Source organism: Bactrocera neohumeralis, chromosome 2 (assembly GCF_024586455.1).
Source record: "Bactrocera neohumeralis isolate Rockhampton chromosome 2, APGP_CSIRO_Bneo_wtdbg2-racon-allhic-juicebox.fasta_v2, whole genome shotgun sequence".
In the NCBI taxonomy this organism is placed as follows: domain Eukaryota; kingdom Metazoa; phylum Arthropoda; class Insecta; order Diptera; family Tephritidae; genus Bactrocera; species Bactrocera neohumeralis.
The window spans coordinates 20,593,920-20,837,712 of record NC_065919.1 but is presented as its reverse complement, the minus strand read 5'-3'; the positions used below and the strand labels follow the sequence as shown (position 1 = coordinate 20,837,712).

The window sequence follows — 243,793 nt, the reverse complement described above, 5'->3', positions numbered from 1 at the left end:
CCTTTTAAAAGTCGCATTTTTCACACAGCTTAAAGACTGTGTTGAGGAATCAATCGCCATTTTTCGAAAATCTAACTTTTCTTTTGTTGACTAAATAATTATCACACCAACGTCGTACATATGTGTGCGTCAACAGTTGGGAGGATCGACCGATCAAACGACCCTCGCTTGGATTATATTGAACATTATTTCATAGATGTTATTTTTCGTTGCCTGACCGAGCAAATTATCCGCGAGCGTATACCAATGAGCATTTCCACGAATTGTTTTTCCCCAGCCATGCATTTATGTTGTTATTGTATTTTTATTTGTGTAGGTGTATCGGTTTTTTCTGTAATTTTTTTGCGCACACACATTAGTTGCTCCAGATTGAATATAATAATTCATATAAAATTAAAATGTTTCGAATTATGGCGAGCAGTTGACTAACGCGACTCGTCGAGTGGATTACGTTTGTGGCTGACGAATAAGCGTGCAGAGTTGCAAGTGATTTCAGTCTGTATTAGTGGCAAGCACACGCGATAGCACAACTGAGAAATATAGTTATTCATTCCCAAAGTGTATGACACAAAAGTGTTAGTCACACGCATATACATATACATAGTGTGTGTTTGTTCTGCAAAGGACCTCCCCACGAAGGATAGTTACATTTATATTCGCAATTTCAATTGACGGCAAAATGCATTTCCACTTCAATGAATTCGTTTTTACTTCCCTCTTGTGCATGGTGGCGCTTTTGTCGGATTACTTTCATGGCGCGCATGGCTTATCCACCGTTGATACGGTACGTCGCGCTGCTGGATTTACATTTAGCTCGGTGAATGGCAGCAACGGTGGCGGCGGTAACAATCCTGGAACATCGCCGGCAACAGGTGATACGAGTTTTCAAATGCTCTCTCGTTTGGGCTATGTGAAAGTTTTGTGAAAATTTTAAATGCATAAAAATATACAGCAAAACAATTTATTTGCTGAAATAATTTTGCTCACAGTGAGTTTTATTTAAAAAATTTAAATTATTAAACACGAAGGTAGAAAAATGTTGATGGATGTGCTGAAAACGAAGATTTTGTCAAGTGTTTATTTATCAAAATAAAGACTAATTGTCCTACTAATAATAATAATAATAATAATAATAATAATAATAATAATAATAATAATAATAATAAAAATAATAATAATAATAATAATAATAAAATAATAATAATAATAATAAAAATAATAATAATAATAATAATAACAATAATATTAATAATAATAATAATAAGCATTAAAGGATTACATGGGTTTCCTCGGGTAAAAACAGCCTTTTTTAAACAATTTTTTTCTCATATAAAAAATAAAATATTTTATTAGAATTTTTTATTACAAACATACATTATTAACAAAGAAGTTCTGGAAAAAAAATTTTAAACTCGGCCATTGCGACGCCATTTCTTGTGACTCCTCGGAAAAAAGAAGCGCCCGCGTTGGCAGGATAACTCATTACAGCATCATCTCAAGTGAAAAAATACGTGTTTTAGTTAAAACCTTAACTTAGAACTTGAACGAAGAGAAAAAAACTGAAAATTGAATTTTCGCCAGATATTTTTACAAAAAAATTAAAATTTCAGTGAAAATTCGAAATTCTTTTTTTTCAAAAGTTGTGATCGAAAACAAAATCCTTCGTCCAAGTCTTTAGAATTGTATCTCAAAATTTCATGAAGATCGGTTGAGTAGTTTTCGAGAAATCTTGCCAACTGACTGCAAAAACACAGTTTCAAGAAAAACGCGCTAAGAGACGACGCACTTATACTTAAAAAACAACGAACAACGTAAGCCCGCAGCCCGAATCAGCTGATACGACCTATCTTATGAAAGCGCAATGTAAGTGATCAGCCAACACCGCTTCTACCGCCCGCTTTACAGTAGGATACCGTAGAATTTCCCACGATTTGGATTCCCGTTGAAACGAGTCAACTGATTGCTCTCTCACAGCGCAGGGTTGCCAGTCTCAATATACCGTAGTAATTATAAAAATTGTTTTCAATATGTTTGAAATTTTCTTAAACTAACTCAAAATCAGAGTCGAATGCTATTATTTCTAAATACAAGTATATAAACTATTTTTAATAGTTTTATTTCAGTTTTAATATTTTTTATTTTGAAAAATTATAATTGAAAAGTTAGATGTATTCAAAACTATATATGCGTATTGAGTAATGGCAACATTGTTCAAATGAAAACAAAAGAGTACATCTGATTTCTACGTTTTTACTACGGGCTCAACTTTTGACAAATTTTGCTCGCTACGGGCGGCAACTGAGGAAGGGAAGAGCGGAATTCGCTGTTTCTGCTATTAGCCTAGCTAGCCTCGAGCGCACAAGTTCTCAAGGCTGTATCACCGAAACTATTCCGCGGAGAAAAAAATGAAAATTTAGGACAATATTCTAGAAGTGTTGTATAATCTAATTAGACAATAAAAAAATCGGTTTTTTGAGAGTAAAGGTGAAGGAATCTAATTTTTTCTTTCAAGCTTCATTAAACATATATTATATATCGTCACCTAAATTGCAAAAAATGCATCACCAAAGAAATTGAAATTCAGTTTTTATTGCTTACGATTCACTACATCTTATTACATAAATAAATTAAAATTAAAATTTGCAGCTTGCGCTGTCAGATATAACCAATGTAGAATCATTTTATAACCGAAACTCAAATTTTGTTTCAATATGAGTGATTTCTACCTGTGTTACATCGCTTTTCCTTCGCCTGTAAACTTATGAAATGTGATGTTACGTCAATTTGCATTTTAGCTGACGATATGTAGTATGAAAAGTGTTATATGCACATTTTAATAAAAAATGGCGTCTACTGAATCAATTTTTGGAATCACCTTGTTCAAGAGGGCCTCAACGGTGAATGCTAATTCTAAGAGTTTGTGCTGTCTCAAGCAACATAAAAAACGTGATCATAAAAAAGGCGTATGTGTAAAAAAAAAAATAAATTTTGACCGAAATAGTGAAAAATAAATAATTATTAATTATAGAACTTAAAGTTAAACTATAAAACCTGAAGTTAAGTTAAGTGGATACGCGCGATAGGCTCCGACTGCAAGCGCTTGATTTGAGTAATGCAGAACTCGAAATTTTTAGAGAAAAACGCGTTTAAAGTTTTACGTTCTGAGCAGACTGACCAGAACCCTTTGACACTGCCGTGGATTGAACAAAAAAATCTATCGAAAAATTCTGCTATTTGAAAGAAATTTTCAGAACTGTAATCTTTAGTTTATAACTTTTTATTTTTGATTTTTTGGAAACCCCAACGGAACTCCTTAAGTGGTTATAATTACTTACAAATTTCAATAAATCAATTTTATTAATCCTTTACACTCCTTTCAGGGGACATTCAAGTTTATTAGTGATTACTTTTTGATGCATGCTTATTTCCCTGAAGTTTTCTCTTGAAATTACACAAGAAATCACCTCAAAACACTAATTGACCAATTGAGGGGCAATTTTCGTGTGTCAAGAACGCGACCATCCACATCTTCTGGGGCAGATGTTAGTTCGTGTACATATGTCTGATAGGAAAACAGAAACACTGTTCTAAGAGGTGATGAGCAAATTTCTCAAAAAGGATTGGATCGATAGAGATAAAGTTTTCATACGATCTTCTTATATATGTACATAGATTTGTCAGGAATCGAAGAAATAAAATATTTGATAATAATTTCGATCTTTAAGCAAAAAACGACTTTGTGGTGTTATGCGATTATATTTATGGGTTTTATATAGATTTTAACACTAACATCTATAGCATATTTCACATGTATAAATTCTGAATGAGATGAACTAAAAAGGTTTATTAATTTCAGTAGAAAATTAGACCATACGTAAATAACTAAACGATGGATGTTTTTCTATGAACTTTTTGTGGATCAGACTGACCTTGTTTTTTGTTTTTAATCAAGTGTCGAATGTAATGTCTGTCCCATCATCCACGAGTGGGAACTTTGGTTAGTCATATTTTCTGAGCTTCTTCAGCCATTTGCAAGTTATCAAACTACTAGGCAGCATTTTTGTAGCTTAGTTTTTTATACTCTCGCAACAAAGTTGCTAAGGAGAGTATTATAGTTTGTTCACATAACGGTTGTTTGTAAGTCCTAAAACTAAAAGAGTCAGATATAGGGTTATGTATACCAAAGTGGTCAGGGTGACGATTAGAGTTGAAATCCGGATGTCTGTCCGTCCGTCCGTCCGTCCGTTTGTCCGTCCGTCCGTCCGTGCAAACTGTAACTTGAGTAAAAATTGAGATATCATGATGAAACTTGGTACACGTATTTCTTGGCTCCATAAGAAGGTTAAGTTCGAAGATGGGAAAAATCGGCCTACTGCCACGCCCACAAAATGGCGGAAATCGAAAACCTATAAAGTGTCATAACTAAGCCATAAATAAAGATATTAAAGTGAAATTTGGTACAAAGGATCGCATTAGGAGGGGCATATTTGGACGTAATTTTTTGGAAAAGTGGGCGTGACCCCGGCCCCTACTAAGTTTTTTGTACATATCTCGGAAACTACTATAGCTATGTCAACCAAACTCTATAGAGTCGTTTCCCTCAGGCATTTCCATATACAGTTCAAAAATGGAAGAAATCGGATAATAACCACGCCCACCTCCCATACAAAGTTTATGTTAAAAATCACTAAAAGTGCGTTAACCGACCAACAAAAAACGTCAGAAACACTAAATCTTACGGAAGAAATGGCAGAAGGAAGCTGCACCCAGGATTTTTTTAAAAATTGAAAATGAAATTGAATGGATGATAGCGGAATAAAACTTTACACAAATACGGTATTTGAAAAATATGTAAATGACGGATAATGAAATCTCGATTATCACTTTATCATGCGAGAGTATAAAATGTTCGGTGACACGAGAACTTAGCCTTTCCTTACTTGTCAAGCATATATTTTATCCACCTCCTTAAGGGTGGCAAAGATTTAAGAATTTATGAGGAAGTTTTTAATCAGATTTATTTTTATTTGTTAAGTAATATATTTGAAATATATATATATATAAATAATCAGGATGGCAAGCGGAGTTGAAATCCGAGCGGCCTGTCCGACCGTTCATTCGCCCGAGTAAGCTGCAACTTGAGTAAAAATTGAGATATTGTTATGACATTTGGTACAAGTGTTTCTTGAAAAAAAAAATGGCAGACGAATTCGTAGATAGACGTAATCGGATCACTGCCACGCCGACAAAAAGTCACTAATCGAAAACCTGTAAATTGCCATAATTAAGCCGAAAGATAATATATGAAACTGTTCGACGAATATGTTGTTTGGTACAACGAATTGTAATATTAAGGGCCACTGTTGGTTTGAAAATTTTTAAAAAGTGGGCGTGGTCTGCGGGTTTTGTGTATATATCTCCCAAACCATTCAAGCTGAATTCACAAAACTTTCACAAGACAAATCATTTCGATAGCTGCCTGAAAATTGGTGAAATCGGATGATAACCCCGCCTACTCTCCATATAACGGTTTTGTTAAAAACTACTATAAGTTCAATAAATAAATAACAAAATAAGCCAGCGACATTAAATTTCACTGACCTCAGGATACCGGAATCGTGGACCCAGTGTGAGATATGCAATTATAATTGAAATTATTAGGAGCAAATCTTTTCCTGATAATAGTATGTCTATACATATGTCAAAAATGGACTGAAACGGGTCAATATTTCCCTTAGCCACATGTATCTAATAAAAATTGGCAAAATTCCGGCTGACCTTAAACCCCATATATTTGATCCCCATATATCCTTATATATTGTGGATGTTTTTTCTAATAAAGCATATCTGTTCCAAAATTGGATAACGTTGGTAAAACTTCGTCTAGCCTTCAAATAACTAATATCAGGATTTTCAAATATCCGGTTGACTTTACTCCTCAGAACAGGTGATCCCAGTAGCGGTATTATTTGCAATAGCCTTTTTTTGACAGATCACGCGTGAGTCGTGTTAAGCTGTCATATTACATTTGTGCAGTATTGTTTGGCATTTCATCATGGAAAAACTTACGCTTGAACACCGTTTAAAAGTCGTTCAACTTTATTATGAACATTCACGTTTTGTAAAGAAGGTTTTTTGCGCGCCTCGCCCAACTTATGGTCAATATAATCTGCCTAAACAGCGGTTTGATGTGGTTTGTGGACCGGTGGTATCATCGGTTCATATTTCTTCATAAATGATGTCGATGAGAACGAAACCAGCAATGGCGACCGTTATCGCACCAAGATAACCGACTATTTGAAGCTTGAAATTGAAGCTCATGATCCCGTAGACATTTGGTTTCAACAAGATGGCGCTAATTTCCACACATCGCTGTCCGTTAGCTTTATATACAAGTATATGTTGTATAATATCATCAATTTATATCAGATTGTCTTATTGAAGAATGATTTCAATGTAATTTTCGCTGACAGGAAGTAAAATATAAATTACTTTTAAATAACTTAATAAAATAACAAATTTTGATTGTAATTTATTCACAAATTCGTCGAATAATGAATGCTGAAATCTTTCGCAACATTTTGTAATAAAAAGTTTGGTTAACATTTGAAAGTGTTTTCCTAGCTTTGATTCTTGCAAGTTGCAAGAGCGTAAAATGTTTGCTTACAAACGAACATAGCCCTTTCTTACTTGTGTTATTTTTAAAATTACTTTTCACCAAGTGAAATACAACTCAACTTTCTAACTCAAATCACATTTACTCCCTCCAAACAGGTTTAGCACGACAACTCATAGTGGGCACCATACCGCAACTTACGTTCCCGTCTATTACCAATTCGTATTGTATTTGCGTACCTCCAGGCTCTTGTCCTAATCCCTTGCCAACAGCACCGACGGACGGCAGTGGACAAATCGACATACGCATCGTGAATAATGTAAGGAAGTAAAACAGACTTAAATATATACTTATATACTTACTTATATACATGCATACATACATACATATATACGTCTATGTAAAATAAGATATTGTTATTTTGATATTCATTAGGGAAGCATTGGGACCACAGTAACACCCGGCACTTGCAATTATGGACTTCAGCTCTGCTGTCAGGCGGGCTCATACCAATGTGGTCTACGCTATCCGCCACCGCCCGGAAGTACAGCAGCTGGTGCAGGTCAAGCGCAATTCGGCGAATATCCCTGGGTAGCTGCATTGCTTACCACAGCCGAAGTTTATTTGGGTGCAGGAGCGCTAATCACGGCACAGCATGTGCTCACAGCCGCCCATAAAGTTTATAATATCAGGTAAGGTCGGCGCGTACAACTGTTTTTTGTCGTGTTGTCGAACGCGTTGATTTTCCACGTTCTCTTTTATTTTTTGCTTTTGTTTCTTCTCTGCCACACACACAGCACGTCCTCTTTCAAGGTGCGCGTTGGCGAATGGGATGCAGCTAGCACTTCCGAAGTGATACCCGCACAGGATGTAGCCATCGCCAGCGTTTTTATTCACCCGAATTTCAATTCGGCCAATTTGCAAAATGATGTCGCCATCATAAAGCTCGCCTCGGCCGTCTCACTAACGACCAAGTCCACGGTGGGCACTGTCTGCTTGCCAACCACCACATTTGTGGGTCAAACTTGCTATGTGGCCGGTTGGGGTAAGAATGATTTTGGGCCGACTGGCGCTTATCAGGCTATACAACGCGAAGTCGATGTACCGCTCATTACGAATGCAGCTTGTCAAACGATGTTGCAGGCCACGCGCCTCGGACAAACTTTTCAACTGAATAACAGTAGCTTCATTTGTGCTGGCGGTCAAGCCGGCAAGGATGCGTGTACGGTGAGTAAAGCGGATAGTGGTTGAGACCTAGCGTGCGAACGAAGTTTTTCCAACACGTAATGCTCTTAATTATATTCATATATATATGTGTTTCCTTTACTCTTTTCTTCGCACAGGGCGATGGTGGTGCACCGCTGGTCTGTCAGAACAACAATGTTTGGTATGTGGTCGGTTTGGTGGCTTGGGGTATTGGCTGTGGTCAAGGTGGCGTACCCGGCGTTTACGTAAATGTAGCAACGTATTTGGCGTGGATTCAAACAGTTTTAGCCTCTTCGTAATTGGTGACCAAATACCCTTCGGTTTGATATTACGTAGCATATAGAATAACCGCAGTGTATGTGGTCGCTTAATTAGTTGCACAATTATGTATCTGTTAACGCTCTCTGTGTTATTTCATAAAATAAATAATTATGTTTAGGTTAAACACAACCTTGGATCGTTTTGGAAATTATGTCAGTGTGTTTTGAAGATACCTCTTCTTTTTCTTTAATGGCGTAGTGGCACCGCTAGCCTAGTTAACAACCGCACGGCAGTCGTTTCTTCTTTTCGCAATGTGGCGCCAATTGGAGATTCCAAGCGAAACCACGTCCTTCTACACCTGGTCTTTCCAAATGAGTGGAGGTCTTCCTCTTCCTCTGCTTCCCCCGGCGTATACTATGTCGAATACTTTAAGAGCTGGAGTCTTTTAATCCAACGATAAGACGACATGACCTAGCATCGTAGCCGCTGTCTCTTAATTCGCTGAACTATATCAATGTTATACGACGACAGCTCGTACAGCTCATCGTTCCATCGAATGCGATATTCGCCGTGGCCAACGCACAAAGAACCATAAATCTTTCGCAGAACTTTTCTCTCGAAAACTCGTAATGTCGACTCATCAGATGTTGTCATCGTCCATGCCTCTTCATCATATAGCAGGACGGGAATAATAAGTGACTTATAGAGTTTTATTTTTGTTCACCGAGAGAGGACTTTACTTCTCCATTGCCTACTTAGTCCGAAGTAGCACTTGTTGGCAAGAGATATTCTGCGTTAGATTTCGAGGCTGACGTCCACCACTAGGCCCATTTTCTTCGCTGCTTTATCCATTGTGGTGAAAGCAGAATTAACGGCGTGGTTATTAAGGCCAATGCTATCAATATCATCAGCGTACGCTAGCACCTGTACACTCTTATAGAAGATGGTACCTTCTCTGTTAAGTTCTGCAGTTCGAATTATTTTCTCCAAAAGCAGGTTGAAGAAGTCACACAAAAGGGAGTCGCCTGAAGAGGTGGTGTATGTCGATTCTCTTTTCACGGGTCTTTTCCAAACTTGGCGCATGGTGAATATCTGGTCAGTTGTTGATTTGCCAGGTCTAAAGCCACACTGATAAAGTCCAATCAGTTTGTTGACGGTGGGCTCGATCCGGAAACAGCCAGGTAGCTTGGTGAATTTTTCTATGCTGGAATCAAGTACCACAGATAACCATATTTCGGGCCCTAGCGAAGTCGATCAGATTCAACTCATTTGGGAATGTTTCCTCATGGAGGCTGAATTTACCGACTGTTGTACCAAAGAACTTGGCTTTGATGCGGATTGTGGCTAGACGTATATCCACCGGAGTGAATGACAGTACTCGGCGATGGATTCTCTCTCTCACCACGAATCCCACACCGAACTTGCGCTCCTTTATATGGCCACTGTAGTAAATGCCACAAGGACCTACTCGCCTCAGTTCTTGTCCCGTCCATCGCATTTCTTGGAAGGCGGTGATCTCAGCCTTCACTCTAATGAGAACATCAACCAATTGGGCAGCGGCACCGTCCCAATTAAGGGACCGGACATTCCAGGTGCATGCCCTCAAGTCGTAATCTTTATTTTGTTTGCCATGGTCGTTATCAAAAGGATGGTCTCTTACCCAAGGCTGTTGGAATTTTTCCTGGAGTGGTCATTTGAGTTTGCTGAAAAGCCAGAAGTCACACGGAGCTAAATCAGGAGAATACGGTGGTTGCGATTTGCGACGGTGCATTATCGCGGGACAAAAACCAAGAGTTGTGGGACTCTTTTTACGAATATCTTCGACCAAAAGACGAATAACACTCAAATGGTATTCCTTGTTGACAATTTTGCCGGTCGGATGTTATGATGATGATGAAACTGTCAACATAACCTTGATTTTTGTCCTGCTTTGACGTGATTTTTTCGGCTTCAGCTCATCTTTGCCACGATATTCGGCCGACTGATCGTCTGTTTCCGGAGCCAAGAATCATCGCCAGTATAAATAAGTTTTACGACATCCTGTTAGTCGGAAAGCATTGTTTCACAGACGTAAACTCGACTCTGCTTTTCGAAAAAATTTAATGATTTTAGCAACAATTGTGCTTTCACTATACTTAGGCCGAAATGAACTTTTAAAATGATTTTCACTGATCCTTGCGATTTTTCAACGATGCCAGTAAGAACTCTGACTGCTAATCGTCGATTCTCAAGCGCCAATTCCTTCATTTTATTGACGTGTTGATCATCAGTTGATGTTGATGGCCATTCTAGTCGTGCTTCATCATCAACGCGTTTGCGATCCTCTTTGAATAATCGCCGAAGGTCTTTTCCAACTTTCTGAACATTTCGGCACCACAAATTTGATTTTGCCCACAAAATTTAATGGAACTTCTTTGTTGAATAATTTCAGTAATTGTAAAAATCGCCGAATGCATTTTATGTACTTCAGAAAGACAACATTAATTATTATTTTGATCTGACATTTGGCACAGCTGTTACTGACAGTCATATCAACTTTGCAAAAAAAATTCGTTGAACAGACTTTCGCGCAAAATTTAAATTAAAAAGTCCTACTATTTTTTGCCCACATGATTTAATGAACTAAATAATAAACATGATTTTATGAAGTATTTTGGCTTAAGCGCCATCAAATGAATACATTTTTGTTCGCTTTGTTTTATTAATATACTAAGTTCCAAGTAATTGGTAAATCGGATGGTTTCATAAAACATGTTTTTTGCATGCATTTTTCTAAGGTTTTTCGTTTGTATAGTAGATAATGTGAGCGAATCACGCTTTTCATGAGAACTCCAGTTCACTGTTATATACTAAAAATAGAACCACTAAAAATATCCTTGGCATAATTTAATTCTCGAATACTCGCACACAACTGTCAATTCCAAATAATTTCGTGGAACAAATTTTACGGTTAATTGAATTTGCCACTATTATATTTCTGCAAAATAGAATCAAGTAAATGCGCAAATGTATATAATTACCTACATTTGTACAAACAAGCCCGTTAACACAAATCCGTGGATGAATAAACACAAAGCAAACAGAAAAATGCAAACGACGACGCATAAATGGCCGACAATTTATGTGCACGAGGTGGCAGCGCATAAAACTGAATATGGAGAATGTGAAGTGCGGCAGCAAAAAGGACATTAGCAAGTCGAATGGAATGCGTGTACCAACAGGTGTGTCGCTGAATCGCCATTGTGTGCCAACGGAATGCGATGAGTATCATTTTTTTCCTCTTGGGTAATGGCAAATGGCCCCACTATAGCGCGTTTCTACAAAAAATGTATTCTTTGCAGATTACAAAGCTACTTTCACTCTTTTGTGTATGTGTGTGTGTGTGGATAAGCTTGAGTTGTTGTCATAAGCCTCAACAATTTAATTTGCTAATCATCTCTTAGGCTTAGTAGCTGGTTAGTGTAGGCATTCAAGGACACAAACGGTGGATACATTAGTATTTGGAATACCTGCTGGTGATACTTTATGTAAAATAATATTGAATGAAGATATTCCGTAGGTTGCCTTTTACATTTCCGGATTTCCTAACACTAGTATGGACGCGTATTAACTCATCAAGAGTGTTTAGAAGAACTTAATTTAATTTTTGACGATGAAACTCCATCAAGAACCAGTGTTTATCGTTGGAATAGCAAATGCAATCGAGGTCGTAGATCACTCCAATACGAATTTTGGGAAGGTCGTCCAAAATAAGTTGTTGATCCCACACAATTTATCAATCGATCAAAAAAAAAAGCTCGTGGCGATTGCTCGAGAAAAATGTAAAAAAAAATAAGATAGCGGTGCTTCGAAATATCTATGATATTGTGATAGATGATGAATCGTGAATTTCTGCGTATGACCCCGAGAGGTAAACAGCTGTTGACTTTGTGGCTGTTTCAAAATGAGCCGAATCCAAAAAAAGTTGTTGGCGCACGAAGCACTTTCAAGCAAGTTGTTGCTTTTTTGAGAAAATTGGACACGTCGGAATCATATCACACTCTTTACCACGACAAAGTGATCTCTCACTTCTCAACTGAAACAACTGCATTTTTAAACACTCAGAACATCGATTCGATATTCCACATAGTTCTGACTTTAGCACCGAATGACTTATTTTTATTCTCGTTCGTCAAAAATCAGCTAAAAGGTCAACGTTTTTCGAGACTTAAAGGGGCGGGTGATACGTTCAAAAGGCATTTTTTGGTTATATATCAATCAGAGTGGCAAAAGTGCTTCGTCAATTGGTTAAAACTCATGCAAAAGTGTATAGATCTTAATGGAGAATATTTTGAAAAATAATAAAGTGATTTTCGATGCCTAAAGTTTGTTTTTGTACTCGAATCTAAATATCAAAGGAGAAACTTTATAAAAGAACAAGTTGGCTACTATATTCGAATAACGGTCATCGGTCTGTTTTAAAGATATTTTACGAGGAAGAGCATCAGTCAACAGAAGCTGATAAAAACTCATCACCAACTCAAATAATAAAATAATTCGAGATGCAGAGCTTAATCCATCGGGTATAAACTTCTATAAGAGTGTATAGCTGTTGGGGTACGTCGATGATATTTACATCATTGGCCTCAACATCCACGCTTTCTTCAGACTGGATAAGGAAGCGAAGCACATGGGAATGATAGTGAACGAGGGGCAAGACGAAATATCTCCTGTCATCAAACAAACAGTCGTAGCACTCGCGACTTGGCTCTCACGTCGCTGTTGACAGTCATAACCTTGAAGTCGTAGATAATTTCGTCTATCTTGGAACCAGTATCAACACCAACAACAATGTCAGCCTCGAATTCCAATGCAGAATAACTTTTGCAAACCGGTGCTACTTCGGACTGAGTAGGCAATTGAGAAGTAAAGTACTCTCTCGACGCACAAAATCCAAATTCTATAAGTCACTCATAATTCCCATCCTGCTATATGGTGCAGAGGCATGGACGATGACAACATCTGATGACTCGACGTTACGAGTTTTCGAGAGAAAAGTTCTGCGGAGGATTTATGGTTCTTTGCGCGTTGGTCACGGTGAATATCACGTTCAATGGAACGATGAGCTGTATGAGATTTACGACGACATTGACATAGTTCTGCGAATTAAAAGACAGCGGCTACGCTGGCTAGATCATGTTGTCAACATGGATGAAAACACTCCAGCTCTGAAAGTACTCGACTGGTAGTGATATATAATTTATTATTGCAACTGCCTTCTCGTCTCTTAGCATTGATGAGAGATTTTCGTGGCATCTATTCAGATCTATTCTGAGAATAACAAGATATTTGTTATATTTGATTATTCCAGTTAATTTTTTTTTAAATCAGTCATAAGCAGTTCCAGTGGATCGAAATGATATCCGATCTATTGGTTTATATCAACTTCATAATTAAGAAGAAGCTTAGCTGTGGCAATCACCTACATGAAGCAAATGAAATATTTGAAGATATTACCCTAGCTTAAGGTGTTAGGTTCACTTGTGAATTCAAAAATTTACTTTTATTTTGCATATACATACTATATCGAATGCGTTTGAAAATATTCTTTAAGAATTTTAAGTGCATTCTGTAAATATTTTCGGAGATATGAGAGTATTTGTAAGAATTTTTAAATTTTATGCATTCGGCAGCCAAAAACTAAAATGGTTTTTTTCAGAGTCGATGAGGGGAAATTTCTCCGAAACGGCTATACCGATCGATTACAGTTTTCACATTCAGGTATTGATCGAAGGCATAAGACTTTTGATTTAGATTCGTTAGGCCATCTAAAGAGTAGATTTTAGCACAAAATTTTTTTCAAAAATCAAAATTATGACTAGTTCTTCCATAGATGTATTAATTTTTTTGGTTTTTGGATTTGAAGTAGAAAAATTTGGAATTTGAAGAAGAAAAATCTTCTTTACGGCTAAAGATTTTATTTCGAAGGGTCTCTTGGAGATCGGCTACTGCACCAGAAAAACAAATTTTTTTGAAAAGAATCACCGATTGTTAGAGTGTATTTAATTCGGTCAATGTACTTAATTCGTATTTGTTATTAAAAATGTTTTTTTCTGACTAGCAAGTCGATATAATGGAGGGAGCACCCATGTGTAGAAGTCGACGGAAATGAGGAAAGTTCTCTGAGCGCCATTCACTTGGGAGTGGCCAGAAACGATTTTTTTACATATGGCTCAAGCAGCTCACGACTTCCGGTCTTAGACCAAGTATCCTCTGGGTAGCCAAAAACATCCGTTTGAAGGCTTAAGCTCGAAGGTGAATTATCCCTCCCAGAGTTGTGCGCTGGATTTGAAACCCGCCACGTAAAAAAACACCCATAATGAAAAGAACACAACAGCCTCGGATGAGACGCCCCTTCTGATGACGGTCTACGCCAATAAAGAAGCAGTCGATGTAACCTCTTAAAGTTGGCCAATGTAAGGTAAAAAAATTGTCTAGCAAGCAAATCTTGCTCAAACTTAATTTGGTCATGAGAAAACTTTTAATATCTAAGGAGGGATAATAGAATTTATTTGATGGATTCAGTACAAAGAAAAACATTAAGGAACTTTTCTAACGATTTTGGGCTTAGGATACTGGAAGACTGACGCAATGTAGCCAGATGCGTGTTAAATGCTCAAGTGTCTCAAGCGGACGGTTTGAGAGGGAAAATCGACTAGGTATTTCTAATTGGCAGTTTATAGCTTTAAGCAATAAATGAGGCTATATCAAAGCTAAGCTTCACATAAGACACACAAAGCACAAAAGGCTGATATTTAACTTGTGTAGAGTCATTTGTTGCGTTCTACAGGCAGGCGCCGATCACGTAAATGCCTTTAGGCATGTAGGCTTGGCCGTATTTTTCTTTTCATTAGTGTTGTCAGCATTGATATTTTCCGAAAAATTAGTTATAAGTAGCCTTCAAATGACTAATTCAATTAAAAATCGCTTTTATAATGACAGAATTGCATTTGAAATTAAAAAAAAAATTGATTTGACCTCAAGACTTATCGCATAATAGTTTCGTACTCAAAACATTCCATACCGCCGCTCACCGTTTGCCTAGTTGTCTGTGCAAATTTAGTGTATTTCTAGGAAAACAAACAGAAAAGCTTCACCACCCGAAATAATTCCGGGAATGCCTAAGCGGGGCAAAGCTTACAGGCATAACAAACAAGCGTCGCACTTTGTTAACGATGAGTAAATATTTCTTACGCACTTGGGTCGCATGTCGCATGACAAAAACAAGACATAAACAGAAAAAAACGTTAACTTCGCCTGCACCGAAGCTAATATACCCTTCACAGGTGCATTTCTTTTAGTAACTAAGTGTTTAGTTTGTATGGAAGCTATATGCTATAGTTAACCGATCTGAATAATTTAGATTATGGTATTACCTTAAGCAGTAATCCATGTCAAATTTCGTGAAGATACCACGTCAAATGCGCAAGTTTTCCATACAAGCCCTTGATTCCGATCGTTGGATTTGTATGGCAGCTACATGCTATAGATCTGAACATTACATTATTCCTTTATTTTATTATTATTATTATTATTTATTACATTATTTCTATGAACAATAACTCATACCAAATTTCGTAAAGATATATCGTCAAATTAGGAAGTTTCTCATGCAAGCATTTGATTCCGATCATTCAGTTTGTATGCCAACTATATGCTATAGTTAACCGATCTGAAAAATTTTTTCTGAGATTACATTGGTGCCTTAGAAAATCACCTGTGCCAACTTTTGTGAAGATACATTATCATATGCGAAAGTTTTCCATACAAGCCCTTGATTCCGATCGTTTGGTTTGTATGGCAGCTATATGCTATAGTGAGCCGATCTGAACAATTTCTTCAGAGATTACATTGTTGTCTTAGAAAATAATCTATACCAAATTTCGTGAATATATCTTGTCAAATGTGAAAGTTTTCCATACAAGAACTTGATTCCGATCGTTTGGTTTGTATGGCAGCTATATGCTATAGTAATCCGATCTGAACACTTTTTTCGGAGATTACATTGTTGGCTTAGAAAGTAATCTATTCCAAATTTCGTGAATATATCTTGTCAAATGTGAAAGTTTTCCATACAAGAACTTGATTCCGATCGTTTGGCTTGTATGGCAGCTATATGTTATAGTAAGCCGATCTGAACAATTTTTTCAGAGATTACATTGTTGCCTTAGAAAATAATCCATACCAAATTTCGTGAATATATCTTGTTAAATGTGAAAGTTTTCCATATAAGAACTTGATTCCGATCGTTCGGTTTGTGTGTTGCTATATATCGATATCGGCAGTTCCGACAAATGAGCAGCTTCTTGAAGAGAAAATGACGTTTGCAAAATTTCAAAACGATATCTTAAAAACTGAGGGACAAGTTCGTATATATACAGACAGACGGACAGACAGGCGGACGGACATGGCTAAATCGACTCAGCTCAACATACAGATCATATATATATATATACTTTACAGGGTCTCCGACGCTTCCTTCTGGGTATTACAAACTTCGTGGCAAACTTAATATACCCTGTTCAGGGTATAATAATCAACACCAGCAAGAGTAACTGGAAATGACTCACTTTTGCCAACAAACTGGCGAATATAAACTAACAAAAAGCCGAGACATAACTATATGGTAAATCCAAATGCATATAAACGAGTATATACATATTTATAAATTCATAGGAAATTCATATGCATATATATGTACATGTGTACATAGTCTGATATATATATGCAAAGAGCACACAACCACTCCTCATCAAATGCTGCGTGCTCATATATTGTTCCCATACGCGCACGCTTGTGTGTGCATGCCCGAATATGTTGCGCTATTTACATTCATACTTAAGCAGCCAATTGCTTACTGTCGCCCAACACGACTACTCACACCCATACATATGGACACACACACACACACACACTTGCAACCACAGCGTCAGTTGTGCCTCAAGGCTCCTTTGCTCCACTTCGATTTGGCATTTTCCCCAGTTCGGCGCATTGTGTCGGAGCCATTGGGCTGCCGCTTGCTGGGTCAGTCGGTCTGTTGGCCGACGCATTTTTATTGCTGCTTTGTGTTGTCGCAAATGCAATCTTTGCACGACATTATCCCCGTTTGGCTCGCCAGCGCGCTCCAGCAATGTCTGTTTGCCCATATTCATTTTGTAGTGTTGTGCTGCTTTTCTTGCTTGTTTTTGTTGTTTTTCTTTTCATATCGCCTTTCACTTTTTAGTCGAGCTATTCGACACACTTTATAGTTGGCATAAAATTGGGCAATTGACCGTTGTCTGAACTTGCCTTTGAAATTGATTCCGTTACATTTGTTTTTGTTTGTTGGCCCTCAAATAATAACAGAGCGCGCAAAGTGAGAATAAAAAGTGTGGAAGAAATATTCAACTGAACTTTGTAAAGTGAGCCAATGAAAAGCATAGGAAGCGTTACGAAAAGGATAAGGCAAAGGAGAAATACAAATAGCATGAAATCAGCTGCACGAAGTTGGCTTTGTTTTTATGTTTTTGTTTTGGTGAATTTCCAATTGTTTTGAATTTAGTCAATGTGTTGGATTCTGCGCAGTGTGTGCGGTGGTGTAAATGGAGTAGTGAGGAAAATATACTCATACTAAATACAAAGAGCATGAAATGTACTTAAGAGAAAAAGTAAATTCTTAATTTCTCCTAGATTACTTCTGGAAATGCATACTATATTCTTTCAAAACTTTATAATTTCCAAAAAATGTTTGCGGTTATAAAATTAACAAGACACAAGTAAAGAAGAGCTAAGTTCGGGTATAACCGAATATTTCATACTCGAGCAACTTGCAAGAAGGTAATGTACTTTCAAGTACACAAGGCTTCTTAGTTATATGGGGTCTAGTGCGAGTTTTCAAATGATTTGATTCATTCTAAGCACAAAGCTACTAATGGACTGAGTTTGAAATTGAGAAGTTAAGTCCTCTCTCGACAAACAAAAACCAAACTATATAAGTCACTCATTATTTCCGTCCAGCTATATGGTGCAGAGGCATGGACGATGACAACCTCAGCTGAGTCAACGTTACGAGTTTTCGAGGAAAGGAAAAATTGTTGTCAAGATCAGAAAGATGCAAAATCGCATACAATTATTGATATCACGACATATCTCGTTCGTTTTCGATTTGAGAGAATTTTCAAAGTTGCTGGTAGCAACTAGCTGTAAATGGGTTAGGTCAACCGGAAGTTTGAAAATTTTTATATTAGGTATATGGCAGCTAAGGTAAGTATTGACCCGATTCAACCCATTTTTGACATACAAAAATATTATTATCCGCAAAGGATTCTCTCTGAATTTCAATTATATATCTCATACATTGACCGATATTTTCGGTAAAAAGTCAATTGTAAGTACTGGAGTCCGCATATTCGGTACCTAGGGGTGAAACTGTTTGATACGATTTACGCAATTATTGGTCATAAGTTGGCAGACCTCAAATGCCCTACTCGTGCAAAGTTTTATACTGATTAATAATTATTTTTGATTTTTGTGCTGGAAAGTGAAAATTTCAAATGGAATTTAAAATTGTCTTATATGGGAAGTAGGCGTGGCTGTAATTCGATTTCACTAATTTTCACACTATATGAGCCGCCATTCTTGTAGTAAATTGTTGACAATCAACAAAAAAAAAAAAAAAACAAATCAAAACGACATGTCTTCATTATTGAAGAATATATCAAAAATAAAGAAAGCTTGGCGGCCGCAGCTCGAAAAATTCATGGTCCGAATAGTGTTTTCTATTCGACAACTGTGAAGATTAATTAAAATGGCGACAAATTTAAATCTTGGGTTAATTCTGGTACATCCTGTATATACTTTAAAGGGCCTCTGACGTTTCCTTTAGGGTCTTAAACACATCGTGGCAAACTACGGTGTATAAGGAATTAATACCATTTATGTTTTTAGCCGAAACATTCACCAACAAGTTTTGAGAAATTGAAGGAAATAGGTTAAGCCAGATGTTTTTCGGAAACATAATATAAATTCTAAGCTGACATTCATGATATAAGATGATAATTACTTATGAAAATGGACTAGTTTTTTTCAACCAAAAACTGCTAAATAAGCAGCATTCTACATCACCTAAGTTCTCTAGTGCGCTTTAATTTGAATTCTCTTCATTGAAACTACTCTCTTTCAAGCGTTTAACAGCTCATATCCTTCCGGTTCGTACAGCCAAAACAAAGCAAAGGCAACTGCTTAACCTCACCACTTACTAAATGCCAACTCTTATTTATACCCAACTAGCTTTTCTTTTCAAACAGTAATTTATTAATATATTCATCTATAGTATATCAAAGTGAAATATTAGATATGGATTCAGCACAATTACCGAACTTTTGTTACTTGAACTGCGGTAATGTAATAGTTGAGCTTATAAAGCTTGCCGTCCTATTTCCTATAAAAACACTGGTTCTTAATATATGAATATAGTATTTGGCTTTGCATTCATTATGACATTAATTACATTTTTAAATGTAGCGATAATTTCCAAGACGCAAAAATCGGTTGCCATATCCATGGGCAAAAAATAGTAAGACTTTTAATTTAAATTTCACGCGAAAACTTTTGCATCGAAATATTTCTTTCTATGTTGGTCTGACAGTGCGTGATATCTGTGCCACATATCACATAAAAGTAATCATTACTGTTTAGTATATGCTGTCTTTCTGAAGTACATAAAGTGCATTCAACAATTTTTACGACACTTGAAATTATTCAACAAAGAGTTAAATTTTGTGTGCGGAATCATATTTCTGGTGCCGATACGTTCAGAATGTTGGAAAGGGTCTTCGGTGGTAATTGCTTGTCGCGAGCAAGTGTTTATGATTAGTACACATTATTCAAAGAGGGACGAGAACGCTTTGACGACGAACAACGACTAGGACGGCCATCAACACGTCAATAAAATAAAGAAATTGTTGATTGAGAAGCAACGATTAACAGTCAGAGATCTTACTGGCATCTTTGAAATATCGGAAAGATCAGTGAAAACAATTTTGACAGATTTGCGTACAGTGAAAGCACGATTGGTTTCAAAATCACTTACACTCGAAAAAAAGCGTCGCCTTAAAGTCTATGAAACAATGCTTTCCGACCTACCAGGGTGTCATGAAACGTATTATTACAGGCGATGCGTCTAGGATCTATGTTTACGACCCAGAAACAGATGATCAATCAACCGAATATTGTTGCAAAGCCGAAGCCGAAAAAACCACGTCAAAGCAGGTTAAAAATGAAGGCTATGTTGACAGTTTTCTTCGATTATTGAGGTGTGGTGCACTCCGAATTTCTTCGGAACGGCCAAACTGTAAAAAAGAAATACTATTTGAGTGTTATACATCATTTGTGTAAAGCTATTCGTAAAAAGAGGCCGGAAGTATGGGCCGTTTTTGTACCATGATGATGCACCGTCGCATACCGCATTGATTCATCCTGAGTTTTTCGCCATATTTTTTAGCCAATATCGTGACGCAACCACCGTATTCGCCTGATTTAGCTCCGTGTGACTTCTGGCTATTCTGCAAACCTCAAGCGACTGCTCCGCGGAAACCGCCTTGAGTCATTTGAAGACATTAAACGTGAATAACTATGACTTTAATGACTGTTTGCAGCATTGGCAAAAACGTTGGTACAAGTGTATGTATTGAGGTCTACTTTGAGGGGGGCGCCATAGTTTCTGAAGAATAAATTAAGAATTTTAAAATTATAGAACCAGTTCTACCAGAGAGTATACCAAATGTGGTTTGCACGACTTGGAGGAATATGAATATTGTTGCCAAACACAAAAAGAGCTCGCAAAATATTTATGAACTGTTTAAAAGCAGCCGGATATATACAAGAGCAAGAAATTGGGTTTGATGTGAATTCTGACCAACAGTGAACTCATTACGAAATATTGCTATCGACAAGAACTTATCAAATTGAACCGAGCGATTGCGGAAAAAAAATTTGCGGCTAGACACGAGACAATAAATGTCATGATGGATTGAGAACGCTTGGCACATGTTGCGATACCAGTTAAAAACTATTGGAAAAACAGCGGCTGGAATATAGTTCACTTCGGAACAGAGCTTAATTCATACTTACTCGCTAAGCCAGCGCAGTTCTTTTTGGGTAGATTTCGCAAATTGCCAAAAAGAAAAAGAAAAAAAAGAAAATAATTAAAATTGAGTTTTTATTGCTTATGATTCACTACATCTTATTATATATGTGTTTGTATGCACAAAATTTGAAGCTTCCGCTGATATAACCAATACATAACTATTATGTAACCAATTTATAACCAAATATATAACCATTTTATAACCAAAACTCAAAATTTTGTCTCAATATGAGTGGTTTATAATAGCAACAAAATTTTGAGTTTTGGTTATAAAATGGTTTTATGTAAGTTTTGAGTTTTGGTTATATAATGGTTATATATTGGTTATATCCTTTTTCCTTTGCTTGCAAACTTATGAAAAGTGATGTTACGTGTTTTTGCATTTCATATAACGATATGCAAATTCAAGTATTCTAAAGTTTTTGTTTATTGGGCACATAAAATAATAATTTACTTACACATATACACACAAATATCAACACATACACATATACATTTTTAAGACAGTGTGGTGAATATCCTTACAGTCAATGCAAGTAAGCTAAACTCATTTTTACAGTCTGCCATCGCATAATGCCTTCAGTCCGTCCTAAGCATTCTCACGTAACAGTCGCCAAGAAAACGCGAAACTCTAAAGCGGTAACGGTATTATAAAAAAGCTTATAAATGTGTTTGCATTAAATTTGAATTCAAAAATATGCCAAACAACTGAAAGTGAAATGTAAGGCAGCAATTTAATAGCTGAGTAATGAAATTACTTCAAATAAAAAATTATTATGACACTTTAAACGAAAGTAAGAATTTAGTTTAATTGAAAAAGTGAAGTAAAACTATATGCCTTTGAGTATTATATTTTAAAGTGTTGCGTGTTCACTTGTCTCTGCGGCAGTTCACCGATGAATTATTTGTGCGCTGACTAAGTTGACTGAGTTTCTCACATCACTCGTGAGTTAGTTTTGTGGCAATTGAAGAAAGTTGGTCATAACTTTGCATATGCTAAGGTGAATGCGGGCGCAAAAGCAAAAAAAAAAAAAAAATAGCATGACGGTTGCATGGAGCAGCAGCTGCTTACACAATACTCGCAGTTGCCGCCTAACAACTACTGTGCGCCTGCTGCACACACTAATTCGCATAATATTTGTTTCGCAACGCACACACCCACATACATGTACATAAATATAGACATATTCATATATATACATATATATATATTATATATACATATATCTATGTACATACATTTAGACATATACATATATAAACCTACATAAATACATATGTATTATGTATGCGATTTAATTTTCTCTTGTGCTAGTTTATTTTATGTTGCTACTTGTTGTTTTTCTTATTACTCATTTCCTATTGTTATTGTTGCAATTGAAATTTTGTAAATAAGTGGAGACAGTGAGCATGGAAATGTGTTGAAGTTCGGTGTTGTGTAATCAACAGTGGCAAAAATGTGAAGTTCAACCATTCAATAAGCCAAATAGAGGCACAAGGAGTAAAAGCGAAAGCTAAGTGAACAAAAGTTGAAATTAAAGAATCTTTAAAAATAATATTTAATAAAAATTTAATTTAAAAAAATTATTAAAAAAATTATTAAAAAAAAAATAATTTTTATCTAAAAATGTGTAATTTGAAAATCTCCACTGAAACTTAATATTTAGCAACAAAATTCGCTTGACCCACAGAAAAGTTAGTAAAGTCGGCTTAACGGTAAAGTGTTTTTTGCAAGTGTTGAAAATGCTGGCTAAGTGGCACTAGGCGGTCGCTGTGTGGCATTGTCAACACAAACAACTCGAACAAGCTTACGAAATTGAGTAAAGAAAACACCGTAAAGCAGAAACTGAAGCGCGTAATATGCTCGCGTTTGTCCTTGACAGGGTCTGCTTGTGTTTTGCAGTCAAACCAATTCTGACTCAACTTACGCACACCATTAACGTCAATAATTTTATTATTTTGTTCATTACTTTTTTGTTGCTTTTGCTATATTTTCGCCTTAAATTGATTAGGCGATTGAAATAAGAAATATACTGTTATATATGTACATTAGGGTGATTCAAAAAAAAATTTTTTTTTTTTTTTCAATTGGTACTCGCAAAAATAGGTTCCTAGACACCTCTAAGAAAGTCTCTCCAAATATGAGTTTTTAATTGTAACGGGAAGGTCCTCCGCCTAACGGTTTTCTATTTTTTCTTATTATCAGATAGAAAAATTTATATCTCGTTTCCAATTTATAGTTTTTGAAAAAATATTTTCTTGTTAATTAGGAACTATTTTTTGAATTTTTGAAAAGAAATATCTTGGGTAGTAAATACATATTGACCCAAAATGCTATAAAACGTTAAATAGTTGAAATATCTATTTTGAAATTAAATGATAAGATTATTTGAGCACTGTAAAGTTTGGAACTCAAACTAGGTGAAATCCAATATTTAATATTTGCATTCCTTGGTCGATTTTAAGCTCAAATTTAATAATAGTTCCAAGTTAAAAGTTACTCAAAAGCATTGTGACTGGAACTTGAGTTATCAATCGATCAAGATTTTCATTTGACTTCTCTCTAACATATACTAAAAAAAGCAGCAATGTTGAAAAATCAATGTTTTTTTATATACTTTTGTACAAATATTAATGTTTAACTAAATATATCGATATTTATATGCTAAAATGATAACAAGAAAAAACGTTAACTTCGGTTGCACAGCAGCTAGAATACGATTTACAAATAACTTGCGAATATTGTATTGCCTGGATAATAATTCGGGAATTTTTTGACAATATCTTGTCAAACAAAAGCTTTTCTTACAAGAATTTGATTCCAAAATATTCCGATGTAATAGTAATGTTTTGAATAATAATGCGTGTCAAAAAAAAAATTTTCATGGTAGAAGTGACCCGATATCCGGCTCCAACTAAGCAGCAGCTACTTCGGTAGAAAAGGAAACGAAAAATTAGATACGGACAGATAGACATTATTCGTGATGCTGATCATTTAAATTTCATGGCAAACTTAATATACCGTGATTAGAGTAAAATAAAAATTTATAATGGCGATCTTAGGACTTTGAATCTAGCGTCCCTGGAATCTATTTGTCGAAGATAAGGACTTTATCGATTCATTTATTGCACAATATGTTTGGATTATCGGTGCGAAAAAATTTCGAACAAAGAGCCAACATTAAATCTTGTTTTAAAATTAGTAAAATTTTTACCAAAACGTCTAAATTAATGAAACAAGTTTATGGCGATGATTATCCGGCACAGTTTGGTCGTGCGAACATAAATGATGATCAACGTGTGGGCCAATCAAAATCCGTCATCACCGTAAATTCCAACGAAACTGTGCGTGAATTCATCAAAAATCGGCCGAAATCATCATTGAAATTCATGGAAATGGAATTGAACATCTCCAAAACATCGATTTATCGCATTTTGATCGAACATTTGGGCTTACGAAAGGTGTATGCACGGTTTGTTCCGCACAAATTGACTGACGACCAAAAATTTCTCAGAATACAACATTCGAAGAACGATTATTTGACCAAAAATCACATTTTAACCATTAACCACTCCCGTATTTGATACGGCACCGTGCGACTTCTTGATGAAAGGAAAGCGCTATGCAGACGTAGAGGCATTCAAAAGGCTTGCACCGTCATAATCCGTACCGGCCAACTTCATTCGACATCTTTTGCAATTGATTTTGCCGCAAAACCATTTGTTTTTTTTTTGAGAAATGCAAATAGACGTGAATTTTGAAAAGAGTCTTGGGTAAATTTATATTGGAATGCCGTGAAATAAACTTTTTGTTAATATAAAATACTAAAATTTTAATATTTAATGCTGCCAGAATTAGAACGCAAGGAAGATGGTAAATATTGTAATAGATTAGGGTAGATAACTTTAGAAAACCAAAAAAACATAATAGGATGATCTTTCCACCGGAAACGAAAATTAAATGTTTTTAACAGAAATAATTTTGGCGAATAGGATTTCAAATTTTAAGAGTTAAAAATGGTTTATTACGGTTTCCGGCAAAACTACAAGTCCTATGGAAAAACAATTATATGGCAATGTTGTAGGTAATCTGTAACTTTTGAATAAAAACTTTCTTCACACATCTGCAAAATTTATGTGAAAAATGCAAATATCCAAATTTTTGAGTTTTTTAAATTTATCTTGTGCTAAAAATGTTTTTTATTTCACCGTTTTTAACTCTTAATATTTCAACCACACTCCTCTCCTTTCTTTTCCTGACCTAAGATTGTAAATTATTTTGCCTTTAATAGTTTTTTATTTTATTTTTCACCTCCGCTAGGTTTCAAACTATTGTTATATTCAATGACTTTTACAGTGAAATAATGCCAACAAATATTTTTTTCCTTTACTATACTTTATAAAAAATAAGGAAATTTAATTTTTTTATAGTAGGAGGAAGCATCGAAAGCCGAAGTGCGGGTGTTAAATCCACATTCTAACCTACTCCCAACTAAAGACTCTCTCACGGAACCACCAGATAAGGTATTACATCCTGGGAGTGACAAGACGTTTTACGTCTCCTCTTTAGAACGGACGGGCTGAAGCCTATTCTGTTGTAATTATCTTAATTTAGTCATGATGGGAGTTGCCGCTTCGCGAACAGCTTTCCACTTATCAGAGGACTGACACATACCATATGAGCAGTAAAAATTTCCAACATTAAACTACCACCTAGTGCAGTTTCTAACTTTTCCTTTATGTTTAGAAACCGAGGACAATGAAAAAAAACACGTTTAGAGTCTTTTTTGGACTCCGTACACATCGAACAGTACGGACTGACGTCACTTTGAAATTTGTATAGATAGCCTCTGAAGCACTCATGTCCGCTTAATATTTGGGTCAGGTGGAAATCCAGGTCCACATGTTAAGGAAATTGAGTTATTTCTTATTTTTATAAAGAAACAGATTTTCAAGTCGCAAAAAGAAAACAGAATATCGCCTCAAAATAAAGCACTCTACTACCCACACATACATATGACCACAAGACATTCAAACATTTTCAAAGCAACGAAACAAAAAAATTTAAGCTAATAACCAGCAGCCAAGACGATTTGGTGCGACACGTGGTATGAGTGATTTTCCAAAATTGCTTAAGCGCAAAAATCACTCATACGCAGTGTTGGCATGAATGCAAAGCATAAGCTCAGATAATAGTACATACATACACACATGTACATGTACTTTCATGTCTCACAAATGTAACAAACGGATTATTGCCACAGCTTAAAGTAGCAACAACAACCAGTAAAAAGCAAATTGCAAAAACAACAACTAAAAGCGAAATTGCCACAGATTTACGTGTGTGTAGTTTTACAAACGAAAAAAAAGGTGTAACAACCAAGCGAAAGCAGTGTAATTGTGTATAAACGCACAAACAACAACAGAAAAAAGCAACAGAAATTTACTTAGCAACCAGCTCGACAGCAAAGCGTATTGCTCAATTGTTCGTCGGCGCCTTGAGCGCTGCGCTGGAGTACCATTAAAGCGTCGACTACTCTACATAATTTGGCACTTTACATTGCATTACACGCTGGTGCGAGTAGCGTGAATTAAAAAAAAACCAAAAACAACAACAAATAGCGCCACAACAACAGTGCAGCAAGCCAACTGGTGCGTATCGCATATTTACCGTTTATTTCGTAGCGTAGTTAATTAAGCGAACAAATTTTTGTATTTTTTTTTTTAGATTCTGTGTTTGTGTGCATGTGTGCGTGAGCTCGTTTATTTGAGGCTACTTAGTGTTTTTGACTTCGTGCATTATTGCATAATTTTTTGGTAATAATATTAAAAATTTATTAAAACAAATATAAAATTGTTGCTTAGTTGTGACAAAGTGAATTTATATATGTATTTATATTTTAATAAGCGGTTTGTTGACACTGTATTGTAAATGTCACTGTATTTTGGGTTTAATACACGCAAAGCACATAATTAATAACGTTTTTTTATAGTTATGGCACAATGCACTTTGTATAAATAGTTTTAAAGTAAATATTATTTTTAATAAAATAATATGCATTTTTATTTTTTTATAAAATTATTTAAAAACATGAAAAACGCCAACTTCCGTTGTACCGAAGCTATAAGTTTTCATAAAAGTTCTTGATTTTGATCGTTCAGTTTGTATGGCGGCTATATACTATAGTGACCCGATATAAATAATTTCTCCAGAGAATATGTCGTATGCCTAAACAATAATTCGAGCCAAATCTTGTGAAGATATCTCGTCAACTAAAAAGTTTTGCATACAAAAACTTGATTCCGATCGATTTAGTGATGCATTAACGCTGATTCCGGCAAATGAGCTGCTCCTTAGGGAGGAAAGTATGTGTGGAAAATTTCAGATTGATATCTCAAAAGCTAAGGAGTTCGACGACAAGATAGGCGAACATTATATATTTAAATATATTTTATAGTATCTTCGATATTTCCTTCTAGGTATTAGAACGTTCTTGACAATTATAATAAACCCCGTTCAGGGTATAAGAAAACAAAAAATAAAAAATAATTAAAACAAAAATATTTTTAATACTGATTCAGTTTTATGAAAAACATAAGTACACAAGTGATACAAAGCCTTTAGAGACGGTCGAGAGATCGTTGAAGACGTGTCTCGTTCTGGACGACCTCTTTAACTGATTAAAAAATTAAAAAAGTGAAGAATATGGTGCTTGAAAATCATCAGGCAAGTATTAGAGAGATGGCAAGAGAGCTCGACATCCCTTGCCAGTCCGATCGAATGATTTTAGTGAATATTTTGGGTATGAAACGCGTTCTTGCTCGACTCGTCCAGATAAAGCTGAATTTTCAAAAAGAGTACCGAAAACCGATCTCTTTGGACATGCTTGATTGTGCGAATTATGATCCCACATTCATAGAGAGCATTACAACTACCAATGAGACATGGATTTAAGAGTTTGACATGTAAACAAGTCAACAATCAATGGAAAGGAGGGAAAAAAACGTGCCAAAACCAAAAAAATCACACCAAAGCGCCTCAAAAGTCAAAGTGATGCTCATCGTTTTTTCGATATTCGTTATTTGGAGGATCATGAATTTGTTCCGGAGGGACAAATGGTTAATAATAATAATAATTTCATAGATTTTACACTATGGTAATGCGCCATCGCAACGAGCCACGATTTTGACCGAACTTAAAGCGAAAAATGCAATGAATAAGGGCTGCTATATATATTTCTGGCACAATAATGAAAATAGGAATATTTATCAACGAAAATGGTTTTATTGTTTTTCAAAATATTCTCCATCAAGATTTATACACTTTTGCATGCGCTCAAACCAATTTTCGAAGCACTTTTCCACTCCGATTGAGACACCTCCAAAACATGGTTTTTGAATGCTTCAACAGCATCTTCTGGCGACGAAAATCGTTGACCACGCATTATTTTCTTGATGTGTGGAATAAAAAGAAGTCATTGGCTGCAAAGTCAGGGCTGTACGGCGGATGACCCCATCAATTCGACGTTTTGGCCGGTCAAAAAGGCGCTGGTTTGAGCCGATGTGTTGATTCGTCTTCTCTTGTTCGTTTTTCAAATTTCTCCGAAGACTTCAGGCAAACAAATGGTGGTGTACCACTCAGAATTGACCGTCCTACGTTGCTCAAGCGGAACAGTCGCCACATGACCAGTTTTGCCGAAGAAACAGGCGACCATTTGCCTCGAAGTGCTTCTTCCACGAACAACTTTCGTTGGATTTGGCTCGTCTTGGTCGATTGCTGTTTTGTTTCGGGCTCATACGCATAGATCCATGATTCGTCACCTGTGACGATCTTATAAACGTCTTTTGAAGCACCGCGATCGTATTATTTCAGCATTTCTTTACACCAATACACACCAGCCTTTTTTTGAGCGATTGTCAAATTTTGCGGGATCCAACGAGAAGAAACCTTTTTTACGGCCAGATGTTCATGCAATATCGAATGTATGCTGGTGGGAGAAATGCATAGGCATGCCTCTATCTGAAGGTACGTTACATGACGGTCTTGCATTATCAGTTCACGTACGGCATCGATGTTTTCTGGCACAACGGCTGTTTTTGGACGTCCTTCACGGAATTCGTCTTTGAGCGAGCGTCGGCCACGATTGAATTCGTTGTACCAGTTTTTCACAGTGCTATAGGATGGTGCTTCATAGCCATACAATGATTTTAGTACATCGATGCACTCTTGTCGGGATAATCCACGTCGAAAGTTGTGAAAAATGATCGCACGAAAATGTTCACGAGTTAATTCCATTTTTTGGCCGAGATGAATTTTTTAATTCCCTGTAAATAAAACAATTCACGATTAAATGACAAAACGTTCTGAGTGATGTTATGCTAAAAAATGTCAAACTTTCCAATGGAAATGTCAGATTGCACCTGGCAACACTTAGTGTTGCCCTAGGCCAGAAATATATATAGCAGCCCGTATCATTGATCAATCACCGTATTCACCAGATTTGGTCCCGTGTGATTTTTTCTTGTTCCCCAAACTGAAATTGCCGCTTCGTGGGACCTGTTTTCAGTCGATCGAAGTGATAATTCGCTGATGGAGCTGAAAGCCATCCAAAAAGGGCTTATGAAAAGTGTTTTGAGGATTGAGATTGGCAGAAGTGTATTACATCTGGTGGGGATTGCCTTGTAGGCGACAAAATAAATATTGATGAATTATTAAATACTTTTCATTTTATTTACAGTTTCCGGGTACTTTCTTATCACAATATATATGTGTATGCGTGTCACTACTATTATGCAAATTTTGAATTAGATAATAATTTTTTTTCAACAATAATATAGTAGATTTTATCTTTAAGATACTTGGTGCTCAAACCGACTTTACATTGTAAACATTATAGGGTTTTACCGAAACTCTGCTGTATTATATTTTCTTTTACTTTAAAAATATTCCTAACTCATTTCTAATGGGTCAGTTAAGTTAAGAAGAACATTTGACTCTTACTACCGAGGATATCACCGAAATATGGAACTCCGCAGCTAATTCAAAAATCTAGTGAACTACAGCCTAGTGTTGCCTTGAATACCAAATTTGTACCGCAAATAAACATACCTATTATTTATTATCATAGCCACACGAGCGTTTCTTTTTTCAATTTTTTAACCCTCGATATAAAATATTTCATTAAGAATTTTTTAAATGTTTATTTATATCGCAAAAATTTTCTCATTAAATTCAAATTTCAAATTCAGTTTTTGTCCAAAGTTTACACAAGTAAAAGTTTGTTCCTTACTCAAGCCCGCATGGCGTATGAGTGATTTGTGCGCTTCAACGATTTTATAAAATCACTCATACGACGTGTCGCACAAAATCACACAGGCAGCTGTTAATTGGCAAAAGTTCTGCTGTTGGTGGAATATTTTCAATACTTCTGTTGGTAGTTGATGCTAATTATATTCCGTATACCTGCTGATGAAAGCATCACAGTGAATTTGCTGGGGCCTTGTGAGGCGTATTGTATGTGTGAGGGAAATATGCCGAAGTATATTATACACATTTATGTACGTAGTGGACAGTCTGAGCAACATATTATAATTTCGTTTTAAATACACGCCTTCGTCGGCTGATAGACCTTCCAGAAACACTTTTTCAGACCTCCAAGACTAAAGGTATTGAAGATGGCAGCTTACTTGGGAAATCAAATTTATTATTGTTGGACAGTTTATGTTCGAATGAGGTATAAAAATATATAAAATTAAAAACTAATAAAATTTTACTTGAAAGAATCATCCACAATATCAAAATTGTATCAAATTAATGGATTTAGCATACAACAAATAAGCTTCTAAGGAATTACTAATGAAATGCATTTTGTTAAATTTTGAGCAATCACATACATATTTTAAAAGGCGCTTAATAACGGATTTATTGCAAATTTATCCCTTTCGGTAATAATTAAAAAACGCTATTAATAAAATGCTACCACGCTTCATATAAGTCTGCGTGGGTGACCTCACACCCACTACGCACATATATAAATATATCGAATATCGTACATATAGAGCCTGTATGCTATTCAGAGCGTGCTTTCACTATGTTAAACCAGTGTTTAAATATATGTATTTATATATATAATCCGTCAGAAAATCGCACTTGAATAAATGTGACACAAATGACACGCTGTGTAACCGTTATCTGATACATATGACCAATCTGTATATGTTGAGGTGGATTACGGCAATATTACAGCATTATTAATGTAGTCTTGTTATTGCATTTTATTCACAAATGGTAAATATTTAATTATATAAGAGTAAGAGAGGGCTTAGTTCGGGTGTAACCGAACATTTTATACTCTTGCAAATTGCATGAATCAAAGGGAAATACCTTAAGTTGTAAAACATCAACTTGAGGATTGGAATCAAAGCACTATATATAACTCATACACTGACTGACATATTCGGCTTAAGATTTGTTAAAAAACCGAAAATTTAGGAAAAGATTCTCTCAGAATTTCAACTGCATATTCCTGAAATTAACCAATATTTTCGGTCAAAAATCAGCTTTGATTCTGGGGTCCACATATTCGGTACCTAGGGTATTGAACAGTTATGATTGTATTTGGACAATTTTTAATCACAAGGTGGCATATTCTAAAGGAATTGTTTATGCAAAGTTATCAGATGGAATTTCAAATTGTGCTATATGGAAAGTAGGCGTGGTTGTGGTCCGATTTCACCGATTTTCACACTGCGACATAGGAATGTGAAATGAATATAACGTAGTAAGTTTAGTCGAAATCGGTCGGGTGGGTTCTGAGATATGGGATTTAACTTTAACTTCATTTCCATCTTGGAGGTAAAATTCAATGTTTCTGGCATATTTATATACTGATTTATTGCGCTTTTATAACTTTTTAACAGTGGTGTTATATGGGGAGTGAGTGGGGTTATCTTTTGAACTCATCTATTTCCACAGTGTCGATAGAGGTTCGAAAGGAATTTGTCGTGGGTGAATTTGGTTATTGTAGCTTAAGTGGTTTAGGATATATGGACATTAAAAATAGTAGAGTGGTCATGCCCAAATTTTCAGCACACAGCTGCCGCTTGCTACTGCGATCCACTGTGCCAAATTAAGGTTCTAAATCTTATTTTAGTGCTTAGTTATGGCCTTTTATACGTTTTCGATTAATGAAGTTTTGTGGGCAGCGTGGCAGCGGTCCGATTGCGCCAGTCACTTGGATATTAACTCGTCTCGTCTTATTTTTTTACCTTGGGGAAAGACACATTTGAATTTAAAATTTTTAAAAGTAGGCGTGGCTCTTAAGCTCCTAAAGCTGTAGCAAGCAAGCCTGCTAAACAGTATTATCTCTAGCATTTCTTGATGCAGTGTAAAAATGCTCACGCTTTATACAAAAAAGCGGTTATATTTAAGGGGGTATGCTGGTCTAGACGCATGAATTTTAGGCATTTTTTAAACTAAGATCAAAAAAAATGAAAAACATTTTTACTATCAATTTTTTTATATGTTTTTTATTGACATTTTAATAATATAACAAAAAATTGCAAGAAAAAAAATTCGTCGAGTTACGGGCCGGTGGAGTGGCGGCTTCAAAAAAAACGGTGCGTCCTGGTTGACGTGATTTCAACCCTTGTAGAGATCTAAAACACAAAAAACAAGATTCTTCATTAGGAAGGATGTCGTTATCGGGTTGACTTTTTTCATAAAAAAAAAAAAAATAACAAAATGGCGTCGACTTGAAAAAAATTTTTTTTTTACCCGATTTTTTCGACCTTTTCGAATTTTTTAAAAATACTTCAAATCAAAATTTTTGGAAAGCCAAGGCAAATATACCAAATTTCAAAGGAATCGGTTCAGTAGAACTTGAGATATCATGTCAACCACCTCAAAAAAAAGTAGTTTCGAGAAAAACGCGTTTAAAGTTTAGGAGACAATTCTAGTGAACACGGACGCCACGTCACAAAATCGGCTGTATCTCCGAAAATAAGTCGAATTTTGAAAAATCCTTCCAAGGTCATATTTTTGAAAGTCTAAACTTTCAAAATATGTAAAAAAAATCGATTTTTTCAAAATCCTACGCCAGAATACCCCCTTAAAAAGTACCAAAGTCATGTTCACATTCCAACAAAAAATGTCTAAAACTTAAAAACTTTGTCAAAAAATTTTGAAATGTCCGTGGCTACGCCAACTTTAATATATCTCCAACCACTTTTCCAATTGTAATCGGTATTGCTTGCCATTCAAACATCGTTTTGATCTGATGCAAACCCTCAAAATCGGGATCGTTTTTTGTCATTTTATTTAGTTTTGGAGTAAATCTTTGGAAACCCACCCTGCAATTATATGTAGTTTTCAGCTACATAAATAATCTAGCTGTAGCATAGTTTCAGAAACTCATTAATTGATGATTTAGAACGCTCTATGAACAAGTGTAAATTTGCAAACACAAAGCAATTTCGAGTTTCCCCTGCAGGTATGGCCTTTATAGCGTATTTTACACACACATATGCATTTATATATTGTAAATATTTGTATACATTTGAATACATTAAATTATATTTACAATTACAAGTGCTGAAGTGGAAGTGTTATACACGCATGCCATACAGAACTGAATGCTGTTTGTGATGCCGCTTTATGCGGGTTATGCCTTCATTTTCACCGACGTCACAGAAAGGCGCAATTTATTATTCACATTCAGGCAGGCTTTGCAGAAGACTGAAAAGCTGTTTAAATATATAATGGAGGGAGCGAGAGTATGTGTATTAAAACTAATATGCATTTAACACGAAATTCATAAAATGTGCTTAGAAATAGGACAAATATTTTGTAATTTTCGTTTGAAAATTAAAAATTGTTATTTAACAGGTCGTTCAACAAGGAAGATTTTTCTGATGAAAATATTAGTGTTTTCTTATGAAAGGTAAGAAAATATTACTTTTTACCAGTACCATCAATGTCTACTACTTCAACTTCATCGATTGATAGGCCTTCCAGAAACGTTTTTTCAAAATTTTTGAATTTTGAGGAAGATTTTTATAATTAAAATTGTATGAAATCCAAAAACTAAAAAAAAATATGGATAAATTTAGGTAATAAATTTAAATTTAGGTAATAATCGAGGGACTAGTAAAAAAATTGATATATCACAAAATGGCGGTTCTCTAAAAGAAAAATTTCAGATCGACATCTCAAAAATTCATGGACTCTTCTTCTTCTTTACTGGCTCACCGGTAACGCGATTATAGCCGAGTTAACAACAGCGCGCCCGTCGTTTCTTCTTTTCGCTACGTGGCGCCAATTGGATATTCCAAGCGAAGCCAAGTCCTTCTCCAACTGGTCTTTCCAACGGAGTAGAGGTCTTCCTCTTTCTCTGCTTCTCCCTGCGGGTACTACGTCGAATACTTTCAGAGCTGGAGTGTTTTCGTCCGTTCGGACGACATAACTTAGCCATCGTAGCCGCTGTCTTTTAATTCGCTGAACTATGTCAATGACGTCGTATATCTCATATAGCTTATCGTTCCATCGAAGGCGATATTCGGCGTGGTCAACGCGCACAAGACCATAAATCTTCTGCAGAACCTTTCTATCGAAAACTAGTACCGTCTACTCATCGTCCATGCCTCTGCGTCATAGCAGGACTGGAATAATTAGTGACTTATAGAGTTTTGTTTTTGTTCGTCTAGAGAGAACTTTACTTCTCATTTGCCTACTAAGTCCGAAGTAACATCTGTTGGCAAGAGTTATTCTGCGTTGGATTTCGAGGCTGACATTGTTGTTGGTGTTAATACTGGTTCCAAGATAGACGAAATTATCTACAACTTCGAAGTTATGACTTGGGAACCTAGTCGCGAGTGCGACAACAGTTTTTTTGATGACAGGAGATATTTTGTTTTGCCGTCGTTCACCACGAGACCCATTTGCTTCGCTTTCTTATCCAGTCTGAAGAAAGCAGAACTAACGGCGCGGTTGTTGAGGCCAATGATATCAATATAATCGGCACACGCCAGCAGTTGTCTCTCGCCCGAGGCTTTTGTTTAGTTTTCATTGGGGGCGTTGTTTACGTGGCGGGTCCCAACTCCAGCGCACAAGCTTAGGGATGGATGGTTCGCCTTCAAACGGATGCTCTTTCGCTACCCAGAGAATACTTGGTCTATGATCGGAAATCGCGAGCTGCTTGAGTCATATGGAAAAGATAATTTCTGGCCACTCCCAAGTGAATGGTGATCAGAGAAATTTTCTCACTTGCGTGAACTTCTACACATAACTCCATACTTCAGGGACTATTTCGCATATATACAGACAGACGCACAGATGGATGGATGAACAGACGGGCATGACTAAATCGTCTCAGCTCGTTGCGTTGACCATTCTTATGATGAATTAGATGATCAATGAGCAAATGATTATGTCTTAATACAAGAGAGGATAGAGAGGGAGAGAAAAATAGCTAAAATTGTTGAAAGACGAAAATTTTCGATTTCAAAAATATATCAATCTCATAAATAAAATAAAATTATAATCTTTCTCTTCACTCAAAGTTTTATTTCCACTTATTGTGTCAAATTAATGATAATTGTTGGTTTTGTTTATCACGAAATTCGTAGACATTCAAAAAACTTCTTTCCATTATATTAATAAATTGATCACCTATAATTGGTATATGGTACAAATATTCGTCGTCCCTATTTACCTTACATGCATTAAATATGCACCTTTATACCTGTATAATTCATCATATGAAAGATATGTGCATATATATATATTTACAAATACATATGTATTGCACTTTTCAAAGGATTGCGACCCAGCTCAGTCTGAAAGGAGCTCTGCAAAGCAGAATGTCAAAAGGTGCAACTCGCATGGGCGTATCATTGCAGTATTTTTAGATACCTTTTCTGTATGAACGATTACCCTTTTGCCATTTTCGTATTTAGACACATGTGACATCTCGTTATATAAATGACACCTACTCACATGCTTCCGTTGCATTCGGTGTTGTGACTAAATAAAGCTTTAAAGTGCCTTCAACTGGAAAAGGAGATTGAGTTTGAATTCGCATTCAAGTAATTAAAATTGGTTTAAATCGCATTTGAAAACTTTTCTTGTGAATTTAAAGTTATAATCGGTTCAAGCAAAGTAGCAAATTGTGCACTTTTTACAAAAAATTTTATTGAAATCGATTTTAAGAAACCTGCTACCTTTTCTAGAATTTTTTTCTCGGAAAGTATAAAAGATAAAAGGATGAAATTTTCACACAGTCGTAGGGAAAAGTTTATTGAAGCTTTACATATTTTTGTGGTAAATCAATGGCGGCAGGTCAATGGTGACGCCTCCTTATAACGAATGTCCTGCCGTCTGTAAATGAAGCAAACAAAGAATATTTTCTGTACACTATTTCGCATCCGCCGTACTAGAGTGAAAGAGAAATTATAAACTATGCAAAAAGCATTGCCGTAGACTGCGCTTACTCGGTTATAGCCGAGTTAACAACAGCGCGCCAGTCGTTTCATCTTTTCGCAATGTGGCGCCAATTAGAGATTCCAAGCGAACCAGGTCCTTCTTCACCTGGTCCTTCCAACGGAGTGGATGTATTCCTCTTCCTCTGCTTCCCCCGACGGGTACTGCGTCGAATACTTTCAGAGCTGGAGTATTTTCGACCATTCGGACAATATGACCTAGTCAGCGGAGCCGCTCTCTTAAGTCACTGGATTATATCAATGTCATCGAATAACTCATACAGCTCAACGTTCCACCGAATGCGATATTCGCCGTGGCCAACGCGTAAATGACCATAAATCTTTCGCAGAACCTTTCTCTCGAAAACTCGCAACTCGTCGTCCATGCCTCTGCATCATATAGCAGGACGGGAATAATGAGTGACTTATAGAGTTTTGTTTTTGTTCAGAGAGAGAGAGAGAGGACTTTACTTCTCAATGCCTACTCATTCCGAAGTAGCACCTGTTGGCAAGAAATATTCTGCGTTGGATTTCGAGGCTGACGTTGTTGTTGGTGTTGATGCTGGTTCCAAGATAGACGAAATTATCTATGATTTCGAAGTTATGACTGTCAACAGTGACGTGGGAGGCTATTTTTTTGATGACAGGAGATATTTCGTCTTGCTCTCGTTCACTACAAGACCCATTTGCTTCACTTCCTTATCCAGTCTGGAGAAAGCAGAACTAACGGTGCGGTTGTTGAGGCCAATGATATCAATATCATCGGTGTATGCCAGCAGATGTACACTCTTATAAAAGATTGTGCCTTCTCGATTAAGTTCTGCAGCTCGAATTTACACGATAGGGAGTCACCTTGTCTGAAATCTCGTTTGGTATCGAACGGCTCGGAGAGTTGCGTTCCGATCCTGACGTAGCTTTTGGTATTACTCAACATCAGTTTACACAGCTGTTTTAGTTTTGCGGGGATACCAAATTCAGACATCGCGGAATAAAAGGTGTTCCCTTTCGTGCTGTCAAAAGCAGCCTTCAAATCCTCTTTTCACGGGTTTTTTCTAATATTTGACGCATGGTGAATATCTGGTCAGTTGTTGTTTTTCCAGGTCTAAAACCACACTGATAATACTTGACGGTACGCTCGATAGAACCTTACTCACGGTAGTTGGCGCAGATTGTGGAGTTTCCGTTTTGGCGAATTGGGCAGAGCACTCTTAAATGTCAATCGTCAGACATGCTTTCGTCCGACCGTAGAATTTCCGAGAATGGTCTCGACGGCCAGCTTGTCAAGCGCTTCGTTCTCACACATTTCGGCCTCTCTTTTTTTTTGTCTGCAAATAGTTACGACAGCTATATTGGCGTAATTTTAGAATACAATATGTAAATTGACTGCTTGTACCCGCGTAAGCGGTGTCTACGCCAATAAAGAAGAAAGAAGAAACTTGTTTGCCCTCAATCGTCCGCATTCAATTTTTAACCACTTTATATCTAGATATAGTTTCCAAACAAAGTAACGAGTACTAAATAAGCAAAGCAAACATGGTCACCTTTCCTGCAGCCATCAATGGCGGAAGTGGAGGTGGCGGTGGTAGAACAATGCCAATAACAAAGAGTGTCACTAAACAACGTCGCATTGTTGACGGCTTCGACCTTTGCTATCGCCTTTTGTTATTTAGTTTTAAGCATTTTCCACATTTCAGTTAAACTTTCTCCGTCATTTCGACCCCGTTACCTCGTCACTGGCTGCTTGCTTGGCCCCTCCACAATTTTCTGGCTCGTTTTGCACCTTTCAAAAGAATAATTGTTTTCATAAGTTAAACTTTCGACCTTGTGCATTCACATTCATCGCCTGCTCCTCCCCGCTTCATTCATATTTTGCCATATTTTTTTCGTTTTCTTTTGCGCTTATTGTTGTTGTGCCGCATAATCTGCACTCTGTCATTGTTTCATGTCAATGTTATTGTTAAGTCGTTTTGTATGCTTTTCTTGCGACGCCTTTTATTTCGTTTTTGTTGTTAGTATTGTGTTTGGCTGCTCTTAATTTAGCCTTCCAACAACTGTTATTTTAACAGTTATTTGCGTTTGCCTTATACAGCTAATTTAGGTAATTAAGTGTATTGCTGTTGCATATGCTTAGGCGCTGGCGCGTTTATTTCTTTATGTCTCGCTGCTGTTAAGCGTGTGCATATACATATATTATAAGTAAAATGTCAATTTTCAGTTACTCAACTTAATGAAATATTCATAAAAACGTTTTACTACGCCACAAAGGGACCATTAACATTTTGGACACATTTTTGTGGTATTTAACAAGTCAGTTGTTAAAAGACTACTATGGGGAAAATATAAACTATAATCAATAATTGCATATTTTGCTTATTAACGAAGCCATTCAGCCAGAAATGAGCCTCATAGCTGAAAATAATTTTTCGATGAAAATCCGGATCATTTTCATGTTGTTGCTCAGCCCAATTCACGAAAATACGACGATTCTGATGGTCAAACGGCTTCAGTTCTTGCGTCAATTTGATCTTATAAAGATGTAGTCCAAGATATTTTCGCAAAATTCACCATAACAACGTCACAGAGATGCCCAACACTTGAGTACGACGTGTGAGAGGTTGATTGATGTGCTAGCCGCAACAATATTCTCGACACTACGGGCACTTCTTTGTCTCACTGGCACAGGAACATTTCGTACTGTGCCAGTGGATTCAAATTTTTCCACTAGACGCTCAATTGTTGGTCTGACAGGACCATAAATTGGACGTAGCTCTCTTAAAGTTGAGGCCACTGACTCCATATTTCGGTAGTAAATTTTAATAATTTTGACTCCTTATTAGATCTATTTCTTCCCATGATAAAATGGCAAACTTTACTGAAGAGAAATTTCAAATGAGCGGGAAAAAATATGGCGTCGTTTGCTGCGCCTATCGGTCTGTTTTTATAGCGTCACTATTGAAAAACCCGTTTTTGGTGTCCATAAGTACTGCTATATTTTGTGCACGAAAATATGTACTGGATGGACCCATATTTCGAAAGCAATAATGCATCTACCTGTACTGATGATTCATTATTGCTTCGAAATTTGGGTCTTTAAGCAGATATTTTGCTCTATAATTAATATATTTTGATAAAACGAATTTTCAACTTAGAGGTTTTCTTTATTTATCTCAACCTATTGCATACTGCGTGAGTAACAGCTTGGATCGGGTTTTGAACTTGGCAATTGTGTTGTCTTTTCCTTTGAAAATGGCGCTGGGTAGGCTTATAATCAAACGTTAAGTGATATTTTAACTTGAAATTGAACTTTTACATATAAATTGTTTCTTAATGAATCTTTTGATAGCAATGATTGGAGAACATATTATCAACCACCTCAAAGTATGATTAGGCGCCGATATATTTAGTCAAATGGTTCATGAAAAAACTGGTATCCATTATTTATAAGAAAATTCACAACCGTGAAAGGTAAATTTAGCAACTCGTTTTAATGATATCTTCAAAGCATGCAAATAGAACCAAAATCATGGCTAACGAAAATAATTACTACAAGAAATAATAAAAAAAAATCAAAAAGTGGAAAGAAGTTTGAGAAAATGAAAAACTAGGGAATTTTCAATGCATTGAGTATTGATTTTTGAATTGAAAATTACCGAATTGAAATTGATTTCAGTTTGAAATAAAAACAATTTGAATTCTTAGCAGATAAAAAAGTTATGCACTGCTTATTATTATAACAAATGAACTATGAAAGAGACCCATACCCATATTTTCCAATAAAAGTGATATGATTGTCAACAATAAAACCCATTTAGGGGTTTCATATAGTTTTAAAAATTTATAGGTCATCTCGATCAGAAAACATATTGTTGAAAACTGTATTTGCGTAAATTCATTTTTGTATGTAATCCAACAACAATTTTTTAAAGAAGTGTGAAAATTTATGATTTTATGATGCAGAAGGCCAAAAAATGCGGATTTTCCAGAATTTTTTCTGAGAAAACTTTTAAATTTATTGATCCAAAAAGTTGTACACATATTATGGCATCTTTTAACTGTATTTTAGGACTTAGTATTTGTAAAAATATTTTTTTGGAAAAGAACTATAGCTGATATCCGGGAGCTGCTCTCAAAAAAGATGTTTTGCGGTGACCACTATATCTTTGAACTGTATAATCGAAAAATAAAAAATCAAACAGATTTCCTCAAAGTAATGTTAAATAATTGTAGAAATAAGCAAAATAAAATTTTTGACCAAATGGCGGTTTCTCAAAAAAAATCGATCTTTGAACAAAATTTCGGCCTTAAGTTGTTTATAAAAAAATATTTATGGGTGAGAAAAAATCTTCGACTAACTACTAAAAAAATATATTTAAGAAGCTCGTGAGACTAATCGGTTAAGCCGTTTTTGAGTAATTTGGTCACTGAATTTAAAAATACCAGTTTGAGGAAAATGTATTTTAAGTTTGGAATACACTTCCAAACACTCTGAAACGCCTTTTCAAATTTGCGTGTAACTTCTAAAATATTCACCGGAATGATATAAATTCTTTTGTGTGTATTCTTAAATATATATACACTGAGAAAATAAAAATATCGATTCTTTGAAAATTCTAACTACCCCTAACCCCTTAAGGTAATACTCAGGTAACTTGGGTTCGAAAAATCGAAAATTTTTTTTTGCTTAATTTGAAGGTACAAAGTCTTGTGAATATACTGTGCAAATTTCAGACAGAAATTCGGAATATTTCGGAAGTTATAACGAGTTTCCTAAAGCGCCTCGGAGTCCAACTTTTAAGGTCGACAGAACTTTAAGCGCATTTTACTCAAAACATTGTTTTTCTGGTCGGCCGGGGTGCTAACTTTTTTTCTACTACACCGATTGATTTAAAATTTTTACAGACTGTTCTACACACTTATAGTTCTCGTCGGTACTAACCAGAACTTTTTTGACCCCTAACTTTTTATTTTACAACCCTTTCTTTCCTAAATTAAAAGGACTTTTTTTTCAAAGTCCGCCATTTTGTTACTTACCCTTGAAATTTAACTTCAGTAGTTCCGACCAGAATGACATGTCTATAGATTAGGAATAATCAAGAATATTTGATTTCAGATAACATCAAGAGCCAAAATCACCCGGGCCACCCACGTGCATTTTTTTGAGGTTCCAACTTCGAGTGACAATAATAATTGTACGAGTAATAAAGTTTTAACTTTTTTCAAATAAATTTTTTTTGTATTTTCAATACTATGTAAATAAAAACACTCTAAATATTCAAAATAATTCATTTTTATTTTCCCATAAAAAACCACCCTCCAAAAAAGTCATGATAATAGGCATAAGTTACCAGACTACTACATTAAGTGTGGCCGAGGTGACACTTAGAAATCATATCATTGCTATTGGAAAGCACACTATACTATATACCATATGTATTTAATTTAACTCATTAAAAAAATAAAAAAACTACTTAATTCCTATATTCATTAATCGATTATGCACACGCCAAATAAATGCTTGTTAGGTTTTGTATTTTTCCGATACTTGAAAATCGTGCATTAATATTAAATTAGACAATTGTCCTTAACAATAACCAGTACACATACGTACACAGCCAGACATATACTTGTATGTAAACACAAGTGCATATGCATTTCTTATTCGAAATTACTTAGTGCTTATGTGTTTAGGGTATAGTATTACAATGAAGCATTTCTCGCACACATACGCAAATATAATTCATCAAATAAATGTATTAAAGCAATATTTGTGGCATTTGTGTGTATTAAGCACTCAACTAATTCTATTTTGAGACACGCTTGCGTGTTCAACAGACATTATCATCGAAAATAAAAGCAAATAATGACGTTTTCTTATTAAAGGCGCGTGTGGGGAGAATAATGCAAGTAGTGTGAGCAGGAATTAACGATTTTTGTAAATTTAAAATGTAATAACATGTGGACGATAGAATGAGGTAAACTTCAAGAGGTTCAATTTTAAATTATTTTTCCACGTGGATTAAATTTTCACATTAGTTTGACTTCATAAATTTAATCAATTTCGAGCGAATGAAATACGAACACTGTCACTCAAATTTTTGTATCAGTATTTTAATGCTCAAAGTCTTTGACTATTTTGAAGATGAACTGAGTGAAATAATGATAACAGACCACTTTAACTTTTAGCTCAATTATTAAGGCTCTGTACATTGAACCATTGAGTCACTATTTCTGGTAGCGCCAGAAAATGTTTCCCAAGTAATAGCGGGAAATGGTGCTAAGTTGGCCGCTCCTTGGTCGGATAAAAATCTGGATCCTTTGCGGTTATCTAGTACCACCTGGAGAAGTGTTGTATTTACGTTTTATCGTTCAGAGAAACTAACAAATGGTATAAGCCAGAAGCAGCATTCAGTTTGCTATTAGTAAAACTCCGACCACTAGATTTCATATAATATTTTTAATATAATACTAATTTTATAAAGAGGAGATATTTGATTGTTTGTTTGAATTAGATATGCTCCGAAGCTACATAAACATAGGCTTTATTATATTTTCAAAAAGTTACGGATTATAGAATTGATTATAGAACAAAATCTTCCGGATTTCATACTCATCATCCTAATCATTTATATATATGTATGTAAGTTGATGAATATATATTCCATAATGCTTTACTAATATAGCAAGCAAGATGAAGTTCATGGAAGTACAGTCTTACATCTATAAAGGCATGCATTGCAGTTGCCTTCTAGGAATTTTGCTCACAGCTTATTTCATGCAAGTATTTGTCTGTGTTGTAGCGAAAGCCAGTTACGTAGGTAACTGTACTAGGTATTTCTAATTCTTAAAGCTGGCATTCAGTAATACTATGAAGCCAGTTTTAGTGTGTTTTTGAGGGTTGAGTTATCAGTGCAGCGAGAATTGGTCATAAACCATTTCAAAAATGGAATATCACAGCGAAAAATTACTGAGATAGTAAATTTAAGTAGTGCGACAGAGCACAATATAATTGAGCGTTTCATACATATAAGTCCTATCCAAAATAAAAGCCGAAATAAACCAAAAAAAAATTTCAATGAACGTGACGAGCGTTTAAAATAATAAAGAAACTCCGAGGCTATCAGTTCTAAAGTTAACTACAGCGACTCAAAAGGAACCAGGAAAATCATTTTTTGCTGAAACTGTGCGTCAAGTACTACGTGCGCATGACGCAATGGCCGAGTAACCCGAAAGAAGCCATTCATTAGCAAAAAAGAACCAATTTAGCTGAGTGGCCTTTGTCAGGGACCTGGAAACCAAGGGTTTTAACTTCTGGAGTACTGTATTTTTTGCTGACGAGTCGAAATTCAACCTTTTCGGCTCGGAGTGTAATTTGATCTTTGTTGATAGCGTTATGGACAAAACATTGTACTTTAATATATTAAATGAAAATTGAATCCTAAGTGCCGAGAAATTTTGGATACGTAAAAATTTTCCACATTATCAGGACAACGATCCTAAACACAAATAGTCATTAGTGCAAACCTGGATATTATGGAATTGTTTACATCTAATTAATCCAATGTCCCAGTCATCCAACATGAACTCGATCTAGAATTTAAGGTCTTTGCTGGAAAATGGCATCCGTAAAGATCGCATAAGTAAGAAACAAAAAAAAAGTCCGGGAGGTCCACATCTGGGCTGTAGGGTGGCTGTGGAAGCGTTGGGATGCCGGCCTTGGTTAGGTAGCTATTCACAAGAAAGGCGATGCGAGCCGGGGTGTTGCCGTGGTACAACTTACAATCAGCTTCGAAGTCTTGTCGGACCCGATTGACACTTCGTTTGAGTCTCTTGAGGACTTCCGCGTAAAACTTGGCGTTGACGGTTGGTCCAGGAGGACGAAATTCATGGTGGACGTTGCCTTTGATGTCAAAAAAGAAAATGAGCATCGTTTTTACTTTGGATTTGCTCATTCATCCCTTTTTTGGGCGAGGAGACGCCGGCGTGTGCCACTCGGAAGATACTCAAACTCTCTTTGTCTCGGGATAATACTCAAACATCCATGACTCGTCGCCTGTGATTACATTATTCAAAAATTGGGGTCACTTTTACACATGTTCAAATGTTCCCGGCACACTTTTACTCGCCGCAATTGCTGGTCGTCAGTGAGCACTTTTGGGACCATCTTCGCGTACATCTGAAACATACCACTTTTTCCTAAAGCAACATCTGGGTAAGCCTGATCATATCAAACGTCTCTATCGCAGATTTACCGAGTTTCACCAGGTGCTCGGAGACAACTGATCAGCCGCTCGTTCGTTAGCTAGGAACGCCCTCTACCGAATCCAGTCAGTGCGCGCACGCTCCGAAGTACATTCGAAAACTACTGTCTTCTATAGCAACATATTTGCAGTCACTTATAGGCTTCCGACGGGTCTAGAGTGATAAATTCTGGGCGACTTGTTGCTGTTTCGTATATAATAATACTACTTATTCACAAGAAGGTTAGGCAAAAGATAACCCAAAAAACAATTTTATTTAATTACAAGTTCGTATGCGTCTTAAAGATAGATGCACATCATCTTTATGATTACTTTATGTATACCGAATTTAATAATGTCCCAAATTTTCTACGCCAAGGCACGTACATAAATATAAAATGATGCCTCTTCCATAGCAAAATATTGCCATTATCCCATTTATGACATTTTGTGCGCCTTTCAATCCACACGTTCTCCCAACAGACGTGCAAAATTTACAACAAAAACCAAATGTGCAAATATTACAACAAAAATTTTTGTAAAACATGAAAATGGAACATGCTGAGCATGTAAGAAATATTCGTTACTGGCGTGGAGCCAAAATCCATGGCATACCTTGACATGTGTTAAATTGTGAAAAGGTTTCCAACAAACAAATCCAACTGCTCAAACATGCTTGTAAAATCCATAAATGTGTGTTAGGCATATAACTGTATATGTATATACACATATGTGGTGAAAATACACAACGTTTCAACCCAAAATCGAACGATTTGCTCTTATCGGCGAGCAACAGCTTCTTCAATTTTACATCCTAATCACATATTAATACGCTCATGGCCTCATTACGGCGATAGATGAACATATGTTCGAAATCTTTATCATATTTTTAAAGCTATGTAATCGAAATTATATTGGATAACCGTAAAATGTATGGCATACATTTAGGCACTACAAGGATTTTCATTTGAACTAAATGCATGTACCTAAGCATACATTTATGGGCCAATCTCAGCGGTTTGTAAAATTTTAAATAAAAAAAGTGGTTGCATAGGAAGGCAGGGCCACAACAATACATATACTCGCATTTAAACAACGTAACGCAGCGAATTTACAAGCCACAGCAGCGCTGAGCGGTGGCAGCGGTTGTCAGGCGCCGCTCTTGGCATACCAAGCATATTTTAGCACAAATTCCAACACTTGTTTACAAATATAGTTGTATTAACGAGCAAACAACTATGTAAGTACATATATATGTACTTGTACATATATATGTTTGAATGTATTGGTATATATACAGCTTTTGTGGTTCAGCAGTTGGCGGTTAAATAGTGCGCCATATGGTTGTCGGGTGGCCTGGTTGATTGTGTGACTTGAGCGTCTACCGCATGCTGTTGCATTTGATGAGCGCCGCAAAGGGTTGCAAATAAATGATTTTATCCCTTGCGGTATTACTTGATGCACGTTGCATACAATGCTCGGTGTTATTATGCTGTTGGCGGAAAGTATGAAAATATTCACATTTTAAGTGCTAAAATGAACTAGAAAGCAACCTAATAGCAAACACTATGAAATATGAAATTATATTAAATTATAAATTTGTTTAATTCAAGTGGTTGTGGCTTTGGTGTTTGAGTTTTTATGAAGAGATGCGTAGATTACATACCTACTTGCTTTAATTTTTTGATTGAATGAAAAATAAAAGTGGAAGTCAGAGTTCAGATTTCATGATTCTTGATCAGTTTGAAAATAATTTCAAAAACTATATTAAAAAATGCATCCCAAATTTAGGGTGTTTTAGCAATTATAAAATTTTCTATACGATTAAAGTCAAATCAGCACTTATGTTCAGTATTTTATTGAAAATTACCATGAGAAAACTTAAACCGGAGTAGAGTTCTGCCACTTTTTCAAAAATATTACTTTTATTTTTATCAAAAAAATTTCATATATATCAAATCATCTTCAGCAATGCTGAAGAACTTCTGCAGAAACCCATGCAATAAGAAAACATTACTCTTTGTTTTACTATACTTTACTTCCGGTCAAAAAAAATTAGACTTAAATCAGCCTTAAATGAGACGTATGTGGTACAAACGTGGCTAAATTTTTTATATTTACTTCATGTGAAAAACGTCAACCAAAAGATCGGAACTCGTTATATTAGGAATATGACCTTTAGACCATTAAACGTTTGCTCAAAAGCTAAAGTGGGAAGCAGGCGTAGTTGTAGTCTGATTAGGCCCACAGTGTAAAATAGAATCGTCCCAATTAAAGGACGGGACATTCCTTAATGCGTTTGCCATGGTCATCATCAAAAGGCGGGTCTCTTGTCCATGGCTGTTGTTTTCTTTTCCTTGGGAGCGTTTCTTACGTGGAGCGTCCCAAACCCAGCGCACAACTCGCCTTATCACTTTAGCTCGCGTTCAAACGGATATTCTTTGGCTACCCAGAGGCTACTTGGTCAAAGGCTGGAAGTCGTGAGTTGCTTGAGCCATATATAAATGAATCATTTCTGGCCACTCCCAAGTGAATCGCAATCGGAGAACTTTCCTCACTTTCGTGAACTTCTACACATGACTCCATCCTCCAGGTAAAATAGAATCGCCTTGGTAATATTGTGTACTGAAATTGGTCGGGTAGGTCCGGATATACCTAATTTCAACAAAATGTGGGCAGTGCCAGTCCGTCGTCCGATTTTGACTCCGGTTACTATAAAACCATCTTCTGTCTTCCTTGGTGTAAAATTTAATGCTTCTGGTGCTTTTAGTTATAAATTTATTGCTCGTTTAGTAGTTTTTAATAAAATCGCTATATGAGGAGCAAGATGAATTTGGTTCCGGTTGTCAACAATTGTCTCATGAAATATTTAAACATTGGGTACCAGTATGAAATGAGATACTAATTTTAAATAGGAAAGTAAAAAAAAATTCAAAATTATTGATCATGGCTTTTTACAAATTTTGACCACTTTTCTGGCAATCTATGGATAAAATGTCAATAGAAATATTCGTCTTTCGAAGCAAACCAATCAGACACCCTATTTTCGACTTCTGCGTAGGAAGTAATCGGAAGACCAGGTACTTTGATTGTATCCTGAACCGATTTTGCTTTGCTTACAGGTGCATTTTTGGTGTAACAAAATTACTTTGTTGCGTCTTCTGGCCCATTTTGGCCGCTTTTCGATTAAGGCATTATTAATCAATTATTGTCTGTAGCACATTATCATTTATTGACCGTTTCACCAGGTTTTTGAAGCTCACGATATATCACAGCATTCTGATTCCACCAAATACATATGTAGCATTGTCCTCTAACCGATTTGAACGCAGTCAAAGTTATATGTTCAATGATGCATTCATACATTCTGTGTTACTCATACGACATGGTGTACCGCAGGAGTAACTTTTGAAGACAGATTTTCATGAAAAAAATTATGCATATCTTTTCTGTACAGCGGAAAATTTTGCATTAGACTTCTTTTTTTAATGCTAAATTTCTTCGTAGATAAAAAAAAATTTATTTCAAGCGATAAAAAAATCCCATGCGAATATATGGAAATGTATGTAAAAATTTTCCGGCACGATTTAAATTGAAAATGAAAGATTTTTTACATTGGTTTCTTTGTTTAGGGCCAAAACAGAAACGTAAAAGAGCGTTTGCGAAAAAAAAAAATCGAGAAATAACGGACACCATAATACATATACATACATATATTACTCAATGTTGTTGCTTGTTGAAGTTGTATAATTTTATGACAATTATCTTGGGATTTGTCGGTGTGCACTAAAATTGATTGGAAGGAAATATATGTACAATAAGGCTAAGCACATATGTTCGCATATATACATATCATCATATATATATGTAGTTAATAAAATGAAATAAATAAAGCAAAAACATTAATGCTATCATTGAATGTTGAAAGAAAAATTAATATGCCAAGGTAATACAAAACCGAAGCTGCAGTAAAATAAATATATTCTAATTAATTATTTAATAATTAATATTATCGAAATATATAATAATTCAGATTTTCCAAACAACACAAAGACTATCAAACATTAGTGAGAGCACAAAGAAATTTAATAATTGCATTCAATGTCACGGAATGTTAGCAACGAGTATATTTTCTATATTCACAACAACATAACTACAGCGTAAAAGAAATGTCTGCAGAAAAATTTCACAAATTTTATCTTGAAATAATACTGCAGCAATTTCGATGATTTCTATAGTGTTTTTAATTCCTTGCCGCCTCTACAGTAAGCCAAATTTATATGCCAACTTATTGGCTTTGCTGCTCGAATGCCAGCAACGAGGCTAATATAAGCTCTTATAACAGTTATATGTAGTGGAGATTGTCCAAGCGCAACAGAAAATATACAAATTTTTACCCAGTTTTTATTTTTATTTTTGTTATTCCGCCGTTTGCGCATACCACAATGATTTATTACTGTTTGCGGAGCATGACAAGCGACATGACAACAAAATAAGCCCAAAAGCAGACAAACAGTGTCACACGGCAAACTTTGGATTATGTAATAGTGTATTTATGATAGCATACTTTTGGGCATTGTACACTATTTTATTTCGTTTTTAATATTTTATGTTCTGCTTTCGGTAAGTTTTCGCTTGAATTTTGTGCTGTTGCAGTGAAATCTTTACGCTGCTGCATTATGATTGAAAACTTTAAGGGGGTATTCTAGTCTAGAAATGCTATTTAACGGCATTTTTTAAAGTCCAATAAAAAAAAAACTAAGAACATTTTTACCATCCAATTTTTTATCAGATATTTATTGTTATTTTAAGAATACAAAAGAAAAATAAAAAAAAAAATTGTGATAATTTGATTAATTGGGGCGTGGTGACGTGGCGGGGGTTGAAAATAAGGGTGCGCCCTTTCTGACACGATTCCAACACTTTGGGTGATCCGAAAAAAAAAAAAAATTTAATCAGTACAAATGCCGCTACCGTCTTTACTAGGATAAATAAAAAAAAATTTTTCAAAGATCAAAATTTTGGCAAAGATCAAAATTTTTTAAAAATAGTAAAAATCAAAATTTTTTAATAATCCCAGTTCCAACCATAGAGAGATATATAAAGAAGGTCCACACCAAATTTAAAGTTAATTGGGTCACTGGAACTTGAGAAATCATGTCAGAAGTGTTGAAAATAGTAGTTTCGACAAAAACGCGATTAAAGATTTACGTTATACGATATTCGCTCAACCGGTATAGTTGCTACGTCGCTAAAATGGCTATAAATTTGAAATTAATTTGAGTTTTGAAAAATCCTTTTAGGGAGATATTTTTGAATATCAAAACTATCGAATTATGAAAAAAAAATTCGATTTTTTCAAATTTCTAGACTAGAATACTCCCTTAAATTAATATAGATTAAGGTATTCTAAAACACGTTTCAAATGCATTGATTTTTGATAGAACCCAATAACAACTCAACTATATAAATCTATTAGGTCTGGTTAATCTGGTAGGCCAATAAGCCACGCATAGACCAACAATGTCATATTTTAAGCTATTCTGAGGTGTAATTTTTTTTACAACAAACGACTTTCTAAAGTACTTTTAGTCTAGTACTTCGCTGGAATGACCTTTTAGAGTAGGTACTTTTAGTCTAGTATTCCGAACATTACCTATTTTCATATATAACAGTAATAAGAGGTTTACTGTTTTTTGGATTTAACATAATTTTTGGCAGAAAAATCTGACTGGTCACTAAATATCTTTTTTCGTAGGTGTTTGAGATCGGTTACTTAATCAAAAGCATTTAAAAATGGTTCAAAATGTTTAATTATTAAAGCTTGTTGAATTTTGTAAATTTATATTTATTTATTAAAAATGGCTCTTTAAAAATTAAAAACAAAAAAAAAATTATTTACAAGTGAGCAAAACACCTTAAGTTAACCTTGAAATATTGTAAACCTCATCTTGTTTATGATTGTGTTGCCAGCAGCTGACATTGCCATTCCGTGGTTGATATAACGTTATATAAAAATGGCTATTAGTCCAAGTTATGGAAAAAATATGCTTAGCTCTCTATTAGGAACATTTTTTATTCACATTTTGCCAGATGGCTCTTCTTTGTAAAATAAGTTCTGCATATTCCGTAGATCCCAAAACTAAATCATACTTTCCATGTATACTACGTATGTTTTCACCTAACAAATCAAGGCTTCAGTTAGTCTTTTTTATACTCTTGCAACATGTTGCTACAGAATATAATAGCTTTGTTTACTTAAAGGTTAGTATGTATCACTCAAAACTAATCGAGATAGATATAGTGTTATATACTATATACAATATACATATGCAAATGATCAGGATGACGAGAAAAGTTGAAATCCTGGTAACTGTCTGCCCGTGCGTCTGTCCGTAAAGTGGCACAGGGGATCGCTGTTCCAAGCGACAGCTGTGGCCAAACAATTTTGAAAAAGTGGGAGTGGCCTTGCCACTAGATTTAATAAACAAATCTCTCAACCCGTTGAATGTAAAATAACCGAATTCGCTCAAGATAACTGTTATAAAAACCCCTATCGACAGTGTGAAAATGGATGAAATCGGATGATAACCTCACTCCCTCCCTATATAACGGTACGGTTAAAATCTACTAAAAGAGCGATAAAGTAATAAATACGCCAAAGATATTAAACTTTATCTTAAAGGTGGTATGAGAGGGTTTTAATGGAGCCGGGATCACAAATGATGGCTGGGCGTGGCGCCGCCCTCTTTTAGGTGAAATCAAATACCTCGAGACCTACCCGAACGATTTCAACCAAATTTTATACGGGTTATTCCTCTAGTATTACCTGACAATGGTATGGCTGTGTGCCAAAAATGAGTTCAATCGGGTCAATACTTGCCTTAGCCCCCATATACCTAAGTAATATAAATATATATACATATATCAGCCAATATGTGAGTTATCTCGATGAAAATTACAGGGTGTGTTTTACTCATAACAATGTACCTTTGTGCCTAAAACAGATAAAATTGGTCGAAAACTTGACCTAACTCCCTTATAACTAATATGAGGGTTTTCGTCCTCCGGCTGACTTTACTCGAACCCCCACATAAAAAAATATAATGATTTTCGTTTTTCTTATGCCGAAAATGTCGGCCAGTCTATGAGTTATATATAGTATATATATATATGTATATATAATTGCTTCGATTCCGATCCTCTGGTTGATGTTTTACGCTGTAAGTTATTTTCCTGGCTTTAATTCCTGCAAGTTGCAAGAGTACAAAATGTTCGGTTGCCCTGAAGGTAATTCGCGGTTTGTGAGTTCACACTGACTCCAAGAATCGTCATCAAAGTTTAAAAGTGCTGAACTACCTCGTAGGTACGAGGATCTACATTTTTCGCAACAATAATGAGCCACATATTAATATTAAATATTAGTATCTGTAGACAATCTTATTGCTATCCAAGCAGTTGACATGGTATTAGAGGCTTAAGAGCAATCTCGAAAATTATTTTGATATGTGAGTTTCAGTGGTTCGATCAACCTTATTGATATTTTCTTAGATTATTGTTTAAAAACTTCATTTGAATCGAAATAAAATATCCAATAGGAGTCAATACTGCATCAAAGTGATCATAGATACGATTTACCTCATAACTGTCCTACCAAAGACACAATTTTGGCTTTAAAGGGATAAGATATATATGTTTCAAGGAATATCGTTGTGAATCTTTCGAAATTTATTATATAGTCAATATAAGCACAAGTAAAATAAAATTATTTGCATTCCAAATTCTGTGGTATAAGAAGTATCAGCTGGCTTCCAAATCTGGGAAGTGAAGTCTGGTTTGACACACATTAGAAAGTGTTGGAAGCATAATTTTATTTTGACTTTCTTAACGTGCAAAGTAAATGCTAAAAAATTTCCTACTGGGAATGTAACTACCTTCTCTCCTGCCTTGACTGCTGCAACATTTCTGCCACATGCCACCGCACTTGTGCGATAAAGTGTACTAACCATTTAAAAGTTTTCACTGACAATTTAGATAAATATAAATTTCGCATAAAATTACTGCGAGAGAATATGAAATCAACGAAAAGTTTGCGACAACAGTTGGAAGTGTGCAACAGTATCACTGGCAGCAGAAAGTTTGCATTTCCGTTAACAAATATTTGATTTCCACATCACAAAATGCACAAGTACAATGCCAACGCGGGTAAGGAAACTAAAATAACTAGATTTGTAAATCCATTGCCAGTAAGTAATCAAGTTTAAGGGAGAATACTAAACACAGCTGGTCTATTTTTAGACATAACTTAAGTTTATATTATACTGAATTATTCGCTTTGTGTGCATTTTGTGTCGACCACCTGCTTTTGTTAATTGCTACGTCATCTGCGTCAGCACCAGCTGGTTAAGCATGAAATATATTTGCGTGGAAATGAAATTCGCTTTTGCGTAACATCAAAGTCATTTCGTAATTCTTAGAAAATTTCCTTTGACAAATTTTCAATTCAATTATAAGTAAATGTCGAGGGCAAAGCAAATGTCAGTGGAGAACGTTTCATCAAGTTTTGTAATTAATATAATCAAAAAAAATATTGTCGTTTTATGACTTCGACATTTTATTATAATTTAATTATAATTGAAGTTTTAGATACAGTGGTCCGATCTTGAAAATTTATATATTTACATTTGTTTCAGATATTGTAGAGTTGTCTTAGACAATAAACTTTGTCAATAGCTGTATCGTTTATTTTGAATCGCAGCTATAGTGATCCGATATCAGCGGTTCCGACAAATGACATCAACATCACAACAATATCGCCGTTAGTTCTGCTTTCTCCAGGTCAGACGAAGAATCGACGCAAATGAATTTGGTATTAAACGAGGACAAGACGAAATACACTCGTGGCCATGCAAACCTTACTACTATACTTTCTTAAATTTTTTTCGGACCTTTTCGTTCATTCGGGACCTGACTGACGTGCAATGAAAAAAATGTATTTTTTATTTTTATACTCTCGCAGCAAAGTTGCTAAGGAGAGTATTATAGTTTGTTCACATAACGGTTGTTTGTAAGTCCTAAAACTAAAAGAGTCAGATATAGGGTTATGTATACCAAAGTGATCAGGGTGATGAGTAGAGTTGAAATCCGGATGTCTGCCTGTCCGTCCGTCCGTCTGTCCGTCCGTCTGTCCAGACAGCTTCCAGAAGGAAGCTGCACCCAGGCTTTTTTTTAAAATTGAAAAACATTTCTTTGGACCAAAAACCATATCTGAACTACCTGACCGATTTCAATGAAATTCGGTACATAATATTTGGCGATGACAACCTTCCTTCTGGGTGTTACAAACTTCGTAGGAAACTTAATACCGTAGAAGTGAGCGTTAAGATACATTTGTTGTGAACGAGCCTTAGTTTTCTTCTGTTTGGTTGGAATGACATCCGTCAAACATATTCAATAATCTTACAGTCATAGGGTGTCAAAAGCATTTATTTTTTGTTTCTATTTGAAGAAGAGTTCTGCAGACACGCATCGAATGCTTGGCGAGGCACATGATGATCATGCTCTATCAGAAGCAATATAAGTATACAAAAGATGGTTTCAACTATTCAGAGATAATGCTTTTGATGTGAGCAATGAAAAACGTGGAAGACCACCAAAAAAGTTTGAAGACGCCGAACTACAAGCAATCTTGGATAAAGATGATACTTTGAGTCAAAAGCAAATGACAAATATGTTAAATGTTAAACAGCAAACAATTTCAGACTGAAAGCTATGGGAATTTAATGGAAGACAAATGGAAAACCGAGAAAAAATTGTTTTATGAGATTTTGCTTTAAAGACACAAAAGAAAATCAGTTTTTTATTGAATTGTCACTGATGAAAAATTGATTATTTTAAAAATCCTAAACTTAGAAAATCAAGGGTTAGTCCCTGTCAACCATCAGCATCGACTGCAAAAACAGCTCGATTCCGTAAGAAGGCACATGCAAAGGATGTGGTATATCATGAGTTTCTGAAACCTGATAAAATTTAATACTAATTGCTAGAGACAAGAAAGGATCAATTTGAACCTCGACCATTGATCGAAAAGCGACAACACTCACACAACGCTATTGCAGGACATTGAGAAAACCACGCTTCCTCTAGGGTTAAAGAGGTGGACCATGAACTACCTGAACGGTCGTCAATCATCCGTACTATTTCGAGGTGAAACATCTAAACTGAGAAGAATTAAACACAGGGTTCCGCCGGGTGGTGTTCTCTCCCCGCTACGGTTTAACTTCTGCATCTCGAAACTCCCGCAGCCACCAGAGGGGGTTTCCATAACCTCGTACGCAGATGATTGTACGATATTGACGTCGGGCAAGGGAATCGATGGCATGTGTTTAAAAGTAAACAGCTACCTCTCTGACCTTTCTCGTTTCCTCACTGCACGGAACCTCACACTTTCCCCCACCAAATCCACAGCGAAAATTTTTACAAACTGGACGAAAGAGTATAGACTTGAACTTAATATTGCAGTCGATGACCTGAAAATTCCGACTGTAAATAATCCTAAGATTTTAGGTGTAACCTTCGATAGTCTATGCTCCTTCACTCCCCATACGGCTGCGATTATTGCCAAGGTACAGAACTGCTACAAAATCCTCAAATCGCTAGCCGGCAGCACATGCTGAAAAGGCAAAGAAACGTTGTTGGAAACATACAAGGCAATCGGCCGGCCGGTCCTCAATTACGCAACACCTATATGGTCGCCTGGATGCAGTGGTACGCAGATGAGGAAACTCCAGACCTGGCAAAATACTGCATTCCGGACCACGACGGGATGCCTTTTAATGTCTCCTATCGAACACCTACACACTGAGACGCTTATGCTCCCAATTAAGGATCATAATGAACTCCTCTCCAAGCAGTTCCTGCTGGGATGTTTTCGTAGAATTCATTCTTGTAGCCATCTGCTTTGAGCGGAATCGCCTCCTAGGAGCATCAAAAGGTCCTTCCTTAACTACGTTGACGACGTCGTATAGTACGCCGACCAGACTTCGGACGCAACTGACTTTCGACAGGTACTGACCGCCATTCACAGTGGAGCCATTGACACCTTCACCGTCTCCCTTCCCGTGAATGGCGTTCTTGGAGTCAAACCACCCTAGCGCCGCTTCGTTCTGAATATTGTAGCAGATTAAACTCCTACTTTAGTCATCTAGCCTTAGATCCACCAGCGAGCCGAAGGTCATGGCAGCCACTGCTCCTTTTTTTCGTGTAAAAAAAAAAATTGTATTATTTTTTTTCACATTTATAAATAAATAAATAAAACTCCTACTTATCCAGAATTGACCCAGAAATACCCAATGTATGTCCTACATGCAACTAGTCTCCGCATGACACTGACCACCTCTTTGCATGCCTTACCAACCCCACTCATCTAACACCCTTTTCCCTTTGGTCCGACCTCGTCGAAACAGCACGTTTCCTGGGCATACCGTTAGATGACGGCGATGACAACACAGATAACCCTTACCATCCTAACGGGGACTGATAACCGTTAAAACAACAACAAGATCGAAAAGCGACCAAAATAGGCTAGAGGACACGGCAAATAAATTTTTTTCACGACAATGCACCTGCACACAAAGCAGAATCGGTGCAGGATACAATCAAAAAACTTGATGGGACACACATTGGCTGAGCAGCACTTCGATGCCTACGCATGAGTCAAATATTAGACGAACATTTCTATTGCCATGTTACCCATAAGTCGCATCAACAAATGGATTTATAGAGAGAACACTTCAATGAGCAAATAATTTCACGTTTTGGGCCAGTCGATTGGTCACCAAGATGGTTTACATCACACTGTCAGACTTTTTCTTGTGGAGATATGTAAGGTTTAAAGTCTATGCTGACAATCCAGCTTCGATTCAGTACTTAGACCAAAACATCACACGTGTCATTCGCCAGTTACTAGTCGAAATGCTCGAACGAGTCATCGAAAATTGTATTCAACGGGTGGACCATCTACGACGTAACCGCGACCAACATTTGAAAGAGATAATACTCGAAAAATAAATGCCAAATAATGTTCTTTCGCATAATAATAAACATTCCCCATTTAATTTTAAGTTTCTGTGTTTTTTTTTTTTAATTAGGGAACTTTGAAATGGATTACCCTTTATAACCGCGTTGCCTTCCATTATAATTTATCTAAAAATTGTAATATATGTTCGTGTGAATACTTAATATAATTGTAAGGTTTATACTATATGCTTATATGCTATTTAGTTCACATTAACTTCATTACACCGAAGTCTGACATTCCCATAGAACCAAGAAATACGAGTAACACAAATATAATATAATAACTATTATTAATATTTAATGTGTTACAAAAGCAGTACTTAGCAAGTGCCATTAACAATGAATTAGCTTTAAATATTCGCTTGTTCACATGTGCTTTGCAAATACCTTGTAAGCCGACCTATTTTCAAATAAGTAATGTGCTAACCACTTTGAAAGCAAATGTTACGTATACGCCATGCATACCATTTGTGTTAATCTGCTTTAATGCTTAATATTACATGTCAATGCTAAAGTTCTTGTGCTCAAATAGCATTACAAGCAAATTAGATGAAGATGGGTACATTATAAAGGTTTATTTTGGACGCAAAATATGCATATAGTACATAATTTGATATCTAAAGATTTTGCTGTATGCATTTGGAAATTGAATAGCTGTAAATTTCAAGCGAGATTTTCATTTCAACTGTCACGAGTAGAATTTTGAGCTGTATTGCTGAATTTAGTTATATCGCAAGTAATTTAGTTAGAAAAAATGGTAGAATTAGCTGGCTTAGTACCAAATTTGAAAGACTTGATGTTAGATACAAATTATATACATTTGTTATATTAGAAAATATGCCTTATAAATGTAAATCAAGCTTTCACTTCTCATCTCCATTTTATAACTGCATAATTGGCATGCCAAACAGCCAAATTTTGAGTTGTGTTTCCATTCTGTTCAATTATGGTAATTGTATTATATAACGATTTATGGCCCGACTCATTTGCATTCCTAGAATTACCAGTTTCAATTTTGTATCAACAAAAGAGTATCCAAGCAATTCCAATTAATTATTTACATAGATAATCAATCATCAAAAATCAATTAATTTTAATGATTGAGTACATATGAACTACATTCAATGTGAACTCAACTTTGAAGTAGCTGCCATGCTATGTTATTAGTTTTTGGTGAAGTTGCATAAGCTAATTTTGCATAACACTAAGACTATACAAATTTTGAAATTCTAGATAAATTTAATCACCCGTTAGAGGATTGTACCTTCTCCATTTAGCTCTACTATTATATTAAAAATTGTGACCATTGGAATGGATGTGTTCAACATACGTATGTAGTAATGCAATCGGCATTAGTGATTACATAAAATAGCAATTAATCAGTAAAAATACTTCAGTATACTCGTATATGAATACGATATTTTATTCTCACATACTACAGCACAAATTACTTATTTGACATAGCTGGCAAGGGCGTGCCTTTGCTGTTATTACGTTGTCAGACGGGTAAATGAGTTCATGGCATAACTGGAAGTTGTGCGTCACGTATATTCATAACCACATTAGGTAAACAATATTGTCATTTGGAGACAAATGTATGAATATATGAATATAAGTTGATGACCTGGAATTCAAGTACAAACAATAAATGAACTTTTATGAGAAGATTGCCATCAATAAAATGTATGTAAGTTGATCCAGACTACAATGCTATTAACATATAAATTCAGAGCGGTATAAAGCAATCTGTCAACAGTATATTTTGGTTTGTGCCCAATAAGAAAAATACTTCAAAAGGTGCTCTTATATGAATGTTCTATAAATGTACTAAAATAGGTATCTAACTGTATTATACATATATAGTAAACTCAAGCCACTGATTTCTAACCAATTGACACGTTTAGGTAATTGTACAGTGTCCGAAAAAATCAAATTTAAGGGGGGAGCCTGCTTTAGAAGCTTCAAAAATAATTTTTTTTTACTTAAATGTCTTTAAAAATTATCTAAGAATATGTCTCCAAAATTATAGATGCAAATTCGAAATATTTTCGAAGCTAAAAGGGAAATAGTGACCGAGCGTCTAGCAGATATATGAGTGCTTGGGCAGAAAGCGAAAACTTTGACGCGCGATTTCTCGGTTTTCCATTTTTACGATTTTTCTCAATTGGCGGGCAAGACAGAAAAAAAAGTAAACGTGCTATCGAAATGAATCAAAATGCGTTTTATTTGGAATTAAATTCTCTTCTAGGTGAACCTAAAATACCTTAAGAAAGTTAACATTAATCCGGGTTTTAAACGATTTAAAGAAATTTTTTTTTAAGCATTTTTTCTTAATCTGCGAAAAATTTTTGAATTTTTCACTTTTTGTTGAATTTTCTTGGTTCACCTAGGAATTACACTATTGAAAATTAAAATTTCTTTTGTTTTTTTGTTTCAGATGAAAATTGCGACCTGCAACTTGCCCGCCACACTGTAATTGCACACTCGAGGCGCCTCCGTAAATTTCTTCAAACAAGAAGAATATCTATTGTATAATAATAAAAAAATTTGAGAAGACTCTTCAAATATATAAGAATAAATCCTAAGAGTTTCATTTCAATCAGACATTTCTTTCCTTTCCAAAAAAATCCTTGAAAATATAGATTTTTTGAAGCCTCTAAAGCAGGCTCCCCCCTTAAATAGAAGAAAAATACTTACAAGTAGATCTAACCTTTGGGTTTTAAAAAGTAATCATTATATAAATTACTATGAAAGCTGCTTTGTAGAATTTAAATGCTCCATTTAAGCGTTTAACTGTTCCACTTAAGGGGGTCAGCCCTTGTTGAGGTCTGTTTTTTAGGGATAGGTTAGGTTAGATGGCTGATCAAAGATCGCACGTGGACTACATGCATAGTACTTTGTGGAGCCATAGAAAAGAAGAGCTCCTGTGTTCGAACTATAAACTAGTAGAAGACTTAGTAGCCAATACAAATTTGCACAGGCGTTTAATTTCCATTCTCGCCAGCTCACTGGGATTTCTGAAGCTATGCGCACCTATGTGATTAAGGCTTGACCGCGCAAACGCGGGACAGTCAAGAAGAAAGTGTGCAGTTGTTTCCACCTCATCTTCTGCAGGTGGCGTCTGATAGGATTTCTAGCTTTACTGCGTTGACGCCAATAGAGCAATGACCCGTTAAAAGCTCTGAAACTAGTGAGAGGCTAGCCTATTTTTCTGGAATATTTTAGACTTATTTCTTACGATCAATAAACAGACAGAGTTTTAAGTCTATTTTTATTTATTAACATATATTTCAACAGTATAAATATAAATTTTAAGCTAAAGCTATTATGTAGAGCATGAATTACAGCGTTCTGAATACCCCCACATCGAAAGAATGATCGTACACTACGTCAACGATTTCGGCTTTTTGGCTAATTTGAAGCAAAAAAATTTAGTACGTGACATTCTTCTCATATTTCTATGTTACAGTACGAAAATGGATGAAATCGGACAACAACCAAGCCTACTTCCTATATAGCATAATTTTAAATTGCACTTGATTCCTTCACTTGCACAATGCCTTTTGTATATGCCACTTTATAATCAAAAATTTTTCAAATCCAACAAATACTGTGCAAGCTCCTATGTACCGAATATTTCGACCACTGTACCAATAGTTGACTTTAGACTATATAATTGAAATTCAGCGATAATCTTTCTCTGAAAAAGTTATATCTGTATATATGAAAAATGGCTTGAATCGGGCCAATACTTCCCTTAGCCCCCATATACCTAATATTAAAAGATTTTCGAACTTGCTGGTGACTTTGTACCGCAATATCTGAGTTATCTCAATGAAAATGAAAGAGCGTGTTTTACTCATAACAGTGTGTCTGTGTGCCCAAAATAGACAAATTTGAGCGAAAACTTGACATAGCTCCCATATAACTGACATCAGGATTTTTGGACATCCGGCTGACTTTACTCTATATGATTGGTCTTTCAGTATGTGGCATGTTAAATGTATGTATTGTATAGGTATTGGGAAAAATAGATGAAATTGGGTCAACTCTACCTCAACTCCCATATACTATATATGTGACCTGGTCTACGAAAAGGGAGCTTACGTGCGAAAACTAGTTTTCTGGGAAAAGCTGTTAAAAATAATTTTTCTCCTTTTTTTATTGACACCTAAGCCCCCTTTTCGTAGACCAGGTCACATATAATGATTTTCGTTTTCCTAACAAACCTTATGTTCCTGGCAGTGTATGACTTATATATAGTAAATGTATATATAAAATTGCTTAAATTTCGATTCTCTGTTGATATTTTACACCTCAAATTATTTCTCCAGCTTTGATTCCTGCAAGTTGCAAGAGTATAAAATGTTCGGTTGCACCCGAACTTAGTCCTTCCTTACTTGTTAAAAATCTCTTTGTTAAGAAAGCAATTTACGAAAAAAATAAATAAATCGGTGTTTTGAGCCCTTTACATAAAATTGGTATGAATTTCGTCAGTTTAATAAAATAAACTCTTCTACAAAATCAAGGAAAAGTTGAAAATAATACGTACTTCTGCAAGACATGACTTTGCTGTTATTGTCCAACGCATGAATCAACTGAGAATTTTAGTATAAAAACAATAAATAATTGTTGACTAATTGATTTTTCATTCAAAAATCTATTTATATACTCTCGCAACAAAGTTGCTAAGGAGAGTATTACAGTTTTGTTCACATAACGCTTGGTTGTAAGTCCTAAAACTAAAAGAGTCAGATATAGGGTTATATATACCAAAGTGATCAGGGTGACGAGTAGAGTTGAAATCCGGATGTCTGTAACTTGAGTAAAAAATTAAGATATCATGATGAAACTTGGTACACGTATTTCTTGGCTTCATAAAAAGGTTAAGTTCGAAGATGGGCAAAATCGGCTCACTGCCACGCCCGCAAAATGGCGAAAACCGAAAACCTATAAAGTGTCATAACTAAGCCATAAATAAAGATGGAATAAAGTGAAATTTGGCACAAAGCATCGCATTAGAGAGGGGCATATTTGGACGTAATTTTTTGGAAAAGTGGGCGTGGCCCCGCCCCCTACTAAGTTTTTTGTACATATCTCGGAAACTACTATAGCTATGTCAACCAAGCTCTACCGGGTCGTTTCCTTCAGGCATTTCCATATACAGTTCAAAAATGGAAGAAATCGGATAATAACCACGCCCACCTCCCATACAAAGGTTATGTTGAAAATCACTAAAAGTGCGTTAACCGACTAACAAAAAACGTCAGAAACACTAAATCTTACGGAAGAAATGGCAGAAGGAAGCTGCACCCAGGATTTTTTTAAAAATTGAAAATGGGCGTGGCGTCGCCCACTTATGGAGCAAAAACCATATCTCAGGAACTACTAGACCGATTTCAATGAAATTCAGTATATAATATTTTCTTAACACCCTGATGACACGTACGAAATATGGGTGAAATCGGTTAACAACCACGCCTTCTTCCAATATAACGCTATTTTGAATTCCATCTGATGCCTTCTCTGTATAATACGAGTATATACATTAGGAACCAATGATGATAGCGGAATAAAACTTTACGCAAATACGGTATTTGAAAAATATGTAAATGACGGATAATGAAATCTCGATTATCACTTTATCATGCGAGAGTATAAAATGTTCGGTGACACTCGAACTTAGCCCTTCCTTACTTGTTCAAGCATATATTTTATCCACCTCCTTAAGGGTGGCAAAGATTTAAGAATTTATGAGGAAGTTTTTAATCAGATTTATTTTTATTTATTAAGTAATATATATTATTTGAAAATTTTTTAAGCAGATGTTCCTCACAAAAATCACTTTATACTAAGTGGGAACGTTAAGGTTATCCACAACGAGGAGGAAAGTTCTTGAAATTGAATCTGACGCTAATTTATACAAAAAATGATTAACCATATTATATTATTAATATTATTGTGCAAGCATTTTTTATCGATTTTTATATCGAAATTTCCATAAATATCACTTCCAGTAATAAAAGCAATAAAGGACAATGAAGACATAGAAATGATGACGTTTTGAAATCTTAAATATTTCTGTAGCTAAATTTCACACATATTCAAGTATATTCTTATAAGCATACATAAATATACACAAACACACATAAATGCGTATATATTGTACATAGCCATTGCAGTTGTTTTTATTGCCATCTTTGGAAGATGTCCAACTTTTTGGCGTTTTCAAGGTTGTCCGCGCTTTTATTGCTTTGTATTGTTGTGGCCAAAAATAGTTTTTAGAGAACGGTTTCCCAATTATATTACTAATCTGTGAAATACATATAAATGTATGCATATATTTATATGTATGGATAAAATAAATAAGTTATGTTGCTTTCTAGTGATTATACTCGTCTGCTTATAGCAATGTATGGGTAATATCAAATCTATGACAAGTAAGGAAGAGCTACGTTCGGGTGTCACCGAACATTTTATACTCTCGCTTGATAAAGTGATAATAATTTACATATTTTTTTATTTTGCTGTAAAATTAATTAGATTAGATCAATTTTTGTACTTTGAGTATTGAATTGTATTTTCATTTCCTAATGTATATATTATACAGAGAAGGCATCAGATGGATTTCAAAATAGCGTTATATTGGAAGAAGGCGTGGTTGTGAACCGATTTCACCCATATTTCGTACATGTCATCAGTGTTAAGAAAATATTATATACCGAATTTCATTGAAATCGGTCTAGTAGTTCCTGAGATATGGTTTTTGGTCCATAAGTGGGCGAGGCCACGCCCATTTTCAATTTTTAAAAAAAGCCTGGGTGCAGTTTCCTTCTACAATTTCTTCCGTAAAATTTAGTGTTTCTGACGTTTTTTGTTAGTCGGTTAACGCACTTTTAGTGATTTTGAACATAACCTTTGTATGGGAGGTGGGCGTGGTTATTATCCGATTTCTTCCATTTTCGAACTGCATATGGAAATGCCTGAAGGAAACGACTCTATAGAGTTTGGTTGACATAGCTATAGTAGTTTCCGAGATATGTACAAAAAACTTAGTGGGGGGCGGGGCCACGCCGACTTTTCCAAAAAAATCACGTCCAAATATGCCCCTCTCTAATGCGATCCTTTGTGCCGAATTTCACTTTAATATCTTTATTTATGGCTTAGTTATGACACTTTATAGGTTTTCGGTTTCCGCCATTTTGTGGGCGTGGCAGTTGGCCGATTTTGCCCATCTTCGAACTTAACCTTTTTATGGAGCCAAGAAATACGTGTACCAAGTTTCATCATGATATCTTAATTTTTTACTCAAGTTACAGACATCCGGATTTCAACTCTACTCGTCACCCTGATCACTTTGGTATATATAACCCTATATCTGACTCTTTTAGTTTTAGGACTTACAAACAACCGTTATGTGAACAAAACTATAATACTCTCCTTAGCAACTTTGTTGCGAGAGTATAAAAATAATTTTAAGATTTCGATATAATATCTCAAAATGTAATATTCTTCTCTGTTAAAAAATGAATAACTCTTTAAGTAAGGTATAGGTCTACTATTGTGATCAAAAAATATGGTCAGGCATACTATGAATTTCTTCCGCCGTGCTAAACTGTTAACAAAGAATATTATTTGACCGTTAAAAGTTGTATGGTTCAAGCTATTAATCTAAATGGCCGGAATTATGAGCAAATAATTAGGCGTTCCTTCATCACGATAATGCACCATGTTATATTGCATTACCACTCTCACAGCAACCGTGTTGTTGTTATAACGGGTACCTAATTCCCGTTAGGATGGTAAAAATTAGATAAGTTGTCATCGACGCCATCCAACGGTAGTTCCACGAAACGTGCTGTTTCGAAGGGATTCGACCAAAGGGAGAAGGTTGCCTAAAGCCTAGGGTTAGCAGGGCATACAAAGAGGTGGCTAGGGAGCGCAGAACGAAGCTGCGCAAGGGTCACTCTCGTTTCTCGTGGCAACTCGAGCTTCTTGTATGCAATGGATGGTGGTTTGACTCCAAGTACGCCATTTACTGAGAGGGAGTCGGTTAAGGTGTTAATGGAACCACTGTGAATGGCGGGAACAGATGTTTGATGGAAGACAACAAGGGCGTCCTGTCGTAGTCCGGAGTGCAGTGTTCTGACAAGTTTGCAGCTTCATCGTCTACGACGTATTTAAGGCCCGGCCGGACGTTTGCCTTGTACGTTGCAAACAACGTTTCCTTGTCCTTTCCCCATCGTCGTATGAGGAGTGAAGGAGCACAGACTTTCGAAAGTCACACCTAAGACTTTAGGGTTATTGACAGTCGGTATCTTAACACCATCGACTGCAATATTAAGGTCAAGTCTGTACTTCTTCATCCAGTTTGTGAATATGGTCGGTGTGGATTCAGTAGGTGAGAGTGTTAAATTCCGTAAGGAAGCAAGAAAGGTCGGAGAGATATTTATTTAATTCTTCTCAGTTTTGAGTTTTTACCTCCAAATAGTACGGATGATTGATGACCGCTTAGGTAGTTCAAAGTCCACCTCTTCAGTCCCAAAGGGATAACACAACAACCTTCGTCTCAGTTGCAAAAGCTCAATTTTGAGTCGCTATTTATGTGTGTGGTCCAGCGTTGTCTTGAAACGCCAAAACTGTATGTTTCTGCATCTGGACCATAAACATTAATTACATTTTATCGACGAATGACTGTAAATATGGCGTATTTTTTCCTTTCGGATGTTCATCTATTACAAGTGTTAAAACATAATTGAGTCAAGCGATCACAAAATAATCTGAGAAATTATTTTAGCATGAAGTCTGGTCATTCTATGGCATAAATCGTAATGCGATCGCGCTTTCTATTGGAAAAATACTATTATTTCCTTTATGGTATTCATTAAGGTATAAAAAGCAACTTAATTTTTCACTTCAGTAATTAATGACAATTTTATATTTTTTAGAAATTAATTAGTTCTTACAAAATAATTTGAATTTTCTGAATATTAAAAATTGCAACAAATCAAGTCCGGACAAAATGTTATGAACCCTTCACCTAAATATTCGATGGGTGGCTTATATTTATCCATATTTATTTATAAACTAGAGTAGAGCTCTCCACTACCACAAACCCGCCGAGTAAAAGCAACGTACTCAAACCAATCTGTTTTGTGTTATCCTTCTGTCTATTAAATAGATTTTGTCTGTGTTTGGCTTTACTATATTTTCTTTACTATAGTATGTTTCATAGTTTATTACTATCCCTTTTGTCAAAAAGAACCAAAAAATAGTTTCGTAGTATATAAAACTATGCAAACAAATGTTTATGTAATATATCAAACTCCTATGTGCATGTTAAGGTAATTGTACGCCATTAAGCAATCAATACTTTTGCCATTACAATTTTACCAAAAAATTTAGGGCAGGTAAATAAAAGTTGGCCAAGTAATAAAAAATGCTCACACGTGGCAGACATTGACGAAAATTCTCACATGTGCAGAAAGCAGAAGTTTTGAGAGAAGTGATATTCTTTTAAGCGCACATTTGACTGTGTATATATGGATTAAAAACGAGGTTTTATTATGCATGCGTCGACTTTTGAAGCTTCGATGGAATATTTGTACCTAAATACCACATATATGTATATGTATAACCACGAAAGAGGTGTCTATGCCAGTAAAGAAGAAGAAGAAAAATATATTAGATAGATATTACTTATTTGTGCTTACGTTGCAAAGGAAAAATGAAGCCACTTCGATAACGAGACGACTTTTTAGCACACACCGACTTAAATCACCCACAATAAGCATTTTTATCGACACTTTTGGGGGTTTCAAGGAGGTTTACGCAACAAAAAACGGTGTGGGATTCATTCCAATAACTAAATTATTATCCAAAAATTTAATTCGAAAGTATGTACGTGGGTTGCCTTTTATATTTTGGAATTTGGCAAAACAAGTATTGCAATCTGGAAACTCATTATTTTATCGTAAAGTTTGATATTTTTGATGGTATGCATAAGAAGAACGTTTTGATATAAGAACGCTATTTTGTCTTGTTTACAGTTACTTAAAATATTCTTCTTGACCAAAACAATGAAATTAAATCACGAGCATTTTTCCGCGATTACTTTTTATAACTTTCTACGTAGAGTAACCCACCAAGAGTGCATATATGAACTTAATTCAATTTTTGACTACGAAACTCCGTCAAGCTCTAGTGTATATCGATGATATGGTGAATTCAATGGAGATCGTATACTTCAAGAAGAATTTCGGGAAGGTCATCCAAAATCAGTTGTTGCTCCGGAAACTATCGATGCTGTGGGCAAGCTAATATTGCGTGAGCGTAAGAGATCTATCGTTAGATTTAAACAATTAAAGACACTAGTGAGGCCAGCATATATTCAATATTATATGAACACTTAATCGTAAAAAAATGTTCACGTTAGATCCCACATAATTTGTCAATCGCTCAAAAATAGGATCTTGTCGATTGGTCGCGAGAAATGTTAACAAAACATCGAAATTTCGAAACACGTCTATGACATACTGTCAGGTGATGAATCGTGAATTTACGCGCATGAGCTCGAAAGTAAACAGCTGTCGACTGTTTGGGTGTTTCAAAATGAGGAAAGTTCAATCAAAGTTGTTCACGCATGAAGCACTTCCTAGAAAATATCACAACCATGCCACTGGAAAAACGCAGAACAGTAAATTTTGAGTGATATCGAGCCATATATTTGCCAGTTGTCTTTCAAGAAATTAAAAAAGCCAAGGTTCGATGACGGATCACTCTTCACCTCTTGACTGAAACTTTTAGCACTCAAAACATCGATTTTTTAAGTCATTCTTAGTATGGTCCTAACTTTTTGGTGCCAAATGACTACTTTTTATTTCCATGGAAAATAGAAAAAAGAGGTCAACGTTTTTCAACATTTGAAGAGGCGGTTGATGCGTTCAAAAGGCATATTTTGGATATACCTCTATCAGAGTGGCAAAACTGCTTCGACAATTGCTTCAAACGCATGCCAAAAGTGTATAGATTTTAATGGAGAATATTCGATGATTAAATTTATATTCTTGAATTTCCGAAATATAAAAGGCAACCCACATAACAATAATTTGCTAACTTCGGTTGGACATGTTGGGTAAATTAACTAAAATCTACATTAGAAAGTTCTTGTAAGTAGTGATTTGATGATTAAACTACGCATTGGTACGGGTGTATGTAAAATTTAACTGTCTATTATTAAATATCAGTGGACGTTTGCAATAAAAATTAACTTTTGAAACAACGAATACCATAATGTAATATATATATATGTACATATATATTAAATATAAACTATTTTCCCACTTCTTATGGGCACTGATATTTGAAAAATTATGATGATTGCCAAAGAAAATTAATTAATTAATTTTAGCAACTTAAAAATAAACTTTTTATCTTTGTATTTCTTATTGATTTAACTACTTAGCCTTGTCTTATTATCGCCTTTTTGCTTCGCCACGCGTTCAGTAAACAAATTTATTTATTTATTTTGTATTTTGTTGCGAAGCACTTAATTTCATGTACTTAAGTTGTTGCTTTTGAAGAGCCACTCAATTCATTCGCATAAAACAATAACAACCACTCAGATGAAAAACAAAAGATGGAAGAAGTGACGCATAATTTCGGTTGTGTTTTTGCTACAGAAATTACAGACGAAATACTGTCACTCAAAGGCAATAAGAATAAATAACGAGTAATGTACCGTTTATTTGGTGCATATTTAATGGGTGAGCAAAAGCAAAGCAATTTGCAATTTTATCTTGGCATTATTTAATTATTTTCGTTTCATTTGAGCCATGGCACAGTGGCTGAACCCAATTTTCGACGGTTTTCAAGCAGAAATTAGCCGATACTGCTGCAATTTCACGTTCGATATTCGTATGAAATTCATCAATCGTCGCTGGCTTCTTGGCATAGACCATAGACTTGACGTAGCTTCACAGTCGTTTAACGGCGTCAAATCGCTCGACCGAAGCGGCTAATTGATTGGGCCATTTCGTGAGATAACACGTTCACCAAACTTGGTTTTGAATAAATCGATTGTGACACTCTCTGTGTGGCTTGTGGCGCCGTATGTTGGAACCATATATTGTCCAAATCCATATCATCCAATTCGGGTCAAAAATATTCAGTTATCATTGAGTGGTAGCGATTCCCATTCACAGTAACGTGCCGGTCTTGATCATCATCATGGAAGAAGTATGGTCCAATGAAGCCGCCAGCCCATAAGCCTGTAATTTTTTTTAGGATGCAATTGTGACTGATGGAGTACGTGTGGATTGCTGCTTGACCAAAACTGCATATTTTGCTTATTGACTAAGCCATTCAACCAGAAATGAGCCTCATAGCTGAAGATGAATTTTCGATGAAAATCCTGATTAATTTCAAGTTGTTGCTCAGCCCAATTCACGAATATACGACGATTTGGTGATCAAGCTGCTTCAGTTCTTGCATCAATTTTATCTTTTGAGGGTATAGGCCAAGATCTTTTCTCAAAATTCGCCACAACGAAGTCACAGAGATGCCCAACGCTTAAGAACGACGTGTCTGAGACTGATTTGGGTCTGCCTCAATTGATGCGCTAGCGGCAGCAATATTCACTACACTACGGGCATTTTTTAGTCTCACTGGCACGGGAACATTTTGCACTGTGCTCGTGGATTCAAATTTTTCCACTGGATTCTCAATTGTTATCTGACAGGACGATAAGTTGGACGTATCACTCTTAAAGTTTAGGCCACTGACTCCGTATTTCGGTAGTTAATTTTAATAATTTCGATTCATTGCTGCATCTTTTCGTTATGAAATGCCAAACCTTACTGGAAAGAAATGCCAAGAGAGCAGGGAACAATATGACGTCGTTTTCTGTCCCTATTGGTCTACTTTTGTTGCACCCTTATTAAAATATCTGTTATAAAATCTTATATGAAATCTGTTTCGAACTTCCGGGTGACTTTGTACTGCATAGCATGCTTTGCTAATAACAGTGTATCTTTGTGGATAACATTTTTTAATACCAAACAATTTGAATTAAAAATTAAAAAATTGTATGAAATAAAAATTTTAATAAATATGTTGAAAAATTTAACGTGTTGAAAATTTGCTAGACTTAAACTAAATTGCTGTCATCTGCAGCTTTTTGGTGTGCTGTTATTTTTAGTTTTGTCCCTGTACATTGCGCAACAAAGTAAATTCGTGCCAAAGCAGCTGCTTTAAATTCACGATTGAATTAAGGGTCAAACAGCCGCCTGCTCCACTGGCAATACTACTCTGCTCGTATTTGGACCAAGGCTAAAAATCAAATAAATTTACGCGCACATTTGCCAGTATTTTATTAATTCCGCTGTTAAAAATGTTATTTATGTTTCCAGCAACAATAAATTACTGCTTGTGCTTTAGTTGAACTGCCCACGAGCAATTATACAAAAAGATGCGTTTTTATGCGCCACATTTATGTATGTTGTTTGTTTATTTTATTTGTTTGAAAAATTACTTCGCAGGATTTAAAATAATAAATTAAACACTTTTAGCAGCGGTGATTTTATCTCGTTATGCATAAATTTATTTATTATTAATATAAATATTTTAAATAAATTATTTATATGATAGCCATTTATTAGCATTGTAAAAAAATAGTTAGCGCGTTTAAATTTTATAAATTTCATTATAATTCAATGATAAAAAATCCAATATAATGAGCTAAAATTTTAGCAAGCTGATTTACGGCACCGCTTTGGAATAATTTTTAAAAATAGCAAATAACCTTGCGAAAATTATACAAAGAAATGTGATCCAAACAATATATATATATATATACACTGTGACCAAAAAGTAAATAAAACGGAAAATATTTAATTATTCATCAATATTTAATTTCGATTGCAAAGTAATCCCAACTAGATGTTATACACCACTTATGTCAACGATTTTTGCAGTCCTCGAAACACTATTCTTAAGCACTTTTTGGACTTTTGGATGGCCTTCAGCTGCCTCGGCGAAATTTGTTTTATCTCTTCGATCGAGTTTGAAGTTTGGGGAACAAGAAAAAATCACACGCAGCCAATACGGTGACTGGCCGTTGGTATTAATTGCATTTTTGACTTTAAATTCGGTCAAAGTTGAACTATTTAAAAATAAAATCAGCTTTATCGTGACGAGTCGAGCAAGAATGCGTTTTATACCCAAAATATCCACCAAAATCATTCATACGGACTTGCGAGAGAAGTCGAGCTCTTTTGCTTTCTTTTACACTTGCCTAACGATTTTCAAGCATTTTTTTAGTATTTCCATCAGTTGAAAGGGTCAAAAGTTGTCAAGAACGAGGCATGTCGTCAATAATCTCTCGACCGTCTTTGAAGGCTTTGTACTACTCATAAGCTTGTACATATTTTCGATAAAACTGAATCACCGTAAGTTTTTTCTAACATTCGCAACGACTCCTTACACGAAATTTGATTAGAACTACTGAATTTGAGAAATTTATTTTTTCCAAATTTGTATGCATTGTAAAAATCGTAAAGCACCACTGAGGTGTACTGACTTAAGCAGCTGCTATAAACAAACTATTTGACAAATTGCGCTCATATTTGGCATAGTAATTAAAGACAGTCCTACCAACTTAACAAAATATTTTTGTTTTGAAATTTTATTTACCTGGGGAATTTAATTACAATTTCCGGTTGCTTTTTTGTCAGAAGGTAGATTTGTAAACTGTTCAGCATTACATATGTAACACCCAGAAGGAAACGATGTTCTATTCATCTATTTATAGTTATGTACGCGAATTAATTCCTTAGATTTTGAGATATCTGTGTGAAATATTGCACTCGTCCTTTTCTCATTAAAGAGCTGCTCATTTGTCGAAACCGCCAATGTTGAGCCACTGTTGCATATGACTGCCATTGAAATTTATCGAATAAAATAGAGTGTTTTTATAGTAAGCATTTTTATTGGAAACAATATCCTCAAGAAATTGGGCATGGATTATTATCAAAGCCAATGCTACAACCTCTCAATACATTGTTTCGTACCACTTCTTTGTTTTTTTTGATTATGTTTTTACGAAAACGGAGCTAACGTCGAGTACAGCTGTTAAAAGTAAACAACTCGTTTCGTCAGCTAAATACTAAAAAGATTGACCTAAGCCCCCTTTCCGTCACCAGGACGAAATAAACTTATGGAACATTTCTTATTTGAAGCACCGCGATCGTATTATTTCAGCATATTTTTAACAATACAAACCAGCCTTTTTTATGATCGCATTGTAAAATAATCAAGATTTCGCGATCCAACGAGAACATCATCATTGGTTCCTTTTTACGGCCAGGTGTTCATGCAATATTTATGTATGCTGGTGGGAGAAATGATTTCATGCCTCATATCTGTACATGTTCATGACGGTCTTGCATTATATCAGTTCACGTACGGCATCGATGTTTTCTGGTCCACAAGTGGGCGGCGTCAGGCCCATTTTGGATTTTTAAAAAGCCTGGGTGCAGCTTCCTTCTGCCACTTCTTCCGATTTAGTGCGAGTTAGTCGGTTAAGCACCACGATTTTCAACATAACCTTTGTATGGGAGGTGGGCGTGGTTATTATCCGAGTTTTTCACATTTTTTGCTATAGGATGGAAGAAAACGACTCTGTAGGCTTTGGTTGACATACAAAGAGTTTTAGATTCATCGAAAAACTCTTGCCACGCCCACTTTTCCAAAAAAATTACTTCCAAAGTATGTCCCTGAAAAATGATCTTTGTGCCAAATTTCACTTTAATATATTTATGGCTTAGTTGACACTTTATAGGTTTTAATTCCATTTTTGTGGGCGAGATGAATTTGTTAATTCCCTTCTTATGGAATACAATAACAAGTTTCATCATGATATCTCAATTTTTACTCAAGTTACAGCTTGCACGGACGGACGGACAGACGGACGGTTAGACGGACGGACGGAAAGTCAAATTTTCCAATGGAAATGTCAGATTGCACCTGGCACCACTTAGTGTTGCCCTAGGCCAGAATATATATAGCAGCCCTCGTATAATGAAATAAATTTTCTCATGTGGAACCTTTCTTATTTGTGAAGGATTTTTTTTTGTTTCAAGAATTATATAACTTTTACTTGGATATTAAGTTCGAAAAATCTTGGAGTACCAAAAAATAACAAATTATTTAGAGAATAAGACTGTACATTTGACTTAAGAGAGTACGCATGTGGAGTTCATTCTTACCGACATGGTCTGGCGATTTCTTTGTGTTTCTTATTACTGATTTGTTTACAAATGCATGGACCGCAAATCCAATTTTTATAAATATATCTAAAGATTCTTATTCTGGTAATTTCACGCACTGTTATAGCTAAAATTTATTCAATACTTGCTTCAACTTGCCGTGTTGTCTATAATAGTCTGACACTTTTGTTGTCAACTTGCAACTAAGCTGTCCGCATATTCAACATATACCGAGCTCCAGGTCTGTTGGAGTAGCTGAAAGAAATCTTTTATTGACGTCTAATGATGTTTTAGTATTGTGGCTATCATTAAAGTCCAAACATTCTCTATTAGATTTGTGTCTGAATGTTGACCAATCAAATCAATAAAATTTCACTTTTGGTATTTCATAACGGAAAATTCTCAACAATGACTCATCTCGAGACCCAGCATTCATTATAAGATAATATTCAACCGAATAAACCAGGTTCAGCAGGTAGTGAAGAAAATATAGCAGCCGTAGCTAGGAATGTACAGGAAGATCGTGGAGAGTCGATTCGGCAACGTTCGCAGCAACACGGACAACCGTATCATGTGATATCACACCGTTAGACTTTTTCCTGTGGGAATATGAAAAAATCTCACTTTGATTCAAACCCTGAAGCAAAATATCACTCGTATCATTCGCCAGTTACCAGTCGAAATGCAGGAACGAGTCATCGAAATTAGACGTATAGACTATCTGAGATGTAGCCGCGACCAACATTTGAAAGAGGTGATCTTTAATAAGTAAATGCCAAACAATGTTCTTTCAAATGATAATAAACATTCCCTATTAAATTTGAAGCTTCTGTGTTTTTTCTTTAAAAATAGGGAACCTCGAACTGCATCACCTTTTAGGATATACGATTTTGTTTCTAAAAATAATGAATAGATATACTTTTTCTGTTACAGAAAAAAATATTTTAATTAAAAATTAAAGTTTCTTTAATTCGTGCATGTATACTTTATATATTCCAAAGTAATGCAATTCAATGTGTGTGTAACTTTTCTATATTTTTCAAACAACTCGTTTTCCGGCGATACAAAAGTTTCTGAATGTAATGTTAATGTGGAAGTGTCTTGACATTATGAAATAAATTATGTAATAAAGGCACCATCGGGGCAAAAGCTAAACGATGATACAAGAAAATGTATACAAACGCATTCATAGTGCTGATACCACCAGCATATGTTGCAGTAAGCCATGGCGTATGAGTAATGTAAGTAAGTTTGTAACGCACAAGAATTGGCTGCAATAAATCACAGAAAAATCTGAAAAAATATATATATAATACAGCAGTTGTCAGAAAAGTAGAGCAGGTGACTTGAATAAAGCAACAAACGCCTGAAAAGTAGAGCAGGTGACTTAAATAAAACAATAATGCTTCAATTGAAAAAAAAAAAAATTTCGAAAAGCCTTCACTAGCTCCTTCTACATAATTCAGTTAAATCTCATATCTAAAAAGTCTTAAAAACTAATTGTGGAATACGATATTTTAGTTAGTGCATATGCCTGAGCAATCTTATTAGAAATCAACTCACAGTGACCCAATAGATACCAATGTCTAATGACCTGATTTTTTATTGTTGCTCTGAGTGTTGTACAAACGCTGCGCGCATAAGAATGCTCTTGATTTCAGCCAACTTCAATATACAAACAAACAAACATAACAAAAGCTTTGTAACAAGTGAAAGAGTCGCCTGACATTGAAGAATAGCCACAAGGGACATACAAATGTTTGATCAGCATCTATTGTTGTCGATGGCAGGAATCTGGCCAAGTCACATCAGATGGCATTGTACATTAAACGCGGACATGCAACATAAGTCTTACTTCACCGTATATATGAGACTCGCATAGTGGAATGCTCAACGCAGCCAACATTGCCGTATAAATTTTTGATATGTCTGACATGGCAGTGATTTACTAATTTCACAATTCACGGAAATTTTCCTAGCAGTTACAAGTTGTTTCAGTTATTTGTATGAGTTTGTGTGTTTGCATATTTCTATGGTCCGGTAAGGCTATACAATACAGTAAGCTCGAAATACGAAATTTCTTTGTTCGCAAATATAGCAATAGTAGCATAAGGTGAATGGTGAAGGTGCAGGTCGGAATGTGAAATGAAGCACGAAGATTTGCTTATATCACATCGCTACCACCACCATCATTACCAACCAATTTCAGGAATGTCAGCCTGATATTGATGGCATTGTATGACAGACACGTTTTACAGCATTCGTACAAGACAAAAATTTATAAGTCAGCAAAGTAGCTAAGAAGCTTTCAGTTTAAGCTAAAAGATACATTATACCTACGTGGGCTTTTGCGCACGATTTCAGCAAGTCATAACAAAGGGTATACAGTTAGCTGTCAGAAATTCTGTAGCTTTTTGCGTTTCATTGGTTTTCCAAACAATTCTATCATATTTTATTAGAAAGAAATTTTATAGAAATTTTTTATCTGCTTCTTATAAGGTACTGAAAGGAGATGAGTTGTTCCTATACCCATTTTATTAGCTAATATGAATATATGTATATATATACTATATATATGTATATATACTATGTATGTATATTAATTATATTGTCAAAAGTGTGTTCAATAATGTACAAAAGGTTCGAATAAAATTACTCAATCTATTTTGCAGAAATAAGTTCGCAAAAAAGTCCTTTTTTACCTTGAAACCCTAACCCCTCGCTTAAACTTATTTAATTAATTTTTTCATTTTTGAAAAAATAAGTTGTTAAAAATATGTTAATAATTAATTAATATAAGTTTTAAAAAACGTGGCAGGAGGTGCAATAATAATTGTCTTAAGAGATCACATGCCAAAATTTATAATTAAGAAGGGTAATGTATGTGTTTTCACATTTTTTTTAGTTTTTTGTTTAATTTTGTTTTATTATTTTTAAATAGGTGGCAACATTTTTTTCAAATCTTTATTAAATGTTTTCGTTTTTTTCCTGTAGCATTGATAACCATTTTTTACGTGCTAATTAGTTTTAAGTTCATTTTTTTTTAATTTTTATTTAGTGCTCAAGAGATCAAGAAATATAGAGCTTTTGGATTACTAATTTGACTTTAGTTACATATGCATAATTATACTGTTCGATTATTCGAAACTTTTGTTCCAATAGCATACTTCACGGCGTATGAGTAACAGTGGTACTACATATGTTTGCTGGAGCTAGTTATACGTGGCGTATAAGCATTGTGAAAGTTAATGAAAGCGTAAAGATATCTGTTAGTGTCTAAATTATATAAAACAAGAAAAAAACTGAATTTCAGTTGTGCCGCAGCTATAACAGGATTCACAAAAGAAGTTTTCCATACAAGAACCTGATTTTGAACGATCAGTTTGTATGGCAGCTACATGCTATAGTGGTTCGATCTAAGCAATTTTTTCATGATTGCACCCTAGCCGTGGATAATTTATCTATGCCTACTTTCAGAAATATATGTTTGTCAAATAAAAAGGTTTTCCATACAAGAACTTATGTTTTAGTGATCAGTTTGTATGGCAGCCACGTGCAATAGTCCGATTTGAACAATTTCTCTAGAAATTGTACTGTTGTCTTGTGGAAGAGTCCATGCCAAATTTCATGCAGATAACTCGTCAAATAAAAAGTTTTCCATACAATGAAAGTCCGATGTCAGCATATTGTTTTAGTGATCAGTCATTTGTATGTTAAGCAGATATACTCAATATGTATTTACAGACATATAAATGGGTATAGTGTGAACTTACTATAATGACTGGACTATAAAGATTTCAACAATTTCTCAAAAATTGTACTTTGCATATATACAGATCTTGTAGAAGGAAAAATCAACAAATCCATGTTACAAATTTCATGCCGATAACTCGTCGAATAAAAAAGTTTTCTATACAAGCCCATGAAAATCCGATATCAGCATATTCGGCTGAATCTACAGTCCAATATAATAGCTAAAAGATGCGTATAATCGCTGTATCAGTCTGGATTTGCCATTCTACATTAAAGTAAAACGATTTTAATCCAAAAAACGAGAATATTCTGAGTTTAGTCCCACAATTTTAATACGAATAAAGATTTCTGTTGCCTAAAAAAATTATTGAAACTTATAGATTGATTTAATAATAATATTTAACGGCAAACACGGCAACTACACATACATATATTAACACTTGAATATCTAATGTAATTAGCTGCATTTAACTAATTACAGCTGTTTGCATTCACAGCAGCCGTTGGCGTTAAATGTCAATTATGTGCTTGAGCGCCAAAGGGTCGCTATAATTCAACCGAAAAACAGCCAACAACATAACCACTGACACATGTGACACGTGGCACGTGGCAACTATACACATACACACATGCCACTAAGTACACATTTCTTTATAAACACGCTCACACGTGCATATAAACAGCCGCGAGACAGTGTGAACAAACATTCATGCGCCTTCGTGTATGTAAATGTAGAGCAAACAAAAGTCTAACACAAACAAATAATTTGTCCCACTTGACTTGTCAAAGCGGTGAAATGCGATAAATGAGCGCCGCCGCAAACTCAATTAAAAACCTACCGCTAAAGCACACTTGAACGCTACATCGAGAGCCGTAAAAATATAAGCAAACCTATGTGTGTGTGTGTGTCGGTGTTCTCGCTTTGCTGCTGGCGATATACACAAGGTCAACAGTACCAATGGAGCACGCTGTGCGCTTAAACAGAGTTAACTTAGTACCTAGCATCGTTGTGTGCTCATGGAGAATGGCTTTATATGCCATCATTCCAAGCTTAGTCGTGTAGCTGCTGCTCTTTTATAAACTAATCATGTGTGATGCTGTGCACATTAGCATATACGTTCGTACATTTACATATGTACTTGTGTATTTGTATGTATGAGTATTGAAACTATTTGCATTGATATAAAGTTGGAATGCCTACATACACACACATACAACCAACTACTTGACCTTAACGCGATGTCATACAATGCGTATGAGTAACGTTGGTAGGCATAGTAGTTGTACTTGGCGTATGAGCAACATGAATTGTACTCGTGGGTATTACCAATTCGGCTTGGCGTATGAGTAACATTCCACATACCAAACATTACATGCATATGTATGTATGTGTTATACGCCTAAACCATATTCCACGAAGCAATTTGACCGAATGGTTAACATACATGGCGTATGAGTAACAATGTTGTTACGATATACGTGGCATATGAGCGACGTGGAAAATGATACCTAATGACGTATCGTTCGAAATAATCTAAAATAAACTCAACTGTGCCAGAATAGCCCCAAGGTTAGGTAGTTTTAATTTGGGTTAAGCTAAATATAGCAATTTTAATAAAAATTAGGTGTGCTCAATTTGTTTAAGTGAATAGACATTTAAAATTTTTAAAAAATCTATTTTTTTATTTTATTTTCTTAATGTACATATGTTTAAGAATACACACAGAAAATACTTATTATATCGTTGCGGTGAATATGTATATTCGAAGTTACACAAATTTGAAAAGGCGTTTCAGAGTGTTTGGAAGTACAATGCCAAACGCGTTTTTCTCAAAATGGTGTTTTCGAAGTCGGTGACCAACATCCAACTAACCAACAAACGTTTAAACCGATTAGTCCCAAATTTTAACACGAGTTTCTTAAATTTATTATTTTTTAGTAACTAACCGAAAAATTTTTCTCACCAATGAATATAATGTATATAAAAGGATAAACAGGAAAAAAAAACGGATCAAATGGGTTTTTCGCAAAATCAATTTATTTTACTCAAAATGCCTTCTGCTTCAGTACAGCTTTTTGCACAGTCCAAAAGCATGTCGAACGAGTGTTTTAGCTCGTTGGCCGGTATGGCCGCCAGTATGCCGGTGCAAGCCTTTTGAATGGCCCCTACGTCTGCATAACGCTTTCCTTTCATGGGGTCAATGCATTTTTCCGAAAAGGAAGAAGTCGCACAGTGCCATATCAGGTGAATACGGGGTGTGGTTAATGGTTAAAATGTAATTTTTGGTCAAATAATCGGCCACAATCTGTCCTTCGAATGTTGGATTCTAAGCAATTTTTGGTCGTCAGTCAATTTGTGCGGAACAAACCGTGCATACACCTTTCGTAAGCCCAAATGTTCGATCAAAATGCGATAAATCGATGTTTTGGAGATGTTCAATTCCATTTCCATGAATTTCAATGATGATTTCAGCTGATTTTTGATGAATTCACACACAGTTTCGATGAAATTTCCGGTGATCACGGATTTTGATTGGCCCACATGTTGATCGTCATTTATGTCCTCACGACCACTTTGAAAACGTTGAAACCACTCGTGCACTCTGCTACGGGATAGGCAATCATCACCATAAACTTGTTTCATCAGTTGAAACGTTTCGGTAAAAGTTTTACCAATTTTAAAACAAAATTTAATATTGGCTCTTTGTTCGAAGCTCATTTTCGCACCGATAACACAAACATACTGACACTTAAAGCGCAATAACTTCACTTTCAATCGATGAAATCATGAAATTCTCACTGGTCAATCGATAAAGATAGCAGATTCTAACGCACCAGTCGGCATATATATAGATGGCGCCAAAAATTCAAAAAGTCCTGTTTACTTTGGAACGCATATTGTACATATATATTTTTTTTGTTCAAGGCCGAAATTTTGATAAAAAATCGATTTTATTTTTTTTGAGAAACCGCCATTTTGTCAAAAAAATTTATTTTGCTTATTCCTTCGATTTAATTACTAGATTTAACATTACTTTAACGAAATCTGTTTTAAAGTTTTCTCAGAAAAATTCAGGAAAATTCGCTTTTTCGGCCTTCTAACTTCATACAACCCCTTAACTTAGTTTTAAATCACAAAGTTGACAAAATATTCTATTAGAATTTTAATAAAAGTCAGCTTTATGCTTCAGTTTATATGACATCTAACGTAATATCAATTTGTTTGCGCTAAAATTTTCACAGAATTCAGTAAGGTGTTTATTGTTGCAATACGCAGATTGAATACTCCTTTAGGTTCGAAATAATCATCTGCATATTTCATCATTTCGTATTGAATTACTCTTCAAGTAAGAGCTAAGCGATTTTGTCGGTGAGGGGATCAAAGTTGCCTATTTTCATTAACTCTAAAATTTCTCCTATGAAATTTCAAATTCCTGTCAACTTGGCTGCTAGATAACTCAATATGACATTTATTTTTTGGAGTTTCTTTTACACATGTTATTGCTATTGTATCAGATACCTAAATATCTGTGTAGAAGAAATGCTAAAATGCTTGTCAACAAAATCATCTATCTATAGGCTGAGATAGGTAGATGGTGGAGTATCACTTTAAACCGTTAGTAAAAGTCCTCGTACCGTCCGCTATGTTAGCTGGATGTCTAAAATGAAATAACTGAGAAATTTAAAACTTGATCTGACAAAGGCGCAGCATTCGAGAAATAAGTGTTAAGAAGCTTTAACGGCGCTTATGCAACGAACATCAGATAAAATTGTTCGGAATGTCCCCTGACATCTCCTACAACTATACTTCAAAACTTTGTTTAGGAGCTCTTATGGTTCATTCTGGGTCAAAAGGACTTTATAATCGCACAGTTCCTACTACGTACCTAGCACTTACCGAGTTCCTCTGGGCGCTGACGATCTAGTAGTGAATCGCAAGAAGTCAGTAGGCACCTAACTCATAAAGTAATCGGTTGTCAAAAGTATCGAGTTGAGACAACACCTTCCTACTCTACGGTCAGCCAGATCAAGTCTAGTATCGCCGTCCTACTTTCAGAATGAATTGCCATAATTCTGAAAGATTCTGTGCTCCGGTGCAGTGAGTATGCTACCTTAATGACAGCCACTTCCGCTTGGATCCGCAACCTGAACCAGGAGTTGATAGTCATGCCAGTCTACTTCTCCACCAATCCTCACCGCAAGTTTTGATCTAACCGCAAAAAAGCCAACATTTTCTCTCCTCCAATGAATCATCCCCATCCACATCTTCCTAGAAAGTATGTTTTGGAGAAAAGATTGGGAGAGTTAGCTCGACAACTTGCTAATATAGATAATTTGGAACCAAATCAAAGTATACAAAGCAGAGTGCCATCCATGTATTCCATTTGTCTACATATTATTTATTTGTTTTATTGGAATTGAAATCTTCGATCTTGAAGGGGTTTTGACATCCAAAATGACACCACTAAAAGACCACTATTTAACTCAAAAACTGTGACATTGTCTACTTTTGATGAACTCCCATGAGTCGTTAAGCAAATTTGGTTTTCGAAAACAATTTGTCTGCACTCGTGAAATTAGTTTGCCCGCTATATATTCATTTGCTCATTTATGAGGCGTAATCGCTTAGCATTTCCCACTGCAGCGCCGAGTTTATTAATATTATCTGCTTACGTCGCATCTTCCTTATATCCGACACTAGTCACTTCATACACACACTTTCATTTTTAAAGCATTTCCAAATTGACCTTTTTCTCTTGACCCCAATATGCACGCAGTTATCCATGCTTTAACGCTTTGCACTCCTTGCCGAGTCACCATTCACCAGTTGGCAGCAAAAAACACATTGACATTGTACTCAAAAGCTTACATGCGTCTGCAGAGTGTAACGCTACGTAAACAAATAAGTATCGGGTGATTTTTTAAGAGCTTGATAACTTTTTTTAAAAAAAAAAAACGCATAAAATTTGCAAAATCTCATCGGTTCTTTATTTGAAACGTTAGATTGGTTCGTGACATTTACTTTTTGAAGATAATTTCATTTAAATGTTGACTCATGTGGTTTCAACAAGATGGCGCTACATGCCACACAGCTCGCGATTCTATGGCCATTTTGAGGGAAAACTTCGGAGAACAATTCATCTCAAGAAATGGACCCGTAAGTTGGCCACCAAGATCATGCGATTTAACGCCTTTAGACTATTTTTTGTGGGGCTACGTCAAGTCTAAAGTCTACAGAAATAAGCCAGCAACTATTCCAGCTTTAGAAAACAACATTTCCGAAGAAATTCGGGCTATTCCGGCCGAAATGCTCGAAAAAGTTGCCCAAAATTGGACTTTCCGAATGGACCACCTAAGACGCAGCCGCGGTCAACATTTAAATGAAATTATCTTCAAAAAGTAAATGTCATGAACCAATCTAACGTTTCAAATAAAGAACCGATGAGATTTTTCAAATTTTATGCGTTTTTTTTTTTAAAAAAGTTATCAAGCTCTTAAAAAATCACCCGATATATGTGTGTGTGCGAAGGTAGCCACGTGCTTAGTATCAGTGTCGCCCGCCTTAATCGCCAAACTGGCGCGGTCAACCAGCCGCAGAGACAACCAACAACACCACAGAGTCAACTGGAAATTTCCTCACCAATTTCTTGCGAATATATTTGCGTTGATTTCTTTCGTTTCCTTTCGCTATGAATTGTATATATATTTATGCCCTGAACAGGGTATATTAAGTTTGTCACGATGTTTGTAACACCCAGAAAGAAGCGTCGGAGACCCTATAAAGTATATATATAAATGATCAGTATGTTGAGCTGAGTCGATTTAACCATGTCCGCCTGTCTGTCTGTCTGTCCGTCCGTCCGTCTGTATATATACGAACTAGTCCCTCAGTTTTTAAGATATCTCTTTGAAATTTTGCAAACGTCATTTTCTCTTCAAGAAGCTGCTCATTTGTCGGAACGGCCGATATCGGACCACTATAACATATAGCTGCCATACAAACTGAACGATCGGAATCAAGTTCTTGTATGGAAAACTTTCACATTTGACAATGTATCTTCACTAAATTTGGTACAGATTATTTTCTAAGGCAACAATGTAATCTCCGAAAAAATTGTTCAGATCGGATTATTATAGCATATAGCTTACATACAAACTGAACACATAGTTACTAAAAGAAATGCACCTGTGAAGGGTATATTAGCTTCGGTGCAGCCGAAGTTAACGTTTTTTCTTGTTTTTTTTCACATTTCTTTATGCACACAAACGCAAAAATCATTGCTTTGCCGGTCACAAAGCGGCCGCAATGTAGTAATACAACACACAACAACACAGAGGGATACAAGTTGAATGCGCAGGAAGTGCCGCTTACAAGAAAGATGATGTAAGGCATATTATGGACTTTTTACTTAAGTGTCACTTTACTTTAGCATCCGCAAATTTATGATATTTTCGAAGCAATTATAGAAGTTTGTTTACAAGGAAGCTTTTCGAAATTCGGCTTGAACGAATTGTTGCCCGCTTCGGTGGGTTCAAGGCCAGTTCCAAATAAACAAAATAAAAAAGCAACCAAAAAATGTTGACGTCATATTGTGGCAATACTTGTTCATTATTTAAGTGTATGTACTGGGTGCTTTGAGAAATTGATGATGTTACCGTGAGCTTTGATGATTTTTCCTAAACTATTGTACTCACGAGCGCATTTTTGCTAACAAAAGCTTACCTTTTGAAGTTGAACGGTTTATTTCGCATACGAAGAGCTATTACAGCTTTCCATTAAGGGTGTAAATTTCGAACTTCGAATTTGATTGAAGTTTAAAGTGCACCTGAATCACCATTTCTTCCCAATACCGTCAGACTACATATTTGAATCAGCGAAAAAATATTTAATATTTTTTGTTGTTTTGTGAGAAAACATTTTTAACTGCACTCGCAGTCTCGACAACACCTACACTTCCATAAGTAAATGAATTGCATATATATGCTGGAAACTCTAATCGATCTTATGCTGGGTATAAGCTCTCATAAGCCGTTAAACTGCTTTCAAACTCGAAGGCTTATAACTAATGTCTTGAAATCTAATTGGATGGTTCTGCTTTTTCGAAATCAGAGCGGCCAAAAACTTATGTTCTACTCTTTATTGGATAAGGCCTAAAGACGAGTAACCAGTCGGCTGTGCAAAATATAGAACGATGACGCGCCATTTTTACCTTGAATGGTGTTTTAGTTTCTTTCAAGAAAGGAGAATTCTACAAATCCATTAACCAGACGGAATATGCTTGTTAATGCCAACCACCCACCTTAGTCTGGCTATTGTTAAAACACTTTAAATCTGATTTCATTTCTTAAAATAAAACTCATTTAATCAAGTGTGAGGTCGTATAAAGCTTAACTCCTTTCGATTTTTTGAGCTAGCCATGAACATTTAGCCTTTTCCTTAACAAACTTTCTCTGATAGCATTTAACCTGTACAGAATTCACGACACGTCCAATAACGGCATGCTTCTAGGATATATTGAAAACTTTGTACTTCCTCCAGTACTGGAAAAACACAAAACACACTACTTAAGTGGTCTACTATAATATATGGGCAGAGCGGCTATTCCACTTTATTGAGGTATCCGCATATATTCTAACACTAATTCAACTCGATAACTTTGTTGTTGCTTTTACATTTAATTTTTTTTGACAAGAGGGCAAAAGCGAGCAGAAAAATGGCGAATCGAAGACAGCTTCTTTTTCTTTACTGGCATAGAGGCCTCTTACATGGTTATGGTCGAATCGTTTCGTCTTTTTGCTATGTGGCACAAATTGGAGATTTCATGGAAACCAGGTCCTTCTCCACCTCGTCTTTCTAAAGAAGTGGAGGTCTTCCTATTCCTCTGCTTCCCCCGGCGGGTACTGGATCGTCCATGCCTCTGCACCATTTAGCAGGACGGAAATAATGAGTGACTTATAGAGTTTTGTGTTTGTTCGTCGAGAGAGAACTTTACTTCTCAATTGCTTACTCACTCCGAAGTAGCACGTGTTGGTAAGAGGGTGGTGTTAATGCTGGTTCCAAGATAGATGAAATTATCTACGACTTCGAAGTTATGACAGTCAACAGTGACGTGGGAACCTAGTAGCGAGTGCGACGACTGTTTGTTTGATTACAGGAGATATTTCGTCTTGCTCTCGTTCACCACCAGACCCATTTGCTTCGCATACTTATCCATTCTGGAGAAAGTAGAACTAACAGCGTGGTTATTAAGGCCAATGATATCAATATCATTGGCGAAAGCAAGCATCTATACACTCTTATAGAAAAATTGTACCTTCTCTTTTTAACTCTGCAGCTCGAATTATTTTTCCAAGAGTAGATTGAAGAAGTCACACCGTGTCTGAAACCTCATTAGGTATCGAACGGTTCGTAGAGGTCCTTCCCGATCCTGACGGAGCTTTTTGTGTTGCTCTACGTCAGTTTGCACAGCCGTATTAGTTTCGCGGGAGCACCAAATTCAGACATCGTGGCATAAAGGCAGCTTCTTTTCTTGCTGTCAAAACCAGCTTTGAAATCGACGAAAAGGTGCTGGGTGTCGATTCTCTTTTCACTGGTCTTTTCCAAGATTTGGCGCATGGTGAATATCTGGACAGTTGTTGATTTTCCAGGTCTAAAGCCACACTGATTAGGTCCAATCAGTTTACTCACGGTGGGCTTTAATCTTTCACACAATATGCTCGATAAAACCTTATATGCGATGTTGAGGAGGCTCATTCCACGGTAGTTGGCGCAGATTGTGGGGTCTCCCTTTTCGCGGATTGGTCAAAGCACACTTAAATTCCAATCGTCGGGCATGCTTCGTCCGACCATATTCTACAAAGTAGCTGATGCATGCTGCTTAACAGTTTTTCGCCGCCATATTTGAATAGCTCAACCGGCAATCCATCGGTCACGGCCGCTTTGTTATTCTTCTGACGGGTAATTGCTATTCGAAGTTATTCATGATCGGACAATAGAACGTTTGCTTTATCGTCATCGATTGGGGAATCGGGTTCGCCGTCTTCTGATGGATCGATGACAGCTGCGATAAGATTATGGCGGCGAAAACAAGAATTGTTGAAATTACGCAAATGCGAAAATCCGCCATCTTCCACGCTTTTTCAGTGCCAGACCATTTGAGCCAAATTTTGGCTAATATTTATATCAAACGGTCTCCGCAATATTGGATATGTTATTTCAAAACCCACCAATTCACTGAAATATTTCAACGATCACCTTTTTAAATATGTATTTAAGTAATTATTTAATATAGCTGACAAAATGAGCACGACCATGTTACCTTTCAGAATTACTATGTTTAAAAATACCATAAAGAGCAATGAGGTCATAGCAACATCCGCTTACAATATCGATCAAAGTTGGAACGGATACAGATTTCTACCGAGCTAAGAGCTCTTTATAATATAAAGTAGGCAAACTACTTTTGATCAAAATTATGACGACTGTGGGAGAAGAGTTGAGAGAGAGCTAATAAAGACTACATCCGAAATAAATACTTAATTTCTTTGGTTTTGTATTACAAATAATATCATTTTCCAACACATTCTACTTGTTTAAACTTTTGCTAAGCTGTCCAACTCCCAACTCCGTAGATTATAGTTATTTCAGTCGAGTGTGGTCTCCGTCACTAAAAACAAGGTCAGTCCTTATATTCAAGCACCACCACATGCCCCCTCTCTAAAAAAATTAGTGAGCAAAATACGAAACTCTGCTCGGATACTATATGCAAGCGTCAAAAGTTTCATAACAACAATGTTAATTTCTCCATTTGCCACACTCATTGCATTTATGAATTCTTATTTCATACAAACTGCTCCTTCTTTGAAAAGTTTAAGCTACATAAAACAAGAAAAAACTTTAACTTCGATTGCGCCGAAGCTATAATACCCTTCACCATTCAATTGGAAAAGGTTTCTGATAACAACTTTATTCCGATCGTTCAGTATGTATGGCACTAATGTTATCCAAACTGAACAATATCTTCGGAGTTCGCACCAATGACTTAGACAATAATCCGTGCCAAATTCCATGAAGATAGAAAAGTTATTTTACAAGCACTTGATTCATGACATGTTCAGGGTATAAAAATATGGTTTATAAAATTGCCGCCACATTCAAAAACAAAATGCATCAAGCCGCAGAAGACGAAAGTTAATTAAGCAGCTGCAAGTGAAAAGTGTTAGCAAATAATCGCACTGAGCGTGGGTACTATACTTTTAACATTTAACTCTGCTCTTTCCCCGCTCACTCGGAACGCCTTAGACACTCCATTGCGCTTTAAGCGCGACTTTACGCGCGCACTGCCAGTAGCGCCATTTAATTACACCGCATGAAATAACCACGAAATTAATTCAAAAACTTTGCAATTTATTTGCGCAACGGCGCGGCAAGAAAACCAAACGAGTGGGCTACCAGTGGCTCACCACCAAACCATGCATCGGATACTTTGCGCTCTTGACAACTACGGAGCGGAGTATGTTTATGTAAGCAACGCGGACGACGAGCCAACGAATAAAAGTAGTGCATTTAAAGACGTGAACTTTTATGCTGATTTATTTATTTATTAACACATATGTACTACATAGTAAGTTACGAGGTGTGTTCAAAAAGTATCGCGAATTTTGTGTTTTTTCAAAAATTATTTATTTATTCATGAATATCTATTTTGTCCCCTTCAAAGTAATCCCCATGAGATATTATACACTTGTGCCAACGGTTTTTCGAATCTTCGAAGCACTTCAAAAAATCATTTTTTTTTATCTTCTTCAGCTCCTCCTTCGATGCCGTCTTTATCTCGTCAAGAAAAGCGTAACGTCGTCCTTTCATGGGCCTCTTCAGTTTAGGGAACAAGAAAAAGTCACAGGAGGCCAGATCTGGGGAATACAGTGGCTGCGGCATCATTAGTGTGTTGTTTTTGGCCAAAAAGTCGCGCACAAGCAACGATGTGTGAGCAGGGGCGTTATCGTGGTGCAAAAGCCAATTTTTGTTCTTCCACAAATCCGGCCGTTTCTGGCGGATTGCTTCGCGCAAATTGCGCATAACTTGCCAATCGATATGTTTAGGTCCTCAGCAACTTCTCTAACGGTGATTCGACGATTGGCCAATACCATTTTCTCCACTTCATTAATTTTTTCGTCTGTTGTTGAAGTGCTCGGGCGTCCGGCACGCTCTTCGTCGTTCACATCTTCTCGGCCTTCTGAGAACATTTTGTACCACCGATAAACGTTGCTTCGGTCCAAGGTAGCTTCTCCGTATGCCACAGTCAACATTCGGAATGCATCCGCGCACTTAATTTCGTTTTTCACACAAAATTTGATACAGGTTCTTTGATCCATTTTTTTGAATAGGTAAAAATCGAAGACGATCCAAAACACGTGCAAGCAAAGCAGCTGTCAACAATTAAATGAACATTCAAAATGGCCGAGCTTGTCGGCATAAGTGAGAGACATGAGTACCAACATAACGCCACAAAAAATTCGAAATTCGAATATACGTAACCCGCGAAAATTCAAAATTCGCGATACTTTTTGAACACACCTCGTATATCTTCACCTCATTAGACTGCCTGAAAGTCTCTTATGTCTGTCCATTTAAACTGCTGACTGATGTGCTGGACGCCTTTTTTGTGACGAATTTGTGCATTTTCCTCGCGTTATTAACTCTGCCTCTGATTCGTCTAAAAAGGGAACTAGCTTAAAAGAAGATAGTAGATTTATATTTTCATTGAAAACTCATTTTCGTTATTGTCAAGCATATACCGTCACGTTAGTTCTGCTTTCGACAGGTTGGACAAGAAACCGAAGCAAATGGGTCTGCTAGTAAAAGAGGGAAAAATGAAATATTTCCTGTCATCAAACAAAAGGTCGTCGCATTCGTGACTTGGCTTTCACATCACTGTTGACAGTCAACATCGAAGTCGTAAATACCTTCGTCGATCTCAGCATTAACACCAAAAACAATGTCAGTCTCGAAATCCAACCCAGAATAACTCCTGTCAACAGGTGCTACTGCGTACTGAGTAGGCAATTGAAGCATAAAGTCGTCTATCGACGAACATAAACTAAATTTTACAAGTCACTCATCATTCCCATCTTGCTAAATGGTACACAGGCATGGATGACAAACATCTGATGAGTCGACGTTACGAGTTTTCGAGATAAAAGTTCTGCGGAAGATTTATGGTCCTTTGCGTATTGGCAACGCCGACTCCGCAGTCGATGGAACGATGAGCTGTACGAGATCTACGACGACATTGACATAGTACAGAGAATTAAGAGACAGCGGCTACGCTGGCTAGGTCATGTCGCCCGAATGGATGAAAATACTCTAGCTTTGAGAGCATTCGACGCAGTACCCGCCGGGGTAAGCAGAGCTTGAAAGAGACCTCTACTCAGTTGGAAATACCATATGGAGAAGGACCTGGCTACACTTTGAATCTCCAATTGGTGCCAAACAGCGAAAAGGAAGAACGGTGCGGTGTTGTATACTCGGCTATAACCGCGTAAGTGGTGTCTACGCCAATAAGGAAGAAGATATACGAAAAAGTTGTGTGGTATCAAACTATTATAAAACATTTGAGATAACTTGTGTGATCAAGAGACTCATTTCGATGACGATTTGTCGCACTGAAGACTACGAAAATTTGTTGCAGCCACAATTTTAATATGAATCTTTATTATCGCCTGGGCTCCTTTTTTGGCAATATAAGCCAACCAACGTTTGATTAAATTTCTACTACATTTGTAGGGCCGCCTCGGCGGTGATGGCCTCAGTACCTTCAATAAATTTTGATTTTTTCGGTTTCGCCTCGCTAGATTGTTGGACAATTTCGATTTATAAATCCATATCTCGTCACCAATAATATACCCGAAATACTGCGTTTGACGAATGTAGGGCCCCCAGCACCAATGTCAAGCATCTCTCTTTGGCGACTTCTACCCGACGTCGATTTTGAAAAAGATTCAGATATTTTTGTACGAGTGTTCAATGTACACTTCATACCAATAATATTACGCAAAATATATTGAGACAACTCATAAGAGATTGTGACATCCTATGTTAACTCTCTCATGTCAACTGGACTATTTTGAAGAACTGTTCCTTTGACTTTTTCGATATTATCGTCATTAAAATAGGGGCCGACGACTCGCATGAGAAGATTACATTGAAAATACAAAATTTCAAGCAAACTAATTTTTCCACATTTTTTGCATGGTAAAAATCGATTTGGCGTCGATAGGAACAACTCGGACCGACCTATGTAATAACGTCGAGATCTTACGCAGAAAGCATACAAAATACAACTTGTGCAAGAACTGAAGCCGCTCGACCTTCCCAAGCGACATCGCTTCGCTCTATGGGCTCTAGAAAAGTTCCAAGAGGATCCGAAGTTTTCGAGTCAAATTTTGTTCAGCGATGAGGCCCAATTCTGGCTCAATAGGTATGTAAACAAGCAAAAAATCCACAAACAGCAATTTGGTGTGATTTGTGGGTCGGTGGAATCATCGATCATATTCGGTCAATGGCGACCGTTTTCTTGTCATAATAACCGACTATTTGATGCCTGAAATTGAAGCTAATGATCTTGGCGACATTTGGGTTCAATAAGACGGCGCCACTTCCCACACATCATCAAACTGTTTGATTTATTGAGAGAACACGATTTATTGACGTTTTCACGTTATGGGCTGGTCGATTGACCACCAGGAACGTGTGATATCATACCGTTAGACTTTTTCTTGTAGGGATATGTATAGTTTAAAGTCTATGCAGACAATCCCGTTTCGATTCAGGCCTTGGAGCAAAACATTACGCGTGTCATTCGCTAGCTACCAGTCGAAATGCTCGAACGAGTTATCTAAAATTGGACTCAATATTTTGCGGCCCAACCTGGACAGTATTTTCACCTTGATCCAGAATTCTTTTTCGTTAGTTTTACAACTTCGTCTCGAAAAATGATTAGAGCTTCAAGTGGAACAGCATTCGACTATGAAATATTGGAATTTCCCTAGTTGCTTAAATGAACTCTGAATAACGAACGCAAAACAAAAGAAACCAAAAATATACCTACAATATACTGCAAGTGGATGTGAGCGCTTTGACCTGCTCGGAGAGCGCAGATTGAAACTTTTCATTTATACAGTTAACTCTACCCACGCATCATATACATACAAATGCACATATGTGTCACAGCAAATATGTATTTTAGGTTGAACATCAGCCGGCCCCTTAGAGGCGACACTCAGAGTGTGGCCGCCGGCAGTAAATTGCATAAACAGCAAAGTAACGCGTTGCCGCCACAGATGCTGTGCACACAAGCGCGTATAAATCTGTCGTCCATCGTGCAACATGACACCATAGTGCGTACTTTGTGCAACATATGGTGTTATTGGATGTGTCGCAACTTAAGTGAACGCCGGAAGAGGCGCTCTGATACTTAGAATTGTCAGTGTAGGCGTGTGTGTGCGTGAGATCTTTCATCGTTCGCTGCTCGCTGTATTAAGTGACACACATTTAATAAGTTTATTTTCTGTCAACATACCTACGCTTGACTACTACTACAGACAACGACAACAACAACAACAACAACAGAGGCAACAAGTTTCAACAAACAAACAACTTAAAATGCAATTAGTGCAACTTTCACACAAAACTGTTGACGTTGAAGGAGACTAACAGCGAGACTAAGTTTATGCCACAACTTGGCAGCAATGATGGTTTGCTCTCGTCTTTACTTGCTTTCGTCTTGTTTTACTTACACCCGCAGAGGTTCGCTGCAGCGGTTAAAATTGTCTCAAGTTAGGCATGTATACATATATACAAACACATATACTTGTATATACATTCATATAAAGAGCAGGTGTGCATAATGCCTGACTGTACTTGCTACCTCCTTGCGGTTTCGAAAGGTGGTGAACAATATTTTTCATACTTATACGTAAAAATTCAAAAAGATATAATGTAATATATATTCATGAAAGTATGTGCATATAAGAGCACCTATACATACATATGTATACAAAGCGTGTCGAAGAACTATTGCATTTCGAATTGGGTCAAGGATTTGCTTTATTTGTATTCATCGCCTCAATTGCTGAGTAACTCATCTTCCACCTCGAACTAATTCGCTCATAAAGTGGTTTGCATAAAAATTATTTTGTTGCCATATACCTTAGATCCTTTTGGGATATCATATAGATTTCTATTGAGCATTTTCCGTGCGATTTTTTCCAATTTTTGGTAACTTTGTTACATCTGCCACTTCGTCAGTCGGAAATAAGTAAGTGATTTGTTAGAAGACAGTAATAATATATTATATATAATAGGTGTATTAAAGTTTTAATATTATTAAGAAATATCGTTACCAAGTTTTATGAGGATTGCCTTTCGTATTTCAGTTTCAGAAAAAAAACGAAAATCACTTTATTGTGTTTCAAAATATTCTCCATTAGGATCAACACAATTTGTAAGCGCTTGCACTAATTTTCAAATCCTTTTGCCCACTCTGATTGAGGTTTCTCCAAAACATACGTTCGGAACGTTTAAAACGCCTCTCCAGGTGTGTGAAGAATATGGATCACTTCGTTTATTTTTTGTTAAGCAAGACTGTACTGATCAAATTGATTTTTTTTTTTGTTTTCGGAGAGGGAAACTTCAAAGATATGTACGATTCGTATTGACCGTTAAAGATATACCTCTTTTAAGACCACGCTCAAGCAGGAATTACGGCACATTACGCCTACGTACTAAACTCTGAACTCCGTTGTCATTGTTTGTATTCGGCCCACGGGATCGTGGGGCCAAGAATAGCCATTCGGCTGTTCAGTCACGTATTTTCGTCCTAAGTCCGGTTAAGCCTTCTGTTTTCGCTGCGTTGCCACTCTTTCTTTCTTATCTCTTGAGTCATGTAAGCCACGATATTCTCCGGCGTTACTCGATCGTTTATCAGTTTCTCTGCTTCAAATCTTTCTTTCTCATACTTTGGGCAGGAAAAGAAAATACGCAAAGCATTTTCTGCGCTGCTGCTGCAGAAGGAGCAGTTTGTTTCGTCATCGTGTCCACATTTGTAGAGGTCTTCTCCATAGCAATCATACCCTGTTAAAAACTGTATAAGATAGAAATCAGTTTTCCCATGTTTCCGTTCTACCCATCCTTGTACCCTTCTAATAAGACTTTGCGTCCATCTTCTCGTCGTTGCTTCATCCCATCGTTTCTACCATTCTTTTAGGCCATTATGTCTGGTGGTATGAGACTCCAACTGCCTGATGTGAAACAGTTCGGTAGGCACCCTGATTGCATTTAATGGGATTATTGACTTCGTCTTTTCTGAGTACGTTTTCTGCTGCAGTTCTGTCCCCCATATGCAGCGCATATCAGTATGGACTAACTTACTTTAGCCAAAAGGGCTCGTCTACTCTGGCTTGGTTTATCAATGCTAGTCATTATCCTCGTTAGCGCCGCCGTCACCCTTGATGCTTTTTCGCAGGCTTTGTCTAGATGCGTCTTGTAATTTAGGCTCGAGTCTATCACCACTCCTACATACAAGGTGTGTTCCAAAATAAACAGGACTTAAAAAAAAACAGAACAAATGTTTTTTTCGGCAAAATCAATTTATTTTATTCAAAATAGCCTCCTTCTGCTTCAATACAGCTTTTTGCACGTCCAAAAGCATGTCGAACGAGTGTTTTAGCTCGTTGGCCGGTATGGCCGCTAGTATGCCGGTGCAAGCCGTTTGAATGGCCTCCACGTCTGCGTAACGCTTTCCTTTCATGGCAAATGCATTTTTCCGAAAAGGACGAAGTCGCACGGTGCCATATCAGGTGAATACGGGGAGTGGTTAATGGTTAAAATGTGATTTTTGATCAAATAATCGTCCTTCGAATGTTAGATTCTGAGCAATTTTTGGTCCTCAGTCAATTTGTGCGGAAGAAACCGTGCACACACCTTTCGTAAGCCCAAATGTTCGGTCAAAATGCCATAAATCGATGTTCTGGAGATGTTCAATTCCATTTCCATGAATTTAAATGATGATTTCGGCTGAGTTTTGATGAATTCACGCACAGTTTCGATGGAATTTCCGGTGATCACGGATCTGGTTGGCCCACATGTTGGTCCTCACGACCACTTTGAAAACGTTGAAACTCTCTCGTGCCCTCTGCTACGGGAGAGGCAATCATCCCATAAACCTGTTTCATCAATCGAAATGTTTCGGTAAAGGTTTTACCGATTTTAAAACAAAATTTAGTGTTGGCTTTTTGTTCGAAGCTCATTTTCGCACCGATAACACAAACATACTGACACTTGAACTCAATAACTTCATTTGCAATCAATGAAATGTCATGAAATTCTTACTGGACTTTCGATAAAGCTAACATATTCTAACGCACCAGTCGTAATGTCCAAAAATACAGTTGTTTCAGTCGATTTGTGAGAGCTCGCTTTGTCGAGGTGAAAAGTGATCCGTCTTGGGTGGTTGGTTTTCCTGATTCATTGAAAGACAACTGGCAAACAAATAATTGTGTACTACCCATAATTTATTTTTTTCCAGTGGCATGATTGCGATATGTTCACTTTTTTCAAAAAGCGTGTATCCAACTTCGATTGGATTCGGCTCATCAACACTCATACTGTCGACTACTGTTTACTTTCCACGACTTATCACCTGTCACGATGTCATAGACGGGTTTCGAATCGCCGTTATTGTATTTTTTAACATTTCAACACATTCCTTCTTTTGAAAGTTTGACAAACTGTATAGAATGCAAAGTGAAAATTTTTTTACAGTCATATGTTCAGGCAATATTAAATATGTATATGCTATTTAGTTGTTTCAATCTTACGATAGGTTATATGACGATCTTGCAATATTAGTTTGCGGAATTCACCATACCATCGATAAACATTGGTGCTTGATGGAGCTTCTTCTCCAAAAATTGGACTAAACTCATCTATGTACTTTTGATGAGTTATTCCACGTTGAAAGTTATAAAAAAATAGTCGCATGAAAATGTTCGCGATTAAATTCCATTTTTCGGCCGAGAAGAATATTTTAAGTTACTGTAAACAACACAAACAGGCCTCGTATGACAAAACGTTCTGAAAATGTCTAACAATAAATAAACCGAATAAAAACTTCAAAGAGTTCCGGTTAAGTATATTCGAGAGAAGGGATGCTTGACGCTATGTCATAACATCCATTAAACGTTCTGTGGCGGATCAACCATTTATAGGAGAGCAAAGCGAGTGCAACAAATTTGATGTTCTATACGATTCTATGTACTCGGTATACTATATGAAAGGATTAAGTCAGTCAAGCATTACAAAAATCTATTTTTTGGGCGTAAAATATACCTGGGAGTTCTAAAAACATTATTCCACTTTTCTATTGAAAATAGTAAAAAAAAATATTTCACCTATCCAATCCTGCGGAATAGAAGTGTTTGGACCAGTCAAATCAACACGTGCACCTTTAACCTCGTTTTTCTCTAAAAATTACATTTTTCAAATCAACGAAGACGGCACGCAGAGATCCATTTATTTGTTACCTGCAGCTGATAAATTGTATGTACATACATATACTATATTTTGGTATTATTATTGCTACTTCTTCGTAAAGAATTTACTGCTTTTTTTGCTAACAAAAATGGAACCTTTCGCTTATATCAATTCTCGCTTATTATGTGCCTATTGAACAGTGTCCGACTAAAACTTTAACCATTGCGTCGAGAGGACTCTTACTATCAGCACATAGTTCAAAGGTCCTCCAATATTCCACCGTGAAAGATCACAGCAGGCGCTGATTAATGACCAGCTCTTGCTGGAAGCACGAAAGACGCATAAATCCAGGGCGGAAATGCATGCGGACAACGGAGTACCAACTCGTTCCCAGTCTGATGAAATTGAAGCAAGACTGCCTTCTCTAGCAAGCTCCTCAGTTTTGAATTTTCCGGCATTTCCGCTGTGATCAGTCATCCAAACAAGTCTTGGTATCCGGTAGTTTGATACTATTGCCAAATTTATTAGACACTAATTGACTGGTCTTGGTCATCGCTCAGTATTACCGCTCTGGTGTCGAAGTGACTACAAACTTCTTTGATGGCAAGCTTTGACTGAAGGTCAAGAAGCCAACGAAAACTTGCCTCATGCGAGTCGTCCATCTACCTCTGTTAATCATACATACATTGACAAAGTTAAAGAAACTTTGTTCCAAAGCCTTTGTGTTGACATCAAAAAGATATTAAAAATTTCTTGGGAATCGACTCAACACATTTTGATTAATGTTTTGACCTGTATACCGTCACGTTTCAGCACGATTGTGACTGATCGTCATTTTCATATTACTATCGCTACTATTCGACCGTGATATTAAATTAATCTCGACTTTTTATTAACACACCCGTAGTAATAAAGAGAGAAACACATGCAAACATATAATCCCGTGAAATAACACCCGGTAAAAATCAAAGAATTTGTTAAGCGCATAAGCAATGTAACCAAGTTAAATGTTAGGCAAACTAACGAGCAAAGCTCATTAGCCAGTTGGTTGGAGGGGCCGCTGGTACTTTAATTAGCGCACTAAGCAATGAACTATCAGTCGCCGGCATTTACGATGGCAATACCTTGCGACTATATGTGTGTGTGTATAGGCTTTTCATGGCTAGCTGATGGCAGCGACAACGACTTTCTAATGATGTCACGTGTCGTTGGTGCTGTTAATTATAATCACCATCAAAGTGCATAAAAATATTTAGTTCACGAATGATAGGGGAGACTACCTAACTTATGCTAATAATTTTCACATTTCTTTTTCGTTCTTATTTCTCGTTTAACGCTCTGGTTATTACAGAATTTAATGCTAAGCAAATACCGCATGAACCTTGCTGGCCTCAACGTTGCCGCAAAGTCCTTGTGGCTTATGAAAATTTCATATTCGGCAGGTGGGCAGACTATCGGTGTGGTATGGTCACATCAAAAGTATATATGTATGAAGCAATTTATTTGAATTTGTTTTCTTTTCTTACATAAATGAAATTCACGCAAGTGAGGAAAGTTCTCTGTTCTTCTCAAAGGACATCCGTTTGAAGGCGAGCTAAAGTGAGAAGGCGAACCAGGAGGGTTTGGCACCCACCACGTAAAAAACGCCCCCAATGAAAAGAAGAAGAAAGTTTCTTACGAGAGACCCTCCTTTTGGTGACGAACATGGCAAACGCATTCAGGATTACGATTTAAGTGAATGTCCGGTCCCTTAATTGGGAAGGTGCCGCTGCCACAGTTCTTGAACATACCGCTGATTTGTGCGCATGCCCCGGCGGAAGAGATGGACAAAATGACCATAGATGCCCTCTATGAGTGCTTGGAGCGCCCCTGCTTCCGCCATGATGTTAAAAACGTGCTTGGCGACTTTAACGCTAGGATGGGCAAAAAAGGTATCTTTGGCACAAGGGTCGGTAAATTCAGCCTCAATGATGAAACATCCCCAAATGGGTTGAGGCTGATCGACTTCGATAGATTCCGAAATATTGGTAACTGTAGTAAAATATTCTAGCATAAGAAAATTCACCAAGTCACCAGGCTGTCTCCGGGTCAAAAAGCCACCAACCAGATCGATCATGTTGTGACAGAGGGAAGATACGTCTCCAGACACGTTTTAAACGTGCGTACGCTCCGCGGTCCTACATCGGCTCGGACGACCTGTTGCCCTTGTTGCAGCCAAAATTCGCACCCGCCTCTGTGCGGGAAGAAACGGACGTCAACCAACACAAGGACGTCGACGTCGAGGAGCTGCAATCACAACAGACAGCCGAACGATTTTCTCCTCGACTTGCACTCCTGCTCTCTGAGAGCAATCGTCAGCAACCGGTATAAGGGAACTGTGGGACGGCATTTCAAGTTCCTTACGTACAGCTGCAAACGAAACCATTGTTTTGCGGAAAATGCAAGAGAACAGCTGGTACGAGGAGGAGTGCAGTCTCAAAACACTAACCTCGAAACGTTACAATCGACCACAACACGTGCGGGATGGGGAGACAGTTGAAGAAACAGACATTTGCTGACTGGCGACGAACAGAAGGTTTCAAGACCGTAGCATACCCTTGTAGAGGTGATCTAGAGACTCATGCCTGGAGCATACGGAAATTATGGGGGGAACATAAGAGTTCAGAACAAGAAGCATTCGTTTTAAATAACTGTTACTAAATTGAATCCAAATCAGAACCACAATGACAAACGACTGTATTAGAACTTTTCAAATAACAAAAATACCATTTCCGTAATTAAACAATTCTATTTACGAACAATTTTTAGGCAAACCACAATACTTACTAATCCTCGATGGCATATACATTGCAGCCGTATGGCAGCACTATGCCCGAATTGTAGTTTGTGGTTAAGTTAGCAAATTTAATCAAATCTGTTGTGCAGACAAAGTTGTTGTTTTCCTGTTCGTTGACGAATGAAATTACTGACAGTTTTTGTTGCTAGCACCAAACTTGTGAGGTTTTTCATAACACTGCAGCTGTTATTGCTGTTGTTGGCAAATAAAATTTCACTTTACTATTCCCATGTCGACTGCATGCGAGGTTAAGAAGTGCAACATGAAAACACACAGCATCAGCGAAAATGGAAAAAGTCATGAAACATCTACAACTACAAGTGCCTGAGATGAGTATGTCGCAGTTGCCGTAGAAAACCCGATGAAACTCTATTATATTTAAGTCAGAAGTGGAATCCATATCAATGTAGAACAACAAACCGTCCGAAAATCTACATATATTCTAAAATCTTGAAGGTGGTAAACGGTTATTTGAAAAAGTACCTAAAACTTTTCTCTAACTAAAACTAAACATTTGTTCTACAAATAATGCTTTAAAGATATTAGCTTGCAAGGTTCTGAAGGTCTCGGGACAACTCCTACAAGTAAAGTTCTCTCTCAACGAAAAGAGACCAAATTCTACAAATCACTCATCATCCTCGTCCTGCTATATGGTGTAGAGGTATGGACGATGACAACATCTGATGAGTTTTCGAGAGAAAGGTTATGCGGAACGGCGGTTCAACGTCGAATACCGCAGTCGATCGAACGATGAGCTGTACGAGATATTAATGTCGTCGTGTATAGTTCAGCGAATTAAGAGACAGCGCCTAGACTGGCTAGGTCATATCGTCCGAATGGTAAAAAACACTCCAGTATGAAAATTTAATGGACCAAATTAACATCTGCGATCCTATGCTGAAACGAAAAGAAATCGAACCATTTCTGAAACGAATGGTAACAAGAAACGAAAAATAGATCAAATACGATAATAATGTGCGAAAAAGATCATGGTCCAAGCGTGGTGAAGCTCAACAAATTGTCGCAAAGCCAGGATTGACGCCTCGAAAGGTTATGCTGAGTGCGTGGTGGGATTGGAAAGGAATCAGCCATTATTAGCTGCTCCAGCCTGGTCGAACGATTGGTTCTACATTTTACTGTCAACAACTAATGAGATTGAAGCAAGCAATCGAAAAAAACAGCCAGAACTGATCAGCAGAAGGGCTTCGTCTTCCATCAGGACAACGCTAGAGCACACACATCTTTGATGACTCGGCAAAAACTGGGAGAGCTTGGCTGGGAAGTTTTTATGCACCCACCATATAGGACTGACCTTGCTCCAACGGACTACCTTTTCTTTCGGTCAATGCAGAACTCCCTTAATGGAGTAAAGTTGGCTTCAAGAGAAGCCTCTGAAAATTACTTGTTTCAGTTTTTCGCCAAGAAATCAGAAAAGTTTTACACTGATGGAATAATGTCTCTAGCGGAAAAATTACAAAAAGTGGTCCACAAAAATGGTACATATTTGGTCCATTAAAGTTCATATATAGAAATAAGTTGAAGCAAATTTTCTATGCTAGTCGAAACGAGGTTCAAATTCAGTTTGCCTCGTGAGACCACAATAATTGGCCGAAATTACCCGCTATTTATTGAGGGAAACTCCACAGACTAAACACTTCATGAAGAAAAGAAACATTTAATTGTACATTTTCGGGATTGCAGCATCCAAAAATAGGTTTACCTTCAAAGTTCTGCGTTTGAGTATGTGCGCCTGTCGCTTGTGGCAAATGTCCTTTTTTTCTAACTGCTGCATGTCAGGAAGTCTAAAATTTGGATGTTTTAAACTCAAGCAACAGAGTTACACTTGCCAGCCAGTACATTGAGTTTTATTTTTGTAGCAACTATGTTGCTCTACGCCGGGCTGGCAGCAGCCGCTAACGGACGGTAACAAAAACCGTCTGTCATGCCAGTAGTAAGCCATAAAACTAGGCCAAGCCAAGGCCAATGCAATGGCATAATCCACTTGCAACAATTTGTACCGCCATTCACATGTTACGTGAGCAAATATTCTATTTTTATTTCACTCTTCGGCTGTGAAAATTGTATCTTATTTCTGACTTTAATATTGCCTCTCTCATTGCCAATTCGAGGTGGTTTTTCGATCGCTTAAATTTTTTTCTTTTTACCACATGGTGGATATACGTGTATTTGCGTGGAAGAATTATACCAGTGAGTAGCCCAAATGAAACTAACCTAACTATAAATAAAACAAGTAAGGTGGAGCTAAGTTCGGGTTTAACCGAACATTTAATTCTCTTGCAACTTGCCAGAATTAAAGCCGGGATAATACTTTCAGATACACAAGGCTTGTTAATTATGATGATGAATTTTATCCTGAGATATGGGACTTCCAATCTTCTCCAATTTTGACCGCGGCTCCTTTAAAGCCTTCTCATGCCATCTCAGGGGTAAAATTTAATGTCTCTCGCGTATTTAGTTATTGATCCATCTCACTTTTAGCAGTTTTTAACAGCATCGTTATATGGTGAGTAGGCGGGGTTATCATCCAATTTAATCCACATCCCCACGATTTCGTTGGGGGAATGGTAAAATAAGATAAATAGATGAGGATTGCGGAGAGACGGTGGCCCTATTTGGAAACATGGATCCAAAGCTCTTTTTCCTGCGTCTGCAGACTTCTATGCAATCAATTAGCACCAGAACACCATGAGTTGTCGCAGAACCATCGATGCACTTTGTTACGCGATAGACTACTTAGCTGTTCTCTACACTGCTGCATCAGTAGCGATTTAATCTTGTATATAGGCATGGATTGTTTTAAGTGTCGCTTGACTGCCGCTAAGTGTGGTTATACGTTCGTTGCGATAGTTACGTTTGAGAATTATCTCTACGCATCGACTTATAGTATAACAAAGACTCGAAAACTTTCCATAGGCATGGAGAGTTTGGTATGTTGTCCGGCGACTCCTGCACCATTTCCCTCCGACCTTTTCGGGCCGTTGGTATACCCCTGGTTGTACTATCCTTAAGTAGTAGCTCGAGAGTGTAACCATTCCATTTATCCATATTGCTAAGAGCAACCTTGAACATCTTGGTGAAGCTTACCTTTTTGGTAATGGAGAAGAGCGAATGGTATTACACCACTTAAGTCCTTCTTACGCTGGGATGATATTATCTTACCTCTGCCAAACCCTTCTGCTGCCATTTGAAGTAGTGTGTGTTTGGCTGCCTAATCGATGACTAGGTGAAGTGGTGTGAGCTCAAGCATTATTTCAAGTGCTGCCGTCGATTCCATAGGGACGGATTCACGCGAGTTGAATATGTGAGATTGCAATTAAAGATACTTGAGAACAAATTTAGGGTGACAGCTCATTGTGCGAACTGCTTTTGAAGTTTTGTAATTTTTTAAATACTGACTTTCTTTAAAAAAAGAAAAGTTTGAAACTTTAGGTTCTATTCCTTTAGTATCACCAACTAAAGGTATTCTCGCATTGAATACTTTCTGAGCTAAAAGCTCTTAATAATGATAAGTCCTAGTTAATGAAGACGCTTATTAGCTCTTGATGACTCCGATGAAGTGGGTTAGCCAACGGAGGTCGAATTCTCCAACTGTAGAAACTAATATAGCTCTATCGGGGTACGGACCTGCAGAAAAATTATCTCTTACATTGAACCACACAGCTCCGTAGCCACAAATTGGTTAAAGCAATCGATTGGTAGCCGATTTCGTTCATATAAAAGTCATTGTCTGTATCAGCAAACTACTAGTGCTCCAACCTGATGGGGCAGCCAGGAGAAATATCTGTGGTAAGAGCAGCAAGAGAAGTAGAACTCGTTTTAATATTTACATATGTACATATGTATGTATATATATGAATATTTGTTCAAGCAAAATTTTCCAACCGCAACGCATTTAGCTTCGGCAATTCATTGCTTTCGAAGAATCTTCTGGAAACTTCGTTGCATTTGTGCAGAAAAACAAATTTATCTTTTCATGTGGAGAGAATGTGTGCCATTTTAATTGCATATCGAGTGGAAGAATTGATCCCCTATGGCAATATAAATGTTTAAACGCATTGGAGGGATTATCTCTCTACATTTCATTCTGGCCTTTTACTGTTGGAATATACATATCTTCGACATATGGGCATGTATATATGTAAATATGTTTATACAAATCAAAGTGTATGTAAGTTAAAAAACTTTTACTTTTTTTTTTTTTTTTTTTGTTAAATACATTTTATTTGCAATCTATTTTAGTAAATAATAAGCTAATTTGATAACAAAACCATAATTTGACTTATATTTTTGGTCTCCCATGAGATTAAAAATAACATACAATATGACAATATGTTCTAAATATAAATGTTTATATAAAAATTTTAATTATACATTTAATTTCGTAGTAACATATATAATTAAACATTTACTTAATTCCAAAATGGGAGATCTGGAACATGGTGTCTTTTAAGTCTAATAGTTTCATTACTATCATCTAATAACATGACTGCCAAAGGATTGTCATGATAACTTATCCTGTGCAAATATGCTGAACTAAATCTTTTAATTTCATCTTTAACAAAAGGTATATTCAGATCTGAATGAATGGCTTTATTTGTTATGAACCAAGGCGCGTTTGTAATTAATCTTAGAGTTTTCGATTGATATCTTTGTAGAATTTCAATATTTGAATTACAAGCAATGCCCCAAAGTTGCACACCGTATGTCTATATAGGTTTTAGTATAGATTTATATAATAGTAATTTATTTTCAAGATATAACTGCGATGTATCCCCAAGTAGCCAATAAAGTTGTTTGGTTTATATTTTTAATTGTTTATTTTTGGCTTGTATGTGCTGTTTCCAAGTTAATCGTTTGTCCAAGTGCATGCCGAGATATATAACGCTATCACTTTTAGGAATAGTATTACCATTTAAAAGCAAAGGAGGGCAGTCGCTCACGTTTGCTTTCATTTTCCAGAAATCTAACCAAGTCTGAATCTTGTTCAGTTCTCTTTACACTAAATTAGTTGCTTTAATTGGCGACTGACTGGACGACAATAGAGCAGTGTCATCAGCATAAGTAGCAATTAATACATTTTCAGTTTCTGGAATGTCAGATGTAAAGATGGTGTATAGTACAGAGCCAAGAACGCTTCCCTGTGGTACTCCTGCATTAATGTATTTTATGTCAGACGTATCGTCATTTATCTTTACATAAAACGACCTGCTTGTTAAATAGGACTTGAGAATTAGATATACTTGAGAGGAGAATACTTTTTTAATTTGTATAGTAGACCATGATGCCAAACTTTATCAAATGCTTGTTATATGTCTAAAAACGCAGCTGAACAATATTGTTTACGTTCTAAAGCATCAATAATGTGATTAATTAAACGATGGCATTGTTCGGGAGTACCATGATATCGACGAAACCCAAATTGGTGTTCAGGTATCATCTTATTCTCTTTTTGTATTGGCAATACTCTGCGCAAAAATATTGTTTCAAATATTTTGGAGAATAGAGACAACAAACTGATTGATCTATATGAAGTGATTTCGTTCTCAGATTTAGCTGGTTTAGGCACCATCACAATTTCAGCACATTTCCACTGGGTAGGGAAATGGTTAAGCCTTAAAATAGAATTATATATAAGTGTTAGCAACATAATTCCTTTTTTAAGTAAGCATTTAGCTACTTTGGCATCAATTTTGTCATATCCTGGGGCTTTCTTGTTAGACAATTTCTCTATTTCAGTACGTATTTCAGCAGGTGTAATATGCTTCAGTGGTAAAGACATTTGACATGCTATGTCAAGGAATTCTAATATTTCAGCATCATTGTTCCTGCCACTGTTATCAAAAGGAGAGAAAGTTGTTTCAAGGTTTTTACTGAATGCATTTGCTTTACTTTTATCTGTTCTACACCAAACGTTGTCACTGTCCTTGATAGGTACATTTCTTTTTTAGTCCGTTTTATGTATTTTGTAGCATTCCATATCTTATGGTCTTCATTATTTCTATAATTTAAACCCGCAATATATTCGGATATCGATTTATTTTTGAAATCAGCTAATTTTTCTTTCAGCTCCTTTGTGGCTTTTTTATTTTTTGGGAGCTACGATTCTTTATTGAATTCTATGTAAGAACTGAAGTTTACATTTGATTACGCTTAACTCTAAACCTATATTTTCCGCTGCAACGGGTATGGAGTTTGCTGACGCTGCGCTTCCCACAGATTGCCACTACACGTGTCGCACTCTCAGCGATTTAGTTGGTGTCGTATTATATTGCTTTGTATCATATGATACGAGTATTAATGCATCATATGATAATTTTTAAATGTGTGGGGTGCTGACTTGTATACAGAGTTTAAAACATTATTTCATTGTTTTTCTCATCGCTAATGCTAATTAACACCGATTCGCAATCTTAAATTAGGACAAGTCTCTTTCTTTTCAAAAGGTCTCCGCTTCTTCTGCGGGTGCCTTCTGCTGGTACTTCCTTGAATACTTACTTTCGCATCCACATTATTATTAACCATAATTTCAGTTCAGCTTTCCTATATACTCCTCCATTAATAGCGATTTAACTTCATAAGCTGAGAGCTGAGCTTTTAGTGCCGCTTGACTATCGCGATAAGCGTTACGATAGTGTTGATAGGAATTGATTTCTGCACACTGACTTATAGCAAAGACATCTGCTTGAAAGAAGCATCCCATTAGTATGTATAGTTTGATATGCGCACCTGAAATCCAATGCCTTCTTTTTCTTTTCGAGCCGTCAGTGTAACACCGGATAGTGCTGCCCCTCAGTAGTAGATCGAGCATGAAATCACTCCACTCCGCTTTACTGCCGAGAGTAGCTCTAAACTTTTTTGTAACGCCGTCCCTTGAAAGAAGGGCCAGTGGTAAGTCTTCCCCTATGGCTTTCATTTTTCATTTCTTGAGACGACATTACCTTCTCTTTGCCAAAACCCTCTGCTGCCATGTGCAGCGTGTTATGTTTCGCTGCCTGTTTGATCACTAGATGCAGCGGTGTGTGCTCCAACATGACTTTAAGTGCTGCGGTTGGGCAAGTGCGCATTGCCTTCGATCCTCAAGCAACCTCTCCATAAGTGACAATAGGCCTTACGATCATGGTATACAGCCACTTGATAATCAGCTCTATCACGTAATCCATCGTGTACTGTTTTTTCGGGAAAGATACGAAATTGCTATCATATAATTCGAACAATTCCGAATGTAAGTTCTGGATCCATATTTTATTCGTAAATTCAATTTAAACGATTTCAGTTTTTATTTATCAAAATTTAAATTTTTTATTCTACCCAGCTTATTTCGAACGTCAAAGTTCAAAATTTAGTTTGGTAACAAAAGTTTCGGATTCACATGGATTCAGTGATATCAAATTATGCGTATTCGTAGCGGTCATTCGTATTCTTAGATTTGCTAGAGCTGAATACCTGGCTTGCAGCCAAAGGATCTACCGGCTAGGTGTCTGCATATCATGTGTGCCTTCGTGGCTCTGGCATTGTTAATTTCACCGTAAGGTTGGGTCTAATGTGAGGCCTAGGAATTTGACCCCTTTAGGCATCTCGAACTCCCTGCCAGCCTGGAAGAGATCTTCGCTTTATAAAAGGAACAACGGTTGTTTTTGAAGGATTGATATTTAAGCCTACGTTTTTGCACTATCCCTCGTGCAATATCCAAAGACATTTTTCGGATCGAGTCACTATAGCATATAGCTGTCATACAAACTGAACGATCGGAATCAAGTGCTTGCTTGGAAATTTTTTTATTTTTCTTGTGAAGAAATAGCTTCGGTGCAGCCGAAGTAATCGTTTATTCTTGCTTTTTAGTATTATTGAATGCCAGGCTTTCAGTGTACTGTTTCTTGATTATGCAATCTGCACAAATTCAATGCAATTTATATGAAATGTGTCATGTATGTGTGTCTATGTATACGTTTTTATGTATAAAACATGTATATATATGCATGTATGTCTTCTCCTCACAACCGAAAGTTATCACACAATGCACGCCGTCTGCCGTTTCCTAAACTTCTTTATAAATATTTATGTATATACCTAAGTACAATTATATTTTATTTATTAAATGTATATATACTAACTGTCTTGACACTGCACAATTTTTCAGTATTTAAGAAAAATTTCCATTTTTTGTTTTTTTTTTTCTATTTACTAGTTAAGTGTGTGTGAAAATTTTTCACAGAATTCACAAATCACTAACTTGAAATTTTCTATCTACTTTTTTATTTCTTTCTACTTTGTAGCTTGATGCTAACAAACAATAATCTTAAACGCAGTAGTTGAAAAGCTTAAACAAAGCAAACGAAAAGAAAAAAATATATATAAACTAACCAACACACACACCCACACTTACACACAAACACATGCACACAAATGCACCAATTATACGAGATTTGTTTGAAATTATTGGAAACACCGTAATTTGTAGTGAAAATTGAATTTATAATAGAGGCACACAATTCAAAGTACCGTTTACCGACTAGGGTTGCCAACATAGAGCGAAATTTTAAAATTACAAAAAATATTAGCACACTTTTAGGCACACAATACAAGCTGTTTTAATAATATTATAGACTATAGTCAGCAATTATTGTTAATAGACACAAAAACAACAACAAACACAACACAAGCGCATAAATATATACAAACATTCTCACCATTTGAAGCTCATTTTCAAAGCGTCTTAATTGATAAACGCTTACATAATACACACTCAACTTGCATCAAAATCACACATACACACACACACACAGTCACACTAACACCACCGACTAAGCCGTACGAGCACATAAACCACACTATAACTGTCATATCTAACGAAGACCCGCCGACCGCACAGCACAGTTCCTTTTTTTTCGAACAATACAAAAACAACAACAAAAATTACCGAAACCACGAGCACTTCCACAAACTCAACACAAAAAACAGTTGCCGCAACCATAACCGCCACCACAACCGGACTCAAAAACATGAGCCTCAATAAGATCAAGAAACGTGACACCGACTTATGACTGGTAAAGACGCGGGTCGGTTTGGGCGTGGGTGGCGGCGGCGGCGGTAGTCACTACAAAGTGACTACGCGCTGCGTACCCGAAGTGAGCGTAACCTCACCGACCGATGGCCATTATCATGAATTACAGCCATACTCAACGGTATCAACAACATCATCATCATCATCAGCATCAACAACAAACACACCGCAGTCAGCAACAGTGGCCATAACAACAGCAACAACAACAACAACAACACATACGCATGCCAATCATCAGACAAGCGAACAGCAGCCATCAAAATCAGCAACACAACCACCACATCAACCACATCAACTACATCAACAACATCACCATCATCAACAACAGCAACACAAACCAAAAGAAAATCACAAACAACAAGCGCAACAACAGAAAGCACATAAGAAATCGAAAGCCAAGTCGAGTAGCCACGGCAACAGCAACAGCAATAGCCACTGCTATAGCAACTATAATTACAACAGCAATAACAACAACAATAATAATAATAGCAAGAACAGCATTAACCATAGCAACAGCCATAGCCAAAATAGTAGTAACAGTAAAACTTTTCTACAACGCAGTAAACACACTAACAACATTTATTCATCAGGAGCCACACTGGTGGAGGAGGAGGACTTCAATGAATTGACCGCCGTACCGACAGCAACCATTGTGATAGCAACAAATGTGAATGGCAAAGTGCGCATAAGTCCACAAGCGACCATCAACAACAGCAGTGCTGGTCCGGGCATTGGCAACGGCACCGGCAAAGAGTCGGTTCGCCAGCTGCCACCACCACTAAAACTGACCGCCAGCACAACAACGACGCCAACTAGACCGACAACAATTGCCGCGCCAACGAAAAATCTACTGCAACGCCAGAAGGCGACCCAGCAGCCACATCAGCAGCAACAGGCGAGTCCAACCAGAAGCACAGCTGAGAAATTGCTTGCACAAACTAGTGAGGAAAGTCAACCCACTGAATTGACACCGCTGGTGGAGACGCACGACGATATCACGCACGGTCACAGTTCGACAGCGCACACACCTTCCTCGAATACAAACACCGCCAGCTCAACGCAACGCTCCAATAGTACCGCGATCGCCGCGTCTGTTTCGCCAACAGCTAGTGTTGGTTTAGCTACAGCAGCAACACAGTACATTGGCGACTTGTCGCCTGCCACATCGGCTGCCAGCATCATCTCCGCAGTAGGCGTTGCGAACGCGCCGAACATTTACGGTCAGCAAACTAGCGTACCGGCTGCACCAACGGCACCACCGCCCACAGCTATCGCTGCTGCTGCTGCTGCTGCCGCCACCACCACAACTTACAGTCACAACTCGAAGACTACACGCTCCTGGCCGGTAATCTATAGGAATCCACACCATTACGATTACGAGGCACTCTACGTGCAGGCGTCTGGCGGTAGCACTAAACCGGTGGTTGGCGCAAATCATCACTACCACCATCAGCCGGCGAGTCACTTTCAAATCGGCAGTAGCGCTTTCAAGCAGAACTGTTATTCGAATCAATTTGCTCAATCCATTTTGTATACGTCAAGCAATGAGGACCTGAGCGCCATCAATGAGCACGGCGGCGATGGTGTTGGTGGCGGTACAACCGGTGGCAGCAGTAATTTCGGCGTTAGCAACGGTCCCAGCAATCACAATACGAAAAACAATACACAAACGACGTGCTACTACTTTGCGCCAAGTCGGCATAACAGCATTTATGAACATCCGTCGGCTGTGGTGCATAATTCCTCGTTTCAATTTGATCCAACTGCGGCAACAACTGCAGCCGCTGCAGCGGCTGTTGAGAGTTTAAGACGCAGCAATAGCATACTGTTGCGTAATAGCAGCTGCGCTAAGGCGCTGAATCAAAACGGTGACGGCACTGGCGGCGGTCTGGGCACACCCACATCACTCAATTCGGCTATGGATATGGGTAGTAGCTCGGGCGCGTCGGGTTGCTGCTCTAACTGTTGTGTTGGACCACCGCCAGTGCTATTTCTGTTTGTGACGCTGCTGATGACTACCAGCGCGACGGCAATGCTCTGTGCCGCCATTATGACTGATCACTGGGAGCATGTCACTTGGGATCGCAACAGTTTGGATCGCTACACGAATCGTTCGAGTATGCAGTTGGAGTGGATGTTGGACGATAAAGTGGCGATGCTGAAGCCCGACAAAAAAGGTAAATGAGAACGCTCAAGTTGAGTATTGCATGTACTTAGATACATTATTATATTCTGAATAAATTCATACTACTATATCTTATGGCGTCAGGAATTAATTTTTCTTACAGAACGTCAAGCCTTTGCTTGTCTTACTTCGGCCGTAGTTCTGTATCTTTATTCGAAAGTGATTATGTGCTGATCGATAAAGATCTTATCTTTAATCTTTCGTAAATTTCCACTTGCTTCAAGCAGTTTTTTGGTTTCTGGCTTTCTGATAACTGCAGTTTCACTTATTTGATATCCGTTGAATAGAGACGAGTAGAACTGAGCTCTGATATTTTGAGGTAAATATTTTCTGTTGTGTATAAAAGCTACAGCTTTAGCTACAGTATCGTTTAAGCTTCTTGGTTCATCGAGTTTAGAATGGGTAAGGCTTAATCTGTGTGAATATATAGATTTCGGCGTTGGAATTGTCAATCACAGAACCAAAAAGTTAGATTTTTGTTTTCTCCGGAGTAACAGGATCTATTGTGCCCTCTCCTAAGTCACAACGTCTCAACTTGGTCCAGCAATTTGATAAATTTCAAGACACTGTTAAGTGCTATTGAGGCGATGTGATCCCTATTTGGAAACATGGATCCAAAGGCGTTTATCCTGCGCCTACAAACTGCGGTGTAGTCGATTAGCAGGTGTTCTAGTGTTGCAGACTCCAGGTCGTAATTCGCACAAGAAGCCCATATTAATAAGTGCTTCTTGAGCTTACAATGGGCAGTGAAGAAGGCTACAAGTAGCTTTAGAGTTTGATTACATATCTAAACCTTGAAAGATTGTAACCACCCATTAGCAACTTGGCATGGCACACGCCTAGAAGTTGTTGCCAATGTTTCTCCGAATCCTCTGCTTCATCATTTCGAAGCAACTCCTTTATGGTGTGGGGAACGCTCCATGTGTGATAATGGCACGGATCTACTAGCAAGCCGATTGCACCCTATAACTTAGTAATTTGATCATGATCAGATCAACATGCAGCTTCCACCGCAGAGTGGAGTTCAGAGTGAGACCGAGATAATTGACTATATCAGTCATCTCTATTTCTCTGCTCCCAAGTGTTAGGTTCCTGAGGCCAGGCAGAGACCTGCGTCTCGTAAACGGGACTATGGTCGTCTTCAAGGGGTTGATGCTGAGTCCAACAATCCTGCACCATCCCTTGGTTAGGCTTAGTCCTCTTTGTACGATATCGCAGAGAGCGTCCTCAAATTTTCTTCCATCTGCGCACCGGTGCCGCCACATTCCTTTTCTCCAGGGCTCTTGCTACGCTCGTGTGGGTCGTGTTGTCAAAGGCACCTTCGATGTCTAAGAAGGCACAATACATTACCTTCCCTTTTTCTAGCGAACGCTGTATCTCGGAGTTTAGCTGGTACAGAGCAGTATTTATCGATCTGCCTGCTCTGTAAGCATGCTGGTTCGCATGCAGGGGTGATATTTTCTGCGCCTTCGACCTTATTTCGTGGCCCAAGATCTTTTCCATACTCTTTAGGTAGAAGGAAGTTAGACTAATCGGTCTGAAGGATTTAGCCAGTGAGTAGTATTTCCTTCCTACCTTCGGTATAAAGATCACCTTCGGTGTCCTCCATGGTTCAGAGATATAAGCCAGCGCCAAGCTATCTCTCATCAGCTGAACAAGGTAGGACAATATAACCTGCTCTTTGGTATTGAGGAGATGTTTTCACAGAAGTTTCTGGAATTTTCCTGCTTTGCAGACCTAATCTCGTTATTGTAGGTTGCTTCTTTACTCCTTCCAGTTCCCAGTACGCTTGGCCTTGTTGATGAGCTTACGTACCTGATCTGAGTACTGACAGTCTACCTGGTCACCACGAGCAGTTGCGTCTTTTGGTGATCGCCTTTAGGGGGCCGCTGCAGTGATATGCTCTTGTCCTCCTGCAGTAATCCGCTAGGCTCTGCACAGCCTCTGGGTGCGCAGTCTTTGAATCTCCTGAAAAGTAGGACGCTGCGATGACGAAGTCCGCACCTTCGTTATCCTCAGCCTGCACAGCGACCAGGTTTTGTGTTAGGAACTCTGAAATACAGAAGTAATCAATATTGTTCCTAACTACTACACAATCTCTGGGTCTCACACTAGAGACATCACAGTTTACCTTATTCGAGTCCGAGTTGAGACCCCTGACTTCTCCTTTGTGGACCAATGACTCATGGAATAATTAAGAATCAACCCTGAACAGAGGATAGAAGTTCTCCTTCTTGAAGATAAGTAAAAATGCATTGATCTATATGACTCAAATCAAGGGGGTTAGATGCCTATTTGCAGGGCTTCCTGGCTTGTCTATTGCTGGGCATATGACTCAACCTGCCGAATTGGTATATCAGAGCCAATATAATATATAAAGACTGCAATTGTACCAAATATGCTCCGGTCTCATGAGTTACCTCGCTGCTCAACTGAAATGGGTGGTGATTTGACTAATAGATTGTTATTCCCTGAGTAGAAGAAGGTATGGAAATGCCATCGGTTAATACAAGACATCAGATATGGTTTCTGGAGTAATTTACCAATATACATTTTTCATGAGCCTGTACTTATATAATAACTTCGTTTTCGTCTATCAAGGTACTGTATTTGGAACGGTAAGCTCGGTAGCTGTACTGAACTTAATTAGGTTAGAGTTTATAAAGCAGGAAAAAAGGAATTTTCTCCTCCGAAAAGCACTGATATCAACTCTAACTTCAGGCTTACTTTCCTAACGTATTTAACTCATTGTTTTCGCTTATAATTGCAGCAGAATATCGTTTTCGTCGTGAAACCGTTTTCCTCGTACCCATGCATGGTGGCATTTGGACGTTGTGCATAGACTTGCCAATGCAGGAATTGCAAGAGCTGCGAAGACATCCGAAGTTTCCACGCGGTGCACCGCCTTGCGTCAATTATCTAGCCGGTTCGATGGAGAATGCACGCGGCGAAGAACAACGCAACGATTGGCAACATAGTGAGTCCCAGACCTCATTGCAGCCCCATTTAAGTACGTATGGTACAATCTATGTGTATTTCTAAAACACATACACACACAGGAAAATACAACAACACAAAAATTTAGTATAATTTTAATTGCGAAAAGTAAAAAAAAAATTGGTCACACACACACACACATAGCAAGAAATGTTCTCTCACTTGCAACTGCAATTTCTACGTCAAAATATTGAACTTTCATCTTTAACAAGCTACTAAATTCAACTGTCGTACTATCTGAAGTATCTTTTAGGCAGCAACTTTACTACTCGATTACATACATACGCGAATATTTATTTAATGCATTACATAGTATGTAGTAATCCAATAAGCCGTGCTACACAAATAATTGCATTAGACAATAGTTTCGTAATCATCGAATGCATATGTAGTCACTTTAATGCTACTCGCTGTTAGTTACATATGTAGTTAAACATTCCGTGCATACATATTTACATTTTATATACAAAGGAGTACTGAGAAAATGTCACGCTTATAGAGAATTTAGAAAATTTAAAATATTAGTGAAAACTAGTTTAGAATTCATTGTTATCTCGCTCAACTGATAACTGAAAATACTTTAACTTCGGTTGCACCGAAGCTCAATACACGTCAAAAATACAAAAGATGCCATACAACTCTTGATTTTGGTCGTTCAGTTTGTATGGCAGCCATACGCTATGGTGGTCCGATCTGATTGATTTTTTCGTAGATTATACCGTTACCTCGGGCAATAATTCATGCCAAATTTCATGAAGATATCTCGTCAAATAAATTTCGGAAGCCATGCTGCTGGTTGTTTGCTAGACTCAACTGTCTTCACTACTGGGGAGAGGAGAGATATCGGACGATAGGACTCCCCTTTGTTGGCGGATTTACCAGGTTTCAGTAGTGGGACCACTCTTCCGATGGTTTGAGGCGAGCGTTCGCATAGGGCGCCAGATTTATGCTATTTAGCAGACCACCACTAGCGGTGGTAATATCGGGCGAGCTATTACATGTGCCCATAATTCTGGTGGGAACTTCATCATTCATTGTGCAAAATGTCGAATCCTCTTGTCTGATCCGCCAGCTCCTTCCCCCTACGGTCATTTGACAGGCAGGAATGCCAAAGATCGTGCCTGGTACCAACCGGTTTTCACCACGAAGTAGTCCACCTATATTCGGGTGATATCCTGTAGGGCAATATGAAAATAGGGTATTTAATATAAAAGGGATGTTGCCATCGAAAAGACGATATTGCACGGTGTTGTGTAGTATAAAGGCTAGGCCTCCACCATTATTTCGTTCGAAATCCTTACGTATAACTTCGAAACGTGCACACCTAAGAAGATCTGAGAGGTTGTTTAACTTGATTTCTTGTCTTCTTATCTCCCCGATCTTACTCTGGAGTCCGTTGCAGTTGAATTGTAAAATTCGAGTTTGTCGGACTGATCATAATGGGAGTCATGCTGCCCGTTTGAGCTCCTATGGACCGGAGCGATCCTTTGTTGTTCACTAAGGTGCAGTGGTGGCGCAGTGCGCGAACTTCGTACAGATTGCACGGCCGTAGAGCCTAAGGTCGCAGCAGTGCGTTGGCAGCGTGGGTACACGTAAATCGTGATTCATTCCCGGTGTGTCTTAAGACCTGGGGCCCTATTCTGTATCTCGATTCGTAAATGTATTCTATTCGAAATTCGGATCTACTTTATAATTATGCGAAAGTTGGACCACCCTGTGCCAGAATAAATACATACATACGTACAATTTTCGTTTTTGCTTTCTACAACTCAAAAGCTAACGAATATTTTATTCGAAAATTGGCTTGAAAATCCGAAAATCGAGTTACAGAATATAAAAAATCCGAATTCGAGTAAACTTTTTTGCGAATCGAGTTACAGAATAGGCCCCTTGAGCAAATCTTAAGAGTGATCATCTTGTATGTATTGCGCCTAACCGGGCTAACCAGGGAGGAGTTTGGAAGAAGCCTTTTAGCGCAAACACAGCAGAAAAATTCCTCTAGGTCTGGGTTGGACTCAACGCCAGCACTAGTTAGGAGGATACCGAGCAACCCTGTTGCGAGCCCCTTGGGCGAATAAAATGCGGGTCAATGATCAAATCTTAAGATAGCCCACCTTGCATGTATTGCACCGAACCGGGTGGAGTTTGGAAGAAGCCATTTAGCGCAGACGCAGCAGAAAAATTCCTCTAGGTCTGGGTTGGCCTCAATGCCAGCACGAGTCAGGAGGATACGGAGCAACCCTGTTGCGAGGCGTTGCTCCATTGATGACAAACTTAATCTAAAACTTACCGATCTAAACAAGGTAGGTGGCCTGATAAAATCCGGGCCAATTACAGTAACGTAGAACCGGCTGTCGTGGGAATTGTTAGTCTCATCGTCTCCTTTTGGTGCTTACAAGCATTATGGCAAACTTAAATTACCCTGTACAGGGTATGAATATTCTTAGAAAAAAATTGTTTTTGTAGGAATATTATTAATATATTTGATTGTTTAACTTAACACTACGCATTTTTTGTTGTGTTTTCTTACAGTAGGGGAGAGTAGTGTAGAAATGAGTTTGATAACAAACATTTGTGCCACAAAAAATAACAATACAAAAATTAGCAAGATAGACTATTAATTAGATAATTTAAGTATATATTTATATAAGTATGTATTTGCAATGTATATGCTTACAACTAAACGCTTTGTAGAGAAATTTAAGAAAATTCAACATTGAAAGTTGCGAAAGCGAAAAAACAAAATTATAAAATGGTAAGAATTGTGACTTCAATTGAATTAGTAAAAAACGCAAAACATAAAGAAACAAATTCGGAGTACTATAATAACAATTTGTCTTTTGAGTGTTGCGAAAAAATAAAAATAAATCTTGATTACGTAAAACAAAGCAAAAAATTAAAAAATTTAACCAGTAGAAAAAAAAACACAAAAAATACAAATAAAAATAACTAATTTTTAAAACTAAATGAGAACTCTTCGAACAAAAATTATGCTCTTCGTGCACATATAAACGAAATTGTCCTCTTTTGTTGCCATTAAAGAAACGAAAAAAGTTCATAAAATAAATAAAAAATAACACGGCAGCACGAAAAACATAAAATAATTAGGCAGTTGGTCGTTTGGCTGGAGACGCCCCAACCTCGGCTTCCGTATTCTCACTCGGCTTCTTGCGTTTAATTAAATGTGAAATATCTGTCGGCTTGGCTGCACTCGAGGACGACGCGCCCGCTGCTGAGGCTGCTCCTGCGGCTGTGGAGGAACCTGCACCATTTGAATCCGTTGATGCGCCAATTGGCTTGATGTAGCTATCCAGCGCAGCGCGCACCTCGGCCACGTTCTATGCAGAGCAAAACAAAATACATAAAAATTATTAGTAACTATTGTTGTTGTTTATTGTGGTACAATATTGCACCTGTGCTTGCGTCTCCTCGATTTCGGATATTTTCGCCCAAATCTCCTGTTTGGTTTCCTCCAAATCCTGTATTTTGTTCTTCCGCTTCTCGCTGAGCTCCTCTTCGCACTCTTGCATCTCCTTTATTTCACCATCGATTAGCTCACATGCAGCTTTCAGCGATTCAGCGCCCTCTTTGTTCATCTGTTGCATCAAATAGGTTAGACCGATTTTGTAATGTATTTCTGCCATAGCGCGGCGATAGTTTGGCGGCATTTCACGGTAAATTTTTAAGGCTTTCACTGCATGGTTGATAGATGAGAGCGACAAAGGGAGAGAAAGCAATAGATACAAAGAGAGGAAGAAAACCAAAATTGTATAAATGTGGGGTGCTTTTATTTGTACTGTTGTGTTTTATATTTACTGTAATCGTCACGTGCCGCCTCCGGCAAATTGTTCTCGAATTCGATATTAGCCAGTTCCGTTCGCACCTCAGCCAAGTTTGACATGCCTTCTCCGCCTTGACGTGAGAAAATTTTGTCAGCCAACTCAAGGATTTCCCAGGCCAATTGCAGATTCGAAGCCTAAAGGTCAAGTGGCAAAGAATTATGAAGACATTTTCTCGAATTAGAGAAAAAGAAAACAGAAACACAGCCGTTCAAAAAAATCATAATATAAATCCCACAGAGGAAAAAATAAAGATTTGCTGAGCTTTTGGAGTTTCAAACATGATTCTTGATATAATTCAAATCATTTAGTTGTATACAGTTATGTATGTACGTATGTATATTTCTTTGTTTAATTTAAGTTTAATTTTTCGTTGAACATTTTAGATCATTATCATTTCGTTTTTAATTTTTTTAACTTTTTTTTTATATTTTTTTTATTGTTTTTTTTTTTATTTTTTTATTTTTTTTTTTTTTTTTTTTTTTTTTTTTTATTTTTTATTTTTTTTTTTATTTTTATTTATAATATTTAATATATTTTATTTACTTATATTATTTGTTTTCCATTTCTTTTAAGTAGTTTATTAAATATTATTGTATTGTATTATTTTATTTTTTAATCTAATATAAAATCCAATCTTATCCCCCAAACTTATTCAAAATTCGCACGTACATACATATATACATACGTTCGTCCCGTCCACAAAAAATTTAATTTGTAAAAGTCTACAAATACAACACTGCTTGTGTGTTTGGCAACTACATCGCACAGCCAGTTGATTGAGAGTGGCGTAAGGCACTCATTGTTTGCGACAATTCCCAAATTCAATTCAAATCATTTCGATTGCATTTGAAGCGCTCAAAACACGTACTTATTTCAAAATGAAATTAACTTCAAGTGGTACTCACCGCGTCATTATCTACATCCGGAATCTCCTCACCACTAGCATCGCCATTTGATGTGCTTGGCTTTTCATCATCCTCAACGGGCGTTGCGGCAACAGGTGCTTTAGCCGTTGAATCCACCTCCATTTCATCACTCTTCTCTTTGTTATCTTTTAAGGGGCCACTCGCCTCCGCCTCCGCCGCCGCACCGTTACTACCATTCTTGGCGGTTGGTGATGCATCGACGGCCATCTCGTCTCCATCATCATCATCATCGTCATCATCATCATCATCATCATCGAGTTCCTCTTCGTCCGGCACATCGATGACTTTGTTTTCATCCAATGCTAAGGCAATCAGGGATTTTGCATAGCTATGAATGAAAGGAATAAAAGCAAAATTGCTACTTTTTAGTCTGCTTCTGCTTGTTGAACTCGCTTCAAGTGGCACTTACAGCAAATATGGCATGCCCAATTCATTCGACTGCTCGCCATACAATTCTTCATAGAGGGCACATGCTTGACTCAGCATATCAGCCGCATCGCTGTAGTTTTTTAAAAGAAAATTTCGTGAACCATAACAGTACAATTCTTTGGCTTCAAGGAATTTCTTTGCTTGTTCCAGGTCGATAGACTCCATATCGTCCTCATTAAATCGGCTTTCTTTTGCAGCACTGCCATCATCGTTGGATACTACAGGATTTTGCTCATCTGTTGACATCTTTATATATATATATTTTTTTTTTCGTTTTAAGTATTGAAAATAAACTGCAATTAACGAGAAATTTATAAAAAATATTGTAGCACATACACATACTATATGTATTTATATGAATTTATGGATAGTAATAGTATATATGTAGCAAATGTAGGTTAGGTTTTTTTCATGTATTTCAAATTGGCTGCATATGCATTTAGATGAATTTCGTAAAACAAAAATAGTTTAAGTAACAAACAGAATATTCTCTGTAGTTTTACGCTGCATCAAATTCTTCGTCGCTCAATAGTCAACAACTCAAGATTCTTCCAATCACGTAGGTTGTACCTGCAAATCTTTGAGTAACTATTTCCGCATTTGGTTATATTTATAGTAGCGCTTAACAAACAATATTACGTACTTGCTTGTAGTCATGCATGATTTAGATTAGTTAAATAACTATTTAGCCAGCCATATGCTTATTTGATATATATTTTTATGCAAATATATAAATATTAGCATACCCATTCCGCTGCTAAATCATTTTTACTAAATTCATTTCCATTTCCATAATATTTTCGAATACTAATTTCCAAAACGAACAGAATTGCTTCAAAAAGCATTTTAAAAATGATGAAATAAGTAAGATAAGCTTAAAATTTATCATTTCATGGGAGATAATATAATAATTAACGATCTATCTATCGATGTCTCGTCAAAGGGAATATTTTCTTTTAAGCACTTGATTCTTATTGCTGTTGTTGTTGTTGTTTTAACGGAATATCTAATCCCCGTTAGGATGGTAAGGGTCACTTGTGTTGTCGTCGACGTCATCCAACGGAAGGCCCAAGAAACGTGCTGTTTCGACGGGGTCGGACCAGAGGTGGAGTAGGGTTCGTTCCAACTGTGAAAGTATTATAAAAATTAATAAATCCGCAGAGTTGATTTTTAAATCAAAAATATCGGGTGATTTTTTAAGAGGCATAAAATTTGCATCGGTTCTTTATTTGAAACGTTAGATTGGTTCATGACATTTACTTTTTGAAGAGAGGTGGTCAGTATCATGCGGAGACTCGTTGCTCATTTGTATGACTGCTATATTGCCGGTTCCGACAAATAAGCAGCTTCTGGGGGAGAAAGGACGTGTGAAAAATATCAGATTTTTTTGGTACCAGGAAACACGTTACAACTGTGAAAGTATTATAAAAATTAATAAATCCGCAGAGTTGATTTTTAAATCAAAAATATTTACTTGCTGACACTTTAAAACAACCAACCGAAGTGCATGAATAAATTATTAAATATGGAATATGCCGATGTGTGCAAGGATATACAAATAGCACGTGAAATAAATTAAAAACAATGTCAGCTTGCGGCAGACAGCGCACTTACATACAAGTATATGTGCGTGTACATTTCAATTTAAATAAAGTCTATGTATGTAGTTTTTAGTTCGTTTGCTATGGTGATATTCCATCACAATCACATGGATGAGCACAACGCATTTCCTCGGCACTTCGGCTCTTCCGCCAATGTGTTGTGCATTAATGCGTGAACTTGGCAATGCCCTTCATTTCAAATTACAGATTTTTATTATGAAAATAAGTTGTAAATATTTTTGGTAGCAAGTATTACAGACGCGACATTTGTAGTTACATATATACATATGTATGTATGTACATATGTATGTATGTACATATGTATGTATGTACATATGTATGTATGTACATATGTATGTATGTACATATGTACTATATATATAGTATATGAAAAAATGTTCGAATTTACATAAGTGTACATGTAGTTATCGAATAATCGGAATATAATGCTAATTAGTCGCAAAAATTATAAGCAATTTTTTATCAAATGCGCAATACATCAAGAATTTTAAAATTCGCTTTTTAATAAATTCAACGGAAATAATTCTGCTAATTTTTTGAAAAAAAAAAAACTTAATTTACAAATTGTAATAAGGAATAGAGTATTTCTCCTACAAAAGACTTGGAAGTTTTTATTATTGTTTTTCTCCGACAAAAGACTTGGAAGTTTTTATAATTGTTTTTCTCCTACAAAAAGCTTGCGAGTTTTTATTATTGTTTTTTTCCTACAAAAAGCTTGCGAGTTTTTATTATTGTTTCTATCGACGTCCGAATGTTATATAAAATATATACTTTTAGTTTTCAATTCGTATTTCTATTTCATATTTTTTATTTTGCTTCAACCCAAATGCCGGCATGCCCACAGTCCTTTTCATTAGCTTGCCATCGATAATCTTCGTCTTGGAATCGGTATACGTACCGGGTTTTGGTTCTACGCCAACATTCAGACGTGGACGACCACTTTTGCACTTTTCAGCACTCACTATACCACTAGCTATCGCTGCAGCATTGTCATGGCTAAGACTGCCGACTTCGATTTCATGTGCATTCGCCATTATCAGCAATTTATAATAAATTATATAACTTTTGTATATGTTTGTGCTTTCTTTGCAATGATAACAAATTTTCTACTTTAATATTTCAAGCTATTTTTTATAAATAAAATTAATTTTTTTGGCTTTAAACTACACGAGAGCAGTTCGGGCGATGTGAGAACTGTTCGTTTAAGTTAACAGTTATGTTTGTACATACGACGGAAGGTCTTGAATGGTAGGCGGTCTTGAATGGTAGGCGCCGGCAGTTACATACATACATATATTGGCACACATTGCTAGTTTATACTTATGCTGTTTATATACATATGCTGTTTTCGTGTTTTGGATATACATACATTTGGATTCATATTTTAGTGTTCCACAGAGCAGCATATATTTACATGCCGTTTTTTAAATACATATGTATGTAATAAATATTTTTTGGTATTTATGCCAATAATCCGTACACAATTTTCTTGTGCGTTTGAACGATGATTTTATATTATATTATGTTTCAAACAGCGAATCCCGACCTAACGAAATAAAGAGTTAACTTCGGCTGTATCGAGGCTATATTACCGTCACCACAGGGCCATTTCTTCTAGTATAAAAGGGTATAAAAAATAGTTTATGTTCATTTTGAACGGACAATGTGTATGGCAGCTATATGCTATAAAAGTGCGATCTGATTAATATTTTTCGGAGATTGTAACGTTGCCTTGGGCAATTGTCCATGTTAAATTTCGTGAAGATATCTCTTCAAATAAAAAAGTTTACCATACAAGGACTTGATTTTGATCGTTCAGTTTGTAACTGATTGAAAGCTATAAAAATATCTCTTCCAAATAAAAAATACAAGGACTTGATTTTGATCGGTTTGTATGAAAGCTATAAGCTATAGTGGTCCGATATTGGTGGTTTCGACAAGTGAGCAGGTTTTTGGGGAGAAAAGAACGTGTGCTATATTTCAAATCGAAAAGTCAAAAGCTCAGGGACCAGTTCACGTATATACTGAGAGACAGAGGGACATGACTAAATTTAATCAACTCATTACTCTTTTAATGCATATATGGTATATATGTATATTCTTTATAGATCTCCGACATTTCTTTCTGGATGCTACGAACTTCGTGGCAAACTTAATATACCCTTTTCGGAGCATAAAAGGAACCGATGCCGCGGTATATTAAATGCATAAGTACTGATGATGAAGTACCGACATTCGTTCCCAACACAGGCGGTTGTATATAACCCCAACAGAACTAGTTTCATATCCACCCAAGAACTCTTGCTTGCGTACCATTTTCCGAAACTATTTGTGATACCTTTTAGTCAGCTAAACAACAACGCCTACATTTACATTTGTTTTCATATTTCATAAACATTTGTTTAGCGCACAGCTTAAGCTTTTTTATACACATAACCGCGCATATAACTAGATAACATTGCAATCATATTATATACATACATAACCATATTATATACCAACAATAATTAAAATAAAATCAGAAATTTTAATACGCTTTAAAGTAGTCAACATTTCACAAAATAAACCATATTTTTTAAGCTGTGCAAATATTACTCCAATTTACTACATAACCTTAAACCTTTATCTAACAAACAGTTTTAAATAAAATTTCGCCTACATAACAGCACAACTAAATGTTTAATATAACTGTAATCTTTCTCCACATAAACTAAAGGAATGCAAAACTTGTCAATTTCCTGCTCATTGGTCTGCCTAATTATACTGGGCAGCGCAGCATTGGTGGGCGCCTTCGGTGTTTGTCAGCGTCAAATAAGCGCCATACTAATCACAGGCGTCATGTATCTACTAGCGGGTAAGTTGAGACCGTAGAACGGCACTACGCAAGGAAATAGTATTGCTGCAGACAATTTTATATTTGAAGGCAACTGCCTGCCCACATACAAACTATTGTAACTTATTACTTTTTTGCTTGAAGAAAATATTTACATATATACTTTTTGGTTTTCTTATTGCAGCACTCTTTGCGCTCTTCACGCTTATGATTATACATTTTAAACGGCAACAAGGACGGCCCATGTTGGATAGCGACTATGATGGCACCGTTGACGGTATTGTGGCGCGACCGGGCGGCGTAGCGATTATGGCTAAACCGTTATTGGGTGCACGCATATTTCTGACATCATGGAGTTTGGATTTGGGTTGGGGCGGTGTTGTCTTGTGCGGCATAACGTCAGTGTTATGGATTTTGCTGTCGAAAATTATGCGTTACAATCCATTTTCAGCGCTAATGATTTAGTCGATGGAGGTCGTCTAAGGTCGCACAAGGCCGTGCAGGTGTTGTAGGTGCGTATCGAGTGACAAAGCGACTACAATTGCAAGCTTACGCATGCAAACGGTCGAGGACTTCGTGGAAATATGTATGTGTGTGTACAAATAAATGTACGGGTGAAATATTTTAGGAAATCCAGCTAATTACAAAGCGCTGCACTTGGTTAGTTATGCAATGTAATTAAAGAGTAAATGTAACCGTAACTTTAACTGTTGAACAAACAAATGTCAGACACAAAATAAACTGACTAAAACAGTGCTGCTTTGGCAAAGGATACGAGAAAATAATAACTCTAAATGATAATGTAATATTTCTACTAGTTACATAAAAATTTATAATGTTTATAAAAATTACAGTAAATAGTTTATCCTCATTTACAATTGTAAACAAAACCGCAAATTTCCTGATATTTTTTATATTTACTCTAAAAATCAGTAATGCAATTTATTAAGGAAAAGCTTTATACAAGAATTTTGGGTCTATGTACATATGTATGTATTTATGTATATAGGGCGTGCTGGGCATTTGAGAGCATTTGTAAGGCTATTTACTACTTAAATTTTTTTCTTCAGTAAGCGATTTTTTTTAAGTAAACGATTTGCCCTCTATTTGACAACACTTCTATTCTAAAAATGCGAGTCTAATAGTCTAAACTCTGTACTAACCTAAAAAATTATAATTATTTTTGCTTTTCTTTGAGAAACAGTTTGAGGTTCGCATAATTTTAACTACGCAAAATCAGTTATCTGCTGAATAATAGAGACAATGAGAGTAAAAGTTAACTTTTTGGTCTTCCTTGCTACAAAAGTTATAATAATATGGATATGTCTCACTTCACACGACTTCCGAAACCGTAGGATCAGTAGATAAGACTGTCTGCAGTTCTGGAGGACGATGCTAAGATGAAGGCTATAAATCCAAGCCAGTGTTGTGAATTTTATAATTCAAAAATTGTGGAAATAAATTCGATTTTCAATTTTGTCAACTTTTTTTTTCTTAAATTGAGAGTTGAAGTAAAACAGGGAAAATTTACATATTTCTAACTGGAAAACTATAATTAAAAGTAACTAAATATAAATAAGACAAAAGGCGCTAAACTATGCAGATATTTTATTAGGTTAGGTTGATCTGGGAGGTCCATAAGCCACGCATAGACCAGTTTGGTCCATTGCGATGAGAGATGGAGTTCAATTGCTAAGTTCAAGGGGAGTAGTCATCGTTTAGGACGCAGCCTCACTATCGATACCTTCTCCAGTGTATCATGCCGTGAAGACTCCAGGTGCTTACAGCCTAGTCTTCCTAATGCGGAACAAGTGCACAAGAGATGCTCCATTGTTTGACTAATGCCCTGCTCTAGGCAATTCCTGCAGTCTTCTCAATCTGTCAACCCAACATTGCGGGCGTGTGTCGCCACCAGACAGTGACCAGTTAGTATTCCCTTATATTTTATTAAGAATAAGCTTTTCTTTCAAAAACAAAATACTAATGATAATGGTAGAACATGAAGTAGACCGTTCCCTCGACAGTTGGGTCTAAGTAAGCGCAACGGACACGGATTTTTGTCCGAATAAGAACTGTCAAGTCGGCACAATTTCTCGAAATTACTTTAGGAAAGTTGTTTGCCGCTACAACAACAATAACACGAAGTACCCCGAAATTATAAAAAAAAATTCTTTCTTTCTAAAAAACTCTATTTTAAGCCGATTTTTGGGATTAAACTTTTTCTTTGAATCCGGTACTTGGGATTAAAAATGTTTTTTTTTTTTTTTTTTCAATTCAATTATTTTATTTAATTCTTTCCAATTCAGAAATTCACACTAGTTTATGTTAGATTGTACTCAAATACCTGATGCACCCTTATAAGCTCGCCTTGTTACTTAATTTGCCTATAATTGCTGCGGAATAAAATTTAGTAGCATCTAATTTATAAATATACCCTGCAAATGAGTGTCATGCACAAAATCTTAAATATTATTATATAATAAAATTCAAGTTTTTTGATCCAATATAAAAGCCACGCTTATATTCTTATATATGTATATCTATATAACTATTTTTTTACAAAAAAAAATAATATGAATAGAATTTACACCTACAGATAACTGTCTAAACACACATATGTATATTTACAAAAATATGCTGAATAAACCGATTCACTTATGTAAAAATTTACTTTATACAAAACAAATGTGCGTTAAAAATATAATTATTTAATTTTACACTAAGTCATAAGAGTAAAAAAGTTTTTCTATAAAAAATAAAATGCACCTTTACAATGTTATAGCGCTGCTTGTAGCCTTAAATTAGACAAATTGTTAGTTAATTATAATCATTGTAGAAAAAAGCAAAATATTCAAAATATTATAAATTCATATGCAGCTAAAGTCTGATTAAGACTCAACTACCCGCCAATTGAAAAGAAACAAAAACTCTACTACCACATGCATATGTATTTAGCTAAAACGTTTCGCCTTTAACACACCATTTCAAACTGAGCCTAATCTAAATTACGTATTTAACTTTCATATTTAAGTTTAGTACCACAGCTTCATTGTGGTGTTTTAATTTTCAAAATAAACTCAATATTCATTAGTTACAGATATGTATATGTTCTTTTACGGAAAACCTCTCAGTTGACGAGATTTCTTCACGAAATTTGGCGTAGATTATTGTCCGAGGCAACGCTACAATATCCGAAGAAATTGTTCAGATCGGAATACTATAGATTATAGCTACCATGCAATCCGAACGAACAAAATGAAGATTAAGATATATTTTTTTTTTTTGCCCCTATGAAGGGTATAATAGCCTGGGTAACCGAAGTTAACGGTTTTATTATTTTGGTATTATGTTTTAATATTAAGATTTATTCCAAACAAACTTCTTTAGCTTGATGATTTTCATTATTGATTTTTGAATAGTAAAAACAAGTTCCAACGGTCCATACATTGTACATACATATATACAATTGCAAAAAATATATCAACAATAGAAATAATACATTGATGGATTGTTTTAAAAACATAATTATCCTTACCGGAGTTGAAGAAAATGCTTTATCAAAACAACTTAATTATAAAACAATACAAAAATGCTAATGAAATTACGTAACCAGCAAGAAAATGGCAAATAAATTGTAAAATTGTAAAAAAAAAAATAAACTACTTTTACATACATATGCATATATGTTATATGTATGTGCAATATACATATGGTATATAATGAAAATTATATATTATATACTAGAAGCTACATTATTTTTATGTAAACGCTTTGCCTTAAAATTTAAAATTATATTAAATACAAAAATTAATAAAAAAATATATTTAAACAGCAATCGGTTGTTTAGTTTTCCATATTTCAGGTAAGCAAAGAAATTAACGATTAACTAGTTTAACAATCGCAAGCTGCAGATATTGTGTCTTTGTGGTAGCTGTCTTAGATATTTGAATGTATGTACAACTTTGTTCAAAATAAAAGCACTGCCATAACCAGAAATTTAAATGTAGCAAAAAAAATTATTATGGTTTATTATTACTGTATTTAATTCGCTCATATTCAAGTTTAAATGAATCATGATTTCTTCAAGGAAAAACATAAAGTGCCACTTTAATTAGGTAAAAAAAATTAAATAAAAATTTCAGCTGTGAATAATAATAGTAGTATTGCGGATTTTACATTAAAAATCAATAATTTACTATAATAATTCGAAATAAAGTTTAAATAATGCGCATTTCATGGGCATGGAGTCACCATAACGCCTGCGTTTTTCGAGAGGAATGGCCTTCCGCGCCTTTTTCACAACACTTCATAATTGCTTCGTATTTGACGGATTATCTTTCCCTACAAAGATTCTCAATTGGATTAAGGTTCGGTTACTAGGCCGGCCAACGAATATAACCTCAACTCCATTTAGAGCAAATCAATTTTTTGCCAACCTGCTGATATGCTTGTGGTCGTTATCCTGTTGATAGACGATTTCAACGGCATTATCAATTAGGCTTGTGGTAGCATAGTCGACTCCATTATTTTAACATACAATTTGGCATCCATGTTTTCTTTAATCCAAAATAACGACCTATACCATAGTATGAGAAGCACTCCCATACATTAATTTTGGCCCCTCCGTGTTTTACAGTTCCTGAAACATCAAATGAAGCGTTTACTGGCCTCCGTACATACTGTCGGCGTCCTCGGGAACCATATAAAACAATTTTTGTTTCGTCGGACCACAATATGTTTCGCCATTCTTCGACTAGTCAATGCGGGTGCTTGCTCTTCATCAAATTTAACTCTGGCCTGCACATGTCGGGGTTTAAGTAATGCCACCTTTCTTGTGCGCTTGCCATACAGTATAGCTGTTATCAACTTTCTTATTGTAGAAGCAGTGACACTAAGATTTAACTCATCTTTAATTTTTTATTTTTGCAAAAGAAATATGTTTTAAAATTTAAAGAGCGATGTATTCACTAAAGAACTATAAAATTTTGGCATTTCAATCAAATTCAACTACGCAAAAACATAACGGGACTCCAAGAAGTGATTAAAAATCAATTTAAGCCCAGAGTGACAATATTTGGGCTATTTTGTGACATATAAAACATTAAATGAACAGAATTTTTTAAGTGTAAAAATATAATTGTTTTTATTTTCACAAGCCGCTGATATTGTTTCGAACACAGTTGTGTGTACATAGATAAATTGAGTGTTGAAGTTATTGTTGTTGTAACGGTCTATCGGGACATTATTTGGAGGGGCGAGAGATGTTTCGATTAGGTTGTATGTAATAAAAAAATAAATAATTCTAATTATATTTGAATTAAGTTTTAAGCAAACCTTGGTGACTATGGTGCATTTCATTTACCAGAAATTATCAGAGCACTGTTACGATATACATATGTATGTATGTGAGGACAAGCACTGCGATTTGATTGCATTTATCTAGTTTTTCTATCAAAAAGTGAATAACTTCCTTAAATTAATTAACAATAAAACGCTATTTGCAGGCGAAAGTCTTTTAAACCTTTTAAAAAATAATGCAATCCTTAAAAATTCTAAGTCATAAAACACTTTATGAATATGTTACAACAGCAACCGACAATTATTATCTTATACATGTATTTTCATTTCAAGAAATTACTTCTCATTTTTTATTCTTAATAAAATTTTAATATGTGTGCATTAGAAAATTGCCATTATTATTTACATGAATGAGAAATTGGTAACCAAATATAAAACGAACCTTATCCCTTTTTAAGAAAACCTGCTTTTTAGAGAAAATTAACAAGTTCATTGAAGATCATATTTGGAGTTCATCAACATTTCATAAATGCGAATGAACTCCATACGTTCCATTGGAATTATTTTTGCAAACGATTTTTAAATGCATATATTACGAATATTTGTTGTTGTTGCCAGAAACAGATGTTAAAAGAAAAAAATTAAATTCTGTTCCATCGAAGCTATAATACCCTTCACAAACACAAAAAATTCCACATAACAACCCAATCCGTAAAGATAAACATGTTTTCCACACAAGGACATGATTTCGACTTTGTTTGTTGATATCGATACCGACAAACGAGCACCTTTTTCGGGAATAAATGAAGCCTGCAAAAATTTAAGACCGGTAGCTCAAAAACAGAGGGAATTCGTATGTATACAGACAGACGGACATAGCTAAATTGATTTAGCTTGTCATGCGGATAATTTTTCTCTTTTTCGTCTGGATGTTATAAAAGTAGATACAAATTTAATATACCCTATTCAGGGTATAAAAATATATATACATTAAAAACGTGTTTTTATGCGCCTCGTGCAAGGTCGATACACCGCTATTTTTTGCAAACAAATGAAACACTTTATAGGTACAATTCAAAATGCATATATGTACATATATACTAATTTACAAATAAATATATACGCAAGTTTTAGTTAATGATATTCATGCGCTATTTAGTTTAGTTATTCCATTAATGTGCCATTTTAAGCAGTACGTAGCATAATGTAAGTTAAGGCGGGTAAAATCTATATAACAAATTCGCCCGCCAATATCAATGTTTTGGATCGCATTGAAAATGCACAAAGCGTGTACATAGGTAGGTAGGTATGTAAAAATACGCAGAGTTAATATGCAAAAGCAAAAAATGAAGGGAAATCCAGCTGCAGATTACTAAACGACGTAGGAAGGTTCATTCACCCACCTCACCATCTTCTCTCCAGCTCTTTTTGACGCGTGCTAAGCTCTGTATTTCAAGAATCACATATTTCCCAATGTAATAGCAAAATACACAAATTCACACATTACATGACTACGTGCAATTATTTTATATTATGATGTCAACTTATTAATCACAAGTGAAAACAAATGACACAAAACGCTTGGTGACCACACAACAAAAGTCTGCTGCTAAACACAATCCAATGCTTACCTTTGTAAAAACTGTTTGCGGTCAACTGTTAAAACAACTCTCCAATTATGTTATATTTTTAAATATTGTGTATATTCCAATTAAAAGTAAGCAAGTGCAATAATCGTCCGCACACTTAAATTTTCGTAAGTATAATGGAATCTGGATGCGTTTTGATTACTGCTGGCCAAAATGCCGCTTAATTCCGTTGTTAAATGTTAGCTGGCGTTCTTCTCTTTCGTACCTTTTATTTAGCATGCTGACAGCTGTTTGTATAAAAAGAGATAGAAAGCATGTGTTGTGAAAAATTTTGCGCGCGACGACTGTGTCAATTGCACTGTATCATTCGCAATAAGCGAAAAAATTCCAAGTATTTCTTATTGCCACCGGAAATGCATTTATTTCATTAAACTTTTTTTTTGGATATATCGTGTAAAATATTATGGTCTTATTGTCAACTATTGCAAAGTACTACACAAAACAACTTTTATATTATATTTGTTGTCTTCAAATTGTCAAAAAATTATATTATATTTAGTAAATGCCCTTCTTTTACTCTATAAACTTAAAATTTAATTAATTCATATACATACTTAAGGATAAATTAAAAAGTTGTCCTCCTTAAACCTCCTCCTTAAAAATGAACGTAACATAACTAATTTAAAATTTCCATTATGGGCAAAGGAGACGGAGCAAAAGAAAAAATTAACAAAAACTGTTTTAGCTAGAAATTGTAAAATTAAGATAGTTTTTTTTTTTCAAAGAAGCTTAAAAACATTCTGGTGCATATATACTATATTTAAAAAAATATGTTTAAACTATTTCTATCGTAATTGCATATTCAGCGAATGTTTGATCGATATCGTTCATATGAGTTTCCAAAATTACATTTTCTGGATCAATTATGTTTTCTGGTGCAATTACGCTCTCTGATTCAATTATATTTTCTGTTTCAATAAAGTTTTCTGTTTCAATTAAGTTTTCTGTTTCAATTAGGTTCTCTGTTTCAATTAAATTTTCTGTTTCTATTATATTTTCTGTTTCAATTAAATGTTCTGTTTCAATTAAGTTTTCTGTTTCTATTATATTTTCTGTTTCAATTAAGTTTTCTGTTTCAATTAAATTTAATGGATCAATTATATTCTCTCTTTCCACCATATCAATTACTTTTTCTGTTGCAGTTATGTTTTCAGCGTCATTTTCATCTTTTTTCGGGTCGATTTTATGACGCCACATCCATCTCTGTAAAGTACGCACTGATGGCATAGGGAAACCATTATCGTAAAGCAACTTATATGTTTTGCCACTTGATCTATATAGGATTAAGGATTTGGCAATATCCTCTTCATCCCATTGATAATTAAGTTTTAAGTTTTTCATTTTGTTAATTTGCCCACTGGTGAAAATAGAGTTTAGCTTTTCCTCTAGATTTTTACATTCCTGAGTTTTATTTTTTAATCGCACATTCACTCTACTAATCCTGTTTGCATAACGAATATCCTTCTCTATATTTAGTCTTTTCCACTTTTCAAGCTTCTTGCACAGTCCCTTATTGATTCGGCGCTGACAAATATTATCCTTTCGCAAAAGTGTGCTGTCGGTACATAAAATAAATTCATTTATATATGCTTGTTTATAGTTAACTAAGAATGAATGCACTAACATCTGTTCCCGTAGCTCATCCACTTCCTCAAACACATTAACAGGATAGTCCCTTTTGTTCCCCATCATTACTTCCTCAAACTGAACTTCATTGTGGATATAGTCTTCAGATATTGTGTCTTCTTTGTCATTACTTACGGTAAAGTAAAGTAAAGAAGTATTGTCTGTAACTAGCCCTAAGTCTTTGGTGGCTTGAATACTTATTTCATCATATCCATTAGCATTTATTTCTATTTGCTCTACGGGGTCTTCCTTGTTTGTAACTGGCGCTGAGTCTTTAGTGGCTTGAGTGCTTATTTCGTCAAATCCATTAGCAATTAACTCTATTTGCTCACCGGTATCTTTTTTGCCATTTATATTGTTTACGACTGGCGCTGAGCCCTTGGTAGATTGAGAGCTGCATATTTCGTCAAACTCACTAGCAGCTAACTTTATTTTCACTAAAATTAAGTCAAAGTTATATTCATTAAATACAGTTGCCACTTTGATTAATGGTATTAAAGAATACCTTTCTGTTCCTGGTTATACTTTCGTAATAGATCATTGACAATTTGTTTTTGGTTCCTCCGTTGAATACGTAGCTCCCGTATTGTTGGTCCAGTCGATATTCGCCGGATAGTGGGCACCGCATCGCGCTTTATTTTCAGTCGCAGTGCAAAACCTTAATATATTATGTAAACTTCCGTGCAAATAATGTTTTTGCATTGATTTAAAAGCATATATTTACCCATTTTAAATTGTGCAATATTTAGGAAGTCGTCGTCCTTAAAGTGGTCTCTGCAAATATACTTACCCCGATAGTTAAATTCTTTCGGTTGCTGGCAAAATAAAACCCATTTATGAGCAACAGCTGCGTCGGTTGGAAAGCCATAGAAGGGTTTTTTCAATGGATTTTTCATATAATCACTACTACAGCCCATCACTGAACATTTCATTTTTAAATTATTGAAATTTTATACGCTTATTTTCCAAATATGTAAGTCTGCGGCTCTTGTTTATGTTGCAATTCCTCTTCTTGCTTATGACGTCATTCACACTGTAAATTCTGTGGGGATAAGTAAGAGCAAAGCTGTCGCTTTTTTAGCTGTCATTTCAGACAGTTTTAATGTAAAAATGTTTTTGTTTTCCTGAGGTAATTTCGAAGTGCCGAGTTAACAGTCCTTTTCTGTATAAAATCTGGGTCCGTTCCGGTTACTTAGACCCTACTGACGTAGGAATGTAATTGTCTCCGCTGTATCTACGGTACGATAGTGTAACACTAAACTGCAAAACATAATTCTGATACAAAATTCGAATATATTGCGTATGCTTTAAACACATTTATTTTAATTTTTAATTCTATAATTATAATTAATTATTCGCACTAACTATTTTTCATAAATGATTTCCGAAGTGCCTCCTGTGTCCGTTTCTACAATTGGCGATCGGGCGGATATCGTAACGGTCGTTGTTGTGCCGGTGTTGTAGAGGCCCATATCGGCGTCAAACAAAATTTGTGCAATTTGATGTTCTATTACGTTTTTGACATGATCACTATATTTTCGATGCTTTGTAGAAATATATTCTCCGAATATATCACTAGAATCTCGCCTTTTGAATTCGGCAGCGTTTCTGTTAATACAGTAGGAGTTTGTACTCTCTTTTTCTTTAGTCATTGCAGGGTGCGTTACATCAAATGTTACACTTCTTCGCGGACTTTCCTTCTCATTTGGTCTTATACGCTTCGAATTAATCTCATAGGAGTCCTGACTGTGAGAACCATCTTGTTGTAATATTTCGTCCAAAGGATCATGATGCTACAAAAGTAATATTTATACCATTAGACATTATTTCCACTATTTTAATTTTACATACATACTATATCGTGTATGGGTCTTCTATCAAATGATCTGTCAGCCATAAAACTCATAGCATTAAACGCGAACCACTTTGAAATATACTCCTTGTCCGCATGAGAACCGCTTAGAGCTAATTCATATTTTTTACGCTCTCGACGATATGAAGCAAGGAGCGATTCCATCTTTTTCTTAGTTTCAATGGCACTCCTTCCCAACTCATCGCTGATGTTATTCCAAGCCCTGTCTTTAACGTTGCTTTTCTTATAGTTTCTATCTTTAGGATCCCAGAGGCAGCGATTTTTTTTAAAAAGCTCAATGAGTCGTAACAGCTTGTCTGTTGGCCAATCCATTGGAGAAATAAACAAAACAAACTTGTTTGTAAACAAAATTCTTGTCAAATTTACTTTAATGAAGATTTTTTCGTTCAGTACTAAAATATAGCGAATGAACAAAAGTAATTTGTTCTTACAACTGACCATTCACAGTAAATAGAAGTAACCCTACAAGGCAAGTGACAATCAATTTGCCGATAATTTGACAGTCATAGTTGAAAAAATTTTGTCAACACATCCGTACTATATAACATCTTGGGGCGGCAAAACGATCTTCGCTGTTTTTTAATATTCAGAAAAATACTTCAACAAATTTTTTTACAAAATTTATTATAAAAGATAAAGAGTTGTACACTCTCCAAATTTTCAAAAATGGTATTTAAAAACTCCAATTCGGGCAAAAATTCCTGCAAATTGTGTCAAAAGTGTACAAGATGTAGGGCGAAAATGGTTTTTTTCTATGGCTTTTAATAAGATGTCTTGTAAATTTACTATCAATTTCCTCAAAAACCGCATTGTGAGAATTTTGGAATTTCAGAATTTGCGTGGCTTCTAGTTCCTAAATTTTATGTACTTAATATCGAAGATATTCTGTAAAAATTCACTTTTGTTCGAACCACCTCATGAAACTTGTAGGTAGGTAGATAAAGGGGGGCGGCAGAACATCCTTGGCCCCGGGCGCCCGAAGTTGTAGCTACGCCACTGAGATTGATAGTTATTTTCTGTAAAAAGTTATCAACGGCCAGTGAGGCTTTTTTGTGAAAGTCGTAATATTAATATGTTTTATCAATTTTGTAATTGTGATTTGCAGAATAAATATTAAATATTAAATTTTTATTATTAAATTTAGTTTGATTTTATGTATTCCTAACTTTTTAAATTAAATATTCGCAAATCTTGATATAATTTATTGTTATGCACCATCATTTAAAGAAATTTTCCTTGAAATTGACACACCCTAGTGCAAAATAAAAAGTAATATAGAATTGTTAATGCATTCCATTATATTCGAATGCAACGCTACAATTCTTTGACATTTTCTTTCCAATCATTTTCAGTGGATTCATACAAAAGAACTTATAAACTTTTCACTGAAGTTAAAAGTGTAAATTTAATATTTTGTGCAGCAGTTTGTTACAGTTTTTTACACGCGTTGTGCGTGTTACTTCAATGATATATATTAGAACTTGTATCCGTAGACAATATAGTCCGTAGTCAGCAATAAGTACTGAAATTGAAATTGATTCGTGGCCGAAATTGACAATTGTATGACATACAGTCATTCTCCTTGCTGCCGTTGTATTTGTACTCTGTTGTTCCTTCGCTCTTTCGGTGTTTTGTGGAAAAATCGAAAAGGATCTCTTGTACCTGCAACTGCAACGAGGTGCTGCATTAATAGCGGTTTAATTAAGTATTAAAAATAATTATTCTGTGGTCGACAAAAACAACTGTGAAGCTCAAAATATCCACATAAAGTTTGTCATCAATAAATTGCCACCTTTAGGAGACGCAGTGAGAGTCGTTATTTTAATTAAGTATACTATATTCTAATAGTACTTTAAACAGAAAAAAATCAAATGGCCGAACGTCCAAGTAATCTTTTTGCAGGTTAGTCAAGCATAATTAATAATTTGATTGAAATTATATACGTTTTATATTACATATAAATTAAGCTGGAAGTAGCCGTCCTCGCAATCCGCCAAGTGAATTGAATTTGGGCAGTTTTAATGGTCGCCAACCGCCTTCATTTTCTTCAACTTCATCCGGTTCAGCTTCGTCCAATTTGTCTACATCGTCAGCCTCCAGTTCCTCTTCACACAATTTGGTGCAACGATTTTGTGCGCCACCAGCACCAGCACCAGCACCAGTAGTGGCACCGGTAGCACCGCCGGTTGCAACAACAAACAATCAAGGTAAATATAAGTACATCCAAATTTTTTTTTTTAACTAAGATAAAAAACAACAACATTTTTTTAACTAAGAGATACCGGGAACTTCATTTTGATCGATTAGCTTGTAATGGCAGTTATATGCTATAGTGGTCCGATTTAAAAAATTCCTTTGAATATTGAATTGTTGAGCTATAACCATTCGAAATTTCTTGAAAATATTTTGTCAAATAGTTTTTTTTTTATAAAAGCTTAATTTTGATCGCTCAGTTTGTATGTGAGCTATATTTACTACTTATTTATTTATTGCACTACAATTATATTTAATCACTTTTACAGAACGCACCCGTGAACGCATAAAACAACAAGCCTGCGGAAAGCTACTCATCGATGAAGAATGCTATCACTTTACTTCGGATGATTTAACTGATCTTGGTGAAATTGGCCGCGGTGCTTTTGGCACTGTAAACAAGATGATATTTAAAGCAGGCAAGGTAATGGCTGTGAAACGCATACGATCCACTGTCGATGAAAAAGAACAAAAACAATTGTTAATGGATTTGGAAGTGGTGATGAATTCAAACGAATGCCCCTACATAGTACAGTTTTATGGTGCGCTCTTTAAGGAAGGTGATTGCTGGATATGCATGGAGTTAATGGATACCTCATTGGATAAATTCTACAAATACATTTACGAACGTAAACAACAACGTATACCAGAGTCGATATTAGCTAAAATTACCGTGGCCACTGTGCAAGCGTTAAACTACTTAAAAGAAGAGTTATCGATCATTCATCGTGATGTTAAACCCAGCAATATTTTGTTGCATCGCCGTGGCGATATCAAGCTATGTGATTTCGGTATTTGTGGCAAATTAGTGGATTCGATTGCGGAGACCAAGGATGCCGGTTGCAGGCCATATATGGCGGTAAGTTTGTATTAGCGTTTAAAAATGTGATTGCAGTTATGAAATTGTATAACTTTTTTTTCATAGCCTGAACGCATTGATCCCGAGCGCGCTAAGGGCTACGATGTACGTAGTGATGTCTGGTCGTTGGGTATAACGCTGATGGAGGTCGCTACCGGTTTGTTTCCCTATCCGAAATGGGATTCAGTTTTCGAACAGTTGTATCAAGTGAGTATATTGATATATGTCAGTTGTCTGATTTTGGATGGGTGAGCTAAATCGCTAAAGAAGGCGGCAGAGGTTTTTGCTATTGTAACAGCATAAAACAAAACTTAAAATCTTAGTGGGAGATGCTGCTGTAGTTCTTGTACTTAGGCGCCTATAAATTTTTACACCATTTCGGTTTTCCGGCGGTCTTTATAAATCAAACGGTGGGAGAATACAAAATTTATTGTTTATTTTATTAATTTTCAGGTTGTGAAAGGTGATCCCCCACGCCTACAGACTTCCTACAATGGCATGGAGTTCTCACAGGAATTTGTAGATTTTGTGAATACATGGTAAGCACAGCAGTACTGTGTAGATATATAGATTATATATATTTTTTAATTCTCTTTAATATTTCAACCCGTTAGTTTAAACAAAGATGAGAGAGAACGACCCAAGTACGGTCCATTGCTGGAAATGCCTTTTATATTGCGTGGCCAGCGCAGCCACACCGATGTAGCTGTCTACGTAACGGATATTTTGGAGAAGATGGTCAAAGATGGCATAACCGAGTTCACAACAAATCAGCCGGCTGAAAGTTAATGGGCATTCCAGTTAATGTATTAAATGCCATTTACCGTTTTTAGCAATACAGAGCAATGGTAATGTGAAATTTTGATAGATTTGATAGACGAGTAACGTTAGTAGCAGAATGGTATGCAAATTGTATGCAAAATGTGTGTGCGTGATTAATTGTTGAGACACCTCCGGTTAGCTGTTGTGTTGCTAAAAAAAAATTTTACGATATATAACAAAAACAAAAAAAAGAAAACAAATAACGAAAATTCGAAAAAAAATAAATAAAAATATGTAAAACCATATTATTTAGTGGAAAGTGAAACATAAAATATAGTACGATAAGCAAACACTTAGCGCTTTGCATAAATGTTAGTCATAAATATTTTGTTGTTTAGAATTGTAAGAAGAAAGCGTTTATTTTTTTAGCAAAACGAAAATAATAATAATTATTTTTTTTTTGTATACAATTAAGTTCATATTAGCACTTTTGCATTGTTATGTCATACGTTGCTGTTCATACTTGTGTTGGAAATGTAACGCTTTTCTATAGTCAACATATTTTGCGCCTTCGATTTGAAAATACAAATACAAAAAAAAAAAATAATATTAATAATATAGACAGAGTAAATTTTCTAAGAAAAGAAACAAAAAAAAAAACAAAAAGTGAAGTAAAACTAATCAAAAAAGTAAAAAAACGCAGTAATTATTTGCAATAAATACGAAAATTGCATTTTATGTAAAAATAATAGTATTCAACATTTATATACACTTCAAATAAGACAAGAAAAAAAAACAAAACGACAACATTTACATACCCACACGCAAGCATCAAAGTATTTTAAATATGATAAAAGAATTGTTTAGCAATTTGGGTAGAACTCGTAAAAATACTAAAGTGAAAAAAATATGAAATACTGCATATTGTAAAAGCAAATAATAAACTTAAAAATTAAGTAGAATATCGATAAAGAAATATAAAATGTGTAGTGTGTAGTGCAAGAATCAGGGTTGCGATTTTTTTCTAACACAGTTTTTGTATTAAAAATAGATTTTCAATATTTAAATCCGATTTTGAAAATCTTATTTTTAGTACATGGTGTTGGAATTACAAATGAAATTTAAATTTCTCTTAAATTAATTTTTTAATTTTAATTTTTAAATTATTTTTTATTTTTAATTTTAATTTGTACATTTTTTTTCAATTTAACTTTAAATTTTTTTTTTTTAATACATTTTATTTTTAAAAGTTTAATTTTCTTAATATTTTTTCAATTTTAATTTATTTTATTTTCAATTTACATTTTTTTTAATTTTAGTTTTTTAAATAATAATTAATATTAAAATTACTCAAAATATTTTTGTTTTAATTTAAGTTCTTAATATTTTTTTATTTTAGTTTTTTTTTTAATTTTAATAATATAATATTTTAATTGATATCGCCACGGCGATAATTTTAGTTCTTAATTTTTTTAATTTTGGTTTTTTTTTTTAATTTTTATTAAAATTATTAAATTATATAATATTATAATAATTATATAAAAAATTGATCTTAATTTTGATAAAAATTTAATTTACTTAAAAAATTATCACAAAATTCGGATTAAAAAAATAAAAATAAATTTTAAAGCGATTTTTCGCAAATTAAAAAAAAAAAATAAATTATAATACGGTTTTTGGGATTATTTTTTCAATCCGTTATTTGGTATAAAATATTATTTTTAATCAATTCTATGTTTAATTTAAATGTAAATTCAATTATTTTAATGCATTAATTGCAACCCTGATTGCAAGCACGCATAATTATAACATTACACAACAAAAATGAAATAAAATTTAACTTTAAAGTGAAAATATGCCGTAAAAATTATACAATTATTTTAAGCCAATGTGAAATGTTCAATCATAAGCAATAATTGCGCGCTATTTTTTAAGTGCATGTATAATTATAAGATACGAACCGTAGTTGACCCAACAATGCAGCAGCGAATAAGCCATATGAGTGTACTACTCACACCATACATACATACAAGCCAATTTAGGCCAAACACACAGCACGTAATATTTCTTTGAGAATACAAAAAATAATTATAAAAACAAAAACAAATAGCAAATATAAGTTAAAGTTAAAGAATCAACATAAAAAATAAGCTAACCTAAAAATTTTGTTAAAATTAGTAGTGGCTTGTGAATATACATACATACCAATAACGATACATACACAATTACATGTGGTAATTACAGTAGCATATCCCAAATAGTAGCCGGCTTACAAAATTTATTAGTAAACACCATATAGAAATAAAAATTAAATACAATAAATAAAAGTAAATATCAAAGAGTTGCGCAATTTTTGGTTTGCCATTGGAGCTAGATAAAAACGTTGAAATTGGTGAAAATAAAATTTGTATTATTTTTTACAATTCGTATAAGCAGTGATTTGCGGTCTAAAGTGATTTTAATTAGGTGAATTTTATGCTTGTAATATATTTACAAATACATAATGTATGTATATGTTTAAAAAACAACAACAACAACAAAGAAACAGGTAACAAAACGCATAACACCACTGATATTTGCAATAAATTGATCAATTTTAGTAGTGTAATTGAAACCATAACCATAAATGCATAACCGAATGCTAATAAGTCGGTTAGTGTATTGAAAATCAAATAATAAACATTACTGATTAACAAGCGTTTACTGTGCCTACAATTACGAGTATTGTTCACACAGCAAAAAAATTAAAATAAAAAAATTTTAACATTCTTAATTAAAAAAAATAATATAAAATAAAATAAAAGGTTGATATAAATTAAATAAAAATATAAATAAAGGCAAAAAATTAATAAAAACTAAAACTAAAATTACTTAAATAAAAAATATTAAAAATATAATAAATAAAAAAATAAAATTTAAATTTATAATACAAAATAAATTAAAATAATATAAATAAAATGATATAAAGCATGTAGTATATGTAAAGTCACAAGTTTAATATAAAAAAATAATAAAAATATAAAACAAATTAAATTTTTTTATTTTATTAAAAAATTATATAAATTAAATAAAAATATAAATGAAGGTTAAAAAATTAATACAAAACTAAAAAATACACAAATAAAAAATATTAAAAATATAATAAATAAAAAAATAAAATTTAAATTTATAATACAAAATAAATTAAAATAATAAATTGATATAAAGCAAGTATATGTAAAGACACAAGTTTAATAGAAAAAAATAATAAAAATATAAAACAAATTAAATAAAAAATATTAAAAATTTATTAAATTAAATAAAAATATAAATGAAGGTTAAAAATTAATACAAAACTAAAAATACACAAATAAAAAATATTAAAAATACAATAAAAAAATAAATAAAATACAATAAATTATAAATAAAAAAAAAATGATTTAAAATTTAAATAAAACTAAAAACTTAAAAATACAATAAAATAAAAGTTATATAAATAAAATAAAAATATAAATAAAGAAAAAATTTAATACAAATAAATAATAAAAATATATAAAATAAAATAAACAGTGGTTATAAATTAGATAAAAAGATAATTTAAGGCCAAAAATGAATACAAAACTAACAATTCATATTCAATTAAACAAACTATTATTAATTTAAAAGTCATAATAGTTTTATTTTAAATAAAAAAAAACACGAAAACTAAAAAATTTATCGAAAATAAAAGTTTATAGCATTTTACTGTTAAAGAAAATAAAAATAAAATATAAACTATGCAAATTGTAAATAAAACAAATAACAAAAATAAATATATAAAATCAAATAAATAAGCTAAAATAAAGTAAACAAAAACAATTAGTGAAATTGGAAACCGCAAAACGAAAGTTTAAAGTCTACTTATAACGAAAAAAATAAAAAATAATAAAAGTGAAGTTTTAAAAAATCAATAATAATAAATAAAGAAAATATTCCAATTAAAAAACTTAAAAAAAAAACGAGTAAAAAAAAACTAAATAAAATATCATAACAAAAAAATTAAAAAAATATAAAACAAGTATTAAAGAAATAAATAAATTATGCCGATTTAACAAATAAAACTATTAAAATAATTACAATTATAGCAATTTAATAAACAAATTAAAATTAGAAGAAATAACATAAAAACAACAACAACCAAACATTTTGAATGGACTAAAACCAAGAGCTTGTGCATTTGATTACTTATCAAGCAAAGAATAATAAGGTTTACTTTGCCATACCTTGTTAAAAAAAACTTAAAAAACCAAACAAAAAAATATAAAAAATATTTTTTCGCCTATTGTGAACGAATTTATAACTTTTTGTAGACTTTTTTACTGTAAAATAGTTATTGTAAATTTTTTGTAATTTTTACATAATAATTCGTGATGTTTTGGCAGTTTTTCAAAAACTCGTTTTTTATCAATCATAAAAAATCGAAAATTTGAGTTACTAAAACTAATTTTATTTAAAAATAACATATAGTTGAACTTTCTTAACTCGAATGACCACAAACTACAAAAAAACTTTGAGTTATGGAAAGAAATTTGTATAACTTCCATTGCTAATTCTGGAATTCGAGTTTTGAAAAAAGAAAATATATTTTCTCAAACTTGTATTTGCTATAAACATTAAATATTTAAGCAATTTTTTTCACCAATTTGTTTTTGCTATAAACTTTAATTATTTTTGAAAAAAAAAATTCTAAAATTTCTTTTTCTAAAAAAAAGTTTTATTTTCAGATTAGTTTTATTTTCAGATTAGTTTTATTTTCCGATTAGTTTTATTACAAAGTTTAATAATTAAAAAAAAAATAAAATTTTTTCCTCAATTTTTTTTTGCTATAAACATTAACTATTTTCGAAAAAAATTTAATATTACACAATAAATGCTACAAAACAAAACTAAAAAGCACCGTCACTAGCACCGTTACCGTCACAACAGCTCACCGTCGTACATGAAAATATGTCTGTCTACGATAAACAAAATATTTATACCAAGCTGCACACCTACACATACATATGTATACATACATATTATCTATTTGTATGTGTGTGTGTAAGCATAATTAAAGCCTAAAAATGCCACAAATGCAATCAGCGTCCACTTTTTGAAATGCCTATTAAGCGTATAAAAAAAGATATGTACATACATACATAATATATGTACATACATACTTAAATGCACACATACATGCGTACGTATGTGTACAGCTAAAATTACTTTGCTAAAACAATATTTGCATATTTTTACACGAACAAAAATACTTGGAGACTATTTAATAAGCTAATGAGCGTTGCATACGAAGCTTTATGACAGCAGATGGAAAACAAAAACAAAAAAAAACAAAAAGATTCAATATTTATACAAAAACCAAGAATAAAGCTTTCAAGTCAGTGAATAATAGCTGCGCCTAAAAGCATGCTTTTTATAATTAAAACTTTTCAAAGTCACAATTACAGCAATGAAATTACACTGCAACAAATAAAGTAAAAAACCAAGAAAAATAATTGAAATAGATTAAAAAAAAACAAAAACTAAGCAACATGTTGTATGAGTAAATTAAACAAAAAAAAAAAAAATAAATAAATACAAAAATACATTAAAATATTAAATACATACTTACACACAACTCTTTAACAATGTAATTTTTAACAGTGTGGATCACGCTAACACAACTACTAAGCATAGCTGGGAGCCTTAAAAAGAAAAAGGATCTATTAAATTTTTCTACAACTTTCTACACACCTTTACTCTTAAAAAAAACATCACTCCACGCCCTTAGATTAATTCGCCTAACTTTACTTTTTGAGTTTCATCTAAAACCTTTAATCCATTCTTTAAACATAACTATAAAAATAATACGTTTTGTCTAATCTAGTTACCTGAAATTGAATTTCAAGCGAAATCTTGGTAGCAGATCACTAGATTGCTGTCAGTACGGCTAGATTTCTGCTAGGTTGCTGAAAGTAACGGATTATAACGAAGAGAGAACCGCCATAACAGATGTCTTTGCTAAAAATAATGGATTATAATGAAGAGAAAACCGAAGCGCATTCGTCTTTATCGCTCTAAACTTTAATTAGTCAACAGTTTAAGCATATAAACACATTTTTGGTTCCATGTGCTTTGAGAACCTTATCCTGATTTTTGTAGTGGCTGAACGCAAGATAGGATTCTTTTTGGCCACAACCTTATGCCTGTTTTCCTTTTTAAACACGTCTGCCCAGATCTCAGCTCCGTATAGTAGGACGGCATTAGGAGCTTTCTCTTTTATTGGCTAGGGCCTCCAGTGTTGACCATTGGTCTGTTCAGTTGGGAGCTGATCTTCGCTGTCTTTCCTGCTTATTTGTTAGAAGTAAAAGCTCTGATTTTTTCCCTAGCGAGCTGGAGGTTGTGTGAAAAGAGCCATGCTTGCGTCCGGGTCATGACCTGATTAAACTTTCTTCTCGCTTCTTCTGTGTCTCTTGCTGTAGTTATTGCTGAAATATCGTCCGCGTAGTCAATTAGGTACGATTCGTCTGGCAATTCGAGTTTTAGTATAGCGTCGTAACGGATATTCCACAAGTCTGGGCCTAGATAAGATCCTTGTGCGGCTCCTGAAGTGACCGCTATCTGTCGTGATCCCTCTCTAGTTTTATACAGCAATTTTCTGCTACTAAGGTAGCTCCGCACCACAGCTCTGAGATAGCCGGGGATTTTAAAGGTTTTTTCGAGAGCGTCAATCATATTCTCTCATTCTCTCATCTATCGCTGTTTAAGGCTTTTCCGCTGTGTCAAACATGCATAATGGACGTCATGCTGATAAAAAGTTGGGATTATTCTTTTCCCTTCCTACCAGCCGTTGGGATTATTCTTTTCCCTTCCCACCAGCCGTTGGAACAGGGAACATTCCGACTTCGATGCAGGCGTTGTAAAAGTTCAGTAGTACTGCAGCGATTATTTTCAGGATCACCGTTGGATTCCCGTCCGGTCCGGGTGACTTGTTGGCCTTGAGCTTACCAGTGGTTAGTTTCAGTTCTTCGAGGGTACACTGGGAAATTTGTGGGTATCTTAGAGTGTGTTCTGGATCACTAATCCTTTTTTCACGTGTGGGAAAAAGTGCGTTTACGATGTGATCTATTTTGGCAGCGGTTATGTCAGGTGGCTTTGCTCGAACGCCGAGTTTCTTCATTACTATTTTATACCCAAGTCCCCAGGGTTTTTTGTTCAAATCCTCGCGTAGTTTCTCCCATTTTTTTGTTTTTGTTATGCTGCTTTGGATTGCTCGGCTTCTCGAGATGCGACTCTTCTGCGCCTGGAGCTAGTGTAGGATTTGCGAAGGAGGGGGCATGTGCGAATGAGTTGGGCGAAATTTTCAGTACACCAGTAAACGGCAAGTCTTTTCAATTTCTTTGGCTCCCGGCACTTATTCAGCTGAAGAGACTGATAGCTGCACAAAGCGCTGAAAAGCTTAGTATGGAGTCGAACTGTAGTACTATATGTATAAACAATGGATTGATATGTTTTAATACACCACAAAGCTTACCCGGTATGATCTTGTATGACGAACTTGCCCATGCGTTGCAGTGGGGTCCCACACTTTTAAGAAGATGGAGGAGAGAGTGCGAAGAGAACAGCATTGGCAGCAGGCAGCAGGAATGCGCCATGCCAAGCTGCTTCTGGGTGGATACAATCTAGCAAGATTTTAGGTAATGATCAACCTCCCCAGAGACAAATTCCGCTTCCTTGTCGCGCTCTATATAGGACACTGCAGGCTCAGGAAGCACTTGTCCAACATGGGCAAAGTCTCTTGCGGAAACTGCCGGTTTTACGACTTGTAACAGGAAACTTCAGAACACCTGATTCTGGATTGCCCAGCAATTTGAACAAGGAGGCTAAAGGCCCTAGATACCATCTGCGCGGGCAGGCATGACATCACCTCAGTCGCGCCCAGTAGGCTTCTGGAATGCTGGACTTTGGAGACCATATGTGATATAGAGGAGGGCACAATAGACCGTAGGTCGCAGTGCAAAACCTCAATTTTTATTATCTATCTATCTATGATCTTGCTGGCATTAAGAAAACATCAGCAATGTTCGAAAATTGAGCATTTTCAATAGACGATTTTAACGTTTAAGGATATATGTACATCTTCATTATTTGAAAGAGAATAAATTCCTAATTGAATTCGTTATTTTTGTCCGAAAGAAATTTCAGCCGGATTCGTGACTACATTCAAGTGTCTTTTACCAAGCTTTTATGTTTACAGGCATAGCATACAGGCTTCAAGTCTTCAGTGAATCACCGTAATCCTTGAAATCACCGCTTGGCACATAAATGAGTGGATTTTAGAGAGCGTCGATCTTAAAGTAACTTGTAAAGGCACACTTTTTCAAGGGATCTTCTAGAGTCGTAAACATCTTTTTGTGGTTTTAGGTAGCTGAAGGGTTATGCCGATATAAATAATAAATAGAACGACGCTTTTTTTGGATTACCTTGTGAACTTTTGTTGCATAAAGAGCTTTTATATAAACGGCAACAAACGCTTCATTACTGCAGCTGTGGGTTTTATTGGTCCCAGGGTTGTGTTTACTGTTGTTCTCTTTTGTATTTCTTCTCAGCTTTTCTTCTAAAACATTACATCCACAGATTTTGTTAAAACACTTACGTAAGTTATTAAGTACACAGTATTTTTAAAGAACAAATTTTTTATAGAAAATAAATTATGTACAGTTGTGAGCATATAGTCATAAATAAGCTGCAGGAAAGGCTTGAAAACTTTTTTACTTTAATAAAGAAATATCTAAGCGCAAACTACCATAAGCTCGCCCAAATTCACCAAACTACCATAAACTCGCCCAAATTCACCAAACACTTAACCAAACTGTAGGAAAAAATTGACTTCTAAAAAAAATGAATTGATTTTCATTAAATTTTATTTTTTAAACAAAATTAATAAAAAATAGTAGTGTAAGTGAAGAAAAATTTAAATTGAATTGAGAATTAAATAAAATTCATTCAATCAACGTAGTGAAACTAACCGAAATAGTCGTTATTAGCAGAAACAATATCGAACAAAATTTAATTAAAAAATAATTGAACTTACAAGTAAAAATTATCAATTATAAATAGTTAATCTACAACAACAATTCACATTGGAAAATTGTGCACACACACTAATACTTACTCACGGGCCTCAAGTGTTGTGCATTAGGCGCATACAAACGCAAACTAAAGCAGAAAAGTCCACAAAAAACAAAAAAAAAATTAAGAAATTAAAAAAAAATCAAGAAAACAAAAATGAAAAATCCAAAATTAAAAAATATATATATTGTAAGAAAGTAAACGCTAAGCGCAAATGTAGGAGTAGCCGTAAGGAAAAGCAGCTTGTGAATATTACAAAAACAAACAGATAACGGATAACAACAATTTTAACAATTTTGATTAAAAATAAATAAATATTATTAATAAAAAACCAAAAAAAAAAAACAAATTTGTACATTTTTGTTTTCAACTAAGGCGTTCAGAGCGCCAAGCTTTCTCTCTCTCTCTCTCTCACTTTTATTTATTGTTCCCGCATGCCAATCGTTCTCTGTAAAATCTAATAATAAACCCAACCCCTCAACTGCTACGCGCCTCCAGCTGACACAACGGATATTCGGCCAATTTCAACGATATGGTACCCTTGACGATCAGCTGATCGAGTGTTGCTTCGGTCTTTAAACGGTATTGTCGGAATATCTTCGCCACGAACACCTTCATCAGCATCAGTGCATAACGATAACCGATACACATGCGTAAACCTTTTGTGAAGGGTATAAAACCGAATGCATGTCGTTTTGTCGCATTCGGTCCGAAGTGTGCCTCCGGTTTGAAGTGTTTCGCATCTGGTCCCCAAATACGTTCATCGCGTTGCATGTTGTAAATGTCGATGCCGATTTGTGTGCCACGCGGTATCAGAACGCCATTACGTAGACGAAAATCATCGGCTGCGCTACGTAGCACCATCGGTACGGGCGCGTAGAGACGTAGCGCTTCGTTGATGATCATCTCGGTGTAAGGCATACGCTCCAGGTGCTCATAGTCTACGTCTGGTGATGCATTTTCTGGGAAGATTGTGCTGAGTTCGTCGTATAGTTTTTCTTGGTATTCGGGATGCATGGCGAGACACAAGCAAACGATATATAGCGCTGTCGAAGTGGTTTCGAAGGTCTAGAAAATAGAAATAAAGAAAGAGAAGATTGAGAAGGTTACTTGAAAAAAAAAAATGAAAAAGTAAGAGTATCAAACTGGCGGTGTTTCTCAACTACTGTTGTTATTCCTGTTGAAGTTGGATAAAATATTCCTAAAATGATTTTTTACTCCGTGAAAATCCGTGTCCGCTTCGGCTACGTAGAACCAAGAGAAGCAGTGAGCTTCATACATATCGTGCTTAGAAGTATTATTGGTTTCAAGACTAACTGGTTTCTATGAAATAAATCGGATTCGTGTATATTTTTCGGAATATGCCTAGTATTGAGTACTCTGCTTTTTCTTTTAGAACTACTAAGTCAAAGCCTTTCAAGTGTCCGGATGCTAATGTCATATCTTGTGAAATTAAACTATGTTCCGAATGCCTGGAGACTGGTTAAGGTTGAGTTTCTACAGCAGGCCAGAAAGAGATCTCATGCCGGTGCCGAGGCCCATTAGCCAGTCTCCGTTTCTGTTGAAAACGTCGGGGAGACTCATGGATCTGTACATTTGAAGTAGAATACCGATGGGTAAACTGTTAAAAGCCCAGCATGATTACATCAATGGTTGGTCGGTCGGCACTACTTTGCACGACGTAGTGTCATGGCTGGAGGGAGCACAAGGAATTTGCTGTAGGCACCTTTCTCGACATCGAGGTGGCCTTTAACAAAGTGCGGTTGGAGCCTGTGGTGAAAGCTCTCGAAAAGAAGAATCGAACCTCAAACACTTTATATTTAGTCTTCTCTGGCACAGAACAGTCGTGGCGGAGTGGAATGCGAAGACATCCCGAAAGGTTAACAGGAGCACCCCGCAGGGTGTGGTACTTCTCCAACTGCCGTTTTACACATAGCACCCGTGGATATTAGCGGCATATGCAGGACGCGCCGAAATTATTGAGCTTTTTCACGGATGGGCCGAAGCTAGGAAGGATTCTGCAAGGAGTTCTCCGCCAATCTTAGCTTCAAGCTACAGGACCCCTCTAGGGTTTTTGAAGCATAAGTGGAAGGTATTAAGGTGACGGTAGATGTACTGCTACGAAGTACAGCCTCTTTCTTTGGATCTCCGTTGTCATCTTGAATTCAGGTCCAGTGGACCTCGCATGTGCTTAACAGGTCAACGAACCGCTCCTCTTAAACTGCAAGATCCTTTTGGCTTATACTAAAACGAAGATCTACTGAACTACTTGCTCTTAGCAAAGTTTATCTTGCCGCCATCGTAGAGTTTCTTACTGGACATTGTCTAATAAGCGCTTATGCGGTAAAAATCTTGTTCGACGCTAGTTGTCAAAGTTCTATGAAGGAGGGTGGAGATGGAAGACCACATATCGGTAGTTTTGTCACCGGCGAACCAGGAAACGAAACTGACATTAGCCGTCTCAAAAAATTTGCGATAGGCTCAAACCGCTTTTCGAGTTGTAAGGGTGTTATGATCAATTATATAGGAGTTTTAGGTAGCACAACGGAGCGACGTTCTAAGTTGTCCAAGTGAGATCCCTGTTAGGATCGAGCTCTTAACATAATCTAACCTAGAGCCCAATATGTGTAAATTATGAAGAAAGGTTGATCCTCATAGTCAAAAGAGGAACTAAGAGAAAACTTCTGACTTTTGTTGTAAGGCTCCTAAAGTAATAATTTTTCCGGAATCCAAAGTTACCGCTATTATTGCTACTCACCGCCGCTATGATGACATTTGCCTCGGCGCGCACATCCTCCCATGACAGTTGACCTTGCTCCACATGCGTACGAACTTGCTCCACAAATATGGCTTTCGACTTCCGTATGGCCGCTGAAGCATCCGCATTCACATCCGTTACTGCATCCACACCCACTTTGCCACTTATATGCTTTCTCCCACTTATACACTCATTCTCATTAGCAGACTCTGAGCAATTTTCACTTTTCTTTACACTCATTGATGCGTGTTGTTGCGCTTGTTGTTGCCCTATGCCATTTGCAACTGATTTATTATTTTTGCGCTGCAGCAACTAGAGAAAAAGGAGAGGAAGAAGAAAAACGGAATTAAAAGAAATTAGCCGCAAGCGTCAAAGGAACAATCACTTTAACAGTTGATGAGATGAGCAGACTTCCACCCAGTCGCCAAGTAATGAGCGCGAGTGTGAATAGTTTCTTTATATGAGTGTGTGTCTGCATAACTTACACTATCAATGAAGCTGAAGAGCACTTGAACGACCTGCTGCTGGCGCACGAACTGCGACGAGTGGCGATAGAGCACATCCGGATAAAGCCAGGGCGACAACATGCGGCGCACACACACCTCGGTTATGCTATTGACATATGAACATACATACATATGAGGTTAGTTAAGTGTTAAGTGAAAGGAAGCGATGAAAAAGAAATAAAATTAAAGAAAAACGAGTGCATGTGGGTGCGTGTGTATGGTATGTCTGTGGGCATTTAATGCAGACAAAAGCGAAACTTTTGAAACGACATTGAAAGCACAACTGGCAAATGAGTCGGAATAGCGTGAAACAATTGAGACGGCAAAGCTGTCGGTTGCACATGAAAAGCACTGTGGAACAAAGTGGGAACATTTTGTTGCGAAAAAACGTTAAGGGTCCCGTACAAGAATTTTATTTTGATCGTTCAGTTATATGCTGTAGTGAACCGATGTCGGCGGTTCCAACCAATGATCAGCTTCTTGTAGAGAAAAGAATTCAGAGCGGGATCTCATGAACCGAGGAATTAGTTCGCGTTTATACAGACAGACGAACGTAGACATTTATATACACAGCTCATATATATTTTTTAGGGTCTGCGAAGTTCCGAGCTTAGACCAAGTATCCCCTGGGTAGCCAAAGAACATCCGTTTGAAGGCGAGCTGGAGTGAAAAGGCGAACCATTCCTCCCCAGAGTTGTGCGCTGGTTTTGGGACCCACCATGTAATCAAAGCCCCAAATAAAAAGGAAACAACTCGGACAAGAGACCCGCCTTTTCATGAAGATCATGGCAAACGTATTAAGGATTACGATTTAAGGGCATACTCTGGAATGTCCGGTCCCTTAATTGTAAAGGTGCCGCTGCCCAGCTGGTTGATGTCCTCGTAAGAATAAAGTCTGGACATGACCGCCGTCCAAGAAGTGCGATGGACAGAACAAGGACTGAGACGAGTATCTGCTTGTGGCATTTACTACAGTGGTCATATAAAGGAGCGCAAATTTGGTGTGGGATCCGAGGTGGGAGAAAGACTTCGTCGCCGAGTCTTGGCACTCACCCCGGTGGATGAACATCTAGCACATTCCGTATCAAAATGAAGTTCTTCAACATATCGCCGGAAGGGAAGGAGGATGTGACCAAAGATGTCCTAGGAGAGCTGCCCCCGCCACGATGTCAAAATCGTACTTGGTGGGCAAAAAAGGTATATTTGGCACAACGGTCGGTAAATACAGCCAGCATGATGAAACATCCCCAAATGAGTTGAGGCTGATCGACTTCACCGGGACCCGAAATATGGTTTTATGTAGTACTAGATTCCATTATAGAAAAATTCATCAAGCTATTATACCTCCGGATCGAAAAGCCACCAACCAGATCGATCATGTTGTGATAGATGGAAGAGACGTTTCCAATGTTTTACACGTGCGAACGCTCCGAGGTCCTAACATTGACTCGACCACAATCTTGTTGCAGACAAGATACATACCCGCCCTCTGTGCAGCAAAAATGCACATTAACAAATATGTATAAGGATTGTTCAAGACTCTTTTACGATTTTCTACTCGACTTGCACTCGCTCTTCTCTGACAGCACGCGTCAGAAACTCGGTATAAGGCAAAAGAGCAGCTGGTAGCATGATGAGTGCCGTGTCGCAGTGGTGACCTGCTGAATGGCAATGAAAACCCACCTCGGGATGATGAACGTTTCAATCGATCGATGGAGCAAACACGAAGTTCGAATAGAGATGGGACAAAATATCTCCTGTCATCAAACAAACAGTCGTCGTTAAGTTAAAAACAATGCGCCTCGAAATCGAAATGCGTGAGACGAAACTCTTGAACAGGTGCTACGGCGGATTGAGTAATGGCAATTGGGGAGTTGGGTCCTCTCTCGACGAATTAAAACCAATCTCTACAAGTCACTCATCATACCAGTCGTACTATATGGTGTAGAGGCATGGACGATGACAACAACTGATGAGATTAACAACTTTTGAGAGAAAGGTTCTGCGGAAGATGTATGGTCCTTTGCGCAGATATGAGAAATCCACTGCGTTAGAAATATCAGGTGGAGAAGGACCTGACTACACTTGGAATCTCCAATTCGCCTCAAACAGCGAAAAAAGAACGACTGGCTCGTAGTCTTACTCCAAGCCAGCCAAAATGCTTCCCAGAAAAACGAGATGAATTCGAGATTGAATTACTCTTGAAGGAAAACCATAAATAATTTCAAAATTTTTCAGAAGACACTCATTTCAAAAACATTCTTGGATCTGAAATGTTCGGCCAAATGGAACAAACTAAAAAGCAAGTATTTAATTGCTCTATAAGTGTCCGGCATTGCCAAGGATCTGCACAGACTGTCGGTTCAAAATCTGTCCGAATCTTTTGATACCTATTATTAGTATTATTAATAGGTTATAGAATGGTTTGGAAATTAATCTACAATACTACAAATCTTAATTCACGCCTCTTAAAGGTTTTGTCCGTATATCTATTTAGTTTAAGTATACTGCTCCACTTTAACTAGTTATATGCTTTCCGTTCCTCACACAAAAGCGCTCGGAGTTTGAAGTTTTAAACATTCTTGAAACCTTTACATATTTTATGCACAGTCTTCGCTTCATGGTACATTTTTTTTACCTTCCTTTAACGCTTACCCATTGTAGGCCTCGAAGATGTGCGCCGAACCTTCGTTTTCGAAATTCATGCGTTTACCCATTGTCGTCTCTATACAATTCATTTCACAGTTAAATAGACAAATGAGGAACCAAGAATAGAAAACATATTAAACGCTTCGTTGCCGCACAGCAGCAATTCATAATTACGACACTTACGACAAGCTGCCTCCAAAACGTTACGTTTCAACATCTCGTAGATTTCCAACTGTGTTCCGGTCGTGGCTAAGGCGGTGAATTTGCTCAGCATCACATCGGCTTCCGCATTGAAAATGGGCAGGAAGTTGTTGATAATTTGGCGGCTAAAAGCCGGATTGATGAGGCGGCGATGCTTGCTCCAGCGGTGCGCTAAAAGAGAGTGAGCAAAATGACTTGGGGGAAAACAACTTGTGAGTACTTAACAAAAAATATATACACAATTATTTACGTCTGTCGCATCGAGGGTCATTATGAACATGACTTTGACACATTCTTTGACTGACCCAAATCAATTTCGCAAATAATAGTTAAAATGGCCGAAAAGTTTGTGGGTGTTTATGTGCCGAGGCGTGCGTCAGAGGCTAAGTGTTGTCACGGTCTAGCCATTAGTTCAACTTAGTACGTGCAACTCTGTATGCGAGTATGTGTGTGTGTGTGGAGGGGTAAATGTCTTATTTATTTGTACTCACAGCTGGACGTGAAGAGCCCGTCGCCAATTGCTGCAGCCAGAAAACGATAGAGTTCGCCTTTGTTCGTGCAGTGCGGTGAATTGAAAATCGTTTCCACTGTTTCCGGGTCATTAACGTAAAGAAAACAACTTGTGCCCATCCATGAAATAAATGGTGTCGTATACCGTTTCGATGTGTGTTCCATATACTGCAAGAAAGCTGAAAATAACCGTAAACATATACAAAAACAAGAACGACAATATAGCACGCATTTATTTATGGTCAAGGCCAGTTGGTGTGAGTATAAAAATAGGTTTTAATAATTTAATAATTTCTTGGGAGAAATAAATATATATACATATGTACACTTATTACTTTCCCTTAGTTGAGCGAGCGCCTTTCCAAAGCGAAATACGAAGACCTTGGCTCAAAGCTAATAGAAACAGATTTTCTATAGAGCCATCTTCTGTTTAATTGGGAGTCTACAGAGATCTAAGATGGACAGCGTCAATTAACCAAGTGGTTTAATTGGTAGTCGATGGAAAGGTAGGTGACTTAAGCCATCGAAATGCAACAAATTAGGAATTAAAACTTGAGGGTATACGCTCTGAATGTTTATTCTCTTGCTAGGTGACAAGTTTCTTCTCGGATTCCGAGAAGAAGCATTTTTATAACACTCACATATTTTTATTATACCGTAGGCTTACGAAAAGTGTACCTTTCCGTATAATTAAGAACAACAGTTAAAATAAGTGATTAAGTGTGATTATATAGTCACGAAAACTGTCATCACTGAAGATCTGAGCTTCAGCTACATTGCTGGGAATGGCAACACAAAAGTTGGTTCTCGCGCATCTGAGCATAGGCAGAGACTTTACTTCAAAGTGAAGAGGGAAGCTTGCAAAGAACTAAGAATCTAACAAAAACTCGGCCCCCACTAGAATTTACAAATGAGATCCATAGTTAAGAGGACGATCGTGTTGTTCGGACTAGCACTCTACCTTGGACTGACAAACACAGCCCAAACTCGACTTGTCAAAAATCGTCGCCAACCAAACCACTTGTTTTAAAAAGCTTGAATTATATGGGGATCTACATCTAGTGGGTTACGCAAACCCGCAACAATTATAAATGACGTCCAGGACGGACATCAACAAAGGAATTGGTGACTGAGAATCGACGATTAACAGTCAGCGATCTTGCTGGAATCGTTGGAAGGATCAGTGAAAACTGTTTTAGAAAATAATTTACGTCTAACATACATACGTCATAGACAGGAAAAGTAGAGATCAATTGGTTCGAGTTCCGGACTAAGATACGCTTCTCAAGCTTCTGGCGAACCATTAATTCGGTGTCATAAAGACGGTTCAATTGTTGACAATAAAGGTCAGAATTAAGAGTTTGGCCTTAAGGGATCAGATCATAGTAGATTATTCTCAGCCAATTTCACCTAAAATATAACAAAATGTTCTAGATGGTCCAAGATGACTTGGTCACCGTTTGAGTCGGTTCACTACGCTTTGACAACGACCGCTTTTGCTTATCGTTGTTGTAACTACCTCATTCTTCATCACCAGTAACTTTATGCTTCAGAAATGAATCGATTTTGTTGCGATTCGGTAGCGGTTCAGGGATGAAAGTTTTGCCTACGAGGTTTTCTTGGGCTAATTCGTGCGGATGCCATACATCAACCACATTTTTGTATGCAGCTTTATTTAAATGATCCCTACAGGTTTTTGGACACAGTTTAGCCGTTAGGCAATCGAAACCGTGTTTATATGTCAATCGGTCTCGAATATGCCCATTATTTTTATCGATATTTTTTACAATTGGCCTTCCCGAGCGTGGTGCAACTTGACTTCCAAATTACCGGACTCGATCACACCGAAATTCCGGATGATTGGCTATTACAATATCAGAACCATAGGTATTATTCACATTTTAAAACAGTAAAAAAAATAAGTGTCTGAGAATTTTAGGGCAAGACGAAATATCTCCTGTCATCAAACCAACAGTCGTCGCACTCGCGACTTGGCAGTCATAACTTCGAAGTCGTACAAAATTTCTGCGTCTATCTTGGAACCAGTATTTACACCAACAACAATGTCAGCCTGAGAAGTAAAATCCTCTCTCCACGAACAAAGATCAAACTCTATAAGTCACTCATTATTCCCGTCCTATATATGGTGCAGAGGCATCCACGATGACAACATTTGACGAGTCGGCGTTACGAGTTTTCAAGAGAAAGGTTCTGCAGAAGATTTATAGTCTAACAAGGTATTTGTATATCAGAAGTTCACAACGAGTACCGAACCGGTTTCGATTTTTTTTATCTCTGATCGAACCCAAACTCTAACGAAGTTGCTCACGATGGTGAGAAAATGACAATTTTTCTTACAGACAACTTAGCAAAGCTGCTTTATATCAGACGATAGATTTATTTTACTTAATTTTTATGACGCCGCTTAAGAGCACGTATACTTACTCTCTGGATGCATCATTTGCAATCCCAAACCAATGAATGGCAAACCCACAGGACCAGGCAACTGCCAGGCCACACGATAAAAGCGTCTACGTGACCACAAAAAGTAAATCCACAACAACAGCAGCCACGTGGCCAAAGCATAGCAGACAATATTCTCCATTTCAAGAAGATGTGTATGGAAGACGGTGGTGGGTGGCAGCGTCGTCGGACTGCGAGGTGTCTGCCGTAATCGGATGCGATTTTGCACCTGAAATTTCTGGTGAATTGTCGATTTGTAACAATTAGAAACCGTAACGAAACAAACACGCCGAATTCGCACTGCTTTTGTCAGTCACCGACTATTACGACTTTGAGTGTGCGTACGCCGAACCGTTTGAAGCGACTGTTTCCCGTCAACTGCCAAAGCGTCCGCCAACCACGATGTTTCACGGTCTAAAGGTGTCATTTTCTGCTTTCAGCACTGCAAATCGAGAATCGAAACTAACTGCGTACATTGGAAAATCTATCTACAAAAACAACAACAGCTAGAAAGAGCTGGAGCGCTATGTGCGTACCGTAGACAAGCCGTTTGGCTTAATGCCGCCCAACAAATCGCCATGACGAACTGGTAATTGTCAGCTTAGCTCGGTCATTACTCGTGCGCCCACATTTTGGCTGCTGAGAATTGAATGTGCAAACAAATTGATTGTTGCCGTTTGCCTTTTGTTTACCTTTCGGTTAAGCGTTTTGCGTAACTTCGTGGTGAGGTTGCGTTGCGGCGCGGTTTTTGTTTATCGTTTTTGTTGACGTTGTTCATCAATTCATTTCATTCAAAGGTTAGAGAAGAAAAAACATAAGTTGTTTACTGAGTGTCGCTAAATGAGTCCCCATCGCATAAATATATTTGCTCTTCAGGAAGCAGTGTTGACGAGCTATATGTGTTCCATTTCGACGATCAAGTGTTGGTCACACACAAATTTGTAGCACTCAGCATTTGCGCTTGAAATGCATTTGGGAAGCGCAATTCACCAAATAAGTGACTACTAGGTGTAGTTACTGAATATGAAAATTGAAGAGGAGAAGAGGCTTCAAGTGTTCAGTGTAAACACTGAGGTAATAATAGAAAATATCGTAAGAAAGTGTATTGAAATTCACGTAGAAGTGGCTGCCATTAACTTAGTTGTAGATCTACTGCTCCGGGATCTCTTTCAGAATGGTCACTATCCACTCTGATAGTAGGGTGCTGATATTAGCCGTGAGCTCTTTAACCATACAATCAAGACTAGTGAAAGGCTGTCTAGATTCCTTATCTCAGGCAACGAGTTTCTTCATGATTTTACAGGTTTCCTGGCCACAGTGGAATTGCATTAAACTGCACAGCTGATGAGCTTGCGAAGTCCGGTACTTCAGTCTCACTGGCTGTCGAACGGGTAGGAGCTTCACTGGTTTCTTGCGGTTCATTATTGTATGATAAGCTCGGTACTACATTTTTACGAACTGTCGAAGGGAAATGTGTAAAAACTCCAAGCGAACTCGGCAATCGCTTTTCAGATACTAGTAACTGTGCGATTCCAAGATCTTTTGACCCAGAGTAAATCGTAAGAGATCTAGTGAGCTGAAGCTTACCTCTTAATAATTATAGGAGCTCTAACTGTCCACTCGCCGATCGACACTTCTTTCCCGAATGTATCGCATTTGCCCGAACATGGCGAATAGTGTAAATAATACATATAAAATAACTTCGGAATATATAAGAATTCTTCTTCTTTATTGGCGTAGACACTGCTAATGCGGTTATAACCGAGTTTACAACAGCGCTCCAGTCGTTCTTCCTCATCATTGTTTGGCGCCAATTGGAGACTCCAGGTGTAACCAGGTCCTTCAACGGAGTGGAGGTCTTCCTTTTCCTCTGTTTCCCCCGGCGGGTACTGCCTCGAGTACTCTCAAAGTGTAGTGTTTTCATCCAGTCGTATGACATGACTTAGGCAGTGTAGCCGCTGTCTCTTAATTCGCTTAACTATGTCAATTTTGTCGTATATCTCATACAGCTCATCGATTTATCGAAAGCCATAAATCTTCCGCAGAACCTTTCTCTCGAAAACTCGATGATGATGAGTGACTAGTAAATTTTAGTCTTTGTTTGTCGAGAAAGGGCTTTACTTCTTAATTCCCTACTCAATCCTAAGTAGCACCTGTTGTAGTTGGTGTTAATTATGGTTGCAAGATTGACGAAATTATCTATGACTTCGAAGTCAGACTATCAACAGTGACGTGGAAGCCAAGTCGTGAGTGCGACGACTCTTTGTTTGATGAGAGAAGATATTTCGTCTTGCCGAACTTCAAGACTAACGGCGCGGTTGTTGAATGATATCAATATCATCGGCATACACCAGCAGCTGTACACTCTTATATACGATTGTACCTTCCCTATTCAGCAACATTCCAGGTGCATGCACTTAAATCGTAATCCTTAACGCGTTTGCAGTGGTCGTCAACAAAAGGGGGGGTCTCTCAACTGAGGCTGTTTTCTTCCTTTCATTGGGGGCGTTTTTACGTGATGGGTCTCAAACTCAGCGCACAACCAGCAGGGATGTTTCACTTTAGCTCACGTAAACAAATGCTCTTTGGCTCCACAGCGGATACTTGGTCTAAGACCGGAGGTCGTAAGCTGCTTGAGCCATATGTAAAAGAATTGTTCCTGACCACTTCCAAGTGAATGTACCTCATAGAACGCTCCACATTTGCGTGAACTTCTACACATGACTCCACTCTATTAGACCTCTGTTATAACAGGGAGAATCTAGCCGCTTAACAAGTAATAGTAGGTAAAATGGATTCTGCATTATTTGGTAATTAGTGACTAAATCATAGACACATTTGAAGAAAACGCCGTTCTTCCATCTAAGGTCTCAAATGAAAGGAAAAAACATTTAGAAAATATCTAATGGCAGAATCTTCTATAACATCTTGATCCTCAGAGGGCTAAATTCTATTCATCTGAAATCGGGTAACTATATACTTAGGTACATATGTATATATGTGTATATATAAGTGTCTCGAAGTTCAAATATATTCGACCGTCGGTTTCGTTATTTATCAATTACACCTCGCATATACAAGTATGTACGTATGTGAGCATAACATGTCTCTTTTTTATTGTACTTGTCATAATTTGGACGTGCAAATGCTGAGTGCTAATTACTCACGTATTCACACGCTAATGCAGTGCTTTGTATGCGCAGTCTAGCGGTTTTGTTTCGCTTTGGCGTCGCTTCGCACGAGATGTCAATTATTTTTCAGCGAGCACATGTGTGTGGGTGTATGTGTGCGGTTTTTCAAAATATGGTCTGCAGATTTCAATGCCTGAGCATTGCTTGCGAGCTGACTGTTTAGAAAAATATGTTACGGCACACATGGAGGAAGCAATAAAATACCATAGACTGTAAAGAATTTGTTTCCTTTCAATTTGCATAATTTAAAGATCTATTGACACACATTGTTTATGTGTACCGCGACCGTTGAGCTAAATTTGAATGCTTAAATATTTTTTGGCGACTTTAGTGTTTAAATTTAGTCATTGGATTCATGGTGCTCCCCTAAAAAGGAGAATAATAACGGGTGCTCCAAGTAAAGGTACTTTCAATAGCCTCTTTTTCGACAGATCACGCGTGAGTTGTGTCAAGGTGTCACTTTATTTTTGTTCAGTATTGTTGGGCATTACGCCTGAACAACGTATACAAATCGCTCAACTACTATATTACCGAAATTCAAGAAGGTCGGTGGAATTATCGGTCCATATTTCTTCAAAAATAATGTCGCTGAGAACGTAACCGTAAATGGCGACAGTTATCGCGTTATGATAACTGACTCTTTGATGCCTGAAGTTGAAGCTCGTGATCTCGGCAACATTTGGTTTCAACAACACGACGCCACTTTCCACACATCGCATGAATCAGCTGATTTATTAAGAGAACACTTCGATGAGCAGATAATTTCACGTTTTGGGCTCGTCGATTGCCCCCCAAGATCGTGTGATATCAGACCGTTAGACTTTTTCCTATGAGGATATGCAAAGTCTAAAATCTATGCGGTCAATCCCATTATCCAGGCCTTGGAGCAAAATATCACGTGTGTCATTCGCCAGTTACCAGTTGACATGCTCGAACGAGTTATCGAAAATTCGATTCAACGGAAGGACCATCTGAAACGTAGCTGCGGCATTTTGAAAGATATAATCGCAACTTCGAAATTGGTCACCCTTTATTTGCTCACTGAAAGCACTAAATAATTAACATCTTAAGCCAAATTATTTAAATAAATAATTATGTGGCGGAATAAAAAAGTTGCGTTTTAATGTAAACAACACCATTTGGTATGGGTCAAGTCTGGAGAGTCGGTTGCGCTGAGTTCGATACTCTTGCTAGGCAGCTTAACCTTAAATGGATGTTCATAAATTAACCTAAGATTAGAATTATATACAGGGTTTCGCTAAATTAAAGAAAAAACAAGAAAAAACGTTAACTTCGGCTGCACCGAAGCTAATATACCCTTCACAGGTGCATTTCTTTTAGTAACTATGTGTTCAGTTTGTATGGTAGCTATATGCTATAGTTAACCGATCTGAACAATTTCTTCGGAGATTACATTGTTGTCTTAGAAAATAATCTGTACCAAATTTGGTGATGATACATTGTCAAATGTGAAAGTTTTCCATACAAGAACTTGATTCCGATCGTTCACGGACAGACAGACAGACGGACTTGGTTAAATCGACTCAGCTCAACATACTGATCATTTATATATATACTTTATAGGGTCTCCGACGGTTCTTTCTGGGTGTTACAAACATCGTGACAAACTTAATATACCCTGTTCAGGGTATAATAAGATTTAAATTTGCCGGAATAAAGTTTTATCTTCATCAACTGTAAAGAGATTTTGAAATGTTAATGAATGTAGCACCATTAATAAGAAAATGCAAACTTTTTTAGATTTCTATAAAATGTTTGAACCGTTTAGCGTCTTTAAAAAGCTTGCCGACAGCCGATGTCCATTGGTTAAAATACCATTCCTACGACATTCAGGTATACGTAACCGGAACAGACCCGAATTTTTATCCGACAAGAGACTGTGAACTCTGAAGAATTCTGCCGCTACAACAACAACATTGATTCAGTGCTGCAATGGAAGACGCCAAGAGAGATCAAACTCGGTCCCATTCTGATGTGAACGCGGCAAGGGCAGAGTGAGACTCTGGTTAGCTCATTGGCTTTGCAGTTGCCAGCGATTCCACCATGACCAGGTACCCAAACGAGTCGGATGATGAAGTAGCTTCATGTAATTTCTAGTTAGGACACACACTAATTGACAAGCTTTGAGCGCACAGTTTGCGAAAACATCGCTTATATTGCCACTCTGCTGACGGAGTGCATGCACAACTCCCTGAAAGAGGCCGACCTCATAGCAGTACGTCTACCGCCACCTATGCCTCAAAAACTCTACAGTGTTCCGGTAGCCTATAGCTAAGATTGACGGAGCACTCACTTCAGAAAACTCACTCTCCAACCTTCCCTCCTAGCTTCGAACCATTCCTCACTGCGCCTCTTCTCCAGCGACTTATATATGTATGTCAGCAAAGAGAAGTGGTCTCTACGACACAATGATTGAATTTTTCAATTTTTCTGGAATGTAGTTGAAGAAGGAGGAAATTCTGCGTTCGGAACCACTCATATGAGTAGCTCTTTCGAGCCGACTTCGCAGCAATAATGTAACTGCCAACAATGTCTACGGATGCTTCGTTCAAAATGACTTTAAGTGTTATTTTTGGTGTTTCTTAGCAAGTGTAGCCTTTTCGAGCGCCTCCTCTCAGGCGAATATATCATAGAACATTCGTGGCTTGACTACGGTTTCACAGAGCCAAAACACCACCTTTGGTGAGAGTCTCCACCTCTTCTCTATAGAACTTAGCTGAAATTCAGAGGCGACCTAACGGCTCAACAGCAGCATGTAAGGTTTCTGTACCGTGGTACTCTGACTAGTATTGGTTAGGTTATATGACTCCTAAGGGATCGCACTTCGGCTGTTATGATCAGTTCTTTATGAAGCTAGAAAAAGAACTGCAGTAATTAGATTATAAGTGTCGACGAAGCGTCTGGAAATCATTACACATCTATTTAGGTGTTGGGATTTCTGAAGCTGTGACATTAGTGCTTTAGCCTTGATCGCACAAATGTGAGGTGATCAAGAAGAACACGTTGACATATTCCTTCTTTCAAACAGTTTCCTCAACTGGCATCCGGTAAGATTTGTGCTCTTACAGTGTGAACATCGATAGGACAGCCGACCAGCCGAAAAATCGGCTCATTGGTTTTCTTGTCATTTGAATTGGGCCAGAGATAGTTGCCTAGCACTCACCGGATCAGAGGATAGCAAATCCCCGACCCGTTACTACTTCAGACCGACTGGTTTAATGTTAAACTATTTCAATTGCGTCATCATATAGCTCTCACAGCTGATTTGAGTCGTTAACTTATTGTTCTGACGCTGCGGTTAATAAAAAGTATTTAAAAACTATTTTTAAAATTGTTCCATTTGATTCTTAAGACTATTAATATGAAAAAGCTTACATACATATATTTCTGTCATTAAACTGTCATTTACTTTGACGCAACAATATGCTTCCGTAATAAACAACGTAAATGGATTCTCCGCTGCTGAACTGCATTTTCAAATTAATTTCGTCATTTGTATGCCCACCTATCCATGGATATGGCTCTCCCTATGAGTGGCAATCAATTTGCGACAAATAAGAAAGTTCGTAAATGTGGAGTTACATTAAAATGAGAAAATTACAAAAAGTTACATATGTATGTATATATATTTGCTGTCTCTTTACGTAAGAATATGAAGCGCATTGAATTTATTGCACCGAAACTCAGGTGTAAACGTTAATTAATGAAAAAGTTTGCTGCCATTCAGTTGAGCCACCGGCATTATTCACGTTCTGCCATTCGGGTTTCTGCTGACGATGGCATTGCTGATATTTGAAAATTGCATTGAAAACTCGAACAAGCGACTTCAGCGGAATTCATTCAATGAAACGCCAAGGGCTTTTATCCGAATTACTGGTAGTTGTGAGTGAATGGCTGCATGCAAGCGGAAAATGTCTGGTAAGCTACTGAACTACAACATCTGGCGCCACAGGTGGAATGGCGCAGAATTGCGCTATAAATCAGAAGAACGTTGAAAATTGGTGAAACTATCATATGGTATTTACATAACATACAATCGTACATACATTCGTGTGGCGAGAAAAACTAAAAACTCCGACGAAATTGAGAAATGCTTGGCAATTCCATAGAAACATCTCAGTCGTACTTCCTTTTCTAAGAAACTGCAACTTGTATTTCTCATAGATCTCTTAAAAGCGGTCGGTGTCTGGGCTCTAATATGTACGCTTCCAGCGAAGCAAATGGGTCTAGTATTGAACGAGGGCAAGGCGAAATATCTCCTGTCATCCAACAAGCAGTCGTCGCACCAGCGACTAGGTACCCACCTCACTGTTGACAACGTCTGATTGTGTTTAACGTGGGATCCTGCTGTCGACAGCTTAACTCCACGGTGCTCAAAAGCACAACGGATCAATACAATGCGTCGATCAGCGCCCTGAAAACTGGGTAAACATTTTCAGTACCATTTGGCAGTGTGGCATGGACACACTAACCACCTTGGTAGGGCTCGAGGCCCATCTAAAACCTCTGCCGTACTTTGGGTCCGGCACCCGGTTGCAATGCAACTCCACATTCGACTGACAAAGTCAGTTCTTCCCGCGATTTGGGTTTTAACCACAGCCACCACGAATCTCCAAAAAGGGCCAAACCCAATGAGCAGACTGGAGCGAACTCCAGGGGCTACTGCTCCCCGTGGTACCAGGTTAAAGTCTTTGGTATGACCTTGTAGCCGAAGCTACGACCAGTTGAGCTTCCATACTGCTCTGGACTGGTGGCCAGGATCTTAGTCGTCTCTTACGACAGGCATGCCTTTCCGCGGGTATATTCGGTTTCCCCCCGAACCCTGAGGGGGTTCTCCCGTACCCGCAGGGGGAACCTCACTATTGACAGTCATAACTTCGAAGTTGTAGATAATTTCGTCTATATTGGAACCAGAATCAACACCAACAACAACGTCAGCCTCGAAATCCAACGCAGAATATCTTTTGCCAACAGGTGCTACTTCGGACTTAGTAGGGGTAGAAGAGAAGAGGAAGACCTCAACTCCATTGGAAAGACCAGGTGGAGAATGACCTGGCTTCGTTTTGGAATCTCAACTTGGTGCCACATGGCGAAAAAAAGAAACGACTGGCGCGTGTTGTAAACTCGGCCATAACCGCGTAAGCGGTTTCTACGCCAGTAAAATAGACGAAGAATGTGTACGCTTCTAAGAAACTGCAATAGTATTTCTCATAGCTCTCTCAAAAGCAAAACGATCGGTTTCTGGTCGTTAATATGTACTTTTCTGAGAAATCGCAAACCTATTTCTCATAGCTCACTTAAAAGCGGTCGGGTTCTGGTCGATAATGCCTATGTAAAAGTGATCAACCAAAATCTAACGTATTCTAGAGGCTACTTTAGGATGTATACAATTTGCTATTCCAATCAATTAACTATAGGGTCAAGAAATTTGTTATTTTAAAGAGGTAATACTGTTCCTCTGAAGTATCCGCCTCGGGATGTTCGACACAATTAAGAAGTTTTGGAAATTATCCAATTTAATAATGATTTACTGTTTTTATTAACAGTCTGAGAGTTTTATCTTCTGTTTTTTAAATAACGAAGGGAAAATGGTGAGCCAATAATTGAATTGAATTTATTATATGTATTCACATTACACTGATCTCATATCACTCGTTAAGAAACCTGCTTTAAGTCTCATTTGCAAGCCAACTTTTTCCAAATCAAAAATTATCACTGGATCAAGCCTGCTAAAGATCTAATAAGCAGCCTTCTGCTTCTATACTCTTTCCTTTTCTTGCTTATAAGAGAGGTTAGCATATCTCAAAAGAAATTTCATTTAAAAATTGTAGAGCCTCGTAAAAGTACTATGTATATACTACAACTGAGGGCCATTGAAGTAGTGGGAGTGCAGTAACGTTGCCGACGAATTAATAAATATATTTACGTATAAAAATCGTCGCGCAATTTTAATTGATGTAATTAAGTCGTGTGTAAAAAATGACACATTCTTTGATTAGAAAGGTTCGACAATTCTTTTCTGAAATTACTATTGCATATTTTTCATAGTCTTAAGGTGCTTTTATAAAATCAATCAAGCTTGTTTAATTAAAAACTACTTAGACTAATTACTTATGTGCTAGAGTATGAAGTGGCGTATGTGTGAATGTATACATTAGGGTTGTCAATAAATTTAGAAAAATAATATTTTTAACAGAATTTAACGCTTTTCTATCAATTAGCAGGTGTGTAGCATGTTTTACGAGCCAAAAATATGTCAGATTTTTTCAGAGAGGTACTAGCTACTAACTAGTTAAAAAAAAAGATTAGTTCAATTTATATAATAGAGTTTCTTTCACGATCTCACTGCTTTAGTTGAAAAATACTGTTTGGCCATTGCAAATACGTTCTCATTCTGAGGCCATCTTTCAGAAAAAAGAAGTTAATTTCGGTTGCACTGAAGGAAATAAGAAAGTTTCTTTTGAAAAAGCTCATTTTATTAGTTAGTCTGTATGACAGCTATACGTTATAGTTGACCGATCGGAACGATTTTCTCAAATATTATAGTACTGCTCTGTGTAATAGTCCATGCAATATTTCCTGAAGATATCTTGTCAAATAAAAAAGTTTTCCATACAAAAACCAAAATCAAGCTTTCGGTTTGTATGACAGCTATATGTTATAGTGGTCCGATCGGAACGATTTTCTCAAATATTATAGTACTGCTCTGTGTAATAATCCCTGTAATATTTCCTGCAGATATCTTGTCAAATAAAAAAGTTTTCCATACAAAAACCAAAATCAAGCTTTCGATTTGTATGACAGCTATATGTTATAGTGGTCCGATCTATATAATTTCTGCGAAGATTATAGCACTGCTTTGAAAAATAATCCATGCCATATTTGGTGAAGATACCTCGCCAAATAAAAAAGTTTTCCATACAAAAACCAAAATCAAGCTTTCGGTTTTTATGACAGCTATATGTTATAGTTGTCCGATCTGAATATTTTCTGCGAAGATTATAACGATGTATCGCAAAATAATTCATGCCAAGTTTCGTGTGGATATCTTGATATATCGATATCTCCGAGTCCAATAAATCAGCAGACACTTGAACTAAAAAAGGATGTTTACCAAATTTAGATCAATATCTCAAGAACTAAAGGATGTTGCCTTTAAAAAAAAAATATGTTTATGAAATTTTTAAGAACCGCCCTAATGTGTATATGTAAGTACATAAGTATGTCCCTGTCCATAAGTACTTTTCATGTATAACGCGCCATGCGCTTGGACTTTACACTAAATAATATGTGCCTTTACACACCCAACACATACACACACATAGACACATGCACATTATTAAGCATTTATTTGTGCATTTAAGTGATAGATGAATAACAATGTTGAATTGATTTCCACAATGACGCTTAGTGGCTAACAAGTTTCCTTATAGTTTTTTGTAATATTTCTTTTAATTTGTTGTTATTATTAACTTTTTGTTATTGCAAGCACTATAATGTTATTTTAAGTGCAATAATGCTATTGGTTTTTTTAATGGCGTGCAATTAACGGTAGAGTTACGGAACTGCAGAATACAGGGTGTAACAAGCAGAGGAGCGGAGTGCGAAATTTCTCTACACATATGACTGGCAAAGGTTTTCAAGGTACGAGGGTTAATTATTGAGAGTATTACATCAACATATGTTGTTTGACACACCATATTTATAGTAGTTGAAGTCAAATCGAATGGGTTTTCCTTTGATAAACATTTTGCAGGAATGACGGCCGTAGTAAGCAATCATCTGCTCATCGATAGACAGATTGTGTGAGAATATGCCAAACTGCATGAATTTCTTATTCAAACGAATGTTCCACGGGATCACTTTGGCGAACTTATCACTGGTATCGATATAATTGAAAAATTACAGTACTGTATAACTTTATCATTGAAATAATTTTGGGAGATCGTGTTTTGTCTTTTAGATAGGCTTATAGTCTTTAAGCATAGCCAAATTAATTTAGAATAGTAAGATTTTAATTGAGAAACCAGTTGTTTGCCTTTCACACAGCCGGCTACTTGATCAAAGATTATCAAAATGTCGCCATCAGTATTGAATAAGCCCGAAAGGCCGCACTCTTACCTGTTATGATCAACGAAAAGCTCGCTTGTGTTCTTCACTTTGTATTTTTATACCCTGAACAGGGTATACTAAGTTTGTCACGTGTTTGTAACACCCAGAAAGAAGGGTCGGAGACCATATAAAGTATATATATAAATGATCAGTATGTCGAGCTGAGTCGATTTAGCCATGTCCGTCTGTCTGTGCGTCTGTCTATATATATACGAACTAGTCCCTCAGTTTTTAAGATATAGTTTTGAAATTTTGCAAACGTCATTTTCTCTTCAAGAAGCTGCTAATTTGTCGGAACTGCCGATCGGACCACTATAACATATATGTAGCTGCCATATACACTGAACGATCATAATCTAGTTTTTGTATGGAAAACTTTCACATTTCACAATGTATTTTCACAAAAGTTGGCACAGGTTATTTTCTAAAGCAACAATGTAATCTCCGAAGAAATTGTTCAGATCGGCTCACTATAGCATATAGCTGCCATACAAACTGAACGATCGGAATCAAGTTCTTGTATGGAAAACTTTCGCATTTGACAAGATATATTAACAAAATTTTGTACAGATTATTTTCTAAGGCATCAATGTAATTTCCTAAGAAATTGTTCATATCGGCTTACTTTAGCATATAGCTGCCATACAAGCCGAACGATCGGAATCAAGGGCTTGCAAAGCACCTGTGAAGGGTATTTAGCTTCGGTGCAACCGAAGTTAACGTTTTTTCTTGTTTAAAATGATTAAAGTTATTCACTGGTTGCTTTTATCAATGCACACAACCAAATTTTAGACAAACCGGTAGATTAAAAACAGCCAAATTTATTCACTGGTTGCTAATTTAGTTTAAGATGCAAATCCATTTGTTATTCTATAAAATATTTTACATACATATTTTTGTGCATTTTAATTAGTACTAATGTAATTGTTTCGATCTCCTGATTACTTTCATTTGAAATTCTACACCCTCCCTTACTCATACAACCATTGCATGTTGCCTTGCAATTCATCGACATGCTTTCAACTAAACCCGAATTTGCCTGTCAAAATTGTAGTCATCCATTTTTGTTGCGCGCTTCGCACATTCTCGGAATTAAAAAACAAATAGCAAAGTTTGTTGTAACCATTTTAAAATTTGTTTAAAAATAGTTGAATGAAAATAGTAGAGCAGAACACAAGGTTGCAACCAGTTTACGGTGTTTTGCATATATTCAAGCAGGGTGTTCCACGAGATGAAACTTCATTTTATTAATTTAAAAATTAAACAAAATAAAATTTCAGAGAGTAGCACGTAGAGGGGTTACGGAAGCGTCTAAGTCATGTCTGAATGATGCGCTTAATTTGCTCCTGCTACAACTTTCAATTTTCATACATAAAGTGGCAACACTTTCTGCTATATGAATTATGGAGTTTGGTGCTTAGAATGGGCAGAGTTATGAACTTAGCGCAATTCTGAACCAGCAACAAACTAATCTAAATAAATCAGACTATATCCTCCCAAGGTTGGACTTCAATAGGGACTTCTAGGTGAGAATACCCTCTAGACGAGAATGTATAAGAGGTTTAGCAGAGAGAGGAGAATACTACCTCAATCTATACCAATAGGTCCAAAATGGATTGTTGTGCAGACACAAGAGTATACTTAGAAGAGCTCGACATCTCATTATTTTACCGTCTACCTAACAAGAGCTAGCATCTTCCAAGCGGAAGTACTAGTCTTAGAGTAGTTAAGTGCTATTTGTACAGCTAGGATACAAAAGGCAACCATTTACACAGACAGCCAGGCGGCACTACTAGTCTTTTCGTTGTCAAAGATCAACTCCAACATAGTAAACAAAGCAAGGGCGGACCAAAATTTGGGTACTCGGTCATAAGAACATTTTCGGCAACGAGAAAAGCAGACGAGTTGGTTAAGTCAGGAGCCTCTCTAAATGAATCCGTGGAAGAGACAATATAGTGCCCGCTAAGAGCGATCAAGAGGGAGCTCAATACGCTATTTAAACAAACAGCGCAGAATAGATGGAGTTCTACAACCAAATGTAGGATAACGAAACGGATATAGCCAAACTATGAAAAACATAAACGAAGGACTCAATACGTAGGTCAGGTAGCATAGCTGGGACTTTATATGCGCGTAGGCAGATGCTCGGCACAACCTAGGAGCTTTCTCCCAATTCTTCTCTACCATGCGATAGTATGGTAGATAGGCGCGCGGAGTTCTACCTACCGGAAGCCAATGGAAAAAGTTCAGAGACACGCTGCGCTGTTCAAAACGAGAGCTTTAAGAACAATTTCAAAGGCGGCTCTTGAACTGGTACTAAACCTGCCATCTATAGACCTCTTCGTTGAAAACTGCGCAGCAAAATCGGCGGGACGACTACTGGCTACAAGAGAATTTATATATAGAACCTTCGGGCAAAGCTAAATGGGTAGTGGCGGTTGGGTAATCACCGACTACATGACTCCAGTTTTCAATTCGGAAAGAAGGTTCAAAGTAAACATAGAAAAAGACGGCTCGCGTAAAGGTATGCTAGTTATGCGTAACACTCGAAACATCTATACTGATGGCTCGAAAATGAACGATGGACTTTGTGCGCCAATATACTGTCCAGAGTTAAGCATAAGGTAACCTTTTAAGTTGCCGGACCACTGCAGTATACATATTTCAAGCTGAGAGCTTTGCTGTTGCGAAAGCAGCGGAGCTGGCCTCTAGTGCAGCCGCAAAGCAATTCCAAACTCAGCATGTACATATGTATGTACATAGACGGCCAAACAGCAATGAAAACGGTACTACCTTCCTATTTAAAACTTTTTGATTTCGAGCAAAAAAAGCATTTTTTAATTTAATTTTGTAGTGCAATCATTTACTCGAGTTTTCCAAGACCGAGATTAACAGACTGTCATTTAAGTCATTAAAGGCAGCAGTTCAGACGGCTGATTTAACCAATTAAAATCGCCGAGATATTGACTTTCGATCATATATTGTAGAATATCAAAATTTCTAAACATAAAGTGAGTTTTTATGGCCTACCCTATACTTACAAACATGTAAATTTCCACGAAATGACATGAGTTACTTCGTTTAATTAAATTCTTTTACATTAACTAATCATTAATTAAAGTTCAGCTTTCGCTTCAATTGTTTTTAATGATCCCTAAATGTGTGTTCAGTGTTGCAAATAAAACAAATAAATGAAAGTTTAAAATATAGTAGTAGTTTATTGATGCAAAATGGGTTGCTGAGGCAATACAGTAATACCCCGACTTACGCTACCCCGTTTTACGCGAATTCGAAGATACGCGGTTTTTCATTTTTGCTCCGCCCACTCAGTGTTCAATTTGCGACAGGTTTAAAAGTGTTCCGCGTGAAATTGTTTTAAGTGCGCAGTGCGTTTTACTTATAATTTCTAATTATGTCGTCTAAAAGAACGAAAAATGAGTCATTTGAGCCTAACAAGAAAAGAAAAACACTGTCTTTGGAGTGTAAACTGAATATAATTAAAGACTTTGAAGCAAAAATGAAAATTTGTGAATTGGCAAAGAAATTTGACCTACCGGAATCAACAGTCCGAACGGTTGTAAAAGGTAAAGAAAAAATTATGACCGCTGTGAAAGACTCTCAATCTTTGAATTCAAGTATCATCCGTAAGCGTCACGGTATTATCGCACAGATGGAAACGTTGCTACAGTCATGGTGTGATAATCAAGTAAGAGTGAAAAATTGTTTTTATTAGTGTGCTTTCAAGCAAAGCAGATTTTTGAAAAACTAAAAGAAGAAGCTGGGGAGGCGGCTGAAAATGAAGTGTTTAAAGCTAGTAACGGCTGGTTCAGCCGATTTAAGAGTCGTTGTAATTGGCATAGCATATAGCGCTGATAAAGAAACTGCATCTCTCTATCCAGAAAAACTCAAAACAATGATAGATGAAGATGGCTACACTAGTCAAACTATTTTCAACGTAGATGAAACAGGTCTTTTTTGGAAGAAAATGCCTAAAAGAACTTTTATTGCGCGTGAAGAGAAAACTTTTCCAGGTTTTAAAGCCGCCAAGGATCGATTAACAGTGATGGTTGGTGCGAATGCAGCTGGAGATTGTAAATTAAAACCTCTCTTAGTTTATCGCTCAGAAAATCCAAGAGCCTTAAAAAATAAATCTAAAGCTGGTTTGCCTGTCATTTGGAAGTCTAATGCAAATGCTTGGGTGACAGCTTCTCTTTTTGAAGACTGGTTTGGCCATCATTTTATTCCTGAAGTCGAACGTTACTGCCGATTAAAAGAAATCCCATTTAACGTGATGCTACTAATTGACAATGCGCCAGGTCATCCTCCCGCAGCTCTAATTAATTTCGATCCACGTGTGGAAGTTGTATTTTTGCCACCAAACACTACCAGCTTGCTTCAACCAATGGACCAGGGAGTCATTAAAACATTTAAAGCTTACTAAGGCGGTCATTTGCACATCTACATGAAGCTATGAGACAAAACAATGAGCTTTCTGTTAAAGACTTTTGGAAGCAATTCAATGTTTTAGATGCTGTAAGAATTATTGGACAATCTTGGAATGAGGTTTACAAAAAACTTCAATGGTGTCTGGAAAAAAAACTGTGTCCAACCTCTGAAACCCAAGGAGAAACCATTTCAGATCCTGAACAAATCGATAGCATAATAGAAGAAGTGGTCGATATCGCCAAGCAATTAAATTTAGAGGTCGATAATGATGACGTTCAAGAATTGCTAGATTCACACAATCAAGAGCTAACAATTGACGAGGTTATAGAAATGCGTAAGTATCGGGTGATTTTTTAAGAGCTTGATAACTTTTTTTAAAAAAAAACGCATAAAATTTGCAAAATCTCATCGGTTCTTTATTTGAAACGTTAGATTGGTTCATGACATTTACTTTTTGAAGATAATTTCATTTAAATGTTGACCGCGGCTGCGTCTTAGGTGGTCCATTCGGAAAGTCCAATTTTGGGCAACTTTTTCGAGCATTTCGGCCGGAGTAGCCCGAATTTCTTCGGAAATTTTGTCTTCCAAAGCTGGAATAGTTGCTGGCTTATTTCTGTAGACTTTAGACTTGACGTAGCCCCACAAAAAATAGTCTAAAGGCGTTAAATCGCATGATCTTGGTGGCCAACTTACGGGTCCATTTCTTGAGATGAATTGTTCTCCGAAGTTTTCCCTCAAAATGGCCATAGAATCGCGAGCTGTGTGGCATGTAGCGCCATCTTGTTGAAACCACATGTCAACCAAGTTCAGTTCTTCCATTTTTGGCAACAAAAAGTTTGTTAGCATCGAACGATAGCGATCGCCATTCACCGTAACGTTGCGTCCAACAGCATCTTTGAAAAATACGGTCCAATGATTCCACCAGCGGACAAACCACACCAAACAGTGCATTTTTCGGGATGCATGGGCAGTTCTTGAACGGCTTCTGGTTGCTCTTCACCCCAAATGCGGCAATTTTGCTTATTTACGTAGCCATTCAACCAGAAATGAGCCTCATCGCTGAACAAAATTTGTCGATAAAAAAAATCTGCGACGTTGTGGCAGATCGTTCGGCTTCAGTTCTTGCACGAGCTGTATTTTATACGGTTTTACACCAAGATCTTTGCGTAAAATCTTCCATTGGTCGATTGCGCGAACGGCGGAATAATTCACGGTTTCAGCCACACTCTCAGAAACAGACGCAATATTCTCTTCTGTACGCACTGTACGCATTCGTGTGGTTGGTTTAATGTCCAATAAAGTAAACTGAGTGCGAAACTTGGTCACAATCGCATTAATTGTTTTTGCGATTATGTAGACCATAAATCGGACGTAAATGCGAAACACATTTCGAACCGAACACTGATTTTGGTAATAAAATGCATGAAACTCGTTAGTAAGTCTATTCATGATGAAATGTCAAAGCACACTGAGCATCTTTCTCTTTGACACCATGTCTGAAATCCCACGTGATCTGTCAAATACTAATGCAAGAAAATCCTAACCTCAAAAAAATCACCCGATATGAGCAAGATATTGACCAAACTGATTCGCTAGACCCAGTTTCGGTAAATCAAATGACAATTTTCAAACCAATTCAAAAAGGGTTACAAATTTTAGAAAAATTGATTCTAATGAAGAACGCATTTCTACTACAAAACGAGGGAAAAAATTAATGGTATCGTACGAGGAAATTTTACGTGAAAAGAAGATTTAACTCGTCAGGCAACACTGTTAGAATATATGGCCTTCGACATCAAAATAACTTCGGTTTAGCTTACTTTATTCATAACAATGACTTTATTAAACATTTTTTTCTAAATTATTGTTTTCTTTAAACTCTGGTCCCGATTAAACAAACTTTATATGTATTTATATGCAACGTTGAACCCGACTTACGCGAATTCGACTTTTTGCAACCGCTACGTAAGTCCGGGGTATTACTGTACTATGAAAAAAAAAAATAAACTTAAATACTTGTATATGACCCACATACATAAGTAGGCACACTAATTTGGGAAAATTAATTATTCTTCAAACAGTGTACTGATGGAGTTCAATATTTTAAAATGTTAATTTGGATGTTGAAAACCCCGGCCTGACGGCGCTACTAGAATTAAATTCATATGATTTTTAGTTAGCCCTAACCCTCAAAAAAGGCGCGTGTATAAACGAATTCTGAGCTCATTTTTGTCAAAAAACCACGACGAGTTGATGATACGGAGCAGTGTTTGGAGATGTTTAAGCGTAAAAACCCGAGTGTAACAATGAATGAAACGTGGCTCCACCATTTCGCTCCGATGTTCAATCCACAGTTATCCGAGTGGATTGCACATGATGAACGCGCTCCAAAGCGTGGAAAAGGCAACAGTCGGCAGACATGTTTTGGGATGCGCATGGAATAATTTTTATTGACTACCTTGAAGAAAGAAGGACCAGCAACAGTGACTATTACATAGCGTTATTGGACCATTTGAAGGACAAAATTGCTGAACCGCATTGGAAGTAAGAATAGTGCTGTTTCACCTAGACAATGCCAGTGAAAATGATGGGAAAAAATGCATGAACTGGGCTTCAAATTGCTTCCGAATCTACCGTATTATCCAGATCTGGCTCTCAGCGACTATTTCCTGTCCTCAGGCCTCAAAAGAAGGCTCACTGGAAAGACAATTTCGTCCAATGAAGAGGTGAGGTGGGAATTTAGGTAATTCGTAGACCAATTTTACATATTTTTGTCATTAAACTATTTGTATTATCTATTTTTTGCAATTACTACAGGCATTTAAAAGGCCATATATTTACGTAAAGAATGCTTCTAAGGTTTCATTAAGGTTCCTCCCTTACAATCACCACTCATATGGAGTAAATTCTATAACTATCATTGAAGGATTCTCTCTGAATTTTATAAACATTAAGCAATATTTTAGGTAGAAAGTCAACTATAAGCACTGGGTTCTCATATTGAGTACCTAGGGACTTGAACAGTTTTGGTTCGACTTACGGAACACACTTCTTATATTCTAACCCCATATTCTATGCTTCATGATCTATGTATATGGGTATGTTTCAAAGTAAACTGGACTTTTTGAATCTAGCGCCCCCTGGTGGCGCTATCTAGCGTCGATTGTCCAGTGAGAATTACATAACAGAGTGCACGAGTGGTTTCAACGTTCTCAAAGTCATAAATGACGATCAACATGTGGGTCAATCAAAATCCGTGATCACCGGAAATTCCATCGAAGTTGTGCGTGAATTCATCAAAAATCAGCCTAAATCATTATTGAAATTCATGGATATGGAATTGAACCTCTCCAAAACATCGATTTATCGCATTTTGACCGAATATTTGGGCTTACGAAAGGTGTGTGCACGGTTTGTTCCGCACAAATTGACTGACGACTAAAAATTGCTCAGAATTCAACATTCGAAGGACGATTATTTGACCAAAAATCACATTTTAACCATTAACCACTTCCCGTATTCACCTGATATGGCACCGTGCGACTTCTTCCTTTTCGGAAAAATGCATTTGCCCATGAAAGGAAAGCGTTATGCAGACGTAGAGGCCATTCAAAAGGCCTGCACCGGCATACTGGCGGCCATACCGGCCAACGAGTTAAAACACTCGTTCGACATGCTTTTGGACCGTGCAAAAAGCTGTATTGAAGCAGAAGGAGACTATTTTGAATAAAATAAATTTATTTTGCCGAAAAAACATTTTTTCTGTTTTTTTTTAAGTCCTGTTTACTTTGGAACGCACCTTGTAATATTCTATATTCTATATATTACCCGGACTTTTTCCAACCTTTTTTCTGATCGGTTCCCATTTGTCAATTGACGGGTTTTTTGACAGCTGTTTGTTTACTGCGTGAAAAGTTTGTTTGGCGATTTTTGCTACGGAAAAAATTGAACAACGAGTTTGCTTAAAATTTTGTATTTTCAGTGGACTCACAGCTGTAGAATCGTTGAAAAAGTTGCAGAAAAGTTTTGGGAGATCTAATTTATCACGAATACAAGTAGTTGTGTGACACAAAGCATTCAGATCAGGTCGTGAAGTCGTCGAAACGGTGCTTGAAAATAGTTGTGTTGGCATCAGAGGTAGCAAAGGATCTCCATCATTTATGGATCGACTCAATATATTTGGGTTAATGTTTTGGTCATGCAGCGTATCAATGCTAGGCTAATACCAAAAGACCTGCGAAAACGAGTTTGAGTAGATATCGTTAATTACTGGTGACGAGACGAGGGTTTTCTGAATATGTATGACGTCGAAACTGTCAACTGTCCAGCAAATAGCGTTTAAAAAAATGAGCCAAAACCGAAAAACACAAAAATTCCCTAAAGCCGCTGAACGCCATCTCAGCCGAGATAGCATGGTTGTATTGGGTCACAAGTCTATTTTGAAGACGATAATAAAGTTTTGTATTAAATTATATGAAAATTAAGATTTTTTGCCAGTCCGGGTCAAATATGTTCATACCATAGGAAGCTTTATATCAACATTTTTGTATGCATCCTTTCAATTATTCTGCATTTAATGTGATCAATTTTTCAGAAATTTTTAAAGCAGAGTCTATAATGCGTGCTTACAATCCATTTTTTGCCAATAAAAAATAGCATTAAATAACTGAGAACAATAAATCAAGTATTCACCTACATTTTGCATAATTATTAACGTTTGTTTATATACTGTGTTCATTGTTCCGCGAAAGTTTCAATAATTGCCCGCAATTTTGCATACGGAATATGTCTGCAATGCAAAAATAATACAATAATATAATTACCACATATTGAATATTTATTTTCCGATTCATTAACTACTGTCGCACATTGTTGTTTTAATAAAAAAAAGGAAGTAAGGAATGCTTAAGTCCGGACGTGCAGTTAACCGAGTGGATGGCATTACTCACATTCGTTTAAGGGAAGATAATGAGAATGTTTCTTAAAATAAGCGATGAAAATATGTACTATAACCATAAACTGAAGGTGTGGAGATTATCATATTATTCTGATACTCTTGATGCCAAGATATGGAACTACACGAGTTAACGCGAAAAACCTCATTTATTTGCACCTGCGAATCGGAAAAAATCTTTCCATTTCTAAAGCGGATGATAAGAATCGAAACTTACGACAACGTCAAGCAAAAACGGCCGTGGTCGAAGAGCCATGATACACAGAAAATGGTGTCCAACGTCGATTGATCGTGTGGAATGTTATGTGTTCTGTGGATTGTCAGTTAGAAATGAATGAACGAGACAATCATCAAGAAACGGCCAGATTTGGCCAATAAAAGAAAGATCGGGCTCCATCAGTACGACACCAGGCCTTTTCTGGGAACTACAAGCTCCGGGCGCTTGCTGAGAGATTCTCATGCATCCAAATTAAATGTCAAAATTGACATTACTTTTTCCGGTCTACAGCTACCATAAAATATTTTGCTGATGAAAAATTCGCCTCCGGAGAAGCTTGTGAATATCGACTGTTCGGGTTTTTTACCTATAGAGACAAGGGTTTCTATGAGAGTAGAAGTATGTAACTAACTTCAAAGTGACAAAAACTTAGCGAATCAAACAGTGAGTATTTGACCTAAATCGGATAGTTCTTACTATGCTAAATAAATTGAATAAGAAAATAACTAATTTGCTTTTTACCGAGACCTTATATTTGTAAAATTAGCGGATCCTTATATTTTTATACCCTGAACAAGGAATATTAAGTTTTCAACGAAGTTTATAACACCCAGAAGGAAAACGTCGGAGACCCTTTAAAGTAAAAGGTGATCCATTTCGGGTTCGCGGGAAAAAACACAGAAACTTCAAATTTAATGGGAAATGATAATAAATCAATCGCAAGAACATTCTTTGGCATTTATTTTTTGAGAATAACCTCTTTCAAATGTTGGCCGCGGTTACGTCTCAGATGGTTCATCCTTTGAATCCAATTTTCGATGACTCGTTCGAGCATTTCGACTGGTAATTGGCGAAGGAGACGCGTGATGTTTTGCTTCAAGGTCTGAATCGAAGAGTGATTGTCCGCATAGACTTTAGATTTTAGATATCCTCACAGGAAAATGTGTAACGGTGTGATATTACACAAAAAACGTGAAATTGTCTGCTTACCGAAGTGTCTCTCATTAAATCCATTGATTGATGTGATGTGTGAGAAAGGGTGCCGTCTTGTTGAAACCAATTGTCGCCGAGATCACGACCTTCAATTTCCGGTATCAAATACTCAGTTAGCATGACGCAATATTGGCCGCCATTGAGAGTTACATTGAGGATTATTTGTAGAAAAATGAACCGATGATTCCATCAGTCCCCAAACCACATCAAACAATTGTTTTTTTCTGGATGAAATGGTAGATCTGGAATCTCTTCAGGTTCCCCTTCATCTCAAATGCAACAATTTTGCTTGTTTGCACCCCCACTGAGCCAGAAATGTTCTTAATCGCTGAACAAAATTTGGCTCGAAAGCGTCTGATCTTCTTGGAACTTTTCAAGAGCGCAGAGAGCGAAGCAACGTCGCTAGGGAAGGTCGAGCGGTTTCAGTTCTTCGGGTCTGTTTTGGATTGGATTGTTAAGATCGGACCTCTATTACACATAGCTGTTATACAAATTTGAATGCTCAGTATAGGTACGTATACCAAATAGTATAACTTTAGGCGCATATAACTTTTAAAGGAACATTTTTATGTTAATCGGCTAGACCTTTTTTTGTAAATATTTTCTTATTAATCAAACTTCAAAAAACCATCTTGGGAAAAAACGGACGACCTAATACGTCAATTAACCGTATATAATTTTCTCATGACGCCTACGTACATGAGTATATACAAATGTACGTAATTTAATTTTGTTGAAGTAAATCAAACGACAGAGTTAATAACACCATTATGTCTAGTGAGCCTCGCAGGATCTCCACAAGTAGTCTACTAAGTGGCACTTAAGCGACACAAGCAATGGTTGTAGTTGTTATTATTGTTGCTTTTAATGAATTACATGGCTAATTGTATTCAATAATTAACAGAACAACCCAATTGTATGTATATATATGTATGTATAACTATGAACACGCAAAAAACGAGACATATTGACAGAAATATTATGAAAAACTAGATTTGTTTTTATTTTTTGCATTTTTGAATTTACATTATGACATAGAGGAAAATGTAAGTAGAGTAGTTTAGGGTAGAAAAACTCGAAACTCCTTTTAGGAAATTTGTCGAAAATTTCTTCATGAAATCAGAATTAATATACGTACATATAAGTAGAAGGTATCTTTGGATTGAAACAATTACAATACCGTTCGACACATTGAAATCCTTAAATCAGTTAAAAAAAAAGAGCCATCTTAGAATATATTTTGGTTGAGTTGGAGAATAAAGAAGAATTAATAATAGTTTTTTTGAGGAAAGAAAAAAATCGACGATCGTTCGCCAAAGAGCGCGAGGTTATTGCCATGTGTTTCCGGCCAACTTATATCGCTTAGGACATCCTCTAAGAGCCTCTACCGACAGTGCGAGATAGTACAAGAGGGCTTTATAGCAGCTGGTGTCAAATTAAACGATGAGCGTGGCACCGCTCACATTTAGATGAAAATCCATATCTCGGAACCTACTCAACCAATTTCAAATGCAGTATTATCCGAACAGCAGCAACCGGAACCTAACCCGGTATCCAAAGCATGGTTAGCAAGTTTTCAAAAGGGTATGCTCTATTGGAAATATCGAGTGAGCAAGAAATTGTGGTAACGAATGGAAAAACTAAGCGAGTTTCAAATTTGCTTTTTTATACCCTGAACGGGGCATACAATTAAGGTTTCCCACGATTTTTGTAACACGCTGAAGGAAATGTCAGCTAGTCTATAAAGTATACACATATATAATATAAATGATCATTGTGACGAGCTGAGTCAATTTAGCAATGTCCGTCTGTCACCGTTTGTCTGAATATACGTGAACTCGTCCCTTAGTTTTTGAGATATCGATGTGAAATTTTGCGCACATAATATTCTCTTCAAGAAGCTGTCCATTTGTCGGAACCTGCATGGACGGAACGGATATGTGACCATTATAGCATAACGCTGTCATACAAATTGAACGACCAAAATGAAGTTCTTTTATGGAAAACTATTTTTATTGACAAGATACCTTCAATTTGGTATATTATTGGCCAAGAAAACGAAAAAATTCTTTAGATCTGACCGTCGTTGGTCATCCAATTAACTCATACTTCTTCTTCTTTACTGGCGTAGACATCGCTTACGCAGTTAGAGATGAGTTAATAACAGCGCGCAAGTCGTTTCTTCCTTTCGCTATTTGGCGCCAATTCGAAGAGGGCAGGTGCAGCCAGCTCCTTATCCACCTGATCTCTCCACCGGAGTGAAGTTCTTCCTTTTTCTCTGTATCCACCGGCGAGTACTGAATCGAAAACATTCGGGGTGTTCTCTTCCATTCGGATAACACGACTCTGCCATTGGCTGCGGTACTCGTCGTTGCCAATGCGTAAGAAACCATAAATCTTCCGCAAAGATGCTATTGTCCATGCCTCCGCACCATATAGCAGGACGGGAATGATGAGAGACTTGTAAAGTTTGGTGTTTGGTCGAGAGATGACTTTATTTTTCATTTGCCAACTCAGTCCAAAGTAGCACCCTCTGGCGAGGTTGGTTGGTGTCGATGCTGGTTCCAAGATAGATGAAATTATCTACGACTTCGAAGTTATAACTGTCCACAGTGACGGTTAAGGGAGGTATATCTAGAGAGCAGGGGGCTTCCAGATGATAGATTCAGGTATAGATGGGAAGACCGTTGGGACAATAGTCCGAATGACTTATAAGTACATTCGGGACGTTGGGTTTGTTGAGAATAACCCTGAATTCAGATTTTGTCTGAGTCTTGGTATTCTGCTTACGGAGCATAGGCCTCTGAATGCATTTTTGCATCAGTATGCCCGCTGTATGGCGATTAGCTGGACTGATGCACCTTATATGTTAGCGGTGTGATCTCCAGTAATCGGAATGAACAGTTAGGATTGTTTGCGCGTGAGTTGTTTAAACGGCGAAGGCGTATAACTGAGATTTAGGGTTAGTTTTTATGAGTGATGTGTGTATGGGGTCCAACCCCTGGCCACCAGTCTAGAGTTGTATGGAAGGCCAACTGATAGTAGTTTCGGCAAGTGGGCTAATTCTGGTGCCACGGCGATCAGGAGACCTTGGAGTTCGCTCCAATCTGTTCATGCGGACTGGTCTCTCGGGGCTTCGCTGCAGCCGAAGTTCACATTTTTTCTAATTTTAGCTTCAATTAGCGCGAGTTAATAATTTAAAAGCGGAACTGCTGCATATTTGATTGAGCATAGCGTGAAACGAAAGCCAACTCGACTGTAGCAATAAGAAGTAAGCGACGCAAATTTAAACTTACAGAATAAAATACTAATTCATATTTACACAAGAGCTTCCACTTCGGCTGCAGTGTGCGCCGCTTGCATTCGTTGAATCTTTAAGTTATTGCGAGGACTTCGTTAGACGCACTGCGGGCGCTTTGCTGCCATTTACGCGTCACTAACTCGCCGCTGTATTTTAGAATTGCCTAATTAATTGCACCCACACCGCCAATTCTTAGCCTTGGCTTTCAAACAGTCGCCTTTCACACGCCAGTACTGCGGAAGTACCGCAACTGCATAAAGTGTTGCAGTGAAGCTTGCGCTGCCAGTGGCAGCCAATTAACGTGTTCCGCAATCACATTAGAAAGCCTTACGCTACAGTGCAAATATCAGTGCGCCATAAACTGGGGTCGCTTATGCGGCAACTTGGCAGTTTGCTCCCGGCGCTCGTTAATTTATTCGCTAACTCGAGCAATTACGCGTTCACAACGCCGATCCCTCCAACCTCCCAATGTGGTTGCATTAGCTGCCTTTTTTTTTGTGATTTTTTTTGTGTGGCAGTCGTTGGCTTCGTGGGGCGCCGTTATTGGCAGTAAAGTGGCCACAGCCGTAGCGAATTTTCGCATTCCCGAGCAGTGGCATAAACTATTTTAACGAATTAGTAGTTGATGAGTGAGCGCAAAACTTTAAAGTGCCAACAACTTTGTGCGCTGGCAACTTAACTAAGCAACAATCGGCCATCGGGTTATGCAAAAACAAAAAGCCGGCTGCAACTTTGCAGCTGAAAGTGGCACGTTGCTGCTGCCACAATTTATACGTGGCGTAATTTAAAGCCTCTAAAATCTGCTCTGGCAACTATCTTCTTTTCAATTTTTCGGCCAAAAAAGTTGCACAAAAGTGAAACCATTAAAATACTATGTCGAAAGGACTAACTGACAACACCACTTTATTGTTTTTAATTTATTTATTGTGTTCTAGTTTATTGCCATTGCTACTATGCCTTACTGTGCTGTTATTATAGTTGTTGCTGTTGTTGGCTATGGTTGCTTTCAGGCAGCTTTTTCCTCTCCTCTTTTATTCATTTTGGTCAATTATGCGCAGAAAAGGCAGACAAAAACGACAGAAGTGGCATAAAACCATTACAACATTGTGTGTGTCAACATTGGTTGAGGCCAGAACAACAATAATAACAACAGAAACATTGACAGCAAAAAACTAGCGCAACAATAGCAAAAACGAGTCATAAACGAAACTTTTTAATGCAATTTTTGTGAACAAGTTGTATTTTGTTGGCATTGTCCGAATATATGTATGTATATTCTAGCTACAATAACAAAAATTGTGTAAAAAGAATGTGCCTCTGTGTGTGTTGGACTACCCAATGAGCCATCAGCAGGTCATTCGGATTTTTGGATATGCAAGAGTTAATTTTACTGAAATTCATCATAAAATTATTATGTTTAAAATTAGATGGCAACATCATAAAATTATATTTTCTATATTTACTAACAGCCCACTTGGATTTTTGGTAGCATTGTTGTGAAAAAATGTATGCATTTAATCAAAAAGTTATTAAATTTCAAATAAGGTGGCAACATTATAAAATTTTCCCTAATCCGTTAGCAGATCATTCGGATTTTTCGTAGACATGCAAGAACAAATTTTATGCAATTAATCATAAAATTATTTTATTTCACATTAGGTGGCAACATCATAAAATTATATATATTATAATCCATTAAAAGGCCATTTGGATTTTTTGTAAAATTACTAGAACAAATTTTCTATAGTTAATCATTTAATTTTTGTAATTTGAAATAGGTGGCAACACCATACAATTATATGTTCTATAACCATTTTTATATAATTTATATTTATAAATAATTTTTGGTGGAATTGCAGGAAAAAATTTATGCAATTATTTATACAATTATTATATTTAAAACTTGGTGGCAACATCATTCGATTATATTATATTTTCTGTAATATTGTGTATAATTATACCTAATGCGCAGTCAGCTTTTTGTAATTATTTGTGCTGATAAATTTTTACAAATTGTATTATGGTGGCAACACCAAACCAGTTCAATTTTAATTGCAGCCCATCAGTAAATTCAAAAAAATAAATTATTTAAACTTATAGCATATATAAAAATTTTTTCAACATTTTTCGTGTTGATAAATGATCGCATATTTCATCATGGTGGTAACACTGACCCATTATTTGTACTTGTGAAACCATGTAAAGCCTTCTAAATAGTCTTCATTGGATTTCTTTACTAATTTTTAAATTATTTGAATTTTATATCTGATGGCAGCACCATTAAGTTTAAGACGGGATAAGTTCAGTAAGTCATAACTCGAACCATTCCTTAAAGTTTTGGTCAACTGTCATTAAAGAAGACGTGCGAATGTTGATACAATCGGGACTATCTCAAAACCATCTATCTTATATAGCTTGGTAAGGCTGACCTCAGGCTACTACTGGGGTCACAGCTGGCGAATAGTGGACGGCCTACGCCAATGTGCACAGACGATGACTGGGCAAGTAAAATTCTGATTATGGTATACTGGAAACCCGAAACGAATCAGTTTGAGAAAGGTCTAGTGAGGGCAGTATTCTGTTACCTCAGTAGGTAAACGTGACATCTTACCGAAATGGCTGACAGGCTAATAGTGTTCTCACCTCCGTCTAAAACCCGGGCAGGTCTTCAAGTACGTTCAATGTCCTCGCCATCATTTTATGGCCGTACAAGCTCAGTTGAGACGAGCTTCTGATTTTTTCCCGAACCTGGCTCTGAATACAAGCTCCCATAAGGATTTGTGTCAACCCTCGCTTTGTCTCTCTGCTTGCACAGATGACCACGTCGTTCATAAAGAGCTGCTGCTACAACGTGCGGAAATAGCGACTTGAAGCGGAGACCCACTAGAAAAAATGAATACACCGTCACTAAATAAAAAAACTAAACAGAAAGACCAACAAAATAAAGATGGCCAAGATGAGGATTACGGGACCCTCTTCCGTAGAAGCAGTAGGATACTTAGATCGCCTATACTCGCCGTCACTCCATAACAATCAGACAAAACTGGAGAAAAGACAGCCTTAAAGGAAACTCCGACCACATAAGTCCCACTGGGTAAACAAGGAGAAGGGTAGAGCACTCCAGCTTCCCTGAAAAAAATCGTTTCTTACATCAGTTTAGCAAGTCATTTATGGTCGTTCTTAAATGCAACAATAATTATGTCATAAAAGTATTATGCCGGGAATCCCTTAGAATATTCAGATCGTATGTTGATGAATCTCCTCTTTGTATCCCTTTAAATACACAACAAATTTTGTTCAGGTTTCCAAAAAAAATATTTTGTTGTATGGAAACGGGCCTAAGGAAGCTAAAGTACTTACTCCTAGTCCAATTAGAATTTCTTGAATATAATATACATAAACTCTTTAAATTCCGTAAGTTCATTACCTTGCGCCTACTGGGTGATGTGAGTATTATCCAGCTGTAGACATAGTCGTATGTAATATACGAGTATGTGTTGGGAAGCCATGTGATTGTTGACAAAGTTTGACAGTAAAGTTATTTTAATGGGCTTTTATACTCAAATGTTTTTTGCATTTGAACTTTAACCCATAGTGCTAAAATTGCCTAGGGATATTCTAGTTTACACTATCATATGGTACGAGTAATCAAAGTCGCCTGAGAAAGAGACTTGATCCGTTCGTCCATCGAAACAAACAAAACCAAAATGGAAAATGCCTTAAAGAAGTTTACTATTTGAATTTAGCAAAGTAGATGCCGGATATTTTTTCCATTACCTCTAAAAATTAAATATCAAAATTAAGTGGGAAGGTTTTAACCGTTGATTTAGGTTGCTATGTAGGAAGCTTAAGTCTCCGATATTTTTTCTATTAACTTTAAAAAATTGTGAATGGACTCCACCTTTAGCAGAATGAGCGCTTGTCGATATGGTTCCACGGTTCTCCCCAGCCTTATTACCCTTCAGTCATGCGTGGGTAGTGAGGGGTTATAGTATCTAAGAATTTTCTCTATCTCACTCGCTGAGGAAGGTTCAGCTGTCAGCCAGACGCGAGTCCTACGGCGAAATGGAAGGTCCACTTTGTCCACAGCATCTAATTTGGCTCCCCTCCCTATTTAAAACCCTCCAACCCCCCCCTTCCACGCTAGTGCTGACTTGCCTCTGCCCCTATAGAGCCTTTCCTTGGAAAGGTAGTCGCCTTTAATGGTCTCAAGATTGTCCCAGTGACGAGGCCAAGGCGAGGGCTGACGCGCGCCCCTATGAGGCTATACGTTCGGAACCAACCAGCTTTGACGGGGTCTAGGGTTCTGCCAAATCCTATAGAGCAAATCCTACTCAAAAACCAATCCCAAAGCTAAAGTCGCCCAGGAGTTAAAAGACCATGAAGGCTACAGTATAAGTCTTTTAATTTTGGTGTCAACCGAATCTAGTTCGACCTTATAGATTTTGCTTTAGATTTTTTATGTCAATGTGTGCTTGTTTTGTTCGAGTGCATTGAAGTTTACAAATTTTGCTTTTTCTGCCAATAAAAACAAACAAATATGTGAGCTTCGAGTGCTCTGAACAAATTGTTTAAAACATGTTTTCATTAAACTATAGAAAATTTGCACTTTCAGAGTATTTAATGGGTGTGAAAATATAATTCAATTAAATGTCATTTGTTTGCGATTATATTAAATCGATATTTAAGGTATCAATAATAAAAATGAACTCCAGACTACATTCCAAAATTTAAAAGGCCGTAAGGATCTCAACTCTTTTCGATACGGTTTTTCAGATTACAAACATTGTTTTAAAATATATTAATCTGAATGACGGACTGCGGGTAATCGGACACATTAATGGCTCCAGATGGGGATATTCAGAAATCTTCTCTCTCCGACTGCATCACTGATAATTTGTAACACTGCCCCGCGGAACCTATACCTCCGAGATATATGAGTCAGTGGAGAAGAGGCGCAGTGTGCTTTTTCACAGATGGATCGAAGCTTAAGTAGAGGGTTGGAGGGGGAGTCGTCTGTCGGGAGCTCACAATCAACTCTTGTTTCAGACTGCCAGATCTCAGCCTGCAGAAGATATACTTCTATCTACCAAGCGCGGCTTCTTTTAGGGAGGTAAGCATTTACTCTGATAGCAGAGCAGACAATGAGCTCAAAGCTAGTCAAGGAGTGCATTGGTTTATTTGCAGTAGCATCAAGATACTCCCATATAAATGACGGGTGATCCAAGTAGAGGTACTGAATAGACTTCTTTTGACAGATCACTCGTGTCAAGCTTTTATTTTATTTTTGCTCATAATGGAAAGATTTACGCCGGAACAACATGTACAAAAGTTCTATTTTATTATGTTTTTATGGTCAACGTAATGGCCTACTGAGCAGCATTCATTATTGGATAATATTCGACCGAATAGACCATGTCCAGCACGCAGTGAAAAAAATACAATATAGCAGTCATAGCTGAGAGTGTACTCGGCGGCGATCGCAGCAACTCGGGCTGACGGATGGATGACGGCTCTTACGTCGAGATCTTAAATTAAAAGCGTACAAAATATAGGTTGTGTAAGAACTGAAGCCGGTCGACATTCCCACGCATCATCGCTTCACTCTCTGAGCTCTTGAAAAGTTCCAAGAAGATTCGACGTTTTCGAGCCAAATTTTGTTCAGTGATGAGGCTTATTTATAGTTCAATGGGTATGTAAGCAATCAAAATTGGTGGAATCATCGGTCCACATTTCTTCAAAAATAATGCCAGTGAGAACGTAACCATCACTGCGACTGTTATCGTGCCATGATAACCGACTATTTGATTCCTGAGATTGAAGCTCGTGATCCCGGCAACATTTGGTTTCAACAAGACGGCGCACTTTGTACACATCGCATCAATCAATGGACTTATTGAGAGAATACTTCAGTAAGCAGATAATTTCACATTTGGGCCAGCCGATTGTATGTAAAGTCTTCCCCCTTCGGGTAGGGTGGACCCCCTTGGGTCGGGGGGGAACCGAATATACCCGTGGTAAGGCATGCCTGTCGTAAGAGGCGACTAAAATCCTGGCCACCAGTCCAGAGCTGTACGGAAGCTCAACTGGTAGTAGCTTCGGCTACGAGGTCTGACCGGAGACTTAATTCTAGTACCACGGGGAGGTAATTCCAATCTGCTCATTGGGTTTGGCCCTTTGTGGAGATTCGTGGTGGCTGTGGTTAAAACCTAAATGCAGGCGCGGCATTTGTCCAATGTGGAGTTGCATTGCAACCGGGTGCCGGACCCAAAGCACGGCGGAGGTTTTAGATGGGCCTCGAACCCGACCAAGGTGGTTAGTGTGTCCATTCCACACCGCCAATTGGTACTGAAAATGCTTAGCATTCTCAGGGCGCTGATCAACGCATTATTTTGATCCGCTGTGCTTTTGAGCGCCGTGGAGTAAGGTTGTCGTCAGCAGGTACCCACGTTAAACACACCGGATGTTGTGTGGAAAGTCTAGGGTTTATGCGGACAATCCCGCTTCGATTCTGGTTTTGGAGCAAAACATTAAGCTTGTCATTCCCCAGTTACCAGTCGAAAGGCTCTAACGAGTCATAAAAATTGGACTAAATGGATGGAGACGTAGCCGCAGCCAATATTTGAAAGAACTAGTATTCAAAACATAAATGACACAGAATGTTCTTTCAAATGTTAATAAACATTCCCCATTAAATTTGAAGTTTATGTGTTTTTTCTTAGAAAAAGTAGGGAACCTCAGAATGGATCAGTCTTTGTGTATATAATAGGTCTTTGCCTTCATGCATTCGGGCGTTGGATCTCTGGGCTTCACGTGAGCTCAGCGAGCGTTAGTCAGCAACCGGCACCTGTAGGGCTGCGAAAGCCTTCTGGAGAAGAGTGGAACATTGAAAGTTCATTAAATTGCTAGCCTTTAGAAAAGCTCACATCGCGCAATGATAGGCGTCCGATTCGCACTCAAGAGGTGAGACCAAAGATTTTGGAAGACGCAACTTGCCAAAATGCAATGAGGAAGATGCGGTGGAAACATGTAGATGCTTTTTCCTCCACTGTCCATCTTTCGTCAAACTATGGTTGAAGAATAGCGAATTGGCTGATATTGATAGTAACCGCCTCAATAAATTTGTGACAGGTTCTAGGCGATTTGTCGATATCCGACGGCCTAACCTATGTATTACGGGCTTTCGCAGACTTCAACTTGATGATTTGTTCAAGGGTACTCAAAGATACAATCTTAAGATGAAAATCTGAGAGATTTCTAACTGGACCATTTTCGAAGTTCTTTTTTGAAGTTGTTACAAAAGGTTAAAGTCAATACAACCCTTCCAACCCGGACTTGAATTCAGGAGGAGCAACGGACTGTACGACTACTTCAAGATTTGTCTTGGAATAGGGTAAGGTCGTCTAAAATAACATTATTTCATCGGAGGTCGAAACATAGAATGTCTTTACATAAAAAAAATTTCTCTCAGTGAGTTAGTTATGTTACCAGCAAGAATAAAATTAAAAGCAAATCAGTACCACAGTGAATTATTTTGTAAGCACTCAAAGACATTTAGTGACCTGTCCGATCCCAACTATCTACTTTTATTTTCCAATAGCAGACATACTCGTACCAATATACAAGTATGTGACAAATTTTATTATGTGAACATCCAAGGTTAACTTGCAAGAAACAGATGTAGAGCGTATGAGCCTCGGCTATGGCTCGGACCGAGCGCAGTGGATGAAAGGCACAGTTTATGGCTTTGTGCAACTTCTCGTCAGGAGAACACACACACAAATATATGTACTTGTGTGTATATATGTCCTGTGTGTATATATATCCTTATGCATAAAGTCGTATAAATGTGGAAGCGGCTAAAGGGCAATAACGGGCTGAATGGGGTAACGATTTATATGCTTCACGGTCAAGCGATGCGTATAATTGAGTTTTCCACAACTTCCTGCTTTAACCCGGAAGTACGACTGCATATACGCACATATACGTGTATATATACATACATATACATATATTTATGAATGCTGCGGAATGTTTTCATAAACATAGACGGGTAATTTTGTTGGACGGCACGCAGCACTTGCGGCAAATTAATGAATACCAACCAGCGTATTAATGGGTTTATTTATTTTTATTTTCTTTTTTTTGAAGGGCAGTTATTCGAGTAATTTCACATTCGAGCGTGTGCGTGAATGGAAGACCCTTGGCAAAACGCGTTAATGTTGCTGATTAATTTTTCTTTACGAAGTGCAACATTTTCAAAAAAGGCATATGCTTTTTACTTTAAAATAGTTATTTAATAAAGTAAGGTGTGAGGTAAGTTATTAATAAATATGGGCATATCTGCATTTTAAAGATCAATTATTATACCCTGAAGAGGGTATATTATGTTTGTCACGAAGTTTGTAACACGTAGAAGGAAGCGTCGGAGACCTTATAAAGTTTACATATTTAAGTGATCACTATGTTGAGCTGAGTCGATTTAGCCATGTCCGTCTGTCTGTCTGTATATATACGAACTAGTCCCTCAGTTTTTAAGATATCGTTTTGAAATTTTGCAAACGTCATTTTCTCTTCAAGAAGCTGCTCATTTGTCGGAACGGCCGATATCGGACCACCATAACATATAGTTGCCATACAAACTGAACGATCGGTATCAAGTTCTTGTATGGACAACTTTCACATTTGACAAGATATATTCACGAAATTTGGTATATATTATTTCCTAAAGCAACAATGTAATCTCCGAAGAAATTGATCAGATCGGTTAACTATAGCATATTGCTGCCATACAAACTGAACGATCGGTATGAAGTTCTTGTATGGACAACTTTCACATTTGACAAGATATATTCACGAAATTTGGTATATATTTTTTCTAAAGCAACAATGTAATCTCCGAAGAAAATGTTCAGATCGGTTAACTATAGCATATAGCTGCCATACAAACTGAACGATCGGAATGAAGTTCTTGTATGGAAACTTTCACATTTGACAAGATATATTCACAAAAGTTAGCACAGGTTATTTTCTAAAGCAACAATGTAATCTCCGAAGAAATTGTTCAGATCCGCTCACTATAGCATATAGCTGCCATACAAACTGAATGACCGGAATCAAATGCTTGCATGGAAACTTCCTCATTTGACGATATATCTTCACCAAATTTGTTATGGGTTATTGTTCATAGAAATAATGTAATATCGGAAGAAATTAAGCAGATTGGCTCACTATAGCATATACATAGTTGCCATACAAACCGAACGATCGAAATCAAGGGCTTGAGTGGAAAAATTTTGCATTTGACGTGGTATCTTTACGAAATTTGACATAAATTACTGCTTAAGGCAATAACATAATCTCCGAAAAAATTGTTCAGATCGGATTATTATAGCATATACATATGTAGCTTCCATACAAACTGGACACATAGTTACTAAAAGAAATACACCTGTGAAGGGTATATTTGCTTCGGTGCAGCCGAAGTTAACGTCTTTTCTTGTTTTGTATTATATATTTTTATATTTCTTCCATGTTCTTTGCTTGCCAATCATCTTACAACTGATTTGCGGTCGGATAGGGCAGGACTTGTGAAATAAACAATACTATCAGGTAATCCATTTGTTCGAAAAAACTACAGTGTTTTTAACCAGACTGCAATACCTGTATGTCGGTTGGATAACGATACTTCGGCCTCAACAGCTTTTGGTTTCATGCTCTTCGACTAGAGATCTCCTAAGTCGTTATAGCTCTGCTATGTCTTCCGAATTCAGTTAAGTTGTATGAATAGTTAGAATTTATGTGCAAAATATGTGATTTTCAAAAATGTCTCACAAATCGCACCTTTGCGTTCAGCATTAGCTATAAGCCATATTTGAAACGATCTAATGGCAGAACCAACACACTAAGCACAAATCACTCATATGTAGGTTGACTTTTATTTTTCGAGATTTATACTCGGGTTGAGTATTGCAATTTGACAACTCACAATTTTATCGTAACTTTGACATTTTTGATCTTATACGTACTCAGAACGTTTTGGAACACGAGCGCTATTTGTGTTGTTTACAGTAACTTTAAATATTCTTCTTGGCCAAAAAATTTTCATTGTTTGCGTGGATTTACGCACATGAGCCCGAAAGTAAACACAAGTCGACTGTATGGTATTTCAAGATGAGCCGAATACATAAAAGTTGTTGGACTTTTAAAAAAAATGGGTGCCTGTTTTTGTAGAAACCCTGAGTATTCGGCAATCATGCATCTAAAACAAGGTAGTACAGTAAACGCTGAGTGGTCCACAACCATTTGTTTGCAAGTTGTCTTTCAAGAAACCGGGAAAATCAACAACCAAAGATGGAACACTCTTCACCACGCAATGCGAGCTCTCGCACATCGACTGAAACAACTGTCAACGATTTGAGGAATCATCCACGATACAAGTATAATTCTGAATGATTTCTTTTTAGTCCCATACGTAAGAATATAAACTAAGAGGTCAACGTTTTTTCACAACTGAAGAGGCGCTTGATGCGTTCAGGACACAAGTTTTGGAGATAACTCAATCAGTGTGGCAAAAGTGCTTCGAAAATTGGTTCAAACGCTTGCAAAAGTGTATAGATTTTAATGAAGAATATTTTGAAAAACAATAAAGTGATTTTCAATGATTAATATTTGTTTCTGTTTTCCAATTTCGAAATATAAAAGGCAACCCTCGTGTGCATATGAGTGTTCTAAACTGTGTGCGGAAATATCTGCGGCCCCAACCGCATTTTGGGATAGCAGAAAATTGCATTTAATGGCAAATCACTGCCGCCAGCTAAAAATTATACATTTGCTCGCTTACGGTTATTTTGCAAATATTTTTAAATTAGTTGGAAAACTCTAGAAATGCTAACGTTTTACGGTGTATCGGATATATGTGAATTTTTAAATGAGTTTAACTCATTGTGGTAGTTTCATGGTAAAAATTAAAACGCATGACTGAATAATGTTATTAGTCGGGGAAAAGCGAAATTTACTTAATTGAAGCTCCGAGAATTTCAATTCAATTTTATCAAAATTTAATACAATTGATGACAGTAAATCGTTTCCGTTGAATATAAATCTTTGACCAATTATATTTTCAGATTTAATTATACATATACTCGTTGCTATAAGAAATGCATGCGCTGAATAATCACTTCCAAGGCGTCAAGCCGCTTTGCATAGTCCCACAAATATTGTACCGCGGTGTTAAATCGCGCCTTCTTGGAGGCCACGACAAATGCTCACGACACGAGATAATGTGCCCATCATAAGTTTCCTTCAATAAATTGTTTGTTTCGTTGGCTCTATGGCATGTAGCGCCGTCTTAGAGGAACCAAAGGTCGTTCACATCAACATCCTCCAATTCAGGCAGCAAAAAGTTGTTATTCATGCCTCTAAGATGTTTCCCATTGGCCGTGACATTACGACCGGATGTAACGTCCTATAATATTTGGCTTTCTCATATTGTTTCCATCAATAAAAGTTTGGCATGTTCGAAAAGGGTTAAACTATCTATAACACATAAGGAAAAGCAAAGTTCGGGTATAACCGATCATTTCATATTCTTGCAACTTGCTTGGACCAAAGCCTTCAGGTACATAATCCTTGTTAGTTATATGCGGTCTAGGGCGAGTTTTCACCCGATTTTATACATTCTAAGCACAAATATGCACCGTTATAAGAAAAATTAGTTTCATTTAGATAACTCAAATATTGGTCGATATTTTCACTGTAAAAACGTCCGGTGTGCTTAACGTGGGTACCTGCTGACGACAACCTTACCCTACGGCGCTCAAAAGCACAGCAGATCAAGTCAATGCTTTGATCAGCGCCGATACCCATTTAAAACCCCTGCCGTACTATGGGTCTCGCACCCGGTTGCAATGCAACTCCACATTCGACTGACAAAGTGTCAGTTTTCCTCGCGTTCGGATTTTCCCCACAACCATCACGATACTCCCCGATGGGCCAGTCCGCACGAGTAGGTTGGATTGAACTCCCAGGGCTCCTGCTTCCCATGGTTCCTAAAATTAAGACCCTGGTCAGACCACGTAGCCGAAACTACTACTAATTGAGCTTCCATACTGCTCAGGACCATTCACATAAGAAGTTCCTCTTGCTTCTGCGATTCCCTATGCCACATTAAAGTTTTATGTCGGTCAATGTTTTGGATTAATGGCGTTTTGTGGGCGTGGCAGTGGTCCGATCACGAACTCATTATTTTTTTTTTTTTTTTGCCAAGGAACGCGCATACCACGTTTCGTCAAGATATCGTAATTTTTACACAAGTCGCTTGACGGACGGTCGGACAGATAGACAGATATTCACCCGGATTTCAACACGTCAATCCTGATAATTTATATATGTATAACCCCTTATCTATCTTGATTAGCTTTAAGTGATAAACACAATCATTAGTTGATCAAAACTATTATACTCAATGGCAAGTTGTTGCAAGAATATAAAAATAAGAACAAGTCTATGCTGAATTTGAGCGTGACTGCACCTCAACACCCGTCACTTAATTATGACAGGAAAAAGTTTTGAGAGGCGTTGACACAAAGTTGAATGGTTAGAATTTACGGTAGTCTTATTGAATACACATAAGATTTCATATATGTATGTATGTATAGTAATGCGAAGCCGGCTAAACAGGGTGTCTCAATTGGAATATGTTAAAGGAAAGTCTAGCGATTGGCGTTAAGAGTCCACTCTTCAACTTTGGAACCGAGCTCCTTGAGCATTTGTTGGGTCAACATTGAGGTGTGTGGGCTGCTGGTCCTCTGATAGGACACTATTCCTCTCTCGTTGGATAACGCTGTCGGCGAAAGGGCGATTGTTTCTTTTAGACGGTTTAATTATTGATAGTCAGGTTCGAGTTAAGAGTTTTGTGGAAAAATCTAGACAAAGAAAAAGCAAAACAATGCAGCAGCAGCAAGACACTTCAGAAATGTGGCTTGCGACAGCCTTCAGGTGGGTGTTATAGGCGGGAACTCTACTTCACAAAGCATCATGCTGAAAAGATGGGTGCAGATCGACGTCAGCATGTCGAGTTTTGTATTAACCTATATACTTGACTATCCGCCAGGTCTACATCCGGAGTTTAACTTCACCCTTAGGCGCTGCAGGGCCATCTACCTCCTTAAATTTTCGGATCGCTAGTGTTGCTAAAATTAGCGATGCATTCGTAGTTTGAATTAATACTCGCCAGGAATATCAAAAGGAGACTTCGTGGGCGCAATTGGCTGTTTTCTCTCCAGAGAGCCGAAATGCTCCTTCGATGCTTCCAGCTACAAAATAAGTCCATACCTGGTATATACGACTGGCAGCAGATCAAGAAGCAGAAACCCAACAAAGACAGCAAACAAGTACTTGTGACTTATGCAAGGAGTCGATAAGGGCTCTATCGAAAGCTGATAATAAAACCAGTTTCGGTATCCGCAAGACTAAAATGAAGATATTCCCAGGCGAGAAAGCAGCTGAAGAAGACAACATCGGAGATGACGACGATACCAACCAATTGCTAACGAGGTGGCAATAAAAGAACAAACTTGCACCACAAACTTAAATAATCCGTATTGAGGGTCCCTTTATCGCAACTTGATTACAGAGCTCTGAAGTTTTTAATCTCTTTATAAGAAGTAAAGTAATTGTACCGTAATTACATATAAATAAATTAACAATAAAAGTCAAATTTCCTTGATTAAGTCTCTTTTTATTTTGCCGTCTATCTCATATAAATGTTGTGCTTCAAAGGAGTTAACGGTTTAGTTTATATTGTCACATCAAGCGAAAGCGTTTCTAAATTAAAACATAACCAAAATGGACGCCAGAGATTTAGGAGGAACGTCGCTACTTTATTCCTATGACGACGAGCCGCGTATTGCTAACTTATTCGTCGCATAAGTAACCTTCTTCAAAGCCACTGGAAAAATTCCATTTAATGTGGGTTATATTTACTGCTGTTTCTTCATAACGCAATCCCTTCACATGGCTGTGCTTTTCTTGAAGACCTCCTATGATATGTTGCTCAGCGGAAAACTAGAAGAGATCACCGACGCACTCACCATGACCATCATATTTTGGTTTAGCGCTTATGCGGCCTTTTACTGGTTGCTACGTTGGGAACGTCTTTTGGCTTTTTTGCAGCGCATCAATCAATATTATTGGCATCACTCGTTGCCCGGCTTGAGCTTTGTGAGCGCGTATCGCTCTTTTATTTTGGCAAAGCGTATGACTATTACGCGGATGCTGAGCTGCATGGCCGGTACGGCGCTTTATGGTTTAGCTCCACTGGTCATGGGTGTGCGCACGCTACCACTGAAGTGCTGGTATCCCTTTGATCCATTGGTAGGTGAATTTTTTGGAATACATTTTCAATATATTGTTATTTAAAGCTTTAGTTATTTTTGCTTACAGCAACCTTTTGTATACGGGCTGGTGTATGCTTTACAATTTACAGCTCAGTTAATAATGGGCGCCACTCTGAGTAATGGCTCCGCTTTGTACGTTTCATTGGTTATACTCATCTGTGGACAGTTCGATGTGCTTTACTGCAGTTTGAAGAACTTGAGTTACTATGGTCGTTTGCGCGCCTGCTGTGATGTGAAGAAATTGCGGTAGGTTAAATATTTGTGCTTTTAAGATCACTTTCAGCGTTAACTAAATTGATTTGCCTTAATTAGATTGAGTATGTCACTATTTGGTAGGCAAAACTTTTGGCCAGCCGACCTTTGGATTCTTGCTCGGTATCATATTCGACCTTGCTATTGAACTCGAGCTAAATTGTCAATGCGACCGAGAAAGGGAGGCTCATTTGGAAGTAAATACAACGTTTTAATTCTCTGGTAACGAAGAATGGATCAATGGTTCTGTGATCGATAGGTTCAACAGCGAAATCAACATATTCACCGACGGATCAAAGGGTGAAATACGAATATGAGCGAACCTACTGCCGTAGTAATCCATACCTAGAAAGTAGCTTAGAACTAAATGACAACAATTCAGGTTTTCATGCCGTAATTATAGGCATTACAAAGAGTGCAAAGTGAACTTTTGCTTCCTTCTAATTAAGTCTTGCTGCTTTAGGTTGTGCTGGCAAGCGATAAATATACTCTCAGTATGTAACTCAGTTAACATCATATGTTTCCCCAGTCATATAGGAATAGAAGAAAATGAAAATGCAGATGAGTTGGCCGGCTGGAGTGAAGTAGGTGGTCAAAATCCTATGAGTTGGCCCCGGCCTTTCAGCTTCTTCAGGAATTGTTTGAAGCAATGGATCCTTAAGGAAAACCTCAGGTCTTGGAACACAATCAACATAGGACATACCACAAAGTTACTTTGGGGTAGTGTTTATGGTCGATGAACAAAAAACTCCTCATAGCAAAAAGGAGTTTAGTAACATTGTAGAGGTCATGACAACACACTTACTTTTAAGATACCACCTTCAGAAAATGCAATAAGTGGGGTCAGCGGTATGCACAGCATGCGTGGAGTATGATAAGGCACTGGAACATTATCTGTGCGATTGCCAAGCCTTCAGCCGTATGAGACGGAACATATTCAACAGCTCCCAATGCTCTAACTTAAGAGAAATGAGACATGTGGTGGAAAAGAATAAGGTTTTCTGTTTACCATATCCACTGAGCTGTTTATTAGAATTAGGTTCGGGATAGCAGCTTAGCTTATCTGCTTTAAAAGATTGCATTTTAAATCCAAAAGAGTAATGGGTGCGCAGTGGGGTCGAAGAAAAGGACCTTTATGGAAACCGTTCTGCTATTTTAATTTCTTAGTTCTTGAAAACGGGAATTTTACTTGTCTCTTCTGGATTTTTCAAAATTGTTATGGTTTTAAAACCAATCAATATATTTGTTATATTTATTAAATTTTAAGAAATCACTACACACTGCCTTAAATTCCTCCGTCCTAGCAAGCTGCCCTGCCAAAACCTTCCGACGACGAACTGAATCAGTATATGTATTGCGAAGAACACTTAACCAACCTCTCGACACTTCAACATATATACACCCCAAAGCCGGCAGCGACGTTACCGGAAGCCCTGCATTTGGCTGTAGTGCAGTGTGTGCAATTGCATAGTTTTATCCTGGACGTCTGCAAGGAGATGGAGGAACTTTTTAATCCTTTTTGCCTTGTTAAATCGATACAAGTAACTTTGCAGCTTTGTTTATTGGTCTTCATTGGCGTTGTGGTGAGTTGTTGTTGAAATATGCTGCCGCAGTATTGTTTACCACCAACGCCATCGTTAAATTTGATTTTCAATTTCTTCACTTTCGATTTTGTACTCTTCGTTTCAGGGCGAACGTTCGATAGTGTGCATTTTGAATTTGGTCCAATATGTGACCCTTACATTTATCGAGTTGTTGATATTCACTTACTTTGGTGAGTTGTTGCGCGGACATAGTGTGCGAAGTGGTGAGGCGTTTTGGCGTTCGCAGTGGTGGACTCACACCGCTCCCATACGTCAGGATATACTCATTTTATTGGCGAATAGTAAGCGTGCAGTTCGTTTGACGGCGGGTAAATTCTATCAGTCAGTCAGTCAGTGATGCCTTGTGGAGGATGGAGTCATGTGTAGAAGTTAAACGCTTGAACCTATGAGAGTTGCCCCCGCCACTATGTCTAGATCGGCTTCCCGACTTTAACGCCAGGAAGGGCAGAGAAGGTATACTTGGTACAACAGTCGATAAGTTCAGTCTTCATGAGAAAACATCTCCAAATGGGTTGAAGCTGATCGACTTCGCCGGGGCCCGAAATATGGTTATCTACTAGTACTAGATTCCAGCATAAAAAATACATCAAGCTACCTCCTGTCTCCGGATCGAACAGCCACCAACCAGATCGAACATGTTATGATAGACGGAAGACACGTTTTCAGTCTTTTAGATGTGCGTCCTGACATTGCCTCGAACCTCTATCTTGTTGCAGTCAACATACGTATCCTCCTTTGTGCGACAAAAAACCCACGTCGACAAACCCAAGAAATATTCGACGTCGAGAAGCTGCAATCACAACAGACAACCGAACGGTTTTCTACTCGACTTGCACTCCTGCTATCTGAGAGCACTCATCAGCAACTCGGTATAAGGGAACTGTGGGACGGCATTTCAAGCTCCTTACGTACAGCTGCAACCGAAACCATTGATTTTCGGAAAATGCAAAAGAATAGCTGGTACGACGAGAAGTGCCGTGTCGCAGCGGAGAAAAAACATACCGCCTACCTCGCATCGTTACAATCGACCACAACATGTGCGGGATGGGATAGATACCGAAAGTTGAACAGCGAAGCGAGACGCATTTGCAGATAAAAAAAAGAGATAGGGCGAAATGCGTGAGTACGAAGAGCTTGACCAACTGGCCGACAAGGGTAAAGGACTCGAAAATTCTACGAAAAGACGTGGCGACTAACAGAAGGTTTCAAGATCTTTTGTAGAATCCGCAGATGTGATCTAGTGACTGATGCCCAGAGGCTATTAAAATTATTGAGGGAACACTTCTCCAGCCTGCTAAACGGCAGTGAAAGCATAACACTAGGAGATGGCGAACCAAATCGATGACTAGGAGAAAACATTCTATTTCCCGACTATGAAGAAGTTCGAATAGCAATTACCCTTCTGAAGAACAACAAAGCGGCGGGGGCCGATGGATTGCCGGCCGAGCTATTTGAACACGGCGGCGAAGAACTGATAAGAAGCGTGCATCAACTTCTTTGGAATTTTAGTGTGCTGTGTCCATTCCATAAAACGGAAGACCCCACAATCTGCGCCAATTACCGTGGGATGAGCCTCCTCAACATCGTCTACAAAGTTCTATCGAGCGTATTGTGTGAAATACTAAAAATAACAACTGATCAGATATTCACCATGCGCCAAATCTTGGAACAGACCAGTGAAAAAAGAATAAACACTCGTCACCTTTTCATGGACTTCGAAGCTTCTTTTAATAGCACGAAAACACAGCTGCCTCTCACGTCACTGTAGACAGTCAATACTTTGAAGTCGTAGATAATTTCGCCTACCTTGGAACCAGTATCAACACCAACACCAATGTCAGCCTCGGAATCCAATGTAGAATAACTCTTGCCAACAGGTACTGCTTCGGACTGAGTAGGCAATGGAGTAGTAAAGTCCTCTCGCGACGATCAAAAACAAAACCCTATAAGTCACTCATCATCCCCGCCTTGTTATATGGTCATGACAACATGTGATGAGTCGGCGTTATGAATTTTCGAGAGAAAGATTCTGCTGAAGATTGTACGACGACATTGACACAGTTCAGCGAATTAAGAGACAGCGGCTACGCTATAGGTCATGTTGTACGAATGGACGAAAACACTCCAGCTCTGAAAGTATTTGACGCAGTACCCGCCGGGAGAAACAAGGGAAGAGGAAGACGTCCACTCCGTTGGAAAGACCAGGTGGAAAATCGCTTGGAATCTCCAATTGGCGCCACCTTGGGAAAAGAAGAAACGACTGGCGCGTTGTTAGTTTACTCGGCTATAACCACGTAAGCGGCATCTACGCCAGAAAGTAGAAACCATCACTTTTTCGTCCGATAAAACAGTCTTCGAAACAGGTTGGCTGAGTAAAATGCGCGGTTTCGCGTGTATCTTGGCCTCTGGTGTGTACCAGTGAATTCATGTTTTGTCGACGATTACTAAGCCATGCAGAAACTTTTTCGGATTGGTTTCAAGGTTGCACCGACAGTTTTCTCATATCCAATATTTTATATAGGACGATGTTATTTCTCAACAATCATGCGTGCTTTCAATCGGCTTGCGGACTTTTGCCAAATGCCGATGTGTGATCCCTCCCCCCTACAAGTTTGCGAAGAGGAATACCGGATTCGGTGGAATAATGAGCTGTTGGAGCTTTTCGGAGATATGAACATACTCGTAGTGTGACGCATAAAAATATAACGGCTGCACTGGCTTGGCCATGTTAGTGAGGAAGGAAACGATGCAGCTCGCAGAATGTACGACGGTCGACTAAAATGGTCGACCCAAACTCCCATTGAAATGTCAACTGGGTGCAGACAGGCGAAACTTGAAGTCTTCAATTGGCGATTGGCGATAGCATATCGACGCCGCCAAGATCAAGACCCGGTCCGATGTTGATAAAGTACTTAATGGATCTCCCTCGTATTCTTACATTTCAGGCAGCAGTCAGAAAATTGCGCACGAAAACACAGAACATCTTAATTTTTCGAACTCCAACGAACAAAAGACGAATAGAAAGCAGTAACAAATGAAGGAAAATCGAATTAAGGGAAAACTTTGAATTTTTCGTAGTATAATGTTTAAGAACAAGTCTATGCTGAATTTGAGCGTGTTTGCGCCTCAACATCAGACACTTAATTATAACAGGAAAAAGTTTTGAGAGGCGTTGACAAAAAGTTGGATGCTTAGAATTTATGGTAGTCTCATTGAATAAACATATGACTTCATACATAGTAATGCGAAGCGGGCTAAACAGGGGTATTCAATTGGAATGTGTTAAAAGAAAGTCTAGCGATTGGCTTTGACAGTCGACTCTACAACTTTTGATGGAATGTATAGTAGCAATCAATATAAAAACATGTTAGACGTCCACATTTTTCCGACATTAAAAAGCCCCGGCTTTTCTTTAGTTTTAAACTCTCTTGCAAGATCTCTATGTTGCTTTGAATGAACGAGATCCATTCTCAGTTTGTTGATATTATGAGTTCTAGATTATTAACACGTAGCAAACTTGGCTTGAAGCCACAAGAACTTTGCCCATAATACCCTGAAAGGAACAAAGCAAAACAATACGGCAGCAAGACACTAAGCGATGTGTCTAGAGACCGTCTTCAGGTGGTTGTTATCGACGGGAACATCATTTCACAGAGCATCATGCAGAAGAGATGGGTGGAGATAGACGTTATATTATCGCGTCCAGGATTAATCTATGTATACTATCCGTCAAAACAGTTTAACTCCATCTATAGGCGACAGGGTCATCAAGCTCCTTGAATTAAAAAGCCCCGGCTTTTCTTTAGAACAAAAGGAGATTTTGATCAAAGCGGAGTCGATAGGGACTCTATCGAAAGCTAAAAATAAAATCAACTTCGATATCCGCAAGACTAGGCGACAAAGCGGCTGTCGAAGACTAAACAGAAGAGGCCGACGACGCCATCCAGCTGCTAATTATGAGGCTATAAGAGAACAACAAGTTGCCTCAGAAACCTTAGCGATCTGTATTGTGAACCCCTTTATTGCAAATTGATTACAGAGCTTTGAAGTTTTTAATTTCTTTATAAGTAGTAATTCTACCTAAATTACTTATAAATAATTTAACGACAATTTCCATTGACTATCTCCCTTTTATTTTGGCATCTACCCCATATAAATATTGGGCTAGTTAAGAGTTAACGGTTTAGTTTATATTTTCACATCAAGCGAAAACGTTTCTAAAGCAAAACATAACCAAGATGGACGCCAGAGATTTAGGAGGAATGTCGCTACTTTATTCCGATGAGGACATGCCGCGTATTGTTGACTTATTCGCCGCACATGTAATCTTCTTCAAAGCCACTGGACAAATCCCATTCAATGTAGGCTATGGACTGGGCTATATCTACTGCTGCTTCTTTGTTACGCAATCCCTCCACATGGCTGCGCTTTTCTGGAAGACCTCCTACGATATGTTGCTCAGCGGCAAACTAGAAGAGATCACCGACGCACTCACCATGACCATCATATTTTCGTTTAGCGCTTATGCGGCCTTTTACTGGTTGCTACGTTGGGAACGTCTTTTGGCTTTTTTGCAGCGCATCAATCAGTATTATTGGCATCACTCGTTGCCCGGCTTGAGCTTTGTGAGCGCGTATCGCCCTTTTATTTTGGCTAAACGTATTACTATTGTGTGGGTGCTGACCTGCGTGGCCAGTACGGCGCTGTTCGGTTTACCTCCACTGATCATGGGTGTGCGGGCGCTACCACTGAAGTGCTGGTATCCCTTTGATCCGTTGGTAGGTGACTTTTTTGAAATATATTTTCAATTATTTGTTATGTAAAGCTTTGGTTATATTTGTCTACAGCAACCTTATGTCTACGAGCTAGTGTATGCTATACAATTTACAGCTCAGTTAATAATGGGCGCCACTCTGAGTAATGGCTCCGCTTTGTACGTTTCATTGGTTATACTCATGTGTGGACAGTTCGATGTGCTTTACTGCAGTTTGAAGAACTTGAGTTACTATGGTCGTTTGCGCGCCTGCTGTGATGTGGAGAAATTGCGGTAGGTAAAGTATTTGTGCTTTGAAGGTCATTTTCAGCGTTACCTAAATTGATTTGCCTTAATTAGATTGAGTATGTCGTTATGTAATAGTCAATGCTACGGCTCCTAATTTTAGGCCATTGGACTGAAACTCGACGTCCCCACGGGATAGTATCATACTCCGTTCTTGTTAATGAACTCGAACTAAATAGGCAATATGATCGAAAAAGGGAAGTAAATACAACATTTTAATTCTCCAATTGGTAAGAATGAACCTATGGTGCCATGAGGGTTTCTATTCTAATCAGCAAATCCATAAAACTTTTATGCAAGCAGGCGATAACTAGACTCTCAGTATATAACACGGTGTATATCGTATATCTCCATAGTCATATAGGAACTTGAGAACAGCCGGAGACACTAATCCTCTTGGTCGAATTTACGCAAGAAGCTAAGCCAAGATTAGCTTGCAGTGGCCAGTGTAGAATGCCTGAGTTTGTCCTTAGAGAGGCTGATTATATATTTAAACCTGCTGAGGTTGTAACCCCTCATTAGTAACTTGGCATGCCGCATATCTTGTAGACCCACCGCAATGAAGGTTCAGATCCTACCATGTTAGTGGGTGCTGGGGAGCGGGCGAGCTCATCAGCCAGTACTTTCCGGGCTATACATTTGTGATCGGACACCCAGATGAGGAGGACTAAGTTACGTTCCGCTAGCTATTAAGATGTTCTCTACACCTGCTCCAGTAGCGAATTTATCTCATAGAAAAATTTTGCTTTAAGTGCCGCTTGACTATCTCTAAGTATGGTTATACTTGTATATTCGTTGCGATAGTTGCATTGAAAATTTGTCTCTATGCACCGACTTATGGCAAAGACTTCTGCCTAAAAAATGCTCAGAAAACTTTCCATAGGTATGGTAGAGTTTGGTACGTGGTCCTGCGACTCCATCACTTGATCGTACTATTCCTAAGCAGTGGCTCAAGAGTAGAATCACTTGCTGCCAAGGGAACCTTGAACTTCTTAGTGAAGTCAATCCTTTTGGTGATGGTGTCCCTTGGGAGAAGGGCCAATGGTAATATACCACTTAACTCTTTCATCCGCTGGGATGAGATTTCTGTAGCTGCCTAACAGATCACTTGCAGATACATGCGAGTTGCTACAGTTTCGATAGTGGGAGCCCCATCGAAATCCGCGAAGCTTTTGGGGATCAGGTCACCGCCACATACGGGATTATCGGCCGCACCATCATGGTGTACAACCACCTAACGATCCTTGGCTTGCAGCCCCCGGATTTTCCAGCTAGTCGATTGAACACCATTAGTGCTTTAGTCGCTTTGACCAAGGTCGGGCCAACAGCAAAAATGGACCTTTTCGAAAGTCGTTTTACATTTTTAAACCTTAGTTCTTGAAAAAATTCCCATGGTTTTAAAACCTATCAATACATTTATTATATTTATTAAGTTTTAAGAAATTACTACACGCTGCTCTAAATTCTTCCGCTCTAGCAAAGAACAAGCTGCCCTGCCAAAACCTTCCGACGACGAACTGAATCAGTATATGTATTGCGAAGAACACTTAACCAACCTCTCGACACTTCAACATTTATACACCCAAAAGCCGGCAGCGACGTTACCGGAAGCCCTGCATTTGGCTGTAGTGCAGTGTGTGCAATTGCATAGTTTTATCCTGGACGTCTGCAAGGAGATGGAGGAACTTTTTAATCCTTTTTGCCTTGTTAAATCGATACAAGTTACTTTTCAGCTTTGTTTATTGGTCTTCATTGGCGTTGTGGTGAGTAGTTGTTGAAATATGCTGTCGCAGTATTGTTTACCACCAACGCCATCGTTAAATTTGATTTTCAATTTCTTCACTTTCGATTTTGCTCTCTTCGCTTCAGGGCGAACGTTCTTTAGTGCGCATTTTGAATTTGGTCCAATATGTGACCCTTACATTTATCGAGTTGTTGATATTCACTTACTTTGGTGAGTTGTTGCGCGGACATAGTGTGCGAAGTGGTGAGGCGTTTTGGCGTTCGCAGTGGTGGACTCACACCGCTCCCATACGTCAGGATATACTCATTTTATTGGCGAATAGTAAGCGTGCAGTTCGTTTGACGGCGGGTAAATTCTATGCCATGGATGTGGAGAGACTGCGGTCGGTAAGTGTTGGAAAAGTGATTTTTGCGCTGAAGTTTACAGTTAAGTGGCGTTAGAGCGAAGAAAATGTATAATTTTGTTTTCGAATTTTCAGGTGGTCACTCAAGCATTTTCCTTTTTGACACTGCTACAGAAGTTAGCGGCTAAAAATCCGAAATGAAAAATTTAGATTTTGTCTCAATAAATATTGCGTATGTGGTTGGAAATAAATATTAGAGACCATGTTAGTGTAAGGTTTCAAAATTGAATTTCATTGCCTTAATCTTAAGTTAGAGTCAGTTTAATAGAATTAAGTGTTTTAAGGATTCTCTCATAGCTTGCGTTATGGGTCGTCGATACAATAGGTAAATGAAAAATTACTTTTCGAAAACCGGATTTTATTCGCCGTGTTTGTAGACTCTTAAATCGGCATAGTAATGGCCTGTGACTGTATTGGCCATCTTAGTGTAGTCGTTGAAAATATGGTGAATCTAAGAAAGCGAACGCCGTCCGATAGAACAGTTTTCGGAGCAAGTTCATTGGGAAAGTCCGCAGGCTTGACTATTTTTTGGTCTTTGGTGTGTACCATTGGATCATGAAGCGCAATCCGATATGGTTGAAATTTAGTCAGGCTAAGTACTCGATATTTAGGGAATGCTTCTCAACAGCAATGCTATTGATAGAACGGAAATAGCACCAGAGTCCACCGTCACAAATGCACCAACTCTATCGCATGCAAGGACCCCCACACATCTACTGTGGGATCAGCCTTCTGAATGTCAAGTATAAGGTCTTACTGAACGTACTCTGTGTAAGACTGAATCCCATCGTGAACAAACTGCTTGGATTTTATCAGTGTGGCTTGCGATCTGGTAAGTGTAACATCGCCAACTACTGGAAAAGATCGAAGAAAAAAAGATTGACACGCACCATCATCTTGTCGATTTGAAAGCTGCTTTCGATAGCAGAAAAATATATCACTTTTACACCTATACAACTTATATAGCTATGTAAAATGACTTTGAATGCTACGATCATCTCCTGCAGAATAGGGAAGATTCTCTCTCAGCCGTTCGATTCCAAAGAAGTTTTCAGACAAGAATGCCCACCATCAAGCGACTTCGTTAATCTATGTTTTTTAAGAGTCACCAGTTATTGATACACGTCGGCGATATCGACATTGTCGACCGAAGCCATGCATCATTCTCAAGGAAAACCAGCGAGGTGATGAACAAGACAAAGTATCATAAGTTGGATAATTACTCTTTCCAATTCCATGCCATCACGAGATCAGCAGAAATTTAAAAGTAGAAAAAAGCTCTATAAGTCACACATAATACCCGTTCTGTTGTAGGATGTAGAAGAAAGGACGATAACGAATAGCGCTGAATATTCTTTAGAAACGTTCGAGAGAAAAGTTCTCCGAAAAGTTTTAGTACCATAGAAGTGATCGAAGGAGGGTGGCGGATTCGGTGAAATGATAAGTTGTACTTATGTGCTCTGCGGCGAAATGAACATATTTCGACTGCGCTGTTTGGCCATGTTATTGTAGATAAACACTCCAGCTCACAAAATGTACTACTCGTTGTTCCAAAGTGACCGACGAAGGAAATGATGTTTCCAGCTAAGATGGAAAGCCAAAGTGGATGTACAGCTGGCGGTACTTGAAATCTACAACTGGCGCTATCATGCGCATTGCAGAGACGACTACGGACGGCCAAGTCCGACACCCGTTTGTTATGCCAATCTGATAATGATGAAGTACTTATAGGAGCTCCCTCGTACCTTTACAACTCACTTGTAATCAGGAACAACAGAACGCCTTAATTCTTCGAACTTTTAAACGAACAAAAGACAAATACAAGGCAACAACAAATATAAGAAAATCGAATTAAGAGAAAACTTAGAGCTTTTCGCCAAACAATTTTCGTTGTAATTTAGTAAAACAAAACACACAAGAGAACACTTTAAACTCTCTTATCAACGTGATGAGTTTACAAAACACATAAAATGAATAAAGAAAATATTTGAGAAAAGAACAAAAAAAAAAAAAAAGGAAAAAAAAATTTCCACAGAAAGGAAATATAAACAGATTGTTACAAATTTCTTTGTACGCATTCGGAATAACTGTAAAAGTGTCGTTTGCAAAAGAATACCGAAATTCCGCCTCCCAGTCCATTTGCGCGCCCACTAACAGCTGCGAGCAAAAATGTAATCGAATAAAAGCCATTTAAACAAAACAAAAAAGGTGGCAACAAAAGACGCAGAAAAAACGACAACAAACGAGCTCGCATTGTGCGTGTGCGGCGGCTGAAGCGTGGGCGCAGCACTTGTGACTTACTGGCTGAGTTAGTCGCATTCACGTAGATTTGGTTTTTGGTGTAGTTGTTAGGCCTGGCGGTCGTAAAAAAAGTTTTCAACTCATTTGTGCTTTTCATTTCACGTTTTTGTAGAAATAAGCGAATAAGCGCGTCGGTTGCTCATAAATTGCAAAAGCGTTTTCTTCGTGGCATATGTGCGTTTGTGGTAAAAGTTGTCTTATCTGGAAGTATTGTGAGTAATTTTAGTAAATTATATGTGTGGGTTTTGACTTGAGTGAATAGACAAATGCCAACACTTGTGAGTCAATCACAAGACAGACAGACAGGTACAAATTGCTAAACTTCATACTTTGTTGTTGTATGCAATTAATTATGTGGTTGGAGGGTTTGAAGTTTTCAAATGTATGTAATTCACACTGCCACTTTTCTGACTTTAACATTTTAAGTACTAAATCAGCTGACTTAACGGTGACAAGAGCTTACAAAGCTTATGTATGTAAGCAATGATTGAAAGTCTTTAACTAAGTCCTATGTATGTAACAATTTCATAGGTTCTAAATATTTTTGGGCTTTGATTTCTGTTGTCTTCATAAATCTATATCTGAAATATTCTTTGAGTTTAGTTGCCTAGTCCAGTCATCTACATCAGTTCATCAACGGAGAAGGCCGGAGATCGCGCTTAACTAGATATACATTTAATTTTTTTCTTCAAAAACTTTACTGTGTTTTCTCTTCACAATAATCGATTTCTTTTCATTGGTGGTGTTTTTTTATGTGGCGGGTCCCTAACCCTGCGTACAACCTTGGAGAGGGATGTTTCGCCTTCCCACTTTAGTTCGCCTTCAAACGCTTGTTTTTTTGGCTACCAAGAGGATACTAGGTCTAAGCACTGAAGTCATGAGCTGCTTGAACCATATGTAAAATAATCGTTTCTGGCCACTCCCAAGTGAATGGTGCTCGGAGAACTTTCCTCACTTGCGTGAACTTCTACACATGACTCCATCAATCATATGGCATGGACGATGACAATATATTTGTTTGTTTGGCTTGGAATATCTATAAAATTCTTTATGTAAAAGGACTTTATGTCTTGTAAAAGTACATTCGATGCCACTATGTATAGAACACGGATTCTCTTGCACGCTTGCGAAAGTCCTGACGTTGAATCAATTTTCTACCGTTTTCAAGCATAAATCGGGCGATACTGCTGCAATTCCACGTTCGGTATTTGCACGAAGTTCATCAATCGTCGCTGGTTTGTTGGCTAAGTCATTTCGTAAGATAATGGTGCCTGAGCAATAACACATATTTTTATTATTGACGAAGCTATTCAGCTAGAAATGAGCCTAATCGCTGAAGATGATTTTTCGATGAAAACCGGATCATTTTCAAGTTGTTGCTCAGCCCAATCTACGAACATATGACGACTCTGGTCATCAAGCGGCATCATGTCTTGCGTTAATTTGATTTTGTAGGTCAAGATTTTTTCGCAAAATTCACCACAACGACGTCACAGAGACGCCCAACGCTTGAGCACGACGTTTGAGAGACTGATTTGGGTTTTCCTAAATAGATGCGCTAGCGGCAGCAATATTGTCGACACTACGGGCAGTTCTTTGTCTCACTGGCACGGAAACATTTTGTATTTTACCTGTGGATTCAACTTGTTCCACTAGACATTCAATTGTTGATCTGACAGGACAATTATGACGACCATTACGACGTAGCGCTCTTCGAGTTGAGGCCACTGAATCCGAATTTCGGTAGTAAATTTTAATTATTTCGACTCGGAGGAAGAACTTCACTCCATTGGAAATACCAGGTGGAGAAGGACTGTTCATTTCTCGGTACCGCCTGTGGCATAGCCAGTGCATTCGTTGTATTTTTATGCGCTTAACTATATCCATGTCGTCGTGTAGCTTATACAGTTCGTGGTTCCATCTGCTTCAATACTCATCGCTCACGCGGATGGATTCAAACTTCTCTTAATCATTGCTTCTCCTGTGCGTCTATTTTGTCAAACATCTGTTTAATGTTCGCCGCAAGCGATAAGTCTTAAAATTGGCTATAATGCCTTGGTCCATTGGTTAGATTTATGTAGGTATGTGTGTACTGAAATGGAAAATTTCGCGGAATCCTCGGGATGAAATAAATTAGTGCTAAACGAAACAGTGTTAAGCGGGGTCTCAGCGAACTTCACTTCAAATTAGTCAAGACTTTTCACCTCTCATTATCTCCGCAAGGGCGTAAAGGCGTTTCCTGAAGCATATGATAATCTGTTTAGAAGTACTCTCAAAGCTGTGTATCAACAGGGAGTTTTGGACTTTCTGGTCGAAATAGGGTTATTTGAGGTAAAAGAGCAAGAGAAATTGTGTGTGAAATCTAATAATTTTTATTGATAAATTTTGCGATTAACACCAGAACTTCTTAGAACAATTTCCTCATATCAAAAACAAGAATAAGTAAATATTTAGACAATGAACGGCGAGAAGGAAAGAGGGAAATAGCAAGCAAAATAGCACAAGTCAAACTGTTAGTGTCAGCATTAGTGAAACAAGATTTCGATGTGAACAAATACAACCCACAAATCTCCAAAAGTAAACGGTAAAGTGTAACAATGCTGCGTTAAACACGGCTTTGAAGCAATGGCAAAAACCACGCTAATCGCTAACAATCGTGTGTACTCGTGTATTGCATGTGAAAGTGAAATCTCACCGTTTAACCACAATCAAGGCAATTACCACGGAAAATTATTTGAAAACGCCAAGAATTAGTGGAACGTGAGAGAAAATACCCTGTAGGAAATTAAACTGTAGTGAATTAATGCCATAATTGATTTTAACAAAAGAAAGTTTGAAAATATATATAGAAGAAATATAAATCAATGATTCCCTCTGTCCATAGAGCACACTAACCACTGCCGTTTTGAGGATGCAACGGCGTCTCAAATTATCCACTTCGCCGTCTCCTCAAAATTTGGTTATCTGTAGTATTTGATTTCAGCAGCAAAAAACGCACGTCAAAAAACACCAGAAAGATTCGACCAGATCGAGAATTTGAATCACGACAGACATCCGAACGAGGCTCTTTTCTAGCATTGACTCAGCTTGTTGCAGCCAAGATTCCAGAGAGTACTCTTAGCAAAAAACTCGGTATAAGGAGCAGACAGCCGAACGATCAGCTTGCGCTCCTTACGTACAGCAAGCGGCGGAGGCCGATGGATTACCGGCCGAGCTATTCAAATACGGCGGCGAAGAACTGATAAGATGCATGCATCAGCTTCTTTGTAAAATATGGTCGAACGAAAGCATGTCTGATGATTGGAATTTAAGTGTGCTCTGCCCAATCCACAAAAATGGAGACCCCACAACTACCGTGGGATAAGCCTCCTCAATATCGCATACACGGTTCTATCGAGCTTATTGTGTGAAGGTTAAAGCCCATCGTCAACAAAATGATTGGACCTTATTAGTATGACCTTTGGCCTGGGAAACCAAAAACTGTCCAGATATTTGCCATACACTAAATCTTGAAAAAGACCCTTGAAAAGAGGACCGACACACACCACCTCTTCGTCGATTTCAAAGCTGCTATTGACAGCACGAAAAGGAGCTGCCTTAATGCCGCTATGTATGAATTTGGTATCTCAGCAAAACTTATACGGCTGTGTAAACAGACGTTGAGCAATACCAAAAGCTGCAACAGGATCGGGAAGGACCCCTGCGAGCCGTTCGATACCAAACGAGGTTTCAGACGAGGCGACTTCATTAATTCACTGCTGGAGAAAATAATTCGAGCTGCAGAGCGGAATAGAGAAGGTACAATCTTCTATAGAAGTGCACAGCTGCAGCAGCAGATGATATTGATATCATTTTACTCAAAAAGCGCGCCGTTATTTCTGCTTTTCCCAGAATGGATAAGAAAGCGAAGCAAATGGGTCTGGCAGAGAACGAGTGCAAGACGAATTATCTCCTATCATCACACAAAAAGTCGTCGCACTCGCGACTTGGCTTCGACGTCACTGTTGACAGTCATAACTTCAAACTCGCAGATAATTTCGCCTATCTTGGAACCAGTATTAACACCAACAACGATATCAATCTCGAAATCAATTGCAAAATAACTCTTGTCAACAGATGCTATTTCGGATTAAGTTGGTAATTGAGAAGTAAAGTTCTCATTCGGCGATCAAAGGCCAAATTCTTCAAGTCACTCAGCAGCCCTGTCCTGTTCAATGAGACGAGAGAAACGTTCTGCGGAAAATTTATCGTCCTTTGAGTACTGGCAAGGGTGAATACCGCAGTCGAGGGAACGATAAGCTGTATGAGGTATACGGTGACATTGACATAGTTCAGTGAATTGAGAGACGACGGCTGTGCTGTCTAGGTCATATCGTCCGAATGGATAAAATCACTCCAGCCGTGAGAGTATTCGACGCGGTACCTGCCGGGGAAGCAGAAGAAGACCTCTACTCCGTTGGAGAAACTTAGTGGGGAAGGATCTGACTACAATTGAAATCTCCTGTTGGCGCCAAAAAGGAAAAAAGACTGGAGCGCTGTTGCAAACTCGACTATAACCGCGTAAGCGGTGTCTACGTTAATAAAGAAGAAGAAGAACGGCGTCTGAACATTGCTTAGTGGATTATCATCACTCCAAATATGACACTTTGGTTCATTAACGTAAATCAACCAAAAGTGAGCTTCATCGCTGAACAAAATTTTCTTGTGAAAATCAGAATTGGTAAGATTCTTTTTTTTAACTATTTTTTTTAATTATTAAGGGCAATAAAAGTTTTTATTAATATTAAAATTTTCCTTTGATATATACATTTATATTTTCCTTAAACCCTCTAAAATTTTACCGTTTTTAATACAAAAGGGCAGCTTGGAACTCCGCAACTAAAATCTCTTTGCATTTTTGCGGCCTAGAGCTTGGCTAGAGTTTTTTCTTCTAAGTAATTTAGTGGTCACTAATTCGAGTTAATGTTAATTATTTAATCAGATTGCTTTAATTACATACAGCACAAATATGTAGACGATAAATAACTTCAAGCAATTCTTCCCAGTTTGTATTTGTGGAGCAGCTAACTTTGACTAATTGTTCTAACGCCTGCCGCTAACCGTTCTTAACCACATACTTTGTTGTAATACAACATATATACACACATATATTTCCATACACATATGTATATGTATGTCTATGGATATATTTTGCATATATAAATACTTGGAAACGCTTGGAATTATACCTCTTTTGGAAGTAATATAAAAACGTATGTTGATAGTTTTGTTTGTTTGCTCACTTAGTTTTGGTTATTTTACCCGAATTTATACCCAGAACACGGCATAAAATTTGCGAAGTTTATAATACTCAGAGGAAAAACTCGAAGACCCTACAAAGTATATGTATAAATAATCAGAGTGACAAGCTGAGTCGATTTAGCTATGTTCATCTGTGTGTCTGTCTGATTGTCTGAATATACGTAAACTAGTCGATCAGTTTTCGCGATTTCGATTTTTATTTTTCCAAATATCCATTTCTTACTAAGAACATGCTCATTTGTCGGAATGTAGCTGTCGTACGATATGACCGATCAAAACCAAGTCCTTTTTATTTGACAACATTTCTAAAAGAAATTTGGCATAAATTATTGTCTATCTTCAAGTTACTTCACCATCAGGCTCGTTTGGTTGTCTGGTCACAGCGAAATCGCTGGCTAGACGGAGGCCCTCCTTCACCCCGCTCACGCCGGTATTGGACTGGGTTGGAACTCCATTATCGCCTTGCATTCTAGCACTGGACCAATGGACCTGCGCTTAGCAGGCGGTGGCCAACGACCAGTTCCTGTTCGACTGTACTTTTAGGAGTTCTTACTGAGCACTGTCCAATAGATATTCATGCGATATGGATTCCAATCTTGCCGGACGCTAGTAGTCGAAGTTGTAATGAGGCGAGTGAGGTGGAGACATCAAAACACTCTCTCCTCCCTTGTCTAACCTTTGCTAGACTGAGGCTGAAACCTCTCGGTAATCTTACTTTCGACGAAACAAAAGCCATAGCCGAAACTGATATTAGCCGTCCCAACAAATATGGATAGGTTCAAAGCGCTTTGTCGATCTGTAAGGGTCTTATGATCCAGGTTTTAGCAGCTTACAGATACCATAACGGACCGGCGTTGTAAGCTATCCAGTTGAGATCCTTATTGGATCGATCTTTTAACTTAACCTAACCTTTTGTGCAAAGCAACGCTGTAATCTTCAAATAAATTTTTCAGATGGGACCACAATAGCATATATCTTAGCAAACAAACTGATAGATCAATATCACCATATAGATATTTTACATAGGTATTTTTCTTGTTAAGAAATCTTCATTCGTGGTTGAGATTTAATGTTGCTTATATGGGGCTTGAAAGCACCAGCAAAACGTCACCATAGGATGCGAACCGTGAAGTTAAATATATAGTTTCCATAAGAAATACACCTGTGAAGGGTATTATAGCCTCGTTACAGCCGAAGTTAACTTTTTTCTTCCTTTTGCACTTTTTATGGTTATTGTTCTTTCACTTGCCTTCACTTTCTCTTCTATTTAATGACGATTTTGTGTTCCATTCCATTAATTTTGTGTTTAAGCGGCAATTCTTGGCTAACTTTCTTTGCGTGTGTCGCCAGAGATTTATCTCGTGAATTATGTGCCCTAAACATGCCACTTTGTTGCAAAGTGTACTTAATACATATGAGATTAGCACATAACGGTAAACGAAGTTTTCAAAAGTTGTTACTTTTTTCAGAAATTAAATTATCGTATGTATCGGTGTCGTTATTTCGAATTCCTAAGACTTGCCAATGGATCAAGTTTAGTGTCTAACTTTTTTCCAGAAATTTATTTATTTTTTATATTTTACTTCTATTTTCTATAAAAGTTGCCTGCAGCAATATCGCATTTATTCCCATTTGATCAGTGAGAGCAGACATCAAATACCGTAGTCCGGACTTTTGACAACTTAGCATTAAGTCTCAATCAATCAGTGTTTAGATTAAGTCCAATACATTAAAGATAGTGTATAAAGGGTGATCAATTTTTGTTAAAGAAAAAACACAGAATGTTTATTATCATTCGAAAGAACATCCATTTACAAGTAGTTTTTGAAGATTATCTCTTTAAAATGTTGGCCGCGGTTACGTCTCAGATGGCTCATCTGTTAAGTCCAATTTACGATGACTCGTTCGAGAATTTCGACTGGTATCTCGCAAATGATATGCGTAATGTTTTGTTCCAAGGCCTGAATTGAAGCGGAATTGTCTGCATAGACTTAAGATTTTACATAACCCCACAGGAAAAAGTCTAATGGTGTTATATCACAGTATTTTGTTGGCCAATCGACCGACTCAAAACGGGAAATTAGCTGCTCACCAAACCACCCAACCACTTGGTTTATCTTGAAGTAATGGCAGCTCTTGAATCTCTTCAGGTTGAGCCAAAAATAGACCTCATCCCTGAACAAAATTTGCTTCGAAAACGTCGGATCCTTTTGAAATTTTTAGGAACCTACAGAACGAAGCGATGTCGCTTGGGAAGGTCGAGTGGCTTCAGTTCCTTCACAAGCTGTGTTTTGTATTCTTTAAAGAGAACGTGAATTTTCGTAATAAAGTGGAACGTTATTCAGGCGTAAGTCTTACCATGATGAAATGCCAAACAATACCAAACAAAAATAACACGACAGCTTTAAACGACTCACGCGTAATCTGTCAAAAAAAGGCTATAGAAAAAAGTACCTTTACTTCGATCCAGGTGAACCTTATTGAATCTGCTGCAATCCTTACATTATCGAATTTTTTTTTTACACAGTTTTATTCAAACTTAAAGATAATTTCCATGCGCTCTATCTAAAGGGTCTTTTGAAATAAAATTATATTTTTTTTGTTTAAAAGCTTAGAAAGAAGAACAATTCTTAAGTGGCATCGACTTCATTAATTTTATTTCCGACGTGGAACCAAACCCACCACCACATAACCATGTTATCCAAAAATCGTATGCACAAAAATTTTTTCGTACAATGCATCGTGTGCATCCACGATTAGTAAGTAATCAACGGCATTGAAAGCAAAGCGCTGAAGTGGGCCTTGTGTTATGCCAAAGGTGTTAATTTGAAATTTGAAATGAGCAAGAATATTTTCGTCATTATGCGTCCTTGTCATGAGCGGACTAAAAAATACAGCGGGTCTTAGTTTGACAAAGGAATTACAATGATAATGAGACAGAAGATGACAAGAAATCAAAATTGCTTAAGCGTAGCAAAAGTCAACAAGTTCTAAAGATGAGGTACTGAAATTTTTTTTTTTGTAAGGAACTAATGTGTCAAGGGCAATTATTTAATGCAGCAATGTCTGTCTGAAATACAATATAAAGTCATCGAAAATCTCTGTTTGCAGGCTTTTACCTTGATTGAGATCAGTCTTTTTAAATGACAGCTATATGCTGTGGTGGTCTCATCTGAATGATTTGTTCGGAGGTTTTAGCGATGGCTGAAATAATAATCTAGGCTAAATTTTTTGAAGATACCTTGTCAAAGAAAAAGTTTTCCATATAAGGACTTGAATGTGATCGATAAATTTGCATGGTAGCTTGTCGCTCAGTTTTTTAACCGCTTACGCGGTTATAGCCAGTCGTTCTTCATTTTTGCTGTTTGGCGCCAATTGGAGATTCCAAGTGTAGCCAAGTCCTTCTTCACATGGTCTTTCCAATAGAGAGTAGATCTTCCTCTTTCTTTGCTTTCCTCGGCAGGTACTGTGTCGAATTCTTTCCGAGCTGGAGTATTTTCATCCATTCGAACGACATGACCTAGCCACAGAACCTTTCTCTCGAAAACTCGTAACACCGACTCATCAGATGTTGTCATCGTTAATGCCTCTGCACCATAAAGCAGGACGGGAATGATGAGTGACTCTAGAATTTGGACTTTGTCGAGAGAGAAGTTTACTTCTCAATCCGAAATAGCACCTGTTGACAAAGGTTATTTTGCGTTGGATTTCGAGCTTGACGTTTTTTTTGGAGTTAATGCTGGTTCCAAGTTAGACAAAATTATCTGCGACTTCAAAGTTATGACTGCCAACAGTCACGTGGGAGTCCGAGTGCGACAACTGTTTGTTTGATGAAAGGGGGTCCCTCATCCAAGGCTGTTTTGTTAATTTCAAAGTCCCAAACCCAGCGCACAACCTTGGGAAGGAATGTTTCGCCTTCTGACTTTAGCTCGCCTTCAAATGGATGTTTTTGGGCTATCCAGAGTATACTTGGTCTAAGACCGGAAGTCGTGAGCTGCTTAAGTCATGTGTAAAAGATACGTTTCTGATCACTCCCAAGTAAATGGCGCTGAGAGAACTTTCCTCACTCGCGTGAACTTTTACACATGGCTCCTCCATCTTAGTTTTCTAATAAAAAAATTTGAAGGGCAACCCTCGTACAATAAACATGCTCTTGAAATATTTAAAGTGTTTTTAGTTTCCAATTTTCCTAAGCTGCCGCAATGAAGGGCATAATTAAGTTAATAAGTCTCTTAACACTCACAAGTGTGAGCGTGAGCATGAACTTGAATTTCACGTAATAATTTGCAGACATGCATGTTTATAATAGGGTGTTTCAACTAATCTGGGTTCAAATAGAAATTATATTTGCGTAACGTAGGGAAATGTGCAGGGTAATCTCAAATGAGTATATCATAAAGAGTTAGATATGTCTGATCTGATACATTGATTAATGATAATTTGCTGATGTGAGCATACGTTGAATTAACAAAGTATTATATATGCCGACGACCCTAATAATGCATGTATGCAATGCATGACGCTGAGTAATTATAACGGCTGAGCACTTACTTGCACGCGAATAGCATTTTGATGAATTTCTTTGAAAATACACAAATTTGTTGCTAATTTGGGCGGGCAAATGATTTAATTGAAAACAAAAGTATTATGTGAAGTAAAAGGAATTGTTTTATTTGGCGTGCTTAAAGCTGAATTTCAACTTTAACAACATATAAATTGAGAAAGTGTCTATGTGTATATAAAATTAATTTAAATTTTTGTAAAAATGTAGAGTGAATGTTGAATGTTTTTTGAATTTGTAGATTCCTTATTCAGAAGTTATGTCGCCATTATTAAATAATAGGGGAATGTTGGGCCACGTTTTGATTTCGGTTAAAAAGTCACATAAAAGTTATTTTTTGTGAAAATTCCAAAGCATGGATTTGTAGTGCGAGTCGTAACCTTCCTTTTGATAACATTGGTTTGATAAAATTCTACAAAAATTTAAAAGTTATAGCCATTGGCGCAAAAAACCTGATTTTGCGATTTTGATTTGATTGTTACCGATGAAAAACGTTTATTTATCAATGGAATTGAAATAGAGATTCATAAATAATAAGAAAAATAGGAATTGGCGAAAAAAATTATTCCGACTCGCAGTCGGTGTAAGTGTTCGGGTTCGGTCCGGCACATTTCAAGTGAACCCCTCGATCACAAACGATGCAATGGGCCGTGTTTTGACGATTCTCGTGCTTCGGCATCTTTTTCTTGCAAATCGTGCAAAAATCGAAGTCCTCTTCGATGTCGGTTTCGGTCGGAGACGGTCTTCTCTTCCGTGGCGTCTTCGATTTGCCACGGCCTTTTTGCTTCTTGGCTGCTGGTTCATCGGCTGCCTTCGTCAATTTTTGCCGTTTTTTTTCGGCCTTGTCACGCAGATCTGCGACAACCTCAGGCGATGTCAAAATCGTTGACTCTATTGTCTTGCGGCCACGTTTCGATTTCGGCGCAGGTGTGCCCAATTTCAACGGGCCAACCGATTTCAATGCATCACGGAGCTGTGGAGCCGAAACAAGAGACAACGACGATGATGCAGCACCACTTGTTGAAGCTGAGGTACTTGTCGATGTCTCCGACGTTGACACCTCCTCATTCGCAGCAGTCACAATGGCATCACCAGAGGCAAGAACTCGACGTTGATTGTCGGCGTCTTTCTCTTCGTCACCGAACAAATTTTCGCCGCTCAGTTCCGAAGCGACAAAGTCAACTTCAGTGAAAATTTGCGGGTTGAACGGGTAGATGCCAGTTGTTCGGAAGCCGGATTTGATGGTTTTCGGCGTTAACATAACATCGAGGCACTGATCGACAAGGAGCGGCACATGATGCAGATCGAAAGTGACACCAATGTTGGACTTTTTCCATGCATCATGCTTCACGGTCATCATGCCTTTAAATGGTGCGGCTGCATTTTGTGCGTGCATTTCGGCGGAAAAGACAGCAACGTGATGCCATGATCCAACGCCAAATCTATCACCTCGATCGATAAATGCGAACCGTGGTTGTCCAGCAGCAACATGGTTGGCGAATCGGCATTAGCACCGGTGTGCTTGATGAAATGACGCATGAATTGAGGGAATACGTCAGAGTTCATGTAACCAGAACCGTTCGCAACACCAACAGCGCCATGACTCGCATGAGTCATAAAAATCTCTTTCATATTGACTCGGGGAAAGAGGAAGAATGGCGGTATAGACTGGCCACTAGCGCTGACGGCCAAAGCCAAAGACACATTGGTGCCTTTTTCGGCAGATGTTGATGAGCCGACCTGCTTTTGTCCTTTGCGCGCGATGGTTTTGACAGGTCTGGTTGGCACGGTCGGGCACCCGGTTTCATCCATGTTCCATATTCGGTGAGGTTCAAACGGCGTCTTACCGAGAACGGATGAAAGGTTGGCAAAGAATGCATCGACATTCTCTTTGTTGAATCGCTTCGCACGGCTCTGGCTTACTTGCTCTGGTGTTCGCAGTGACAAATTTTTGTGGCGTTTCATGAACGCCAACTGCCAATCCTTACTCGCCTATTGATTGTCGTTCCATGGATCCGGATACGACGCGCCAACTTTCCGAGCAAATTCATACGCGAGCTTACGAAGCTCCATCAAACTAATTCCATAGTTGATGTCGCTGGCCTGGAGAATGTAGCTTATAAGCGCCTTCTCTTGTTCGATGTTGAAGATCTGAAATAAAAAAAAAATTATTTATTATTCGATGAAAGAAAAAGAAAGAAACCACAGAACTCACTGTTTTTGTGCCCATCGTCGTGCTTTCAGCCAGCAAATTCTTCATTACATCGGCATTGGCAGTAGTAACGTCGATGCTCGCACCATCAAATGCTGCAATATAACGCATCAGGTTGGTCCTCGGAATTTTGTGTGCCGTCGCAGATTGTCGAACGCTGTTGTCATGTATTTTCACCGACTTGATCGCCTCCAAAATGTTGTCGAAATCAACAATTTTCTCTTGTTTGGGATAGTACCGCTGCATAATGACTAAAAAAAATTTTTCGGAGCACGAAACTATCAGGAAATGTTGAAAAACTATTGTGTTGTTAAAATTCTGCACGAAAAATCACTTATACAAGTCAAATATATGAAGTTAGCATGTCAAATGTAAAAAAACTATGTGGCCCGACATTCCCCACAATAATATGGCGGTGGATAATGAACACAATGTAAATTCGTGCAAAATTTCTTTTGTGTGTCGAAGGCTAAAGGCTCAACTAATATTATAAACATATTTACCTGGATGAATTTATTGGAAAATGTGAAAAAAATCAACTGTACACAGAGTTGAAAAAAAACTTTCGGAGTGTCGAATTTTTTTTTGTTGTCGCAGAGAAGTTATAACACGTGTTCACAGCTCGAGTGCTATATAGAAACTGAGCTTAGTATGAGACGAGCCGATGACAGTTGGTTGCAGCTGTCAACCTATACTAGGGAAAAAAATATCGCGCTGGCCCGGGATTCCCCCCGGGCCCAACATTCCCCACCTTCCCCTACCATAAGTAGATAGGAAGCTTTCATGGAAACAAACTTACACGCTACATAGGTTAAAGACGGCAGCTACAGCACTTTTCACTTGCAATAAGATAGTGGAAAACCTCGGCCAGCTCATTGGCTCTTTATAGTAAATATAAGGCCGATTATAACATAGGGTATATTGGTATGGTGGTCAATAGTCGAAAAGAAATATGCGGCAAGTCGTAGGGAAAGTAAATAAGGAAAGTAGGATGTAGTATATTCGAGAAAATCTTAGATCAACGCCAGGTTTGCATTTTACCGTTACTGCCAACATACTCGTACTGTAAGCAACTGGCTGCGAAGTCAGCTCTTAGACTGCGTTAACCTTCCCTATTTGTCGTCTGTAATAAGGGACATTTTAACATACATAGCTACCTATACATACCATGGACTTGCGAAATCATATAGAATTTAACTAAATTCGTTACCTAATTTTGCCTTACCTTTCAGAGAAGAGTGGGAAACGGGCGAGATGCACGGGAACGCAGCGTTATGCATTTATATGGATGGGTCCAAAGTCGATAATCGAGTGAGTCGGTGTCTTGTCAGCAAAAGTAGAGATCAAAATCGCCTTCTATCTACCAAGCCACTGCACTGTCTTCCAAGTGGAGGTCACAGCAATTGAAGGAAGCATTTTGGTCTCTACAAGAGTTGTGCTGACAACAAGGAATATATTTCTCTATACAGATAACCAAGTGGCTTTTGAATCATTAAAACATTTTAGGCTTTCATTAAAGATAATGAAATCATGCCTTGATCTCTTTTAGAGATTTTAACATCCCATTTCACGATAATGCAGTGATGGGTTCCAGGATATAGCGATATTACAAATAACAATGCAACAGATGAACTGGTCATAGCCGGCACAACCGTACAATTAGACTCCGGAAAGCGGAAATGTATATGCCTCTGGCTAGTTGTAGATATTTAATCGACAAACACTTTATACATAAATATAGCTGAGTCTCGGTGAAGTCAGCGCCCAACTTGCTCAACAAGGAAGAAAATATGTGCTGAATGGAATATGAACCACACATGCGGACTATTAAAATTCAAAAGGAATGAAATAAGAACTGTAGTGGGAGTACTTATAGGTCACTGTCTATCTGTCTATTGACATATAGTAAATGTAGACTACCCACATCATATAATGGCTATTTTAGTAGCTTTCAGGAGGTAGAAGAAGAATAGTCTACGAAACATTTTCTATGCGAATACAAAGCTTTGTATAGGAAAAGAATTGGAACTATCAGTCGATCGTTTTTTAACATTTCTAGAAAAGACCACACTTGCAGCGTTCACGAGTTCAGGCTATCTGACTGTTGCAGTGTCTTCCAGGCCGAGGTTGCAGCCATTAAGGTGACAGTAGATTTAAAGCTCCGCAGTGCAGCCTCCTTCAGAGAAGTGACTTTCCACTCAGATAGCACATCGGCGATCATTTACAGTGCGTTCAGGGTTGGTCAAAGAGTGCCTAACTTCGCTATCAACAGCATCGAGTGACTTTGTAATAAGACCACAACGGAATCGCAGGAAATAGTAAAGTTGATGAGCTAGCAAGAAAAGGCACACTAGAACCGCTATGTGGAATGGGAGCTGATCGGTGTTTCTGTATCCTCTTGTGTTCTACTACGGAAGAGCTGGTCCTCGCGGAAGCTGGATCAGTGCTGGGCCACCATTGGTACATATGCTGTCGCAAAGCCTTTTGGCACAAGATCGGTCGCAAGAGATCTTGTGATCCTTTTGCTTATAAAAAGGCTAGCCTCTCCATAGTTTTGGGGATTTTAATAATTTTAATTGGTGTTCACGCAGTAAGGCTGGGAATCCTACCAGGCACCATCGGCAGAAGCTGTATGAAAGAAGATGAGGTGGACACAATTCAACACTTCCTTCTCGACTGTCACGCGTTTCGGTGGTCAAGACTTAAGCACTTGGGAGCGCTTACCTTCAAACATCCCATCGAGCTGGCGGTAATAGAAATTAAACGCCTGTGCAAATTTATTCCGGCTGCTAAGTATTTTTGATGATTTGTACGTTCGGAGGAAGAGTTATTCTTTTCAATGACCTCACAAAGAACCATATATTGCAGTCCACTTGCGATCTTTGATCAGCCATCTTACCTAAACCACCATACAAACTGATCGATCAAAATCAATGCCTTGTGTGGAAATTTTCTTATCTTACAAGATATCTTCACGAAGTTCGGCATTATTCAAAACAACACTGCAATTTTTGCAAACAAATTTTTTAGAACGAATCTCTACAGCATTTAGCTGTCATAAAAATTGAACTGAAGAAATCAGTATAAACACTTCTTTTTCTTCATATAGTAACTCTAATTCGTAGAAATTATAAATATATATCTAGGGTGGAGCTAATGAAAAAATATCGTAAAATATCTCTGTCAAAATTTGCTCTTTCTCTTTCTTGAAGTAATAAATATAATTCACAACTGAGCTGGTTGGAACTAGTTATTAACTATTTCTTATAATTTAAAACATAACAAGTAGGGAAGGGCTAAGTTCGGGTGTCACCGAACATTTTATACTCTCGCATGATAAAGTGATAATCGAGATTTCATTATACGTCATTTACATATTTTTCAAATACCGTATTTTGTAAAGTTTTATTCGCTATCATCATTGGTTCCTAATGTATATACTCGTATTATACAGAAAAGGCATCAGATGGAATTCAAAATAGCGTTATATTGGAAGAAGGAGTGGTTCTGAACCGATTTCACCCATATTTCGTACATGTTATCAGGGTGTTAAGAAAATATTATATACCGAATTTCATTGAAATCGGTCTAGTAGTTCCTGAGATATGCTTCTTGGTCCATAAGTGGGCGAGGCCACGCCCATTTCAATTTTTAAAAAAAGCCTGGGTGCAGCTTCCTTCTGCAATTTCTTCCGTAAAATTTAGTGTTTCAGACGTTTTTTGTTAGTCGGTTAACGCACTTTTAGTGATTTTAACATAACCTTTGTATGGGAGGTGGGCGTGGTTATTATCCGATTTCTTCCATTTTTGAACTGTATATGGAAATGCCTGAAGGAAACGACTCTGTAGAGTTTGGTTGACATAGCTATAGTAGTTTCCGAGATATGTACAAAAAACTTAGTAGGGGGCGGGGCCACGCCCACTTTTCCAAAAAAATTACGTCCAAATATGCCCCTCCCTAATGCGATCCTTTGTGCCAAATTTCACTTTAATATCTTTATTTATGGCTTAGTTATGACACTTTATAGGTTTTCGGTTTCCGCCATTTTGTGGGCGTGGCAGTTGGCCGATTTTGCCCATCTTCGAACTTAACCTTCTTATGGAGTCAAGGAATACGTGTACCAAGTTTCATCATGATATCTCAATTTTTACTCAAGTTACAGCTTGCACGGACGGACGGACAGACGGACGGACAGACAGACAGACATCCGGATTTCAACTCTACTCGTCACCCTGATCACTTTGGTATATATAATCCTATATCTGACTCTTTTAGTTTTTGGACTTACAAACAACCGTTAGGTGAACAAAACTATAATACTCTCCTTAGCAACATTGTTGCGAGAGTATAAAAAAATTAAAGTACCTCTTTCATGTAGTTTTATATAAACTTATTTTCAGTGAAATTCACTTTCAGCTGCTACATTTGCATACGTATTTGTATGCCAACACAGATCTTGCACAATTAAGTTAACATTGACCACTCTTGACAACTCAACTCATGTATGCGTTTGAATAGCAGCCAGCAGCGGCTAATTGTGTTAGTACACATGCTCACACACATTATAAAGAGTGCATATGTATATGTGAGTACATACATATATAACTACTAACCTGCTAATGATGTGTTTGTGGAAATAAGTAGGCTATTATTGAATTGACTCAGGCAACAAATCTAGTTGGTACAAGCATATAGTTTTATGGTAAACGTAGATATGTACATGCATAAATACATATTTATACGCATGCACGTCTAAAGCAAGCACTGCCAGCTTGCTCTCTTATGCATATACATATATGTATAAGTCTAATTAAAGCATTCAGCAAAAGCGTACGGTTGGTCATGGCGTATGAGTAACCTAAAATAAATTGATGTGCTGCCTATTACAGCCAGTCACACATACAAACATGCAACATTATATCAAAATAGCATTATAAATAAATACTGCAACATTCCTGCAGCATTTGAAACTGTTGAAAGACGCAAATACCACACTTAAGTAGAATTGTTTAGCTGCCTTTGGTGATACCTTTCAACAAACGGTTCTGGTTCATTAAGTTTAACCTTAAGATGTGTAATACGCTTGTGTGGGTTGTGGGCGTGCGAATTGGTAGTCACTGTTAGTTACTCAATCAAGACGTACATATAGACCGCTGTCCAAGTCATTGTAATTTACTGTGAAGTGTTTTGCTGAGGAATTTTGTTAAAGTATTTATTTAAGCGAAAGAACAACTTTGCGGAAGTTAAAAACAGCAGAAATAAAGCACATAAGTATATCATTATTTTATAAGCCAAAGTTCGCTGCTGTCACATAGTATAATACAAAAAAGCTTTTAGCTTCTTCCAGCAATTCAATCAATACAATTAAATGCCGCCAGTAATTACTAAATATTATGACTAATGAATAAGCATAGCTTGTATCAATGCAGACAGTCAGCTTACTGGCGTTGTTAATTAATTTAATCGCATAGCTTATAAAAGCTTAAGCATTCATGACAAGCGTAAACACGGTATGGTTACCCAACGAGCCACGATTATGTGCGATTTAACTGCGGCATGCCTGTGAAAAACTTTATTGAGTCAATTAGTGTTTTGTATTGTGTGATCAAATTTGAATGGGATAGGCAAAATAAAAAAGTTTTCACATATTTTAATACAAATGCTTATTAAGGTCCACAAAATAGCGTCCTGTTGAGCCAACACAAGCCTCTCTACGTTTAGTCTACTTTTCCTTTTCCTTACACTTGTTCGCTCGGCTGGGATGAGTTTCAATGCCCTCATCGAAATACATTTAATGCATTCAATGGACCATTTCCTTCTTGACTCATTCCCCGGAGCAAATTTTCTAGTTTTAAGCACAGAAACAAGTCACCGGAAGCCATAAGGACTAAGGAACTCGTGCTGACCAAAATCAGGGAAATTAAAAACACGACGAGCCTCACCATGATTTTTAAACGTGAAGTAAAGGTAAAAGACATCAGACATTATAGCCGAAGTAAAAGGTCTTTGATGGTGTGCTTCTGAAGAAACTTAGCACTTCATTGCTTCTCAGCAGGCTCGAGAAGTGTTCCCTCCATAATCTAAGTATGTTCTGGGTATCAGACAATAGATCACCTCTGTGAGTTCTACAAGAGTACGCTCCGGTCTTGAATCCTTTATTTTAGTTACCGCATCTTTTCGTAGAATTTTCGATCATTACCCCTGTCGGCCAGTTTGTCAAGCTTTTCATACTCACATTTCGGTCTCTTTCTTTTTTGTCTTCAAATGCGTGTCGCTTCCGTCTTCAGCTCTGGATATCTGTACCATCCCGCACGTGTTGTGGTCGATTGTAACGTTGCGAGGTAGGCAGTCTGTTTTCTCTCCGCTGTGACATGGCACTCCTCGTCGTACCAGCTGTTCTTTTGCATTTTCCGAAAACCAATGGTTTCGTTTACAGATGTACGTAAGGAGTTTGAAATGCCGCGCCACAGTTCCCTTATACCGAGTTGTTGACGAGTGCTCTCAGAGAGCAGGAGTGCAAGCCGAGTAGCAAATCGTTTGGCTGTCTGTTGTGATTGCAGCTTGTCGACGTCGAACCTTCCTTGTGTTTGTTGACGTGCGTTTTTACTGCACAGAGGCGGGTGCGTATCTTGGCTGCAACAGGATAGTGGTCCAAGCCGATGTTTGGATCTCAGAGCGTACGCACGTCTAAAACACTAGAGACGTGTGTTCCATCTATCAGATCATGATCGATCTGGTTGGTGGATTTTCGATCCGGAGACAGCCAGGTAGCTTGTTGAATTTTCTTATGCTGGAATCTAGTACAGTCGATTGGCCTCAACCCATTTGCGGATGTTTCCTCATGAAGGCTGAATTTCCCGACCGTTGTGTCAAATATATCTTTCTTGCCTACTCTGGCGTTAAAGCACGATTTTGACATTGTGGCAGGGGCAGCTCTCATAGGTATCGTTTCTGGCCACTCCCAAGTGAATGACAATTAGAGGACCTCCATCTTCAATGTATATATATGGAGAAATATATTCCTTGTTGTGATCACAACTCCTTTCAAAATGTTTTCATCAATTGCGGTGATCTCTACTTGGAAGACACTGGTCTGGTAGACAGAAGGCGATTTTGGTATCTAATTTTGATGACAAGACACCACTTCCCACTCGATTATCTTCTGTGGACCCATTCGTATTGATGCTTATCCGTGCGTTACTGTCCATCATACATTTTTTCCACTTTTCTCTGGAAGGTAGGACAATATTGGGGACCGAATTTAAGTTTATTTTTGCCAGATTTCAAAAATCCGTGGTATTGGGTAGAAGCGGGAACTTATTAAGTATCATAGAATGCCCGTTATTACAGGAGAAAAATATGGAGGATTCCATAAAAGTTTCTGCCTTAACTAATCCTTCCTTACTACAGCCTCTTAGTTCGACTTGAGCTTCGCTGTCGCTCGGGTCAGTCGAGGACCGTTGATAGATCTCATTTGAGATCTGAACATCAGATACAGCAAAGTAAAGTTACGGAAGGAACGAATTCGGCGACAGTGGCTGTCCTCAATGATTATTGGGTGCCGTTTGCTCACGCATACTTTCGATGACAAGTACACAATAACTTGCTTACATATAACTATATAAATATATATTATAATACTACAAAGAGTATATACTTATGTATATGCATGTCATGTCAAGTGAACTACAGCAACTTTCTCCAACTTTTTGTAAGTTCTTGGCACTTACTGCTGATATATTGTTGTAGCAAATCAGTAACCCAGTTCCAAGCGACCTTCTCTCTCTCTTTCTCATTGATGGGCATTTTATTAATTGCTTTCAATTAAAATATTTGACACTTGTCTATAGTAAAGCTGTCGGCAAAGAAAGAAACCCTTTTTGACCCCAAACGCGTCGAGTGACGGCACAAATTCCTGGGCTTTAATTGAATTGAGACGCAACGATGCGAAATAATGGCAACAACGGACGGGCAGCATGTCGGTGAGCAAAAAAAAAACTACAACAACAACAACAAAAGCATCACCAACAATAGGTGATGATAAATAATGCCGCAATACAGCAGGATCAACATGAAAAGCTGGCGTAGTGGAACCACCAACTGAACTATGCGGCGGCAAATGCCCAGTAACTATATTGGCCGCGTTGTCAACGAAGGCGATGACGCCAATATTTGATATGCGGCAGAGCAAATGAGTGGCCGGCAAATGATGACGTGGCATCAAGTGTACTAGTAAACCAGTCACCCTGAAGGCTGTAAAGGAACAGCATGCTTGTGTGTCGGCATTGTTGGCACGAGCTCATCGCAATGCCTTGGTTGTCCGCAGATCACATTGTTTCGAACAGAGTCACTTTATTGATGCCGTTGATGAATTGTAGTGGTTTTTACGCGCGCTTGCTGCCATTATTCTTACCTCATTCCCTCCATTAGCGAATTGTTGTGCTTTTGCTGTCGACTGCTGCTGCCGACATAAAAGCATGATAGGGGACATTTCAAAATTAATCCACGGGCGCGTAAAGCTCATGACTGTGAGCCAAGTATTTCGGCCATTCAAAGGCAGTGACAGCATGCTGTTGAGGGCGGCATAAAGGAAGATGCGCAAGCATTGTCGACCAACTGTGGATTAAATGATGAAAGGAAGGACCCATGCCGGGTAGGATTGGACTTATATGTGACCAGCCGTTGTATTTGTACTGAAAACATTATGGCTGATGAGGTAATTCGTAAAGAAAACGAGGTAGTTTTTGCTTCTCTTGATATCTGAGGGCAAAATTCTTCCGAAATTATCCATGACTTCAACATTATGACCGCAATCTTCCGTAAGAGTGTACGGACGTACGCAGATAATATAGATATCATTGGCCTCAACTTCGAAGTCGTAGATAATTGTGTCTACCTTGGAATCAGTATTAACACCAACAACAATGTCAGCCTCGAAATTCGCAGAATAACTCTTGCCAACAGGTGCTAACATACTTCGGACTGAGTAGGTAACTGAGAAGTAACGCCCTATCTCGAGGAACAAAGAGCAAACTCTATAAGTCACTCATCATCCCCGTCCTGCTATATGGTGCAGAGGGCTGGACTATGACAAATCTGATGAGTCGACGTTACGTATTTACAAGAGAAAGATTCCTTTGCGCATTGTCATAGTTCAGCGAATTAAAAGACAGCGGCTACACTGGCTAGGTCATGTCGTACGAATAAGTGAAAACGTTCCAGCTCTGAAAGTATTGAATGCAGTACCCACCGGGAGAAACAGAGGAAGAGAAAGACCTTCACTTCGTTGAAGGATCTGGTTGCATTTGAAATCTTCAGTGGGGATGGACGATGACAACATCTGATGAGTCGACGTTACGAATTCACGAGAGAAAGAGTAGCTCATTCGATAGATGGGAAGAAGATCTACGCTAATAAAGAGGAAGCCTTTTTTTTGCGAGCTCATAGGCTTTACAGTTTCCGACGAATCCGCTGTGGCGAAGCACGCAGAAAAGTTTAACATGGAAATAGTTTGTTGCTACAACTAGTGCGGTTATGCGATCATTGACTAGCTTTGAGCACACTGTCAGCGAGCTAAAGACCTGCATGGCAGTTCTGCTAAAAGAAGCCGCACTTAGTTGAAGTATATCTACTGCTACCGTAATAAATACCACTTGAAAGATACTACAGTGGTCTGACAGTCTAAACTAAGTATTGATTGAGAACTCCCAACAGAAGACTCCGCTCCAAACTTCAGCTTGAGCTTAAATCCATCTGATAAAAATCTCACTGCGCCTCTTTTGCAGCGACTTCGCCAAACTTTACGTTGTCGCACTACCCAAATATCTCTCGAACATATCTGCATGGGGAAGATGCCGCTTGGAGTAGGTTCTGTCGTCGTCTAAGTTATCAAATATTCACGCTTAAGTACGACTTAATTCAAGAAAATTTACATATTTTAGTCTTGAATAATACTATTAGGAGGAAAACCAGTTTATCTTTGAAAAAATTTAAACGAAATAAAAATATCTTAGTAAAATCAACCGTTAGATGAACAAACCGGCAGCAACCTAAAGCAACCAACAAAGCTCGGGTATAAAAACCAACCAAAGTGCGTGTAAAAACTTGCAGTTGCTGTGCCGTGTGGGAGCTTGCATTAAAGAAAACTCTTGAAGTGCCTCTAAAGTACGTCAAGCGCGTTCAGTCGACAAAATGAGAAAATGTGTAGGAGTCTTTTACCAACAAATTTTACTTAAAATGTGTGTGCTGCAGCGACCATCGCCGCTGTGTCAAAGTTCAAATTTAATGATTTTCTCAGACAAATTTTTGTAAGCTCTTCAGTTTCAGCTGCTTTTTGGCCATTGTCCGCGCGACTGGCAGCTGACTCTTGTGCTGGCACTTTGCTACACTTTTAATAAATCGGATTAAAATGAACAAATTTGGCGCAATAAAAAGTCGCAAGACATCGCACACACACACTTAAGCGCCATTACGCACACTACGCCACGGTGGCATCCACCAAAGCCGATGTCACTGAATTTTATGAAATTTTATTGCGCGCTTTTTGGTTTTAAGGCGTATTTTGTGTGGCGTTAAGCGTGAAATATGTGACATTCGGACGTCGTGGCGCAGTGTTGCTGTGGCCGTTGGTGCTTAAGAAGTCGTCGACTTCGTTGGAATCGGTGCTCGATGTTAAGTAGCATCTTAAGTGCGTTTATGCCGTGGGTGCGCGAATTGCGTGGCAATGTTCAATGTACTTAAGTAGATTATTCGAAATTCAAATTATTATGTCTCAGCGATTTGCGACAACGCAAAGTTTTGGTATGTTCAAGCAAAAAAAATTAACTAATTTAATTGGTGATTTTATGTACTTAATTGAGTGGAATGCAGCAATAAAGCTGTCAAATATAAATTCGCATATTGTGAGATGGCCATTGGCTGCAAAAGTCATTTCTCACTTAGTTTTTCCTTTCTCTTTTCTTCCTCTGCCAGCATAAGTTGATATGGAATTGAAAACTTTCAGAACTGGAGGAGCTAAACTTCAGACAGTTATATTGCAATAGAGATTATAATAGTTCGGTTCACCTAACGGCTGTTTGCAACACCTAGAAGTAGAACAAGTAAGGAAGAGCTAAGCTCCGAACCGAAAATATATATTATATATATAAATAACAAGAAACAAGTAAGGAAGAGCTAAGTTCCGAACCGAATGTTTTACGGCTAAATATCTTCAAGTCGATTTTCACCTTAAAGTGGGCGGTGCCACGCCGATCGTGCAAATCTAATACCGGCTCTGATTTCGTATTAACGCAAGAAGGGTTAAAAAAATTGCATTGTGTCAATTTGGGTGATATAGCTTTATTGGTTTGGAAGATATATACATTAAATTCGTTAAGAGGCGGGGTCACGTCCACTTTTTGAAAAATTTCAAACCACAGACTCCTACCAAATTTATTCTGTATCTTAATTTACGCCATAGCTATGGCACTGTCGGGCTCCAATCCGTACTCGTGCTCCGATTTTGTACCGTTAGGTACAAGGCTCAGTGAAAAAGGCGTATAAATTTTCAAAATCAACCGAGGAAAAGCCGGTATCAGAAGGCAGTAGTCGTACTCGGGAAGAGAACCAAAGATCCGGCTGCTGGTACCTCGGTTGATGTCGAAGAGATGAAGCGCATAAAAGAAATAGTGGAGAAATACGTGAGTTTCCCGAAAAGTAAGCCATCAGAACCACTCTCGGAAGCCGTCGAAGCAAGCAGTTTCCAAAAGAGGAGCCGCTTCCACAAAGAAACGTTGGAAGCTCTGTCAAAAAAAAATTAAGGCAGGGGGAATTGAGCTGAGCTCAGTAGCAAGACACTTCAGCGATGTGGCCAGGAGCAGCCTCCAAGTGTTCATTTGGAATGAATCCTCCCCTCGTCGAACACCATTCAGGAGAGATGAGTTGAGATCGACGTCAAATTGTCGAGTTTAGTCCTAAGCAAAAAACTACGATTACTTCGAACTCTTCATGCCAAAGGTGCATAATTTTTCTTCATTTGTATTTATTTACATGTAGGACGTGGAATCTACTATGGATCTTGCGGTGGGTGTTTACTCAGAGTTTGACTCTCTGAAACCTCTTAAGGGCTACAGGCTCATCCAATGCGCAGACCAAACCTCCTTGGTCTTCTTAATGGATAACGTTGTTAAAATTATTGAGGACTCTGAACGTATCAAATATATGCTCATACTCGCTAAGGACATCTGAAAGAGACTTCTTGCTCGGATTTGGTTGTCCCCTCTAGAGAAGCCAGACGAAAAACTTCTCCGGTGTATAAAGCTGCAAAACAAGTCTATTCCCGTAATAGACGAGTGGTGGTTAACTACGGAGGAGAAGCCAAACAAAGCCAGCAGATCGATCCTAGTGGCCAACTGTGTAGAGTCCGTATAGACTTTATCGAAAGCTCTTAACAAAATTAGCTTTGGTTTACAAAAGGCCAGGATGAAGATATTTCAAGGCGACAAAGTGGCTGATGAAGACGACACGGCAGAGGTCGTCGACAACTGCTAGTTGCTAAAAGTTGTCGTGTTGAAAAAATAGACGATGGCATCAAAGCACTTTAGTCATAAATTTTAGTCATCAATTTAAATAAATTGAATTTAATGTTATAACAGGTGGCAACTCTTGTCTTGTTTTCCTTTAGATAACCTAAAATATAACATTTTTGCATTGCAATAAAAACAAACAACCTGCAAACAATTAACCGCCGATATATTGCAGCAACAGACCGCAAAAAATTGAGTTACTCATACGCCCTGCAGCACAGCACACGAAACAAATTATATTTCTTGTTTAGTCATATTATATTTCCTTATTCTGCTTCTAAAGCGATTGTTGGTGAAACGAACACAATTTATTCTTCACGAAACACAAACATAAAGAAAACAAAATTAACAACAACAAATAAGAAAGACGTATATACACACATCGGCAAGTACAACTTAACTAAGCAAACTGTGTATTAATTATGGTTCTGAGCATCAAACAAATGAAGACGCTCACACTGTATAGACCCAACTGCTGATACGGCAAAAAAAATAAAAGAAACATAAGTGTTTCCACAACATATTTTGTGCTCACGGCAATTTGCTCTGCATAAATTATTTTGGTAATTTAAATAGATGCGGGCTGTATTGCGCACACTGCTGGGATGTCTGTTCATGAAAATTGCGTTAGGATGCAGTCAAGACGCCGTCGACTCAGGCGTACAGCGGCTTACACACTTTTAGAGCCATTAATCAAAAGCGTATAATTTTCATTAAGCGCTGACAAGATTTCTTTTATAACTGAGCTGAGGATGAGTGAATCCAATAATGATAATTATAACATTATTATGAAAAAAACTAAAAAAAATGTTTTAGAAAAGTTTTAATATCCTTCAAAGGCGCATTTATTAAAGCATAAAAGGGTGTAAAAAGAGATCTATCAAGAAATCGATCGGTTAGTTTGTATGGTAGCAAAGTGCGAAAGTGGTCCTTATCAAATAAAAAAAATGTCCATACAAGCACTTGATTCCGATCTTTTAGCTTGTATGGCAGCTACATGCTACAGTGGTTCGATATCGATTGTGAGCAATTTCTTGATGAGAATAAGGCGGATGCAAAATTTCAGAATGTTCTCTCTCTTACTAAAAACCCTGGAGATACTGATGGACTGTTACATAAAGGAGCGTATTCCGAGGGACCATTTATCAGGAATGCAACTTGCTTATTTTAAAGGCAAGTTAGTAGGTACTCCCTTGCATGCTATCGTGTTATGGCTTGAGGAAGCCATTAGGGTTAATGAAATCACTGTTGGGACCTTCCTTGATATAGTGAAAGCTTTTAATAATGTCCTGCTGAAAGTAAGTGTAAATGCTCTAGACGGTCTTGTACTGTTGTAGAGGAGCCATTGGCAAAATGTGGGAGTTCTCACCAAAAAAAAATGGTCTGCTGGCTCTACGACAACATTGTCAAGCCCATTATGTTCAACGGAGTCTTTATGTGGTGGAGAGCTTTAGAAAAGACCACACTTGCCAAGAAACTCGAGAGTGTTCAACGGGCGGGGCTCATCAGCATGTGTGGTGCACTAATGTCCACTCCAACCACCATTTGGATTATTTAGTCGCCAAACTGAACTCTCGCGGCTCCTTATCTACCCATATACCGGCGAGGGAGTAGTGGGTGGGAAGAAGCCGTTAGAGGAGAGAGGCTGCGAGCTTCTTCACGGATAGCAGAGCGGCGATACTACATAGCCTTGAATAGTGCGTTCAGGGTTGGTTGAAGAGTGCCTAATCTTGCTGACAATAGCATCGAGCTGTTGAGCCAGCAAGAAAAGGCGCACTAGAAGTGCTATCGGTAGAATGGAAGCGTGTCCGTGCTCCCATATCCTGTTGTGTTCTACTACTAGATAACTGGGCTTCGCGGAAGCTTGGTACATGCGCTGTGGCAAAAGCCTTTTGGCCCAAGATTGACCGCAAGAGGTCCAGTAATCTCTTTGATCTCGGCGAGGCTGGCCTCTCCCTAGTTTCGGGCTTTTAACAGACCATCGCTCTACTGTCATCCACGCAGTAAGGCTGGGAATCCTACCAGACGCCATCTGCAGAAGCTGTTTGGCAGAATATGAAGTGGAAACAACTCAACACTTTCCTCTTGACTGTCCTGCGTTTGGGAGGTCAATGCTTAAGCACTTTCAAACATCCCACCAAGCAGTCAGGAATAGAAATGAAGCGCCTGTGTAAATTTGTATTAGCTACTAAGCGTTTTTGCTAATTCGTAATTTCGAGCATAGAGTTTTTCTTTTCTATGACCTCACGAAGCACTACATATAGTAGTCCAGTTGCTATCTTTGATCAGCCATCTAACTTAACCTAAGCTAACATCTCGGATAGACATTTATAGCTAAATGGATTAAGCTCGTCACGCTGATCATTTATATACATATGTATTTTATAGAGTCTTCGACGTTTTCTTCTGGGTTTTATAAACTTCTAATCAAACTTCATATAACCTGTTTAGGGTGTAAAAATCGTATAAGGTTGAGAGGTTATGTCTGGATTTTATTCTGTTTACTGCTTTTTCGAATGAATTTAAGACAAAGGTGGAAACCTTGAGAATTTATATGAGAAAAAATCAAATTTTCTTTTACAAAATTATTTTATATGATGCCAAAATTTCTTGCGTTTTTACTCTTCCACAAACCTACAAATTTTGTATAGCAAGCCTTTATAGGCGGCATCAAAAGCTACGTTAATTACTTCGTCATGTTACGAACATACCTGGCACATTCACACATATTTACATGGTCCACATAACGATTATGGAATTTAGTATTTTGTCCTTAGTTTTGTTGTTGTTATTATCTAATTAAGACATGTAGAGTGATTTATTTAATGAGAATGCGAGCACCGATTATGTGGCTCAACAAAGGAGATTTCGTTACAAAGCAATTGTAATTTGATAAATACAAGTATATAAACACGTGTGCTTATCTGTATACATATGTATATCCATAATATAATTCATCAATATACATAAGTATATGTACATAATGATATCTTTGCCATATATCCCACTCGTCTGCCTTATGATACAAGATGGATTGCGTTTAGTAAACAGAATTTAAAGGAACCTCATTAGCACAAATTGGAATCTGTATTGCAGGAAGCTTTGATCAGCTCTTTCAATCACACTCGAGAAGGAGTCGATCCTATTCACCATGAGTAGGATTTGTAGGACAAATCCAGAAAGTTTCTGTCCTCTGAAAACTTATGAAGGTTAGAAACCCCTTTTAAATGAACAGAAGGTCAAATATTCGAACAGAAAACTTTTTATTAACGCTAAGTAGAGTAAGAATGGCTATATGAAGGTATGAGCTGTAGCAAGCCAAACGGCACGCAGGGAGTTACTGTAGAGCCTAGAGTAGTTTAGCGAACTGTTATGGGTACACAAGGCTTAGGTGAAATCTAGCGAAAACTCTTAGTCGACTAGGATATTCATGAAATGTTGATGGTGAGGCGGAAATACTAGGGTTGAGCTCACGTACTGCCGACTACAAGTTAGTCAAGGTGTTCTCAAAGTTAGTCAAGGAGTCCTCATTAGCAAAACCATCAAGCTAGTTCATTTTAGTTGCGATTGCTTGAAACTGCAAAGCGGTAAAACAAGAACGAACTTTGAACCTTGCTTCACTCACACCGGAGTGAGTACGAGTTTGTTTTCCGTTCTCCTGTTGTGTTCTAGCAATGAACCTATGGACCCCGCATGCGCTTAGCATCTTACTACGTGATCCCTCTAACTGAACATTGTTCAATTATCCAGTTTTGAAAGACTGTGATATTAGCCGCCTCAACAAATTTGTGACAGGCTCAAAGCTCATTGTCGATTTATGAGGGTGTTAATGATCAATGGGAGGATGGAGCCATGTGTAGAAGTTCACGCAAGTGAGGAAAGTTCTCTGATCGCCGTTCACTTGGAAGTGGCCAGAAACGATTCTTTTACAGACAGTTTTCAAGTTTTAGACCAAGTATCCTCTGTAGTGAGAAGGAGAAATATCACTTTCCCAGGATTGTGCGTTGGGTTTGGCACCCGCCACGTAAAAAACCTCCCTTTGATGACGACTACTGCAAGCGTGGAACAGCCGGTCCAATAAGTGGGAAATTGCCGCTACCCAGCCAGCTTGTTGATGTCCTCGTTAAAGCTGACATCACCGCCCTCCAAGAAAAGCTGACTTTTATGCGCGCTTGAAGTGCATTTATGAGAGCTGCCCCCGCCACGATGTCAAACTTGTCGACTTTAACGCCTGTGTGAGCTATGACCTGTCTTTTTCTGGATCGTAAAGCCACCAACCAAATCAATCTGGTACAAGGAGGAGTACATGTTGCAGCGGAGAGAAAACAGACTGCCTACCTCGCAATGTTACAATCGACCAGAAGACATGCGGGAAGGGATAGTTACCTAGAGTTGAAGAGGGAAGCGTGACACATTTGCAGACAAAAAAAGAGAGATCGAAATGCGAGAGTATGAAGAGCTTGACAAACTGGCCGATAAGGGTAATATTCGAAAACTCTACGAAAAGATGCGGCAACTAACAGAAGGTTTCAAGACCGGTGGATATCCTTGTAGAACCCCCAGAGGTGATCTAATGACGGATGTTCAGAACATACTAAAATTATAAAGAGAACACTTCTCCAGCCTGCTGAATGGTAGTGAAAGCCTAACACCAGGAGATGGTGAACCCGATTCCTCAATCCATGAGCAAAAGAGGATCGGCACACACTATCTCTTCGTCAATTACACCACGAAAAGGAGATGCCTTTATGCCAATATGCCTGAATTTGGTATCCCCGTAGAACTAATAAGACTGGGAAAAATAGAGCAAGAGATAGGATACATCTAAATTAGATACATATTTGTATTTTTATTCCGCCCTAACTTTACTCTTTTTATACTCTCGCAACAATGTTGCTAACGAGAGTATTATAGTTTTGTTCACATAACGGTTGTTTGTAAGTCCTAAAACTAAAAGAGTCAGATATAGGGTTATATATACCAAAGTGATCAGGGCGACGAGTAGAGTCGAAATCCGGATGTCTGTCCGTCCGTCTGTCCGTCCGTCCGTGCAAGCTGTAACTTGAGTAAAAATTGAGATATCATGATGAAACTTGGTACACGTATTCCTTGGCTCCACAAGTTAAGTTCGAAGATGGGCAAAATCGGCCCACTGCCACGCCCACAAAATGGCGGAAACCGAAAACCTATAAAGTGTCATAACTAAGCCATAAATAAAGATATTAAAGTGAAATTTGGCACAAAGGATCGCATTAGGGAGGGACATATTTGGAAGTAATTTTTTTGGAAAAGTGGGCGTGGCCCCGCCCCCTACTAAGTTTTTTGTACATATCTCGGAAACTATTATAGCTATGTCAACCAAACTCTACAGGGTCGTTTTCTTCAGGTATTTCCATATACAGTTCAAAAATGGAAGAAATCGGATAATAACCACGCCCACCTCCCATACAAAGGTTATGTTGAAAATCACTAAAAGTGCGTTAACCGACTAACAAAAAACGTCAGAAACACTAAATTTTACGGAAGAAGTGGCAGAAGGAAGCTGCCCCCAGGCTTTTTTTAAAAATTGAAAATGGGCGTGGCGCCGCCCACTTATGGACCAAGAAGCATATCTCAGGAGCTACTACACCGATTTCAATGAAATTCGGTATATAATGTTTTCTTAACACCCTGATGACATGTACGAAATATGGCTGAAATCGCTTCACAACCACGCCTTCTTCCAATATAAAGCTATTTTGAATTCCATCTGATGCCTTCTTTGTATCTATAATACGAGTAGTACATTAGGAACCAATGATGATAGCGGAATAAAACTTTACACAAATACGGTATTTGAAAAATATGTAAATGACGGATAATGAAATCTCGATTATCACTTCACCATGCGAGAGTATAAAATGTTCGGTGACACCCGAACTTAGCCCTTCCTTACTTGTTTCTTTACGTTTTTGCAATTTACTTCTACTCGTAGCTATTCGTTTGTTATTGAATTGGATTGCATTAAAACTCACAGCTTACAGTTTGCACAATGCCAATAGTTTTTGCATACATACATATATTTCTGGAATTTTTAGTGATTCTTCCATTTCCTAAAATGTTGTTGACAACTAAAAATAACGGTTTATGCAGTTCATTTCATTTGTGTCCAGCAAAAACTGCGCCTCGTGCAGTCAATTCCAATGCATTTTTTGTGTCATGGCATTGTCAAATTTCATTTGAGTCAATTTGTTTCTTTTTCGAAGTTTGCTATTTTTTTTGAAAAACATAATAAAAAGTGTAAAAGAGGTTATAACAAATATTGAATCGAAGTGAAAAATGTACTTGTGTGTAAAAAATTGGACTGACAATTAATTCCGGTTATTTCAAATTAGAAAAATGTAGTTGATGCTCAGTTAGCATATTCATATTTTTATGTTTATTAAAATCTTTCTGAATAGATAGATATACTTATGTGACCTGGTCTACGAAAAGGGGGCTTAGGTGTCAAAAAAAAACAGGAGAACAATTAATGAGATAACGAGAAACTGACGATTATTTTTAACAGCTTTTCCCAGAAAACTAGTTTTCGCACGTAAGCTCCCTTTTCGTAGACCAGGTCACATATAATGAATTCGTACAGACAGGCTTAGCGAGAGATATATGTACAAGGTGAGTTTCAAAGTAAACAGGACTTTTTGAATCTAGCGCCCCCTGGTGGCGTCATCAATAAGTCGACTGGTGCGTTATAATCTGCTATCTTTATCGATTGTCCAGTGAGATTTCATGACATTTCATCGATTGGAAGTGAAGTTATTGCGTTTTAGGTGTCAGTATGTTTGTATTATCGGTGCGAAAATGAACTTCGAACAAAGAGCCAACATTAAATTTTGTTGAAAATTGGTAAAACTTTTACCGAAACGTTTCAATTGATTAAACAAGTTTATGGCGATGATTGCCTATCCCGTAGCAGAGTGCACGAGTGGTTTCAACGTTTTCAAAGTGGTCATGAGGACATAAATATGTGGGCCAAGGTGTGTTATCGCATTTTGACCGAACATTTGGGCTTACGATAGGTGTGTGCACGGTTTGTTCGGCACATTGACTGACGACCGAAAATTGCTCAGAATCCAACATTCGAAGGATGATTATTTGACCAAAAATCACATTTTAACGGTTCGCTCTATGGGCTCTTGAAGAGTTCCCACGTTTTCGAGCCAAATTCTGTTCAGCGATTAAGTCCATTTTTAGGTCAATGGGTATGTAAATAAGTAAAATTACCGCACTTGGGACGAACATCAAGCCGAAGCCATTTTATCCACATAAAACAACGACTTGGTGTGGTTTGTGGATCGGTTAATATATCTTCAAAAATAATGCCGTTGAGAACATAACCGTCAATGGCGACCGTTATAGCGCCATGATAACCGACTATTTGATGCCTGAAATTCAAACTCGTGATCTCAGCGACAGTTGGTTTCAACAAGACGGAGCCGTTTCCCACACATCGCATTAATCAATGGATTTGGTGATCAAATCAGGCTGGTCAACTGGCCACCAAGATCGTGTGATATCACACCGTCAGACTTATGATATGGACCATTAAAGCATATGGCTGCCATACAAATGTGTTGACAATCAAGTTTTTATAGATTTATAGGTAAGAATCTATGAAATTTGACAAGGAGTGTTATCCAAGGCAACGGTACAATCACCGAAGAAATTGTTTACATCGGATCGCTTTAGCATATTATTTTTGCGGGTGAAGGGCCTTTCGCATCATCAGTGCTGCCGTCACAGCAACGGTATGTGCCGCTTGCAAGTCACTAAACTCCGTAGTCTTCTGTCATGTCATTGTATAGGCATGACGGATTTTCGACTTTTCCCATTCCGTGGAGTTACTTTTTGAAGTATCCGTGACCAGATAATAGCTGTGTTGTGTAAAAATCAACTTCCGTGATTAATTTACGGCTTGACCATAAGTTTCGATCTTTTATTAGTCTGACCGTGCATCTGGCGCGTCTCTCATTCTTCAATATTTGCTGCCATTATTCTAATTGTTTCTTTCTTTTTTTTCTATTGTGTTCGTGTTATTATCCGATGTTTTTTTTAGCTCCGACAGCTTTTCCTTTCATAAGCTCAATTGGGGCATTACCGCGTATAATTTATATTGCATCGCCTGACACTGTTCGGTAGGCTGATGCAACTTTGAGGGCTGCGGTGCGGTGCACTACGGCCACCACCTTATGCTGGTTTTCCTTTTAAAGCATGTCTGCCCAGATCTAAGCTCTGCATAATAGCACGTTGTGAGCTGTCGCTTTTCTTTGCCGGAACCTCCTATGTTGGCCATTGGTCTTGGGATCTTCGCTGCCTTTCCTGCGGCGTGCTGGACTTGTATCCAGAAGGTTGGTCTGAGATCCAGTCTTACGCCTAGGTAGTTTATTGCTATTTGTGTTCTTAGTATATCCATAGTCGTTTGCATACATATTTCCAAGGGCATCTGCTTATTTGTTAGCAGTAGTAGCTCTGTTTTTTCCGTAGCGAGCTGGAGGTTGTATGAGTCGAGCCATGCTTGCGTCCGTAACATGGCCTGATTAAGCTTTCTTCGCGCTTCTTCTGCGTCTCTTGCTGTAATTACTGCTGAAATGTCGTCCACGTAGCCAATTAAGTAAGATTCGTCTGACATTTCGAGTTTTACTTAATATAGCATCGTAGCTGATATTCGACAAGTCTGGGCCTAGAATGGATCCTTGTGCTGCTCGTGACATGACCGCTATCTGGCGTGATCCCTCTGTAGTTTGGTACAACCGATTTTTGTTGTTAAGGTAGCTTCGCGCCACAGCTCTGAGGTAGTCGGGGATTTTAAAGCTTTTTTCGAGAGCGTCGATCAAATCCGCCCATCGCTGTTGAAGGCGTTTCGGATATTTAAAGTCGCCAGCAACACTATTCTTTTGTATTTATGTGACCTATGCTGTGCGGCTTCTACACTTTCAATAAGGCATTTTATAGCTCCTACAGTTGTTCTGCCGGGGCTAAAACCATGTTGTCTAGGGGAGAATCCTCCAGCTTTATTAATAGCCGTTTCGAGTCTGGGTTTAAGCAGTCTTTCACAGAGCTTTCCCGCTGTATCAAGTATGCATAGTGGACGGTATGCTAATGGCAAGTTGGGCTCTCTTTTTCCCCTTACTGATTAGTACCAGCCGTTGTTTTTTCCAGGGTTCAGGGAATATATCAACTTCCCCTTTAGCATATAGTTGCCATAAAAATGGACCGATTAAAATTAATTTAATTAATTTCGTATGGAAACTTCTTTTTTGTGAAGGGTATATATAGTACGACCGAAGTAAACTTATTTTTCGAATATAAGGAACACAAATTGGACTGTACCTATCTGTTTTGAACTAGTTTTAAATTAGTATATTTTTCACTGGATCTGTTTTGAACTAGTTTGTTTTTCAACAAGCATTCCTTAGTAACTAATCATAAAAAAATGCTTGTGTGAAAAAATATATTTGCCTGACTAGTTAAGTTTTCTGTAACTAGTTGTAAAGTAAGTAATTTACAACTAGTTGTAAGGTAAGTAGTTTACAACTAATTGTAAAGTAAGTAGTTTACAACTAGTTGTAAAGTAAGTAGTTTACAACTAGTTGTAAAGTAAGTAGTTTATAACTACTTGATTTATTATTAGATATGTAGAACTGTTTTTTATATTTTTTGTTTTTGCATTGCTGTGAGCGTATCGTTTTACCACACGCCGCTTTCTACCGTAACTGTAATTGGTATTGTTGTTGTTACGTGTTACAGTATGGCGCTCAAAAGAACCGCTGATACTTAATCCATGTTTACTATAGGAACAACAAAATACGCATTTCTTTGTTGTTGTTATTGCTTTTTTTTCTTTTAATTCTATCGTTAAGCACTCAAAAGCGCATTCAGTGTTGCATTTTTATTGCCTCAAACTGTTGGCACTTTTACACTCTCGAACGCGCACTCGACACCCACCTCACACACACATACACATACACACTTGCAACAGTGCACTTGGATTTTACACTCGTTGCCATAGAGGTTGCTATATACATACATGTTCATCTATATCCATTCTGTAACGCTCGCTCCGAGTTGTTAAGTGCTCTTCACACATACATGCACCTCAGCATGTACATATGCATATGTATGCAAGTGCGCCTGCATAGTCGAACCAATTGAGTGGAAATTAAATGAAAATGGAAAATCAAAATTGAACGTTGCTGCCACACTGCTGACACAAGCAACATAAATATACGCCGAGCTCACATATACACACACATACACCCATACGTATAGTATGCGATCTATTTATATGTGTAAGCAATGTGTGACTGAGCCGCATTGGCGCCCTTTTGCTGCCCCGTTCAACGATGTGCTTACATTGGCATAATATTTGCAGTCTGCGGCAGTTTGGCATTCACACACATACACACTTACGTCTCTACGTATACATAAACTCTCACTTTTTGTGCTTTCATTCGAGCAACTTTCACTTTTCTCCAGCGCTTCGTTTTTCTCCATTTTAATCGCACTTTACGCTCAGACGCGTTACAATTTTTACACCTCTGAAAACGTGTGCATTGCACACTGTTACGTAATATAAATATTCATACGTATATTGCGACGACTATTATGTACCACATAACCCTTTTTATACCCTGAACAAGTATGACACGATGTTTGAAGTTTGTAACAACCAAACACGTTGGAGACCATAAAAATTACCCTACAAAGGATCGAAATGATCAAGGGTGTCCATTTATCCGTATCCCATTGTCCTCATATATACAATTCCTCAGTTCAGGTTACGCCTGAACAACCTTTACTTCATTACAGAAATTTACGTTCTGTAAAGAATGTGTTTCGCTCAACTTAGGATCAACATAATCGGTTCTTGAGGTCAACATTCATAAATAGTTAATATTCGAACGAACAAACCACGTCCAGGACGCAGTGAAGAAAATATAGCAGCCATAGCTGAGAGTGTGAGAGTCGATTCGGCGCCGGTCGCAGCAACTCGAACTGACGTATGGAACTATTTGGCGCATTTTATGTCGAAATATTACAAGAACTGAAGCCGCTCGATCTTCCCAGGCGACAACGCAGCCGCGGCTGACATTTGAAAGAGATAATCTTCAAAAAATATATGCCAAAGAATGTTCCTTCGAATGATAATAAATGTTCTCCACTAAATTTGAAGTTTTTGTGTTTTTCTTTATAAAAGTAAAGAACCTGGAAAAGGGACACCCAATACATTTCGATACTACTTTACCAACAGAGACCTCGGACGCTGATGGTTATCAGGCAATGGAATCGAGTTTTGGAAATCGAACTGCTATTTCTCCAACCTTGCTACTCGCTACTTCTCTGCGATGATCTTGACATTCCGCCTACCCAAAACCACAGCGACCATATTCACGAACTGGTCGTAGAAGTACAGATTGCATATTAATGTCACAGTCGATGACATTAAAATTCTGACTGTCAGCAACCCTGAGATTTTAGTTATAATATTCGATAACCATTGCTTCCAATAGAGCCGCAACATTATCAAAAATCTCAATTCGCCACGCCGCACCGATATGTGTCTCCTGGACGTAGCAAAACGCAGACGAAGAAGCTTCAGACTTCCGTTGAACATTTGTAAAGCGAGGCTCACATGTTTCCGTTCAAGGAACAAATTAAATTAGCAGGTTCTGCTGAGATCTTTTCGCAGAAACCATCCCGGTTGTCTACTTGAAGCTGCTTTCTTGATTACGTCGTTGACATCGAACAGTATGCCAGCAGATTTCGGACGCAACTAATACATCAATGCGCCATCAACAGAGAAGCTACCAGCACCTTTATAAACTCGCTCTCAGTTAATGGCGGTCTTGGAGTCAAACCACCACCGATTGCAGACGAAGAGTTCGAGTTGTCCCGAGTGATCCCGAGTGATCCTTTTGCAACTTCGTTCTTGATATTGCAACAGATTGTACTCCTTTTTATTCAGAATCGACGCTGACATAGCAATTATATATCCAGCGTGTAACGTGTGTTTGCATCTAACACCTCTCAATCTATGGTTCGACCATGCCGAAGCAGCACCAAACTCACCAATCAAGTGGGGATTACCTACAAACTGCTTGATCAAGATCATTCTTTGTATGGAAAACTTTTTTGTTGGACAAAGTAACTTGTAATAACTAGAAAATCGTTTTCCATTAGATACAAGAAATGTACCTTTGAAGGGTATTATACCTGTAGTTGTGCTGCAGTCGAAGTAAAAACATTTTTCGCTTTGTTTTTGTGCGTCGGTTAGTAAAGCTTCGAAAACGATTACCTGCATGCGAAAGTGAATGTGAACTTTCATGCATTTTACAGTCGCTTTAATAATTCAATGTGAGTTAAGTTTTCGGATGAGAATTTCAAATGTGTTTTCTCTTACCCCGCAGTCGAGGGGTAGTAGTAGTATCTTTAATCTCAGCATTAAAATAGTCGGCTCTAGCAGCGATGTTCACCCTTATCAATAAAGTGAACCTATACATTTTCTATGTTTGGTTAAGGAACTACTCCATTTGTGGTATACGAGTTCAAGCTGTCCGAAAAGTGCAGGTCCGAACAGGTTTGAAGTGGACTCTAGGCGGCTACTGGTTTCATATGAATATTTTCATGTCAGAAAAACTCAAAAACGTCATTAAATGGCCATGGTGGCTCATTTAACACCAATAATTAATATCTTTCCAATCTCAAATATCAGTGGTAGTAATAAACGACGTCGCTAACAATTCAGCCTTCGTGGCCAACTTCGCGCATTGGATTTTAGAAAATTGAAACCAGATCTTTCTCGGTCAATGATGTGATTCTTGGTTTTCGGAAGAAAATCGCACAATGAACTCAAAGAGTGCTTTGTTCCTGTATACGGTGGCCATGGCCATCAACCGAAATTGGATTATCGAGTTTCATCGTGGACGCATATCGGTTTTTGTTAGCTAAGCCGAGGTGGCTCGCCGACTGAATTTATGCGTGATCCCACAGACAGGTTGGTGTTTTAAGAAAACGAGTTGTGATGTTTTGAATTAAATCTTGTTCTTGTGGAAGTTGTCGACTCGATGAGTACCGATTTTTCTCACTACGGGCAACAAGCACTACAATAAGACCACTCTGAAGCTGTTTTGTCGTTACTTAAACGCAAACCGATGGAGTTTCTGTGACGTTTCATGACTGTCGACGAAAAATCGATATATATATATATATAGAATATATCAGGGATCAAAGAGCAGTCGAAACAGA

General features: G+C 37.4%; 9 protein-coding genes and 2 pseudogenes across 17 annotated transcripts; 7 read left to right on the top strand and 4 right to left on the bottom strand.

The window, feature by feature from the left end:
* Positions 1-405: 405 nt before the first annotated feature.
* LOC126751741 (phenoloxidase-activating factor 2) lies at positions 406-8,272 on the top strand. The gene is made up of 5 exons (XM_050462249.1): positions 406-872; positions 6,775-6,935; positions 7,052-7,308; positions 7,414-7,843; positions 7,960-8,272. The coding sequence occupies exons 1-5, from the start codon at positions 680-682 to the stop codon at positions 8,119-8,121; spliced, it is 1,203 nt and encodes a 400-aa protein (XP_050318206.1). The 5' UTR covers positions 406-679; the 3' UTR covers positions 8,122-8,272.
* Positions 8,273-21,845: 13,573 nt separating this feature from the next.
* Positions 21,846-125,255, top strand: LOC126751730 (uncharacterized). 7 transcript variants are annotated; one of them, XM_050462234.1, is made up of 4 exons: positions 21,846-21,969; positions 26,513-26,900; positions 122,229-122,366; positions 122,530-125,255. In XM_050462234.1, the coding sequence occupies exons 3-4, from the start codon at positions 122,231-122,233 to the stop codon at positions 122,808-122,810; spliced, it is 417 nt and encodes a 138-aa protein (XP_050318191.1). In that variant the 5' UTR covers positions 21,846-21,969; positions 26,513-26,900; positions 122,229-122,230; the 3' UTR covers positions 122,811-125,255. The 7 variants fall into 7 exon arrangements, with proteins under 7 accessions (XP_050318191.1, XP_050318188.1, XP_050318190.1 ...); XM_050462231.1 differs by having other exon boundaries at positions 21,846-22,042; XM_050462233.1 differs by having other exon boundaries at positions 21,846-22,193.
* Positions 55,333-55,926, top strand: LOC126751207 (uncharacterized; annotated as a pseudogene).
* On the top strand, positions 102,210-109,362 carry LOC126751206 (transcription factor mef2A-like). Its single transcript, XM_050461266.1, has 3 exons — positions 102,210-102,236; positions 107,501-109,306; positions 109,354-109,362. The coding sequence occupies exons 1-3, from the start codon at positions 102,210-102,212 to the stop codon at positions 109,360-109,362; spliced, it is 1,842 nt and encodes a 613-aa protein (XP_050317223.1).
* LOC126751738 (protein NASP homolog) lies at positions 115,148-129,391 on the bottom strand. Its single transcript, XM_050462245.1, has 6 exons — positions 129,275-129,391; positions 117,871-118,183; positions 117,441-117,789; positions 116,510-116,669; positions 116,107-116,387; positions 115,148-116,031 (listed from the first exon to the last, which is right to left on the bottom strand). Exons 2-6 carry the CDS (start codon positions 118,134-118,136, stop codon positions 115,798-115,800), a joined length of 1,290 nt encoding a protein of 429 aa, XP_050318202.1. The 5' UTR covers positions 118,137-118,183; positions 129,275-129,391; the 3' UTR covers positions 115,148-115,797.
* Positions 129,392-129,516: 125 nt separating this feature from the next.
* Positions 129,517-132,353, bottom strand: LOC126751735 (uncharacterized). Of its 2 annotated transcripts, none has more exons than XM_050462241.1 (5): positions 132,284-132,353; positions 131,709-132,178; positions 131,424-131,576; positions 130,917-131,355; positions 129,517-130,847 (listed from the first exon to the last, which is right to left on the bottom strand). In XM_050462241.1, the coding sequence occupies exons 2-5, from the start codon at positions 131,848-131,850 to the stop codon at positions 130,067-130,069; spliced, it is 1,515 nt and encodes a 504-aa protein (XP_050318198.1). In that variant the 5' UTR covers positions 131,851-132,178; positions 132,284-132,353; the 3' UTR covers positions 129,517-130,066. The 2 variants fall into 2 exon arrangements, with proteins under 2 accessions (XP_050318198.1, XP_050318197.1); XM_050462240.1 differs by having other exon boundaries at positions 129,608-130,847; positions 131,643-132,178; positions 132,284-132,351.
* Positions 132,220-133,220, bottom strand: LOC126751744 (uncharacterized). Its single transcript, XM_050462254.1, has 2 exons — positions 132,774-133,220; positions 132,220-132,711 (listed from the first exon to the last, which is right to left on the bottom strand). Exons 1-2 carry the CDS (start codon positions 133,101-133,103, stop codon positions 132,283-132,285), a joined length of 759 nt encoding a protein of 252 aa, XP_050318211.1. The 5' UTR covers positions 133,104-133,220; the 3' UTR covers positions 132,220-132,282.
* A 905-nt stretch (positions 133,221-134,125) lies between these two features.
* LOC126751739 (dual specificity mitogen-activated protein kinase kinase 4) lies at positions 134,126-137,135 on the top strand. Of its 2 annotated transcripts, XM_050462247.1 has the most exons (7): positions 134,126-134,597; positions 134,652-134,693; positions 134,759-134,998; positions 135,314-135,903; positions 135,970-136,110; positions 136,357-136,442; positions 136,518-137,135. In XM_050462247.1, the coding sequence occupies exons 2-7, from the start codon at positions 134,663-134,665 to the stop codon at positions 136,690-136,692; spliced, it is 1,263 nt and encodes a 420-aa protein (XP_050318204.1). In that variant the 5' UTR covers positions 134,126-134,597; positions 134,652-134,662; the 3' UTR covers positions 136,693-137,135. The 2 variants fall into 2 exon arrangements, with proteins under 2 accessions (XP_050318204.1, XP_050318203.1); XM_050462246.1 differs by having other exon boundaries at positions 134,126-134,693.
* An 8,430-nt stretch (positions 137,136-145,565) lies between these two features.
* On the bottom strand, positions 145,566-155,283 carry LOC126751734 (probable cytochrome P450 313b1). Its single transcript, XM_050462238.1, has 7 exons — positions 154,861-155,283; positions 152,397-152,594; positions 151,888-152,076; positions 151,711-151,780; positions 149,035-149,161; positions 148,550-148,861; positions 145,566-146,859 (listed from the first exon to the last, which is right to left on the bottom strand). Exons 1-7 carry the CDS (start codon positions 155,018-155,020, stop codon positions 146,269-146,271), a joined length of 1,647 nt encoding a protein of 548 aa, XP_050318195.1. The 5' UTR covers positions 155,021-155,283; the 3' UTR covers positions 145,566-146,268.
* A 38,678-nt stretch (positions 155,284-193,961) lies between these two features.
* On the top strand, positions 193,962-199,588 carry LOC126751200 (putative odorant receptor 85e; annotated as a pseudogene).
* A 1,018-nt stretch (positions 199,589-200,606) lies between these two features.
* Positions 200,607-203,760, top strand: LOC126751199 (putative odorant receptor 85e). Its single transcript, XM_050461251.1, has 5 exons — positions 200,607-201,146; positions 201,216-201,415; positions 202,905-203,190; positions 203,297-203,557; positions 203,650-203,760. The coding sequence occupies exons 1-5, from the start codon at positions 200,607-200,609 to the stop codon at positions 203,713-203,715; spliced, it is 1,353 nt and encodes a 450-aa protein (XP_050317208.1). The 3' UTR covers positions 203,716-203,760.
* Positions 203,761-243,793: the final 40,033 nt, after the last annotated feature.

Bases quoted from the DNA above. Each gene is read 5' to 3' on its own strand.
- LOC126751744 (XM_050462254.1), bottom strand. From the start codon at position 133,103: ATGGATTGGCCAACAGACAAGCTGTTACGACTCATTGAGCTTTTTAAA. The intron at 132,712-132,773 runs GTATGTATGTAA...TTACTTTTGTAG, and splicing joins GAAGACCCATACACGATATA to CATCATGATCCTTTGGACGA.
- LOC126751734 (XM_050462238.1), bottom strand. From the start codon at position 155,020: ATGGAGAATATTGTCTGCTATGCTTTGGCCACGTGGCTGCTGTTGTTG. The intron at 149,162-151,710 runs GTAAGCGTTAAA...ATATGTCAATAG, and splicing joins ATCTTCGAGGCCTACAATGG to CATAACCGAGGTGTGTGTGC. The intron at 148,862-149,034 runs GTAAGTTATGCA...CTTTTTCTCTAG, and splicing joins TCTTCAGCTTCATTGATAGT to TTGCTGCAGCGCAAAAATAA.
- LOC126751739 (XM_050462247.1), top strand. From the start codon at position 134,663: ATGGCCGAACGTCCAAGTAATCTTTTTGCAG. The intron at 134,694-134,758 runs GTTAGTCAAGCA...ATATAAATTAAG, and splicing joins TCCAAGTAATCTTTTTGCAG to CTGGAAGTAGCCGTCCTCGC. The intron at 136,111-136,356 runs GTGAGTATATTG...ATTAATTTTCAG, and splicing joins TTTTCGAACAGTTGTATCAA to GTTGTGAAAGGTGATCCCCC.
- LOC126751738 (XM_050462245.1), bottom strand. From the start codon at position 118,136: ATGTCAACAGATGAGCAAAATCCTGTAGTATCCAACGATGATGGCAGT. The intron at 117,790-117,870 runs GTAAGTGCCACT...TTTCATTCATAG, and splicing joins TTGGGCATGCCATATTTGCT to CTATGCAAAATCCCTGATTG. The intron at 116,388-116,509 runs GTAAATATAAAA...TCAACCATGCAG, and splicing joins GGCGGCACGTGACGATTACA to TGAAAGCCTTAAAAATTTAC.
- LOC126751206 (XM_050461266.1), top strand. From the start codon at position 102,210: ATGGGGCAGCCAGGAGAAATATCTGTG. The intron at 102,237-107,500 runs GTAAGAGCAGCA...TGACTGGTAAAG, and splicing joins AGCCAGGAGAAATATCTGTG to ACGCGGGTCGGTTTGGGCGT.
- LOC126751199 (XM_050461251.1), top strand. From the start codon at position 200,607: ATGGACGCCAGAGATTTAGGAGGAATGTCGCTACTTTATTCCGATGAG. The intron at 201,147-201,215 runs GTAGGTGACTTT...ATTTGTCTACAG, and splicing joins GGTATCCCTTTGATCCGTTG to CAACCTTATGTCTACGAGCT. The intron at 203,558-203,649 runs GTAAGTGTTGGA...TCGAATTTTCAG, and splicing joins ATGTGGAGAGACTGCGGTCG to GTGGTCACTCAAGCATTTTC.
- LOC126751741 (XM_050462249.1), top strand. From the start codon at position 680: ATGCATTTCCACTTCAATGAATTCGTTTTTACTTCCCTCTTGTGCATG. The intron at 7,309-7,413 runs GTAAGGTCGGCG...CCACACACACAG, and splicing joins CATAAAGTTTATAATATCAG to CACGTCCTCTTTCAAGGTGC. The intron at 7,844-7,959 runs GTGAGTAAAGCG...TTCTTCGCACAG, and splicing joins CCGGCAAGGATGCGTGTACG to GGCGATGGTGGTGCACCGCT.
- LOC126751730 (XM_050462229.1), top strand. From the start codon at position 109,430: ATGGATATGGGTAGTAGCTCGGGCGCGTCGGGTTGCTGCTCTAACTGT. The intron at 112,674-122,228 runs GTGAGTCCCAGA...CATAAACTAAAG, and splicing joins ACGCAACGATTGGCAACATA to GAATGCAAAACTTGTCAATT. The intron at 122,367-122,529 runs GTAAGTTGAGAC...TTCTTATTGCAG, and splicing joins CGTCATGTATCTACTAGCGG to CACTCTTTGCGCTCTTCACG.
- LOC126751735 (XM_050462240.1), bottom strand. From the start codon at position 131,850: ATGAAATGTTCAGTGATGGGCTGTAGTAGTGATTATATGAAAAATCCA. The intron at 131,577-131,642 runs GTAAATATATGC...TAATATATTAAG, and splicing joins TATTGCACAATTTAAAATGG to GTTTTGCACTGCGACTGAAA. The intron at 130,848-130,916 runs GTTAGTGCATTC...ATGTACCGACAG, and splicing joins GATGAGCTACGGGAACAGAT to CACACTTTTGCGAAAGGATA.